Source organism: Marmota monax, unplaced genomic scaffold (genome assembly GCF_021218885.2).
Source record: "Marmota monax isolate L192 unplaced genomic scaffold, Marmota_monax_Labrador192_F-V1.1 WCK01_AAM20220418_F8-fsc00028, whole genome shotgun sequence".
Classification (NCBI taxonomy): Eukaryota; Metazoa; Chordata; class Mammalia; order Rodentia; family Sciuridae; genus Marmota; species Marmota monax.
The window spans coordinates 13,422,536-13,710,893 of record NW_026694779.1 but is presented as its reverse complement, the minus strand read 5'-3'; the positions used below and the strand labels follow the sequence as shown (position 1 = coordinate 13,710,893).

General features: G+C 49.7%; 1 protein-coding gene across 4 annotated transcripts; it reads right to left on the bottom strand.

Moving 5' to 3' along the window:
- Positions 1–65,512: 65,512 nt before the first annotated feature.
- Pdzrn3 (PDZ domain containing ring finger 3) lies at positions 65,513–277,354 on the bottom strand. Of its 4 annotated transcripts, none has more exons than XM_046425616.2 (10): positions 276,497–277,354; positions 261,151–261,237; positions 254,844–254,951; positions 80,164–80,411; positions 78,300–78,387; positions 72,177–72,275; positions 71,117–71,179; positions 69,656–69,757; positions 68,443–68,559; positions 65,513–67,853 (listed from the first exon to the last, which is right to left on the bottom strand). In XM_046425616.2, exons 1-10 carry the CDS (start codon positions 277,217–277,219, stop codon positions 66,372–66,374), a joined length of 3,117 nt encoding a protein of 1,038 aa, XP_046281572.1. In that variant the 5' UTR covers positions 277,220–277,354; the 3' UTR covers positions 65,513–66,371. The 4 variants fall into 4 exon arrangements, with proteins under 4 accessions (XP_046281572.1, XP_046281573.1, XP_058429001.1 ...); XM_046425617.2 differs by lacking the exon at positions 276,497–277,354 and adding an exon at positions 275,322–275,584; XM_058573018.1 differs by lacking the exons at positions 254,844–254,951; positions 261,151–261,237; positions 276,497–277,354 and adding an exon at positions 240,440–251,819.
- Between the last annotated feature and the right edge of the window lie 11,004 nt (positions 277,355–288,358).

Genomic DNA, 288,358 nt, shown 5'->3' with positions numbered 1-288,358 from the left:
TGGAGAGGCTTAACGTACAATGATCAAAAAGGAAAAATCACCAATGCATTCTTCTTCCTCTTCTTCTTTTTGTTTTGGTACTGGGGATTGAACTCGGGGGCACTCAACCACTGAGCCACATCCCCAGTCCTTTTTTTATTGTATTTATTTAGAGACAGGGTCTCACTGAGTAGCTTGGGGCCTTGCTCCAAAGCTAGCTGAGGCTGTCTTTGAACTCATGATCCTCCTGCCTCAGCCTCCCAAGCCTCTGGGATTAAGGTGTGTGCCACCATGTATAGCAAATACGTCCCTTCTTGAGGTGGTCCGACACCAGTGGTCCTCCCCTGGGGCAGGGAAATGGTCTCTAAGCCACCCTTATTCTCTATGGCAGACAGTATATTTGAAAGCATATTAAGAGGGGATTTAGAGGTGGAAGTGTGTATGGGAATTTCTCCGGAGTCTGGAGGAACTGTGACAGCTGCTGGTGTTGCAGACTCTGGCTTCTCTGTTTCCACAAGCCTCCACCTTCCGAAGCAGAGTCACAGCTGTCCTTTGACTGATGCAAAGGCAACATCAATTGAGTGCTAAGAAAACAAGTATCTCCACTCAATTTGAGAAAATACAATGCGGCCCGCTTAGTGGAAATCGATAATGCAGGGAAATTTATTGGCTGCTACTCAAACCTTAGTTCCCCTAATTGTAGGGTCTGGCAAAGTTGCTGGCTTCGGTGGTTGGACAGTAAGTACCATTCACTGGACCTGAAGAGAGTCTTAATTGAGCTGTTTTCTGTGATAGTGAAATGGGAAAGAAGCAGAGAAAAGAGGCAGGAGGCAGGGTGTCTCCGAGGAGGAGCCCTCTGCCGGTTCCCTTCTGCCCCATACGTTGCCCAACCTGGCACTATCTGCGATTTGAGCTCATGACCCTGCTTTGGGGAAACGGACTTTGCTTAAAACTAGAACATCTTGAAGCCAGGGGTCAGGAGAGCCTGTGAGGGCCCTGGGAATGGAGGAGTCTTGTGTCGTGGTCAGAATCGGAGGGGGTGCTTGCTCCCCCTGGGCCATCCCTGCATGGACATTAGGAAAAAGAAAAAGGATTTAAAGATGGAAAGAGAGAATTGGCAAATGCAGGGCAGGACAGCCAGCTGAAGGGCGTGGCCACAGGAGGACAGAGGAGCAGGCTCCCAGGACCGGACTCTGGGCAGGGATATGAGGAATCACAGTCCTCGCCCTTGAATGACGGACAGCTGGAAGTCCTCAAGTCTCTGGGTTTTCCTGAGCCGTCACTCACATGTTATATTAGCTGAAACAGTAACTGCTTGGACAGAAAGCAGCCAGCACGCTCCGTGTCCACCTCCCTGGTATTGATTTCCTGTGGGCGGCCAGTGATTAATGGGACATGCCTCCCTGCTTTCCCCAGCTTGACTCTTGAGGTTCCTGTGAGTTGCGCCAGTTGAGTGACACCCCAGCATGAACTCTCACCCTGTGTGCAGATGATGGCCCAGGATTTGGGGGACAGGGAGAAGGAGTGACACACGTATTTGGTGAAATAATCCTGGCAAGGCATGAGGTGACGTCCATCAATCCCTCAGGACTTAAAGGAAACTGTCCTGACCTTTGCTCTCGCCTTCGAACTTGGTGGCATCCCTGGGGAAGGCGAGAGGGCCACGTGAGATTTGCAGCGTTGCTATTCCTATAAACTGTTCTCTAAGTCACCCCACCCCAGCCTTTTATTTATTTTTCTGAGTACCTTGCCCTGGACCCCCACAGAGGACAGGGAGAAGCAGATGTCTATAAAAAGCACCGAGTGGGGCTGGGGGGCCAGCAGAGCTAACTTGGCTCATCCCTGGGGACTTGGGGGTTGCTGCTGGTGACCTTCTGCCTGTGTCCTGCTGGAATCTGGGTTCAGAGCCTGACTTCTGATGACCCTGGGCTTTGGTCAGATGCTTCCTCCTCCCAGACGTGGCTGGTGACTGACGGTGATTTTTCTGAGAACCTTGACCTCTGGAGGTGTTTCTCCCAAGGGATGCTTTGACCTTGATCTTTGACCTAGAAATTTGGAGCCTTATTCTTGATAGATGTCCACTGTAATTCTCTTCTTTTAGTCTGTTCTCACCTCCGTGATTTTAGGCTACGTGTTTAGCAGGGATCTTGTGTAAAACACACGATATAATAACTACTAATATGTTACACATTAATTATATTCATATATTCTTTTCATGACATGATCATTTTAGGGCTATTGATATAGTAATATTTTTATTTAAGCCACTGATACAGGTTAAGCAGACCTTATCCAAAATGTTGGGACCAGCTGTGTTTCAGACTTTGGGCATTCTTGGACTTGGGGATGTTTGCGTGGACTTGACCTGTTCCACATCACTACTCTGAAAATCTGAAATTCGGAAACTGGAGCACAACACAATGTTCATGATGTTTCCGCCGTTAGCCAACGCAAAGTTAAAGTTCTGGATTGGGGGGTGCTCCACCTCCTGCAGCATTTATCGAGCCTTACTATGTATGAGCTGGACACTGAGTTAAGCAATGGGCACATATCCTCTCCTTTAATTCTGAGGCTGAGCGTCATCATTTCCCCCGCTGAGATAAGATAAGCTGGTCAAGGCTCACAGAGTTTGGGGGACCTGCCCGGGGACACAGCACCATCATTTGTCCCTGTCACCTCCTCTCCAGCCATCAGTGCTGCTCAGTGGTCTGTGGAGGCATGACGGGTGTGTCCAGGCCCAGGTGGCTGTTCCTCCTTTGTGCCTTTGGCTCTCAGGATGATGGAGAAGCCAATTTCAGCCTCGAGGAAGATGTCATTTCCCAGCCAATGGCTGGCTGGTTCTGTGGATTCCAGGGCAGCTATTGAATGGGTCATGGAGCCAGCTCACTGCTGGGTCACCCCTTCCCGCTGACCCCTGGCTATGCAGTTAGCCAGGGATGGGCTGGCTGGGCAGTGGTGTGTGCTCTGCAGGGCAGCATGGTGGATCAGCAGAGCCAGCCCCGCACCTCAGCAGTGCCCCCTCCTGGGCACTATGCACAATGCCTGTGATGGTGATGCAGGGAGACATGGCCCAAAATTGCCTTTGTCCCAGTTCTAAGAGGGACTCTCCTGCCTCCATCCCATGGAATTGAAGGGTCCGAATTCCAATTACTTCCCTGCTCCAGGCTCCCCAGATTGGCTCACAGCGCTTGCCTGGGCGGTCAGGTGCGGATATGTCCAGGGAACACCAAGGAGCCAGTGTCTGGAATCGCCCGTGTGGCGGACACCCAGAGACTCGGAGCAGTATTGTCTTTGTAGCTCACCCCCTCCCCGTTGGCTGTAGAGTCCCCGCAGGCATGCATGTTACAGAGACTAGAAGTCAGTCTAGGACAGATGCAGTTTGTACCCATCATCCTGGATAATGGTGAAGCGCTCACCCTGGAATGTCCACTTGTAGAGAATGTATGTGCTCATTTTATCACCCAGAGAATGCAGGCGTTGGGGTCCACAGCCAAAGTGTGCCCCTTGGGTTTCCCATGTCCAGTGGGGTGACCTTGGACCACTAGCTTTCTGAGCTGCCTTGTGTCTCAAATAGGAAGAATCATGGCCACTGTTTCCCAGGGTCATCCTGAGAATCCAGTGTGATAAAACAGGTGGAGGGTCTCACAGGCACCGAGGGTCCTTCTGGTCACTCACTGGCTTTTGTAGACATTTTCTTCTCTGAACCAGCAATGTCCTGTGGAGATTTCTGCAATGTGTCCCTTATGGTAGCCTCTAGTGACACGAGGCCATTGAGCTCTTGTGGCTGGTGCACACGGCTAGTGGCTGCTGTATGGGACAGTGGGGCTGTGACCTCCAGTGTTACCCAGCAGGACGGCAGGTGTGACAGTGTCCCCCTGAAGCTCCCTTCTGTTCTGTGGGCAGGGTGACCAGGTGGGACAATGGCCAAGGTGACCTTAGGAAACAACCTCTTTTCTCTCCTTGTGTCACTTGGTGCTCACGAAGGCCACCAGTTCTTTCTCTGTGGTCTGTGTTTCCCTATTATTGTTGGACTGGCCTCCTTCCTGGACGACGAGAAGAACCACAAAAGCTGTCCGTCTGGGTACACTGCCCCCGACTCAAGTATTGGCTGGGCAGGAGACAAGCTTGGCTCTCTGTTTCCTTCTGCCCCTTGGACGGTGGGTGACAGTCCTGCTCAGGGTACCGGTGTCTGTTTCTCTCCTCCTCATATGCCTAGCTTATCTTGAGTTCCCCTAGTATTCTTCCTGAGTGAGGAACGTGGCTATCTGCAGGTCTGAGCTCACAACCTGTGTGATGGGGAGCCAGCCGGGCCCCTCTGCAAAGCGTGACTCCATCTGCTCATCCCTGACCAGAGGGGCCCTAATTAAAGCAGGCCAAAGCATCCAAGGGCACAACTGCCAAATGGCTGTTGACATCCCGGAGGCTGCTCTGTGGCCCGCTCCTGACTGCAGGAGAGGAGAGACCAGTGCCTCACTGCATCGTCTAGTTACTTAATTCTTGGTGAGTCCAAGCTACAGGTCATCTCATTTGTAAATAGATTGCATCATTGCAACCCCCTAAAAGAAATGGGCAGCAAGAAATGGTGAAGGGGTTGAAGTTGGCTTTTAAATAGAAGCGGGCGTTGCTCCTTGCCCCCCTCCCCCATGAGAGTTAAACCTGCCCCTGGTGGTTTCGTTATAATTGCCTTTTCTACTTTAATCTGAACTTGTTCCACCAACTGAAGAAGAGACCTGGGATTTGCACGTGGACACTATTACATGGGACTTTCCTCTGATGCAAATTCTCCCACATAGCTGGGTGGTAAGAGGCGGCCTTTTTAGATTTCTACCTGATCCAAGTGTCGGGCACGGTGCTCGGTGCTGTGTGTGGATCACTTCCTTGAATCCTTCCACTGTCTTCTTGCAGGCAGTGGCCTCTGTGGTCATTCACAGATGAGGCTTTGGGGCTAATGAGAGCGGTGGCTTCCCTGATGCCACCCGTCTAATGAGTGATACAGCTCTGATTGTCACCCCAAAAAAGTTGACTCACATGCAAATGGAGGGGTAAAGACTTGAAGGAGGTTGACCAAGATCAAACAGGCAGAGTGGCCCCAGGTTGGCCCTTCCTAGAGCTCGGCTTCTTAGCCACGTGCTCATGTCCTCTCATTGCCAGCTTCAGGTTAGTCCCAGGAGCCACCCAGAGCACCATTTCTAGGAGATTCCCAACTGAAAAAATCACACAGGAATATTTGGTTACCACCGCAGCCGATGGTGAGGTGACAGGTTAATGCTTCTCGTGGTAGCCAGAGCGAAGAACTTGGTTTTATTTTCAACCATTCTGGGTCATTGGTCCCACTGGGAATGGCGGCTGCTGCCCTGGCCACATACAACTCACAGGGGAGTTCCCGGTCCCCCAGATAGCCCTGACCTGGTGCAGCGAGACAGCCACAGACCCCATGTGGGTGTGCCGACAGCGCTGACGTGCTCTCAAGGCTTCTCAACACTCTTACTCTCTTTCTGTGCGCACTTTACCCAAGCTAACAGCAAACGCCCCAGAGCCCGCCACAGACCGCACTAGGGCCTTCTGGCTGCAGGTGCCAGCACCAGCAGCCTTAGGTCAACGTGCATTTAGGACATGTCACCCTGGTCTGCTTGGAGACAAAGCCCGGCACATCCCAGTCCAGAGCTCTGCCCGATGAAGGGCTCTTGTGATTTATAGCCCGTATCCTTCAGTTTGGGGGGAGGGGATGAGTTCCAAGGGCACCAGAACAGGCTGAATGTGCTGAGAACCAGTGAGCCCCGGGAGCTGCTGCGGTGGATCTTTGAGTTTAATTACCGACATGGTTAAAATAATAGGAAATATAATGAGGTTTTTAAAGTACAACTCCCTTGTTGGTTATTAGTGGCTTCCTTCAACATCTGCCGGGAAGCCAGGCCTGGGTCTTGGTTCCTATAGGAATCGTGTTTCAGGGAGACGTCAGAGGCGGGCACTCTTGCTGGACCTTCAGATTCTTTTATTTGATGCTTTCTCAATTCTTGCCAGCTGAGCTTCAGCTCCCAGAACAGCAGCAGCCGCCTCTCCTGAGAATCGTTTAGAAATGCATCTTAAATGGATGGCGTTGGAGAAGATAAGGCTGAAAGTTAGCCAATCCTCCCCAAACAAGTGGCTGAATGTTTTCTCTGACCTAAGGAGGCTGACTCATAGTGGGGTAGGGAGGGGGAGCATGGTAGAAATAGAAGAACTCTAGATCGGGCAGAGGGGTGGGAGGGGAAGGGATGGGGCAGGGGGTTAGCAAGGATGGTGGAATGGGATGGACATCATTATCTAAAGTACAAGTATAGAGACACAGATTGGTGTCAACATACTTTATATATAACCAGAGATATGAAAAATTGTGCTCTATTTGTGTAATAAGAATTGTGATGCATTCCCCTGTCATTTTTTTTTTTTTAAATCAATTTAAAAAAATGCGCCTTGGGCCCATCCCAGGCTGAAGGAGTCACACTTTGTATGGTAACAAGATCCCTAAGTGAAGTGTCTCTAATAAAGCCAGAGTCGAGAAGCTCTAAGCTGCTGGAATTTAGGCCAGTGGAGGGGCTTGGTCATCTAGGAAGTCATGCTGTCACTACAGCTGCGGACCCCAAGAGGGAAGGCTGGCTCCTTCTCACAGGAATGAGGACATAGGCTTTTTGCTCACACTGGACTTGGTGCTGTGATGGAGCATATGATTGGCACCGTTGGCATACAGAGGGGTGCCAGCCCCCTGGGGGAAATGGCAGTTCTCCTGGGAATGTCACTTTGTTGTTCCCCTTGGAAGGGGTTAAATCAGCGTCATGATTTTGGCCCCAACTTCCCTTGGTCCAAGGGCTGGCAAACTAGAGGCCACAGACAAACTCTGGCCTCCCGAGTGCCTTTATAAATAAAACTTTATTTGAACACAGCTGTGACCCTATGATTACACGGGGTCTGGCTGCTTCTGCAATGCAAAGCTGAATAGCTGTGACAGAGACCTTTGCTCTGAGAAGAGGAAAGTGCTTTTGGCCCTTGGCAGATCAGGCTTGGAGCCTCCCTTCCCAGACGGGTGGGTCGCACTCAGCAGCAGCACCTGGGGTCTCACGTGATACTGGCACTCTCTGGCCAACCCCTGCGTGTGTCGTAGAAGCTACTCTCTGGGGAGAAGCCCGTCCTCCCCCCATTTCTCTGGGTCTTCATGCAGCGGCAGCCATCTGTGCTGGCTTGTCTAGGGTCATCCTGTGTCTGGTCCTCCAGGAAGACCTCCTTGATCACCCGGGCAAGGGTCCCTCCCTGCCTGGTCTAATCAAAACCTTACAAAACCTTACTCTTAGTTTTCATGGCACATACCTGTTCCCCCACCTGCTGCCTTTTGGTAACAGTGATGGATGATAATTGTCTGTATCTACGGGCTCTGATGTGACGTTCTGATACACACGTACGTCGTGGAATGATCGAAGTAACACATTGAAACCACCGGCGTGAGCTTTCTGGTGTTCAAAGTCTTGTAGCAATTTTGAAACATGCTATTATTGGCTCTATTCACCCTGCTGTGCAATTATCACTAAATTCCTTTTTTTTTTTGAAATATTCTTTTTTTTTTAAGAGAGAGTGAGAGAGAGAGAGAGAATCTTAATATTTATTTTTTAGTTTTCGGCGGACACAACATCTTTGTATGTGGTGCTGAGGATCGAACCTGGGCCGCACACATGCCAGGCGAGCGCGTTACCCCTTGAGCCACATCCACAGCCCACTAAATTCCTTTTTTTAAGCCAAGATTTTTTTTCACTTTTGATTGACACAGAAGGGTTGCACATATTCATGGGCTCCAGTGTAATGTTTGTCCACTCATTGTGTAATGATCGAATCAGGGTGCCGAACCTGTTCATTGCCTTAAACATTTATCATTTCCTTGAGGTGAGAGCATTCAAAATCCTTTTTTTTCCCCCAAGTATATACTGCATTCTTTTTGAACTTTTCATATCCACCATCTCTCTACCTTTTATTGACCTTTTCATCTTTTTAAAGTTCTAATTGGTTACACCTGACAGGAGAAGGCACTCTGATGCATCATACATACATACACAGAGTACAACTCCTTCCCTGTCTCTAGCTGAAACCTTGCAGGTACCCTCTGACCCGCCTCTCCCTACCCACCTGTCCCAGCCTCGGGAAGCCACCAGCCAGCTCTGCTCCTGTGGTCTTGACATCTTTAGTTCCCCTCTAAGGACTGCCATGCAGAACTTCCTCTGCCTGGATCACTGCACTTAGCAGAAGGTCCTTCCACATTCCTCCATGTTGTGGCAAATGAGAAAACATCCTCTCTTTAAAGGCTGTGTATTATTCCACAGGAACATCTGAAAAGTCCCTTATTGTCTTTGCGTCAGTATCCTGGTCTGTAGGTGGCGGTGGTCCTGCGAACGTCACCAGGCGGTGGGGGGCGTACAGAGTTGGGGAAGGCTGGCTGCCGGACTCTGGAACTCCTACACGTTGGTCTCAGATGGTGCCGGGCTCCAGACGTTTCCCAGGCCACCTTATAGGGAGTGTCACTGGGACCCGGGCTTGGCTCGGAACCCAGCTTCCTGAACTCGGTGTTACTGGGCCTCCGAGGCCTCTTGCTGTAGTGACTGGGTTGACACATGAGGGTGCTGCTGGGTCCCGAGAGCCCGGGTGGGCGGCCCTTGCTTTACAGGTGCGGGAGTGGAGGCCCCAACGGTCACTCCCGACGGCTCTGTGGCTGGCAAAGCCACCTGGGTGCTTTGTTCACCTTACTGAGCTTTGGTTCCCTGGCCGCCACTCCTCAGCCATAGGCTTAGCAGGAGGACCTTTGACTCAGAGTGTCACTCAGCTGACCAAGGTGACACTCGGGGCACAGGCACAGTTCACACCCACAGGTCTGCATTATCAGCAGACCCTGAGTGTAGCCCATGGCGCCATGGAGGGTATGGCATCTTCCTGTAGGGCTCCTTCTGAGGTCATGGTCATCTGGAGGAGTAGGATCCAGCTCCTAGTGATGACGGGAAGCCCACGGCATCCTCCCTCTCCTGGAGAGGCCTTGGAGCCTCCCCTCCGGGGACGCATAGTTCAGGGAGGGCTTGGTACAGGAGGACAGGCCGGGCTCCTTTCTCTCCAGCCCTTTGCTGCTTGTGTCACATTTGACATTACTGACCTTGGACTTGGCCCTGCTGGTATAGACCTCAGCAACCAACTAGCTTGAGGTCAGATTGGAAGCAGTGGGAGAGAAAGACAGTGTTTGGGAATCACATTGTCAGGGTTAATTACAAAGGTAAGGGCCATCCGGTGTTTGCTTACCTGTAGGAAAGTTCCTGTGAGTGGGCTCTGGAAAAATTCAAACATGGAATAAAGAATGGCTAGCAAAAAGAAATGCATCATTTCTTACGGTCCCTGCTTGGAGAGTCCTCATCCGAATAAGGCAGGTCTGAGGGTGATGGTTACCTGGGGCCAGGCCCTCCTGCTTAGAAGCCTTAAACAGCCAGCGCTGCTTTCCCAGGTACTGCGGCTCTGGACTGTGTAATTACTTTCATCTTGATAACATCCTGGGCTGGGTTGTATTTTTATTGCTTGCAAAGAAGTGCCCTGAAGTTATCTGAGAAAAGTCAGTCGAAGACACATTTATAAAGGCATTGACCTTAAGATACTAATAAAGCATCTGGCTGGGGGAGTGTGGGGGTGGATCGGGTCCTCCTTGGGGAGCAGGAGGATGGAGAGAGAGGAAGACGGAAGCTAGCAGCTGGAAATGCATTCGGTGCTTTCCTTTGACTCTGACTTCAAGGGGCCAGAGGAGGTTGTAGATCGCAGAGAGCCACTGAGCACCGAGTTCACGTGGCTTTCCTTCAGGCTGCCTCCATGTGTAAAGTGCAAGAAGAAAAGAGATGGATCTAAACTAAAAATACTGGCATTTCTGTGCTGAAAATGGGAGGTACCTGCAGAGAAGATTAGTCCTTGGATGCTTCTCAATGAAGCAGTGGTTCTTGGGCGTGGACCACAGATGGACTTTGGGGAAGTGCCCTGGGAGGCCACTTCCTCCCTTTTCTGAAATAAACATTCTGAAAATCTGGCCAGATCTTGTCCTCTACCATGGACATGAGCCTATGTGGTCGCCTTCAAGGGGGGGTGGTGGAGGAGGCTTATCACGCTGAACGCTGCTCTCGAGGTCCCAGCCCCAGATCCTGACCCAGGTGGAAGGATTTCTTTCTTTGGATTATCCTGATTTATTGGCCCTAGATGGCTGAAATTCTGTGTTGAGAAGGATTCAGAGGTTGCTTCTGTCCTCAAAAAGTGCCGCGATTAACTGGTTGTGTCTGCTGGGGAGTGAGAGGAGGGTGACTATAGTGTAGATATGTGGAGTCCCCAAAGCTCACGGGTGAGACAGTGTAGGAGTGGTCAGGAGTGACATGATCAGGTTATGAGAGCCTTAACCTGATCAGTGCATTAATCCACTCAAATGGATCAATGGGCAGGCAGGGTGCGGCTGGAGGAGCTAAGTCACTGGGGGGCAGGGGTGGCGTGCTTTGGGGCTTTATATTTTGTCCCTGGTGAGCAGAGCTCTCTGCTTCCTGAGCCATGTCCTGAGCTGCTCTCCTCCTCCAAGCCCTTCTGACATGACGTTCTGCCTCATCTTGGGCTGAGAGCCATGGAATCAGCCATCTACAGACTGAGGCCTCTCAAACTGTGAGCCCCAAATAAACCTTCCTTCCCCAACATTGTTCTTATCAGGTCTTTTGGTCTCAGTGACGACACACCTGACTAAGGTGTATATCGGGCAATGGACGTCACTGTCACCGTGCTCCTCTTGTGCTCAAATGCTGTCCCTGGAAGGTGCTATGCACTGCAAATCTGTGACCCAGGCTCGGCCACAGCCTTGCTCTTCACGATCGCTTTGCATCATAGTAGAAAATAGGTTATCAGGTTCCGCAAATGGCTCTGTCCACTTGTCCCAGGGCGGAAGTGATACTGTAGACAAGAGTTGGCAAGGTAGGGAACCATAAAGGGCCAGGTATCCAGTATTTTAGGCTTTGCAGCTTTGGTGTGTCTCCATGGCTCACCTCTGCCACTGTAGTGCAGAAGCAGCGTAGACTGTATGTAAACGAGTGGGCATGGCTGGTTGCCAATAAAACTTTATTTATAAAAGCGGGCAGTGGAGCAGATTGGCCCACCAGGGGGTTTGACCCCTGCTGTGTTGTATGTAGGACACCATCTGTTGGTAGAGGGTAAAGTGGAGGGACTGGGACTAGCATGAGATTTTTTTTTTCTTTTTTTGGGAAGGGGTTGAATGAACCCAGGGGTGATTTACCACTGAGCCACATCCTCTGTGTTATTCACTTTATTTTGAGATAGGGTCTCACTAAGTTGCTCAGGGCCTCACTGAGTTGCTGAGGCTGGCCTTGACCTTGCAATCCTCCTGCCTCAGCCTCCTGAGCCACTGGGATTACAGGTGTGCGTCACCAGCCTTCATCATGAGGTTGCTTTGAGCACTCTCCTTCATAGGGGGAGAACTGCCAAGTGGTGGAGTGGCCACAGCAGCAGCCGTCTCTCCAATCTGTGAGCCAGCGGCCCTGGTAAGGAAGCGGAGGGTATGTGGCTTTGGTTTGGGGGCAACAGACTATGCCCGAGTGTCGACCCCTGCTCCTGTGTGGTTATACGGTTGCTTCTGGAATTTGTTCCGTCTTTAGGACTATCCACCAGATTCAGAGGCTTCCTAGAGGCTCATTCCTTGTTCTCGATAATAAAACTGTTCAGAACGCAGGAGCATTCCATTTAAAGAAGCAGATGAAATGGGGTCCGTGTGTCACAGCTGCCTCAGCCTTCAACTCCACTGTTGAGCTCTGCCCGCACCCACCTTCAGTCCATGTCCCTTGAAGTTGTGCCCTGACCTGGGGTCCTGCAGCCCCGGAGCTTCTGCTATGGCTTCGAGGCTACTTTTGGCACCTCCTGAAATGAGCTGATGATCTCTGTGTCCTAAGTAGAAGTTCAAGTTCAAGAGCAGCTTGTCTTTCTTAGTGGTCTCCGTGTCCCCGACCCCCAGTGTGGCTTGTGGTATGTGTAGGTGTGTTCAGTGAAGTCAACACAGTGTGTCGAGAAGGAAGGGGTCCATTTAGTGACCATAAGCAGTCGTGACACTTGCTAATATTTGTTGGGTGCTTTCTTGGGTTTTACAGGGAGTTGGGCACTGGGAATGTTAGTTATCTCATGACATCATTGCATGTGTTTTATGAACTCCTATCAGTGACCTCAGAGTTAGATAGTAAATCCATCTAGCAACTCCACACCCATTCCCATGGACAGGTAAAAATTTTGTAATTCACAGCAAAATGATATATGTAGAACCTGCAGTTATGGTTGAAATAATTGTATTTCTGTTTTTTCCTGCTTTTGCTTTTTACCTGAGGTCACAGGAAAAGTTTGCAAGTATCTGACCTCTGGCCTTGCATCCCTGTTGCACCGAGTTGAGAAGGAAACTGTGAATGTTGACTTGGTGGGGAGTTGATGTGGGTGGAGTGTCCCTCACCCCAGATATGTGGGACCAGATGTGTATCAGACTTCTGTTTTTAGAATCTGGGATATTTGCACAGACTTTACTGGTTGAGTGCTTTGAATCCAAAATACTCCCAAATCTGGAGCTTCTCGAGTGCTGACCTGATGCTCAAAAAGTTTGACTTTGGAGCATTGTGAATTTCTGAGTTTTGAGTTAGGGACGCTCAACCTAACAGTTTAGGTTTCTAGATCTTGAGAAATCAGAGTCACCGCAGGTCTGGGTCCACCCATGGCAATGTGGGCTGCCACGTGTAGCTGTTGGCAAGTGTTTTTTTTTGCAAAGTGTCAACAGTAAATATTTTAGGTTTTGTGGGTCAAGGAGCAAAATTGAGGATATTAGACATTTATATAACAGCTTTAAAGCCATTCTTGGTTCCTGAGTTGTGGGCAGCCTGCCAGAGATGGCCTGTGGCTGCCGTATGCTGACCTCTGATGTGTGGACATAGAGACTTCCACCCAGGAGGGCCGCCCTCTGTGTCCCAGACCGTGCTGTCCTGGGTACTGGCTGCTTCGTCCATTAACATTGCCTGTCTGGCCTTGGCCTGTTGTTAAGTTTGCAATTTCTAGACTGCAGGAATAGGCTCTAAAGCCTAGAATCATTTCTCCCCTATTACAAATGTCCTGTCTTCAAAGTGCTGGTGTCACCATTGGACATGAGGGAAGGATGGAGACGCTGAGCGTGGGTTAGCACAGGGGGTCCTTGTACTGGGCTAGAATTCCTTTCACTCTCCTATTCATCTGTATTTGATTGGTTCCTTACACAATCCTATCCTTCACACTCCTCTATTTTACTGTGGCTTCTACACATGAGAGAAAACCTTCCTCCTCTGACTCTCATGAGTCTGGCTTCTTTCCCTTAGAATGTTGGTCTCCATTTCCATCCATTTACCAGCAATTGCCACAATGTCATTCTTTCATGTCCGAGTAGGACTCCATTGTGCCCGTATACCACGTTTTTCAATCCACTCACCTGCGGTGGGCATCTGGGTTGATTCCGTGATTTAGCTTTTGTGAATGGTGCTGCTATAAACATTGACGTGGCTGTTACCACCAGAGTAGGCTGATGTCAGGTCTTTTGGGACAACACCAGGAAGTGGGACAGCTGGGCCATATGGTGGTCATCTCTAGTTTCTGTGGAGGCATCTCCACACTGCTTTCCAAAGTGGTCGCACTAGTCTGCAGTCTCACCAACAATGGACAAGCGTACGTTCTGCCCCCCGCCCCCCGCCACATGCTTGTAAGCATTTATTGTTGTTCATATTCTTGATAATTGCCATTCCGAAAGGAATAAGAGGAAATCTTGGTGTAGTTTTGATCTGCATTTCCCTGATTTCCAGAGAAGTTGAACAATTTTTTTCCATATATTTGTTGGAAATTTGTGCTTCTCTATTTTGTGTCTTTTAGAAGTTTCTGTTTAGTTCTTCTGCCCATTTATTGACTTGGGGCATTTGATTTTTTTTTCTTTTTTGGTGTTAAGCTTTTTGAGTTCTTTATACATTCTGGATATTAATCTTCTATCAGAGGGGCAGCTGGGCAAGATTCCCCCCCCCCCATTTTATATGCTCTCTTCATGTTCTTATGGTTTCTTGAGCTGCACAGAAGCTTTATGACTTGATGGCGTACCACTTATTGATTCTTGGTTTTATTTCTTATGCTTTGGGGCTCTTGTTCAATGCCAGCACCTCTAAGATGGAGTGTTGACCCTTTGGTTTCTTTTAGCAGTTGTAAAATCTTTGGTCTAATTCCAAAGTCTTTGATCTATTTCTGAGTTCTTTGACACTGGAAAATTCACTCTATTGCCTGAATTTTTTTTTTCCAAATTATTTTTAACAAAAGAAGAAATATAGCCAGAAAAATGCAGAGAATCACAAAAAGAAAATAGAGAGCCTCTGAAATCCCACCATGGGGTTGAAACAGTTCAGCTAATATCTCGTGCGTAGTGTGGTTTCTGCGTTTGCACCCACACGGTTCATGGAATGGCATTCTACAGGACAAAGTGGTAATGTGACATTTTTCCACATCACAGCCCGGGGACATTTTTCCATTGCATGCTACACTCTTCTGTGGCTCCTTCTGAATGACACCATGTTTGGACCAACCATTCTCTCAGTGCTGGATGTCGACACTGTCACTCCTAGACTTGGATGCACTTGTGTAAAGCCATCCCAGGCACAATAGAGATAGAAAGAGTAGCCCAGGGTGGTGACGTCCACACAAGACGTTTGCGGTTCAGAGAGGGCCGGCAGGTCTGGTTTCCATGTCCGAGATGTCTCTGTGTGTGGACCTGAGGGTGACCATGTCCTCCCCTCTCTGGCGAGTGCTTCCCAGCTGTGCCCCTGACCTGAAGAGGCCTCTGCTTCCCGTCTAGAATGACCCCTCCTCCTCTCCATGCTACACACCACCTTCGCTTCCTTCAGAGAATCTTCCACTGGCTATGAATCCCTTACTCCTGATTTCCATTTCTCCCCACTGGAATGCAAACTCTGAATACAGAACCCATTGCATCTCACACACACAGCCCGTGACAGGTTCCTTGGGAGTGCCCCAGTGGATATCTGATAAATGGAAACTATCAGAGCAACTATTTTTTTAAAATATTTAATTTTTAGGTGGATAGGATACCTTTGGTTTTATGTGGTGCTGAGGCTCAAACCCAGGGCCTTGCACGGGCTAGATGAGCGCTCTACTGCTGAGCCACAACCCCAGCCCCTCAGAGCAACTTTTATAGGAAACAAAATTGGAGTTGCTGGACTCTGATTCCCTGGCCTGGGGGCGGGGGAAGATCTATGATTTGTAATCTACCTAGAGATGACAGTAAGTAGGGACTCTGTTTTGGTGGCATTTTTGCCTCGGTGAGCCTGAGTCGTCCTCTGCTAGAGGACGCAGATGCGTGTTTCAGGGTGAGCTGGTGTATAGGTTGGGGCGTGTCCTCTCGAGTGGCCTCTTGCTGTCCTGCAGCTTGGCCTCGCCATCTCCTAAGTCCTCCCCAGCCCCACGGGAGGTGAGCACTGAAGAGTGGGAGGCGGTATTCCCAGGGCCCGAGAGTCTCTTCCACATCTGTGGTGGGCTTTGCTCTGCCCCTCTGCCCCTTGTGTGTGAGAGGGTGGGAGGCAGAGGACCAGGAGGAGGGCAGAAGCATGGGCATCGTCCCCAGAGACCTGCTGAGCCTTTCAACTTTGACCTCCATGCACCCTTGGGATCCCAGTAAGCAGGAGCCCTCTTTCCTATCGGGGCCCAAGGTGCAGGCTTTGGAACACCTGGGTGGGTCGCATAAGGGTGGATGTGGTATCTGCCAAAAGTGTGGTTGTACTTGCTAGTGAGCACCATTAACGATCTCTTTGGACTGCTGAGTGGAGGGCTACCTTTCTCGTGGACTAGGGACTTACACAGAACAAAGATTAAGCAAACTTCCTCGGGAAGAGGCCCAGAGTGGACATTTTCAATTCAACAGAACAGGGAGGTCCTGTCCCTGGTACCCAAATGTGCTGTGCTAGCTTAGAAGCAGCCCTGGGCCATATAGACACAATGGAGTGACTGTGTGCCAATAAAACTTTATTCATAGAAATGAGAGACAAGCCAGGCTTGGCCCCTGGGCTGTGGTCGGCACCCCCTACAGCCCTGCAATCACAAATGTCAATTCTGGAACCAAAGGCTTGGTCTCAGATGCCAGCTCCCAGACTTCCTGGCCAGGTGGCCTTGGGGCCTGTGCTGAGCTGTATCTCCCCTCTAGTTAGGAGGGGTCAGATGTCCTGCGGGGCCGTCACACCTGCACCCTATCTCACAGAAGTGTTCCATCAGGAACCTTGTACCTTGTACCCAGAAAATGAAATCTCTTCAGCAGAAAAGAACAAAAACAATCCCATTTTTAAGGGACCAAATTATATCTTCCTTTTAACTTTGCAAAAAAGCAATTCTGGGGCTACCCGAGGCATGGGGCACATCATATCTCGGAAAGCAAACCTGTCTACCCCTAAACCTTTGCTTTTTAAAATCACCGAATAAATCAGATCACCAGCAGCAGCATTTAAATATGCCAGCTTCTTTCTCCCGGTGTCAACGAAGACAGGTTTCTAAATATCAAATTTCTGTTCGTCTCCCGTGTGAGAGGTATTCAGGGACCGAACCGTCCCACCAGGCCGCAAAATCCCTCCACGCAGCGTCGCCCGAGCGGACGGCTGAGCCCCACAGTTGCTGCTCAGCAGAATCCAGGGGGGTTGTTTAATGAGGGGTGAAGACAATATGGACCCAGAGATGCGGCCAGCCGCCCTCCCGCCGTTGGTAGGCAGAGCCGCAGGTGCGTCCTCTTAATGAGGGTTAATTTGTCTCATATTTTAATCTGACAGTATCTGGCCACGTTGTTGCGTGTTCCTCGGAGGGGACGTGATTGCTCTTGGTTGGCACAGAGAGAGAAATGGGGCACAATTTGGGGGTGATTCCAATGACAAGGCAGTGAGCTGGATTTTGTAAGAAATCTGACTTTCCAACGCCCAAGGTGACGTTTCCACGGAGGGAGAGCAGTTTAGCAGAAAAGGCAAAGATGAAGGAGGGCTAAATTATGCTTCTGGAAGATTCTGGCTTCCAGCGGCTTGCTGTACAATGAATCAAATCAAGCACGCCTCCTGGAAGTGTCGTTTTGTGCTACACAGGCAATTTTTCTGGTCTCCAGTGTTGCCGCCCACGGGGCTGCAGCGAGCGTCCCCTGCCTTGGGGTGAACCCAGGCTCCGTTTAGGAAAAATTGTTTTCTCTGAAAAATCATTAAAGTAATTGGTGCTTGTTGTGAAAAGTTAAAAGAAGTGAACACAATTGATAGTTGCTTTTCCTGACCCAAATCTTGGTCACAGATTTTCAGATGTAAATACTGCTGAACCCCTCGAGTCTGTAGGGAAGGCCTACCATGGTCTCTGTGGGTATATTGAAGACTTTAAAAAAATTTTTTTATTTTGTTAGTTCTAATCAGTTATGCATGATAGTAGAAATCTCTTTCATTCATTGTACACAAATGGAGCAGAATTGTTCACTTCTGGTTGTCCATGAAGTAGAGTCACACCATTTGTGTGATCACACCTGACCTAGGGTAATGGTGCCTGTCTCATTCCACCATCTTTCCTACTCCCTCCCCACTCCCCTTTGCCCAATCACAGTTCTTCCATTTCCCCCATGCCTCCCCCTCCCTGTTATGGATCAGTGTCCACTTATCAGAATGTTCGGCCTTTGGTTTTTTGGGATTGGCTAACTTCATTTAGCACGATATTCTCCAACTCCATCCATTTACCTGCAAATGCCATGATTTTATTCTCTTTTATTGCTGAGTAATATTCCATTGTGTATATATACCACATTTTTTTTATTCCATTCATCCACTGAAGGGCATCTAGGTTGGCTCCACAGTTTAGCTACTGTGAATTGTGCTGCTATAAACATTGATGTGGCTGTGTCCCTGTAGTGTGCTGTTTTTAAGTCCTTTGGGTATAGACCGAGAGGAGTGGGATAGCTGGGTCAAATGTGGTTCCATTCCCAGTTTTCCAAGGAATCTCCATACTGCTTTCCAGATTGGCTGCACCAATTTGCAGTCCCACCAGCAATGTGTAAGTGTGCCTTTTCCCCTATGTCCTCACCACACTTATTGCTGCTTGTATTCTTAATAGCTGCCCTTCTGACTGGAGTGAGATGAAATCCTAGAGTAGTTTTGATTTGCCCAGAGACTTCTTTAACATGCACAAAACAGAAATCCATCTCCAACTAGCCCCTCCTAGACTCGGCACCCTCCGCCGTAAAGAGGGTGGTCACAGTGTCCACCAGGAAGTGTCACCGTGGGCATGAGATGAAGCAGCGCTGGTTCAGGGCACAGTGTCTGGAGACTGATAAGGTTGGAGGACAGGAGGCCATTCAGTGGCCATTTGGGAGCCATCCAAGGCGAACCGAGAGAAGGGAGCCCTGGTGACTCTGGAGCACCGAAGGAGATGGGTGTCCAGGCTGGGCTGATGTGCCTGCGAGGTGGGACCACGGCCCTGTTGAGCTGGTCCTGAGATGGTGCCACGGGCGTCTGAGACTACGTGTGGGTCTACCCTGGAGCTGGCTTCTCTGCTCCCCTGTCCCTCTGCGTACGTCCGTGGGACGCTGTAGATGCCGTGAGTATTTCTCTCACCGCGATGGTTTTTCTAAGTGAACACCTTGGCAAGGCATGCCTCCCCTTCCCCGAGGCTCTGGTTTCCAGCCATGAGGACTGTCTGGGGGTGCCCTACCCTGGAGCGCCTCACCCCACGCGGGGGGATTTTGAATCAGCACTAAGGGAGCCACTGTCTGCACCTGCTCACTGTGGAAACGTGGACCCGGGGGTGTGACCCATACAGTCTTCATGGTAGATTGCTGGAAGTTTCCTTCTGGCCAGAGTGCTAAACCCTTCTCTACCCTCGGCGGGTGTCCCTGATTAGCATGGTCACGCAGAGCGTGAGTCTACGTGAATTCTGTTGATGTGGCTCCGGGCAGACTGTGTCCTCGGCCCTCTGCCTGGAGATGGGGCTTGATGCTCTTTTGGTGTCTACTGTGTGTGTTGGGGCGTGTTGAAGAGGCGGTGGGGGGACAGACGCTCCTCGGCCTGCAGTGGGGTTACCTTCTGATGTTGAGCACACCACAGTGTGAAATGCAGTGAACAGATGAACCTGCCACACCCCAGCACAGGGCACAGTCCCTATGGCTCTGTCCTGTGACCGCCTGAGAGCGGTGGCCCTGGCCCTGCCCCTGCCCAGCGTCCAGGCACCTCCGCAGATGGCCTGCCTGGGGAAGCCATCCAACCCGAGCTCCCTGGAGACTGCTTCGCATCAGCGTGAAGCTGAATGACCCTAATAGGATGTGGAAGGTCGTCTGTATTTGCCAGAAACAGGGTTGGGGGTGGCATGAGAGATTGTGTATCCAGGTGACACACAAAGCTGCCTACTTGGCAAGGGGACACCTCCCAAATCTCAGGTGTGAGCATTAAAGTCACCTCTATGCTGTTTCATCTAAATCACATGATCCGTGCCTCTGTGGTCATCCTCGGTCTCCACGGGACCAGGAACCGGGAAGGTGGGCCCTTTGGCTGGGTTCAGGGAGCCGCAGCTTTGCTGTCTGAGGATCCACTGGGCTTTCCGCCTCCTCGGCCTCCACTCTTGCTTGAGCCTCCCCCCTTGTTCCATTTGGAATTTGTTTACTGTGGGGCAGACGCAGTGTGAAATTCCCAGTCCGTGTTTACGTCTGACTTGAGCCTTGTTTATGAGACTCGGCACTCCTTGATTATCAAACACAGAGCCGGACCTTTGAAACGGAAGCCAAATCTTGTTAGACTTAATCACGGGCCTTCAAGTCAAACCAGAGCCTGTGATCTCCCCCTGGGTCTCCTTCCCAGCCCCCCTTCTTCTGCCCCGCTGTGCAAGGCAGGGTTGACAGCTGGATTTTTGTAAGGCCCCTCAGCTGGTGGAGTCTGGATCTTCTGTGAACCTGTTGGTCTTAAAAGGAAGTGTGTGTGCAGGTGTGCAAAAGGGATCGATGTCACACCTTCTGCCAGTTTTGAATGCCTGTCTTCAATACTGGGTTCAAAGACAGGTTGCGTTTTCTAGGAAAAACCCCACAAGAGTGAGCTTTGCAAGCCAGGTGCTCTCTGCAGGGCAATCAGCCTGGTTTTGCCTTTGCCTGAAGTCACCTAATAAGGGCTGAGAGTGTGACCAGAGGGTTTCCTCTTTCACTGGGATCCAGAGCTTTAAGTGTCCATGAGACCTGAGAACAATTTCCTGAAATAGGCTGCTGAGGCCGGCCTCAGGGAGGGAGTGTGAGGGGCTGGGGAGGGGACGCGCCTATTGGAGAGATCTGTCCATCTTGGGTTCATCTGACCAAGGCTGCAATAAAACAGGGAGACGCAAATCCAGAGGTCTCATTGGTTTTTATGTGATTTCCGTTTCTGCGGCCATCGGTCGTATTTTCCTTTACCCATTTGCCGGGTGATATGCAAGTTACCCCCTGTTATCCTTGTCTGTATTTTATGGCTCTTGAAAAATCAAACCGTCTTACATTCTGACTGGTTTTCATCAAACACAAATGCTTACAAATACACTGAGGCATAAGGTCAGAAATCAATTCCATTTTCCTAAAATTACTCGCGCGTGGTGGTGGCTGCTCCAGGGAGCCGAGTTCAATATCTCATATTTTCCTCCCAGAGATTACTTGTTTATCTTCCTAATATCTGGAGCATGCCATGGGAAATATTCTCTTATTCTCTCTTAAAGCGAAGAGTTAAAAAGCCCTTGGCAAAGGGAGATTGTCTTGGAACCAAGGTGGGAGGCCTGCACTTCAGCTGTATTCAAATAGTGCTGGGTGGGCAGTGCCAGGTGAGCAGGTGGACCCTGGGAGAGGGCGGGTCACTCATGGGGACCCTGGCACGGCTGTGGTCGTATCAAAGGATCTCGTCCTCAGTCCCCAAACTGCATGAGTGGAACATTTTGTAAAGAAGGGATTTACTTGTTTATTTATGTTGTGGTTCTAGGGATGGAACCCAGAGTCTTGTGCGTACCCAGATAGGCACTCTACCACTGAGCTCCATCTTTAACACCCTCTTCTACTTTTAATAAGATGGGAGAAAAAAATAAACAATAAATAACTTAAATAGACAAGCCAACAATTTCAGCCATGAAGTTTTAACTGCTATGAAAGAGTTGGCGAAGGGATGGAGATGGAGCAATCGCTGTGGATGAGACGGTCAGAGAAGGTTTTCCTGGGGGAGTTGATCTCATTGCTGTGTGAGTTTGGATAGTTGGTTAACCTCTCTGTGCTTTGTTTTCCCCGTCTATAAAGTGGGGGCAGTGATGATCTTATTGTGTCTGTGTGATAACTAAGTGAGCTAATGGTCGAGGAAAACCTTGGAACAGTGTGTGGATCAGGACAGTTACCATGTAAGTATTCAGTATCATCCTTTTCAAAATATTGGTGCAAGGAGAATTATGAGATGAGCTTTGTGCCTATTGATGATGCTGAATACACACACACACACACGTTACAATTTCAAGGTGTCCCAAAGGAAGGACAGGAGGTTGAAATGCTGCCCCAGCTCAATACTTGCATCTTAGAGAAGAAACCGATACCCGATTGCAGGCTTCATTTAAATTATTTATGAAGCACAGGATCCGGGGCCAGTTCTTGTTAGGGGACACGTGTAACAGCGTGGCCAGAGCTGACTTCTGCACCGATCTGCCTTCTACCCTGGTCCCTCCTCAGAGGTCACCGTCTGGCCCTTGCTGACATGTCCCTGCTCATCTGTGTGCTTACGTCACACCTGTGAACACACACAGCTTTCCTTCTCTATGTGATATCAAGACCCTTTGTTCTTTCATCTTGTGGTAGAGTACGTGTGACGTGCAGTTCGCCATCTGACATCCTTAGGTGCATGCACAGCTCCATGGTATGAAGATGCACGTTGTTACGCTAGAACGTCTTGTTCTTAAACTCGCTTTTTTTTTTCCATCTTTAATTTCAAATAAGGATTTTTTTTAAATGACGGGCCTTAGAGATTTTATCTTCCACATTCAGTGGTTTTTCCTTGTCCCTCTTGACCTCAGCCGGGCGGGTTTGGCATTGTGAATTGCTCCTTGGATCTTTTCCTTATTAGCAGAGTTAATTGTTTCCCAGTTTTTGCTGTTTCAGGGGAAACCATGTCTTTTCAAATATTTTCTCTTTATTGCTAAATAATAAAACGTGATCCAGAGCCCTACCGAGCCCCAGAGCACAACTTTTCTGCGTTTCTCTGTGGCTTTTAAAAGGGGGACGCTTCCTTCTGCTTCTGCGAGAGCCTGTCTTGGGGTCGGGGAAAGCACGTGATCCGCCATGGCTCTGCGACACCCTCCCGGGCTCCAGGCTGCTCCAAATGGAGCTTGAGCTAATGAATCGGGGACGCAGGCCTCCTCCTAAATACGGCTCGGCCCATGAGAGCCCCAGCCTGCTTGTCTCTTGTTTGCCTTCCTTCATAATTTAAGGGGTGCTCAGATGTGGCTGGGTAAATAATGGCCATGTGATTTTTAATCAGACACCTGTCCACCCCGGCACAACTGTCGGGGTCCACCAGGGCCCCGCCACATATGGGGCAGCGCTGGCAGCCGCATGCAAGGCTGAGCCACCCTTTAGTGGCTGAGGGCTTGTGAGAGCTCTGAGCGGTGCTACGTGGGCCATCCCCGGCACTGGACGTCCTCGGCCCCCTGCATGGAGGACAGTTCTGCGGCGTGTCTGTCGGGGCTGTGGCTGGCACAGTGTCCAGCCTTGTTTGCAGTGGTTGGTGGCAGGCTGCCTTTCACAGCAGGCTGTTTCCAGGAAGCTTCTCTATCATATGTCCTGTAGCATCCAGTGACGTCACCTGTCCACGTGACGCCTTCTTCCCTTTGCTCTTGTTGACACTCCGACTTCTACCCTCGCCTCTGGGGGTGGCTTTGGGGAGGCAGAAATTATCAGATGGGCCTCAAGTCTTTCCTGACACGGCCCCTCTGTCACCTTGGGCTTCCTGGGGGCAGGTGACCGCTCTCTGCCACCTTTATCTAACGGGGAGGATTCACGGTCTGGGTTTTCACAAATAGACCCTCCTTCCCTTTCCTGACAGACCTCCTGCCATCTCCCGGGTGAATCTGAAATGTCCCATGTGATGTCGAGGGGCTTGCCAAGAGAAGAGGCGGGGAGTCGCATCTGACAGAAAGCTTGGCTAGGTTGCCAAGACCGGGGTTACCTGGGCAGCCAGGGACGCAGGGGAGATGGACATAGTGGGCGACCGGGTCCTGGTCACCTGCTCAACCCGCCCACAGGGTGCGCTTTGGTGTACTTTTCAAGGGGAAACGGGAGAGAGAAAAACAAAAGCCAAAATAATAACAGTAAACACAAAGGACCTGCTGGCCACATGTTCCTACCCAAAGGGACAACTCAAAGGGGGGACCTGAGGGAGGAGGGGAGGCCTGGCCCGGCCATCGGGCTGTCGGTGAGGAGGAGGAGCAGGGGAGCTGTGCTCAAGTGACTTGTCCCCTGCAGACAGTTTCCTCCCCAGTGACGAGTGTCCTGTCTGCCACATGCTTGGCAGCGGGCTGACCAGGCTGTCCACAGGTGGCGTTAAAGTTCACGGACACCCAGGTTCCCTTCTGTTCAGGGATGTCAAACCTTCAGTGGCCACAGTGACCTCGCGAGTGTCACCAGTGTCGGCGAGGCCTGCAACCTGGCCCAGGTCTTGTGAGGACATGGGTGTCTCAGGTTGCCACTGAGAGAGTCCCTCCCAGCTCAGGTGATGCCTGGCTCGCGGTTTTGCTCACAGGCTGACATCGATCAGCTCTTCCCACACGCCCGCCCTCAGACACACTGTGCTCCAGCCTGGGGTCACTGCTTTTCACTGTGACCTTAGGTGGTGACATCACACCCTTCCACAGCCAGAGAGAGGGAGGCTCAGAGTGTCCTCCCAGGTCCCAGGACAGACACCCCTCCAAGACCGCTGCCCCTAATCGGGAGTCGCCACAGCCAGAGCCCCAATCCAGTCCCCACCTGTATTGACACGAAGAAGTTTTTACATTAACATGTTTTCCATTATTTCTTATTCTGATTAGTTATGTGATCGTGGAATGCACGTCGACACATGGCACACAAATGGAGCACAACTTCTCCTGGTCGCACACGATGCGGAACCACACGGGTCACCTAGGCATATATGCCCAGAGGGTCATAATGTCCGATTCATTCTTCTTCCTTCTCCTAAACCCCCACCTCACTCCCCTCTGTCTAGTCCCCAGTGCCTCCATTCCTCCCCAGCCCCCCACCCCTTTTTGGGAATTGGCACCCACCCATCAGAACATCTGGCCTTTGAATGATATTTTGTGGTGGCAGTTATGCAAAAATTCAAATTTTGGTGTTCATGAACGACCTTTTATTGTGACCCAGTGTCTATGACTTTGTTACATGCTGTCTGGGACGTCTGCCCCACACCACGGTGCCAGGGAACGTTGGGGACAGACACTGTAGAGGGTTAGAGTCCAGCACTCCAAGGTGAGATCTGGGAGATCGTCACTTTCTGGCCTTTTACGGAAAAGATGTACCCCTCCCCACCCTTGGTCATCCATTAGCGGTTGCTAGTCCCCCTGGTGAACACCTCTGCCCCTTTGACTGTCCCAGTGCCTTACCAGTGGACTCTGGTGGCCCCTTTACAAGGGAGCAGTCCAAGGCTGAGGGGGAATGTTCTCCTGTTACTGGTATTTGACAGGACAGTGCGGACAGAGGGATCGGGTGGCCGCTCAGGGGCCGGGTGCAGACCTCGTTCACCCGTGTTCCTAAGCACCACGCTGTACCTGAAGGGGTTTGCAGGAGCAGCATCACCATGTGCCTGACAGGTGACCTGGTCACCCTTGGTGACTCTGGCCTGTTTTAGACCATCCTTAGAAAGCTGGCTCCTCTTCTAGCTTCTCAGATGCCCCCACACCCGGCACCAGTGCCCCTGTTTATCTACCCTGGGAGGAGCCTTGATAACGCCCTCATCACCACCTGGAAGGGCGGGGAAGACTACTTCACAGGGGAGGGGGCCTCGGTGCCTGCCCGTCCCCCGCCTGGCGCACTGGCCTGGAAGCAGGTCTTGCTAACACCTACTCTCCCTGGAACCAGAGGATCGAAATCCCAGCAGGCCCGACGCCTTTGAAGTTGGATAAACGGAGGCTCAGGCGGCATCAGCAGGAAGCGCATCCATGGTCTCTCGAGGTGGACGCCTGTCCTTTTCCTTTGAAGGCGTTGCTTTTTGGAGCTGTGACTGAGTCCCTGCTGGAATTGATTCTTGGTATTTCTCGAGAGCCCGGAGCTTTCCGCTGTGCATGCAGAAGCAGGGTGTGTGATTTGGAGGCTGGAGAGCAGGAAACTCCCCTCTGCCTCCTCCTGGGGTCTTCCCATCTGTTGCTCAAATATTCCTCCGACCCACCCCAGCACGGTCCAGCCCAAGAAAATGTGCATGAAGGACTCCTTGCAAAAATCAACCTGATCAGTTTTTTTTTTTTTTCAAGATTCATTTTTATTTCTAGCATTTTGAGCTTTCTAAAAATATCGAGCAAACCAGAGGATGGCACAGACGTGGGGGATCTTCTCTGAGAACCCTGCGTCGGGCTGGGGCTGCAGGGATGAGAGATGCCTGCATTTTAAATAGAAGACAAAATATTTTAAAGTGAATTCTCCAGGAAGGCCAAGCGGAAAGAGCGAGTTTGTTGATTGGCATCAACTCGGGCGTGTGAGAGGAAAGACTAATTTAGAGTCGGTGGCTGGGGGCAGCTCTGGGAGGCTGGGGATGCCGGTGGGATTTGGAATTGGCTTTGAAATAAGAATAGACTTTAAAAAAAAAAAGAGCATCGGGGACGGATTAGCCACAGGAAATGAGGACCGTTGTTCCAGAAGTTAAAAGAAAATTTGAAAACGGGCTTGAATTCTTTAACACAGCCAAATGAAGTGGAGATCCAGGCCTGGCCAGCCACAGCCCCTGGGCCACTGCTGGCCCGTGGCCAGTTCCCCCAGATAAAGGTTTATTGGAGCATGAATACCCTCGTTTGTCTGCATGTTTTGACGGTCGCCTTGGCCAGACTGTAGCAGGGTCCTTGGGCACGACAGACCAGGGGGAGCTGCAGAGCCTGGCTCCCCTGTGGCGGGGATAAAGGGGTGTGAGAGGAATCGGACGAGAAGGAAAGGTGAGGCATCTCCTCGCCACTGCTCCCTCGTTCCCAGTTCTGTTCGCACAGAACTCAAAAGCTCTTCTTGCTACAGGACAAGGGAGCCAGTTTAATCGGAGCCAGCTGAAGGAGGGCTGTGGTAACCGCCTGCCCTGAAGACTTCAAGGGGATGTAGAATTCAAAAATAAAAAATCAAAACTCCGCAGAGCCATCGAATGCACGAATAAGTGCCCCGTGTGGCCCGGAGGCCAGCGCATTACCATCCTGGACAGGCTGAGCGGCTCATCAGGGCCAACATAGTCTCTCCCTAAATTCTGGGGGCGCTCTGGTATTACATATCAAGTGTAAAATTAAATGTGTGTATTAGCTGCGGGACTTCTCAGAGCCTTTGATATGGCTGCCGGAGCTTGGGGGCAGGAGATAAGGTGCTGTGCTCCTCAGATGTGTTCAACCTGAGCTCCCTCCTCCCACCACCTTTTTAAACAAATCCTGTGGCTGGTGAAGCCCATTTTGAGAGGCAGGTGTGGTCCAGGCTTTATTTTGTGATCAATATACGCATTTAGAGCCACACAGAATTTTAAAGGCCACGAGGCCCCCTGTCCTCATAATAATATTATGAATCGTCTCGGGAGCTTTAAAAAAATCACATGGAGGCCCGAGGGTCTGTGCGATGGATAATGTTGTTCTTAGAAATTGGTCAGTCTGGAGATTTTGTGACTGCAATTCCTAATCCCATGCCAGCCTCAAAATCCCTCCTCCTCTTGACCCCCAGAATTTTCTCTTCCTCAAGGGCATGATGGCAAAAAGCAGGTAAAAAAGTGATACAACTTTGTAACTGAACGCTTCAAGGTCAGCCACTGGAAACAGCCAATGAGCAGGTTTCCTAGAAGGTCGTGGGTGATGAGTTTTGGTTATTTAAAAAAAAAAAAAAAAAAAAAAACAAAAAAATTCGAAGGGAAAAAACAAACAACCAAACCGTGTTTGAAACGCAGCTCGTCAGCTCTAATTGCCTCAACTCCAGGCTTCCAAATGAGTGTTTGGAAATTGGCAATCAGCACAAGTCCACATCTGCTGTGATCAACTCCTGACACCACAGTGTCCTCGATCACGTGAAGAGGGCTTCTTGGTCTCCAGTAACGCTGTCAATTTGGTACAGCTTGTGTGTGTGACAAACTTTTCAAACGGGGGAGGGCTCCCCTGGGGATCTGGGGCCGTGTGCCAAGGTTTACCCAGAGCTCCAGGATAAACCCAGCATATCTTCCTCGAGAGACGTTTTTAAACAGCTTTTGATTGACGCATAATACAATTCACATTTACATGGAAAAGTACACGCATCGCCCTGGTGGAACTTATTCTCGGCCTCCGAGGGGACCGTGTTGGCTGCACTCTGGAGCATCCGTCTTAATTGCGTGTCTTATGTTAAGGCAAGCACAGAGCCGCTACCAGCGGCCCAGCGATGTTTAGGATTTAAGTCGCACCCTCTCACTCCTGCCGGCTCTGGATGGATCACGGCAGGCTCTGTCCCCCAGAGAGGAGGCCCCCTTTCCCCAGGAGAACAGGTGGCCTTCCTGGCCTGTTGGGGAAAGCGTGGCGGAGAATGAGCCGGGCAGGGATAGAAACCCGCAGTCCACGGAGCACACTGTGTCATTGTAAGTGTGCCCCGTGACCCGAGGGTCCACACCTGGCACATCTGCGACTTCTAAGATGAAAGGGTCCTGACCTGGCCTCCCACCTGCTGGTTGGCGATCCTCAGACCCCAACAGTCCTTCTCTTAATCACTCCAGTCACCTCCCTCTGATGCTTATCCCCTTCCTTATTTTTTTGGGGGGGGGGTGGGGTATGGGGGGAGACAACAGATCTTGGGAATGTTTCTCTGTTTTTAAATGAAATGAATATCGGGACCTCCTCGCGTTCTGGAACCATAAAATCCATTTCTGGGCTGCAGACACACACGGGTGATCTTGTGGCGCAGCCCCCCCGTCCGTGGTGGAGGAAAAGCAATCGGAGCTCAATGTGCAATGAATTGCCTTCCGATGGCCACGCTCTGCCAAGTACCCCTGCAATCGGGGATATTGCAAACGGCTTAATGTGCCGGGGGACGACACGTATGACCATTATGTGGCTCTCCCTCATTGAATGCGTCGGGCACAGCCCCAACCGTAAATCTGCCAGCAGACAAAACATAAAATTTACATGCGGAATCAAATCTCCCCTGTCCTGATTTTTACACAAGGGTCAGCAGTGGGTAGTAAATTAAGATTCAAAATAAAAGTTACCTGCAGGTGCTAAATCACCAGCCCGTGTCAGGATCATGGAATCTCCTGCTGTTAGAACACAATGTTGGTTATCAGCTTCTGGGCTTACATAGACCAAGGGTCCGGGTTTGGAGGAGGAAAGGTGTCCTTTGTCCCTCGGAGATGTTTGGATTTCTTTTGTCAAAGGTTGTCACATTGTTTACCCGCCTGGCAGGTGATCTGGTACCAAGGTTTGGGTTTGAAAGCTAAACGCAAGAGAGCAGACACGCTTGGGTGATCTGTAGTTCCAATAAATCTCTGGTTGCCAAGAAATCACACATATATTTTAATTTCATTAGCTTTGAAGGAATATTTATTGAGCACCTGCCTCCGGATACGGGGCTGGGCTGGGCTGTGTGAATATGAGCAGGACGATTCCGTTGAGAAATGAAATCGTATCGGGAAATGATCCGTCAGGGTTTGGTGCAAGAAACAGAAACCACCCTGGGTATTTAAGCAGGTACAGATTTAATGTTGGAAACCAGGTCATTGCGGAATCCCAGGGGATAACAAAGGGAGCTGCCAGGCTTGGTCTACACAAGTGACGCACGGAAAGTAGGTGCCAAGAATCTGTTGTCCCCAGGGTCACCACCTCCACGGCCCCTTGACGCTCAAAAAGTGGGAAATGCATTCTTCTTGATTTCTAGTTGGCCGGAGTCTATGAGTTCATCCGTAGGTGTGAAAGATGTAACTATTCCCAGGGAGACACAGAAATCACCCAAGTTGCATAAGAATGTTGCACCCAGAGTCAGACGTGATAGGGCCCCGGAGAGAGCTTGGAGTTTTACAGCTGGCTTGTAATGTGCATAACGGATTTGTACAACCAAGCAGTGTTTATTGAGGAACCACTTCGGACAGAGGTAAATGCTGTGAGGAATTCAGAAGACATGTCGGGTGTAATTCCGTTCTGCAGGGTTTTGCAAGGATGTACCCTTTAAAGGCACAGTACTCTGAAATCACAAAGTGCTCTTGCATACAGTTTCTTCAGGTGGGCCTAGCAGCCATGCACCTGTTAGTGCGGGGACCTGGGATCCATGGGAGTCGGGCGGTGGCAAGGTGGGCCGTGTGTCCATTCCCTTCATCCACAAACCACCTCTTTGACAGCAGCGTTCACGCCTCATGGCGTGAGGATCTAGGGGTGGCAGGTAGGTGAGAGGCAGCCCTGCCTGCCCTCCCCATTGCGACTGGCCAGGGCTCCGCCTGGGGAATCTGCCTATGCCTGGGAGCGCTGGGGCAGATGGGTGGCGGTGGTCACAGTGAGGAGGTGACTCAGCTTTGCATTTCCTTGTGCTCGTCCACATCTCCCTACATCTACCCTGCGTAGATGCCAGGCTCCTTCTGGCGGGGGCTGGGGTGGAGGGGGGACAGCGGGAGGACCTGTCTTCTCGAGTGGTCTTGAGTCAGGGAGCGGGTTCTGGAATAATCAAGAGCACTCAGCCAGGTCCCTCGGTGCCAGGCTGGTGTCCGGCAAGGGTTCCTTGACCACCCCTGGTTACTGCGAGCTGTGTGCACCGCCGCCTCACTTTATTTTATTTATTCCAAACGTACAGATAAGAGTCACAATTCAGAAGCGGCATCCCTGGGAGCCCCTTTCCTGTGGGAGACTCTTGTAACTCCCCGTGGAAACCACCACAGCCTTAGGCATGTGAGGGCAAGGACCTTGCTTCCTCTTTAGGACGGCTCTTGTTATTTAAAACACAAATGGAAGCGTCCCCTAGCCTGCCCCGTGCCCAGTGTCTTCCCTGGACAGTGTGTCGGAGCTCCTGGTTTTCTCCAGGTGGGGACGTGGAAGAGCTCATTTACTCCTATTGATTTTGGGGGGACGACAGCATTATATTCCTGTGTGTGGATTAACGTAATTTGTTTAGTTTTTAAAATTCATACCATTGAATTTCTTCCCATGTGGTCACCAATACAGATGATACTGCATTTCCCCTCCAAGTACAGCTTGCCCCCGGGATCCCTAAGAAACTGGCTGGAGGACCCCGTGAATACCCAAATCGGTGGGTGCTCGCGTGCCTTGTTAAAAATGGCACAGTGTGTGCATTCACGCTGTGCACATGTTTCAGTCTATTCTAAATCATCCCTAGATGGCTGATGATACCTGGTAAGAAGTAGACCCCACGTCAATCGTTGTTGCACCACCCTGCACCCTGGCTCTCTGCACCCTGCGCCTAGCTCTATGCCCTCGTGTTGCTGTGGCTCAGCTCTCATTAACCCTGTTGTGACTATTGCAGCTGCAATGCACTGATGTCCTCCTCTGCAGTTTTTGGGCTTAAATGATTTACAGGGGAGACTGATGGGCCGGCCTGTGGCCATGTACTGTTGGATTCAAGCCAGGGCACCTCCAAGGCCTAGAGCTCAGGCAGCTCTGGTGGAGGTGGAGGGTCACCTGAGTGGTGCTGGCCACCTGCAAGAGATTGACATCCTCACGGAGGCAGGGCTGTCTGGGACGGAGGGCAGTGCTCACCTTTCATGGCTTGAATGGAGCCTGTTAGACTCTCTAGGTTGAGACAGAGACCCGACTTGAACTCGCTGAAGTCACAGGGGAATGTTCTCTTCATCAGTCACAGAAAGGGCACAGTCTAGCCTGGGGTGCCAGGATTCAGGACCTGTGCACATGGGCCTCTGTCTGTCCTCTCTCCCCTCCTTCCACCCTCTCTTTCCGCCACTTGGTCAATCCTGAAGAGGCAACAGGAGTTCACAGCCTTCCGGTTCAAGAGATCCATGGAGAGAGTCTAATGGCCAGGCGTGGGCTCTAGGTCTTCCCCACGACAACTGCTGTGGCTGGGAAAGAGCATGGGACTTGAGAGTGGCCCTGTGACCACCACGGGGTGAGGGTGGTGGGAACTGTCCTTGGAAGTTCCACCAAGTCATGTGATTGGGATTGGACAGGAGAGGGCAGAAAGGGACCAGCGTGTAGCAAAGCAGGGAAGAGCTACCAGGTGGAACTCAGAGCAGAGGGCCCACCATGTCCCTCCCTTCATGCACGACAATCAGAGGACCTCCTCTGGGTGCTTCTCCGCATGTTGGCACCAAGGTGGCCACCTGTCCTCTCCCTTCATTCTGCCTAGAAGTTTTTGTCATTTTGGGGGGGGGGTGGTGGTTTCTGGAACCATCCCAGGCAGGTCTTTTCCCAGAAGCAGCAGGGGAGACTTGGTGGGGGGCACTCTGAGGGTCTCTCCTGCAGGTCGGATGCACACCTGCTTGGCCATGGCCTTTGGGGGGACGTGGGGCCAGATGGGCCAGAGGAGGCTAATCTGGGGTTCAGCAAAGAAGTGCCTGGTCCTCCGACCCTTGCCCACTTGGTCTTCCCTCCCCTTCCTGGGTCCTCTGAGTCAGACGCAGGGCTGGGTCAGGGCCTCACATCCTGGACACTCGGGACATTTGGGGATGACATTTGGTGCTGTGCTGTGATGGCACCCTAAGCATTGCACGGTGTTGAGCAGTGTCCTTGGCCTCTATCCACTAACGCCCCCTGCCCAGCTGTGACAACTGGGAAGTGTCTCAGGACTTTGCTGACAGTCCCCTGGTGTGAAAACTGCCCTGGTTGAGAGCCGCTGTGCTGAGTGACTTCCATGAGTCACAGCATCTGGGCCCCCAGCTGGCTGGCTAGTGGTCCCCTTTCTGCGGAGTCGGAGCCTCAGGCACAGGGAAGCTGGAAGTCATCCTGGTGTCTCCTGCCAGGGCTGCGGTGCGTCCCCAGAGCCCAAGCTTTACGTTTCAGTGCCTCCTGTCACCCCAGTAAGGAACGTGAGGTCTCCTAGAAACCACGTGGCATTCACCTGAGCTGGGGAGTCTCCGTGGAAGACAGAGGGGCTTCCGGTGGGTACCTTGATTTGTTTCTTTATGCGGCAACTGTTTTCGGAGGATTTGTGTCTGTCCTAGATGCTGGAGGTGGCACTGTCATGAATTCAACCCCACTTTGGCATTTTCGGATGGGTGACATCCATGACCCGAGCCCTTGGAGAGCTGGGAAGGGGCCGCGAGGTCACAGGCTGGAGCAGGCGTTGGGGTCCCATGGGGTCCTCTCTTCTGCCTGTTATAAATACTATGTTGTCACTGTGACTGAACCAACGAGACCTCAGCTGAGGGGATCTGCTCCAGCCAGACCTTGAATTCCCGGGCACTGCCATTCAGCTATTTAAAAAAAATAAAAACCATTCATTGCTATTTTGGTTGAGATTGAACCAAGGCTCAGGGTCAGAAAGCGTCTGTATTTTTAACACAATGTAGCAAAACAGGTGCTCAGCACTTTTTCAAATCTAATCAGTTGGATATTTCCTTGCTCTCTCTCCTTTGCTGGGTAAAAAATGAGGTTCTGATGTTTTTGCGAGTCATTTAATAATAAAGCCTTGTATCTAGCCCATTTAAACTCCCTCCTGATGGGCGAGATTTGATGTTGTGATTTTAACCCCCCCCAAAAGGAGACTTTTGCTTCATTTTAGGCTCAATGTGATTTCTCGCCATAAGCGCACACGCAAGTTTCCAACACTTAGGGAAGTCTTTTGATAAATGGCACCATAAAGGAAGGCAATTTTCTACATCTTGTTTGTTGGCTTTTGAAATTTACAAGGTTTCCCTCTAATACAATTGTCTATGCTGCTAACAGGCAGTTTTACAGTCCATTCGTATTTATCATGAGGATAAAAAAAAAAGCAGCTCTCACCTTTAGATCCTTTATTTTCCCAGGAACATAAATAACCTCAAATAACCAGCAATATCTTAGCCGCTATTTGATTTGGTAGCTCTGGGGGAAAGAGTTCCCCGTTTTGCTAATGTGTAAACCACCTTCTATCATGCCTAATGTCTGAATTTTGAAAGGTTTGGGCAAATTCTAAAATGTGTGCTGTTATGAGTCTGAATGTGGACAAAAATGTCAACATGCATTTTGAAAACAATCATTGTATGATTGAGATTGCTTGGCACCCTTTTATTCCTATATTCCCCCCCCCCCCACAGTACCAGGGACTGAACTCGGGGGTGCTCAAACACTGAGCCCCATCCCCAGCTGATTTTTGGCTTTTATTTAGAGACTGAGTTGCTGAGGCTGGCTTTGAACTCATGATCCTCCTGGCTCACCCTCTTGAGCTGCTGGGATTACAGGCATTCACCACTGCACCAGGCTCACACCTGTACCTTAAGACCCAGAAAGTAATTTGGGAAGCAGGTCAGAGAAATGTCTTCAGATTGGTAAGAGAGTTTTCAGGTCCCACCTGAGAGTGTCACAGCTCAGTTTTATAGAGCTGCCAAATGTTACGTTTCTATTACACATGTACAAAGAGCAGAACAGTTCCATCCTACTAAGACCATAAGATCAAGCCAGTTTACCCCAAAAGTGCCTAAATTTTTTTAAAATCTAAAAAATAGATTTGGATTGGGCCCTTTGGATTTGGACCCTTATGCACCAACAACTGTCAATGTGTTTTAAAATATAAAAAGTTTATATATATATAATCAGGAGAGATGTACTGCATTGTATTTTGTGTAAAAATGGGATCCTTGCTATTATCGACTCATATCACAAATCATTTTATCAGGAGTGTTTCACCTGTATTCTACAGCAACAGGAAAAGAGTCTTAAAGTTAACTTCTCTTTCCTGTTTAACAAAAATGTGGTGATAGGTTCAGGGTTGGTAGGGTTCCTGAGGACTATAGGGTACTGACTGCTTCTAGTCGATTCCTTGCCTCCTTTAGAACTCCACAATGGTTGCTGTAGCACCACACATCAAAGCCAGGTTCCAGGCGGTAGGATAGAGGCAGAGAGAAAGGTCTGTGCTCATGCTCTTTAAAAGAAAACTTTAGAGAAGTCTCATCTGACATTTCTGTTTGCATCCTCTTTGAAAAGGCTTAGCTAAGCTCACCTCCTTGGCTCTCTGGCAGTCCCTGCTCCTTCTCTCTGTCTTCCTGTGGGGTGGCCTCTGTGTCCTGGGATAACTGCCTTGTCCCCTTACCCTGAGCCTCCTGGCTTAACCTTGCTGGGGAAAGGGCTGAAGAGGAAATGTAAAGAACAATAGCCATACAGAAAAGTCACTGGCAACGGACACTTTCATGCATGCAAAACCCGCTTCCTAACTCGGAAACAACACTGCCGTACCATTCCCATGTTTTATTGGCGATGTCAGAAAAATCGGCTTTATTACTGCCTTGATCCATTTATGGGAGCTCCTGGGCAGGTGTTGTTTTGGTTTCACTATTATGTGGAAAGTGCACGATTTTAAGTAAAACTAAACTATTTGGATTTTTTAAAAAATTCTCTTTACTGTCATTAGTGTTTCTAGTCCTGGGCACGTTATGTGTTGAGGGAATGAAGGACACTGTGTCTGAGATCAAGAGTGTGGAGGGAGCACACGCCACAGTCTCCGTCGGGGTTCCTTCTGAACTCCGGGTTTTCTTTCCCGGTTGGTGTCTGAATGTGTTAATTCAAGCTCGGGTGCCCCAGCTCGTTCGTCCCCCATGCAGAGGCCATATGAGATTTACGCTCTCACTGGCAGTAATGGTTCGAGGGAGGGTGGACGGTGCCCTCCTCCCCGTGGCCCCTGCCCGGCCCACCCCACTGCAGACCAGCTTCTCCCTGCTGAAACGTGGTGGCCACGTTAGGACCATGCTGTATTCTACCTGGGGACCTCGGAGAGGAGGATCGTCACCGGGTGTGGGGGCAGAGGTGGGCGATGAGTTTCTAAAGCCATAAACATCTTCTTTATCTTCCCTCCTTTCATGTTGCGAACTTCTGTGATCCTGGGAGAAGAGAAGGAGCAGTAAAATTGTCCCTGTGAATTGTGGGGCTCTGGGTCTGTGGCATTTATGTGTTTAGATATTTATTTATTTCAAATGTAATTTTTTTTCCTTCCTTAAAGATCTAATAAGTTGGCTTGAGAGGCTCGGGGCAGCCACATTTTTTAATAAGGTGGCCAAATATTAATCTAGAGATTAATAAAGTTGAGCTGGTGCCCTGGGGCTGTACAAGGCTGCCTGGCCTGGGCCGTGCTTCCTCGGATTTCTCCTGGTGGCTCTGCCAGGGCTTTACTGGGTGCGGGCTGGGAGTGCAGGGCTGCATTTCCTCCGCCAGCGAGTGCGGTGTCTCTGTGCTGACCGTCTCCTGGGCGCTTGCCGCTTTATTTGTGGCAGACCTTTGCTCTGGAAGGAAAAGGTGGCTTTTCACCTGCCTTGCTGGGTTCTTACACAGCTCCTTGGATCCTTGGAGGAATTTAAATCTGTCCTTTCTTAACCAGGTTTAAAGCGTAACCTGAAGGTGCAGAAGCCCGTGTCCCAGCAGCCGGTGGCTCACGGGGGTGTCAGCTCCGCGCACGGGGACAGCAAAGTCGCTCTCTGTCTTTGCTGTAAATCCCTGCAAGTTCAGCCAGATGTCCAGGGTGTGTCCGTTTTCTCTTATGGCCAAAGTCGTGCAGAAATATCTATTAAACAACCAAAGAAGACAGAATAGGGAAAAGGCGGGCAGTGCGATCCTCTGTATAAATTACCTTTAGCCAGAACCGCGGTTTCTTGGTACATGCCAGGCTGGGTGGATTCTCAACTTCACCAACTCAGTGTTCAGGACCACGTGGTTTAGGAAATGGGACACACCGGAGGAGGTACAGTCCCTATGCAGACGAGCGACTCCCAGCTCTGAGCCCACTCCGCTGGCCATTCGAGAGGGAAATACCACCAAGGACCTGAAGATGAGAAAATAGGAATGATGGGAGTTCTGTCCTTCCTACCTGTCCAGGCCCTCTTGGTGCTGTAGACTGGCCTACCGCGTCCGGAGTCATGGCTGCCTCTTTCACAGAACTGTAAATCCTGTCCCATGCTGTCCTGCAAGACGCCAGGTATGGTGAGGACTTGCATTGGTTATTGCATTGGCCAAAAATGCACGTAGTTCCCTAGCAAAATCCCTGGGGTATATGCTTCTCTGTTTTCATTCTTTCTGTGAGGTGTTGCCTATTCCATCTGCCTGGGTCTCAGTGAAAATATCAGGTGGCTAGAGGGGCTCCCAGTTTGTATGGGGGCGTGTCACACGAGGGGGAAATAAGATTTTGTGGTTGCAAGACACTAACGTTTGGGGTTGCTTGTTACTGCAGCACAACTTTGCATAAGCAGACTGATATACTTGCTCAAATTAAATACAGGAAACCCTCAAGGGCCTCCGTGTGTATTTAAAATTTTATAAGTCTATGACATTAAAGTATCTGGGACTCATTAGTGTACAGGACAAAAAAAAATGGCAGTTAACCGTTCTGATTATTTCTTTAGGGTTGTGCTGCCTGATCCACTAGCCACTAGAAAAGTGGCTACTCAGAATAAAAATGTGGTTTCAGTGTGAAATGTGCCTGGACTTTTAAAGCCTTTTTACCAAGGAATGGGAAACTGTCAGGACTGCTCTGTTTGGCTACATGTTGAAATGGTGATGTTTTGGATCTGTCGGGCAGAATCAAATAGTCATGCCATTAAGTTTCTTGTAGTGGCCCCATTTGAAAAGTAAAAATTTTACATTCTGACCAAAGATCACGTTAGGCTCTGATGGGACAGCCAATGTGTCCCTGTGACCTAGGGTCAGAGGAGCGCGTCTGTCCTCACACCCTCTCCTCGTCCACAGACTTGGCAATGCTGGTCCTGGGAACACCGGGAAGGCCAGCTGAGATGGCCAACTTGAATGGGGCTTTCCATCAATGTCCTTCTTCTTCAAGGCCACACAAGGATGTATTTTTTCAGAGGCTTTCTTTCAGTTACGGTTTGTCCATAATTTCTGCCAGGAAGGGACAGTTGAAGTCAGCGCGGAGCCTTGCAGTCCAGAGGTGAACAGGGGCCAGAGCTCTGCCCCAGTCTGGACTCCTGGACTGGGCGTGGCCTGGGCATGTCCAGAGGGGAGGGGTAGGCGTGGCTTCGCATCTACCCTCATATCATTCGTCAGCAGCGTGGAGCATGCAAATGAGGAGGCAGTGCCGTGGATTGCATTGGGACGTTCGTCTCTATCGATCCTTTTTGACACAACACATTTGGGGTGCGCAAGGAGCGACGTCCCCCTGGACTGCAAATTAATTTCCTTTATGAATCTGCCCAGAGACGCAGGGTGAGTTTATTTTTCCTGATGACTGATCCATAGCAGATGGAGCCATTTGAAAGATGCCTGTCTCCTTGGTTTGGGGCCAGGCTGCACACCTGTTTAGCACCTCTGCTTTGCACCTGCTGGAATCCTCCGAAGCCCTTTCCATATGCGGACGGCGGTGGCAGAGTGTGACATTGGCACCGTCATCGAGCTGATCGGAGGCTGTATCTTGCACAGTGATATCTGATACTGTGAGCAGGAAACTGCGCTCTGCAGCCCAGGTGTCAGGTGTCACCCTACTGTGTGGCGTTCATAGCACCGTCACTAAAACAGTTGCTCCTTATTTCCATGAGCAAGAGCTGTGTGTAAACGGTGCACCTTGGATCCAGCCTTCAGATCTGGGGCGGCGGTGCTGGGAGCCTGGATGAACTCGGCTGGGTGCTACAGTGAGATGTCCCTGTGCCTCTGATCTCCCACAGATCCTCTAGGCTCAGTCCACGGCAAGGGACGCATGCCTCTCTGGCCCGCATGACAGTGAGGTTGAAGGACCTACAAAACTCACAGCTCACCTGTGGCAAAGCTGCTGTCTCACTAACGACACGTTAAGGACACTCTGGGGGCCATCTGGGGTTTAGGATGCACATGAACGCCTGAGGCAGGAGTGGCGTGGTGTGACCCGGGGTCTCGGGGCTCTGATGTGCGTGCACCATGGAGGATCTGGGTCAGACGCAGCTGTGGGTGGAGTAGGTTAGGCAGAGGCCTGAGACTGCATTATAGTGATCGCTCAGGCTGTGCCGCTGCACCTGACCCGAGGTGACACTGGGTGGCTTTGGTGCCCGAGACTTGAGATGTGATCTAAAACCACCCAGGGGATCCTCTGGCCCCATCTCCTGCGAGACAGCTGTGGAGATGGGGTTTCCTTGAGCACTAAGTGCTGAAAAAGCTGTGACGGGCCGGGCACTCGGGGGGAGGCTCACTGTGGAAGCAGTTAGCCAGCTAATCTGGCTTCATCGTCTCGGGAAGATGCCCACAGAAAGGCACACGGCCCTCCACCACCACCGTGGACTTCAGGATGCCAGACCTCTGGACTCGGGGCTCTCGCTGATCCTCCAGGAAGGATTTATATGTGGAATAAATATTCTTTAATCTTTATAAGGTGCCTAAAATATTTATGGTTGTTTTAGTTTGGTTTGCATGCCATATTGCGTCCCTACATTAAGCCGTTTTTACACCATCGAGCTTCGCCATGAATCACTCCGGGCCCATTCGAAGCCATCCTAACAGAGGGGAGATCTATTACCCCGGCGGCCGGAGCCAAATGATCTCATTTCTCCTTCGGCGGTTTCATGGAATGGCTCATAAACCGGTGGCTGTTATTGTATTAGGAAGACACATTGTGGTGTTCCAGTGTCCTGTTGACACGTTCACATTCCTTTTTCTTAAGAGAAATCATGATTAAAATGGAATATTCTTTCACGGAGGGCATTTTATAACAATTTTGGCCTGATGAAATTAAAAAGGGGAACATCCAGCCTCCAGCAAATGCTGAATGGGTTGAATCCGTGTCACCAGAAGATTAAAACCATCCCATACCTCTCTGTTCTGTGCGAGCAATCATTTCATGGAACTGTTTAAAAAAAAATTTTTTTTTTTTTTACTTTAGTGAAGACCATTCTTTTTTTTTTTTTTCTTAACCAGAAATTGAACCCAGGGGTAGTGAACAACTGAGCCACATTCCCAGCCCTTTCATTTTATATTTTATTTAGAGACAGGGTCTCGCCGAGTTGCTTAGGGTCTTGCTAAGTTGCTGAGGCTGGCTTTGAACTTGCTATCCTCCTGTCTCAGCCTCCTGAGCCGCTAGGATTACAGGTGTGTGCCATCACGCCCAGCTTAGGGGGCATCATTCTTATGAAAAGAGAAAAACTTGCCTGGGTTTTAGATGGAGATTTGGGGTTGCATTAGGTGACATTCCTTCCCTGTTGGCTGAGTGTGAACATATTCTTAAAATAGAATTTCCAGTTGAACTCATGCCGCTTTGATCTTACAGTAGGAATCGCCTTCAGGGGCCAGGTATCCTTTTGAATGAATGTTAAAGGATCCAGAAAGAACAAAATCGCCCCAAGAAATATTGTTTTCTATTTCTTTGAGGTTTTTTCATATGGTTTCTTTTGAGCAGGAAGAGAGATGGACAGGATCACCCGACCCATATTTACCGTTCCTGGTAACACACTGAAGAGTGAATACCCCGTGAGCAAACTGTCCATCTAACCTCTTGGTTTTATTTTATTTTTTCATAATTTTTAGTTGTAGATGGACACAATATCTTTATTTATTTTTATGTGGTACTGAGGATGGAACTCAGGGCCTCATGCACGCAAGGCAAGCACTCCACCGCGGAGCCACAACCCCAGCCCTTATTTTTTTTTAATTTTTATTTTTCCTGGTACTGCTGATGGAACCCAGGGCCTTGTGCCCACAAGGTGAGCACCCCACCCCTGAGCTGCACCCCCAGGCCCCATTCGACCTTTTTAACCGTGGGGTAGTATGGCTGTATGAAAAAAGCAAAACTTAGGTCTATTTAAAAATCAAGGCACTTTTGAAAACATACCTTTGATTCCAAAAGAATGCTACATGATGATGTTTCTGGAAGGGAACGTGGAGTCCCTTACTGCATTCGCCAGACCTCCTGCGAGGGGGCTGACGTGAGTCCGGGAGTCCTTTTGGCTAAAATTTGCTCTCCTTCAGTGAGCAGAGCCCACGTTATGCATGCCTGTGGCCTGCTCCCGTCCCCACGGTGGCTCTCACAGGAGTCTCTGCTCTGGGCTGTCATTTTGCATTATTATGGACTAACAGGAACCACCCGTGTGGCTCTCCACCAGGTAAACCCAATTAACTTGCCACGCTATCCAAGAATCACACATGAGCAGTCGGTGGGGATTTGCATGTGATCAAGTCCCAGGGGCTGAGTCACAAGCCCCGGGGACGTTCCCATCCACCGCTGGCCAGGGCCACTTCAGTGAATGCGAGGTGTGAGATGCCATGTTCTGTTTCTGGTTTTAATTGCCACTTGTCTGTAATTCTTGCTAGAGAAGTAAACCTGTGGAGCGGGACCGACCCTTTCTGTGGACCAAAATCCTAACCCCAGCCTGGGTTTGGTTTGCGGGTTGACAGCCCCCAAACGGCCCATTAAATATGTATGACTGCAGATGGTGGAGTGTCAGACGGTCCCACCTGCCCAGCCCAGTGCTGTCCCCGGGCACATGCTCTAGGTCGAGGGATCTGCAGCTTTAAGCAAAGGGCACTTTGTTGGGGGGGGTGTTGTTATTTTGGGAGAATAGGCCCTTAATTCTGCCCTTCCCGGCCTCCCTCCCCACCGACGGCATCACCAGGTTGGGACAGGGCCAGGCTCATCCCACGGGCTGTCATCATTCCGTGGTGATGGCCCTCCCTGGTGGGGGGGAGGGGTCTTGTTGGTATTATAAAGTGTTTATTGTGGAGAAAGCCTGAATTTTTGGTGGGGACGGCAAAGCCCGTGGAGAGGCGAGCCCAGCTGGGGTTATGAGTCACATTAATGAGGCTCCCGTTTCTGACACCTCAGCAGCTGAGTAAGGTGTCCCTCAGAGGGGACGGACCCGGAGCATGTTCCACCCAAGGCCTTCCCGGCCACCAGTGGCAGGGCAGCAAAACGGCCCCTGAGCTCTGCTGGCCTCCACGGCAGGAGAAAGGACCCATTGTTGACGCTCCCGTCGGCAGTCCAGCCTGGGCATCCAGGCGCCCTTAGGGTGCTCTAAGACTAGGGTGTCTGGGCTGCGGTTGTCCCCGGAGAAGACTGGGAGCTGAGTATCAGGGCAGCCCCAGGTCAAGTGGAGCCTGCCGGGAGAGTGAGGGCTTCTGCACAGGGCAGCTGTGGGGACAGTGGGACTCCCCTGCTGTCCACAGGGCACTGGCCAGGGCCATTTGTCAACGTCACCCACAGCTCCTGGGTGGAGTTGCTGGCCTAGGTCATGGAAAGGGGTCCAATTATCCATCTCTAGCAAAGATGGCACAGCCCAAAGTGGGTCTTGTTGGCGAGAGAGCAGATACCACCTGACTGGGCACTGAGGGCAGAGAGCCACAAGACTGGGCGAGCAAGGGGAGAAGAGTGGTGGGTTTTTTCCCTCAAGTACAGAAATGGCTGAGAAACCCCAGGTAGACCGTCTGCTGTCACACACGGCCCCTGATACTGGTTTCCTTGGCACCAACCTCATTGTGCCTTGTCTGGGGAGGTCTCATGGGCATTTGGCCAGGCTCTGTTTCCTGAGCATCTGTTACGTGCTGGGTGCGAGGGGTTCTGAGGAGAGGGACACCTGGACGTTGCTCTAGAGTTGAGGAACTTGCCCTTTGGGTTACGGGGGGCCAGGACTGTTTCTTGGACCCCATTAGCCATCGGATGAGAATTCAGGGTCCTCCTTAGAACACTGTTCAAAGCGCATTAATAATGAGGTGACCATGAGGTGCAGCAGGGCTCCAGATCTGTGTAGTCTTCTCACTGAGTGCTTGTACCTTGCGGTCAGCAGCACCCACTGCCCCCACCCCAGCTCGGTGTCGCCCCTCTTACTGTTCCTACGAGTCCAACTTTTTAAAGATGGCACAAGTAAGTGAAATCTACAGTTGATGATAACGGAGGGCAAACTAAGATACTTTCTCACCCAAAAGAAAAGAAATGCTGTGGGGTGACGGGTATGGTAATGGCTTGCTCATTCTGATCACTCTGCAACGTAAACCAAAGTGTCACATCGTACGCCGTGGGTTCACTCACGCACACTGAAGAGTTCCCTCCCGTGTGAGCGTCGTACGGTGTCCTGGCACAAAGCTGGGTGGGCCGGCCTCGCACACCCAGGCTGGGTGGGCCGGCTTGTTCCTCTCAGGCTACCAACCTGTAAACCGGCGGTGGTTTTGCATACAGCAGGCAACTGGAGCACAGCCTCCCGTGTTGGTGAACCTAGATGCACCTCGGTGAAAGTAGGACATAAAGGATGAAATGGTCCCCCTGTCCAAGGCCCTCACTGGGAGCAGAGCCTGCAGGGTGGCCTTGGCTCAGGGGGGTCTGAGAGGTGAGGGGACTTGAGGGCCCAGGACGTCCGCCACTGTGGGCTTCAAAATGCTGCGCACCACAGCTGAGCGACGTTCATTAAAAATTCCTTCAGTGACAGATCAACCCTGGCTTGCTGCAGACTTTTTCTTGTCTACGCTTTTTGTCACGTGACTTTTTGACCCTTTGATCGTAGCACTTAGCCACGTACACAGGTATTTTCCTTTTATCTTCATAAGCTGCCTTCACCCAAGCCATCTCCCCTCCCGGCCCGAGGCTGTGACACAGCCAACTATAGGTAGGAGTGTGTTCTGAAGTGCAGCAGGCACAGAGCACTCAAGTACTGGGTACCTCCAGGCAAGTGCTCCACCACTGAGCCACATCCCCAGCCCACCTAAGTACTAGGTACTGTGCACAGGACGCATACTGAGCCTTATTCCACCACGTAGCTCCCCTCGAGGCTCTGCCTGGATTCCACAGCTGTTTTTCAGAAAGCTGTCCCCACCCAAATCAACCAAGTGGTCACTCAGAAAATGCCCGCTGCCCTCCTCAGACTCGCGTGCCCCAGAGAACCGTTTGTCTCTGAGGCTCAGCCTGCTGAGGCCACCTTTACTTTTTTTATGGGATTGTCCTTAAATGGCTGACTAGTTTGGGGTGATTTATAAATGCTTCCGGCTTGGAAAGTCCCCCCTTCACGAAGGGACAGATTTGTGCCTTTAAGCATTCGGCTTCTCACGGCGGCCGTGGTGCATCTGCCGACCTCCCCGTCTCCAGACTGCGCCAGCTGAGCCTCCTACCAAGTTCTCCCAATGCTGTACATGCCTTTGCCCATTTGTTCTTCAGAAAAGAAGAAAAAAAAAGGCACAGGTACAAATAGCTTCTATTTCTCATTTCCCTCTTCAAGGACAAGAGAGAACTGTGCTTCCCTTGGATCAGTTATTTATCTTTTCTGAGCCTCGGTTCACCCATTTAAAAACGGGCAAAATGATATAGAATCTTGTTCTCCCTCCTGCCTGCAAAGAGTGGGCTCCTGTGAGGAAGCGGCTTGCCCGTCGTCGTCCACCCTGAGCCGTCTATCAGTGTCAGCCGCTACACTGACGTTCTGACGCTTTGGGGAGGGGCACCTGTGAGGAGCAAGGGTGCTGAGCGCCATGCCCTGAACCTGTGTGTCGCACTCATGGTTGTTCATGCTCAGCCTCTTCACAGGGAAGCGAATCTCCAGCTTCCTACCCGTCCAGGATGACACAGATTCACGTTAGGCAACTCCTTTATGTTTCATTAGGTTCTATTTTTACTTTATTTATTACTGGAGTCAGATTAAAAATTAATGTATGCAAAAGTCACTTTCCTCTTCCCGGGTCTTCCTCTTCAAAGGAGAACCGCTTTCATTGGATTTTTTTCAATTTCTCGTGGGATGTTGAATTCTGTATTTTAAAGAAGTGCACAGTTAGCCCTTTGTATCTGGGGGTTCTGCATCCAGTTTCAACCGACTGCTGATCAAAAACATTCAGGGGGAAGAAAGTGACATCTGTACTGAACACATACAAACCTTTTCATGTCATTGTTCTGCAAATGATACGAGAAGCACTATGAAACAGTTGTTATTTATATCAGATATTGTAAGTAATGTAGAGTTGATTGAAACTTCATGGATAGGTTATCTGGAAATTCTACAGCATTTTCTCTGGGGGCTTGAGCATTCATGAATCTTGGTGTCTGCAAAGGCCCTGAAACCCATCTCCTGTGGCTACCCAGAGACACTGGACTTACATTGCTATTTATTTACTTATTTTAGACTCTTACTGGTTACTGAAAACAAAAGATGATAGATTGCTTTCTTATATACCCTTTTAATTGGACACAAACCTTACTATAAAGCTTCTACATTCCACAGTCTTACATTATTACTATAATTTTTGGTCAAAATACTATTCTACATTTATGTTGCTTTTATCATGTAAATATTGATTACCGCTGACAGCCAGGGAACATACTATGTCCAATATAGCTTTGTGTTTTTCCTGGAGTTAGTAATTGCTTCAATTATTTATTTTAATTTGCTTAATTTCCTGCTTCTTAGTCATTAATCTTTCTTAAACACTCCTAAAACTATTGGACTGCTTTTGACATTGGCCAACAGAGCAGGTAAGATGTCTTTTAAATGGTATTTTAGCCTTGGAGCGGTGTTCCCTCTATATCAGACTGAACTGGTGAACTATAGGCCTGCACAATTATTTTTCAACAAGTTTCCTTAATCATTATAAGAGAAGTTTTCTTTTCCTCTGTCGTGGTGGTTCTTTCTTCCAAATCTCTTGGTAATTACTCTTGGCTTACTTGTTTTAGCAGCAGACCTCATCCAGGAACTTGGTGAAAAATGATTTCATGGAATGCAAAAATGTTAAGACTTTATGTATCTGAGAATGTAGAGACAATTTATTATTGTGTTTGATCAATAATTTATTGGGGTGTGTAATTCTGGGCTGGAATGACTTGCCAGAATATTGAAGGCTCTACTCTTCCTGCCTCCTGATTTTTGGTTTTCTCTGGAGAAGTCATGATCTTCGTGGGCGAGGTGTCATGCATAGCTGCTGCTCAGGAAGCTCTTGGCTGACACTCTCTCTGTTGCTGGGGTTCTTCAGCCACACGCCTGGGAGCTGACTCAGTGTTAGTCCCTCTCGCTGCTCATCCAGAGGCCACTTCACTCTGGGGATTCCTATTCTGCTCATGGCTTCCTGTCCTTTATTGTCTCTGCTTGCTCCTGAGCCTCCCCTTTTGGACTCTCAGGATTGAGCCTCTAATTCTCTTTATTCCATTATAGTTCCTACATATTTTGTCTTTCTGTGATACTTGGAGAGAGAGGTTTCTCAACCATTTTTAACATGCCTTATACTGACTCTTCCCTATGCCTTTAAGCTCCCCAACACTCTCTGTTCTCACAGTTTTCCCCTTTATCAATCCTATTCTTGTCTCAGGGGTGCGATGCCTTTTTTATCTTTCATTATGGAAAGGGCCTTTGGAGATTTTATTCTGTGTCCTGCGCGTTGTTCCTTCTGAGCCCACCCCTCCAAACTAACTGACCACCGTCTGGGTGGCTTTGGTCTTTCATTTTGGATGCACTCCTGCGCGGGACTGATGGCCCCTTTATATTTTAAGGAGCAGGGGAAGCATCCTGGCAGCTGAGCCAGTGTATTTGGGGCAGTTTGGAGTGCACGTTTGTGGGAGGCGTGTATGGTGCTTGGTTTGGGACGTGGTTTTGGGGGACATGTATGGCACATGCATGTAGTCTTTGGGGTGTATGTGCACATTTGGCCTCTGTGAACTTGGGGTGCGTGTGAGTCAGAGGGGTGCAGGAGAGATGGTGGCTTCCGTGTAAGGCGAGTGGGTACATTTCAGCCTCGTTGTTGAAATCCTCCCCCAATCTCAGCATCTGGGGAGGTTCTCCCTTGGATCTGTGCCTTCCAGAAGTCTCGATTACTCTTTTAGACACATCCTCTGGTCCCCATGTCTGTAACAGGAGGGTGATAGAAAATGGGGGTGATGTTTTGTGCTTTGGCGAGGTTCCATGCACCGGGTAGGGCTGCCTGCACTCCCTCCTGTCTGCGGAGCTCCTACCCTGGGTGGGCGGTGTTTCCAGGGCTGGGGACGGAGGACAACAGGCAGCCTCTCTGCTCTGGGGGGAATTTGAGGTGGTGGGAGCAGAGAAGCTGTGACCCACACACAGAGCCAAGGGTGGTGGGCGGTTTCCAGGGCTGTATGGAGACCTACGAGGGTGTCAGGGCAGGCCTCCCTGGAAAGGGGACGTTTGCACGTGTAGGTGGATGTGAAGTCAGTGGAAGAGGCCAGCTCTGGCAAGTCCTAGGGACAGGACACATTAGGGGCAGCGGGTGTGAAAGCTCCCGGTGTGCAGGGGTCTCTTGCCCACTGTAGTATCCTCAGGGGCTTTCTCCTCCCCTGGTGTCTCTTCCTCCTCTTGCAAAGGCACCAGTCCTACTGGGTCACGACTCTACCCCTATGACCTCCGGTGGCTTTCATTACCTCTTTAAAACCCTGACTCGGCTGACAGCGTCACCCTGTGAATTTTGGGGAGACGATTCAGTGCGTAACGGACTGGGATGGAATCCACGTGGCCTGTCGGAAACCATTTCAGGAACTGGGAGCTGCTGATGGCAGGAGGGGGACAGGGTGGGATTTGACAGGTACCTGAGAAGGCACTTGTCTTAGATGTGAGAGAAGGATCCAGGGTACTGCTGGGGCTTGGGGTTTCTTTGGGGAATCAGACTTTACCAAAAAACAACCGGCAGCACTACTCCGCCATGCGAATTTTAGAAACTAAACCTTTTTATTAAAGTATAAACTAGGGACAGAAAGGCACCAGCCCCTGTGGAGGTGAAGCTTAACCAGGTCAGCGCATGGCCACAGGCATGGCAGGGGGGGCGGGGTCTGCCCAGCAGGGGCGTGGCTTGGGCAGGTCTCTTGGACGCCCAGGTGGGGATAGTAGTCCCTGTTGGAGGTCAGGGTGCAGGCAGACGTTTGGGGACCATTTGGAAAATCAAGTCATGAGATTTAAAGCCCCGGGATAGATGGAGTTCACTAGGAAGAGATGAAGCCGGAGCCTGGAAGGCTCTGCCCGCTGCACCACGGGCGGGTGGCGTGGACCCCGGCCGGGATCTGCACCAGGGGCAGTTAGATTAGAAGAGGAAGCAGACCCTGCGGCAGGAGGGACGAGGAAGGCTTGTGCTTGGAGGAGGGAGATGCTCAGGGGCCCTTCAAGCTGCTGAGAGATTAAAAATGAGGCCAGAGAGGTGTCCTCCTGCCTGGGCAGCAAAGGGGACCCTGGCGACACCGAGTAGGGGTTTCACTGTGGGAGGGAGAGATGTGCATCTGGCATCGAGGACAAGGAAGTGGGAGGTGAGGGAGTGGCAGGGGCAAGATGACCCCGATGGACCCAGAAGGGAGCATGGAGGTGCTGGGTGTCTGGAGGGTCGTGGGGTCCTCATTAGGATGGGGTGTGATTTAAAGGAGTGAGATTCCCATACAAGTTGGTGTGCTCCTGGGAATGACGCAGAAAGGTCACGGGGGTGGGGGGAGTGAGCCTAAGGAAGGGGAGGGGCCCAGAGGACCCTTTTAAGGAAGGAGAACTTGCCTTTGATCCTCTGAGGGTGGGTCTCCTGCAGGCTGCCCACGGGCATGGTGGCTAGGGTTCACATGTGGCATTTTCTTCCTGAAATACTGGGATGGGCTTTGGCTGGCAGGACAGAGGAGGGGGACTGGAGGAACTGGGGAGTGGTCAGGCCAAGGAGACGCCTTGGCCTTGGATGTTCCTGGAGACCCCTCGAGATTTGCACGTGAATTTCAAATGGGACCCGTCGGCACAGATGTGGTCACTTCCCGCCACCTTCAAATGCTTGGGTGCCAGCACAGGACAGGGTGAAGGATCACATGTAAAGGGCATCTCTCGGTCCAGCAGAACCCTGCCAGGAGGGAGGCGCTCCCCAGAGCTTGCCATTGGTGGAGTGGGCCCACCCCATCTCCAAGCAGCGCCCTCTGCCCTGCGGAGCTGCTGCCCCCAGCGTGGGCAGGCAGAGGGCATGCGCAGGGGAGGGCAGGTGTCCTCCTGGGGTCTGGTGTTCCCAGTTTTTAATCTGAGAAGTGCCGCTCTTGATTCCCAGCACAGAAAACGGGTGCGGGGAGCAGAAGCCACGCTCTAGGTCCAGCTGCCCCCGGTGGTCATCTTTGCTGTCCTTGCTGTCCCGATGGCTGGGTTTGCCAGACTCATCCGACTCCCGGATGCGTTACTTTAGTAACCCTAACTCGCTGTCATCGTCTTGACTGACGGGCACAGTAAGGGGCTTCACTCTGCAGGGTTGCAGGTGACTCTGGTACCCAGGTCCTCTCTCCTGACCCTCCCAGGGCTGCACACAGCTCTGATGCACCTGGAGCCTGCTGCGTCCCTCCTTGCCTCCACCTGTCTCTGAATTCTGCCCTAGGGGCATTGCACTCGCTGGCACAAGCAGGGCCCTGTGTGTGTGTGTGTGTGTGTGTGTGTGTACGCCCCCAAGTCTAATCTTCAACCCCAGGTGTCCAGCAGCTGGAATGCCCCAGCCCTCCCACCTCCCTGCCCAGCTCTGGGAGAGTCCTCTCCTGATGAGGTACTGGGGACGGAGTCCCTGGTGCTCTGGGAGGTGGGCTCTTTCTCTCCTCTTCTTCCTCCTCTCTCTCCTGGGTTTGCCTCCCTAACCAACCACCTGTCCCCCAAGTGCTTGTCTGCTCTTTTAGGGACAGAAGACGGCCAGTCACCTGACAAGAATTTATTTAGGGCAGCTCCCACAGAACTGGAAAAATAGTTGGAGACAGGGGAGCTGAACTTGCCAGGAGTCTGACGAAGCAGAAATGAAACCCTAATCTGGGTGGAGTGAGAGCTTTATGAGCTTGGCCTTCAGAGTCAAGCAGGTCTACACGAGGCACAAGACGTGACCTTGCACAAGTCACCTTGCCTCTGTGACGCCGATTTCCACTTTTAAATATCCAGGCAGCCAAGTTGGTGTCATCCAGCCGACATGCACACAAGGACCCTGTGCCTGTGAAGGCTGCGGCGTCCCAGGTGGACCTGGGCTGACTCTCTGCCCGCGTCCCTGGGTGCCTGCGGCTGCGCTTGAGCAGTGCCTCTTGGGAGACGGTGAAGTTGGGTGGTGCATGCAGAGCCCTGGGGGGTGGACAGAGGGAGAACCTGCTTAGCTACCTCCCACGCCCTCGGTGAGCCCAGTGCCAAGGGTGACATTGCTGTTTCAGGACTTGTCCCCGAGGCTCCCCTAGCAAGTTCTGGGCCAAGCTAATCGCCTCTGACCTTCCTCATCCAGTGCTGTGGCCACCGCTCCAGGAGATGGTGGACACCTGGGGTGCCTTGAGCAGCAGGTTCAATGTGGCCAGGAGGATAGCAGGGGTGGACACCACGGAGGAGCCCCTACCTCAGGCCACATCTCCAGAGTGGCAGGGAAAGGGGAGCTGAGCCTCCCGTGAATGGCCACGGTGGGGGCCACGGCTCCTTCTCAAGGTGCACTGGGCACTGCTGTTCCCTCAATATTTATCTCGCCACGTCAACCAATCTAGCTGTTTAGAAAAGCCAGTTTTATTGCCTTCTCAGGAGGTGCACTTAGCGGGCTGGTCTCCTCTAAAGCCGTCTGTGTCTGACGGTAGAAATAACTTATCAGCATAAAAGCTGGGTAAATTGGATTAAGAAATCACCGTGTGCTGAGAAAGTGGACAGAATGAGTTTAAAACGGGAAGAGGGGAGAAAAAGCGTCGGGGAACACAGAGGCGACTGAGCCCACCTGCACCGCCAGCCTGGGGGCCGGTCCCCAGCCCTTTTCCCTACTGCATGCCTTGGGCAGGTTGCTTGACTTCTGTGTTCCTCAGTTCACACACAAGATGGGGAATTGAATGAGTAAATATGAATGTTGACAAAAATGTAAGTTAAGTGAGTAAATATGAATTTTAACAGAATATTAATAGATTCTTGGGCTGGGGCTGCCGCTCAGCGGTAGATCGCTCGCCTCGCATGTGTGAGACCCTGGGTTCGATCCTCAGCACCATATAAAAATAAATAAACAAAGATATTGTGTCCATGTATAACTAAAAAAATATATTAAAAAAAAAATCTCTGCATTCAGGACGGGGGCTATAGCTCAGTTTAGAGTCCTTGCCTTGCATGCACGACGCCCTGGGATCCGACCCCAGCTCCACACAAAAAACATGATTGCATAAAACAACGTTTCTCCTTATTATTCAGCCACCCCTGTTTTTTCTCTCCCTCCCTCCCGCCGAATTTGACAGCCCAGGTTAATGCCCGTCTGACCGCTGCGCTGTTCCCAGTCCTATACTTGCTTTCTCTAAGAATGTCAGAGAAGTTCAGAGCCAAACACTGACCTCGGGCTCCTCGGGGCTCCTCGGGGCCAGGGAAGTTGCAGAATATGAATTGGGGATGTTTGTGTGCCACCAGAGGTTTGAGGAGCAGCTCCAAGGTCACCTTCAGGCTAAGCTCCCGTCCCAGAAGAAAAATCTAGCTCCACGCACTCTCCTTCCAGCCTCTGAGTGCATTTTTAAGATGGAGCTAAACACAGGGGAAAGGCGGGCGGGGAGGGCCGGGCGGTCTTTGTTGTTCTAACGTCCCCTCTGCTCGTCAAGAGCGGGCATTTGTCAGCACGGCTATCAGCTTTAGTGCCCTCTGCGGTTATGGCTTTGGATTTAATGGCAGAGACATAAACATATACTTTTCATCCATTTTCGCTGTTGCTGGCTGGGCTCAGACGGCGGCAGGGTGATCACAACCCTTGGTGGAGCGATTACCACAGGTCCCCCTGCCCTAGGAGGCCCTGCGCCTGTCATCCTCCAGGGTTCCGGTGGATGGCACCACCCTCTCTGCTCGAGGCTCAGAGCGGACCTGCTTTCCTGTCCCCCTGACAACTCTCACACGCTGCAGCAGACGAGGACCCTCAGACATCTCTCTAAGGCAGGTGTGACAGGGCTCACCTTGAACTTGTCACTGCTCTGGCCCTGGGGCTTCATCTGGGCCACGCAAGTCACTGGCTCCTTGTGCTTTTTCTTGGATTTACCGACAGTGGTCACTGTGATCCGAACCTGGCCACCCAACAGGCCTGGGCCGTGAACCCAGGGAGGGAGAACAGGGGGTGCCGTGTCACGGACATCAGTTGGGGGCCTCCTGCCTGGATGGCCGGGAGCCGGGGAGGTGGTGGGCGCTGTCCCAGCCCACACCAGTAGCCCTGACTTGGGCTCGAAGACGTTGTCACTCTGCAGAGGATTCTGGTGATGGCGTCCTTCACGGTGCAGACTGGTGTAAGGTTTACAGACGACTCAGAGAAATGGGGAAGATGTCGCCCACACTGGCCCCCACACTCCCTGCAGCCACCGTAGTGTCCTCACAAGGAGATTCTGACCAAGCATTGTTTGATCCTTTCCATCTACACACTGTTTGGTGTGAGGGGTTAATGTGAGTGTGTGACCTCCTGGGGGGTGTAGGAACCCCTCCGTGGGTGTTTTTTAAGCTATTAAACTTATTAAAGTTACACTCTTTTTTTTCCCTTCAACTTTTAATTCCAATTTATAAATCTCATTATCCTATTTGCAAATCTCACGTTTTAACCAAACCTCATTAAAAGAGGCTTTGTTTACTCCGTGAGCTTATTTATTAAACTTAGTTAATTAAGCCATTTTAAATATTTGATACTGCATTTATTAGTTGCCCATATTCAATTTTCTTCTCAGGAACTTCGGTTTTCTTATATGAGTTTCCAAAACTTGCCACGTACTTTGGTAATTCTTATAACTCTAATAAATTAAACTGTGTCAATCCGGTGAGAATTAAGGTCTCTTAAAGGCTGTGATATTGTTTTTAAATAGATTGCAGCTTAAGCATTGCAGACCTAAATTAGTTACTCAAGTGAACATTTAGAACGGGAATTGATGAAGGTGATGGATTAACTCCATCAGCTAGATTCTCTCTGAACAATTGACTCTAAGAAATGTGCAAAAATATCACCTGGTTTTGTTGTACATAAGCATCACTTTATTTAATTTTAAATTCTTATTATTTCATTGAAACTGAGAATTGAACTCAAGCGTGCTTTACCTCTGAGCTTCATCCCACCTCTTTTTAATTTTTTGTTTTAGACAGGGTCCTGCTAAGTTGCTGAGGCTGGCCTTGAACCCATGATCCTCCTGCCTCAGCCTCCTGAGTTGCTGGGATGGCAGGTGGGCTCCACTGCTCAAGGCTAAATCCTCATTGAAAAGATGCTGATCTAGGGAAGAGATGTCAAGACACAGACTTGAAGGCTACCTTTTCCAGTGTTTGAGCTTCTTTTCTCGGGCTCTCAGCATCTCCTGTTGACCAGAGGTGTCCCCTGGAGTGCAGATTAGGTTCCACCTGAGACCTGGGCAGAACAGCTCTGCGTGATGGTCCGTGGGCACCAAGGTCGCCAAGACTCGGCCACGGGTCCTGCAGAGCCACCCAGTCTGTCCTGGACTGTTTCTCTGACCCTGAAGATATTTGAACTTGCAGACTTCTGCACGTAAAATCACACTGGCTTTTCTGTGTGGTAGGTTCCTATCCTTAACGATGCCAAAGCTGTACCTGACTGTCCCCATACATCGCAGGGCTGTCTTTGTCTCGGGCAGTGCAGTGTCCTGGTTTTACTGTGTCTCCCGGGTTCATGTGCTGAAGTTCTAACCTTGTGCACAGTATTTGACTGTGTTTGGGGACGAGGCCTTTAGGGCAGTGTTCAAGGTAGGATGAGCTCAAGGTTGAGCTGTACATGACTGGGGACCGTATAGCTGGGGACACTGGGACACAGGCACAGGAGCAAGGCCGTGTGGAGCTTGCTGGGTGGCTGGGATGGGACCAAACCAGCCAAGGAGCATCACAGGCTTTCAGAAGCCAGGAGGGAGGCTGGGGGCCCTGGAGAGGAGCACGGCCCTGCTCACACCTTGGATCTACATTTCTGCCTGTAGAACAGCTCCGGTTTGCTGGTGGGGCTGCCCTGGGGCCCCGACCCGACTGTGAAGGAGGTGACCTCTACGATGGCATCTCGGCCTGTTGGGAGGTTTCTGTGGGCTCTAGGGCACACTGACCCTCTTTTATTACCTTTCTGGTGCATTGCGACCGCACGCTACAGTGTCTGGGTGCCATCTCGCACATGCGCAGAGCGGGATGTGATCCACCTGATTCCCAGGACCTTCTCTTCCCTCCCCGCCTGCTTGCAGGGCTCTGCTGATCTCCCTCCTATCATCCTCACTATTTAGTTGGTGCCTTATGTTGACATGAGTAGATTCACTGTGGCTTATTCACGTGTGGCCCTGGTGCCCTTTGGTGGGTCTCGTTCCCAGCGTGCCCCACACCCCCCTCCTCCCGTCCCCTCCTCTGTCCTGTCCACCTGGGGCTCCTGCCTCACGTGCTTGCTGTCTGCTCTGCGGGGCCCCTGTCTGGAGTGCCAGGTCCGGGGTGGCTCTTCAGGAACGTCCTTGCTCTGTGGACTTCCTGGCACTGCCTGTCCATCTAGCCGTCCTTCTGAGTCGGCCCCTCTCCCTCCCTCTCCTCCTCCTGCTCTTCCCCCGCCCTCCTCGCCCTCCACTGGGTGCCGTGCTGGGTGTTAGCTCTGCGGAGCCAGCAGGCGAGCCCCGTGCCAGGTCCTCGTGGAGTTCCGAGTCTATCACCGGGACGGGCACGAAGCAAATCGGTTCCACTCAATAAACACCAGGGAAGAATCCTGAGGTGCTGTGCAAACAGGGGATCTTGGCATTGAGGCTGTGCCCACTTTCCCGCGTCTCTAAGGGGTCTCCCTTCACCTGGGACAGCAGGAGAAGTCACCGGGGAGCAGGACAGATGGGGAGTCCAGAAGAGGGGACAGAGTCTGCAAAGACCCCCGAGGGGCAAAGAAGGGTCTGGAGGGAAGGGAATAGGTTCCGCCTGTGGTGTCCTACCAGGGTCAGGGAGGTCATCTCCCGACACCTCGTGCGCAGCTGGCCACGGTGCTGGTTGGCGCAGCTTTCCTGGGGTGGGGGTCTCTCGGGGTGTGAAATGCACCCTCCCCTGCTGAGCTGAGGTGGGGGTGGTGGGACTGCAGCGCAGTGCTGGGGGTGATGGGCAGACGCTGGCGGTGACTCGATGGCTTCCCCGTGGCACGGTGATGCACAGTGCCTCCGTGTGCAGGGCACCCTGCATTTGTGGAAAATGACGTGGCCACTTGTGCGTTCGTATGGGAAACTGCCTGTGGCACATTCTTTAGGGGAAAAAGACCATCACAGACGGGATGACCCCGTTTCTGTGAATCGACAACAGGGTGTGCCCCGGCTTCCAGGGAAACCCGGAAATGCTTTGGGGAGGATTTTCTTGGTAAGAGACGTCTGTCGGTCGCTCTTGCTGAAGCGGAGGGGACCAGGTGAAAAAGAGCATATTTTGCTGGCCGCCTGCAGGGACACAGGACAGAGGCCTAGTGACCTCAGGAGGTTACTCCCTCGTACCATTAGTCCCAGGACTGTTTGCTGAGGGAATCCTGAAAACGTTCGCTGGTTCATGGAAAGCAGTGGCCTCCATTAGCGAGTCCTCAGCTGGCCACAGGGAGGGTGGCTCAGGGTGCCGACTGGTCCTGATAAGCGTCCAGCCCTGCGGCTTGCTGAGCGAGGGACTTTGAACTTGTCATTCAGCCTCACAGACGTGTGACATCCTCACTCCTGCAAACGCTCGCAGCCTCGGGGGCTTCCTAAGCACCTGCTGGATTCACTAGCTTTGCTCAGGGACAGGTACACAGTAGGTGCTCATTCAAGGCAGAGAAATGGTTGCTGCTGCCTCTCAACGCTGCCCCATCCCAGGGCCCTGAGAGGTCCCCTGGCTGTGCTGGGCTGTTACAGGCTTTGGGGGCCACCCTGGAAGGAGGATGGGGTAGAGAAGACAGCTCTGCCCCCGGGTTTCTCCTCATGGGAACTGGGGCACCACCAGCCTCCCGAGCCGAGTCTCTTGGGCTTAAAAGGGAGAAGATTTGGCCGAGATGGCTCCCTGCCCCTGAGTCGATGGCTATATGGTGCAAGGACCAGATAACACCCCTGTGACTCCGGGGTGCTGGCTTCCAGATGCAAGCTCCTTATCTGGGTGCCCTGGGTGGAAGGGATCTTTCTTCTCTCTTGACTTCCTGATCCCGTTGCGCCAGCTGGCCGTCCTGCAGAAGGCCGTTATCAACAATTTATGGTCACCTAATGCCATGCTTTTATCAGCAAAGCTAATCACATTTTAAGCTCTCCGAGTCTTCCTGCTGGCAGTCATCGCTGGCTTTTACTGCCTAACACATCTCTAAGTGGTGGTGGGATTCTCTGGTGTGGGTGAACCGGAAGATGGTCCCGGAATAGTCCAAACAGCTCAGCCCCGGGGAGGGACCTACTAGATGAAGGGTAGCAGGGCCAGGTGTCCCTTCTGTGCAGGGTGCTGCGGGCCTGGCTCTGGCGGCTGGGTGACCACGCCTTCTCTTCTCTGTCTCTCTGAACCGTTTCCATCGGCTGTTCTCAGCTGTTCCTTAGTTAATTGCTCTTCGAGTCGCACGGGGATGTGCTGGGTGTGGACAAAGGAAGCCCAAAGCCAGTGGACGGTGAGACGGAAGGGGCCGGGATCCTCGGCACCTACGTCGAGACCCCCTGGAACGCCAGGGGGGGCAGCGTCCTCCGTAGCTGACCCAGGGCCTCTTATTCTCAGGACATGGTCCTCTCGTGAGTCGGGCTTCACGGCACCTGGTGGACACACGTTTTCAACATGCTCTAGTTGGGCTGTCGTCCCTCCAGCCTCCAGGTGGCTTCTGTTGAGGAGACCCGTGCACGGGGTGGGGGGTGCTTGGGGCAGCCTGGGACCCCCAGCCAAGCTCTCCGACACTCCCACCTTCCCCGCCAGCTGTGTGCCTTCCCAGGTGGCCGGGCCAGGCCAACGGAACCTCCTCGTGCCCATCCAGCCGTTGCCAGCCAGGCCGATGGCCAAGCAGCCACTGGGAACCCTGCAGACGCTGACCTTGGGAACGTGGTCCCTGCTGCCCTCGGGGACTTGCCCTGGCCTGCTGCATCAGGTCCGGCCTCCTGACCCGCACGCTGGCCCCCAGGTGCTGCCCAGACCTGGTTCTGTGAAGTAACCTCTGATTTGATTTTATTTTAAAAACTAGGAGCCCCCTTGAATTGGGCAGCAATTCTGTACAGGAGAAGCCAAGGACAGTGGCAGGCAGGGCCCAGGTGACGCCTTGTTCTATGCTGGACCTAAGCAGCAACAAACGTGGCTTCCACAGGCATCTACTGTCCCACAGTTCTGCAGGCTGGACGCCTGAGGGCTCCTGGGCTCCCGAGGGGCGGGGGCGACCTCGGCGTTCCTGGCGTAGTGAAGTGGCCCCTCTGTGTGGCCCTCACTTCCCAGGCCGCCCTCCGCCAGGTGCCTGTGTCTCTGATGTCCCCCTTCTGTGAGATGTCAGTCACCTGGGCTGGAGCTGTCCAGTGACCCCATATCATCCTGATCACACGGTTTCCATGTAAGGCCCCATTCTGAGCCACAGGGGGTTAGGACGCCAACATGTGAAGTTGGGGGGTGCACAATTCAACCGTGATGTACAGTTTTAGGGGGCACCAGGATGGCCACAGTACCACAGCAGGCCAGGAAAGCCAGGGGGAGGGGGATGGGGTGTCACCTTGACATGGGGCACGGTGGTGTCTGCACAGCAGCAGAAGCAAGGCATGTGTCACCCTGGCAGCTGTTGTGGGGGACTCTCCCACCCAGCAGCAAGGCCATCAAACCCAACCGAAGGCCCATCTGCAAGGAGACAGCGGCCCCTCGCTGCATGACACTTTTCATGCCCCAGGATCTTTGCACAGCAGCTGTCTTCTCTTTGGGTTCAAATGAAACAGCTCCTTGGGGACCTTGAATGTGTCAGTTTTGGGACTGCAACTATGCTGCCAGCTCTGAGTCCTAGGCTTGCAGACTGAACCCGCAGATGAGGGCCCTCCCCCTCCACAGTCTTGGGAGCCCGTTCCTCATGGTAGATGCATCTCCCTCCGCCCGTCCACTTGCAGCTGGATCTTTATGTGTGTTTGTGTGTACACAGGCCCACCCACATGCACACCCACATGCACACACACACACACACATGCTGTAATACATGTTCTAACCCAGGAGTCAGTGGACTGTGTACCCCCAGCCCAAGCCAGCCAGCACCCTGTTTTCTTTGGCCCAGGTGCTAAAAGGGGTCTTACCAGGGTATATTTGCAACCAACTTAATGACGGGGTGTGGGGGGCACTGACTGAACACTCAGTAAAACGGCCCCCTCCCTGACAGATTCTGTTCTTATCACTGAACCTGCATGACTCAAAACCCTGCTCGGGTGCTTTGTAATCCACCGATAAAAACATGGAGATGTGTTTTCTCTTTGACCCCAAGAACCCGGCGCTGGTCCTCGCGTTTGTCTCTGGCCCTGGCATCCGCCGATGTCACCCACGGTCCTTTACAGAACAAGGTCACTGACCCCTCGGCTAAATTCTAGTCTTCTGCTGTGAATGAAAATGTCACAGCTGTTACAAGGACATCAACAGCCCTGAGTGTGTGTGTGTAATAGATACTTTGCCCTTTATAACTTACAAACCCTTCTCTATTGATACTCTGCAGGTATTCTGTTACGTTAAAAAAACGAGATGGGGGAAAGTTCCGGGGGGCGGGGGTAATTCAGCACAAAGCTGGCCCCTGGCTCAGGGAGAACGGTGACCCCCCGGGGCTCTTCTTCGTTTCCCTGGCTGGCCTGCAGCCGCGTGCCCGCCCGGTGTTGAGTGTTGAGTGTGGCCCTAACCTGTAGGTGGTCCATGGGCCCGGGTCCAGGGGGCTGGAACCACTCTGCTGCCTCCCTCGCCCTCTCTCCTCCATGGCCCTGCTCTGCTTTTATGAGGCCGTCCTGAGCTCATCTCAGAGGGGCCGTGTTTATTGCCGTGGACCGTGGCCTGGGCTAGCGTCAGACCCCTGCTGAAGCCTTGGTTCTCCCCCCTTGCTCAGAGGGAGACAGGGGGCCCTGGGTGCAAGGTCATGGAGAGGTGGTTCTGACCAGAGCCCACAGCCCTGAAGGAGGGCTTGGTCTCCCCCACACCCCACCATGGGCTTATCTGCAGAGCCAACCAGGAAGGGGAGCTGTGCCCAGGAAGGAGGGAGGCTTTAACCGGAGGCCGTGGAGCCCAGCGCTGGCCTGCCCTTGTGTTCCTCCACAGTGTAGACTCCAGATGGGACTTGCAGAGGGTAGCTCCTCATGCTTCTCTAACCCAGGGCCTTGGCACCCGCTGTTTCAATCGACCTGGACTTGACAAAGGCTCTTGCCCAAACTTTTGGTCTCGGCTTAAATATTGAGTGAGGCCACCTTTAATAACCCAACTTGGAGTACCTGGCTTCACGTCAATCAATCGCTCCTTTGCTCAGCTTAAATTGTAAGATGCCTGCTGTGTCGAGGAATGGTTCCAAGACCAGAGGATACAGGGACCAGAAGTAGGGGAGGGAGGCAGGAATCCCTGCTTGTCTGCAGGCTCATTCAGACTTTGACTAGTGTCCCGCCATCTGGGGGCCTGGCGCACACACTGCGTGGCCCTGATGACAACATCTGAAGGGGAGGTTGGGTTGGGCTTGAGACCCGTGTTCCAGCAGTGTTCCGAGGGCTGGTGCTGCCGCCCAGGTCCCCATGGGGAGCATTCGGCTGTGGATCTTGGCTGCTCGCGTCTGAGTTTTGAAGGGAGACTCGCTCCGCCTGGTGCACCTGGGAGCCCTCTCTGGAGCTTCAAAGGGGTCTCTGTGACAAAATGACACCCGAGAAGCATTTGGGTATAGGGAGAAGCCCAGGAGGATGACTGAGGGGCTCTGCTCTGCATCTGTTATTGCATTAGTTATTGCTAAACAACAACTCTGTCCCTCAGAACTGAAAATCGCTTTTAATTTATTGCTTTATGAATTTTTCTAACTATTTCATAAATCTAGAATTATGCCTTTATCTCTGGCTTAATTCACTTAGCAATTAATTCAAGGTTCATCTGGGTTGTGACATCTATCAGAATCCATTCCCTTTCATGGCCAAATAATATTCCATTGCACACACACACACATACACACACACACCCCACTCTGTTTATCCATTATGGGTGCATGTAGGTTTCCACCTGGTGGCTGGCATGAGTCACGTGGCAGTGACCACTCATACACAGATGTCTGTTTAGCCTCTGCCTTCTGGTCATTTGCTTCTGTACTCAGAAGTCACAGGGCGGAAGCCTGTGGCAATTCTAGGACGTTTCTGAGAAACCACTTCTGTATTTCCAGAGGCGCCTCCTGGGGGTGTGGCCAGCCGTCTCTGGTGGCCACCTGAGAGTCGGTGATGACTAGAGCATGTGTTGAAGGGCTTGCTGGCCATTGGATTTCCATCTTTGGAGACAGGTCTGCTGACCTCCGTCGCCCGTCTTTGAGTGGGTCTATTTGGTTGGGGAAAGTGGGCCCTCTTCCCTGGGGCTGGGGCTCTCGGCGCCTCCTCGATCCCGGAGCCTTCCCGACGGGTGGCTTGCTTGTTCCCCCAGATGCAGATGACCTGGTCACTTCATAGCCTTCCACCAACAATTAAGTCCAGTTGATCCATTCTGTCTCTTTTCGCTCATGCCTCTTGGTGACCTCTCAGAGCATCTACTGCCAAGGTCAAGGAGGTCGTCTTCAAGGTCACAAAGATGGCATGAGGCTGCTGGCCTGGGAGGTCCAGGTGTCCTCTGTCACGCCTACAGCATGGGGGTCTATGAATCCCTGCGTTCCTATGAGGCTGTGCCCTCTCTGGAGCTTCAAAGGGGTCTCTGTGACAAAATGACACCCGAGAAGCATTTGGGTATAGGGAGAAGCCCAGGAGGGTGGCTGAGGGGCTCTGCCTGCCGACCTTGGGGGCCTTCCCAGGGGCGCCTGGACTGGCTCCTTACGCAGGGGGCATGAGCCACTGGGGAAAGTTTGGCGGCCGAGTCCTCGGCCCCCGAGGTCCATGTCTCCCCGAGGGCTGAGCCTGGCTGGGCTCTGAGGGCTCAGCTGTGAGTCCTGAATGCGAAATGCAGTCGCGTCCTGCAGGATCAGGCTGATGTGAGGTGACGGGTCAGCCAGGCCTCGTTCAGGAGGGCGATGGGGCACGGGACGTCAGGTCGGCCTTAAGGAGGGAGCAGGTGCAGTGGGTGGACCTCTGTGGAAAGGCTAGGTCCCAAAGGAGCCTGAAGACTTAGCAGTTGATCCAAACAGTTGGCCCAACTGAAGTCCTCTCCTAACAGGATGGTGGCGGATATCTGCGGCTTAGACTCCACAGTGAGCCTCCCGTGCTTTTAAGGTCACCAAGTCCCAGTTGAAACTGGCAACTTCCAAAGCCACAGCCACAGGGAAGGGGCTCCCATCAGAACCCAGTGCCCTTGGTCCCAGGGCTCTGCTCCTGTGTCTGGGGAGCCGGGAGGTATCTGCAAAGCCCACCTCCGTGTCTTCAACCCCCACTTCTCAGAAAATGGAGAAGCTTGAATTGTAACTGATTAGGCGTCGGCCTTGCCCCGTGATGCTCCTGGTTTACTGTGTGAGAGACCAGTGCTGGGGGTGGCCCTTGAGTGCCTGCGGGGTGGCCCTTCAGTGCCTGCGCAGCCTGTGGCCTCTGCTCAGGGGGCTTTGGAGATGGCTCAGGGCAGGAAGGTCTGATGGGTGGCAGCCGGGGTCGCACAGTGGCCTCTCCAGCGTGGAGTCACCCGCAGCCCTGGAACAGCAAAGTGCCATCTACAAGAAGCGTCCTGGGGGCAGGTCATCAGAGTGGCTGCGTGGCCCTGAACCACGTCCTCCGCCCTCTTCATTGTGTATGCGACAGGGCAGCCCAGGCACCCCCCTGGGGCGGTGGACGCTGGCAGCTGGCGAGGAGGGAAGAGCCCCTGAGCTCCTGGCCTGCCTTTGAGGGTGGGTGATGTGTGGCGGACATGGCGGGGAAGCGTGCTCCTTCCCAGGCCCCCTGGCTGGCCTTCATAGAGTCCACTCTGCCCGCCAAGTTTCTCACCCACTGCGGCTGAGACACGGGAAGTTGCGGAGTCGGAAGAGGATTTAGCCCCAAGCTGGGATATGGCAGAGCATGAGTGTCCCCCTGGGTACCCTGATAATAGAGAAATACAGCTTTCCCCAGGTGGCAGTCCGTGAGCCTCCTGTCTCAGGGGTGCTTCCTGGGACAGTGGCAGGGAAGCAGTCAGGAGATGGTGTCACTTTCCCGCAGCCTGTGCCAGCTTCCTTATCTGCAGGGTAAGGATCCCAATCCCACTTGTCTTGGATTCTTTGTGGTCAGGAAATTCAGCACTGGTTAGGCATTAAGCATAGCTTCCTGAACACATCAGGTGCTCAGTAAATGTTGGCTATGTTGAATAGGTATTTGTGGTCAAGTAGGAAACGTGGCTCCTTCCACACTCTTGCCCTCACATTTTTCATACCCCATTGTATTCTTTCTGCTGCTGCCTTCTGAGCTCAAACCACACTGTATTCTTTTAAATTTGTTTCAAAGAAGCCACGCCTTTCCCACCTCAGGGCCTTTACATGTCCTGCTTCTCCGCCTGCACTGTCTTTCCCTAGCTAGTTGACATTCATCTCGGTGGCACTTTGGATTTGTCAGGAGACTTTCTCTGAAATCTGTGGCATTTGCTTCTCTCCCCCACTGGAACATTTTAGAAGTATTCGGGTGATGGTCAGAGCACTATTTTCCTTCCCAGTGGACTGTAAGCTCTGGGAGAACTTGTCATTGCCCCCAAACCAAGTGTGCACACAGACACCACCACCTGGGCTGGCCTCTGCCACGCTCCTGGTAGCCATGGGGGGCGGTCACCATTCCTCAGAGCTGAGGCTGCTAATCAAGGCCATCCCACCTGGGGTGGCATCTAGAGAGGAGAACTAAACGCACAATTCAGTTTAAACATTGCATATTTGGGGGGACTGTGATGAGGACCAGGCACTTTTATTTGGCTTTGGAGGATCTCAGCAAGACTCACTAACGTGGTGAGCAAGTGGAAACTCGCAGTCGCCCCTGGGAAGGAAGGGCCGTTAGTCCTCCAGGTTTTCACTGGAGAACACATCCTGCTGTGATGGGGTCAGGCTCCTGCCACTGATAAAGGAAAACCCATTGTGTGCCCCTGCTGCCCCCGACCTTCCAGGATTAGGTGCAACTGGAAGCTAAAGAAAAAAATGATTAAAAAAACAAACAAACAAACAAACAAAAAAAAACCCATCTGAACAAAACCCGAAGAGCTACGCTGGCTTCCGTAACCGCTGGCTTCATCCAAATCAAAGACCACAGCATTTGCCAAGAGAATTCTTGCAACTTCTCTGGTTTTGGTGATTTCTTTTAAATTAGCAGGTGCACATGGAAATCCAAGAGATGCTAAGACAATGGGGACACAGAAATGAAGGTGGGAGTGGTTGCCACTTGCTATGGCGAATTCTCTCCCCTCAGTTTGGGGCAGAGTTGTGACTAGTCACCTGCAACCTACCGCCCAGGGCTGCGTGTGGTTAGTTATTGGGTTCCTCTTCGCGGAGCTGTGGAGTCTCCTAATTCGTCCTCCACGAGGATTCCCAAGGCGATGGGCAATCCCGCACTTGGTGTTTGTGAGTCTTGATTTTTCGGGATCTCCTGTTGCCACACGAGAGATGACAAGCTTAATTTGTGCCTCATGCTTCTACATTTTTTAATGCATTGTCCTGTATTCTTGGCAAGAGAGGAGAGTCTGTAATTTAGTACTTAAAAGGAACTGAGGGAAATGTCTGTCACTTGGATGCAATTTATTTTATTATAATTGTAAATGTGTCACAGATATTAACACAACCCGAGCCTACTTTGGATTGCTTCTTGAGAGGCAGATGGGGTGACAGTGGTGACGGGGAAAGGGTCTTGCGTCCGGTGATGCACATTCAAATAACATCTCTCTACTCACCAGGCAGAGGTCTTCCCTGGAGTCTAATTGTTGATAAAGTCACCTGCCTCAAAGAACAGGGATTGGACCCAGGAGTGCTGGCATTGGGTCCACCACATTTTAAAATGTGGCTTGTGGCTTCTGAATAGGACATTGTAGCTCTACAGGGTTGATAAGTCCTCGTTTCCTTCTCTTTGTCTTCTAGAAAAAGTTTGAGTCTTGAGGCAGATGGGGGTAGCTGCTATGGAGAATCGGGAATCTGCTCTCACAGTTCCTAAATGTATTTAGCTGTGAGAAAAACCTTAGCACAACTGACGATGTCCTAGTGGTCAATCATGTTTTCATAGCCTTAAGCAATATGGTTCTGATAAGGAAAAAAAAAATGTATTCCTTGATACTAAAAGCAGGCATTCACATCAACTAATTCTGCAAAATACAAGCAAATGAAGCTTGAAAAATAAATCCATAGTGCTATTAAATTTAGTTGGCCAAAACTTGGGGTCCTCATACCCATCAGAGTCCATGAGTAGGTTCCAGGGTTATGTCAAGTGTCTGATATTAAATGCCATCAATGATGTATTATTTGCTTTAAGTACAATTTTTTTTCTCCTGCAGAGGGAATCCATAGCTTCTATCCAATTCTTAATGAGCCCAGGAACTATGGTACAGGCAGCAGGGCTGGTAGAAAGACCTGTTGCTCACAGTGGTCGCTGTTTACACAGGATGGAGGGTTGCACATCAGTGACCATGGAAGGGTGAATTGTCTCCTCGCTATTACCCAGGAAAATCCCTTGACTCGCCACCAGCTCAGTGAGGCTTGCACAGGGAGGCATTGGGGAGCTCAGGTTGATTGAAGAAGTGGCAGGTTCATGTTTGCGGGCTCGTGCTCACCCTGGGGCAGCCATTTGTGATTGAGGGTATGGGATGGAATGTATTGAAATTGCACAGAGGATGCTCCTGGGTGTGGGGCTATCAGAGACATGGGGCTGGGGGCTGAATTCCAGTCCCAGTTTGGTTATTAATGAGCCTCACTGAGTTTCCTTGCCTCCTCCAGTTCTCGTTGGCAGAGTGATGATTTCTAAGGGGTGTCTCAACTTTTTAAGGACTGGATCTGAATTAAATTGAGACCTCAGTTTGCATTTCAAGTTGTGAGCTGGTGTATCTAGCTGATTGAGTGATTTGAGACAGAAGTTGGAACCCAAGTATCTAGATTGGGATTTGAATGCCTCTGGCTTCATTATTTCCCTGTACTTTTCCCTAAGCGCATGGGCTGGTCCCTAATTCCAGAGGTACGTGGGAAGCCCTGATCAGAAACCCTTCTGCTTGATTCTCATACCCCATGACTCTTGGATATTTTGCTCTGGTGGGCTTTAGTGACAACACCCAGGAGAGGGAAGCTATTCGCCCCTCCCGCCAAACAGATGCTCATTAGAATTGTGTAGCGGGATTAGTATGTAAATTATGTAATTACCACCGGGTATGGTAGTGTACACCTGACATCCCAGCAGCTTGGGAGGCTGAGGCAGGAGGATCACTAGTTCAAAGCCAGCCTCAGAAACTTATCAAGGCCCTGTGTTAAAATATAAAGGGCTGGGGATGTGGCTCAGTGATTAAGCACCTCTAGGTTAAAAGAAATCATGTCATTACCTTAGTAATTTTAGTGGTGATAAATATTTCAGTATCTCATTTTCATGAAGTTATTTTATTACAAGTGTAACTACCAATGGGTTTTAAGATTCCAGCCCCAAAGGAAGGATGGGGGTTTTAATGGGTCTTTGGAAAGAAATTGATGTCTGAGATATCTAAAATGCCTTGCTGTTTCAATCCAAATTTTAATGTGAGTAAAGCAGATATCTGGTATCATGCATACTCTTGCTAATCTTTATTTTTCAGTAGGTATTATAGTGGCAATTAGTGTAAAGGGAACAATTGGTAGCAGATTTATTACATAGGCTCTTGGCGGTGATTGTGGTCTGAAAGAGGTCACTTTTGAAGCCCACCCACTTTGGTGACCCTTTTTAATGTATGAAAATACTGCCCAATTTGCAGATTTACCATAGAAATGGAAAGTTGGACAAACTCACAGGCAGTAATGATTGGTGTAAACCAAAGAAATATCAGTTAACATGGCCCCAACTGCTAAACTTGTTCACAACCATTCATATTGATAGGACATTGGGCCAGGGTGAAGCTTGCTGTCAGTCAAGCTGTCACAATGCAGGACTCTATGGATGGTGTATTTGTGGCCTTATTCAGTGCTGTTATTTCCTGATTTACTTATGTCATTGGCTTCTAGGCTGAAAGAGTTGAATTCTTCCAAGGTAGCAGGTTGTACAACCAAGGGAAAAAAATAGACACTGCAAAAGGCTTTTATTTTGTAGGCACCACTGCAAAATGAGGAATCACATCAAAACATATCAAATAGAAAATAATAATTTATTTTAACTTCATTTTACTTAGTGTTTGTAACTAATGGTGATTTCATGAACTTGCTTGTATAAGTCTGTACCTTCTGATCTACAAAGCAAAGGCTGACTACAATGAACACTTAAAATTTCACAAACCATCTCAATCGACAACTTTCCTGTACATGCATATCTTCCAATAGGCTGCAATATTTGCAAACATGCTTTAAACTTCCATAAAGCTGCAGGATATTTTGCTTTCTGCTAATACCTTTACACTCTCTTAGGAACCTTCACCAGAAAACTGTGTCAATGTATCATTCCAAGTCTAAGTAGTGCTGGTTTGATTATTGTTATTAAATCCTTAACCACAGAAGTTGGTGGTTTTGAGTTGAAACCTTGACCTACATATATATTAATGGTCATCCGTATGAAACACATTCAGCAAAGTAAGGTTATAAAATAGGATTCCATTAAAAATACATACCGGCAGTTGTATTTGTATTTTAGGCAGGAAAAAAAAGCGTGTTTAACTTTTTTTTTTAATATGAATATAGTTTCAACAAATTATTCTGTGAAAGTATGCGTAATAAAAGATCTTTTTGAAATTTAAACACTTTATGTAAAAGGTAACAAGTAAAAAAGTACAATTGCTATTTGAAAAAAGCTGTTAGTATTGCCTTCAACGATGGTAAAGGGTGTAATTTTACCTGCACTGAAAACAGCGGTGACAGCCCAGTCGCAGGTGTGGCAGACTGAGACCGTAAACAGGATGACTGTCTTATGTACAACAATGTGCCGCATTGAACGAGGCAGGAATCTCCACCCCGCGGTGGTGGTCACTCCTATGAACAGCGCGCGGAGGCGGGTATTATACAGTAGTCACCGAGAGGAAGGAATTGTACACTCTGGTGCCATCGGGGGACTTGGTGCCGTGCGTCAGGAGTTCCTGGATGGTCATCCAGTTGTCGAAGATCTTCTTGTTCCTCCTCTTCATCATCTTCTTGTGGCTCAGTTCCAGGATGCTCACCTCCTTCCTGTCCTCGGCCCCCTGCTGCTCCCTCAGACAGTCCAACCTGCTCTGCATCATGAACTCGCGCCTGCGCCGCTGCTCCTTGGCCTTCACCAGGTGCTGCTTGCGCTCCTCCTTGCTCCAGTAGCGGCCCATCTTCATCTCGCTCAGGTTGTCGTCGTCCGTGGTCATGCCGCTGCGCTCCTCGCGGATCTTGAGCGCACGCTCCCGCAGCAGGCGGTCGCGGACGGGCCGCTTGGTGATGTAGCGCGTGCCGTCGCTGCGGATCTTCACCTTCCACTCCATGCGCGGCTCGGAGGAGGTGGCGGAGGTGAGGTCCTTGCACATGCTCACCAGGCTCATCTGGCTCTGCGCATACTCCACGGCCGACTTCTGCTGGATGAGCTGCATGTAGCTCTGGTAGTGCTGCGCGTGCGCGGGGATGTGCGCGTGCTTGTAGGGCGAGTGCGGGGCTGCGGACCGGCAGGCGGCGCGCAGCGGCGGGCTCCTGCTGCCCTCGGCCCTGCGCTCCGAGCCCTCTAGGGCCGGCCCGAGCTCAGGCTCTTTGGCCGAAGGGCTATAGAGTGGGGCGCCGACCTCGGGGTCTTCGGTGATGGCCAGGAGGTGGGCCTCGGTGCCGCCCTGGGCCGCCCTCCGCAGGGAGTTGTCGGGGGACAGCTCCAGGGCAAGCGGGGTGCTGCGGCAGCTCTCGCCCGTGTTGTAGGCGCTCGAGCTGTCCTTGTCGGACTTCTCGGGCAGCTCGGTGATGTCGGCCAGCTCGCGCCGGCGCCCGTCCACGCTGGCCGCGTAGCTGCGGAAGGCGCCGGGCGCCAGCAGCCAGGGCTCCCGCGCCTGCTCCCGCAGCTGCTGCAGCCGGTGCGCGCGCACGATGCTCAGGCACTCGAGCTCGATGCTGCGCAGCTCCTCGTTGAGCAGCTCCAGCTCCTTGTCCACGCTCTCGGGCTCGCTCTTGGCCGCATCGCACAGGCCGTAGGGGCCACCGCTCTGCACCTGGCACTTGAGCTCCAGCAGCTCGCGGAAGCGCTCGCACTCGTCCACCGGGATGCCCAGGTAGTCCACGTCCGTGCAGTCGGCCGACACGAAGGACTCGTTGCTGAAGGGCAGGTCGCCGCTGCCCAGCGTGTCCTGGCTGCACGTGAGCTTCCTCTGGCCCGCCAGCGGGTTGGAGGACGCCATGGCGTCGTCACCGTTGTTCTCCTGCTCTGAGCTCTCGTCGTTGCGCGTGCTCTCGTCTGTCCGCCCCACGCCGCTGTCCTTCTCGTGCTGGTTGGACAGGATGGTGGCCGTGTCCGTGGTCCCACCGTCTTCCTCGTGCTTCTTCTGCACGGAGAAAACAAGAACACCCTTGTAGGACAAGTGTTTCCGGAGGAGGCTGACAGTAGGGTGGGGTCAAGGGTGGGGCACTGGCCAGCCCTGTCTATCTGGGCAACTTATCATTGTTTCCAGTGGGAATAATAATAGTTATTTCAATGAGTGAGTTTCACCAGTAGAGCAGTGCAGGGGTCCCAGGTTGCAGGAAGTGCTCATAGGGACCAGTAAGTGGGACTGTGACCCTGACTAGGGGAGGGGCACAGGAGGTAGCTACTAGGCTCCCCCCCCAGCTCAGGTTCAACATAGGGAATTGCTCAGTTTCAAATACACGGCTTGCTTGCTTTCCCGGAGTCTACGGGAATGCTGGCACCAACAGATATCAGAAGGGAGCTAAGCCCAGGGTGACTGCTCAGCCGTGACAGCTCGGCCAGGGAGCGTTGGACTTGCATTTCTCTCGCTCAGACAGACACGGGAAATGGCCTAAGTGCTTTCTGTCTTCCAGGCGGGTGCATTTTGGATGCTCCTGAGCAGCAGGGAGGGAGGGAGGGGAGGACATGTGCCTGCAGCGCTGCGGGGTGTGGGCCGGCCCCCAGGTTACCTGCTGGAGGACACTGGCTGTGAACTGCATGGCCTGGTGGTGCTGCTCCTCCAGCATGTCCATGTGCAGGTCATCCAGGAAGTCGTTCCTGTCGTCGTCCATCCAGCCCTCGTCCAGCTGGGGAAGCAGCAGTGATTACAAGTTTCCTTGTGCTTTCCCTTTTTTACTAACAGTGGACATTACCTTGGGGACAATACTTCTAGGGCTCCCTCCAGGAGTCGTCATAATGCAGTGTTCCCAGTGTGCTATAGGTCAGAGACTTGCCCCTCCTCATGGTGAAGGGTGTGACCCTATGTCCATGAGGGGAGTCTCTATTGGGGAACAGGCCACAGGCAGATCTAGCTCCATGTCCTTGCTGACCCTGGTATGTGTTTCAGGCCCCAAAGAGAATCATCGTTAATGCAGAAAGTTCTTTCTGCTAAAAGTAGGTCCATGATGTACCTGTGGGCCAGGACGTGACTGTCACCAGGCCTTTGCCTTTCAAAGGCTGTACCGCATGGGCTTGCCTTCGGAGTTTATCAGAACACAGCTACGGTCATTTAGAACAGCTGGGCTGACCCCAGGTGAGGTGGCTACCCAGCCTTCCTCCAGCATCCTGACTCGGCTGCTCTTTATTTTGCTGCCCCTGGAGTATTTTCCATTGAGGTTTCTGACCAAAATAGATCTGCTGCCCTGACTCAGAGCTAGAGGCATCTGCACAAGTTCATGGTCCCTGCCCCCGGAGGATGAGTGCAGCACAGCGGTTTCTGATCCAATTGCTTAGGGCAGAGTCCCTCTGCGCTCCACCACCCTGTGTCCTGGGCTCTGGGAACTCCCAGGAAGGCCGAAGGGGATGTAAGGTGCTCTGCACAGGGGTCCCTTGTTTCTTAGATGGTCACTGAGGGTTGGTTAGTATTTATCGACGTTTGTGTCCCTGTGCTCTGCTGTAGTAAACAGAGGCTGTGCCTAGCATTCTAGGCAGGACAGCTGTCCCCTCAGGAAGTCGAGCATCTGCTTGCTCCTGTCCTCATTTTCCATTTTGCTATGTTTGCCTTGTTAACATCCCTTCCCACCTGCAGTGTAGGGGCTGGGGCTGCTGGCGTCATCCTAAGTGGTTCCTCGATACAGTGGACTCCAAGTCACAGCAAGTTTAGTTATGCTTTCACATACTTGTCATTGCGGGGCTGGGAATGTAGTATCGCAAAGCCAGTTTCTTGTGGGGAAGCCGACTTACCTGGAGTTCCGGTCTTGCAATGAGCAAAGAAAAGTTCTTATTTTCTTCACTGGTCAGAAGAGCCACAGCCTCTTCGCGGTTCTGTACCTCTATCCCATTGATCTGAAAAAGCAAAAACAGTGGATAGTTGCATGATGAGCTGGTGCAAATCTACTTTATCCTGCTCAGGCCTGCACTGTCCCCCCCTCAAGCTGGAACATGGAACTTTCTTGTATCTCAAGTTGCTGCTTATAGGAAAGGAAGGCCTGGTCCAGGAAGGATCCCTGTGGGTGGACATTGGGACTCCTGTGGAGGGCTGGGAAAGTCCTCCTGTTGCAGAGGGCACCAGGTCCAGGCAGAAATGGAAGATGATATTTTTGGATAATAGGGAGAAAAGGTGGCAATGAGTTTGATGAGACGTTTAGGGAGGTGGAAAGTAGAGAGGGGGATGGAGTGACATGGGGTGTTTGTGCCCCAGCTTAACACTAACTTCTTTGGAGTTGGAGTGACTGTCACCTTCACACCTGATAACCTTCTTGCACAGGGCTGGTTCACCTGTCCCAGAGACTCTGCAGGTCTTAGTTGCAGGGGTGTGGCTCCTCTAGGACATGTCCCTGAGTTGGAAGTTTCACTTCTAGGCTGACTTTGCCACCTTACAACAGGAGACCAACAGGCAGCAAAAGGAGAGACCACTGGTTGCTGTGACCAGTCCTAATGGCCCAGGGACAGAAGGGCTGCTGAGACATGGTGCAGGCAGAGAAGACCAGGTCTGGAATTCCAGGAGGCCCTTGGGGCATGCTGGGGGCCTCTTTGCTTAATCATAAAGCTCAATGGAAAACTGCAGTGACCAGAAAGGGTGCTCTGCTGAGTGTTCTAGCCTTAGGCAGTGAAGGTGAAGGTCAGTTTTCCAGGGGAGGAGCCTCCAGCGGCTGGGGTTCTGGCTGGAAGATGGAGGCTCAGCCAGGGAAGAAGGAAACCAGAATTATATAATGAGAGAAATAGACACCGTGGAGTAGAAGGGAAGAGGTAGCAAGCTAAGCCTGTGGGACAAAATGAAGTCAAGAGTCTCAACCTGAGATTAAAAAGGTTACGGCCAGAAGAGACCCGAATGGCCTCAGTGGCCTGGAGGAACAGCAGCACTCAAGGCCACGGTTCCACAGGATGGCTAAACGTGGAGCCAGGAAATCTAAGACTTGCCAGGGAGGCCCCCATTTTAATGACAAGATGGAATTTTAGGTGCTTCATCCAAAACTAGAGCGATTTCCCCTGGCGCGCGCACAGACTGTGTCCCTCATGTCAGTGGTGCCAGGTCCTTGGCCCTGGCAGATGCATGCAATGAGGTGTGCTGGCTTGTCCCCCAGGGCCCTCGCCAGGCCAGGTTTCTGGACCCAGTTCTTCTCCTCTCATGCATTTCAGCCTTGAAGTGAGTTTGTTCTTTGGTGACAGGCACACACTGAGGCCACCTGTTAGAAGCACACCTACCTGAATGATGCGGTCCCCTTCGCGGATGCGACCGTCTTTGGCCGCGATGCTGTTGGGATCGATCTGAAAGAGAGCAGACTTCTCAGCACCAACCCAGGGGTCACCTCTAACCCCGGGATGGTTACTCCTGTCTTGCACAGATAGGAGCAAGACTTTGGGCAACACTAACACACAGGAGCATGGGCCCATCTGCCTGAGCCCTTTCCAGAGTTGGTCTTAGATCCCTGCCTGGCCGCCTTTGAACCGAGCATCGTCCACAAGCTCTTGAGACCTGAGGGGCACAAGGCAGCACAGCTCACTGGGGGAGCTCACACAGTAATTAAAATCAAATCACGGAGAACAGGTTCACGGTACCCGTGTCACTATGTTGATCAGCAACCATACCTTGATCATTTTCACTGAATGCTTATATTAAACTTGGGGGAAGTAACTTTAAAAATGGAAGGTAACTGACAGAAACAGGACTCGGGGTGGGAGGGATGCCCTAAAACACTGATGCAGATTGCAGAATTGGGGAGGGGTGGATATTCAACTGGATAATCAAAAAACCCAGAAAATGGTTCTCTTGGATCATCGCAGAGAGGCAGGGCTTCTGGGCCGGCTAGGGTGGGGGCGCACGGTTGGATCCGTGTTGAGATGGGCTCACTTGCACGGCTGCCATCTATGAACTTAGATAGCTTCATCTACATTACGTCCCAACAGATGAACTCGGCGATAGAGACCCATGAAGAGGGAGAGGGGGAGGCCGGTTTTTAAAAAGCGTGAACTTGAGTAGGAAATGGCAATCTGCCATTCCCTCGGGGTTGAACACACGAATCCATGTAAACGACTCCATTTTACCGCTGGTTTGTGGCTTGGGAAGGGCGATTCTGCCTTGGATGCTGACGGGAGAGCCTACTCCCCTCCCCTGCAAAGACGCAGGCCCTCGACTCCGAGGGAGACTGAGTAGGTGGTCTGTGTCTTTGCAGAGGCCCCAGGAGGAACCAGACTAGGGCTGGCGAACATGAGAGGGTCTCGTTCAAGGGCCTGGAAACCAGAGTTTGGACTGAGGAGCACGTACCTCACTGATGTAGATGCCGATGTCGTCCTCGTCATCCGTGCGGTAGCACACGGTGAGGCCCAGCTTGTCCTGGCTGTTGATTCTGTACAGGTCCACCTCCTAGACAAAGAGAGGCACCCCCGTCAGGCGCCTGCAGGCAGCCCGAGCGCGTCAGACGCTTGGAAAATATTTTGTTTAAATGATGAACGGGATTTCTTTGCATCCAACTGTGTAGAGCTGGTTTAACTTACTAAACAAAAAGTGATTATGGACACAGGATCAATGCCCTGGGCATTTCTGACCCTTCAGTCAATATAAAGTCATTTTGAAAATAGTTATTTTATTGATCCTCCCAAAGAAAAATTACCCATATTTCACTCAGTGTCAAGACCTCAGGGGTGGGGCTTTTAAAAAACATTCCCTCAATGTCAGCCACAAACAAGAGTGTTTCCAGACCCCGGGCCAGCCAGTGTGGTACCAAGGCTTCCAGTGGATTTGGTTAGGTGCTGCTTTCCCTTCACATCCTGTCCCAGAAAAGAGGGGGACAGGATCCCACGCATCCAATGCTCTAGTGTTTCTGGTTGCAAAATAGTTTCATCTGCAAATTAAATGAAATGAAAGCAGAGGGAGCCAATGAGGAGCACACGACAGGAATGTCACTGGATGTGCCCGTTCCGTGTGCCCTTCAGGGTGAATTCAGAACTCTGAAGATTGAGACGGCTCTGGGAGGCTGCTCTGGGGTTTCCGAGAACGTAAACAGGCCAGGTCACTCGCCGCCCACTCTGCCAAGGACATGGGAAGTGTTTATAGCCACAGGACCATGGGAAGGGCCAATTGAGTTCCAGTGAGTGGATCCTTTGATCTGAATTTTAGTGTCACCTGCTTGCCAGCTAGGAGACGGGACGGGTTCTCAGCATTTTTATGCCTGTGTCCCTAAGGATTGTTTCCAAGTGGCTTCTCTCGTGGCCCTTCTTAGAGGGTGAGGAGGGTGGAGAAGCTCAAAAGGGCCACTGGGCAGCCACCCCTGCAGCCGTCCCTTGTGAAAGACAGGGACACCTTCCTGGCATAAGATAGCAAGTGCAAAGGCCCCGGGCCGGTGTGGCCAGGGGACGGGTCACAACAGAGGAGGCTCTGCAGGCTAGAATGAGGAATGCAGATCTTATTCCAGCGTCCTGGGGACCCGGCCCAAGGTGGCAAGTGAGGACTGCCGTGATCCAATTGGCTGTTAGCGGTCTCTGGATGATTTATAGAGTTCAACATGGTGAGGGATCAGGACGGTGAGGACGGGCAGACTGGTCTGCAAAGCCCAATCACCTCTTTCTAGAAGCTTCCTCACCAGCTTGTTATCCCCCATGAGCCTCTGCTTCCTTGCTACAAAGTGAAGAGTCAGAGGTGAGGCCCTCAGCAGGTGGCTGTTTAATAACGGGCGCAGGTGTGCTCGCCTGGGGTTAGCATCGTGGGAGCAGGGAGGGCGGAGTTCAGTGCCCCTCCACAGGACACCTTGAGTTTATCTCCTGATCATTGATATGTTGACCCAACGACTTCCTAATTAAGCTCTCGCAACAGGGCAAACTCTCATTAAATGAAACCCTATTAACTTCTCATAATTTAGCTGCATTAGATAGTACGGTTACCAATGGGAGGAAGAAGATTTTTAAGTGTGGGTTGAAGGGCCGCAGCTGACCAAGAGGGCCAGCTCCTTCCCAATCCTCTGGAGTAACCCATTTTCCTATCACTAGTGGCCTAGCAAACCTCCCTGAGTAGCAGAGGCTGCGCTTCATCTAGATGGGGGCCACAGAGGGGGCTTTCTGGGTTGGAGTGTTCCTCGAGCTTGTTCTGGAGCAGTGAGAGTTCACTGGGCAAGCCGCCTAACGACCTCCGCCATTCCACGGTTTCAAAATGAGAAACTGCATTTGGGGACTCATGTTAAACTTCCCCAACTGCTTGGGTGGCTTGTAATTTCTCCACCTTTGTTTCTGCCTCGGAGTGGCTCGGTGAAAGCTGAGGTTATCAATACTTATATGTCCGTGATAAGATTTCAGAGATGCCCATTAATCAAAGTGGTATGCATTATGTATCAAGTGTGATCTGGATCACCACCCCCTCCCATGTCCTGTTCCTCCCTGGGCTAGATGGACTGTTGGATAAAGAGCTGAGCCTGTTTCAGATAAAACCGACACCATATTCCAATTAGGGGATGGAGGTGGCGTCGCCCCAGGGTGATTCAACTGCTCTGTTTTAGCTCTGGTCACTGTAATCCTAGGGGACACCAAATGCTGATGTTAATATTGCATGCAGCCCTTGACCTTATGGGTCCAGGAATGGTGTGCGCGTTCCCAGCGTGTCTGTCTGTGGACGGCGCCCTGTGGGATGTAGGAACGGGTCTAGCGACATGGCTGTTTCCCTGGGAGATGGGTGACAGCATTGACGTCTTCCTTCAGATATTTAACTGTCCATGCCAGACACTGGGCAGGAGGAATGGAAAGGCCAAGCTCTGGGGGCGCATGTACTCCAGTGAGGGCATCCGATTCTGTGTGGGGGAGCCGTGCATGAAGGGCCTGTTTTGCAGGGGGCAGAGCAGGAAGGGGAAGATCCTGATTCTGCAGGCAGAGACAGAGGTGGTAGATGGACGTGCTCAGGGTAGACCAGGTGGTTTCCCTCAGGGGAAATTTCCAGATTGGCTGAAGTGCTTCCAGGACCACCCGATTCCCATCTGATCTACTCCTGTCACTCTAGGACACTGGAATTGGAGACCTCCTTAGCCCCCTGTGGAAACTGTAGCTTCCCTTTCTAGACAGGTCTCACAATGACATCATCAGAAATGAAGGCGCTACCACAGGTGACAGCAGCTCCCAGCCCGTACAGGACGCTGCTGCAGGGTCACTGGGGAAATTAAAACAGTAGATTCAGGAAAGCCTTCCTCAGACATCTATTTTCCTTCTTAATTGCCGACAAGAAGACCTGGACCAGGTGTTCAGTACCTGGAAATTTATGGGTAATTATTTGGCGGCTGAGCCCTGGGGTGTACTTGGGAAAAATCCTGTCAACTCTGAGCAGTGTCACCATGACAGGGATCTCACACGTACCTAAACAGGATCACTTTGTGGGCTTTAGAGGCAAGAACATCTGTTTTTCTCCGCACACTGGCTTTGATAACACCCCACCCCACGCACGTATTCTCCTCATCTGGCCCCTGTGGACCCGCTGGCTTTTTCAAAAGTCTGAGATATTTTGCTGAGCTGCCCCCTCCCCCCGAAAATAGGCCTGATTCTTCTGAAATCCAGCAGCTGGGACGGAAGGCAGCTAAGAAATCCTGTGAGAAGTAGGGATGGCAGGTTGGTAATAGTGACCCTGAAAACGGGGTCCACTGGAAGAACCTGGGGTCTTGGCAGAGGGGTGAGGTATCACTTTTCTTAAACAGGCCAGATGACATCTGTGGAGGGCCTTGCAGGTGCCCTGGGGATTCTGATGGAGATGCCCTGGGGGTGGGTGGCGGCAGGGAGACTCTGTGTTACTGTAACAAAATACTGGAAGCTAGATATTTTCTACAGAAAGGAGGTGGATTTAGCTCATGCTTTTGGAGATGTAAGTGGCTGGCGTCTGCTTGGCCCTGGTGGACTATGTTCTAGCTACCCCATGACCTGGTAGGTGACCTCACAGCTGGGCGTATGGCAAGACGGGAGGAAAGAGGCCAAGACTCGGAGGCGTCATTTATAATAATCCACCGCAGGTTGCCACGGATGACAGACAGAGGTGGGGGTAGGTGCTGCTCAGTGGTAAGCATCGTGCCCAGGAGCCAGTGATGTCCAGATGCTAGGAGGTTAAAAGCTAATGTGAGTGGTCCTCATGGCTGATGAGCCCCTCAAGGGCACTCGGGTGGTGACTTCCTGCTGCTTCGTTTCTAAAGGCCAAACAGTGGACTTGCTGTCAAGAACAGATATAAAGTCTCGGGGTATCAAAGGTCTAAAACTTAAAATGCCTCATGAGTTTTCTGAACCCTTGGATTCTGAGTCCTGCTTCTATTCATGAGAAGAGCCTTCTCAGGTCCACGAGGGGCTCGGTCCCTTCTAGGCCATGGTGAACTGGCTCTGCCACGGGGCAGTTTGGATGACATTGGTCCTGCAGGGGGAAAATGCATCCCTAAGGCCCCCTGAGTAACGCTGGAGACGAGGAGGGCATGGAGGGTCAGCCAGGGGTCCTCTGACCTCAGTGTGCCCAGGGTGGCCAGGTCCTAGGGGACAGATTCCCATCGAACTCCAGAGGCTCTCGGGGTTCACATCGGAGAGACTACTTCCTTAGGCTGACTCTGTGAACTCTTCTTTCACACCAGCTAGCCCCCGCAGAGAAACGGAAGAGCGGCACGTGGTGGCCTGGGTTGCAGGCCCCTGGTAGGCACCAGCGCTTAGTACCAGGCTTGAACACTGTATAAACTTTTTATTTATGGTGGTTGATGCTGACTTGTGCTTGAGACAGTGGTATAGGAACTACCTTGGTTTAGATAACAGTTCTGGGTGACACCAACTTAAAAACCTGTAAGGCAGATACCGTGGGGACTCGAGGAACAGTGAAACCATGTGCAATCGCTTCTGGATGGGACTTGTCCTGGGACAGCTGGCTTCCATGACAGCCTCACAGGTATGAGAAAGTGAAAATAAAGGCAAGCTTAGGCACTCGATGTTGAAAGTCTGTAAATCTAGCTCCTGAGGTATTTGAGAGCTTTGAGAAGCTCGGTTTTGTCAGTTAGGATGATCATCAAAAAGCAGAGTCAGCTGGGTGTGGTGGTGCACACCTGTAATCCCAGCAGCTGAGGATCATGAGTTCAAAGACGGTCTCGGCAATGGCTGGAGAGGTGGCCCAATGGTTAAGGACATCTGGATTCAATCCCTGACACTCATTATGTACGTAAATAAAGGCAAGATCATCAGCCCTTCCAAGAGTGTTCCAGAGACAGAATGAGGAAATGTAAACAGGCATGTTAACTGGGTGAGAGGGGTTTGGGAAATCTGCCTACTGTGTCCACCTCTCTTCCCCAGGGAGGTTCCCATATAATTTTAAGAGTCAGGAGTTCTGGACTCCGCTTAAAAATCTGTCTTGGGGCTGGGGATGTGGCTCAAGCGGTAGCGTGCTTGTGGCCCTAGGTTCGATCCTTGGCACCACATAAAAAAAAAAAAAAATCTTGTTTTGTCCAACCTGGCATTTCCCAAATTGATTTGATGGTGGGAACTCTCTTTGGGAAGAAGGTTTGTCAACAACTTAAAGGACACGTGTTGAGGAGTCCTCAGCTGCTTCTGGTCCGATAGGACACTGCAAGCCAGGGGCAGAATCCTTATTATCTTTAGAAAAACAGCACAGCTACCTTTCCTGGGTAGACCAGACGCATGGTGTGAAATTCTCAAATAGAGTGTCACCTGGCTTGTTGACAGCAGCTGGCTCGAGTTGCGACTGCCCATCGTTACTGATCTTATCCTCTAATTTGAAAGGAGAAGTCTGGGTGCCGTGAAAGGGATGCTTGAGGAATACAGGCTTTTTAAAAACTCTTCAGTGATGCCTGTCACTGGCTGGGAACCTGCTGCGGCTAAACACCTCCTTGAGCTCAGTGGGCGGCCCAGGTCCCACAGGGGTTGGGCCTCAGACTGGATCAGTGTCAGCGGGATTTCCCTGGTCGACCTTCTCTTGGGGCCAACGGCTCCCCTGTCAACATCAGGGATCTCTTTAAAAGGTGCCTATGACCTTCCCAGAAACACTTGTGGACTGGGAAAACACACTGAAATATGACACAGCTGACCACGCCCTGGAATTGGGTGTCCTTTTTTTCCTTAGCAAACACCAGAAAACCCCACCCAGAGTCCTCTCTGGCCTTTGCTTAATTTCTTCAAGATTCTCGTTAGCAAGCTTGGAGCACAAGAAGAGTGGAACAGCATCTTTTCCCCTGCTGTTGAGCCCTCACTTGGAGAGACAGGTGGCCATGACATAGAGGTGAGGGCTTACTAGTGGGGAGGAGTGTGCAGATGCCAGGGAGCCCAGGTTGAGGACTTGCTGAGCTCTGTCCTGATATGAAGGGGCAGAGAAGTGCCCTTCATGACGGAAGGGACTTCTGACAGTTTCCCTTGGCAGCATTCTGTGCTTGACACAAGGGCTCCGTACCTCCAGCTCCAGCTCCTCCCTGTCCATGTCCTGGTGCATGTCCCCCATGTAGTCATTGGGATCGTAGTACTCGTGGGCCGAGGGGTGCCTGCAAGGAGACGAGAGATGGGTAAGGCCAGGTTCCAGGGTGAGGCCCTTCCACCACTCTCCTCACTGTCCACTTTCTGGAAGAAGTTGAGATACAAAGCTCAAGTAGGGTGGGCTTGGCTTCTGGACTCATGCCCCAGCCCACATCATGGGGTTCAAGGTAACTGAGCTCTACCCTGGCCTCTGGGCAGGGGCTGGGTTTGTTATCTCTGGGGAGAAATAGGCTGGACTTGGGCAGCATTTCAAGATGCGTGCCAGGACCCGACTGAAGCTGTTCCACTGTCACCTAGGACACTGTCTTTTCAAATCTTACCCAGAAATGCACTTGACCACACAGCTCTGGGCCGTGTGTGCACCTGCAGACCCACACTCGTATTTCTCTAGGACAACACCTGTGACACAGAGCCCACCCCCTTCTGGAAACATCTTTAATGGAACCTCTAGGGTGAAGGCAGTGGGAATTATAACGTGCTCGGTCAGTGGCTCCGGAAAGCCTTGGCTGGTGACCCCAGCCCTCACCTCCTCAGAGGTCAGAGCCTTCAGTGGGCTGTGGCACTTAACTTGGAAATAACAGCTCAGGCTTGAGTGGTCATTGCAATAAGGGCTGCCTTTCAGAGTCCTGGACCCATCAGACAAATACATGGCCTGCACTTAAGAGGCTTTTAGGTCCCAGGGACGCTGCTGGAGGGGCTGGGCTTTCTGACCAACTTAACCGCTCCCTGCTTGTTCCCCATGCATGCTCCTGCCTCCCAGCCAGAACCGAGGAGGCCTGACCTCTGGACTCTTCCGACATTTCTCAAGTCGCCCCGGGGGATAATTCCTGTCTTGTTAACTAGGCTTCAGAGGAAATTAGGGGTTTGGCTTCTAAAAGGCTCGCCCGCCCGTCCCTGTGGCAGGAGTCGGGAGTGGCACCATTGTGCTCTGTAATGTCCACAATGGGCTGGGGCTCACTGGCCCTGCCTGTGTAGCAGGGACTGTGGTGGGAAAGGAAGGAGGTGACCGTTCTCTGCACGTGAAGTGGCAGGTGAGGCCCTGTCTCGTGCTATCAGCTGCAGGGGAAGGTACTTTGGTGGTGCTGCAGATGCCCACCAGGACGTACCCAGGTTTTCCCGCAGAGGAGAACAGACCTCTCAAAAAAACACACCAAGCTGTTGTTGAGTCAGGGAGGACTGAGCTGGGGCTGCTCCCTTCACAGTCACGGGTGGGACTGAGGGAATTTCTTGCTCCTCACCTTTTCCTGAATGTTTGACGTCCTTCCTGCGGGCACGATTACTGCCACCCTTTCCTGAGCGGCCCCTACGCCAGGGCCTCCCCTGGTTAGTTAGGGATTGACACTGTTTTCCTCCCCCCTGTCAGTACAGGCAAGATGAGGTCCAGGGTCAGGCACTAGTCTGAGCATCGGGTTTATCTGATGCTAAGGTTCTGAACTCTGCTCACTGAGGGGAGAGTCCCGGCTGCCTGAGGGGGTCCACGGGTGCAGACGGCATCACCCCAGGACTCGTCTACTGAACGTTCCCCGCAGTAGCGACTACAAAATCTTCAAATTACCATGTGCGGTGATTGTTTTACTCCCAAAACAACTTTTACAACCTTGGTAAGTAATGTCATTCTTGGAATGTAATTTGAACAACTCCACTCCGGGCTTATAATAAAATCGGTTTTGAGCAGGATTCGATTTACGGCCTCTATAGACGATAGTTACATGTGAGCACCCAGGAGGAGCATTCTCACCTTCCCTTTCTTTATGGGACAAGTTGGTCACAGTAGGGTTACTTACTCCTCGGGCAGAAGGTAGGGGTCCAGGCCGGGTGGGCTGGGCGAGGACATCTTCGTCAAGGCCATGATGTGCTCGAAGGTGATGTCGGTCTGCGTGCCAGCGTCCACCAGCTGGGCCTCTGCTGGAGGAGTGAACATCTTGGTCCGGGGCGTCCTTCTCAATACCTGGACCACGATGGGCTCTTTGGCTGTCTTAAAGGCCTCCACCGCCTGGTCATGAGTTGCTCTGGATAAATCTTTGCCGTTGACCTGTTGAGAAAGGTTTAGGGTGGAGCAGGGTTAGAATCAAGCAGAAACCGGAAAGACGAGTCCCTGGCCCGAGTGCTTTTGGGTGTGAGTAGCCCAACAGGAGGGCCACGTGGTAGGGGTCAGAGCACTCCCAAAGAATGGTGGGAAGGGGTGACAGCAGAGGTCTACAGATCTGGCACTAAATAATAAATCTCACAGCAGGGGAGTCCTGGCTTCCCCCTGGAATGGCTCTTAATGCAATTTCATCGCTTGCTAATCTTGCCTGGCAAAGAAAAGACCAGCCCGAGGCTCCCAGACTTTATCAGGCAATAATAGCTAACTAGAAATTAATTACGACGCAAGGCTCCGGCGCCGGGCATGTGTCTAGTTGTGTTGGGGGATGAGAGCTTCCTCTGAAGAACGTGACTGCTCTGTACCTTTCAGTCCTTCGCTTTCCTTCAAAAGCCCCCTGAAAATATTGAATGAAGGACAGCACCGGCCATCAGTGGGCACAGCAACTGACCACGCAGGGGAGCCACACATGCACCACGGCAGGAGGTGTAGCTTTGTCTCCCACCTTCACCAATGCTGAGGCCCAGTGCCTGTACTTACTGAGCGCCTACTGTCTACTGATGAGCCTCAACACTTCTCACTGTCCCACGAGACTGGTAGTACCTAGCATTCACCTCCTTCTCCCCAGTAAGTGACTAGGGCAAGGTGGGCCAGATGCGCTCAGGATGTTCCCCAAGCTACAATCAATACGGAGTCGACGCAGTGGTACCCGTAGAGCAGCTCATGCAAGATGAAAGCAGAATTTTATTTCTAGAAATGAAGTCATTCCAAGCACCACAAAGTCCCCCTCTTTAATTCCTCCTCTCTCTTCCCCATAAAACCAAGGACTCGTGTTCTGGTTGTAACATTTTGTGCAGGTAATCTGGTGACCCCTTATGATTGGATTATGGGAAACATGAGGCCCAAAATATTTTTCTTCAGTCAGCTGATTGGCTTTGTGTAAAATTAAGGATGAGGTGTGTACAAATGGCAGCTCACAGGTACCTGAGACCCTCTGGAGAAGGATGCTGACTTGTTCTACTGCTTTTCATGGGCTTTCCTGAGTTGGACTCTTAGGTTAACAGCTCATTCTTTACGAATGGCCAAAGGACGATGGCCCCCTGGGCTTGTCGCTGTCAGCTCTGGGGCGGGCACGGGTTGGGGGCTGCTGCGTCTTCTAAACCCTTTTGCTCTGACACTATGGAACAACTCCTGGGGCGCTTTGTAAAAACTACTGAGTGGAGGAAGAGATGTCTGATTTGTTGCCCGGAATGAATTACGCCCATGGAGGTTGGGAATGGCTGGGACCCAGTCTATTTATGCAGAAGGACAAATCTAGGAGTCAACAGTCCCGGTAAATAAAGCAGGGGCTGCACCATCCCACTTAAAAACTGGGCAGGACTGGAGCGGCCAGCTTGATTCTGCCACTGATGTGTGATGGTAAGAGTCAAGTACAACCTGAGTATCCTTTATCAAGATGCCAGGACCAGAAATGCATAAGGGTTTGGAGTATTTTTCTGGATTTTGCAGTAGTTGCTTAACCCTTCCCTGGCGGAGCGTCCCCCATGAAAGTGACCCAACCTCCAAACTGCTCTCAGATCCCAGGCTTTTCGAGCACTATGACTCGAATGTTTTGGATTTCAGAATTAGAATACAATATTCTAAAAGCAGTTGCAAGTTAATGGCACAAGTAGGAGATGTGTCCAATGCACCACCCTCCTACCCAAGGTGTTTACTTGTGGTCACGTTGGACATTAAGATTTCTGAGTGTAGAACCTGTCCATTCCCTATTTACACAGGACCACCCGGCCTTTTGCCCAGATCTGAGATTATCTTCCTCAACTTCCCGTTCTCAAGAAAGCCAGAGCTAAGATACAGGAGGGCAGTTGGACCTGGGAGTCGCCCTCTGACCCGCCTGATTCTGACAGGTGCCGGTCAGCTGCATGGTCTGCACACAACCTTCCCTCCGTGCTTTTTGCCAAGAGAGTCACCTTCTGCCTAATGATGGACTTAGATATGAGCTTGTAAAGTAATGGGCTGAGAGGAGAAGGGCAGCTGCTAGGGAGCTTGAGGTTTTTTCCAGTGGTTACATTGGAATGGGGTGGCCTCTCTCTGGACTATAGGTCTGCATGTGTTCCTTAGACTTGTGCAGCACCTTGGGAACAGCGTCAGAGGCCATGCTGATACTCTGAGATTCGGGGCTCTGGCAATACCGCTGTGTGCGCTTGAAGCTTCTGTCTTACACACTCATCACACTGGACCCGGCTGTGCACACGTTTCAAGCCACGTGACTGGGATTCGAACGACCCACAGTCCAAAACACCATCACAGAGGGACAGTGTAAGATGAGGCATGAGTATGTCTTTAGGGCCAATTGAAAAATACTCTACTCTAGGGAGACGGCTTTTCTCATTATGAGCCAATTGAACCAGTGCCTCTAACTTTGGCAACTAGAGTTTATTAAGTGAACTTCATAACCCTGTGCTACCACACTGAGGGGCTATTTAAATGGCATCAGGAGGAGACCGGGTGTCTGTTTACCCAGTCACTGAAGGCTCCTCCTGTCTGCCCTTGGGTGGTGTTTAAAGACATGGGGGCAAGGACCCGGGGGCATGTCTGCACCTGGATGTGGAAGAATACCCGTTGCAGCCCCAGAGGGTGACCTGGAACTTTGGGGAGACCTAAAAATGTGCTTTCGTGGACCTTTTGGCATCATTATTGGGGCAGAATGTCACCATTGCTTATGGCTGGGTCCACTGGAAGGGCAAGACTGTCAGAACCCCTAGGGAATAATTCTAGCAGTCTAGTGTTAGTTTTCCATCATTCAGAGGTGCTCCTTTCTTAAAGAGCTCAGCGCAATTTTACTGCTTCCTCAGATGCAAAATAGATGATTGACTCAGATTGCCTAATGTGGCAATAATAAAAATGCATTCTCAGTGCTAAGGGAGTGCCTGTACCTTCCAAAAAGAAAGCCGCACACTTGAGCCTGTTCAGGGGGGGTGAAGAGTCTCGCAAGTGCTGTGAGGCTTCGTCCTCCTATGTTCCTGGGCTTCCCATAGATGTGAATATTTCTGACCTAGACTTGGGATTCTCGGGGATGAGGAGTGGGGCTCGCAACAGATAAATTTTACAGGACTTGACCCCTGCCAGGCAGGATTCTTGACAAGGTATTTTAGGGATCATTACATTCTCTTAAGACGACGTGACGAGGCGGGTGTTTACTACCCTAGACGATCCATTTTTGCAGCCAAATTTGTTTTGAATTACCTTGTGCACATAACACTTATTACACTGTCATCCTGGAAATCCCATCACCGCGAGACTCGGCAAGGTGATGGCTCCAGTGCGTGCCACAGTCAACCGAGAATGACAGCCTTTATTCTCCGGATTAGCATCACATCTACATTACACGGAACGGCGGCGGCGCTGATGATGGCTGCGGTTAGAGATGGGGGTGCGAACGGTGACGTTTGGCCCCGGTCAAATTAAATATCATTAACTCGCCCAATTGAGCAGATTGCCTTTAAAACCGTTTATGCCGCTCTAAAACCAAGTAAATGGAATGTTTGGGAACAAGAAATGCTGATTGCAAACTTTGTATTATAAATTAAATGTCTAAGTTATTCACCTATGGCTCATCCCCCCAGGACGGAGGTGCAATTATGGTGTGAATCTAATCAGTGAGTCTCAAAGCTACACTTTTGCAAATGGAACCTGACACTAAGGAGTCTTCAGGAGGGGCCTGGTGTGAGCACTCCTGGGACAAGACAGTAGCAGAGGGTCTGGTTCCTTCCTGGGGCCACTGCTCTTTGCAGGAAACGCTTGGCAGGTGTTCCCGGGGGGGTGCCACTTAAGAAATGGTCAGAAGAATGCAGGAGGAGGAATTTGACTTAGCTGAGGTGGCCAGGCTGCTCTGAGACGGCACCTGCAGGGAGAGTTGCTGGTCCAATGGCCCAGAAAGAGGTTCACGGTCCCCCTGAAATATCACTGGTTGCTACTCTAAGGCAGTGACACCTTTCAACACCCCGGGGCCCAATATTCTGTATGACTTCATTGTAAGCAGTTCGGGGTATTTTAAACCATCCTGTCTTCAGCTTAGAAAACACACAGCTCTTTATAGATGTTAGCTCTTCAGTGGATCAGCACATCACCATCCCCTCTAGTGCTACAACATGTTCAAATGACCCAGTGTAAAATGCTAATGCAGTTCTCAATTCGGCCCACTGTAAATCGTGCCCTGGGCTAGAAACCCTACTTTTATAGGGATCATTTAATTAAATACAGGGGCAGTGGTTTCATCCTATAAAACATCACACCTATATTTTCAAACTAATTAAAACTTACACAATGGTCTATTGTTTCCAGTATAGAATCTATTATCATAAACTACAGTTTCGAGCTGTGATTTAGGTGGGATAAAAGAGTGCTTTTTTGATCCCGGAAACTTCTGTTTAATTTATTTCAATTTTATGGGCTGCTTTATAGAGCCCGATGGAGGGAAGGCAGCTTATCGCTAATCTAGGCATCATGGCAGTTGGAGAATATGTCTTGACAAATGTGATTCCAATACTGTGTGCCTGTGGACAGTACTTCCCTTTGTGAATAGCCCACAGTGTCACAGATCTCAAGTCCTCTGTAGTGAAAACTTGGATCTGTATGGGTAGCTTTGGGCCCTAGTAGGGATCTCTGTGGAGTCTATGGGAACTTCTAAATGCACCTGGTGCGTTTCCATGAGTACACAATCCCTCCTGAATCCGTTCCCAGAATCCTGTACAGATGAAGTTGTAGCCTTAGTAATTTTCATCTTAGATGGGTCTTCCTTGTGTCTCACATTTTAAAAACCTTTACTAAGAGGTTCATAGGATGTACAGCCTGTATTTAGAAGGTGGTAAAGAAATAAATGATGAGCCTTAAAGAAACAGACTAAAACACCCCCCGCATATATATGCTTAATTTTTCAAGACAAGTATGAGTCTCCCACCTCAGTCAGCACCTCTCTCATATCCACACCCCAAGTCTCATCTTAAGTGACAGACTAGTGGACACGTGAGTGCCGTTTGCACTGGGACGCTTAAAATAAAGACACAAGGCTTTACACTGTCCGGATACTTTAAAGCAGCAACTTGACCCATTCTAGGAAACCCAGCACTGCGACCGTGGCAACAAGGTACCGTCAGATCCCCCTCCCTGTTCTTCTCTGGGACTTGACTATCTGCGCCGATAAGAAATATACTTAATGAGAGGCAGCGTTGATCTTAGCTTTAGACAGATCCGTTTCTCACTAAGGTTTGCTTTGTAGAAAGAAGGAAAAATGAGATCCAGAAAGGTTTTGGAACATGTGCAAAGAGCAAGGTGCTCTGCCCGGTCCCTGGGTTCTGTCCCACAGGTGACAAGGTGGTCTGCTTCAGGTGAAGAAACCTCCCCTGCTGCCCCAGGAGAGAGACAGGCCCCCAACTGCTTAGGGAGGTGCAGACTGGGCATCAAGCAAAGTGCCCAGGGCCCCACTGTTGGCGTCACCTGTGAAAGGGGAGCCCAGAATGATAGGTAGCGGAGCCCCTCCACATGGCCAGGCCCTGTGGCCACTGCTCACCTGGTGTAGCCAGAGGGCAGCAGTACTGCGGCTGGCTCCCCCCCGAGCCTGACTCTCTTCCACGCACTGTGCCCATGTTGACTCAGTCCCCACGGGGCAGGTGCAAGGTCTGTCCCATTGTAGAGACAGAAAGAGAAACACGGGCAGTGTCGCCTGCAGCCACACGTGGAGGGAGAGGTGTGTGTGTCACAGCTGATGCAGGAACTGTTTACCTGTCATTTCCTATGGGTCACAGATCTGGGATAAATCTAAAATGAAATCCACCCCCTCGGCCTCTGATCATTAGAGGGAAAGACGTGGAGGAAGACGCTCCAGCCACAGCAGTGTGGTCATGCAGTGTGAAGAACGTCAAGGGTGGTTCATGACTTACATTTTGTGTCACCACACTGATTTCAGTTTCAAAATCAGGGGAGGGTCCTCAGGGATGAGAATGCCCAGGAGCACGTGCTGCCCACCGACAAGGCTCACTCTCAAGGTGGACAGCTGTGGCTCTGGGGTCTGCTGGCCTGGGCTTATGTGGCTGCTTAATCACTCAGGAACTGTATATTTCATGTCCTGAGCAGAGGGCTCACCCCTGGGACCTCAGCTTACTGATCTGTCGAGTGGGTAATGGCACGAACCAACTCCCCAGGTTGAGATGGAATTAACGGGGCTCTGCCCATGTCCCGGAGCAGTGCCTGTGACAGATTGCTAGGGTCAATGCTAGTACTTGTCATGCCCTCAGTACCTGGCCGTGGTAACAGAAGCTAGTGACTTGGGGCTTAGGCAGGGGGTTGAGTTTTTGCTGTGCCATTTGCATAATTTGCTCTGTGTGCCTCAATGACCGCTACCGAACATGGTCACTCAAGTCTGTACCTCTAGGTAACAACTCAGTGATATAATCAAAGTGCCCACCGCCAGCTGTGGGACTTAACACTTGGATGAGGTACTCAGCCTCTGATGTACCTCATCTGAAGACAGGGTGAGCAATAGTCCCTGTAAAGAAACCAGGACAGCTGGGCATGGTGGTGCACACCTGTAATCCCAGCAGCTTGGGAGGATCATGAGTTCAAAGCCAGCCTCAGTAAGTTAAATGAGGCTGTGGCTCAGTGACCCCGAGTTCATTCCCTGTACAATGTCACTTATAGGAATTATTACCCTCTATTGAGCTCCTAAAAATCACATTCCAGATAAACCACATCAGAGCCCCCATAGAAACAGATGATCACATCTGTGTAAGGGAGAAGGCCTCTCCTGGGGCCCACCTTGGGAGGTGACGTTCTCAACTCCACTTGCTGGGTGTCGGTGCTCGGCGGTTTTGCCTCTAAGACAAGGAAACAAGACCCCAAAAGTCATACAGTCTGAAAGTTGAGATGGTTTGGGCCCAGGGCTATTCCACTGCAGAGTACAGGTTCCAACCACTGAGCTACCTGCCCTGATCCCCAAACAGCGGGAGGTGTCCCCAGGGTACCACGACGAGCAATAGGGAGAGGTGGGGCCAGGGGAAGCACAGATGCTCTGGGGACAGGAATCTCTAGCAGTAGCAGGCACTGCTTGCACATGCCCGGGTGTGGACGCGGGGGCTTTGCCAGACACCTGGTTGGCCCAGCCTGGAACCCTTTCTAGTCCTCGCTGTGACAGCGGCATCCCCTTCAAAAGGAAGAGCAGAGAACCCGCCCTTCCTGCCCCAGCACCTTGAAGGGGAATAGACAGCAAGAAACTGACCAAGACCTCAGCTAGCGAAGTATCTGCTCCTCCAACTGCTGCGTCTTGCAAACATCCTGCTGATGCTGGGGGACACCCCTGACAAGAGTACCATTGGGACAAAAGCAACTTGTGAAAAATGCTTACTGGATGCGCTCTCTTAGGAACTGTCATTATCTTGTTAAGACAAAGAGCAACTTACACCCCAGGTCCAAGCTATTTCACAGCAAGTGAAACTTGCTGACTTTTAGGGATCTGCACCTCAAAATTTTTGTGTATTCTCCATGGAGGTTTTACATCTTTTTAATTTTTTATCCAAAGAAACAAAACGATGATATGGATCACCCAGGTCGGAACTCATGTCAGGCAGGCCAAGCAGTACCACTCACATTAGAGCCACGGGCATCCTTGAACTAAAGAGTGGAAGTCTTCTACCAGGGTCTCAGCATTCACTTGCAAACCAGCTCAGTCTAAAAGAACAAGCTTTTTTTCCCTTTAACAGTCATCGTTGGTTGGCTTGTCTGTAATCAACATTCTAAATGAATTATGATAGATCTTCTCTAACATCTCCAATTTCTTTTTTGGGGGCTTACTTAGAGACGGGGCCTCACTTTTGAGGAGGCTGGCTTTGAACTTGGGATCCTCCTGCCTCAGCCTCCTGAGCTGCTGGGATGACGAGCGTTTGCCACCATGGGCCAGGCCCATCTCCAGTTTCTTAAACAGCATTTGAAAAAGTTCTATGACAACCGTAAACTAAAAAAGCAGGGCTAGAATTTGAAACTTTCCTAGCCACCAGAAGGGACTGGATTATCAAGAATCCTACATTTTGCTGTTTTGAATGAATCATGTTGGCAAATACTTCCAAGCATTTTCTAAGCATTAAGCACCCCACTTACATACACACAGTTACTCATTCATTTAATTACTGAATAATTGTTGAGGACGACTGTGTGCTGAGCAGCGCGATTAGTACAGTCAAGAAAATTAGCATAATCAGCATCTCAGAGGGTTACCTTCCCTTTTTTCCCCCCCAAACTTCATCTGCAGTGAATAGAATTATATTCCATGTTAGAAATTGGCCAAGAGAGTAGCTTTTAGGTTTTCAGCACACACACACCCCTCACAATGACTCTGGGATGATTTATGAGGCTAGGGGATGACTGGCAGGACCCAGCACACATCTGCAGGTCTGTACTGTTTTAGCCACATGACGCTGGCCTCTGTGTGAGGAATAGACCGGAGGACAGGGGGATCCCCTGTTGTGGACCCACAGGGGTGCGAGAGGTGGAGGAATTGGAGCCTCAGATCCGAGATACTCGGTTTTCAATGGGGAGGCTGAGACTTGGAGGGCAAGGTCCTTGCTTCAGGATTATTAACAATTTAACAGTCGTCTATAGAGCTTGAACTTAGTTTCTTCATCCAAATTCAGCTTTTTAGGCTGAAATACCAGGGGAGGTATTGAATCCCGAATGCTAGGTTTCAAAGACTGGGACGAGGAGGACCGACATCGGTCCCAGGCTGCCCAGGAATGTCCCCTGCTCCCACCATGCTCTGCAATTGCAGGCTCTCTGCTGTGGTCCCAGCTTCTCAGGCACGTCCCCCACTCACTATTATTCTGGGATCCTGGGCTTCCTAATAAGTCTCTGAATCACACACCTCTGCCCCTGAGGAGGATAAAAACACTGGTAGATTCTGCTGCCTGGTTAGAAAAATCACAGAATCTTGTATCTCAACACCTTTTGCAAAAACAGGACACATACTCCCCATACCTACTGGGGAAACGCCACCCACTCATCCTAAAGCGCTCAGTTCTTCACATGACTGTGTTAGAATCAGAGTCATACTGCGGAAAAAAGTCCAAACCATGCCTGTTGCAAACTCCCTCTGTTCCTAGGTTTGACCTTTAATGGATGTGGACAGTGCGCGGTGAGGTAGTAATGGTCAACATTTGCAACATGTTCTCCCAAGCCCTGTTACCTGTCTCCAAGAAGAACAAGGTTACAGGATGACCCCTCATGACTCAGACTTTCTTGTGGCGACTGATGCACATATTATGCTACTGAGTTGGAGTCATACCATCATTTTGGAGAGTGATGCTGGTGGAGATACCATTTCTTTCCTTATCTTGTTGACACACAAAATTAAAGCACACACACTCACTTTTGTGGTTGTCCTGAACCTTGACAAAATGCAGTATTGGAAACAGTTGCTCAACTTGGGAAGTTAAGGCTACAGGAGAAAATATTCATCTCTCCGCTGCATTGAAATCTATTTCTAACTAGGAATAACACTTCAGGCCAAGCTTCACCTGCAGTACAGCTGAGTGTCCCTTGAGGACGGCTTACATTTAGTAGCAGTCCCAGATGTCTCTAGACAATTCAGAATTGCTGGAACATTCTGTTTGCCAAGACCCTTCCTTGCAAACCAGAGGCAACTTTTACCAGTGCAATATGTAAATTCCAAGCTGTCTACACTGAACTGGACAGTCACCTAATGGCCACTCTGAGAAATGGCTGCACAATTCTGGAAACCACCGGCTTTCTTAAGGATCCAGGAAAAGAATAGGAACAGCTGACACTGGAGAGAGAGCACTATGGTGGGAGATTTAGAACCTTATGAATCAAAAGTTAAGTTTGTACTTCTTCCTCCAAGATTTATAAATGTAGTTTACAAATGGCACAGAAAGAATAATGGTGACATTCTAGGATATTTATCACCTATAAAATAGGAAACGAAATGACTCGCCCTCTTGATTTCCCAGGCACTGAAGGGTTCTTAAAGTATGACTGCATTACAATAATTGATCCTTGCCTTTTTATGATTAAATTCTGGAAAATAAGTATGGTGGAATGATTCCATATTTTAGCTGCAGAGAACAGTTGGCACGTACGCACAAGTCCCACAACACAGATGTTACTAAGCAGAAGTAAATGAAAGACGCGTTTGGAAGGCCTGGGTCAAAACCAGACTCCTGCCCGTGTGCATCAGGTGAGACGCGCTGGATGCCTCCCGCCAGTAACAGGGGGCAAACACCCTGCCAAGGAACCCGCGGCCCACTGCTGGGCTTTTGTCTCCTCACCTGTCAATCAGGGCATTCCTCTCGATGACCACAGAGAGGGTGGCTGGCACCCCTACCACCCTCCTGGACTCCTCAGGTTACCCCTCACCTGAGTGCCGTCCTGCCTTTTAAAGTACATTTCCACTGTCACGCTCTGGACATGGGACCCTGAAGCCTCAGGGAGACTCCATCTTCTGAGTCCCACTTTTATTACAAGGTAGCAAGGCCAGGGGTCCTTCAGGCCACCTCCCTGGATCTCAGGGGCCAAAGAAGAGACAGACACCTTCCCAGAGGTTATTTGGAGTAGCTCTGGGGGGGGGGGTGTGGCCCAGGGGAAGCCCCATCCTGAACGCTCTCCTCTGTGGTCTAAGAGTTTTAATAACGAACCTACAAGGGTGGCTTTTGGGAAAGGAGAATGCAACTGGGCCCAGGAATTAGCGGGTGGGCTCAATCCCTGTGACGGCAAGACCTGCAGCATTTTCTAAGATGATTTATGAGACACGGGCAGAATTTGCTAGAAACCTACCAGGAGGAAATCATCTGGGAAGGAATTACTGAACCAAATAGAACACTTAATAATGCAATTAGAGGGTGGGAGACTGGGGAGGGGGAGTTACGCGCCCATGATTTTGAAGATGCCAAACCTGATGCTCACAAAAAAGAATATAGCTCTTTTTTTAAAAGAGCAGAGTTATCATAGGACAGAGCCATATGATGGGTGGCAGTTATAGTTCTGACGCTTCAGTGTGGTTAGCATGGGTGGAGATGCACGTGGCTCTCCACCAAGTGTCATGTGGGTTGGAGAAGCAGCATCGGGATCGCTGGTGGCCAAAGCAAGGATCCTGTGGCACAGGCCTCTGCTGTTGCTTTAGGCAATAGTCACATTTCTCCTGCTGGAGTGTGGCTCTGGGGCTTTTCCTAGTTGAATTTGAAAGCATCATCTGAAGCTAGCGCTCTCTCGGCTTTTCTTGGGTACCACTGGTCTCACTTTGCAGTGAGGTCAATGGGCACAAGGGCCATTTCTGGCCCTGTAGTCGTCCTGACTGAGTACAAATGGGTCAGGGTGTGACATGGCTCTCTTGTTTACAGAAATATGTACGTCTAAATACACGTGCATTTTAAATTCATCATTGGAAAACACGTGTTTCCTCCATTGGGGTTTTTCCGTCGGGACTATATGGGCTTCGTATTTTGATTGCGTTCCTACGCACTTCTTTCTTTAAGTATACTTATAGAGTGACACTCTGCCACCTACACAGCACTGTTAGAGGTGCTGTCGGGTCCTCTAGCTGCACCTGACAAGCTTGGGCTCACCCAGAAACTAAGTGCTCTCCGCTTACAAGATGTCATAGGAGAGGGTGTGACATGTCTCTCCTTGTGTTGTCACGTGGCTCTGATGGGTTGGGAAGCCCAGCATGGCTGCCACAACTGGGTTCCAGCTCCTGCTTGGCAGCCTAAGCACCTTAGGAACCATCCCCTTGTTCAGTGATCACGGCAGTAAGGTCAAGGGGTTCCTGCTGGGCACATTGGAGGTATTCAATCACCTGGTGAACAGATACCTGAATAGGGGTATCTTCTCCATATTGTAAACCTGCCTTGACCTTATTACTTCTGGAAGCCCTGTTCTCCAGTGCTACCCAAGGATGTCCATACATGGTGGCCTTTCTGGGCCCACCCTTATCTACTCTAGAACTGCTGGCTTTCCCCCTCCAGTTCTCCGCAGCCTTGCTCAGCAGGTTCAACACCACCGGTCAGTGTTCGGAGCTGCTCCCAAGCAGAGAGCTCACTCAGACCCTCCTCAGGTACGAGGAATGCCCTGGCACCTCGTGTCCTAGAATTACAAGCAGGCCTCGTGTACCTGTGCTTCAGAGGCATTGTCAAAGATGCTCAGAGACCTCACTATGAGAACAACCCACTTCTACCCCTTTCAGAAAGAGGGGGCGGTGGGAAAGGGGGTCTCCTTTGCTCGTCCATGAATGCTGTGCCTGGGACAACTGGGCTGACCTGCAAACAGAATCCCTCTCCTACTCAGCACTGACACCTCACTTGGCTTCTCCTCCAGAAGGGAGGTGGTGTTAAGCAGTCTCTCTCTCATTCAGGTCTTTCTGTTATGCGTTGGCTGTTCAGCCACCTATCGCTGGAGCCTCTACTCTAGGATCGTATCTAATTTGTGACCCCTTCTCTCCAGAATGCAGGAGGACAGGAGCTCACCTTGCTGGGAACCCTGGAGGGAGACGCTGGCTGCTGAAGAATCCCTGGGAGGCCAGACCCTGACTCACGCAGCTGTGTGACCCCAGACAAGTTACTCAACTCCTCTAGCCCTTGGTTGCCATGGAAACAACAACAGGACCTATACTTCTGAGGTTCTGTGCACGAGGCCCCGCGTGTTCACTGCACTCTACAGCCATTCCTGGTGTGAGGGTGGTGTAGTTCCAACACCAAGAACGGACCACTGGAACTTTCCCTTCTCCTCTGGGGGCGTGGGGACGGTGGCTGGTTGAGCCCCAGGACTACCAATCTTAGATTTAGAAAGTTGCCAAGGAAAGAAAAAACTGCAAGCCGAAAGAAGGAATGATCCTAGGAACACTGGAGCGGCCTTCAGACGCAGCCGGGAGCCCAAGGCGAAGTGTGCAGCGGTGGCTTGTAAGTTGTTGGTGACACCAGGTAAAAGGGAGCCTCATGCAGATATAAGGTACTGCTGTGACTCTGGCACCAAGAAAAGAGCAGAAGCAGGTGTACCCAAGTATTGCCATGGAGGTCAGTGATTCTCTCTACTAGAAAACAGCTGCTTGACAAAGTAAGATTGCTTGCTATTCTTTAGAGCTTTGTTTGATTAAAATGCACGTCACTCTGAACGTCATGTGCCACACCACTATGGACACTGGGGGTGGAAGATGGGAACAACTAACTGTCATGTCTCGCCCCATGGACCCTGTCTCTGTTGTGGTAAACCGCCTGCGCACAGGGAGAAAACTGTCATTCCCCGGGACGGCTGACAAATTAACTCTGTGTCCAGTGGCTGAATGCTGTGAACCGTGCGGCTTTGTTACTTGGGTTGCCTGTTTGCCTCCGACTTCCTTAGCTTGGAACATGCAACTGCTAATGTAAAAATACTACCTTCAACTGGAACCACACAGATGTCTCTTCTTGTACAATACAGAACGCTTTGTACTAAGAAAAATAGAGCCACATTTTGTCCTTTTTAAAGGCCCCTACAACCCACCAATTCCTTCTCCCCCGATTGCCGTTGGTGATTTCCTTAAGAATTCCAGGTAGAAGGACACTTTCAATATTTTGAAATCAATATTGACAAGTTGAGGGAAAAGATGCATAACAGAGAATGCTACAGCTAGCCCACCACACCTTTGAGAAGAGGGGCACGGCCTTATGGCAATGCCACCCAGTGTTCTTTGCATCACAACGGAACACCAGATGAACAGGGCGCCAAGGACAGCCAGGCACGGAAGCAACCACAACCCCATCCACAAGGTCAAACTGGCACGTTCCCTTACGGGGAAGAGGTGATGGGCTTTTCTACAAGTGCCACTAGAAAAGCCCTTTATGTAAATCAGAAGGTTGGACTCCAACAGCACCCCCCACAGAGAGCCACTGGAGAAACCGTCATCTAGGATCTTGTATAAAATACTCTGGGAAGAAAGTACAGGAGAGGAGGTAGAGAAAACACACCTTCCCACAAAAAGACACATGGTTTTCCGTCTCTCTTGAAGTTGTTCCTTTTGACTACGTTAAGTGAAGGGATGAGGTTCACGCAAAGACCAGCTGCTACCTGAGGGAAGGCGTCGGCATCCAGACCCCAGCTTTAAATCCTACAAACCAACAGTGAAGGATGAAAAAGTCCAGTAGAGAAATGGGCGAGAGTGGGAACAGGCACGGCGCACGTAAAGAGGGCCCATATACAGAGAAAAATAAATAAGCTCCTTATTAATGATTAGAATAAAGCCAATTTCAACCACCATGACAGAATTAAGAAATTAACAGATTCCAAATGCAGGCAGGGATGTGAAGCACCGACAGCTTCTCTACCCTGAAAGTTGAGAAGTGAACAGTAGCCCCATTTTATGCAGGAAGTGTGTTCCAAGAACCCCCAATAAATGCCTGAGACCACTGAATTCAATGTGTACTCTACATTTATAAATTAGGCACGACTAATAAAACAATCATAACAGTACATAGAACTAAAATTTAGGCAAATGGGCTCAGAATATATGAGATGCTGGGTTTAGGAACAAGGGTGCTTGTAATCTCAGGGGCTCAGGAGGCTGAGTCGGGGGGATTGCAAGCTTCAGCAAGTTAGTGAGATTCTGGTGAAGTAAAAAGGGCCGTGGATGTTGCTCATAGTAAAGTACTTCTGGGTTTAATCTCAAGTACCATAGTCTAGTCTCCCCCTCATTAGGTCCCTTCATACCTAATGCGTCTTTTCCCTCAACTTGTCAATATTGATTTCATACCTAATGATGTTCTCACACACATTGATATTCACGTACATAGGCACATTCACTGTCACATTTTTGAACTTCTACATGTTCTTACACATATTTTCAGAATCTCATACTTATGTAAATGAATATAAACAGGATGCACATGAGTTTTGCACAGAATGAGACCAACGTGGACGAGTAGGTCCTACAGAGTAACTCCAATGTCCTATCTCTGGAGGTCCCCAGCCCAGCAGTACCCACACTGTGGGAGTGGAAAGCAGCCCTCAGGGTGAGTGTGAGAATTCTTGCAGGAGGAGGTTCTGTACGGGAGACCCATCTAGGAAAGAAGGAGCTTCCTATTCTCTGCATTCTCTCACCGTGACAAGCTGAATGTCAAATAGGGAAAAAGTGAGAGAGAGCTGGGGTGGATACTAAGGGGGCAAAGACACTGGGGGTCACTCAGCTATACCTTCTAAACATGCCTGATAGGAATTCTGCAGGAGGTGTCCCCCAACGCTCATGTGACAGGGCGAGATGGTTCAGAGTGAGATGATTGGGCTGGGAGAGTCTCAACCTAACCAGTGCATCAGTCCCTGACAGGGAATAACTGGGTGGTGACTCCAGGCAGGTGGGGTGTGGCTGCAAGAGGTGGGTCCCTGGGGTTTGTATTTTGTGAGCTGATGGTAGTCAGTCTCTCCCTGCTTCCTGGTGCCCTATCCTGAGCGCTTTCCTCCGCCACACTGTCCCGCCATGATGTTCTGCCTCCCCTCAGGCCCCAGAGGATGCGGTTGGCCAACTGTGGACTGAGACCTCTGAAACCGTGAGCCCCAAAGGAAGCTGCTTGTTTACTTTGTTCTTGTCAGCTCCGCTGGTCACAGCAGCAAAGAAGGTGACCACACGACAGATTTCCAAACACATCCACCAAGAATCACTGAAGATGGACCACTGATGATGTTTCATGGACAGACCCGGGCAGGTCCTGAGAGCCCCCCAGATGTAGGCTCCATAAATCACAATGTCCCACATGGTGGCCGCTATCCATCTCCTGATCAGAAAGACATTCGCACAGCGATCTGTCTCCCCCAGAATTCTGCAAATTAGGATTTGCTCATATCACAAGGACCCTCCTACACGTCCATTCCCCCCTGGAGGGAGACTTGTGCCCAGCCTCGCGCACACCACTGGAATTCTCTTCCCTGAGATGGTTTCCTGTGTACTCCATGGAGAGGAGTTTGGTCAGGAGGCGGCGGCTGGGAGAGTCAGGAGGGCACCGGGTGTTTTGGAAACAGTGAGCAACATGTCCATATATGTCCCCAGCGAACTTTTACAGACAGCCGTGACTTTCCGTTTCCCTTTGGTCAACTAGCTATTACAGAACAACGGACTTGAACAACGTCCTCACCCACAGTAACTTTTTTGGTCTTAATCAACCATTAGTTGCACTTCTGATCTACATCTAGGAGTTGGGGTGTGACTTCTCTGCTACTGACTCGCCCAACAAAGAAATTCTGCCAGGAAACTTCAGGAGCCCTTTCAAGTCCAGGGACTTTTGGTTCAACTGAGAACAGAAGTTCCCTGGAGGATGCACGGAACTTAGATGGGTCGGCCCACCCGACGTGATGACCCAGTAGTGACAGAAAACTTAGGAGAGGACCCATGGGCCGAGGACGTGGAGAGCCAGTGAGTCAGCTAACATGCTGGAGACTCTTCCGACACCCAGCCAGGCCTTCCTTGTGTGTCCTGACAAAACGTCAAATAAAAGACCAGTGTGCAAGCCCAGTTCTGCACTGATTCTAGCCATTTTTCTCTCAATTCCACACTATCTCAGCTTATTCCTGATCATATGCTGAGGAGCAGATGTATTTGAATAAAATCGATCCTGCTAGGCAGGCGACCAGTCGGGGGGAAAAGGGACCTTTCTCCCAAAGTTCCCCAATGGAGGTACCATTCAATGTGCCCTTGTGAATGAAGCTGGGCAGGTCCCTCCAAGTGGGAAGGGCTCGCACCTGACATTTCTCAGGGCAGACTTGAGGTTCAGCGGCACAGCCTGACTGCATTTACCCAATATATGACAACGGGCATCTGGGCGCAGGGGATGTGCTAGAGAGGGGCTCCCGCCCCTACGGCTCAGTCCTACAGCAGCCAGGGAGCTCGGCTCTGTCGTGCCATTACACGGAGCTGCTGACGGTATTCTTCTGCGCACCCCTCTCTGCCATTTAACCGTGACCTCTCCTGCATTATTAATGAGCAAAGAGAAGTCATTTATTAAAGCTGCATTTTTCCATATGTTTCTTTGTGCTTGCCGTGGCAGGCGGGTGACAGGGACACGGAGAGGGGCTGTCCTCTCCCCTGTGACCCTGCACCACCTGCCTCATGGCATGTGGAGCTGTGTGTAGGGAAGACATTGGCGACCTGGCTGGGGACTCATTCGTCATTGCTAAGACCCCTCTAGACCAGTCTGGGACCACCTGGTACAGTCCGCATCCAAAAGTTAGTGTATAACCTGTCACCAGGTCCTCAGGAATCACTGGTCAGGTGCCAGGACTGGGGTACCAAAGAGAACCGGGCAAAGTCCCCTCCTTCCTGGGGGACAGGGGTTGGATATAGGTGATAAGGAGGCTAAGGAGGAAGGGTGTGGGGCACACAGGGAGGGGCGGGGGATTTCCAAGTCCTCAAGGACGGATCCGTGAAGCCTACGGTGGGTGGACGGGAAGAGCCAGGTCCAGGTGCTGAGAGCGAGGGGGAGCTGGGTGTGCACCAGGGCAGGAGCCTGCAGGAACAGGCCAGGAGTGGCCCGAGAGGGCAATGGGGAGAGTCTTGTGGGCCAGGTAAGCGGGCCAGTGAGCAGCAGGGAGGGCTGGGGTCCCCAGACAGGGCTGTGTGTGCTGCACAAGGAGTAAGAGAAACGTCTAGGATCCCCTCGGCACCCCACCCTGGTCCAAACCACACTCCTCAGGCCAGCAGCGGCGACTCCTAGGTCCTGACCATGTCCTGCAGGTTTCTTGTCCCTTCCCCACAGCTTACAGAAGCCAGTACGGAGGCTCCACACAGAGGGACAGAGACGCACCTAAGTTGGGGTGGTGGCAAGTAGGCCTCAGCCCTCAGTAAAAGCAGGGAGCTCCTCTCTGACCCGTCAGAGTTTCCACCTGGAGACAGGTGCACAGACAGGAGCCCTGGCAAGGCCATCCCTTTGCATTTCTTGGTCTCCATAAAAGTGCTTTATGATCCACTGTTGACTGGCAAGAAAACACCAGTAGGTGACCAATAAATGCCACGTTTAAGAAGTGACCTGACTCGGCCACCGACCCGTCCTGTCCTCAGTCAAGGGCCCCTGTGTGGTGTGTCAAGGTGGGAAGAGGTGGACCTTCTTTTTTCAACCCTGCTTTGCTTACGTGGATTCAGAATGTAGAACAGCTTCAGAAATAAGGCTTTTGGAATTGGCAGGTTGCTGAGGCGCACACACAGACCTTCCTGCAGGAGCACTTTGCCAGGTTCAGCCGGCTGTGTGGGGTCAAGTTTAGGTTCATCCAATTAGCTGCCATTGACTCTGGCCGTGCTCAATCATATCACAACCCGGCCGATTCTCAGCAGACTCGCGGGGCTCCACTCTCCGGCAGCAAACCCATCTAATTGAGCAGTACATGTTGCTAATTAAATATGAACGCAGGATTGGGTACAGTCGAGTTTCCAGGCTGCTCCACAAACTTGCTGATCCTGATTACTATTTACTATCGACATCTGGGTTTTTCTGGCCAACCAGTTCATAGGTTGACTTAGAACAGAAGCATCAATGTGTATGTCTTCTGTTTTCCACCATGACACAGTTTCATAAAGCAAAAACTTTGAGACCTAACAACTTTCAAGTAGCTCAGAAGCCACAAATCCACCTATTATATATTTCCTGTTATTGCAAAGGGCCAGAGATTTCTGAATCATCTGTCCTAAAAGCCACGAGGAAGTTAATGGGAACTTGGTGTTACCCTTTGCCCACCATGCTCTCCTCATGATGTGGTGGACCAGAAGCTGCACAGAAACTCTCTTCAAGAGGTGACAGGCCCCGTGGGGGAGAATACTGGCTCTATAGCCCCCAAAAGGAAAGAGCACTTTCAACAAGACCTACCAAGCGTTCCCTATGAGGTTGCTCCTCTATTCTTGAACAATGCTGCAAAAGGTTTGTCCAAGAAAAGATTCACAGACCCAGGAGTCACAGAGAAGATGCCATCCCAGCCCACCCACAATTCCTGGGTTTGTTAAGTTTCTTCATCTCTGAACTAGAGATAATAGCGTCACCTATCTCTTCACGTGGTTGTGTGGCTGTGACAGAAAAACTTCTACAGTACTGGTGCATCCTAAGTGCAAGGCACACCATGTGGAAGATGTCACAATTAATACTGCATCAGGGGATGTATTGGCTACAATGTCCAGTTTGATGCCCAAGTTCCAACCTGAATTATTTCCCTATTGCCTATGCAAAGGCCACCATGGTATCAGGAGTCCCTGATGGGTGTTACGAGAGGTGGGTGGGTAGGTGCAGGGTATCATTTGGTGTAGAGTCACTGACATCAAGCCAACAGCCAGATCTTCCAATCCTGTAGTCCCCCTAAGCTGATCACCACCCTTAGTATTTCCACACCCAGCTGCAGAGCTGTGAGGCTCGCCATCCCATTTCCTCCAGAGCATGAGCTCTCCCGTGCCACTTATCTATGCAAGTAGCAGACTGCACCCCCTGCAACCTTCATGCCCCCTCCTTTCCTTCTTCCCCTTCACCAAGCACTCACAGTCACCTGACAATGGCTAAAGTTTTCTGAAGCAAGAAGCAACTGCTAACTTAAAATTCAAGTTTCCAGCAGGCAGGGCTGCCTCGATACCTCCACTCAGGACAAGGCCGTTATTATAAAAGCATAAAGACTGGCTCTCAACCCTCCTGTAGGCAGAAGGCTTGTCCAGTCTTCTCCTCAGAAGTACTCAGTGGCTCCAAAGATCCTGGCGCACCTGTTAATGCATGGCGCCGACCACGAAGGTGTCCGCCCTCTTTGCAACGCCCTTTAATGACCAGGCAAGTTCCTGGGCTGTTGTTGTTTTCTAATGTGATTAAAGCTACAGTGAGGTCTGTGTGCAACAAGAGGCAACACCATTGTTCTGCATCATTAGGCTCACAGCAGACCCCAAAAGAAACTGTAGGCAGCTTGCCAACGGCACTAATGAAGAGCAACTCTTTGAATTATCTCTGGACAAGGAAAGGATGAAGCCTGAGCCCTGGAATATTTGATCCTCTTTGTGCTGCTGTTACAAGGGCTTACTGAAGCCAGACGTACCGGACCTTCTGGAACCATAATTTATGGAAACCTTAATTCCTCTGCTCTAATAAGGCTTTGCATAATAAGCGAGAGAATGCAATTATTAATTCCTGCAAGTGTTTTGCAAATTCCTTTATGCCATGGTTCAGGACTCCCAAAGAATAGGAGGAAGGCAGATTTTACTTAGTTGGCACAAGGGTAATGGGTTCGAAAAGGAGCCCGAGTTCCCTGAAAATAAATCTGCATGGCTTCCTAAATTGCTGACAAAGTGTATTCCACATGAAAGTCATTTATCAGCTATTTACTATAAAATGCTTCAGCCAGAAAGATTTCCACGTAAATTCACCTAGTAAGAAAACAAACAGAATCCAGGCTCCCTCCTTGGGGGGCCATCATCGGGAAGCGAGGAGCACCCAAAGTACAGGTGAAGAAAGGACGCGTGCACACAGACCTCTGGAGTCAAGGCAGTTACCCTCTTTAGAGTGCCCCTGGTGCACATCTGTAGCTCTCGCGGCTAAGCTGGGCTTTTTTATGCACTGGTGGATAAAGAGCAAAGAAGGGAGCTTTCAAAACTCCAATTTATCTCTCCGTGTTTAGCTATTTCATTTGCAGCAGCTAAGGGCTAGTGCAACGCATGGCTCTACGGAAGTGTCTGTTACTCTGCAGGGTTTGTGTCTAGTGCCGGACTCCTGGAGAAGCCCCGGAGATTGCACAGGATCCCCGGGAACGGGGAGGATTACACCCCCACACAGGATCACGCAGGGATAGGAGCCAGATCGCCAGTGGTGGTGTCACTTTGGCCCAAGCCCGCCTACACACCCCTGGACTGTTCCCAAAAGGAAGTGTGTCCAGCAAAGTCCTGAATGTGAAGTTTCCAGCATATTCCTAAGACTTGTCTAAGATGCTTGATTTTTTTTGCACACGGGGGGATCAAACCTCAAAATGGTTGCTTTGATCTTTCCTATGCCTCACTACAGAAGGCAGACAGACACACGGACAAACACCTTGTATGCAGCCAGGGTCACTGCATCATTCTGTCTAGAGAGGCAGCCAAGGATTAGCTGCATCTGTCTCTTTGATGGTCAGCGCCCTCTGGTGGTCAATGCAAAAATGACACCCGATTGACAGCTCATCGAATTCTTTTTTTAAGTCTGGCTGGTTTAAAAAAATGTATTCGTATGACCTTTATTGTTATAAATCCAGGAACCTGCACCCTTTGTTTCTTGCTTGCCATAGCAACCTTCTTATAATGTTCTGGTTTTAAAAACACTTGTGTAGGATTCTGGTTTTCTGAATACTGAGGAAACACTTCGAGGGTGATTTAAAGAGGAAAGTCCTCAGCAGTCAAGCTAGAGTACCCAAAATATCTCTGAGTGCAGGACACGACTTGAATATTTAGGAAGGGAATACTCCACATAGATGTGAGCTATCTGGACTGTTCTGTCAATATCCAACTTCATCTCTAAGAGTCCTTTGCCATGGCTGCAGGGACCTAGGATCAAGTCACCGGATCCTGAAGTTAAAATTTTCTGAGAGAGAGGTACAGAAATGGCAAAGGTGAAGCACAGATCTGCCCCCCATGTCCTGTGCAGAGAAGTTGCTGAGAGAAGGGAGCAGGACTCTCTGCCTCGGGACCACTTGTAAACAGAGACAAGACCCTGCAGGCGTGCCTCATCGTCCTGTCTCCCCCAACTTGTTCAAAGGGTGCGTGACCACTCTTTGACCCTTCCAGCTGGACGCTCTGCAGAGAGATCAGCCGCTAAACGCGTTCTGTGACAGGATGGCTGGAAACCTGTTTCACGACCATCAACATCTATTCAGATTCTCAAATCTGGGCACTGAAGTGCCTCTGGCAGGGAAATTTCCTCGGAGATTTAATAGAAAAAGATGCAGAGCAGGTCAGAAAGGCTGGCTCCTTTGGAACACAAAACATACACCCAGATCCCCAATTCCTTCCCTGGCAGTGACTGACGCCCAGCCAGATGTGTGCCTGCGCCCGTCTCTGGAACAAAACGCCACGCGTTACCTGACAAACTTCATAGAGTAATTTGTACTGCTCCTCTTGCTTTTGCAGGCTGCACAAACTGCATCCCATGTTTAGAGAAACGGCAGAGCAAGGTTAGTCCCGCCAGCACCGGGAAAGGCAGCTCCCTCAGCGCGCAGGCATTGATGCTGTCTGCAAGAGCCTCAGGTGAGCCGGCGGCTGCAGCCTTCACGCTGGTGTCCCTCTCCCTCGCGGGAAAACCACTCAGCCCCCTGCACGCCTGCCTGTCTTCCCTGGCTGCAAGCACGCACACACACAGGCAGACACACACATACACACACACTCCTGATCCCTCCTCTGAGCGACTCTGGCAGCTGGATTCTGGCCCAATGTGCACGCTATATATACTGCTGCTCATGCATATTAATCAGCTCTCATTGACTATTCATAACAGACAATGATACAGAAGCTATAATTGCCAACTATGACAGTTGAAATTTCTCTAATTAACAAGCAAGTGCTCCAGTGGTAGGGAATAATAAAAGACACTAACAATTCTGCAAGCCATTTTCTGGCAGTTACAAACAAACATGTCTGCATTTCGAGCAAGGTCTCTTAGGATAATCCCTAATGCGTTTCTGCTACGTATGAATTCATTTTTAAATATATCATAAAATGTCTGATGATATAAAATGTATTTAATGCGGCAGATAATGATAGCATATAAACAGGTTTTATGGAAAGGACATGTTTGGAATAATGTTCCTATAATATTTAGCACCATGCAAAGTTGTGGGGAAAATACTCTGTGTAGGAATGAAATATAAAAATTTAAATCACAAGATAGATCCATGAATATGCAAAGCAGCTGGGGTGGGGGTGGGGGTGTAAGAGGCTGCCTTACAGGTGAGCAAGCAGATCATCATTACCAAAAGGTGTCCTCAATTCCAAGGGGCACAAAGTTATTTGTGGAAGGCACAGAAGGAGCTAGTTGTGTGCATCACACGGGCATACAGATGCTGAAGACAATTCAGCGCTCACACTGCTGAGCTGAGGGGCACTGGTCACTGCAGACATGGGGCTGATTTCCACACCTGCCTAAACTTCCACACCTCCACCCTGAGACATGTGTCAAGGAAATGGAGACAGAGAAGGTGAACAAAGACATCAGTGAAGTCTGAACCTGGCTGAACTGCATCATGGTGTAAGACTGACAGCTTTCTTTTTTTTTGGGGGGGGGTTGGGGGGTACCAGGGATTGATCAGGGGCGCTTGACCACGGAGCCACATCCCCATCCCTATTTTGTATTTTATTTAGAGACAGGGTCTCCCTGAGTTGCTTAGCACCTTACTTGTTGCTGAGGCTGGTTTTGAACTCGCGATCCTCCTTCCTCAGCCTCCTGAGCTACTGGGATTACAGATGGGCGCTACTATGCCCTTCAAGACTGACAACTTTATTTATTTATTTATTGTGGTGCTGGGCATTGAACCCAGGGCCTTGTGCATGCGAGGCAAGCACTCAACCAACTGAGCTAGATCCCTAACCCTGAGGCTGACAGCCCTTAACAGAGCTTTGGTTTTATTAATGATTGCTCTACTGCTGGAATGACACACACAGGTACCTTTTCTCAACCAAACTGGCTGCTGGTTGAAATTCTCACCAGCTGCTTCTCGAGCCTTCACCACCCCCTTCATCTGATAAAGGCTGAACTGTCTGAGGAGGACTCCCACGTCCCGTCGAGGGGCATCACAGGGCCTGAAGAATAATGCTCCTTTTTCTGGGAGCTGAGACACACCTGAGACGTGAGCAAACCCGGCCCAATAAAATCCTGCTTGGGCTGATGGCCAGCAGATGCATCTGGTCCCATTTCTCAGACACAGATGATGAGGCGCCCTGACTTGCTGGGACCAGCTCACAGCCCCGACATGCGAGAGAGGGAGTGTGCAGTGCAGACCATCACCTGGTGTCACCGCCAGGAAAGGGAGCCACAGGCGGGTCGGCAGCTGGCTTGCTCTGATATGTGAGCAGGTTGTTGGCACCAGGGTCCTAGTGGCCCAACCACAGGGATGCAACCAACTCTCCTGCAGAGGTCTGCAGCCAGGACTCAAGGAAACAAAAGCTGCCTGTCCCCTCCCCTGTCCCCATACCCAGACCCTCAGCAGGTCTGGCTTGTTCCATCCCAAGCTAGATCTCAAGACCCTCCGCTTCTGCCTGTGGCCCCACATGGCATCACCACCTGCTGTCATGTGGATGATGACAAGAGACCCCTCCTGGCTGGGCGTGGTGGCCATATCTGTAATTCCAGTGGCTTGGGAGTCTGAGGCAGGAGGTTTGTGAGTTCAAAGCCAGCCTCAGCAACTTATCGAGGCACTTAGCAACTCAGCAAGACCTTATCTCTAAATAAGACATAAAAAAAGGCTGGGGAGGTGGCTCAGTGGTTAAGTGCTCCTGGGTTCAATTCTCAGTACCAAAAAAAAAAAAAACACCCCAAAACAGAGAGACTCCTTCTCCTACCTCACCTCCACCGTCTCCTCCGTCCACTCATTCTCCACAGCCACCAGGCTGCCCTTTATAGAGCAACAGGATCATTTTGCCACTTGCTTAAAAACCCTCCAGAGGCTCCCCTTACACCTGGATTAAAGCCCCAGACCCAGGCCCTGCGAGCTCGAGCTTTATCTACCAGCGTCTCCAGCAGGTTTGGAGTTCAAAGCCAGCCTCAGGGCCCCTCTGAAGGGATGGCCTTCCATCCTCTTCCTCACCAACCCCAAATCCCCAGGCTCAGCTCAAAGCAAGCTTCCTGAGCAAAGCCCTTGCTGGGTTTCGTGCCCGACTCCCTCCGGTCTCCGTGGCCGGCCCTCTCATGCCGCACATTCCCTGGGCAGCCCTTTCCGAGTCAGCAACGACCCTGTCCACTTGTGTCTCTGTGGTCCCTGGCTCTCCTTGTGCCAGCATCGCAGCCTCCTGTGGGCAGGGACTGTGTCTGAATTCCCACCACCGGGCTCTGCAGACATGTTCAGGGACACGCTGACTGGCCGAGTCACTGAGGGTGGCCTGGCTATCTCACGGACCCATAAGTGACAGCCAAACAGGCCAACGGAACCCAGAAGAGGAGGAAAGCCAAGTTGCAGGTGTCCCCGGGAGGGGGAGACTTCCAGTCATTGCTGGCTCCCTTATCTTTACGTGGCAGGCCTTTGAATACCTTTGCACAAGGGGCGTGGCTTCGCGCAGTTTTTTAATTTCTGCACACCCCCCAAGAAGTGTCAAACTGAGCCCAAGCTAAGTGGTGGGAGAACCTAAAGACCTCCTTCTACTCAGACTTTTTGAACTCAGGAATCTTTCTAGACTGACAGTTGAGCACCTCAAAAAACGACTATTTTTTATGGATTATATCTACCAATATTTCTCACAGTAGAGACAATCAAGCTTAAAAGCATTTGTTCACTCACGTTAAATAGCAATACAAACCCATCCCATAGTAATGTATATAGTATCGCTGCATTTTCCAAAATGGAATTTAATTTGAGGGAAAGGGCAGTGCTTTCTATCTCCCACTAGCTCTTTGAGGCCTAACAGATCTGAAGACATCTGGATTTTCCCCCTTGCTTCTGCATTCGGATGCCTGTGACCTTGCCACAGTCTCAGGAAGACTCTCCTGCACTGCACACTCTTAAAGAGTGAGGGGGAAAGGACGTCTTGGTACCTTGGTCGAAATGGCTTTGATCTTTTAGATCCCCGGAAACAAGGGTCCAGAACCTCCAAGGACTCCTGGCCACACTTTAAAAATATCTTAGAAGGATGCTAAAGGCCTCCTGCTGGAATGGGTGGGGGAGGGGACGGAGAGGACGGAGACAGAGGCCACCTGTCAGTTCATATGACACTTGGCACCAACGATGCACACCACGTGCACACCCACTGTGCCTGAATCAAGATGGTCGAAGTGGTTGTCTGCACGCAGAGCACCCTTTACTGGGCCTCACCATCTAGCACATTCTGAACACTGCTGCATTTTCAAAATGTTGCTTGGACAGGGTAAGAAAAAAATGCAAGAAGGAAGGCTGACCCGCGGGTATTTAGTAACACTGGTGCGAGGGGCAGCGTGGGGCCCGGAGGGTCTGCTGGCCACAGGAAGTTGTTTGTAATGGAACTGGGCCGGAGGGAACAGCTGTCCCAGGAAAAATGAGAAACTACCGGCAGCACAAAGGCACGCATTGTTGGACGAAGATGCGGAACGGCTTTTCCTGTTATAATCGCCCTGAAAAGCTCTCCAGGGCACAGGGTATGGTCCCTGGGCTCTGTGGGAGCAGACGCCTACCTCGTCCTGCCTTCGTGTAAGTTAAGAATAAAGTGCAAAACACGGTCACCAAAAAACAAAACAAAACAAAAACCCCCATGAAACCCACAGTGCGACATGTAGAGAGAAGAGGCCGAGGGTGCCGGGAACAGCCTTCATCTCCATTCTTCCCTGATGAAGTCACCAGGACGCTGCTGAGCCAGCGGTGGCCACGGGAGCTCACCTAGGCGTCCTGGCTGAGTAAGCTACCCAGTTCAAGCGCAGGGTGTGCAGCAGGTGACGGGGCTACCTACTGACATCTGAAAGGTGACCCCTGGTTCCCCAGTGGAGGAGGAGCATGGTCTTGTCAAACTGCAAACCTCAGCAGAGCCTCGTGGGATTCTGGGAGGAGCTGTGTGAAAAGCCAAGGAGGCAAATGAGTCCCCCCCGGAGCAATGGCAAGTGCAATGCCACCCTTGGGGCCACCAGCTCATCATGGGATGGATTCCTCCTGCCCCTTATCTGCCAAGTACCTGGTAAGAGAGTGCTGGCTCGCCCGCCTCTCCTCGGGCTCTTCCCGGCTTCCTTCTGGGTCACCCTGATTTGCTAACTAGTCCTTCTACTTCCAACTCCTTCTTGCTTCAGTTTGGACTGTGCACTATGGCTAGAGGAATCCTGTGTGCACGCATACACACACACACACACACACACACACACATACACGTGTGTACACACGCAGAGCTGACCTGTCCACCTCCTCAGGACACAACTGCAGCTCCCATATGTGTGGCCCCTCCTACTCTGCAGGGCCTCGTCTGTGTCCCCCTCAGGACCTGCACACTGGTGTCCTAGCGCTTAACCTCACACCTCCACTTCTGCACACGTGTGGCCTGGTGTGCCCCTGCACAGCCTGTGCACCTCCCACAGGTGACTGACATGCAGGGGTCATCTTGGGTTTGCCTCACTCTCTTCCTCCCTGGACACGGCTCTTTCAGTACAAGGCCAGGGTCCCAGCTCCTTCCTGGGAGGGTGCTTGGTAAATAGCTTCTGACTAAATTCAGCGTCAGATGCTCATTAACGTCCTGTGTGGCACCGGGGGCTGTTTTGGGCTCTGAGGATACAACACAGTGTCCAACACGGAGAGAGAAGTCTGCTCCCACGAGAAGGTCCAGGCCATATACCCGCACAAAGCATTTTTCCCTTTGCTGGTAGGACAATCAGTCCTCCGTGTTTTAAAACTAGTCATGGGCAGAGATTCAGAATCAGTCAAGGGATGGTTCAGTGACTTCTAGTTAACCCTCCCAAGTCAAGGTGACTCTTCAACAGCTTGTCTGAACCCCAGTTAGCGAGTGGCCATGGTTGTGGAACAAGGAGCAAGAGACTGTTAGAAATCCAAGTGTGAATGAGAACCTGCCATCAAAGCAAGCAGAAAACCAGCTTCGAGTATGTCAGAAGGCATAGAGAAGCCAAATGACTTAAAAAATAAAACAACACCTGGCAGCTGCAGTGGATTTGGCTTTGGCTCTGGCCAGCCTGAGCTCAGGAGGTGGCTGGAACCTCACCGTTCACTTTCTCAAAGGCTGTTTCCCTGGGTTGAAGGCACCTGATGGATACCCAGAGACCCGGGCCTCGCTGTTTCTACCTGAAGCTCCTTGGGGAGGTGGCACATGTGTTAAGGAAGCAGGTGAGGGCAGGGTGCCCACCCCAGCTGCCCATGAACGTCATGCAGGTGGGCAAGCGTGTCTCCAAGATCTGACCAGCTGCTGGTCAGGAATGCAGCCTGAGCCACAGGGACCTGTAATGGGACTCCAGGGCCCAGGTGCCTGTCCTTGGCAGTGGCAGGAAGCAGCTCCAACCACCCAGTCTCTGAAGAAAGCCCTAGTTTTCTGATGGGCCTGTGGCCTCAGGGACACCCCTCTGAGGTCCCGTGACACATGGATGGTGCCCGTGCTTCTCCCAGGCATGGGGGACATAGAGGTGTGTCCATTTCCCCAACAGATGCGGACTCCCAGGGAAAGGGCGTCTGATACACCATCCGCAGAACAAGCCCCAGCCCAGGAGGCCTCAAGGCTGCCATCAGCAAGGGTGAGCGCCTGGGAGGCCAGGGGCAGTGGCTGTAGCGCAGGCCCCTCGGGGGTGGAAAGGGCAGAGAGTGGGGGCAACTCGAGGCCTCCAGGGAAGTGGCTCCACCTCACAGTGGGGAGACACTGCCCAGACCTGTAGGGCAAGAGCTTGTTGGATGAGCTAGAGCCCATGAGATGCTCAGAACAGTCTCCAGGGGTCCACAAAGACAAACCTTCCGGCAAGTTCCAGTGCCAGGGTCAGCAGCCTGGCTCACAAGGGGCCAGAGAGTAAGCACTGCATGTTTTATAAAGAAGCCAAGAAGGAAAATCAAGTCTATGAAGTAGGTACGTGTATGACAATCATTTAAAAATATAGCCAAGGAGCCGCCCCCTCCCCCTGCACCGGCAAGGTAGAGGGAACTGTGACCACGCACAGAGCAGGGCCAGCGGCCTGCTGAGGGGCAGAGCCACCCCCTACCCCCCGCGCCTGCCAGGTGACCACCGACAGAAAAGGCCCAGTGGCCCGCGGTGGGACAGAGCTTCCAATCACTCCTGCAAGGTAGGCGGGCCTGCGACCCACCAGCAGAAGAGGAGCAGCGGCCTGCTGAGAGGCTGAGCCGCCCCATCCCCCTGTGCCGGCAAAGTAGAGGGAACTGTGACCATGCACGGAGCAGGCCCAGCAGCCTGCTGAGGGGCAGAGCCGCCCCACACCCCCCGCGCCTGCCAGGTAGGTGGAACGGTGACCACGGACAGAAAAGGCCCAGGGGCCCGCAGCGGGACAGAGCTTCCAATCACTCCTGCAAGGTAGGCAGGCCTGCGACCCACCGGCAGAAGAGGAGCAGCGGCCTGCTGAGAGGCTGAGCCGCCCCCTCCCCCTGTGCCGGCAAAGTAGAGGGAACTGTGACCACGCACAGAGCAGGCCCAGCGGCCTGCTGAGGGGCAGAGCCGCCCCACACCCCCCGCGCCTGCCAGGTAGGGGAACTGTGACCACCGACAGAAAAGGCCCAGTGGCCCGCGGCGGGACAGAGCTTCCAATCACTCCTGCAAGGTAGGCGGGCCTGCAACCCACCAGCAGAAGAGGAGCAGCGACCTGCTGAGAGGCAGAGCCGCCCCCTCCCCCCAGCGCCTGCAAGGTAGACGGAACTGTGACCACCATCAGAACAGGCCAGACCTGCAACCAAGAGACAGAACAGGCCCAGTGGCCTGAGGAAGGGTAGAGCCGCCCCCCCCCCCCGCGCCTGCAAGGTAGGCGCACCTGCGACCCATTGGCAGTACAGCCCCAGAGGCCTGCAGAGGGGCAGTGCCGCTGCCTGCGCCTGCAAAGTAGACAGAACTGTGACCACCGACAGAACAAGCCTAGCGGCCCGCAGAGGGACAGAGCCGCCGCCCGCGCCTGCGAGGGAGACTTTGCAACTATACAAGACCAATATAAATATATAGGGGGAAAATTCAATAGCACAACAGTTTCACCAAGTAGAAAGGAACGCGAACAGTATGAAGAGACAAGGAAAGAAAGGACCACAAGCATTGCAGGTCAACTCAACGTTAGAAGAGGTAATAGCTGCAGCAGATGGAATGTCAGATAAAGAATTCAGGATATACATGCTTCAGATGATCTGGAGTCTCAAGGAAGACATCAGACAGCAAAATCAGACAATGAAAGATCACTTCAACAATGAATTACATAAACAAATCCAAGAAGCAAAAGATCAACTATACAGGGAAATAGAGGTTATAAAAAACAAACAAACAGAAATCCTAGAAATGCAGGAAGCAATAAGCCAACTTAAAAACTCAATTGAGAATACTACCAGCAGAGTAGAACACTTAGAAGACAGAACATCAGACAATGAAGATAAAGTATTTCAACTTGAAAAGAACATAGACAGCTCAGCAAGACTGTTAAGAAACCATGAGCAGAACATCCAAGAAATATGGGATAACATCAAGAGACCAAATTTAAGAGTCATTGGGATACAGGAAGGGACAGAGTTTCAAACCAAAGGAATGAGCAATCTATTCAATGAAATAATACGAGAAAACTTCCCAGACTTGAAGAATGAGACAGAACCCCAAATCCTAGAAGCCTACAGGACGCCGAATGTGCAAAATCATAAGAGACCCACACCTAGACACATTATAATGAAGATGCCCAACATACAGAATAAGGAGAGAATTTTAAAAGCTACAAGAGAAAGGAAGCAGATCACATTTAGGGGTAAGCCAATCAGGATAACAGCTGATCTTTCAACACAGACTCTGAAAGCTAGAAGATCCTGGAATAACATATTTCAAACACTGAAAGAAAATGGGTTCCAACCAAGAATTGTGTTTCCAGCGAAATTAAGCTTCAGGATGGAAGATGAAATTAAAACCTTCCACGATAAACAAAAGTTAAAAGAATTTGCAGCTAGAAAACCATCTCTTCAAAACATCCTTGGCAAAACATTACAGGAAGAGGAAATGGAAAATAACAATGAAAACCAACAGTGGGAGGTAGGACACTAAAGGGGGGAAAATAATCAAAGAGGAAAACAAACCATGTTTAGTAACATAAATAAACAAATATGGCTGGAAGAACAACCCATATCTCAATAATAACCCTAAATGTTAATGGCTTAAACTCACCAATCAAGAGACACAGGCTAGTAGAATGGATCACAAAACAAGACCCAACAATATGCTGCCTACAGGAGACGCATTTGATAGGAAAAGACATACATAGGCTGAAGGTGAAAGGTTGGGAAAAATCATATCACTCATATGGACTTCGGAAACAAGCAGGAGTATCCATACTCATATCAAATAAAATAGATTTCAAGCCAAAGTTAATCAAAAGGGATAAAGAGGGACACTACATACTGCTCAAGGGAACCATACACCAACAAGACATAACAATCATAAATATATATGCCCCAAACAATGGTGCAGCTATGTTCATCAAACAAACTCTTCTCAAGTTCAAGAGTCTAATAGACCACCATACAATAATCATGGGAGACTTCAACACACCTCTATCACCACTGGACAGATCTTCCAAACAAAAGTTGAATAAGGAAACTATAGAACTCAATAACACAATTAATAACCTAGACTTAATTGACATATATAGAATATACCACCCAACATCAAGCAGTTACACTTTTTTCTCAGCAGCACATGGATCCTTCTCAAAAATAGATCATATATTATGTCACAGGGAAACTCTTAGACAATATAAAGGAGTAGAGATAATATCATGCATCCTATCTGATCATAATGGAATGGAACTGAAAATCAATGATAAAAGAAGGAAGGGAAAAGAATACATCACTTGGAGAATGAACAATAGGTTACTGAACGATCAATGGGTTATAGAAGACATCAAGGAAGAAATTAAAAAATTCTTAGAGATTAATGAAAACACAGACACAACATATCGGAATCTATGGGACACATTGAAAGCAGTTCTAAGAGGAAAATTCATTGCTTGGAGTTCATTCCTTAAAAAAAGAAAAAACCAACAAATAAATGATCTCATACTTCATCTCAAAATCCTAGAAAAAGAAGAGCAAAACAACAGCAAAAGAAGTAGAAGGCAAGAAATAATTAAAATCAGAGCTGAAATTAATGAAATCGAAACAAAAGAAACAATTGAAAAAATTGACAAAACTAAAAGTTGGTTCTTTGAAAAAATAAACAAAATCGACAGACCCTTAGCCATGCTAGCGAAGAGGAGAGAGAACTCAAATTACTAACATACGGGATGAAAGAGGCAATATCACAACAGACACTTCAGAAATACAGAAGATAATCAAAAATTATTTTGAATCCTTATACTCCAATAAATTAGAAGATAGTGAAGGCATAGGTAAATTTCTTAAGTCATATGATCTGCCCAGATTGAGTCAGGAGGATATAGACAACCTAAACAGACCAATATCAATTGAGGAAATAGAAGAAACCATAAAAAGACTACCAACTAAGAAAAGCCCAGGACCGGATGGGTATACAGCAGAGTTTTACAAAACCTTTAAAGAGGAACTAATACCAATACTTTTCAAGCTACTTCGGGAAATAGAAAAAGAGGGAGAACTTCCAAATTCATTCTACGAGGCCAACATCACCCTGATACCTAAACCAGACAAAGACACTTCAAAGAAAGAAAACTACAGACCAATATCTCTAATGAACCTAGATGCAAAAATCCTCAATAAAATTCTGGGCACTCGGATACAAAAACTTATCAAAAAAATTGTGCACCATGATCAAGTAGGATTCATCCCTGGGATGCAAGGCTGGTTCAATATACGGAAATCAATAAATGTTATTCACCACATCAATAGACTTAAAAATAAGAATCATATGATCATCTCGATAGATGCGGAAAAAGCATTCGACAAAGTACAGCATCCCTTTATGTTCAAAACTCTAGAAAAACTAGGGATAACAGGAACATACCTCAATATTGTAAAAGCAATCTATGCTAAGCCTCAGGCTAGCATCATTCTGAATGGAGAAAAATTGAAGGCATTCCCTCTAAAATCTGGAACAAGACAGGGATGCCCTCTCTCACCACTTCTGTTCAACATAGTTCTCGAAACACTGGCCAGAGCAATTAGACAGACGAAAGAAATTAAAGGCATCAAAATAGGAAAAGAAGAACTTAAATTATCACTATTTGCAGATGACATAATTCTATACCTAGCAGACCCAAAAGGGTCTACAAAGAAACTATTAGAGCTAATAAATGAATTCAGCAAAGTGGCAGGATATAAAATCAACACGCATAAATCAAAGGCATTCCTGTATATCAGCGACAAAGCCTCTGAAATGGAAATGAGGACAACCACTCCATTCACAATATCTTCAAAAAAAATAAAATACTTGGGAATCAACCTAACAAAAGAGGTGAAAGACTTATACAATGAAAACTACAGAACCCTAAAGAGAGAAATAGAAGAAGATCTTAGAAGATGGAAAAATATACCCTGTTCATGGATAGGCAGAACTAACATCATCAAAATGGCGATATTACCAAAAGTTCTCTATAGGTTTAATGCAATGCCAATCAAAATCCCAACAGCATTTCTTGTAGAAATAGAGAAAGCAATCATGAAATTCATATGGAAAAACAAAAGACCCAGAATAGCAAAAACAATGCTAAGCAGGAAGTGTGAATCAGGTGGTATAGCGATACCAGACTTCAAACTATACTACAGAGCAATAGTAACAAAAACAGCATGGTACTGGTACCAAAACAGGCAGGTGGACCAATGGTACAGAATAGAGGACACAGAAACCAATCCACAAAACTACAACTATCTTATATTTGATAAAGGGGCTAAAAGCATGCAATGGAGGAAGGATAGCATCTTCAACAAATGGTGCTGGGAAAACTGGAAATCCATATGCAACAAAATGAAACTGAATCCCTTTCTCTCGCCATGCACAAAAGTGAATTCAAAATGGATCAAGGAGCTTGATATCAAATCAGAGACACGCCGTCTGATAGAAGAAAAAGTTGGCTACGATCTACATACTGTGGGGTCGGGCTCCAAATTCCTCAATAGGACACCCATAGCACAAAAGTTAATAACTAGAATCAACAAATGGGACTTACTCAAACTAAAAAGTTTTTTCTCAGCAAAAGATACAATAAGAGAGGTAAATAGGGAGCCTACATCCTGGGAACAAATCTTTACTCCTCACACTTCAGATAGAGCCCTAATATCCAGAGTATACAAAGAACTCAAAAAATTAGACAATAAGAGAACAAACAACCCAATCAACAAATGGGCCAAGGACCTGAACAGACACTTCTCAGAGGAGGACATACAATCAATCAACAAGTACATGAAAAAATGCTCACCATCTCTAGCAGTCAGAGAAATGCAAATCAAAACCACCCTAAGATACCACCTCACTCCAGTTAGATTGGCAGCCATTATGAAGTCAAACAACAACAAGTGCTGGTGAGGATGTGGGGAAAAGGGTACACTTGTACATTGCTGGTGGGACTGCAAATTGGTGCAGCCAATTTGGAAAGCAGTATGGAGATTTCTTGGAAAGCTGGGAATGGAGCCACCATTTGACCCAGCTATTCCCCTTCTTGGTCTATTCCCTAAAGACCTAAAAAGAGCATGCTACAGGGACACTGCTACATCGATGTTCATAGCAGCACAATTCACAATAGCTAGACTGTGGAACCAACCTAGATGCCCTTCAATGGATGAATGGATAAAAAAAATGTGGCATTTATACACAATGGAGTATTACTCTGCATTAAAAAATGACAAAATCATAGAATTTACAGGGAAATGGATGGCATTAGAGCAGATTATGCTAAGTGAAGCTAGCCAATCCCTAAAAAACAAATGCCAAATGTCTTCTTTGATATAAGGAGAGTAACTAAGAACAGAGTAGGGTCGAAGAGCATGAGAAGAAGATTAACATTAAACAGGGATGAGAGGTGGGAGGGAAAGGGAGAGAGAAGGGAAAATGCATGGAAATGGAAGGAGACCCTCAGAGTTATACAAAAGTACATACAAGAGGAAGTGAGGGGAAAGGGAAAAATAATACAAGGGGGACAAACGAATGTCAGTAGAGGGAGCAGAGAGAGAAGAGGGGAGGGGAGGGGAGGGGAGGGGGATAGTAGAGGATAGGAAAGGCAGCAGAACACAACAGACACTAGTATGGCAATATGTAAATCAATGGATGTGTAACTGATGTGATTCTGCAATCTGTATATGGGGTAAAAATGGGAGCTCATAACCCACTTGAATCAAATTGTGAAATATGATATATCAAGAACTATGTAATGTTTTGAACAGCCAACAATAAAAAATTAAAAAAAATAAAAATAAAAATAAAAATATAGCCAAGCACAGTAGTGCACGCCTGTAACCCCAGTGTCTGCAGAGGCTCAGGCAGGAGGATAAAGTTCAAAGCCAGTCTCAGCAACTTAGCAAGGCCCTAAGCAATTTAAATCTTGTCTCAAAAAATTCTAATATATATATTACACACACACACACACACAAATGGAGTGAGGATGTGGCTCAGGGGTTAAGTAAGCACCCCTAGGGTCTATGCATGGTACCAAAAAAGAAATTCATATATATAAATACACACATATAATAGGTATATTGCATGCATTGTTTACAAGCCCAGCGAAGATGGACTTGTACTAACTAGATTCACCTTCTGGACCATCATTTGCCCACAAGACTATTATAGACTGAGCAAAAATTCTCTGACACTCACAGTATGATGGGGTAGTGACCCCTTTTCTCCTCATTTTACCCAGGAGGGAACTGAAGCTCAGGGAGGCCAAGTGATTTGCCCAAGAGCACACAGTGCACAACTGCCAGAGATGAGCTCAGGATTTGGCTGGCATAACCCCAAAGCGGGTGTGACCTCATGTCCTCATTAGTGATGTGGATGCCTAGGAGCACACTTTGAAATGGCAGGAGCCAGCCAAGAAAGCAATTTAGCAAACAGCAAACTACGATGGTCCTCGCCAACACGCACAATCTGTAAACACCACACGGGACCTGCCCGACAGGACGGGGCAAGGCTGGCTGGAACCACGGAGTCCCTCTCTCATTCGGGACAGGATCCTCCCTTCTGACCTTCCCAGCCACCAAGCAGCCTGACCACTATGCAGCGTCTCACATCTTCCTGAAGTTTCTGTGCCCATGTGAATTTGACAGACGCTTCAAAGGTTTCTGAACTGTGTGCGCGGCAGACAGTGGCTCCGTGACCCTGGACAGTCTCCCAGCTGTGCGGATGGCTATTACAGGTCTGTGGGAACCTTGGGGTCCTCTCCAACCCTTGGATGTGGGGGTCCAGTGGGCGGAGAGAAAGGAGATTTGAGCGTGGACACTGGCAGGAGAGCCGGCAGAGAAGGAGAGGAGGGAAGAGTGGAGAAAGAGGAGAAGAGAGGCAGGGCAGTGCCAGACACCCTCGTGACTGGGGACAAACCAGGCTGAGCTGCAGGGACAGAGGACCCAGGCAGGAGGGAAGGGGCGAATCTGGATCAGAAGCTCGGGGACACCCTCTGTTAGCGTAAGATTCAGAGAACAGGAAGCCTGAAAAAGTGTCACGGGACACCCAAAGTCACAACCATTGACAGGGAGCAGAGGAGATGTGACCTCAAGTCATTCAGTTAAAAAGAAAAAGAAGAAGCTGGTTACAGGTTTTAAACTGGAGGCTGGACCAGTTATGGGATTGTCAAGATTTTACATTAGATGGTAATTCAAAAAATCAGGAACGTTTCAGAATGTGCACCTGCCCCCTAAAGTCTGTTTTTGAAAAAAAATTTTTGACATCATCTGATAGATTTCTAAGATCTGCCACCCAGGACTTTGCATTCCCACATGACAAAAGTGAGCCAGAGAGGGTAAACCTGTCCCCTGGAGAAGGGCTGCGTGGTCCCCACTGCTCAGCATCTCTCAGGCTGCCCAGCTGCCGGGCCTGCGGTGCTGGTGACAGATCAGAATCTAAAAGGGAGGGCCTCAGGAAAGGACCACAGGTGCAGACGGCTGCTCGTGGCCACCTCCTCCTTCCCCTGAAGGGAGACTGTCTCGGGTGAGCTCACTCCATGAGGGGGTGTGGGAACCTGGCTGTTCCCAGCCTCTCCCCACACTGGCCGGGTGGTGGGAGGTCAGTGTGGCGGCTGTCTGTGGCGTGGGCAGAAACCACCACTTTGCCTTGGACCTTCTGCCAGTTGCTTCCATCTCCACCCTGGTCACCTACTGTGAGCCACACACAGGTCTAGAGAGCATGGGATGGTGATCCTGCCCTCATGGAGTAGCCACCTTGCTTGAGGCCACTGGGGACACCAGCTCAGCTCCAAGTTCCCCTGTGGCCTCCAGCTGCCAAACTCCAACAGTCTCTTAGCCCTGACCGGGGCAGGTTCTGCAGCAACTGTCCACGTGGGGTCTTCCAAACTTCTAGCCCTAGGCCACAGCCACCATCTCACCAATGGCTCTGCTGCTGTGTTCAGAATATTTTCCTTTAAAACTCCTCACTTGTTCTTACTTAAATGCATCCTTGAAATCAAATTGAATCCCTGCTACAAATGGAAAGTTGCTATCACTATTGTGTATGAAAAATTATGGAAATCATGAATTTCAAAATAAAAAAAAGACTCCACCATGCCACTAAGTCAGAGATGCCACTCGTTGACCAGGCTGGAAGGAGCGTCCACCTGCACCGAGTTTCAGCCTCACGGTGGCCTTCCCCACACCTGTACTGACAGCCTTCCCTGTCTGGATCCCTTGCCTGGCTCTGCTTTCTGATGGATGTCTCCAGTCCTTTTACTCCATTATGCTCTATGGACCCCGTGAGCCCTGACTGGAATCCCTACACGTCACCCATTGCCTGCTGAGATGTCGACTGCACCCAAGCACCTGAAAGCCAACCCCCTGCTCCCATCAAATCCATCTCCAGCTCCCAGGTGCTCTGCTGCCTGCCCTGCACTAGGCCCTCGGGAACATGTCCACCTGTCCTCCTGATCATTTCATTCAAGCAGGCCAATGTTATACTAAGGATCTGAGATTGAATGGTGACCTGGACCAGCTGTCAGAGTTTATGACCAATAAATACTTCCGTTACAGCGATTCACCAACCAGCCAGTACTTACTGAGCATCTGTGTTAAAATACCACCGAGAAATGCAGGCAACATGCTATGGTGCATCTCTGCGCTCAAGGAGCTTACGACCTGGGGGCTGGGGATGTGGCTCAAGAGGTAGCGCGCTCGCCTGGTATGCGTGCGGCCCAGGTTCGATCCTCAGCACCACATACAAACAAAGATGTTGTGTCCGCCGAGAACTAAAAAAATAAATACTAAAAAATTCTCTCACTCTAAAAAAAAAAAAAGGAGCTTATGACCTTCCCCAGGCAAGAAGGGGTAGACTGAGGGGGACAGAGGAGTGAGGGACACCTCTCCTGGCTGCCCCTCCCAGAAAACCAGAGCGGAGCTCCCGGGGCCGTTTGTTCTGCTGTGGTTACCGCTGCGTCTTGGTGCAGGCGCAGAGTGAGCTGGCAGTGCAAGATGGAGAGAATTTGACAGAGAGAAACAGTCCAGGCCTGAGCCACCTGGAAGGCTGCGAGCCTGGGCCATGTGACCAGGAAAGGCAGGTCCACAAGAGTGGGGGCCTTGGAGGCATTAGGGATGGTGGAGAGGCTGTGATTGACATGCGCATCGGGGGTGTGAAGTGGTGAGGGGTCCGCCCAGGAGAAGAGGCAGGGAGGGTCCAGCTCTGAATTCAGAGCTCAGGGTCCCAAGTGGCCAATTGCTTCGTAGTTACTGTGGAGGATCTCAAGTTCAAACCAGGACCCCAAGTGCATCTTCTGTCTGCTTTTCCTTTTCATCCTGGGTCAGACCCCAGGGTTCAGGACACAGCCCCGTTGTAGATCATCCTCCTGAACAGCTGTGATCAAGCCATAGGTGACCTAGCCATGCACATCCAAAGGAATTAGGGGGACAGGAGAGGCTTGCACTGGATGGACCACTTGGGCAGCAAAGAGAAGCTAGTCCAATATTTTAAAATCACTCAGAAGATAAACAAGTCGCAAGGAAAAGACTTCCTTGAAGGAAAAAAAAAAAAAAAACAACCCTCACAAACGGAGGCTTCCTGATTCACCTGGACCTATAGGTTCATGGGCCTCGGAGTCTGCAATTACTTGCCAAGCTTCACCCTGGATTTACTTGGTACATAAAACAGCACTTCAGAGACCAGGTAAGTAAACACATGACAACCAATGGTTGGCTTTAAGAGAAAAATGCCCCCACAAACGTCAGTACTGATTTTTTAACATTCTCTGGGAAAACATAACAAGTTAGTGAACTTGAGAGCTGGGTAAGAACTATTGGCAGTGTACTTAATCTTGAAAACGGATATATGTGTGTCCAGAAGCTAATAAAGTCCCCTCTACTATAAATGGGGGGGGGGAGCACTATATCACAGGAGCGGCCAGCTTGGGATTCTGGTCTTTTGCCAGAGCCCAGGGGAAACGGCAGTCATTTAAAATAGTCCCTGACAGGCTATATCTGATGGTTAGTGGGGCTTGCCAGAGGGGAAGAGATATCACACACACCCCAAGATATAAAGCCATTCATGTGCATCCCTATGTGTGGGGGCCTGACCCCTCCATTTTCAGGTGGGCCCACAGGGCAGATGCCTGGGAGCTCGGGAACCACCATATTTAAACAACAAGGTGAGCAACGTTAACGGCTGACTTCATGCACTTCAAGGCAGGGTGCCCCAACAGCCACCTGCTTTCTGTGTCCACCTGCCATGACCCACCATGCGGGAGAAGCATTTTATTAAAGGAACACACACATACTCAGGGGGACAGTTGCTGTTCCTTCAAAGCCTTGCCCCAACACACCAGCACAGTGGCCCTTGCCCATTGTTACCAGGACCTTGTGCTCTACGGACTGAGGGCGCTCCATTGTTTGGATTCCCTGGGTTGGTGAGATGACAAACTTCTGAGGCCATCAGAATGGACAAATGCACATTTTAGCTGATAAGACCTAAAAAATTCACCGGTTACTACCTTCATTGGGGGGAAAAAAACTGAGAAAAACTACTCAGCATAATCTAAGGATTGTTGAAACAGAACAAATTGTATTTGCTAAATGCTTATTAAGTGAGCACCTGCTGTCCACCTAAGTGTTCGTGGGTTCACCCTTACAGGTGAATGCCCCTGCCGGTAGGTCATGGCAGGGGGACACAGAAAGGAGGTTGTCAGGGTACCCTGTACCAGCCTGGCCCTCTGATAGGCATGTGGCCCTGGGAGGCTGGAGGGGAAGGTACGAAACCGTCTGCTTGTCCTACCTGAGGAGGGAGGGGCGGCCAGGCTCATGGAAGGAGGGAGGACAAGTGCCTCTGGCTCAGTTCCTTGAACATAGTGCGCCTCGGCTCTCTCTGTCCTTGGCCTCCTGAGCTTCCCATCGGGCAGCCAGGAGCTGACCCCAGCTCCTGCCTTCTCCAGGCCACTCCACCCACTTCTCTGGTGACAGGACGCAGCATGGACAGATTCCTGGCTGATTCACAGACCTGGGCTGAATCTCTCTGCCTCTTGCCCACCTCTAAAAAACATGATTTTTTGGGTACTAGACGCATCCACGTCCTTTCCATGTGCCAATTTCCTGGGGTCAGAGACCAAGTCCATGGCCCTTCCTACTCACGCAGGTGAGGCTGTCTCCCCTCCCCTGTTCTCCCTGGTCACACAGGAAAGGGGCCTCTCTGGCCGCTGAACCGGGGTCCTTTGGCCTTGCAGGTGAATGCTCCTAGGCGGTCCTCCATCCTGTATCCCCCTCGGCAGGCCCGAGGAGGTTTCCAAAACTGTCCCAAACACTCTCGAATCCTCCCTGGCCCATCCTCCTCTGTCCCTTCCGTCCACCGCCACCTTTCTCCAGGCTCTGCACCACCTCCCCTGTCTGTCCCCTCCACCCAAGTGGTTGGTTTGCCCTCAGACCCTTCCTCCTACTGTACCCCGTCTAGGGGCGTGACGAGCTCTCGGGCGTGACCAGGAGCAAGTTTCAACGAGGAGGACAGAGAGGGCCACAGGCAACGCCAGCTCCACCCATTTAGACCCAATTAACTCCTAGTCCAAGAAGATGAGGGACTTGTGTCCTCGGCGGGTGGCCCGGTGGCATGGCTGAGGTATGGCCCAGCTTCTTGGCTACCATGCTAATGGCCTTTCTCTTTGGCATCACCCCTGCCTCGACTCCCCATGACACCCAACCTCGTGCCCCAGCTCCTCTGTGTCGTCCTGACACGGTCCGCTCCCCTTCTCCACGGAGCCCATGCCAGCTCCTTTCCTCTCTGTTGAACACATGTGGATGCACCAAATGCCACTGTTTTTAAGGCAGTCAGCACAGTCACTAGCACAGCCATCAGCTGTCCCCTTGCCACCTCTCTTACACACTGACGACGGGGCAGGTGTGGTGGAAATGCCCCTGACACCCGACGACACCCCACTGTGCCACCACCCCATGTAAGTATTGCCACTGAGGTTCAGCCAGGGGGGACCTCACTGTGATGCCAGCTCAGCCTCTTCAGCACAGGACACAGTAACGTTGCCGAGTTTCTCCCTCAGGCTCCGTTTCCGCATCTAACCACACAGGAGTGTCATGAAGACAGATGAGACACTCCGGACCGAGCTCCCCGGGACAGGGGCTGGCTCACAACACTGAGGCCTGCTCTGTGGAGTTCAGTTTCTTCCCTTTTTAAAAGTTTTCATTATCCGTGTGTGCGAGGGAGGGTGCTAAGCCCTTCCCTGGAGCCGCGGGGTCTTGGAGGCTCACGGACACGTGAACTATATGGCGACATGGGCTTCAAACGTGCCTCGGCAGATGTACGCAGTGGACAGGGAGAGAGGAGGGAGACTTCAGTCCAACGAGGGCTTCAGGAAGAGCTTCGTTAAAGAGCCAAATGTGAGGATGTGGGGGAAAGGTTCACTCTTACACTGCTGCCGGGACTGCAAACTGGTGCAACCACTCTGGAGAGCACAACGGATATTCCTCAGAAAACTGGGAATGGAACACTATGGGACCCAGCTATCCCACTCCTAGGTCTGTACCGAAAGGACTTAAAAACAGCTCACTACAGGGACACAGCTTCATCGATGTTTATAGCAGCTCAATCCACAATGGCTAAACTGTGGAACCAACCTAGGTGCCCTTCAACAGATGAATGATAAAGAAGTGGGCTGGGAGTATAGCTCAGATGGCAGAGTGCCTGCCTTGCATGCACAAAGCCCTGGCAAAAAATGAAGAGCCAAATACCAATGAGAACCTTACTTCCCCTGGGATTGCAACTCCTCTTTGGACCACAGGTCTACTTCATGTCAAAAAGAAATTCTAAAAGCACAATATCATAATAAGAAAAAAACATTTAGAGCAGAATGATCCAGACTTTGGGGTGCATTTGGCTGCCAGCAGTGGGCAGGAGACACAGGGCAACATAATTGGTGGCCACCCATAAAGATGTCATTCACGGTATCTGTCACCTCAAGCCCGAGAAGCCTTGGGAACCCTGACATGACACCCACACCTGAGGACAAGCCACCATGGGCACCGTCCTGTTGACCAGCAGCTGCCAGGACTAGCGCAGCCCAATTCCCGAGGCTACAAAGAGCCCTGGCTCTGGCCAGCTGCATGGCGTGCGGGACTCCTAGGGCTGGTGTGCGCGGGCCTTTGAGCCGCCGCTTCCTGTGTGTTTCTTTGAGTTTCATTTTAAGGCTGGTCTTTGCAGAGATGCAGGAAGAAACCGCAGATAATTAAAGCTCAACATACTCTCATTTCATGGCGGGACTAACAAGTGAAACTCCAAGTAATGATGTAATCCAGCTTGTCAAAGAGGAAAATGAAAAGAGGAGACAGAAGGCAGGACGGAGCCTGGGGACCCGGTGTGCCATGTCATCTTCTAATTAACTAACTGATCCTTTAAACTGTCAAACCCGGGGAGGGACTCCTGGCCTGGCATCTGATTAATATTCATCTTTGGGCACTGGATGCTGATTTAGGTCCCAGTGGCTGTAGTTAAACATCATTCTTTAAAAAAAGAGAAAGAGAGAGAAACCTGTCTGGCAAACCGAGTGTCCAGGTTTCGCATTCATAGGCAAATGAGAGGAGGCCACCAGGAAGTCCCTGATCCACAGCCAGGGCAAACCCTCCCCAGACGCACATTGATTTGTGAATCATGATGAGGACTTGTATATTGAAAAAATAATTATTTCGCCTCTTTCTTCCGGCAGTCTCATTGTGAATCACACTCTGTGTCTCATTGTTAAATAAGGGAATGGCGTGTAAAATCACACAGCATTCGGTAATATAATCAAGCTTTTGATCTCACACACAAGTAACTGAATAGGTAAATTTAATCAAAACAGTGTCGGATTGACCATTTAGTTAATGTGCAGCAAGAGGCAACCTGGACTTTTATTCCTATGACACAGGCCACCGAACAAAATGGCCCCTCTTAATACTAACTACACAATGCTTTAGCCCAGGGTGTAGGAAGGACCAGGAGCAGCGAGCTTTTTGTAGGAAAGGCAATTGGCTGATAAAGGACCAACAAAACCCAAACCAACTCCCTAGACAGAGTCAGAATCGCCTTCCTACGCCACCTGCCTGCCCTGGGCAGCCGTGACTCTCAAGGCGTAAGTTAACGTCCCAGGACTCTGCCCTATGATGACCTTCTCAGTAGAACTAGAGCACATCACCATCTCCAGCTTTGTTAAACTCACTCTCACACGACCTCCACTTACATTTAAAACAGGGCGACACAGTCAAGGAACACACAGGCTGGGATCACGTTCACACAAGCCCCACATACAAATGGTGGGGATCTGAGATGATCAAGGCAAGCGACAGACACATCACTGAGCCACAGTTCATTTTCTGTGAGGAGGTGTGCACACAGGCAATCCTTTGTCTTTTTAAAAGTAAAGAAATAGTGTGATTCTAATACACACCCACACCATTCTCCACAGTGGGTAGGGACTTCTAGATTGAGCAGAATCTCATGGTCAGGCTGGTTCAGACACAAGTTCAAATCCCCAAAAGACTTTCATGCATTTCTGTTAACCAGAGGAAGAGGAGGAAGAGCAGCCTGAGGCACCCGGATTCTTCTGTGGGTCACGCCCACCTGATCAGAATGGATATCAGTAGAGGACAGACGGGCAGGTGCTACCCTCTCAGAGCCCTCGCCCCTTCCATCCTTCCTCCCCCAGGATGAGAACACCAAAATCGATAGTCAAAGAGGTTCCTCTGCCTGGTAATAACTTCTAGGATGATTTGCAGCATTTCTTATGCTTTTGTGGGGGTAAAAAAAAGATTCAAGAAAATTTAAAAGTTGACCCATTCTAAATGTCACAGACACGGGTCTCTGTGTAGAGGGGAGGCCTGAGGGTACCTACCGTGGCTGCCAATCAAGACTCGAGGCCTCTGATCCAGAAGGAATCCAACACAGAGGCAGAGGACCCTGACATCTCACTTCAGAGGACCAGGTCAGCACCCTGCTTGCCAGATGATATCCTGGGCTTTGGTTCCTCGAAGCTGCAAATACTTCTTGGGGTGGGGATCAGGCTCCCGGGACACCGAAACTGGCTCAAATCCACAGGCAATAAAGTAATTAATGGTGTCTTTCAGGGCAAGCGCAGTAAAAAAATAATTGCTCTCAAATTTTTACTGCTAATGAACGATTGGGACAGTCAATATTTGTGTTGTTGGGAGTGGATGTGTGGACGGACGGGCGAGAGGGATGCAGATTCCCAAACCAGTCCATCAGCCCAGTTAACAACTCTGAGCCGCAGACCACAACACCAAATGTGTCGACGCTCAAGGTCCAGGGGGAACACGCTATGGATCAAAGAGCACACTGATTAATCCAACAGAGACTCCAGCCTGTCACTTTGGTCATGGTGCAGAGATGCTCCAAACAGGGTTACTGAAGGCAGGAAATACGGGGAAGAAAAGCAGCAAAGAGAAATTGGTTTCAGAGAGGGGGCTGAGCCTCCCCATCTGTCTAAGTGCTGCGTGCTCAGGGAGAAGTCTCCCCTTCCCTAGCATCTCTGCCCGCTGGTGCCCAAACACGGACCCCCTCCTCTTGAACTACCTGCGTGCTGATGCCAGGCCCCTCCCTCACCCCATAATCACGGTATGTATTCGCTCCTCCGCCTCCTCCAAGCTGAATCCCAGAGATGCTCAGGCTTCTCATTACACACAGCCCTGAAAATGTAGATTTAAAGATAAAAGTGCTCCTGTTGTTTCCTGGGAAGCCCATTCTCTTAAGTAGCAGGAATCCAGCACTGGTATGAACAGTACACACAGAAAACTGTGAAAGGCAGAGAGATGCAGACCCTCACCAGCTATTCACCAAATGACCCGCCACGCTTCTTACCAGGCCGCCTGGCCTCAGAAATGAGCCAACCACAGGGACGGGTCTCACTCCCATTTGAAGAGGATGGAAGATTTCATGGCTCTAGAATAAATCCTTTACCTCCAGCCATTATCCCACAAATATGATCTTCCCTTGATACCTGAGGGGTCTTGGTTCTAAGGCCCCCAATGTATGCCAGAATATACGGATGCTCAAGGCTGTTTAGTAAACTGGTATAATTTCCATAATTTCGTAGCTGCATCTGATCTACACACACTGTCCAGTGAACTTTATCTCGAGATGACTTATGATACCTCCCATGGTGTAAATGCTGTGTAGAGAGTTCTTATATGGTATTATTTAGGGAATAATGATGAAAAAAATCTGTAGATGTTCAGTACGGGTGCACAGAGTGTGTGTGTGTGTGTGTGTGTGTGTGTGTGTGTAGCTGGGGTGGAATCCAGGGCACTGCACACGCTAGGCAAATGCTCCACCACTGAGCCCTACCCCCAGCCCTAGATGCATTAAAACAAACATTTTATTCACTGGTGGGTTGAATCCACAGATGCAGATGGTCATTGTGTGTGAACTTCGACTGGAGCCCCAAACATATTTCTTTTCTCTACCACCAGCATGACGATAGTCATTTGCTATTTGCTCCAAGAAACTACAGAACAGCCACTTCATAGAGCTGTGTAAAATGAATGGATATGGGAATATGTACTTTAACTTTGCAAAGATAGTTCTATTTTAAATCTGCCTCTCTGTAATTTCACCAGAAGCAGAGGCACGGGCTGGGAACTCTGTGGTCACAAAGAACAACACGTATGGCCACGTCAGATCCAGCTGGGCCTAGCTCCTGGGATCACACCCACCCCCATCAACAGGTGCTGTTATTCATGCACTGACTCAATACTTGGGATTCCAAAGCACTCCACTTCCTTTCTGCTCTGTTTGAGGAGCACCAAGTTTTACTTGGTTCCAAGTTTTGAGTTACTCTGATGCTATCTATCCCCCCAAACCACACTCCTACTTTATACTAAATGGAGATGGTTAAAGAGCTGTGTTTTACAAGGATTTTCACGGGGTAACGACTGTGTTAAGCTTTGAGGAAGTTCTTGAACCAACCAAAACAGATCTGTGTTTCCCAGGGTCCACTGCAGTTGTCCTGAACTTGTCCTTCTGCATGATTTACTGGTCAGCTGTCAGACACGTGCGTCCTCCCATCTCATATCTGACATGCGGCTGCTGATACATGACACAGAAATGGGCTATGAACAAACCGGCACTGTGCTGTCGAATAAATGAAAGACAAAGAGCCCGAGGGGGGAGGGGGCCTCGAGAGCACAGGCCACTGCCCTCTCCCAGCGGGCAGGCCCAGGAGTGAACTCACTGGTCATTCTGGAAAAGTCCTTAGACGTGAACGTACTTCACAGAAACAGGCTATGGCGCTTTCCTTTATTAAAAAACCAAAACACAATTGCTCCTTCCTGCTTCAAGTATGTATAAATCCACATACAGTTTTATATAATCCACAGTGACCTTAGAGCATCAGAATGTTGATGTATTGTAATGCAAAACAGAGATGGAAATCTCTTCGGTTTCCCTGAAGAGAAGGCCCGAGTCCTGTAAGTGGGCCAAAGAACGCAACTGTGAAAACCTCCTGTGCACACGGCTGATCTCCGTGGAAAGCCAGGAAGCGCGGTCACTAAGCTAACATGCTCATTCTTTTTGATCTCCTTCCATTTCCTGCATTGTGTTCAGGGCCTCTTATCCTCGTCCAACATCAACAGGTCATTCGCAGAGGGGTCAGCGTTGGCCAATATAAATAACCATTATAAAACCTCTAGCATGTTTTAAAATCAACAACCCAAGTGGCCTACACTGTTTCAAGTATAAATTCCAAATATTTTGATGGCAGAGGGCAGGCAAGGCCTGTGTGAGGTACAGGTAAAAAATATAGTAAAAAAAATCAGCTGACGGAAAGTGATTCCAGCAGAGGCTCCCATTTAAAACCAGCCAGAAAACAGATGGAAGAAGCGGCCCGTGGGCAGGAGGGGAAGCCTGGTCCTGGCACCACGGTGTGCCTGCTTCACAAGAGTTTCTTACACATGACTGAAATGACCACCACGTATGTAAACCCAAGGAGTCTCACGAAGGCGGCAAGAGCCAGGGAACTAGGGAGAAACTCTGAGCAGGGGGAGAAGTGACAGCCCTCTCCCCAAAGCCCATCAGCAGGGGGACCATGTAAGGGAGGGAATGGGAAGGCAGCTGAGGGCGGCTGTGCCACAGTTACTGATAACTGGCTTTTGGAAGAATGGTGTGTGGACTCTGCCGATTTCCAGCTCACCTCTTCTCTTGGCTTTGCTAAGCTGTTACTGAAATTAAAGTGCAGAGTCTAGGAACAGAGTGTTCCAGCCGGGTGGAGTAGAATCTGCTCATGCTCAGAGAAATGTTCCACGCAGGCCAAGCACAATATCACCGTAATCCTGACCATCCACATTGACTACTGTGGAAAGATGGCCAGAGCGGCTGCTGACCATCAGAAAGAAGGTTCCAGAACCAGCTTGAGAAGCCCGGCATTATTTTACAAACAACTAAAGACAACTTTCAAAAGGCATGAATCAGACCATGCATGATACCTCGATGTGGTCACTGAAATCTCATCTCTAGCTTCTCGGGATGTTGACCCACTTGAAGTCTCTCCGCTACAGTGGTTAAGATGTGAGTTTTGCTTTGATGTTTGCCTTTTCATCTCTTGGAGATGCGTCTTGGGTTTCTGTGCTCTCGTAGCCGACTTCTCCTGGATTCTCCTGGCCTGCATCTCTCCTGGCAGGTCGTCACATGCTTTCCTGGGGCTTCTGAACCCTCTGCTTTGGGATCTGCTCTCCTGCTTTTCACAGGGAGTTGAGGTCTGTATTATTTCAAAAAGGAGTGGTTTTCACATTGGAAAAAGAATGACTGGAAACTACTTTCACACCACGAGCCTGGAGCTGCTCTAAGTGAGCTACTTCACTTTGTCCTTACAGTGACACCACAAGCTAAGGAGGCCGTGGGATGGACCTTCCCAACTCCAACAATGACAGATTGTTCATCTCTTGCATCCAGAAAATAAAAATCTAAAACTGTTTTAACTTTTTACAACACAGATTCGGGGGGCTGGGGATGTGGCTCAAGCAGTAGCGTGCTCGCCTGGCATGTGTGCGGCCTGGGTTCGATCCTCAGCACCACATACAAACAAAGATGTTGTGTCTGCCGAAAAATAAAAAATAAATATTAAAAAAATTCTGTCTTTCTCTTAAAAAAAACAAAACAAAACACAGATTTGGACAAGTCAGAAGGTGTATTTTCTCCACTTTCTCTGGGGCTAAGTGTCCTTCTCTGAGCCCCTGCTAATTGTCCTGATGATGTTTGAACAGAACAGGCTGATTTGGGTAAATCCATGACTATGCACCCCAAAATAGTCTATGGCATCAGCGTAGTTAGGGGAATTAGACCTATTAGTTAATCACAAAGCCAGCAGAGGGAGCACAAAGCCTGAATAAATAATCACCACCTCTTCTGAGAGTCTTGAACACAGTGGGAATGATGGTAAGGCAATGATGGGCCCCAGGTAAAAGTCCTTGCTTTCTCAGGACGGTGTCATGGTAGAAATCCACGTTTACCCCTGCAGCCCCAGTCTGAATGTTGACTTCTTGGACATTCTTGAGGAAGAAAGCTGCGGGGTGTGCACGTGATTCCTCGTTGTCACCGTGATCCTCTCCCCGTTGGTGGAGTAATTAAGGTCAGATGCTGAGACTGTCCTCAAGTTGGCAAACCCCCATGACCCTGAAATCAGAGTCGCTGTCACCTGAGCCTTGCTCGTGCTAAGCAAAGTCTCAAGCAAGCTGACCTTATTCTTCCAAGATGCTGTCCAGATTTACATCATGGTCAAAAAGTATTTGACAGAAGTATCATGGTTTAGATATGAGGTCCAGCAAAAGCTCCCGTGCTAAGACAGGAAGTGAACTGACTACACCATGAGAGCTGTGATCTAATCCGTGGGTTAATCCATCCGACAGGTTCACCCTCTGGATGGATTACTGGGTGGTACCGGTTGGCAGGTGGGGTATGGTTGGAGGAAGGAGGTCACTGAGGTCACTCTCTCTGCTTCCCAGTCACCACGAGCTGAGCAGCTTTCCTCCACCCTCCTGCCATGATGTTCCGCCTCACCTTGGGCCCAGAGCAGGGAAGTCAGCTGACCATGGACTAAAACCTCTGAAACCTGGAGGCAAGGTAAACTTTCCCTTCTTTAAGGTTCTTGTAAGGTCTCTTAGCTACAATGATGAAAAGCTGACTGAAAAATAAAGTAAAATAATATCTGTTGGCACAAAAAAGAAAACAAGCTATCTGCCTTAAGTCTGCTAACATTTTAAATAAATGGTTGCCATTTTTGAATCTGAAGCCAGATGATATTCACGTTTCTATGACAGAATGCTACAGAGATCCATGTCTCCCACCAAAATAAACTGTCAAGTATAAATGGAAGTTAAGGTGAGGGCCATCATGTCTCTGTCCACTGGAAGGTTAGGCAATACCCTGGGGTCACAGTCAAGGTGAGGCCAACTGCCTAAAGGCAGCTATAATCATAGAAATGGTGTCAGTAGTGCCCCACGTGATAGAAGTTTAGCCAGAGCAATAAATAACGTCATGAAGGACTTGATTTCTAGACTATGCATTTCTCCTGGGGACCCTCAGAGGCCGTCTCCTCACGTGTGCATGTTACAACAAAATGTTTGCTTTGAAAAATCAATGAGCGTGGGCCCAAGACAGTGGGGAAACTGCTTTAGCTCACCTTAACAAGAACCATCAAGGCTCAGGAGTGGAGAAATGGTAGGTGTGGAGTGAGGAACTTATCTGGCTGATACTAGAGGGAACCAACTCAAGGGAGGCAGAACTTATTGGGGACGCCATCTTGCTGGAGGGAGTGATGTTCCCATGTGCTCTGTGGGCTCCGGCTGACCCCTTCCACACTGAAGCTCTGTCCTAGGGAGATGTCTCTATCCTCATTCTTCTACCAGAGCCTGCCAACTGAGGGATGTCACTATTGTCTCAATGTCTATGTCCCCACAACATTCATACTTTGCGACCTAGTCACCAATGTGACGGTGTTAGGAGGTAGGTCCTTTGGGATGGAATGATTAAAAAAAAAAAGGCCCCAGAAAGCTCCCTCACACCTTCCATTCTGTAAGGATGCAGGAACCAGGAGATGGGCCCATGCCAGATGCCAAAATCTGCGAGGACCTTCATCTTGAGCTTCCTGGCCTGCCTGACAGTGAGAAATCAATTTTTGCTCGTCACCAGCTACCAGGCTCAGGTATTTTGTTGTAGCAGCCCGAGTGGATGAAGGCAGCTGTTCAAGTGCAGAACTACACCTGGAAACTGGAAAAGCGCCTTTGGTCCAGGACCCAGGCTCTGGTTACCAGTGGTAGAAAATGTGGTCTGTTCTTGGTTTCTATCCTTCTTTTTCCCAGGAAGGATTCTGAATGCAGTGGACCCTCTTACTATGGCCCTCTTCCATCACTGACAGTTTGCCTTGGGCGGCTTTGCAAACAGGAGACACCTGCAGCATCCTCTTGGGGTGGATTCTGCTCTGGCACCCAGCAGGTGCCCACGACAGTTGTGACCTGATGGTTCCCAAATCTGATGCCAGCACTTCTCTTCCCAATGGGCCATCTCTAAGAACTGGTTTCTTTTCTTTGACTGCTTTGAGAAATGCCAAATCAGTTTATCATGTAGCTCCCTGCGATGGGTCCTATGCCTAAGGGCAAATATGTTTTTTTTTTTTTTCATTTAAAGAAAAATTTCTCCAACTTCTGTGGTTTATTTGAACTTTCAAAGGAAAATCAGTGTATACTGAAGACCTCTTGTAACCTGGACACAATGCTAGCCTTGCCTACACGACCTCCTAGATCTCAAAGCCACCTTGTGAGTCCAGTGCTCTTTTTAAGTTTCCACTTAATAGAAGCTAAACCCAAGACTCAGAGCAGCAAGGCCAAGGTCACCTTGAGGGCCTGGGAGGAGCCCCAGTCAGCAGCCTGTCTATGGAGGCCCACTTAGGTCCTTCAGTTACAGCTCACTGCACATCCCCTTTCAAGTGAAAAGACCGATGGTATTTCTGGAAGGTGCTAGAACACACTGGTGTTAGAACTGTGCTGTATACGTGGTGCGGGCATTTTTCTTGTTTTATGTAATTACAAGTTTATTGGATGTGAGAACTAACACCCAAGGAGAAATTCTGAGCAAAAGAATTCTGACTCTGAAAAAAATCATCCACAGGGAGAGAACAGCGGCCGGACAGGTAACAATTCACCCTGCCCTTTTGCATAAGGCCCCTGAGCACTGGCACAGGGGTGGCGTCGCACACTGATCCACCGTGATGGCCAGAGGTCACGATGGGGCCAAGCAGTAAGCCAACCAGCCCCCGACTACCAGAGTTCATTAAGACCTAAATAAATGGGACCAACCACCCGAGCGAGGCCCTGAACCCTGACTCATTTCAATCATCCTCTGGAAACTACAGAGTTCTATGGCTTAAGAATTTTTTAAAAAAATTCTCCACAGGGAGCATATTGGATATCTGGCAAATGTAGCCCAACCATTTTATTTAATAAGAAATTGATCAAGAATGAGGAAACAAATTAACAGCCCTCATTTTCATCTGGTAAATGAATTTAACACGGCCTTGTTTAGGGAACACAAAGATTCGTTTTATTTTTGCTGTTCCTCATTACGGCATGTGTCAGTGGTCTCGGAATGAAAGAATCAACAGAGACGGGCACCAGGCCTCCTCAGCCTACCACGCTTGGAACTGGCTGAAAACCTAAAACCTATCCTTTATTTCAGTGAAAACAGCCAGGCTTGAAAGGGCACCTGTAGTTGGGCTCATGTACATGTTTTGATCTTTAGCATGTCACGGATATTCTTAGTCAATTTTGCAGAGAATTCAGGGAGCTATTTAAACCCAGGAGAGGTATCATCGATTTGGAGGCCTCAGAAATCTTCAAAGGAATCATCTGGAGACTTCTCCCACTTAGATAAATACCAGAAAGATGGCGCTGGTGGAACCGCCTCACAAATACACCAGGCATCCGACTCCACAAATGCCCTCCTGGTGGAAATGGTGGCTCTGCTTCATTCCTTTGGTTACTTAGAGATGCCTCCTCCCCACCTACCCCTCCCACAGAACAGCATCTAGACATGAAGTGTAAAAACCGTTCATGTAGATTATTGATTTCATCTTTTAAAACAAGAGCTAGAGACAACGAAAACCATTTGGGTGGTTCTGGGGATGGCAGATGTAGCATATCACCGATGTGACACGTCCATGAAAAAGCACGTCACAGCAAATGCCAACTCATCCACGGCCCGAGGCTCCCCAAGGACAGGGGTTCAGCCATGGGGCGGCCTGAGAAAGGGCCATGATTCACTCTGGCAGGGCCAGGGCCTGGCTGCCTTTAATGGTCCGGTTGTCATCTCACACACTCCTGGGTGACATTATGGATAGACTAATGAAGAAAATAAATACATGGGGTCTCATACGTCCCTCCATCTCGAAATGCTACATTTGCTCAATATTCATTAACAGAGGAAAAATATTCGAGATCAGCGTTCATGTTCCTCGTCGATACCGTGTATCATGTTTGCCTGAGTGTAACATTGGCATCTTGAACTCTTTCAATTACATAAAGAGCAAGATGTCAAATAGCCTGTGTCTGCAACCAAGCTCCTTTCTAGGCTCAGACTTGTCATGGTGGAGGATCGCCATAGGAGGCAGGGGCCATCAGCTCAGAACCAGGGATCCTCATTGGGAAACTAAGGGGGTTACACTGTCAGTGAACCTTTGGAGAAGCTCTTGATTGCACTGAAGGTCAGCAAGTTTTCTTCATGCAGTCTGAAATACGTAAGTCAAGAGAAAGCCCAGCCTTCTGTTTGGCTCAGCATGGTTATGAGTGGGCTGGGAGGTGGTGGTCCCCATCTCTCAGTCATGGCTGCCAAGACCGTCTGCAGACATATGGGCACCTGCTATCCCATTTGACGTTTTGCACAACCATTGGCCATGACCTTGGCCACATCTTTACAAAGGAGTAAAGAGACTTAGTGGGACCGTCATGCCTAAGGTCAGGATGCATAGCAGGCCAGCTTCACCTCCAAGCTTATGTTTGTGACAAAAAAGGTACTTACTCTGCAATGCATTTCTCTGCTTGTTCTGTGCCTACTTGCCATTGGGACCACTGCTATGAGAACTCAGAGAAGAGACATGTGCACACAAGGCTGGCCAGCGTGTGAGAGCCCTCGAAGGCACGGGGTCTTCTCTGGGGGAGGAACAGTGGAACTAGGCCTGTCTGCGGGCGTGCTGCATCGTGAGTTCAAGCGGGTCACCCTACACAGCACACGTGGGGAGGGAAGAGCTAGGACAGCGTGGAACATGGGAGTGCACTCGCAGAGGGTGGAGGCTGTTGTACCCACTTGCCTTTAGGAGCTGTCTAGTTCCTGGGTATCAAGAGGTCTTTGTCCCCAGGGACTAATAGCACCTAAAGTCATACCATATACATGCCACCATTTATCACAGATGATCCTCATCATTCCCCCTGTTCCATGGGGAACCCGGATTCTGCTCTGCTAAATTTCTGGATATCCTGGATCATCCGAATCTCCAGTTCCTCTGGGAGGACCCACACAACCAGTCCGAGTCACCCTGAATACAGCATGTGTCCGGTTTCCCCACATGTGGTGTTGGTGTAACATCTACCCCCTGACCCCCCAGACCCATCCAGGAGCCAGGCGCATGATAGGTCCCCACCCAAGTCAGTGAGTGAGGGATGGATGGCACCTCCTTTTGTAGTTTCTGCTTTTTTGCATTCTGAACCTGACTCTCTTCTTTTTCCGTATCTTTCCCTCACATCAACCTTCTTCTCTGTAAAACTAAGTATGTTCCTTAGACAGGGCAGTGGGAGAGGCTGTGGTCTGAGTACCCACCCCATCACCTGTCCAACCGTCCGCAGGCTGCAGGGTTCAAGGAGGGGATCTGGAAAATTAAATCCCCAGGTAGAAAAAACAAAACACAACAACAATACAACCCCCACCCCAACACACACACCGTTTCTCCTTTGCTAAGGGAAACTGAGAAGGGACAGGAGTTGAGGAGCAAGACTCCCGCCATGGTATAATCACAACACGAACCCTGTCTGAGCATCCGGAAACGGCTACTGGGGATCAGGATTATTGTCCTACGTTATTTGTGTTCAGTGCTGAGGAAACAATTTTCTTTTTGCAATATCTCTGCCTCCATAAAATTAAGAACTTAGTGCAGGATCCAAACTCTCCCCAGAGGACCCAGCTTAAAAGAATGTATAAGCTCTACTGTCACGACGATTTATGGTTTTCTTTTTAATAGTTACTGACTGATAGACCGTAAGTTTCTTTGGCCACTCGGTAGATTCATTTTTCTTTCTTTTGAAACACACAATGACAGTTTTAAGCAAAATTTGATCAAATGTCTTCAATGGATCGAATTCTCCACGGTGAGGTTGAAATGCCGGCTGGGTTTGGAATATGTCTCCCCAACAGGAAGACCTTCAAATAAAGAGAGATAACCGAAGACCTTATTTTCCTGATTGTCAGTCAAGCTAATTATGCTTCACTAGAAAGCTTTGCCCATCTGACAAGGGAGCAAAAGGCGGTTGAGGCTCACGCACCCGGGGCCTGGGAGGATCCCACCAGCCCTCCACAGCAGGGGCCTTCTGTAATTGGCAGCTCCATTTCCCCTAGTACAGGACAACTCTCCAGAGTGGAAAACACAGTGTTAACAAGATTTTACAAATGTGACATATGGTATCCTACATCCTGTCTGCAGTGTCCAACAAAAGTTCTTCCTCTCCCTCAAGAAAACACAGTTGTCACTGAGCAAGGCTAAAGAGAGCCCGAAGAGGAGCCAGAGGCCCCGGGAGTTCTCTTAGGCAATCTTAAGTCTGTGGTCCTCACGAAAAGGCAATTAATAGCAACAAAATGAAGCCCCGGGGACGGATGTGTCTCTGAGAGTTGGTGGCAACGGGATAACACAGACCTGCAGACCTCACCTAGAACTCTGTGAATGTCAGTGGATCATGCCTAGGGCTTCCGGAAAGTGGGACTCAGCACAGAATTAGGGTGGGGCTGGTGCACAGACGGAGCTCAAGATGGGATCATGAGGGACTGCAGGATGGAGAAATAGGCCTGGGTTTGTCTTTACCACCTTCCAATACACACAGAAACTCTAGAAGGATCATTTAAGGGGTATCAAATTGCCTTGCTGTGAGTCTAAGAGGGGCTACTTCACCATAATTCTTGCTTACAACAACCAACGAGGTCCCTGGATTCTGTTTTAACTAGCAAAGAAATGGAGGAGAGGATGTTTTGGCACATAAAATACCAGGCAGGAAGGATTGTAAATTTTCCAGGACAAAAAGAACAATAACTGTTGTCCCTTCTCCTCTTGAGGGCAGTAAGTGACTCGCGATTTCATTCTTCCTTGGAAGGCCATTTAGGTAGATTCTAAAGGAGGACAAAAATGGGTCCCCAGGAGTTTTTTCCTGGATCCGCTGCTAAGATACCCACCATTTATGGCCTCAAGTCACCACCCAGGGATTTCTGCTGGGCCCCATCTGATGGTCCGTCTGACCCCAGCTGCCAAGACGGGGCCGGAAATGGAGATGCACGTTAAGGCTGGTGATCTCAAGAGCATTGTATGGAGAGATTAATGAGCAGCTTCTAAGCACCAGGTATTGGCAATAAAAGCACAGAGTCAGGTTAAGTCCTGATTTTCATGGGGAATTAAACTGCCTTTAGGTACCACCTGGTGACAGATAATTGACAATCAACTGGAATCTGCCCAGGTACAGGAAGGATGGCAGAGCCGCTTTTATTTGTTTGTTCCAACGGCTCCATGAAAAACATGGACACACAGAGGACAATACTGAGGTCTTTCTGGGCCTGCCTTCTGTCCCACCTACATGCTCAGCAGGGCAAGTTCCACCCACTCCTGGGCTCCTTGGGAGTACCCCGGGGACAGACAGGTCAGAATGAACCTGGAAGTGTGCTGCTAGAGAGTTCTGCTTTCTCCAGTGTCCTGCTGTCCCCAGATCACGGAGGAGACTCAGGCAGAGAGACCTACTCCGTGCCTTGCTAAATCCTGCCAATCCCACAGGAAGACAGGATGCCAGGACAGCAGCATCTGATGGCGACCACTAGTACCTAGTGCTGGGCCGTTGTCATCGACCGCATTTTTATAGTGATTTCCTCTCTGGAGAACACGCATTCCTGACTTCCCACTTCCAGAAGTGAGCGAGTGTTATTGTTGAAAATACAGTCACCCAAGTTAAGGGACGGAAGCCAGTCACACAAACACAAGTTCCCTACAACGCCACTTTGGCGAGATCCCTGGAGTCGTCAAGTTCACGGAGACAGAAAGCAGAGTGCAGGCTGCCATGCGCTGGGGGAGGAGAGGGATTGGGAATTGGTGGTTATTGGGTGTGACATTTTATTTTCTTTCTCATGATGAGAGAGTCCTGGAGTTTGGCTGCCCAACAACGTGCATTCATCACGATTAAACTGCACACTTCAAAAGGGATAAGATGGGAATATTTTTTCTCCCCCAGGACCCAGGACTGAACTCAGGGCCTTGAGCATGCTAGGTAAATGCTCTGCCACGGAGCTCAATGCCCAACCCCAGGATGGGAATTTTTAATCACATTTTACCAAAGTGAAGGGAGGAGGGCAGAAATGAGAAATGGCAGCCAAGCAGCAGCAGGGGCAGAGGGAGCCAAACTGCTGGCTCCAGAGACTCGGGTGGGGACGAGCCATGGAACGAGGACAGAATCTAACAGCTGGAAAAGACGAGGAGAGAGACTTTCCCCTAAAAGCTCCAACAAAGAACACAGCTCCTGACATTGCCATTAGCCAGGGAACACAACCTGACTTGGCTTCTGGAACGAATAGAAAACAGTTTGTGTGAAGTACCTTTGACCCCTGTCCCCTCCCCATCAAATATTGTCACTCCATCTTTCCTTCAGTCAGTGAAAGCATCTTTGGAAGAGCTGGCCTGGAGGCAGGAACATGTCTGTGGGGAAGCTACAGAGGTGTGGACGTTCGGCAAACACTCGGGCAGTCTGCCAGGCCCCTAGAGGCAAAGCGAGTGTCCCATGTGTTCACAAGAGGCACCGTGACGCGCAGACGGGCTGAGAGCAGGCGTTCAACACGCGTCACCCAAACTCGCCATTCCTCAGCTTTATAGAAACGGCCCACCGGCCCTCTTGGTGCCCAGGCTAGTGCAGGTGCACGGGAGAAGTTCACTTAGGACCTGAAGGCAGCCACCTGGGCTTAACCCTGGCTCTGCCACTTAGCCCATGAATGCACCAGGCTTGTCGTCTAATCTCAGAGCCTCAGCTTCTGCATCAGTGAAATGGAGAGGTCAACAGCTTCCTCAAGAGCCACTCTGAGAATTAAATAAGATGTGTGTCAGCTTGTGCCGCAGGCCTGGCACCTGTGCGGTGTTCTAGTGCTGCTAGATACCACAAATCTGTTTTCCCAACAATGGGTCCATCTTGTTCATATAAATGAGATCTGAGGGACTCTGGTCACCAGCGTTTTGAAGGCAGCATCTTGTGAGTCTTGGTGACCTGAGTCTTCCACAGAGCTGGGGTAGGTGCCCTCTGGGGATGGTTCTACCCCTTGGTGGGCACCAGGGGCCCTCACAATGCTCTGGGCTCCCTCTGCATGATGTGCATGTAGGACCAACCCAAGAGCTTTAGCCTTTCCATATTTAAAGCCCATCAGGAGAGCCAGGTCTGTCCTCAGCTGTCACTGACCAGCAGAACAATACCCCAGGGGTGTGTATCTTCAAATGCTTATTGACTTAAGCTGAGAGTGTTTTTTTTCTTTTACAACATTAGAAAACATTACTTCTGATTTAAATAGTTTTCTCAGGAGAAAGGAAATACAAAGCATAGGCCTTTTATAAGGCGTTCTTTTTCTGATCGGTTGCATGGAGGGAGGGTGGGCACTTGGTCTTGAAGTCAGGCTTTCTTGATTTCAGCTCTGCTGACATCCTGGACCAGGTTGTTCTAGTTGGAAGTGGTATCTGTGCCCTGCTTGGTGGGACAATTAGCAGCCTCCCTGGCCTGGCTCAGGAGCACCCCCACTCCAGCTGTGACCACCCAAAATATCTTCAGCTCTTGCCAAATATCCCCTGCAGTAAAATCCCCTCCAGATGATCATTACAGCACAGGGTTCTGATGTCAGCTCTGAGATTACTCACTGTGACTGTTGGCTAAAAAAAATAATTAAAAGATTGAACACAGGAAGATTCATAGTTATGGCCACCAGTTGTGAATAATTTAAAAGGAGCATTTTTATATTTTTAATAGTGTCCCTCAATCAATAAATATAAATTAAATGTACTAATAAGTGAAACTGCTTTGTAAACTATAAAGTCTGGTGGTAATGAGTGCTGAAACGAGCCTGGCGTGCTCTGGGACCGGGTAAAGGGCGGGTTGCTGGAGGAATCCACTTTTTATTAAGCCTGTGCTATGTGCTAAGTACTTGGCTCCCACCACCTCCTTGGGGCTTCCTTTTCCACTTTATGGAGGACAAGCAGAGGCTCAGGGAAGGCAAGCACTGTGATCCCGCTACTCAGCAGCAACACGACCAAGTCACTCAGCGGCTGAGGGGATGGCAGGATCTGAAGGCAGGGCTATGACTCTCCAAAGCCTGCACTCTCCCATCCCATCCACGACCACCGTATGCCACGGAAATAATGTGCATAGATGGAGAGAGCCCAGCCAGGGTGCTGTGACTGCTACAACCTGAGCTGAAGCTACCTGAAATGGGTAACTCAAGCCAACATGCAGGACCCAAAGGTCCACCGAACCAATCAGCCAAACCGACAGGTCACAAAGTATTATACTTTGGATGTGACGTGTCCCCTAAAAGCTCACCTCTCTGACACACACAAAGGTGCAGAGAAGAAATGATTGGGTTAGGAGAGCCTTAACCCCATCCGTAAATTAATCACCTGATGGGTGGGTGGGGAGTGGCTGGAGGAGGTGGGCATTGGGGGCGTGGTTCTGGGTGTATATTTTGTAGTCTCTCTCTGCTTCCTGATCTTCATGTGAGCTGCTTTCTTCCACCACTCTCTTCCACCACGATGCTCTGCCTCACTTTGAGCCCTAAGAAATGAAGCCTGCCTCTTATGGACCAATACCTCTAGCCCCTAAATGAACCTTTCCTCCTATACAGTTGTTCTAGCCGGGTCTTTCAGTCACAGCAGTTAAAAGAAAAAAAAAGAAAAGCTGTCTAAGACATAAACTGATGACCTGGGATCCAGCATTAGTATTTGCTATTCTTTTTTCCTCCTATAAATATCTAGAAAACTAAGTTCTCAGGGAAACATCTTGGAGAACCATATTCCAAACTGACCTAGATAGCAAAACAGAATCCGAATTTTTTTTTCTTGCTATTTTTAAACTTTAGTACCTGCAATGTGTTTCTCTTGCACCAAAAAATTTGTGAATGTCTAAACTGCTATAGTGAGACCTTAATTGGAAAGAGGGTCTTCACGAAGGGATCAAGTGAAAATGAGGTCAAGCAGGGTGGTCCTAATCCAGTATGGTGTCCTTATAAAAGGGGACTTTTGGACACACAGACACACAGGGAGGATGATGGGCAGAGACCTGTGGAGAAGGCTGGCGTGATGCACCTTTGAGCTCTGGAAGGCCAAAGGTGGCCAGCAGACTTCCAGTGACCAGGAAGAAGCAAGGAGGTTCCCTGTGGGTTTCAGAGGGAGCACGGTCCCCACAGCACCTCGATTTTGGATTTCTAGCCTTCAGAACCTTGAGACAATAAGTGCCACCTTTTCCACTCAGATTGTGCCATTAGGCTACTGCAGCCTTGACAATCTCATCTGTGAAACATTTGTCCCAGGTGTTTCTAGAGTAGGGTTCCCCCGTCAACCCCCGATTTTGCTTCCCAGTTTGTTATCTATGCTCAAACATCACCCAAAAAATGCTGAATATTTTAAGTTGTGCCCCATTCTGAGGAGCAGGATGGACTCCTAGCATCTACCCCACTCTGTCCCCGCAGGGTGTTAACTGTCCCTCCTACACAGCTGTCCTCGCTACATTTTTGTAGCCTTCTAGGTTATCAGACCTACTGCTACACAGCCACGGGGCTGGGGATTGAGGACCCCACTTTACTTAACAGTGGCCCCAAAGTACAAGAGGATTGGTGCTGGTGATTCAGAGAGCCCCAAGAGAATCTGTCAAATGCTCCCTTTGGGTAAAAGGGTGGAAGCTCCCGACTTATGGGGGGAAAATTTCAATGTAGAGGTTGCTAAGATCTATGGAAAAAGATCTGTGAAACTGTGAAGGAGGAAGAAGACATTCCTGTGACTGTTGCTGTCACACCTCAAACTGCAAAAGCGGTGGCTTGGAAGTGCTTAGCTCAGATGGAAAAGGCTTGGATCTGCGTGTGCACATACAGGAAAAAACCATGGCGGGCATCCTGGGGTTGGCACGATCCGTGGCTTCAGATCCACCAGAGGTCTTAAGGGTAAGGGAGGCTACTGTGTGTGTGTGTGTGAGTGTGAAACACACTGAGCTTTCTGAGACGCTTCTCAAGAAGCTGTGCCCGCCATACGCATGCTTCGGCACACAGCCGTGCAGCCCCTGGACCTTGCCCATGCCAACTGGCAGCTGGGCACCATCGGCCTTCCTCCAGGAGGGCTGGGACTCCCTTGCTGTCTGTCACTGTCCTCTCCCTGCTGCTTGGCTGCTTCTGTCCACATCCTCCAAGAGAATCCTTTCTAGGTCAGAGGCCTAAGGGCCTCCTGGCTTTAGTTCCTTAGGTTTAGAATGTTCACTCGTCTTATTCTGATGGATTTGTTGCAATCACATATTAAAACTTTATCACTCATATAAATAGAATTTGGAAAACAAAGGAAGATGAATCACAAAGCATTGTCATCCTGTGGCATCACTGTCTGCCCTGCCCTGCAGCCTGGGACACTGTGGGGGAAAGGCAGGGACTGCAAATAAACAAACAAAAAATAATAAACATTTATCTCGACATTTTCCCAATTGGAGAGCCATGCTTTAAGGTCCTGCTCTGGAGGACAATCTAAGTGAGAAGTGGAAAATATCACACGTGGCATCGTTAATGCAAGGAGCGAGACCCTGCCCTGATTTAATTATTTCAATCCTGGCTTGGTTCGAGCTGCCAGGCTGGGTTTGTTTATAGGTGTCCTTTCCTTCCAATCTGCCTACAGGGGCTCCCGCCTGTCATTTGTCAGGGGCTAAATAGCCTGAGGCCAACGGTAGACATTTACTTACAGAATCTTCAGACTCCTTTAAATAGGCCTTTGGGATTTTGCCACAGGCCATTCTGCAGTGAGAGGATCCCTGTACTTTGTTGGGTGTTTCTTTTAATTGACTAACCTCGATGTCACTGTTTAAAACCCGTGTAACCCACACATGCCCTCGGTCTGAAGCTTCTAATGACCTTTCTCTGGCCCTCAACACATATGGCCAAGGCAATGCAAACATCATTTGGAAGATGAGTAAATTCAATAACTCAATTACAGCTCCACCAAAGCACCATTTATCAAACTCGGACACAGTACTTTGTCTCTCTTAGCCCTCTGTTTTTCCATGGCCAGGCATTTGGGGAAAGTCGCTAATCAATTTAGGAATGATTAAATTGAAATTTGTAACACTTTCCATTATTAAACCTTCAATCTTCATTACAGCAACCTAATGATTACATCATGGCTGAGAAAAACAAATTATGGGTACCTGGTAGTGTTCAGAAAGCTGGAATAGCGAGGACATTGTCATAAGCACCAGAAGTTTAAGACGTGTGGGTGTGTAACTGATTGTCTGAGATGTGCAAAGGAAAACCAAATGGTTTATTCACTCCCAAATAAAAATGTGCACCGAAACTTGACCTACTATGTTGGCCTTTACTGAATTCTAGCTCCGTTCCCATTGATGGTGTTGAATAACTTGGAGGGGATGCATGGGACATGAGGAGTTCTCCAAACCCTGAGCACATCTGAATGTGTGCCCATGAACCCGTTCTGCAAGACGGGAGCCAGAAGACCCCACAGACCCCAAGCAATAGCTGGGGCTCTCTAATAGATAAGACTGGCATCCTGTTCCCCTGCCCCTTTTGCCCATGAGCCTTGTCTCTTTCTCAAACTCCAATATTAGTTCTTTGACCAAAAATTCACTTGGTAGGGATAAATATTCTTTCTCATTACTTTAATGACTTAGCCCATATTCTGTGCAGCTTGTCTGCAAGTTCTATAGTTCACCATATCCTTGACAGAGACCTGAGGGTTTCCTCCCCACCTGCCTTTGGGTACGGGCAGTCTGATGGTGCTACTTATAAGCCATCACAAGAGTGTGGAACTCAAGGGAATGGGAGAATGGCTGGTGGCAAAGAGAAGGAGAAAAAAACACACAGAAATTGGAGATGTGTGAGCTCCTTGAAGCCCTGGAGGAGTCACGAGGGGGATGATAAGGTTGGTGATAAAGACGGTGAGTGACAGTGCTTATTGTGGGTCAGAGGAGGTGCTAAGCACTCCCATTGAAGCGCAGTCTTCCCTGGAACCCTTTGAAGACTTATTATTTCCATACTTTGCAGGTGGAGAAATGGAGGCCCATGGAAGCCGGGTGTTACAGTGGAGTACAAGGTGCCCCCAGAAGCTCCCGAGTAAACACAGGAACATCCAGAGGGGAAAGCTGTAACCTGATCAGTCCCTCACAGTTTGAGTGTTCACAGAGGCAGCTGGGGTGAGGCTGGAGGAGGGGGGTTGCTGGTGCATCTGTTCTGCGGCCCCTTCCCCCTCCCTCTCCGCTTCCTAGAAGCCCTGAGTAGAAAAGTGCTCCCCAGCCCCTGAGCCAGGATGTCCTGCCTCGTCTGAACCAGTAGCCCCAAGTAAACTTCCTTTCCTCCACTAGGTTGTACCTGTCAGGTATCTCAGTCCCAGTGACAAAAGCTGACAGACGTACTAGGCAACTGCTCTGTTGTGTCAAGAGCCCGCCCATGTGGTGAGGGACTGAGACCTCCTCCTGCCAGCAGCCCTGGGACTGAACCTAAAGATGGATCCTTGGGCCCCTGCCAAGACACAGATGACCACTGTCCCAGCCAGCACCGGCCAGGAAGGCAGCCTCGTCAGAGATGCTAACAGAAGCAAGCAGATCCCCACCTGAGGCCCAATGTCCAGCAACTGTGTGACAGAAGAAATAGTTGTCCTTTGAGGCCACAGGGCAGTAACAGATCACTAATGTCCTGGTTTTATATCCCCTGACCAGTAGAACCTGGACTCAAGTCCACCTGACTGGCTTTAGAAGCCACGATGGTACCCCCCATACTGCTCGGCCTCCTGGGTGTTTCCAAATCCTCCCATATGTACTGAGCACCCCCATTTTAAGGGCAAGCAAAGTTTAATCCTGCTCCTACTCCCACCTGAGAGGCCCTTCCAGAAGTAGCTCTGTTCCTCGCCAGCCTGTCAATCACCAGAGAAAAATGTCAGCGGTAGCACGGCTCGCGGGCCAGACAGATGGGAGAAGTCCCAGCGCTTGGCAGGTGCGCCCTTCCGGGCTATCAGCGGAGGAAGTTTGTTTCCTACACGCCGTGTTTCCAAAGCAAACTGCTCTCCACGGTGTTCAATGAGCAAATATAAAATATAATCACATCTCGTAATGACCTTATGTATTAAAAAAGGTGGAGCAGATTCAATTCGCCAAATATCATCTTCCACCGTGGGGTTCATGTATTAGAGTAAATTTGCTCAATAATAAGATTGTCTCCTGGGTTCACCTTCATTAAAAAGCAACTTGGTAAGGAAGAGGCCTGTCTGAAGACACCGCAGGCCCGTCACTGCCTTGCAATCCAAACTCCTTTATGGCAAGGGCTCCCGTCATGGCGACGGTATACACTTTCTGTCCTGGAGAACAGGGAGGGACGACAGGAAGCCCATTGGTCCCAGGTCCCTTTTACCAACTGGAGGCAGCAAATGAGCAGTAAGGTATTAAGAAAGGCGCACGCTGTGAAATGAACCAGGGGGTAGAGGGTAGGTTCGTGACCCTGCAGCCTCTTAATGCTGTCCTTCAGCCCAGGGCCGCTAATGACGGGCCATGCCTGGAAATTAATGGACTGGTGTAGTGTGTCAGGGTGGAAGGGGGGGCACAGGGGCTCCGCCACAGACCTTTCTGCTCCAAGAGTCAGGCAGCATGGTTATTAAAGCTCCCGACACGTTGATAAGTTAATATCCCACCATTATACGATCAGCACGAGCAAGCCAAGGCATCCAGTGTGCAAGTGACTTCCTTTGGCAACAATGAAAGGGATCACCAGGTGTCAAAAGAGGAAGGGAAGGAAGACGTGCCCATCTGCCCATCACATTCCAGCTCTGAGGTTCAGATGAGGCGCGGCCTTCATTTTCTTTTAGTTTGAAAGGCCTCATTCACCGATTGCACCCTGTAAAATCCTCCAGCAAGATCAGACCCCATCACCTCCTTCCAGAAGCCTCACAAATAGATATTGACGGCAAATACGGAACACCGAGCCCGCTGACTGGAGAGAGGCGATGTGCGCCATCCGTGCATTGAGACCTGAAACCTTTCTACTTTCATGCTGCCTGTCATTTTTTTTCTCCCGCAAATGAAATGAGTAAATTCCTCCTCATAGCAGTCAATTTCAAATTCACAGGGCTCCCCCTGACCCCCCAAACGCTGAACCTATTATATTTTGTTGCATAAAAAACCCATCTCATAAAACAAACCTCTCCAAGTTGTAAATTAAAAAATAAACATTCTTGAGAAAATGTCAAATGCAGGCCCGAGAGAAAGGCCAAAGAAGCCATTTAAGGGAGTATTGCAGTGAGTCCATCCCCAGAAAATTGGGGGGGAGCAGGTAGGAGAACACTCAGACTGATGATTGAATATAAATCCACTGCCTTCAGCCAATTTGTAATGAAATGAACCTTCAGCCAGGGGTTACTATATGCTTTTAAAACCAACTGTAAGAAGACTTGTGTCCATAGTGGAGGAAACAAAACAAAAAAATCGAAAAATATGTATCAGAATATTCAAATAAAAGTTGGGCCAACAGCAGAGGCCTGGCACCTTCTCTGAATATGCAAGCAAAGCCACAGAGGACACCCTTCTGGCCAGCTCGGTGGTTGTACTTGACCTGCAAAACATACCAATGCCGACTGCTGATGCCCCGCGGCTTCTGATAGAGATTCCTTCATTTCGGGGAACTAAGGTCTTTGGTCAGCTTCTCACTTTCACGTTTTCACATGTGATTTTCAGAATATAATACACAAAGACCTCGGAGGCAGTCAGTCACCAAGGTGGCCTCTGATGACCAAGCCTCTGGGCTTTTGTGGCTTGTGGAGTGTCATCTCCTGTCTGGTCGCAAGGTTACTCTGTGCAACCAAGAGAATGGGGCAGATATGCCATTTCCAAGTTAGGTGTGAGAAGACTGCGGCCTGTCTTCCCCTGTGAGCCTCCTCTGTGACCCGGTGCTGTGAGGGAGGCCGGGGGCTGAGCCCCAGCAGCACTTTGGACAGATGCATGTGGTGAGGAGCTGAGGTCTCCTGCTGAGACCCGCAGAGACCCGAGGCTCTGACTACGCTCCTGTACACGAGCCGGCATGGGCTGCACTTTCTGATGACCAGTCCTGATGACAACTTGAATGCAGCCTCATGAGAGTCCCTATCCACCTGTAAGCTGCCCCCAGATTTCTGAACCTCAGGAGGTGTGTGAGATTATCAGCATTTGCTTTTTAGAGCACAAATTTTGGGGTAAAAGTTACATAGCTGGAAGATTCTCCCGACCAACAGTTAACACCACATATGTGGCTCTAGATAATGCACCAGGTAGCACGTGAACTGTCATCACCCTGTCACATGCCAACGTGATTGTTATTGTAACACACCTCAGGGGGATGTAACCAGGATTAAGTGACATGCACAGCATTTAGAGCAGTGCCTGGCACCGAGTGAGACCTTGCCACTGTTAGCTATCAAGACCACCGTTGCCCCCACGGGCAGAAGAAGGATCCAAGGCTCAGCAACAGAATCGCCCACCTCTAGGCTATGCAGTCAGAGAGCCAGAAATATAGATTCCAGGCCTCTCGATTTTGGGGTCTGTGTTCCTAAACCAGGATGCATTCTCTGACAGTGAAGTCTTCAATAAGCAAACAAAATTGCACACTCAAAGCACAGGCAAATATTCCTGCACTGTAACATAGTCTTAGATGAAACATTAAAATCTTCTTGGTGTGGGCTATACGCTGAGCTAGTGGTACTTCCTAATGTCAAAACGCAATCCCCAACATTCAAAAATAATGCAGGCAATGGCTCACTAGCAAAACAAAACAACAAAAACCCACCCAACCAACCACCAGAACAGGTCAAGAGTTGTATCTGGTGTAAAAATGCATTGAACATCAATGACAGAGCATGCAACTGGCTACATCCGCCATGAGGTCCTAAATCAGGACTGTCTTTGAGAGGGAACAATGGCCCTGAAGGGTGAACGTGCAGAATTCTGGCCAAATCCTGAACTTGCACAGAAACAGACTTGAGAGTTTGTATTAGTGAATTCAGAAGCAGTTGTGGGATTTTAATCAACCAAAAAAAAGGGCCCAGTTCTTTGACCTTTTCCTTTAGTCCAACCTAGGTGGGTTACAAACCCCTAAAGTCTGCAGAAGCTGCACATTGATGTTTAAAAAAACAGCAACAACAAAACACATTTTAGCCAAGTCGTAGAGAACGATTAATCCACCCCCAGCTGCGAGCCTCAAAGCAGAAGCTGAGTTCCAGGTAACTTACCCCTGTTAGAGCTTCTGCTCACCGTGGAGACTCACGTGAGCATCTGTGGGCCGAGACAGAACGTGGCCTCAATCCGACTCTACTCTTAAGAGTTCTCTCCTCCTTTAAGTTTAGGCAGCTTTAAGAAGACCCTGGCTTTTTAAAAGACCTATTTTTTTTATTATACTTTTGTAATATCAGAATATAACCCAGCAACTCCAAACAAAACGGACACTCCGAGGATACACACTTCTGACTACCAAGGAGGAAAAGGGAAACTCCGTCTGTTATCAGCTGTTTCGGGGTGTGGAGGCAGCATTTGGCGAGAGCTGAGCGCCTGGCTCTCTCCCTCCAGCCAGCCCATGCATCTCCCCACTTGGCCACGTGTGGGCCGTTCCCATTGCTGTTCCGCCACTCACCACCTTCAGGCAACTCTCCAAAAGCACCTGGGAGGAGGCATCCTCCTGCCCACCGTGGCCCAGACCACTTCCCCTGGAAATGACAAAACCCGAGATCTCCCGTCGGCTCCCCCTGACGAGTGGATGGCACTCTGTGGTCCATTAGCAAGGGCTTCCATGTTCTCAGTTATGAGCACTTTGACCAACTGGTCCTAGCCTTCCCCGTCTCCCTTAGCATCAGCTTCCTCAAGGGTCACAACCAGACGGATGGAGCAACAATAAGAGAGGTCGCGAGGCACGGTGGCATGCGCCTGTCATCCCAGGAGGCTGAGACAGGAGGACCACGAGTTCAAAGCCAACCTCAGCAACTTAGTGAGGTGCTAAGCAACTCAGTGAGGTCCTGTCACTAGTAAAATACAAAACAGGGCTGGGGAGGTGGCTCAGGAGTCGAGTGCCCCCGAGTTCAATCCCCAGTACTCGCCACCCCTGGCCCATGCTCCCCATGGGAATGTGGGGGAGGCTCAGGTCAGTCTCCACAAAGGCATGTTGGGGGTGTCTCACGTATCAATCGACTGTTCATGGTTATTATCTGGCAAAACTGGAGGCACAGCTGAGCAGGAGGGGAGCCAATGGGAGGAAGGGAAGGAAACCGAGTTGGGTGCGAGGGATGGGGGATGCACTAGAATAGATGCCCATATGGAGGCGGGCACCAGGTGTTCCAATAAACCCTCTCGTTTGTAATGCGATCTTACTGGGGCAACCCAATTATGGAGAGGTTCAAGCCACCGTCCTCAGGGTAGGGCCTGAGGCCAGGGTCTGTTAATAACTGTACTAATAATCCTCACTCACCAGACTCTGTGCCTGTCAGAGGGCACCCCCATCCTCGAGCCAGTGGGGCGTGAGGGCTGCCCTGGCTGAAGCCACTGTCATCAAAACTGTCCTACAGGCTCTCAGGGCCAGGAAGGGTCAACCCTGCAGAGGTCAGAATCCACCCTGGTGGTCTGGGAGTGACCACCCACCTGACCCTCCTCCACATGTTGCCTCTGTTGAAAGGGCATCTGTCCACATCCAGGCACGAAGCCTCAAAGCCTTGGGCCTTCGGTCCTCAGCATGTGGCCGTCTCTGCATGGAAAGCCTCCCCAGGGACAGTCTAGCTCTCTTCCAAACCACACCACACGCAAATGCCCTGCTCTCCCCTGGCTGCCCTCCCCGGGGCGTTTCATGTGGAAAGTTCCCTCCTCCCTCCCTGTTGTCCTGCATCCTCGCTGAGTCTGTGGCCACGGGTGATCACCAAAGCTGGCCGAGTGGACCTTCCTCCTCTCTCCCCCACCACGGAGAGGAGGAGTTTCCCCTAGCTGACCCTGTCCCCTGTGGATAGAACCTCGGTAACCAGAGGATGCCTGGGACTCGGTAACTGCCTCCAGCCCCTCGCCCTTCTGTCCTGCCCTTCCTTGGGTCACAATGACCCATCCACATGCTCTCTCTGCCCAGGAATGAGATGCTCAAGGGTTTCCTAATTTCCTTTCAGGAAACCAGTGCTGGCGTGGAGTGACTTGCCCAAGGTCGTGGCAGTCTCCTAAGCGGCAGAACTGGAACCTGCCCCTCACCACCCTGCACCTGGATGCCTGGCTCCGACCCCCAGCCCCTGAGGATGCAGGGACTGGAGCCGAGGGTACAGCCTCAGAGCCCACGCGGGATGCCCTTCCACAGGGCCATCCTCCCTTCTCACTTCAGAATGACACAGAACAGGAGAACACAATTAGAATCTTAATAAAAAGCTCTGGGGACACAGGACAAAGAGCCAGACATAGGGACATCCAGGCTGGTCACAGGAGCCCGCTCCTGTCTTACCCTGAACACCCTGAACCCAACATTCAACTGTGTGAACCAGGTGTCCATAAAACTCAGAGTATACTCTCAGAAGTACAGGGGACACCAGCGATGACGCCATCATGTTACAGAGGAGAATGGAAAGGACCAGAAGAGTGACAAAGACCAAACACCCACAAAGCCTCACCCCGAAACACACCCAGAGGCGACAGCGGGTGGGCGTGTCGGGACTAAGTAAAAGTGCCCAGATTGGCAGCCAGTGTTCTCTCCTCGATGCGATGATGCCCAGGGGTTTTCAGTATTGAGGACACCTCTGAGTGTCTCCCAGTGGCTGCCCGGAGTGACCCATGGAGAAGACTGTGCAGCCATGAGTGAGCTCTGAGGATGAGCTGGGTGATGGAGCAGGTACGGGAATGGGGGCAGAGAGCACGTGTCTCCACTGCGGGGCTAAGTCTGTTTACCTGAATCCTTCATTTTTCTCAATGGCACATATATTAGCACCACCTCAAGTCTGGCTCGTTAGAAACAGGGCTGTAACAACCTAAGAAAACACACTTTGATGTGTAACACAGGATTCCAGAACCCTCTCTTCATCCTAGAGGATAAACAGAGGGAAAAAAGAGATACACAGCTGGAGCTCAACGAAAACAAACCCACTAGAGAGTCTTAACTCTTCCTTTAGAAAAAATTAATGAGAACTCCCATTCCTCCACAGTCACTGTCATTCACTGGGGCCACCAGATGTAAAAGGAACAGATCACCCACCGACTGTCTGGTTTATGATATTTGAATTTTTTTTTTAAATAAACCTTGGACAGTCTTCAATTCCATGTTTTAAAGCATCATGTACCCCAGGTGGGAATTCAGCATCCAGGGGATGTACTCAGAGAAAGCTCTCCTATCTTAGAATTCCCCTGGGCAAGCTCAATCATAGAGCGGGGTGCAGGGTTGCTGCGGGGGGGCTCTTCAAAAGCAAGAGTTAGGGCCTCCTTGGGTTGCTGTGGATGCCGGTCCTAGGAACAGCTCTATGGAAACCTGAACTTCTGTGCTTCAGAGCAGGGGCCACACCTTGACCTTCCCCAGGCCGGGTCCAGAAAGCTGGAGGTCAATTCAAAGTAAGTGCTGCTTTGCAATTTTTGTCCTTAGACACGTGTGATTTTCCTTTGGACACCACAGGAACTCACTTTACAGTCAATCGCACTTGGTACACTAGCGAGCCGGCCGGGCCTCGGCTTCCACACCAGAGAAGAGGAAACTTCCTCTGTACTTCAGAGGAGGTCAATTAGAGAAGGGAAGATAACTGGGACTGTCGCACAGATGCCAGGATCCCAGTGCTGATCAAAGCTCTGAGAGGGGAGAGTGTCACCAAGAGGAATCGACCAGGACCCAGCAAGAGCTACGTGTTGGAGCGTCCATAAGGACCCACACAGACGTCCCTCTCCTCCAACTTGCTTTTCTCGCGTTTGTAAAGCCTGAGGAATGTGGATGTGAGCGGGACCTGTTAACGTAGCACACCTCAGACTGGCCAAGTGCCAGCAGAAGCCTCTGCCAGCCGCATCTTCACGGCACTGCTGGCTGTCCTAGGGAAAAGATGAGCCTGGGCTCACAAAGGCTCTAGTGTCTACACAGGAGGAGGAAGAAAGCTGTGCCTTCTACAGGGGCATCATCCCTGCCATCACAATGCCATCTCAAGTGTCCTGCCGGCCCTCTTGTTGGAGGGAAGTGGCTGTCATGTCATTAGGCAAATGCCAAGGAGAGGTTGCGTCAAACAGTCGCGTGTGATGTAAGTCAGATAAACAACCTGGCTGGTCACCTGACTCGCTGCACAGGGACCCGCAGAGGAACCACATGCAAGGATTCAGGATCCTGCCCAACATGCCTGTGCCCACCATCCGTGTGGAACCATGGAAAGGGTGGCCGCTAACGGTATCTGTGACTCATGCACAACCCACCTACGCTGCAGAGTTGGCGGCTGACACTCTGCTTCTGATTTCTTTTGGGGGGACAGACAGAAAGTCAATTCTCTTAATCCCTTTTCTAGAAAGGAGACTTGCAAACTAATCAGTGCAAGCATGGGTTGGGCTTGATTGACAGGACAGGATGGGCAGCTGCATGAGGACAGAGTGGAAGCCAAGGCTCAGAGGCAGCCCATTCTGTGCACCCGAGGGACCGAGGGGCTGGTTTCTAAGGCCTGAGTCCAGCGTAGACTAGAGCCGCAAGTGAGGGGTGGGGGACGTGGATGGAGGTCGCAGGAAGTCACTGGAATCGTGTTCTCTAACAGGGAGCCGTCAGAACTTCTCCTCCCAAGGAAAAGACCCAAAATCAGATCTGGAAAACTTTTAAGGCTTTGCAGGGTTGCAAAGCAAGAGTTGGAGGGAGGAGAGAGAAGGAGGGGAGGTAGGTACAGGAAGGAGGGGCAGCGGTCCTGGAGAGGACAGGGTGCCGGCTGGATTGGCAGAGCAGAGGATGACAGGAGAGCGTGAAGTCGGAATGGACAGGAGTTGTCAGGTGGGCGAGGAGAAGAATCTAGAACATCTCCAACGCGTCTTACTTTAGAGGAGACCAGGAATGTAGCGACGGGGAGGGGGAGAGCAGCAGGAGGCTGGGCTTGTATACCTGAGCTTCAAGGTAGGTTCACGCTAGAGCAGAGACATCCCAGATGCAGGCGGAAATACACGTGTGGGTTCTGGAGCAGGGGCATGGCTGAGCTGGGAGTTGATGACACTGGAAGATTACCCAGAGCACTCAGGAGCATGAGGCCAGAAGACTTATTGTCCCCTGAAGGGGGACAGTTGGTCAAATGCCCCCAAGGCTGAGGGTACATGCTGCACATGGCAGCAGAAAGGTCCTACCTGTCACTTATGGTCCCCCAGCTTCACAGGAAAAGCAAGACAGGAGGGGCAGACTGCTCTCCACAGCTGGCCAGTGGTGAGGGACAGAGAGAGATGCCACAGTACCTCTAAGGGGAGGAAGGGGTCCTGGGAAGGAGAGAACTCAAAGCCCCGCTAAGGACCCCAGACTGTCACCTCTTAAGACAGGTGGCACTTATTATTTATTTAATGCAGACAAAGAATTGTAGGCGGCATGTAAAACCTTACAATCATGAAGTCAAGGTAGGGGAAATCGGCTTATCCAACTCCAGAGGGAACACTCAGAGAGAAATGTGGACAAACTGCTAGACAAGGCAAGGATAATGAAAACCTCCAATTACCACCAAAGCCAGGCAGTCCACGCTCAACTCTATCAAGTAACTAACTGACAACGCGTCTGACAACCATCACTGTGACTTGCTGTTCCAGTTTCTCTAAGTGAATTTTAGAGCCTTTACGGCTGCCCTGGCCGGTGCACAGCGTGGGGTGCGGCCGAACAGCTCCTACGCACAAATACCGCATCCTCACCAGGGTTCCCTACGTGGACACAGCACACAGGAAGCTGGGAGCCGGCCCACGAAATGGAGGGACCCTGTGGCAAGGGAAACCGAGAAATAATAAGCCCACCAGCAGGCAGGCCAGGAGGTGCCTGCATCTAGGAACTGCTTGCTTTTCGATCACTGCTGGACTCCGACTGCAGTGTAAGAGCCCACCGTGGGAGAGTGGGGTTCCGATCCTGGCACACGCGTACAGCTGGGAAATTACTAGGCACTGGAGCTGGAGGCACTCAGGACTGCAGAGAATCGAGAGGAGCGCGCCATGCCACCTACAATATGACTTTTAGAAAAAAGCCAGCCCCATTGAGCCACCAAGGGCAACCCAAGTACTTGCCCAGTGCTTATGGAGCTGCCTCTGGGGTTACAGAGAAGCGGAGGAGACAATGGAGACCGTGGCACACCGCTGTGACTGTAAGGTATGCCGAGGAATGATAGGCTTCGCAAGGGCGGGGGTGGCAAGTGGGAGCTACATTTTATCACTGTTGGGCGGGGAGACAAAAAGCCATGCATTTAACTTATCATATCCATGAGTGTCTCAATGTAGCCCTGGTTTAGTTGGGAGGCAGAGCTGGGGGTGCTTTTTGATGGCTTCTGAAGCCACCACCAGACAACATCCACACGTCACCATCAGGCATGCCACAGGTCAGGTGTCTTATCCAAGGGCAGGAAGACTCATCATGTTGAAGGGATTGGAAAGACATGAAGAAATCAATCTAAGAAATAGCCTTAAAGAAAGGGCTGAAGAGGGGCTAAATCTCCTTCATCCAGTTAAAATGTCTTCTGCCCCAAAGCCGGAGCCTAACGTACATAGCAAGTCTTTCTAAGAAATTGGCAAGAGCTAACAAATGTTCAAATTTCCCCCATCAACAGGGAACTCATTTGCGTTTTCATAATGAATATGATTAAAGGTAAAATCCCACAATATTTACTGAATTCTGATAGGGGGACCTAAACATCAGCTTCTCTATTTTTTAAAAAATAGTATTTCTAGAATTAGAGAGATATTTCCTAAAGAACAGCGGCAATTTCCAAAATTCAAGGGGATTTCACTAATTTTTTTTTTAGCTGAATTTAAATAGCATCTAATTCTGTCTTATTTGAGGGTCATGCCCTTCTGAAACAGGAAGACAAAGGACTCCTCTCAGCTGAAGAAGAGCCGTCTGTCTGTACAAGCGGCACTTAAACAGTAAACTGGTGCAGAGGGATCTCCATGGCCAATTGGTACGTTCCCTCTTTACATGTCCCAGGAGAAGGTGGCCTTTCTTTCCGTTTTCTGAGAAGTGCGCTAGTCAGCTCGTTTCAGCGGTAAGATGAAGATGTCACAATTACTTGATCTGGGCTAATTACTGCAGTGACTGCGGGGACTTTTCTGAGCTCTGTGGTTCTGTGATACCAAGTGTTTTTTTTTTTTTTCCTGGCTGAATATTCTCCCCACCTCGCCCCCCCTCCCTTCAAATCCAGGACAAATAAACTCCATTTAAGAACCAAAACCAGCCCAAAGTTTATTTTCTCCAACCACCTAAAAAGCAGCTCTTGCACACAGGCTGAGTCACTTTGGGGCCCCCAAGGTCATCAAGGGCAGGCAAACTCTGGCTCACAATGTCCCCAGTGATCTCTCTGAAAGCCAGAGGTGGGACCTTTCTTTACTGGGCCTAACAAGTCACCTACTGAGGTGCCGAGGAAGGGCCTTCTTATCTCCCGGCAGGGTGGTGGGGAGAGGAAAATGCCAGCCCAGTATCAGGTGGCTACCGCGGGCTGATCTCAGTAGGCTTTTATTTTTCAAGGAGGCCAAGGGAAGGCACGGAGCATGTTTGGGCTTTAGATTAACTGCCAAGAGACATGCTTGGGTGGGTCCCCCCATTGCCAGAGGAAGCCCTCCGAGAAGGAAACAAATGAATAAAATCTAAAAATTTCCATTAAAGGTTTCTTTGTGATGGAAAGTTGTGCCTTTCAGGAAGGAGCTAACCCTAACAGGAAAGGGCTAGCTAGAAAGATACAGGTAACATTGTGGAAAACCAAGAGCTGTGGTGAATGAGACTTACCAGTCTCCAAGCATCTGTCTGCCTTATACCAAGTTCCCCCCTTCTTCATGCCATTCACCTCCTCAAGTCCCCAAGCCACAACCTCATATTTCCTTTCAGTTCCTCCAGTGAACCAAGCTCTTGCTACCTCAGGGCCTTTGCACAGCCTGTTCTCTTTGCCTCCAACACCCTTCTTCCAACTCCTTTAAAACTCTCATAGCTGGGGCCCTAAAGGACTTTCGTCATTCAAAAGCTGGCTGTCTCTCACTTCCTTGTTCTGTCCCTTCCCTCCTTGTTTATTTCATATCTAGAACTCGGTATCAGAACATCTTCTGTTCACAGAATGGGGGTGTCTCCCCTCTTTTGTGCCAGCAGAACTGGCTTATGCACTCAGAAGGACCCTGGGCTTAGGGTTTAATGCTCTGTGGTCACTGCCTTGAAATTCTTAGAGCTGTCATCCTTGGATCTGTGTTCTGTGACTGAAACGTCGTGGCACCACAGAGCATCCTCCTGGGTTTGGTCACCCGGGGCCCTGCTTGGCCTCCTCGCTCCCAGCTGACCTCCATGTGTGGTGGGGGTGGGGCAGGGGTGAGGCTGGAATCAGGAGTGTGTGGCAGAGGCACCTGGTGTGGGTCATGGCAGTGTCACAGTGTTCCTTGTGCCTTCTACAACCTGGCACACGGTTCAACAACCTCGGAGATCACCCGCCAGCTCAGCATCAGGTCTGAGACCCTCGGGATGGGAGACCCCTGGCTCGCCATCCTCCCCCCCCCCCCCCCCCAAGGCACCGCATGCCCAGCAGGAGCAGCAGGGGGCTGTGCAGGCCCTGAGCCTCAGGGTGGAGCCCCTGCCATCCTGTGAGCACCTCCAGCCCTGGAAGTGCAACACAGAATGGCAGAAGCCTCATGAGGGAGGCAGCGCAGCTGCGCAAGGAAAGAAAGAAGTTTGTATTTTAGCACCTTTAGGAATTCTTTTTCCTGGTTTTTTTTTGCGCAACGGGGCCTGATGTTTTCTTTCTGCACTTGTTCCGCACTGCATCTTGGCACCCCGTCTGGTTCAGATACTCAAACTCTGATGACGGAAACCCTCTTGTCCCAGTTGCCCGTCAGAAATACTGCAAGGCAATGAGGGAGGAGGAGTTAGAGGGAGAACTTTCTAGAAGCCTCAATACGCTAAGGAGGCTGTCGTAGCTGGACTGAGGGTAAGCCTCCGGTATCCCTGCAGGCACCCAAGGCAGTGATAGTTCAGAAAACTCCTCAGGCCCCTAAACATGACCCTAAGACAAAGGTTAAATTTCATGAGTAGCTCATGGAATCAGCCACATGCAGTCGCATCTCTTTACATGTGGAAATGGACTAGAAATCCTGATAAACTGATTTTAACTGGCACCCTCCGCCTCCTGAACCTTGAAGACATTTTTTTCCAAATGTAATTTCAGCCTCAGACCCTGGTGCACTGGCAGCCCTGGTGGTGGCCCTCGCGGCAGATCCTGCTCTCCTGGGGCTTTAAGGGACAGCCGCATACTGGACACTCTGCAGGGCTGGAGCCATGCTGACCATCCTATCATGACCGACTGCCACTGTGAATGTGGGGCCGCCACAGGATTCCTGATGCAATCTTGCCATTTCCACACAACCGGCCCCCTGACGGCTTTGGAGCCAAGCTCTGCTGGCGGACAGGGGCTCCTGGCCCTCTCTACACCGGGCAGCTCGGGCTTTCTTCTGCACGGACACCTGGTCAGTGTCCACTGTGGGCAAAATCCTCCCTGCTGTGTTGGTACAAAGACTTCATGGAGGCTCTCTCCTCACCAATTCTCCAGCCATCAACGTAAACCTGACCCAGTCAACAAAAACGGAGCATGTGGAACTCCCGGGCCTTCCTGCCGAGTCAGCATGACACACCACTTAGGGGAAAGGTGGCCCGTAAATGACCCGAGGCCTGGATCTTGGCAGCCAAAGGACCCGACGCCCATGCCTGCCTCTGCAGTGAGGAATGTGGGTAGGGGCTACTGCGCCCCAGACCCCTGAACCTCAGAGGAATTGAGCAACTCAGCCCGCTTGGCTGCCAGGCACACGGCCTCCCAGGCCTCCCTGGGCAGAGGTAAGTGCGGGCACAGTGTCCTTCAGTCCTGGGGCCTCTCCTTCCTGCCTCTCTGGCTGAAGCCACAGCAGCAGCAACCAGCCAAAACCTACCAGCAAACTCTCCAAGTTCAGGGTCGGTTCAGCTCGCTCCAGGAAAGCTGGGGAGGCGGCTGGGATTGCCAGCAGCCTCGTTGGCCCTGCTCCGGAGCGTGACCCCCCTGGCCTCCCTACAGGCTGCTGGAGCGCCCGCACCACACGGGCTCCTGCTCGGGTTACAGAAACTCATATTTTAAATGGTGGCAATTCTCTCTGGGGTGCTTAGGAGGAATTCTCGCAGCCCACGCTATGCCTTCCTTCGGGGACTGCACCGAGATTAGCCTATAAATGACTCAATGGTTCACCAGGGGCCCCCTTTACAGCCTCCCCGGTGGAGCACGTGCCCAGGAGGGGAATCTAGGTGTCTGGATGCTTTCTGCGGCTCTTTTGGACCCTGGCCACACACTGGCTTCTTGGAGCCATTTGAGAGAGCGCAGATGCAGGCTGCTGGCTGGTCTGCACCTCTTGTGCGGTTGCAGATTTTAAGTTGTGAGCATGAGGTCATGGAGGAGAGAACTTGTTAATTCAGGTCAAGAGGCTTTCCAGTTGCTAAAAGGAGCCGGCTGGAAGGGGCCTGGTTGGGCTGCAGACCCAGTGTGCATACACTGTCACTCAAGATGCTCTGCAGTCTCGCAGCAAATAAATCTGGGGACATGTGCGCTTAAAAGCAAACCGTTCAAAAAAGCAATCGAAAAAGACCTGATAGCTGGGAGCGAGTAACTTGCTCTCTGGGTTTCTTATGTATTCTCTGCTCTGGAATCAAGCCCCTACTTGGGCTGAATCAGGCCCCATGTGGATTTCAAGAGACCTCTGAAACTTCTAAACTGGGTTCTGACATAAGTGTCCAGAGTATTTCACAGCAAAGCCCAGATTTCTGTCTTGCCTTTTGCAGCCACTTCACAGGCTATGACCCTTGCTCCAGCTACGATCTGGAAAACCTCAGATCTGCCTGCTACTCAAAGCACAAGCAAGGCTAGTCCTTGAAGCCCTGGGGGATTTTGCTGTGCTCAGGGGCCTGGGCTACAGAGGTGTCTGAGCTGAACACCCCTCTGCTCAGGGGCTCAGAGCAAGATGCAGGTGAGGTGCACTAGGAGAGGAACTCGGCGGCAGCATGATGCCCAGGCATCCATAAGTCAGTGCTGAACAGCCACTGGCCTTCCATTTAAAAATGGGCACTCACTTGCAGGGCCCTTCTTTCTTTCTTTCCTTGAACCTTACAGAGTCATTTCTCATGGAAAATGTTAGACTGAATGAAATCTGATGGGGTGGGAGAGGGATGTGTCTTCTAGGCCTCAGAGGGCCCCAGTGGGAGCTCCAGGCTCTCTAGAGTTCCCAGAGGAGGCTCCACAGCCTGGGGTGCCTGAGGCCTATTTTCCATGTCTTTCAGAAAGCCCGATGGAGGCGCAGGCCGAGTATCTAACTGGGGAAAGAACTGGGAGGAGAGACACTGACGGTCCCACCTCACCTACTGCAGCACGTGACCCTGACACTAATGTGGAAGGTTATAAGCATCATTCCAGAAGGGGCTTCACACCTGGGTGATCTTGCACCCTAGAAGGTGGGGAGGAAGAGGAGGAAGTGGGTGAGTATTCAAAGGTCTACAGACGCCCACCAAGAAGACGAGCACCCAGGAAACCCAGGTGGACCACAGCAGACCCGAACACCTGGCCAGGGTCATGCACTCTGTTGGGCCCATAGCCAATCTTGGTAACGGCCCCTCATTTCCCCTGGACAACCATCCCTCCTCCTTCTCATAGGTGAGATGAACTTGAGCCCACAGGACCAGGTTGTGGGATGAACTTGTGCCTCAGGCTGGCCACTCAGATTGCTGCCCACCTCTGGGGGTAGTGATTGGTGAAGGAGATGGGTGTGACCTCGACTGGGCCAATGGATGACTTCCATGAAAATTCTGCTGGAATTAGCAAGAGTAAAACTTGCTTTTACCACTGGGGTTGCTGGGTGGATGGGACCCATCTTGGAGGTGTTGGGGGCCACCCTTAGCACCTTGTGGAAGGAACACACCCCCAGAACCAAGCCCTCGGAGTTAAGCAGAGTTGAGAAATGGAAGGAGACCATAGTCAAATGATGAGATTGGAAGGCCTGGATCTGGCTGAGCCCAGTGCTAAATGGGCTTGAGGTTTCCATCGCTTGAACTGATAAATGACCATTTGTGCTGCATTTCTGTCTTCAGCCGAGGCCAATTTGGGCTGGGGTTTTGACACATGCGTTCCAAGCCAATATTCATCAAAGGTCCCCAGTGTTCACGCTACAGCTTTTCTCTACAAAACCAGGAAGATCGTACCTGAGCCCATTAAAAAATAAAAGGCTATTTTCATTACTGCTGTCTTAGCCATTACACATCTTCAGTCCTACTTGGTAGCAAATGAACTGTGACCTGAAGTCCCCATCTAACCATTCCCTAAAACAACCCTTTCCCTGGCTAATCGTGAAGCTCAAACCAGGGCAGTCCTGACAGGTTTACTACAGCGACTCCTGAGAAGGTGTGCAGATGAGATCACATCTATTTGAGGTCATGAGCTGTTACTCAAAGCAGCAAGGAACCCAAACACCTCCCACGACATTCACCAAACCGTTTCTGCTTACGGAATAGTATTTACAACAACAGCTTCATGGCAACTCTGAATTGCTTTTGTTGAATTACAGCTAATATTTATTACATATTTATAATAATAAATATTGTATTTGTATGTTTTCATTTTCTTATACTTAAGAGTTGTTGGTTTGGGATAGGATTCCTCGGCTTCTTGAAGAAGCTTAATTTGCAAACTAGTTTCTGCTGTCTATAGTCTATTTCTCTTCCTCCTCATTTGACAGACACTTTCGCAGACTCGTTTATTTAGCTCCACGCACCCTTCAGGGTCCAGAGATGACATCTAAAGAGCACACCCCATTTTTTAAGAGTGCAAAATAAGATTTCTGGCTCCCTAATTTCTCACAACACAGACCATCTAGTTTACTTTTCAAAATGAAATAGATATAGGTCTAGTATTTTATTTTTAAAAAAAGTAAATTAAAAAACAATGACCTTATACGTCTAGTATTTAAAAAAAAAAACAGTAAATTATAAAACAATGACCTTGGGGCTGGGGATGTGGCTCAAGCGGTAGCACGCCCGCCTGGCATGCGTGCGGCCCAGGTTCGATCCTCAGCACCACATACAAACAAAGATGTTGTGTCTGCCGAAAAAAACTAAAATAAATAAATAAATATTAAAAAAAAAAAATAAAACAATGACCTTAAGAAATGACTGACTGAATAACTCCTTCCCACACAAGAACCACTTAGCACATGGCTGGTCTTTTAAGATACTTTTTAATTATAGAAATGATACAGGAACCTATTTTGCATACTAAAAAAAAAAAAAAAGGTAAAAACATGCTCACATTCCTCCCATCATCTGCCCTCCCTAAAGGGAACCTGTCCCTGTCTGGGGCGTGTCCACATAGACCTTCTAACTCCTTCACCTGAACCATTGCGTATGTATGGATGTTTCCATAAATGCTACCCAACATGATGTATTATTGTCACTTTCTTCTTTTTTCCTCTAAACAAGTGGGTCACAGCTCTTTCCTTGTTAGCACACATATATTTGTCTTGGTATTTTTAGGTTCATACATTATTCAGACAATCTATGGACACTTAGAACACTCAGATTCTCTTTTTCCTTGTTATGCTCTACTTTGGAGGGGGAGGTACTGGGGACTGAACCTAGAGGAGCTTGCCCACTGAGCCACACTCCCTAGCCCTTTTTGTTTTTGTTTTTGGAGACAGGGTCTCATTATGCTGCTTAGGGCCTTGCTAAGTTGCCAAGGCTGACCTCAAACTTGCAATCCTCCTGCCTCAGCTCCCTGAGCTGCTAGGATTACAAGTGTGTGCCCCACTACACCCTGCAATGCTGGCTTTTTGAGGCACACAGCCGCAAAACAAGGCAGAGCCCCAAAGAAAGTGAGATGAGGTAGAATTGCTTCCTTCTCCACTTTTAAGGCCTGGTCACTTTTCCCTCTTGGCAAGAATGGCTGCATCTTCAAGGAAGCTGCTTAATTAATGTCACAACCATAGCTGGCACTCAGAGATCTTTCACTTGACCTAATGCCCCACCTTTGCCCATCCCTCCAAACCCCCTGCCAAGAATTTCAGCACCTGTAAATTTGCATTTAACTGATGTATTAACTGAAGGAGCATTTATATCAAAGTACAGTCTTGCAGACTTTTACCACATTCAAAGTCAAGATACGTATTTGAAAAAACAAGAGTACTCCAATACGGATCAGCTTCATTTTAAAAAAGAATCACAGACTACATACAAAATAATGCACGCACGCGGCGGCATATGTGTACAAAGGAGAGTCAACAGCCTGTCCCTGCCAGTTGCTGGTGCCTTGGGGGCCAGTTGCCCAACCTCCTCCTTCATAGGAATAAATACTATTCTGATCTTTATGGTCATTTTTCCTTTGATTTTTTCAAAGTTAACATCTTATTATGGAAATTTTCATACACAAAAGGAAAGAGAATACCTTAACGACTGTCAGGTACCTGCCCGACACAGCTCCAACTATGGAGTATCACTGTGTCAATCTTTTCCATCCACCCTGCATTCATTCATTCATTCCCTAAGTATTTTAAGGCCAGTCTCACAGATGGCATCACCGTCTCTAAGTACAGAGGACATAACTACCATGCCAGTATACCATACGGCTCCTAGTAACCCCTGAATTTTACCTAACATCCACCCACATTCAAATTTCCTGCATGCACACAAAAGTCCTTTTACAGTTATTTAAAAAGCAAAAGACTTATACTAGAATAGGAGGAAAAAAATCTTTCACACTATATTTTAAATATTTTACTTTTAAGTAAAGTACCTAGCAGCCAAGCTTTCCCTCGATGAGCATGCCAGTGCAGCCTCCCTGGGCACCCACGGCTCCCTGGATATTCCCGGCTGCACAGGAGGAAGCCAGGGGAGGACCCCTGCCCCCATTCATCACAGTGACCACAGACTCATTAGCAGCCAGGCACAGCCCCTGGCAGGGTTTTAAGAGTCACCAACATATTGATGCAGGGAACAAATGAACTAAATTATATGACTGCCATGTCACAGCGTGACTAATAGACACTTTGGACATTATTTTCCAAGCTTAAAAATGATTGGGTAAACACAACAGAGTACCTGGAGCTGGTTGCTTGGGCTCCCTTTGAGGAAGCATATGATTATTTTAAATACAGCCATTTAGAACCGTTTACTTTCCTGCTCTGTTTGCACCGGATACTCAGGGATAAAAAATAAAAAGCATGTTTATAAGAGCAGCGGTCCCCATGTGTACTTGACAGGGAGACAGCCAGGTAAATATTAGGCTTCTGTAGGTTCGGTTCTGCTTTGTTAGGGTATTGATTAATTGCAAGGAAATACAAAAATTCATTTTTATGCCGAATGATCAGGTTTTTCTGAACTTAGCTGCCTTTTTTTAAGGCACATCCCTCATTATCAGTGCTGAGATCATAAGTGCATCCGGATTTTAGGAAATCCCCGAGAGTTTTCTCAAGAGTTAAAGGGTATGTGTTAATTATGGGATATCTAAAACAGACATGGAAGTAAAGGAGATAGTGTAAGTAGACCCCCCTGCCACCACCTGGTCAGTCAACAGGCTCCAGCTTGTTGCTAATCTGGCTTCAACAAGACCTTTCCAGGACACCTTGGGAAGGCCCCTCCTGGCTGCCCAAGCTGAGTGCAGGCCTGGCTCACAGTCTGTCCACTGCACCATGAACCACGGTCACAACAGCCCCCTCCCTTCCCCAGCTCCCAGATGTGGGGGAATGAGACCCCAAGGGAAGGGGTCTGCAGAGAGGCTGAGTGACACTAGCAGAGCCTGCAAGGTCCCCTTTCCCCTTATCCACGCTGGGGTCTCCCCCTTCCCCTTACCCACGCTGGGGTCTCCCCCTTCCCCTTACCCACTCTGGGGTCTCCCCCTTCCCCTTACCCACTCTGGGGTCTCCCCCTTCCCCTTACCCACTCTGGGGTCTCCCCCTTCCCCTTACCCACTCTGGGGTCTCCCCCTTCCCCTTACCCAGGCTGGGGTCTCCCCCTTCCCCTTACCCAGGCTGGGGTCTCCCCTTCCCCTTATCCAGGCTGGGGTCTCCCCCTTCCCCTTATCCAGGCTGGGGTCAGCTGTTCCTGAAGTTAGAAGGCAAGGCCACAGGGAAGGGAGGTCACTTCTGTCACCTGCAGCCTCCCTGTTCCAGGTGTGGTGAATCACCAAGCCCAATCGCTTCACTGCAGGGTACCCCTAGCCTCGTCCCCACCCTCCCCAGCCTCCAGACACCACTCTCTGTTTAGGTTCCATCCATGGACACTTTGCATCCCGAGTAAGTGGACAAGGCCCTCGTCTCCAGAGCTGGGAGAGCAGGAACTCTCAGCAGGAGCCCAGCCTTGTGGGGGCAGCCGGTGGCACCCAGAGTCCTGCTGCAATCCACGTGTTAAGAGAACATAGGACCGAAGCCACCCTGACGAGTTAGAACACCCGGCTCCTCCCAAACAATGAACGGGTCACTATTAAACATATCTAACTCCTGGGCGCCGAGCTCCCAGGCTCTGAGCCCTGACCCAGCCACTCACCTCCCTGGGAGTCCCAACACCAGCTTGTCACCTGACATACTACAGGAACACCAGTGACTGCCAGGGCAGGCTCCAGGGCAGACTCTAGACATAAATAAGCACAAGTTCTGAATTTTCTGCAAATATCCTCATTCGGAAACTACCCAGTCACTCCCTAGAGGTTAAGAAACTGCAGACGAGTCGCCATGATGGCGCTCAGATGGTGTCCTCTAGAACGCCCAGCACAGTTACAGGAGCCCTCCACAGGGCAAGCTGCTTGCCTGTGAGACGGTGGCAGTGACAGTGGCCACCTCTGTGAGGAGCTGTGACGACCAGTGAGTTCATTCACACTATGCCCAGACCAGAGCAGGTGCACAGGAAGCCCAGAGGACACTGGCCAGTGCTGCTGTGGTGGTTATTAAGGGTAATGTTCTTCACCGTCTAGAAAGCACAGTCATCAGAGGAACAGAGGAACGGGGGTCATAAAGAAGCTGGGGAAGGCACCTTTCTCCCCAGGTGCCTACTGTGAAGACAGAACGTGAGCTTTTAACCGTCTTTCTCACATCCCACCCGTCCCCTTTCCATGAGAGCCGGGCCCTGGGCCTCCACACAGAGCTACTGAGACTGCAGAAGTTGATCGCTGTGGCCCCCGTGTGTGTATCCCTGTCATCACCCAGTGATCCCCCCAAACACAGCCTTCACCTGCTCCTCCCCACCCAACCACGGCTCCGCTGTAGACCGGGTGACGGGCAAGCTCCTCTCCCCTCAAAGCTGGCAACCTTCCCATCTGGCCCAGCACCTGCCCCGTCACCTCCACCCAGCTGGGGGACCCCCTTGACACCACCTCTGGACATGTCCCAGGCCACTTCTTGACCTCCCACGGCCATGCCCCCTAAAGATACCCCTTTCTCTACATTCTCAACACTGATTCCTTCTGGAAGCCTGACCTCCCCACTGTAGCCCTGTGAATATACCCACCAGCTTGGTTGCTTCGGAGCTAAACCATTTTCTTTTTCTTTTTCAGTTTGAGTTTTGCCTTTTATAAGTGCAAGTCTGTTCTCCCAAGGCAGACCCTAAATTTCTCAAGAGCAAGGTCAGGGTCACATGTTCTTTTTATAATCCCCTTTTCCACTTTCCTACTGAAGTCCAGGTGGGCAGTTCAGAAAGACTCGTGATCTTTGGAACTCTTTGGGCGGCTTAGCGTCACATACTGCTGTTGAAATATGGTGATGGCTTCATAAAGTCGCAAAATCTCAGTAGAAAAACCCAGCTGTCTGGGTTCACCGTGGGGCTCTTGACAACGTCCCAGCTTCCCGCTGGCCTCTGGACTCGTGTCTCATTGGGTTGGTTCCAATGCCCTTCCCTGGCTGAAGGTGTCTAACACCTCTCCACTGCCAAGTGGGGCAGAGGCTTCCTCAGGGTCCCATCAGGTTCCACCCTTTGTTCAAGTTCCGTGGACTCTGCACCCCAACAGGGCACACCCGTCCTGCCTCCGACTTCCCACTATTCCTCTACACAGAGCACAACTATCACTTGCTCCGGATATCCCAGAAAACTCCCAACTCCAGATGTGCCTCGGTGTCCTCGGGGACTGCTTCCAGACCCCCAAATCCAGGGATGCTCACGTCCTTCATGTGAGACGACATAGCATCAGCCCAGAGCCACCCCTCCACACCCCTCCTACGAACATGACGGAACAGTACGGCAAGGGCTCCACACTGTGTGTGGACCACCGAGTCCCAGCCCCCACCCCCCACGGCACACAAACCCTGACAATCAGCCGCAAGTATCCTTCTCGTGATTTGTGAGAATAAACATTCTATATAAATTCTATATAATTCTATATAAATATGTCGATATATTGTAAATATAAGTACTATACATATGAACCAATATGTGTATAAATATGTATACAGGTAGGAGATATAAACTGTAGATTATTATTTCCAACTTATCTGGCCCCTGTCAAGTTCCTTAAAATGTTCACAGAATTAAAAACTTGGGATTTAATGATTAAGGAATAATGGCAGGACAAGAGGTCTGTACCTGCTCAGCCACAGACAACTCCTCTGGTGAATATTTCTCCACCACAGTTGGTTGAATCGGAGATCAGAGAGACCAGGGACAGCAAGGGCCCCGCAGCCCCTCTGTCTCCAGGCTCTCCCGCTGTTAACCTAGCAAGGTTCATGGGACGCATGCCCACCGTGTGCCACTGGTGTAAAGAGCAGAAACAATGTTGGAAGAAGTGAATGGAAGGCTGGGTGCTCGGGGCGTCTGAGGGTAGCCCCATTGGGGTTGGCCCTCAGGCTCCTGGGTGTCAAGAACAAGGTGGGTGGCAATGTTACCCATCATAAAACCAAGCCCCTGAACTGTCTCCAGCTTGCAGATGGCATACAACCTCTCCCTTGAAGCAGTAAGACACACGGTGGGCAGCACAAGAACATGAGGTGCTACTCACGCCATCTTGGTTTTTTTTTTTTTTGGTCTGGTGGAGAATCGGGTGCAGAGTCCTGATGCAGAGCCATGGCAAAGAATCAAGTGCAAAGCCCTTTGTCTGAGATAGTTATGATGCTTCCTGTCAAAATAATAACTTGGTTGTATCTAAAATGATGGGTTAAAACAAACAAAAAAAGATAAAGATTGCTTGGTGTCTTAAGTAAATGGCTTCCCATAAGAAGGGACTTAGCAAGTAGATCTGAGAAAAGACATTTATTCTGCAAAAGTTAAGGCCACTGACAACTAAAATTATTTTCTTCCATCTTCATTAATTGTATTTAATAGCATCTTTCTGAGTTTTCATTGACCGTAGCACTCCCTATAAGGAAGGCTGCATTAAGGGCGTTTCTGTTGGGTGGGAGATTGGGTTCTAGAACCGGTGTCCCAGAGTCAGGCAACTGCAAGAAGTGACAAATTTCCACTGAGCTGCTGTACAGCTGGGAAATGCTCAGAGGGAAGCAAAGCCCTCTGGAGGCTGGGCGCTTCTGAAGATCAGCTCTGTGACATCCTACCTTGTGACAGAGTGAGGTTGCTGCCCCAAGAACGTCAGTTGCAAGGAATGGGAACACATGCGGTATTGGAGCGCCACCTTCTGGCAAAGCTGTGCCAACGTTCGGCATACAACACGTTCTTCAGCATGATAATTCTGAGGCCGTTTAAAGAACTAAGAAAAATCAGCAATCTTTTTATGTGCAAAGAGGCAGGTGCACCAGCCCAGTTGTGCTTTGTGTAATGGGGGCTGGGTACAGGATCGCAGCTGGCCGGGGAATTCTATACTAACACAGCAGGTAGTGTTGCTGTTTGAAATAAGCCATTTCACCTGAGTGGTTTCTTGATTTCAACTTAAAAACTTTAACATGTTATTATAAACATAAAATGTCATCGTGGAGAACTCTGGTTGGGCACAGCAGTGCACACCTGTGATCCCAGCTACTCAGGAGACTGAGGCAGGAGGATCGTTAAGTTCAAGGCCAGCCTGGGCAATTCAGTGAGTCCCTGTCTCAAAATTAAAAAAAAAAAAAAAAGTTTTAAAATAGGCTAGGGATGTAGCTCAGAGGAATTACACTCCTGGGTTCAATCCCAAGGACCACAGATACATACACAAACAACAAGAAGTCACGCTAACCTAATCTTTTACAAAGAAACTAACTAGTTTTAGCAGTTGTTGTTGTCACCTGTGTTTCCTATAAGCTAAATCTGAGCTTATTTTAATGGTTCCTTCAAGTTTCCTTCTACTAGGTACTATCTTTACAAGCCAACGTGCGAGTGTCCCTTTATTTACCTGAAGACCCACAGAGGTCATAAATCTGTTGTGAGCGCCGTTTACAAGTGACAAGTGGCTTAGCCAGCAGGAACGTACAACCAGAGTCTAACATCACACACAAACAATTCTTTATTTTTAAACCTCAAGGAAGTGTGATTTCATTCTTTAAGCAACAGGCTTCAAAAAAAAAAAAAAAGCCATTTCTTCATTTTTAACCAATCCTTTATCCATAATGCTTTATTCAAAAAAATTTAATTCCCACTGCTCTGTCCTCGGCCTGATCCAATGACCTCGAGAAAGCTTTCTTTGGCTTAGTGTGGTAGCTTTTGATTATGGAGGACATCATCTCAGGCTCTCCCCTGCGCACTGTGCAAAGTTTTGAATGACAGAATATAAACACGTTTCCAAAAATAAGACACAGTGTGTATTGTGTGTGAATTCAAGTCTCTCTGCAACCGTGAGCATGGCTCAAGAAACTTGGTAAAAGCTTTGAACTTCTTGAGAGCAGAAAGGCATCACAGGCTGAAATAAAAACCCTACCGTTAAAGCTTTTATACCAAATTTATACACGGATCAAGTTCGGAGCTGCCATAGAGGCAAGAAGGCAGGAGGGGCGGGGGAGAGTGTGGACAGATGTGTTTTTGTATTACGTAGGTGACCTTTGCATCTGAAACCAGACTCCGTGAAACAGAAATCCCAGCATGTGACGGCTTTTCTGTGGAGAATACAGATGTGCACAGGGTACCCTGAAGTCACAGAACGAGCCGGACATTCAGCGGGTCATACTTCTGCCTTCTTTTACGAAATGGAAATTCATGTCACACTGCTGGCTGTCTGTGTGTGTCTGTCCCACGGGTACCTCATTATTCTCCCCAGATGACCACCCAACGTACCTCGTTCTCACAATTGAAACCATTACATGGCAAACATGCGGGACACGGGGTCAGGTAACAAGTGTGCTCTACCCCATGAACTCACATAAAACTTACATGTGATTTAATTAGCCGATAATTAGCCTCAGTCATGGAGGAGTCCAAGAAAGGAAACGTATTCTCTGGGACACATAAAGGCGCCATTCAGGAAGAATAGGTTTGTTTTCCCGGAGCCCTTCCCGGGAAGGAGAGCCACCTGTGCAAACAGGAGGCCGAGGTCCATGACAAGCGGGGTTTTCATGGCACTGGGAAGACTTCCCGTCGCCATGGCAACCTGCCCGGTTCCCAACAGAGGATGTTATGTTTGTGGAGTCAACATCTCGGCCACAGCACTGGACTCACGAGCACGTGACTAGCCAAGTCTTGGACAGACGTTAGGAACCAGGGCTGCTTCTGCCAAGTCACTACTGGCTGGTGACCACGGACCTGGAGTAGTAGGCGATGACGCCATCTTCTGGGTGCTGCATTCTTAAGAAATGAAGTAAGGCTCTGGCTCCATGACTCCCTGCAACTATAGACCACTTTCCCATCCACTAGTTCTTTTTTTTTTTTTTCTTTGCAGTGCTGGGGATTGAACCCAGGGCCTCCTGTCTGCCAGGCAAGCACCCTACCAGCTAAGCCACATCCCAGGCCTCCGCCACCTTTTATTGAGCAGGTCTTACACCCACTTACATCACTAGATTTCACAGAAAAAGCTGATAACTATTTCAGAATCACTTAAAATAAAAATTAAATCACAGGCATGCTTTTAATTACTAATAATGGCTGACTGATATGGGGGAAAGACCAGAACAACCCTGTCCCCATGCGAACGTGCATGTAATGTGAAAAAGATAGTTTTTCCAGCAAGGAGAGCAAGTGCTCTTGGCTCTTTGGAAATGATATTCTATCAAGGGTTTTTTTTTTTTTTTGATTTATAGCCAAATCCCACTCCTGTTCTAAGATAGCATGGCACCCCAGGGAGGCGGTTGGGAATTTGAGAGTATAAGATTACGGCGCTAAAGGCAAAGATTTTTGTTCTTTTAATTAAGAAATAAGCTATATTTCTACACATGCATACCATTTTATGAGACTGGTTTCCCACGAATAGTCATCTGGGGCACTTTTGATATGAAGTGCCCCTCTGACAGAATCCTTCAAACAAACCCAAGTCCTTTAAAGTGACAGACTTTGATTCATCATTCAAGGCACAGATTTTGGCTCAGAATGAAAAGTCACAGAATTTAATTTAGGAAACTTTCTGTACTGGGTCATTTTGTTGCTATTTTAACAGAACCAACTTAAAAGACGTGGAGTAAGGAAAGCAATTAAAAAAAAAAAAAGATACTCTCCCCCAAATTGCAGAACGCTCGTGAATCCAGTTTAGGAAAAAAACACTCTACTGGACAAACCAATAGACCCCTCACCCCCCAAATCATGATTTTCAAATTACCCATCTTGTGAAAGACATTCAATTGAACTTATTCTTTGAAGTTTGAAACCTTACATTATTTATGCAGTATGAATACTAAGCAATTTGCTTATTAAAAAGATTATTTTCATTTTCAGAAGTTTGTTGGGTATCAGAAAGGGCATAGTTTTTTGTAGTGCATAAGCTTATGTGTGGTTTTATATTATATGTCTTTTTTTTCCCCCTAAACAGACAGTAAAGTCAGGGTACAGAAAAATGAATTCTATTTAAGAATTTGAGGCATAGTTTCAGCTGGGTGTGGTGGCACATGCCTGTAATCCATCCAAGCGGCTTGGGAGTCTGAGGAAGGAGATCATGAGTTCAAGGCCAGCCTCACCAAAGGCAAGGCACTAAGCAACTCAGTAAGACCTATCAAAATACAAAACAGGGCTGGGATGTGGCTCAGTGGGTGTCCCTGAATTCAATCCCTGGTGACCTGACCCACCCCAAGAAAAATAGTTTCATTGGCTTACAAGACCTGCCCATCCCCAGGAGACTTTCTGACCCAGGCTCCCTGAGAGAAGCTCTCGTCTGTCTGTCCAGCTTGAGCAACCAACTTCCGCATGGCCCACGAATTCGTTCATGAGCGACAGGTGGCCATCTGCACCATGAACTGACACAGCCGTGAACCCCGGAAGCCAGGCGCAAGCAGGCAGAGCAAAGGAAGGAGAAGAAACAGCAATGGCGTCCATGTGGTGCCTGTCCACAGCCTATCCACTGTCCCTCCGCTGAGGTCAAACCACAAGAGGACATCAGGACGGTTATAAAGCCAAACAGGAACACGGTCGGGACTGGGCGGTTTATAAAGAAGAGGAAGCTACTTCTCACGGGACTGAAAACTGGCAGGGCCAGGAAGGTGCCAGCATTGGTTTTGGCAAAGGCTTCCTCCAGTGCCCGCAAGAGGGAGCCAGCCTCATGCTCCCCGGAGCCTCCTTCATAGACCCCTGCCCCTTCCCAAGAGAGGAGCAGCTGAGCCCTCTGAAAGGCCCTGCCTCTTGATACCACCCGGGTGGCAACCCTTGAAGCCACAGCAATGACCGAGTGCTGCAGACGGTACCTAGAGGCCACTGGGTCCAGGGCTGCTCAGGCCACACCTGCGCCATCTGTCTCTGAGGTGCAGGCCCAGGGGGCAGGGAAGCCTGGCCACTGTCGGATGGTATAATGTATGACCCTCACTCCTCCCCTCCCAGGGAAAGCCACTGCACACTGGGCCTGAGTGTTCTCACCAAACACCAAAGGGAGCTATCTCCATCGGCTTCACCACCTAAGGAAAAGTAACGAAGATACCTACCCGACCACAGGGAAGGTACCCCGGGCTGTGACAGAGAAAAGTAACCGGCTGGTGGAAAAGGACACCAGGTGCCCTAGAATGATAAGGCGTCATTTAACGCAACAACCTGGCAAAGGCTTAAAATAAGAAAACCACCCTTCCTCAGCGAAGGTACAGGGAGATGACCCATCAGATGTCGGGGGGGGGGGGGGGGGGGGGGGGGGATGAGACACAGCTTTCCAGGGGTGATATCTCACCAGAGCACAAACTCTCCACTTCTAGAAAGGTTTCTTAAGGAAAATGCTCACGGGGGCAGGGGGGTTTACATATGAACAGCGCTGTGCCGAAGACTCTCATAACAGTAAGGTTCCAACAGCCATGGGTAAGGCGCAGGAGGGGCCTACGGTGACTACTGTACAGCATTCAAACCACAGACCCAAAAGAACTCCCGGGAAGCCACTAAGTATCCCAGGCTACAACACCAGGAAGATGATCCTCTTTCCCAATGTGTGTGTGAGCATGCACCTTCACACAAACACACACATACACACACACGTACCCCACAATACACACATAAGGCCCACGCCAACGAGTAATGAGTTCACTTCCTGCATCAGAAGAGGACAGGTGACTTCTCTTTGCTCTGGGCTTATCAGAGGATTCTGATGCTTCAGTAACTTGGAGAAGTTACGGAGTCTGATCATCTCAGGCTTAATTAGAATCAGCCATCTGAGAAATCACTATGCGTGGCTGGACACTTGGCAAAGGAAAGCGGACTTGAGTGGACCCTTGGCCAACCTCTGAGCACGTGGAAGGGATGCCTCAGTCATCAGGGACGTGAGCCATGCTCTCTAACAAAAAATCTGCAACCAAGATGCACTGCGGCCAGCCCTGTGCCTCATTCTTCATGAGAGCCTTGGCTAGCGACTAGATTTAGTGACTAGATGCTTTAGACCGGGTGCAGTGGTACAAGCCTGTAATCCCAGCATCTCGGGAGGCGGAGGCAGGAGGATCATGAGTTCAAAGCCAGCCTCAGCAAATTAGTGAGTTGCTAAGCAACTCAGAAAGACCCTGTCTCTAGTCTCTAAATAAAATACAATATAGGGCTGGGGAGGTGGCTCAGTGGCCGAGTGCCCCTGAGTTTAATCCCTGGTACAAAAAAAAATGCTTTAAAAAAGTATCCCTCCTCCCCCCATATGCTGGACACTGCTACTCTGCTGCAGCCACCACCAAAAAACCCCTCCATCATGCTTCCTTGAACAATGACCAGGGCTGGACAGAGAAATGTCCCTCCCCGTTTCCCCTGTGCCCTGTCAGTCCCAATCGCTTCCCAGAAATCTGGGGACAGCCACACAGAAGTAATGGAACCAAGCGAATGAAAAAAAAAAAAAAAGCCACTGAGAGCTTCCCGGTGCAGAATCCCATCAGTGTCACCTGGAGCAGTGCCACAGGCTGAGGTGTCCTTCCCAGAGGGACCAATTCTGCAGTTCCCCTTGCAGGAGCCGATCGTGACCACTAGGGGGCGCCCGAGGAGCAGGCGGATTTCCATGCTCCAGGCCTGCCCAAGGGTAGGTCCCTTGCTCCAGAGGCTCTCCATCCTAATGATCAACCTGAACAGGGTCTTCCTGTGTTTTCTCTGGACACAGCAGCATAGGGAGATTTGTGAAAATGGAGACGGGGACGGCACATAATTGATAAGTTGGAAAACAAATACTTTTTCTCTCCCTTGGCCACTTCCCCCTCCAGAACCAAGGTCTCCTCCTCCAAAATAAGGAATAAATAGATAAACCTCTGCAACTGAGTCCCTAGTGTCCCTCTGAGGTCCCAGTTCCAGGTTATGACTGTGGTTACACCGGCAAACCTAGGGACTTTCGACATCAGCAAAAGCAATCTTGCCCCCTGGGCCTCTCAGCACGGGCTATATAAAAACCTTGGGTGGCATTCGGTCCTCACTGACTGGCCGTAGCACTGGGGGTGGCGTGTGGCTAAAATCCTTGCAGAAGGAGCGAGGCATAAATGATACTTTTGGAAACGCACGCTTACTCCACTCATGTTTCTTGTTCTCAGACTTCCTTATTTTTGGAGCCCCGTGGAGGAAGTGACCTGGCCTTGGCTGGACACCAGCTGTCCTATGCTGGTGTGGCCTCAGGACAGCACCTCCAAGGAGCGCTTTGCTCTTGACAGGCCCTGGTATGGATCTGGGCCTCAATCCGGCAGCTCACAGGCCCACGTGTGTCCACCCCTGCTGGATGGGTGACCTGGCCCTCTGCCGTCATTTCCCCCTAATTTCTCTGACCGGTGTGACCCAAGTCCATCACTGCATGCCACCTGCCTCAGTTTCCCCGTCTGTGGAAACCAAGGCCCTGAACTTGGCAGCCAGTGGGCCCCTGGGTCCCAGGGTGCTACAGCTTACGAGGGCAGGGTCAGCATTTCCCGACTTACTGCAAATGCTGAGCCCGGGTGGGCAGAAGGGTCCCATCCGAGACACCTCAGCCCTCAGATGGAAAAGGCCTCTTCCCTTATCACCAAAGCAACTCCAAGCAGCGTCTTTTGGCTTTGCTTGAACTAATTCTTGCCAAACACATCTAAGTAAAGACCAGACAGACAACTTTGGCTTGGAATCCAGGCGCGGGGCAGCTCTGCGATGTCTCTGTAAAGGTTTCCACCTGGGGAATCGGGCCAGGGCCTCCTGCCACCCTTTCCTTGAAAGCAATAGTAGCAAATGTTTGGAAAACAACAGATTATCTTGAAAGAAGGAGCAACAACAGAAAGCCATTTGTTTCTTCTACCATGACTGATTTCATTTGTTGGACACTGGGGGCTGGGCTGGGGAAGGCCCAGGAGCAAATGTTTCCTATCAAAAGCTTATAGTTTGATAATCAGGAAAGTACTCTGATCTGCCACCAGCTTGGTAGGCAGGGACCCCCCACTAGACTCCTCCTGTCCCCTGCTATGAACTCTGTCCTTTCTCCTGGTGACCACAAGGGTGGTATAAAGATAGCTCGTGGGTGATTACAGCTAGTGTCCCTTGCACATGAAGATTAAAGGGTGACCTTCCCCAGAGTCCAGCAACTCCAGTCCAAGCTCTCTGTCTGGAACAGGTTCAGTGCACACGCCCTCTCAGATGACACTGTCCTGTCTGGGAGTGGTGGCACATGCCTTCCATCCCAACCACTTGGGAGGCTAAGGCAGGAGGATCTCATCTTCCATGCCATCCTCAGAAACTTAGTGAGACCCTATTTCAAATAAAAAGGGCTGGGAATGTGGCTCAGTGATAGAGCACCCCTGGGTTCAATCCCCAGGAGCAAATAAATACGTACATACAGACATATATAAAATTGTGCTCTTATCATCCAAATGCTCATATTACCAAACGCAATCTACAGATTCAATGCGACTCCCATCAAATTACCAATGACATTCTTCACAGAACTAGGAAAAAAAATTTAAAAAATGATGTAATTGCTTAAATTTCTATGGAAGAGTAAGAGACACAGAATAGCCAAAGCAATCCTGAGCAAGAAGAATTTGGCTGGAGGCACCACAATCCCTGATCTCAAATTACACTCCAGAGCTCTGGTGACAGCGGCAGCATGGTACTGGCATAAAAACAGACAGGACAACCATTGGAATAGACTAGAAGACACGGAGACAAAAACCCACATAAGCACCGTCATCTGATCCTTGACCAAAGTCAAAGTGCCCAACATACAAACTGAAGAAAAGATGTTCTTTGTAACAAGTGGTGCTAGAAAAAAACAGAATTTCTATATGTGGAAGAACAAAACTGGATCCATAATCTCGCCCTGCACAAAAATCAACTCCAAGAGGATCGATGTCCTAGGAATCACCCCAGAGACTTTGCAATTGCTAGAAGGTAACACAGGCTCCACACTCCAACCCACGGGTGTGGCCACCAACTTCCTTAACAAGGCTCCTAAAAGCTCCAGAAATAAAAGCAGGAATTAATGAGTGGAATACTATTAAACTAGACATCTTCTGAACAGAAAAGGGAATAATTAAGAGTGTGAAGAAAGAACCTGAGAATTGGAAGAAAATCTTTGCCAGCTATTCTGACAGGGGATTAATAACCCAGAATTTGTGAAGAACTTAAAAAACTTAACACCAAACCCCCCCCAAAAAAAAAACCCAGAAAGACCCCACTCAATAAATGAGTGAAACATCGAGAGAGACATTTTTCAAAAGCAGAAATACAAGTAGCCCACAAATATATAAAAAAGTTCAACATCCTTAGCAATCTGGGAGATGCAGATGAAAACTACATTGAGAGCTAGGCACAGTGGCCCATACCTACAATCCCAGCAACTCAGGAGGCTGAGGCAGGAGGATAGAGGTTGGAGGCCAGCCTCAGCAACTTAGGGAGATCTGTCTCAAAATAAAAAATGTAAAGGTTTAGGGATGGAACATGGTGGTAGAGTGCCCTGGGTTCAGTCCCCAGGACTGCAAAAAAAGAAAATAAACAGATTGTTCTCTGTGGTAGTAAAGATACCTAAACCAGAAGGAAATTAAGATCATGTTAAGTATAAAAGTACTGATAGAAATAACATATCAAATTCAGTAGGGATTCAGCTTTGCATCGGAGTAGAGTGTAGTTCACTGGATAGATTCACGGAGGTTTTTTTTTTGTGTGTGTGTGTGTGTGTGTGTGTGTGTCGGGGGCTATTGGGGATTTAGCCCAGGGGCACTCTACCACTGAGTCACATCCCCAGACTTCTTTTCTGTATTTTATTTAGAGACAGGGTATTGCTGAGCTGCTTAGAGCCTTGCTAAATTGCTGAGGCTAGTCTTGAAATCTCAAATCTTCTGCCTCAGCCTCCTGAGTTGCTGGGATTACAGGTGAGCACTACCATGCCCAGCCCTGTGGAAGGTTTTAATTACATGTGTATCAACTGAAGTTTTAACACGGAAATACAAAAATGCATTCCCACCTCACTTTTCAAGGTAAAGAGTAGGGAGAGGGGAAGCCAAGTCCAGAAGGTAGGGGTAGCCAAATGTCACCGGTGTTGATAGCAGCAGGGGTCACTGGGTTTCTCCCATGTACTTTCTTCTATTTTAAGCCCCTGCCCTATGCCCAATAAAAAGTCAACAAGGACGCCTTCCTCTGTGTGGTATGGACCCCACCATTCGGGAGAATGAGGTCTACTGAGTAAAACCTCTAACGAACCCAGAAAAAGAAGGAATCGAGCAGCAAACAGGGACTCCTCCCCCAGGCCAGGCCCGACCACGCTAGACAGATGGACCGCCCGTCCAACCGCCCCACCCCAGCTCTGGAGACCTGCAGGTCCACTTTCCACAGGCAGGGGACCCAGAGACTCAGTCCCAGGGCAGAACCCTGGGTGGGGGACCCTGGTGGCTGCAGCACGTGGCCTTGCTCCTACACTGGGCCCTCTCTGTGGGCCCCCTGCCCCCTTCTAATTTCCACTTGTTCCAGGGATTACTGATTCTGCTGCGCATCCCCTCCAGAGGTCCCTCCTCGGGACAGGGGGCCCCGGGAAGATGAAGGGATGGAAGGAGGAAAGAGCCACATGTCTCCCTGCCCTGAAGGGCCCTCCAGGCGCAGCAGCGAGCAGAGCGGGAGTCCTGGAAATCAGTTGTGCTGGAAAACGAGCCCGAGCACGTGGACCTCGGCTTGTGGCTGCACAGAAACAGACACCTCACTGTGCTCCACTCCAAGGGAGTCCTGTGGGAGCAGACCGTTACAGCACAGTGGCCCCTATTTACCAGAAGAGCCCAACCGCTTGGGTGCACGCAGAAGAGTTCTCTCCCAGGAATCAGGGATGGTGACAAGACAGAAGCTGGGACGCGAGAAAGCAAACCTCTGATCAGCAGGAACGTGCTCAGGAATCCACAGCATGTGTGCTAGGTGCAGTTCACACACACCCCCGGCCCTGTGAACGAGCTGTGTGTGTGTGTATCAAGTGACAAATGCAATACATCAGAATACACACATACAGGTCAGGTCTCCTCCTTGAATCTAGGTGCTCCCGGGGGCCACCCTTGGGCATGAGCAGGCAAAATGCCTCTTTCTTAGGACAGCCAAACCCTGCAGGCCCCGAGCAGCAGAGAACCATTCCAAATGCAGACAGGAAACACCTGGAGCTCAGAGCTCCACTCAGAACACACTTTACATTTCAAAACAGATGATTCTGAATTGTTCATAAATATTTGCCTTGTTTCAATAAAACACTTTTTGACCAGTTCCATAAACCCTCGGTTCAGAAGGCTAAATCATCCATGCTACAGTCGTCCACATTCTTTTAACGTTGCATGTATTTATGTGCATGATATCCTGGAAACACAAAACCCCAAGGTAGGCATTTAGTAGTGTCAAAAGGGAAATACAGGGTTGTTTTTTTGGGAGCGGTGGTGACTTTCTCCTTCCATAAATAAAGTCCAAATCATACTTATTATCTTAAAAAATTTAAATATAAATGAAATTCAAGTTTCCCTAACTTGCCTATTACAGTCCAAAAGATCCAGTGAAATCTCCTGGAGGCCTTGAAAAATTTTATTGTAATGGATTATTAACCCTACGGCTACAGGAGGGGGTCACACTGAGGGTCTTGCGGCCGTGTAGCCCCCGCAGCTCTGAACAGACTGAGCCCATTAAGCTGTTCCTGAAAGCTATTTTTAGATGCTACAATGAAAATTAGCTCAGTTTATATGTTGAACGTGAAAATCTTAAAAGCTACTCTCTCCCTAGTTTCCCATCATCTGGATTTTCTACTATGTTCAGGGGTGTGTGTTCCTTTCATTTATGTGGATGTAAACTTTGATAAGCAGAAAAACAACGCGTTGTCTACACATACAAACAAGGGAAAGAGAGCAGAGGGGAAAAAAGATGGGGTTTGTAATTGTTTGAACAGTTACCCAGAGGTGGGGGAGGAACTGGGGTCCCTGAAGGCATTTCCAAAAATTGCCATGTCGGCTCCGGGGCATGGAGAGGGCACGAGGCGGCACTGGCCGGAGCCTCCCACACAGCCAGCCTGCCAGGGACCCTGACTCTACCCAGGGACCTCTAACACCACACAGGAAACGTGTGACTTGGGGTGGCCAAGAGCTCCACGGCAAGGTGGGCAGGAGAAGGAAAACTCCAAGCACCGTCCAGGAGCACTGAGTGGCCTGCTGTTTTCTTCTTTCTTTTTTAAAACTGGTGCAATTAAACATTCTTCCATTGCCTAGAAAGGACTTGTTCTGGTCCAACTAAGAACTACCAGCGCACTGCCCCCAGTTCATGGGGATGAAGCGTGGAGGCAATAAGAGATTTCGTACAAGCTTTCCGGGACCATAAAAGGCAAGAGTTGGAGGTAATGATAAACTAATTCTGAAAGCAGGCAGCAGATGCTCAGCCCTAGGTTAACGATTAACACGCTGGACTCTGGCCAGCTGAGAAGCTGTTTAACCAGGCCTCCCGAGAAGAGAACCTGTTGCCCTCCACGACATCCCCAAATGTCGCCGTCTCTCCTGCATCCTCAGGAGCTGAACTACACACCAGTTCTTACCCTGCTATGCTTGGGGCCAAGGCACTCAACAGGCAGATCCTGAACTCAGCTCTCAGTCTGAGCTTGGGCCATTTGCTAGGATTCTCAATCTTGAGAGAAACAAAGTAGTATCGCTCCCCACCCGACAAAACAGGTTGACCCACACTTGAAGGATCCTTGGTAAAAGCTGTTCTTGAAAGAATTTGTGCTGCTCTTGAAAAGAGACACGAATTTAGGCATATTGATGAGATTACATTTAAAAGATAGGACCCAAGAGATGAAGTCTTTGTGTTTCTATAGACAAACCTTCTACGACCTTCCAGTTTATACACAGGCAGGCAGGCCAAACCAGATAGCTTAGGGTCAGGCTACCCCTGCCAAACATGAAAGAGCCATTTAGGGACATTTAATCTACTTTTAGGAAGCATGCATTAGAAGAGGGTGATTAGTGATGCAGATGAAAAGTCACCTTTGGCTGGGATAAGCTGGACAAACAAAGCCTTCTTAGAAGTACTTGTGTTGCCTTCAGGATTAGGGAAGGTTGCTTTGATCACCTTGAAAGGCAGATTGAAAGAAAGATTGAAAAGCTGGGTCGCCATGGTAGGAGGCCTGGGCTGTTTGCTCTGCTTAGCTGCAGCTGGAATTAATGCCTGTAAATGTTTGGGATGACCCCCGATTACTCTTTTGTTGGGGGTAGGCTTGAGGCTAATGGTCAAAGTAGGAAAATGAACTATAACGTGTAATTCAGGCAAATGTGAGACAATGAACATGGTTCTGTAAGAATTGGGGTTAAAAAAAAGGGAAAATCAACAGGGCCAAGTTGGGGACAGTGGCCAAGTGGGGGTGGTACTTAGGGTTTGCTAGGGCCCTGTCTAAATGGAATCTCTGGTCTAGATTTGGGCCATCATGACCACAAATACACAAATACACTTAAGGTCCTATATCTTCAGGAAACAGCTGACCTAAAACTTTTCAACCCGCAGGTGTGACTCTTCTGTATTTTGCACTTGACCTCAGGGACCTAGCCAACAGGTGTTGGACCTGCTTTCCTGGGCCCGTAACCTTGGCAACTTACTATCAGGCTCTCAAGTACAGGGAAACTGAGCTTGTTGGGTTCAAGCTGGCAGAAATGAACATGCTCTGAAGCTAAGATGGTACAGCTGCAGTTCTCTAAGGACAAGTACCGACAAGGCTTGTATGCTTCAGGCACAAAGGGGAGCATGTCACCTGCATGATCTCGTCCAACCCTTAACTCTGCAAAGGAAACCTTATTCATAAACCCATTTCACAGATGCAGAATCCAGCCTGGCTAGATTGAAAGTGAGAAAACAATGGAAAATATATAAATACAGTACATCTGATTGCAAAGCAGAAGGTCCCTATCCCCACTCTCCTCCATCATTAGTAACCAAGCCCTTAGGGAAGAGTTTACTCCACGATACATTCAGGGTTCCAAGGCTACAAAAGCCTGGATGTCCTGTTCTGACCAGGTATTTGAGAGAAACTCCTTTTTTTCACCAAAATTCAGCCCAGCATGCAAGATGCGATGGCAGAAGCCTGTGATCTGAGCAATGGAGGCAGTGGAGGCAGGAAGATCTCAAATTCCTGAGCAATCGAGTGAGATCCTGTTTCAAAATAATAAATAAAAGGGCTGGGGATGTAAGTTCAATGCCCAGTACTGCAAAAGGAAAAAAGAATAATACGTAAACCTGCGTGCACACCTAGAAATAAATGTGCCTGTCTCCGTGGCCAAAGTGTGCTTATATGGAAATGACCTCACCTATATTACCGAATTTCTGTTTGAAATGTCATTCCACCCCAGACCTCTAAGAGATGAGTTTCCACAGAAACTCGGAGCCTAGGACTTATCCAGATCAGCCTAGGACTTATCCATGGGTCAAGAGCATAGCTTTGAGCAATTGTATGCCTTAGGTCAAGCCAAGTTAAATTTAGTTATGTGTAAAGGTTAGAATAATTGTCATACGGATTTCAATCAAGTTTTCTTAAATAGAAGGCAGAGGGAAAACATTTTTCTAATGAAGTATAAAATGAAATACACCCCCAGCCTATGTATACCCCTTTAATCACAATGAAGGGCTCATGCATCCATCTAGATAAATGCATATCCAGGACTGAGGATGTGGCACAGAGGTAGAGCATTTGCGTGGCATGCATGAGGCTTATGGTTTAATCCCCAGCACTTAAAAAAAAAAAAAACTAAACCAAAAATTAAAAGCATATACTTGTATGTAGATTTCATGTTAGGAAATGACTGATACAAATACTTGCAGCAAAGCCAGAAGCTCTCTCCAACTGAGCCCTTGCAAATCTGCTTTGCTCTTTTTAATGAGTCTTCTCGCTGTGTAAATTGCTGTCACTGATTTATCATTTAGCTTGTTCTACTTTGGGAGGAAGGACACGGCAGGGTGGTGTTTTTCCATTGCGTAAGGGTATAAGCAGCATGCTTGCCTGTGTGCATGTGCGTGAGTGTGTATGTACGCATCTTGGCACACTCTCGTGTGATTATATCCACAATGCAGATTATGGAATTTATGAGCCGGGCCAAATGCACATTTTAGTTTCAACAGATATTGCCAAAACCTGCACCAGTTGAAACCCCCGCCAACGGTTTATGAGATGCTTCTATCAACACACTCATTCACGCTGTGGACGATGACATCTTCGCAAACATCATTTCATTCTGCACTTTCTTAATTATTAACGAAGCTAAGCACCTTTCCATAAGCTTATTGATCATACTCTTGGCTCATTGGGAAGTTGATCTTTCTCCCTGACATGTGGAAGCACGTTAGGAAAACAGAGAACCAGCCCTTCCTTGGTTCTGCTGGTTTGTTTTTTCTGTACTTTTTATTAGTTTTTTTTTTTTTTTTTTTTTTTTTTTGGCCACATGGAGGTTTTAAATTTGGGGGAGTCAAATGATCAATCTTTATCTCTAAGTGGGCTGAAGGTTGGCTGGATTAAAAAAAAAAAAGGATTCAGATTCAAATCTATAAATAGGTACCCATGAAAAATGTGAAACCAACTCTGGCCAAAATTACCCTCTAGTTCTGACATTTAAACAAGGCCTTCAGGAAAGGTCCACACTTACTACAGGACAAAGCGTTCTGGACACCTGCCCAAACTCCCAGAGCCGAATTTTACAAATCCATGTATGGTCTTGATCTGGTGCCTGGTACGGGCTGTGCTCATTCCCCTACAGATCCCGGCTGTGAGGTTTCTTTCAAGTCAAAGCAAAAGCTACAAACAATAGAAGGCCAAGTTCAAGGTGCTGTGCTCAACTGTCCCCAACACCCTGCTGAAGCTGCCGTGGCTCCGCCACCCATCCTGGTTGGTTCCTCTCCCCAGGCGAACAGTCAGTACTTCCTTTATTTCATATCTGAGGGGACCATTTATTGGCTAGCACCAAGGACATGTTGAAGCAGTCCAAACATCAGGAGGGAGGGGAGTGTGTGTGTGTGTGTGTGGGGGGGGGGGGGTTATCCTATCATGGCGGCCACATAGGAAGACGCCATTTCCCAGCCCTGTGACTTTGGTGAACTTAGTTAACCTCTCTGAAATCTCAATTTCCTTACCTGGTAACTGAAGACTGTCATTCTATCCTCTTTTAGGGCTACGAAGGTAACTGTAAAATCAGGCAGGTAGATCTAAGAGCTAAGCACTTGGGCTATACCAAGTACTTAATAAATGGCAGTTCTCATGGCTGTGAAAATCATTAAAAAATGTGTAAATTTGGAAAAAGTTCTATTACAATTCCAAATCAATTATAGTTTTTTACAAATTTGTAGTCCTGGTTTTACCAAGGATTCCCCAAACAGTTCTTACATGGAAAGGACTCTCAGCTTGGCCTCTGCATATGTAACATGCTCAATTATCAATTCTCTTGTAGAAGAATGGGTGTTAGATAAGCAAGCCCAAAACCACCAGACCCAATGTCACACCATGGTTTAGACACAATACGAGCCTGAGAAACGAGACAATCGAGGAATACCAAGAGGTTACCCCTAAAATATCAGTGAGGAAACCAAAGGCTATTTGCAGAACCGGTCGCTATGGCAATCATAATATTCAGTGTGCCATTTAATTGGATCCACATCTGTACTTGACACATCTGCTTTGAAAGTGGCTTCAGCTTTCACAAGCTAGATGATGTCGAGCTTCTGCAATGCACTTGGCTCATGCTGTTTGTGGACTGACGTGTTTGCCAAGGTTAAAATTATAAATGAGTTCAGACAAAACCAGCTGACCTCACACGTATGACTAAAATACATTTCTCAGATGCAGGAATCCATGTAGATAGAGGAACCACAAGCATGAGTCTTTTTGTTCAAGACAAACAACACACAAATATCAGGGGGTGAAAAGATTATATCATATCCTGGAAAGATTAAATATAGTATTTCCATATGATCGTTCCAATCTCCTGCAGTTCTGGACATACACCCCTCAAATTAAAAGTAGGGTCCAAGAGAGATTTGTGTGTGCCTATTCAGAGAAGCTCAGATCACCACTGTTAACAGGTAGAAACAACCCAAATGCCCACTGGGGACAAATGCACCAACAGAATGTGACCCATCATACATTTGGATACAATTCAGTCTTAAGAAGGGGACTGTAACCCAGAGCACCACCTAGGTGAGCCTAGAGGACATCATGCTCAGAGAATAAGCCAGTCACCAAAGGGCAGTCACTGTGAGGCCACTTTAGAGGGAGCTGGAGGGTCACATTCAGAGAGAGAGAAATGGATAGGCTTGCCAGAAGCGGAGGAAGGTCAGAATAGGGAACTGTCATTTAACAAGCACAGTGTGTCAGTGTGAGGTGATGGAATGTTCCAGAAATGGGCACTGATGATAGCTGCACAAGGACTTAATGTCACTGAGTTGTATGCTTAAAAGATGGTCAAGAGGGTCTTTTGATGTCATGGATATGTTCCACAATTTTAACCCCCCCCCCAAAAAAAAAAGAGTGAAGCATACCTATTCTCTCAGTCCACTATGGGTACTATAACAAATTGCCAGAGTGTGGGCAGCTTATAAACAACAGACATTTGTTTCTCAGGTCTGGAAAGCAGAAAGGTTTGAGATCAAGGTGCCGGCAGGCTGGGTGCCTTGGGAGGGCAGCTTCCTGGTTGAAGAAGGAGCCTCATCTCTGGCCTCCCGTGGTAGAAAGCACAGAGGGAACCTCTTTCATAACGACAATAATGTCACTCCTGAGGGCTCCATCCTCATGACCCGCACTCCTCCAGAAGGCCCCACATCCTCCTCAGCATGGGCACAGGGTTTAGGTCTCAACACACCAACGTTGTGGGGACACACATATTTTAACCCAGCCATCTATGTAGCAGGATTCCCATCAGGGAATAGACATCCCCAAGAGCAATCGGGTTGACTTGCAAGGTGGCAACCGGGGGAGCGTGAGGGACAGCAGACACAGCCGGGGGCAGAGAGCCCAGCACACAGGGATTCACGGTCAGAGAAGGCGGGTACCTGCCAAAAGCACACTTCCTACCAGTGAAGTAGCATGCTAACAGGGGCTCTGTACCCACGGTAAGAGCATCAGCATGAAGGAGCTCGACTGCACCATAGCGTCTCAACGTTTCCCAAGACGAATGGGCTCCGTGTACACTTCAGTGTGGGAAATGAGGAAAACAGCAAATGTGTTTGCTTTGATAAAATGGAGATACCTGTGCATTTTGCAAAATAGGATTAGGTAGCCAGTGCCCAGGCACGTCCTTCCACAGAAGCCCTAAGTCAAGAGCTGCCCTAGTGAGAGCGAAGGTATGTGAACCTCTCTGGACCTGTGGTTCTCAAAGTGTGTTCTGAAGAGTCGTGCAGTGCACACCCTACATCCAGCACCTGGCTGTCCTCAAGTGGGAAATGTACAGAAGGGCCTCGAGGCTGAGCAATGACATGGGAGGGCACCAGTGGCACCCGGCTCAGCCGGGAGAGAGGCAATGGGGAACCACATGCCGTCACTCTGCCTCCTGTCCCCCCTCAGGACTCTAAAGAACTGCGTCGATAGGGAGCCCTAGTAAAAGCAGCCTTGAATGGGATCCAGGCTGTCTTTATGGCCAAATCCTGGATCCAGACACGTGGATCTGAGTTGGGGGTGGGTGAGGAAGGAAAAGGAAGACACAAAGGACTCCCCGGCTCTAACTCAGCACCCACACACGTGCGCACACACCTGCGTACACACCCAGGGAGAGCATGGAACGAGGAGGTCTTGGTAGAGAGGAAATGAGCTCCCAGTGGGGCAGTGGGAGGAAGAAGCCTGGAGCCACAGGGCAGGTCTGGCTGGGGACGTTGATTCCAAGGCCACCAGCACCCAGATGGTAATGGAACTATAAGTAAAGAGAATCACTGGGCTGTGCTCGAAAACAGTGGAAAACCCAGTGGGCTGGGGACAGAGCCCTGGAGGAGTTCTGAAGAACAGGCCAGGAAAGGCGTGTGTTGCACCTGGCTCAGAGGCCAGGGAGCTAGAAAGAGGCTCAGAACACAACCAGAGAGCCCTTGGCAGGGCCAAGCTGACAGCTAGATGTGTGCGCGAGAAGAAACAGCGTCTGCTCCCTTGGGAGGATCTGGCTGCACCAGCTCCAGGGGCTTCTGACTGCTCAGCCCCCAGGGCCCTTCCTGCTTCTGGGATCAGTGTGCGGGCCCCTCAGTTCCTGGTAATTCTCATTTTTGAGGGACTGAGATCAGCTGAGGAGAGCTTAGCCAAGCTCCAGAGGATCAAAATGTGCACGGGGAGGGGTGGACGGGCAGATGGCGCCGGATTAAAAAGATGCTGGGCTTCCTGCTCCTCTGTGGTCTCTGAACGGCCTCCAGCACAGCAGTGTGGAACCAGGAACTCTGTCATCTGACCTAGAGGCTTAGGAGTCGCTCAGAAAACCCTCAGGGCCTCTGCAAGACCTGGGGAAAAGAGCCAGGCAGGCCCTGAGGATGTGAGACTCAGCTGGCTGAAGACTGGTGCACACCCTGGGTGACACTGAAGATTTCTGCCACTTCCTCCCTGGTACTCCTCTCCAGCTAGACTGGGAACTCTGGAAACTAGGCTGTCTTGCGCACCTCTGGATCCTTCCTGTCCAAGGCGGGGAGGCTGGGCAAGAGCCGGTTCTTGGAAAGTTTCATCATGGCAAGCACAGCTTGCAGAGCTGCAGGTCCAATGCACCCCTCCATGAGTTCTCCGACCCCGTGCTTGACAAACCATGGCCAGGGAGCCCAATCTGGACCGCAGGCTATCTCTGTCAGCCTCATGAGCTTCTAAATCACTGAAATCATAGTAATGCTTTGGGACGCATGAAAATCCTATGAAATTCACATTTCGGTGTCCATAAATAAGGCTTTTACTGGCACAAAGCCACACCCACTCACTTTCCTATTGGCAATGCCGGGTTTTGTGTGGCAATAGAACTGAGAAATTGTGACAAAAGTAGCATATCCCACCAAGCCTCGAATATTCTCTGGCCAGATTAAGCGAGGAGCTACACGGGGCCATGCAACAGAGAATTACCTTTCTCACGAGCAGAGACACCTTCACAATCCAGCTGCTGACATGAAAACAAGAGAGCTTTTGACTTAGCACGGGACACAGACGTGGAAACTTTGTGGAGATATAAGAGAACAAGTTCCATGGTCCAGGGTACAAAGCCTGCACTCATGGCCAGCCAATGAGAACGTCTGATAGGTTGCTCATATGCTAAGACTCCGCCTCCCCAGCAGTAAAATGGACACAATGATATGACTTACTCTCGGAGAACAGTTGTGGAAATCATAGAATATAGAGAATTTTTACCTCTTTGCCTGGTTTCTGATATCTAGTGACATTTGATAAATGAAACTATAACAACTGACCTGTTTTCGGAGGAATGAGGCATCACTTTGTGGAATTTTTTGTGCTCTTTGGAATTTGCATCTAAAATGAATTATTCATATCAGGTTGCAGTTTATATGTGTAATAATTACTACTATAGGACATAATTATTAACTGAGTTCATCCAGACCTCAATTATCTGCGCCTAAATGAACAGTTAGATGCTTATGATAGAGCTAGCTGTTCCAGCCCATGAAATATGACAAGAAAAAAAATAGTAAAGGGCAGAGATATTGGAAAGAGACAATTTTCATAATGAGATGACATGATGGGTTACCTCAAGAAAAGCTTAGCATAAACAATAAAACTACATACTTACATAGTTATCAATTACAATAACTAGATGTCTGTGCACATATACATGTGAAAATATACATTTATACACACATACTAGCAATTTAAATATGTAGTGATTCTCTGAAGGAAAAAGAAAAAAGAATGTTCTTCTGAGGAACACAGGAATGTTATGAAAGAATATGGATCATAACTCTTCAAAATATCACCATAAAAAAGAAAGAGTGGGTTAAAAATCCAATTATAATAGGGACTTAGAGAGGTTAACTCTTCACTTGGGCTTACAGATACTCAACGGCTAATTAAAACCAGGACAAACTTGGTTTCCCCACTGCATTTTACTTCTGTCTCCCTTTGCTCCTTTAAACTTTGGGTCCAATTCCTCTCAGCTTTGCACGCAGGCCTGATGATAACGTAAGGCATGTCTGTCGACCGGGCCACAGTCTGCACTGTGCATGGCCTGGTTCCCCCGCTACTTATACCTGAAGCCCACATCAGCCCCCTGAAGACAGGGCTGAGGATGCTTGGTGCCCACACGCCTCCCCAGTGTGGCCATGCTCAATATTAAATTCATTTCTTAACTATTATTTTTCTGTGTGTTATCTTTGGGGCAAGTGGTGAGGCCTGGTTTTTCAGGACTCCCTCAAGTCACGTCCCTCTTTTTCTAGGACTCCAGCAACACAAAGCTCAACGTGGTGGATTTGTGTTGACGGAAGGGCTTGGAGCAGACCTCCATCTGCACATAGCACGGCAGGATGAACCCTACCCTCCCGTTGCTCAGATGTTGCTGGCCAGTGCTTTCTGGAAGCTGCTTTCATTTAGGAGCAAACAGATGCAACTGGAAGTAAAAAACAGAGGCTTTTGGAAAAACAGCAGGAAATGAACAAGGAGGGAACGCATTCCCCAAGACCTGGCAGGGGACCTCAGGTGTTCTGTAAGAGGAGTCCAAAGCCTGGGAGTTCATTTACAGAATCTATGAATTGCTAGTGGAGAGTTCCAATACTGTGAACTATTTCCTACCAGCAGATAGCACAGGGCTTGCTTCTCCTTCCTGGGATGGCTCCTTTCACCAGGTGCTTGTATTCTGGGTGTGGGGGAAATATCTGGAACGGAAGGGCTTTTACTTTGATAAATAACATTGCAAAAAAGACAGGGGCAAGACATCACCATCTTTTTTTATTTTTAATAGTCCATGTTATTAAGTGTCAATGAATTTTAGAGCCTAGAATTCTGCTGGTTTAGTTTAAGCAGGAAATACAAAACTCCTCTCTCCTGACAGTATTAGAAAGCAGTCTTTTAAAAAGCTTAAGAAGTAGTGATGCAAATTCCTACCAGCCATCGGAGGAAAACAGAGAGATTTTGCATTCCCTGTGATTAACAATTTAGCCCCTCTAAACAGATCGAGTTCAGAAAACGCAGTGACCTTGAAAGCAGGCTTTGACCCCTGCGGCCACCCCTCACGGGCTGCATGTGCGGCCCGGCAAGCAACACAGTCAGGTGTGCAGCCCCTGAGATCAGAAAGCCGCGTTATGAAAAATGAAAGAGAACTTGGCCTTCTCCTTCGGCTTTGATGTGAGATCAGCAATGTCTAATAAAAGGGTTTTTTTCTTTTTTCCTAGACAGGGCTACAGAACAGAAATCTATATTTATGTTTTCGCTGGCAAGCTCCACTTTAATTAATTTCCACTTACACAGAAACAGCAAAAGGTAAGTGACATTGCTAACCAGGCAGAATCCTGATTCACATTTTGGGAAAACAGCCAGTCTCTCTCTGGAGGTGAAATGAACCAACGAGGGGCAGGAGGTAGTATTTCAATAATCTAAGAGCAATTATTTTTATAGTTTTTTTTTTTTTTAATAACATCTCATATGGTAGAATTAAAAATCATGGAACCCTTGTGGAGGGCTGCAAGATCTCGCTCTGATAGAAACAGAGCAAAATAAATTAGCATTCATCAATTTGATGCCTCGCGTATTTGGCGTGTGTCACGGTTAGGTTCTTTGAAGGCATCTTTGCTCAGAGTTTGAATAAAGTCTCTCTCTTTTTTTTTTTTAATAGAGAAAGGCAGAGGACCCTGTTTTTTGAGCATACCTGAGGTTCTAAGGAATCAAGCCCTATAAAAGATCACCAAGGAACTACGGAGGCAGGACTTCAAAAATTCCCCTTCCTGTGTTTTCCCCGATTTGGAAGCAGGGAAGGTCTTGTGAAGTGTGTCTGTTGAAGCACCTGTGACAGGTCGAGTCTCTGTCATGCTTGCCAACGTGAACCTCTCCAATGAAACACAGAAGACACTAACTCCGCAGGGGCAACTGCAGATTCATTGTTTGATGGGCTTTTGGAAAAACAGCAGGAAATGAACAAGGAGGGAATGCATTCCCCAAGACCTGGCAGGGGACCTCAGGTGTTCTTTAAGCTTGAAGCACTCTTCACCACTGAGCACGTTCACTTGCGAGAGCCGCAGGCTTATAGGCCTACCCACGGGGTCCCCTGTGTTGGAGCAGGCTGCTACCCACTTGTCCTGTGGCTGTGTTTTCTGGATCTCCTGCCCTTGCAGGGGTTTTCCTTCCTAGACTCCACAGGCAAAGCTCATGTGTCTCTTTCCTTCGCAGTGCTCAGTATGGGCACTGGGTTGGCTTGACTTCTGTCCTGTCCCCACTGGAATGAGAGATTTGGAGAGCAGGTGAGGCAGGAGGGCAATAGATCTCATGATATCATGGTGAAAATGGAGGGTTAGAGAAGGACCGCTGGGCCTCCATGCTGGCTCCTCCATGTGTTGGCCGTGTGACCTCAGTAAGTGACTAAACCTCTCTGGGCAACGTTTTATCTTCTGTGGAGGCAGGTTGACAGTACCTAGCTCATGTTCTCCTAGGTTGAAAAATCAAATACGATGAAGGAAGCCAAGCACAGCACTTGACATGAACCCCGCAGACAACCTGAACTTTAGAACTGAGCACTGTTGTTCACCAGTGCCTCTCATGTCAGGCACAGCCAAAAAGCTGATGAACGACTTCCTGTGAAATCAATGTCCTCGAACCAGGGTTTCACAGGAACTCAGAAAGCATCCCTAGGCCCATTTCACAGATAAGAAAGTGGGACAGTTATCAACACTCTTCTCTAAGTTTTAAGGCAAAGGGGAAACCTCAGCTTCCTGAGCCCTGTTCCCACCAGTGTCACCGAGCGCGCTATTGCCCTCGCCATCTCCTGTCCCATTTCCACATCGCCTTGCTGGAGCCACAAGCTGTCAGGGCACCAGGGTACCTACGGAAACCAACCCTGGCCACAAGACACTGTGCCTCGGATGATGAGCTGAGGACGATGTGCACACACGGCCTCCAGTCCTGCCTCAGTTTTCACCTTCTGTGCAATGGGGATAATAGAACCCACCTGGAGCCCTGAGAAGAGGGAAGAAAAGCCCCCCAGGGTGGGCATGAAGACCAGGTATCTGGCCTCCCCAGATCACTTTCTCGTACACCCCAGAAGACAGGAACAGTTAGTTAATGGGTTTGATGGCCCCCAGGGACACCTCCCTCCTGGACCTCATCAATCCATAGGGAAAACCCACTGGAACAGCTATTTTGGTTTCAGAGCTCCGGGCGGCTGGAGCGTGGAGGTCCGTGAAGCCGCAGTGGATGCCACATCAGCAATTCTTCCAAAGAGTTTCCAAACTCTCTTCTGACACAACACCAGGAACCAGACGTTCTGTCTGCATTAGAATCGGCATCAGCCTGGCCACTTCCGATTCCTGCATCTAGGACACAGGGAAAATACAGATCTATCTGCCCAAACTCCAGTTAAAGGGCCTCAGAAGGACTTGAGGAATTCTGCAGTACCACTTCCCTGTGTCAGGTCCCAGGCCACCCAGAGAGACCGTTTGACCTAAAAACTCTATGACAGAAACAAAGTCCCATTTACTCAGATCAGCCAAAACATACTATCAACAAAGAACTCTTCTCCCACAGAGAGCAGACGTGCAGAGTTCCATTCATGGGGTCTTTTTGCAGGCTCAGCAAAAGCCCCCCCCCCCCTTAGGTCCACACACAATCAACCCAGACAAATCGCCCTTGTAGAGGTCAAGGTCAAAGGGCAGCAGGCTGGAGGCCAAGGGTTGACCAGCAGAGAGTAAGGAGGCTAAAGGCAAGATTACTGCAGATTACTGATGGGGCCACCGGGGCTTCCTCCTGGCTTAGACCTGCAGACAGAGCACCTGAGTTAAGGCCCCTGCTGCCTAATCCTTCCAACACCCCCGTCCGGCTTTCAGCCACTGCTCTGGTTTCCCTTCTCAAGGGGAGGGGAGCCTCCTGTGGAGTCTAGAGATTACACAGTAGAGAAAACCTTTCCACGGGAACAATGGCCACAGGGGTGGTGGGGTAGGAAGCTATCGCCCCAGGATTAGACAAAGCATGAAGTGTACAGCAGTGCTCTATGAAAAGTAGATCAGGGCTAGAAAAGATAACGTGACCCAGTTTCTGCCCAAGGAAGAACACAGTCTCCTGGGGAAAGCAATCGAGACCCAGTAAATGACTCAGGATTACTCAGCTTTTGGACTCTACTTACTTCCCATGTGATTATAAAGTATTAGGGATGATTTCAAATTCTGCTGACTTCAGCCCGGCGCAGTGGCCCAGGCCTGTAGTCCCAGCGGCTTGGGAGGCTGAGACAGGAGGATCATGAGTTCAAAGCCAGACTTAGCAACTTAGTGAGGCCCTAAGCAACTCAGCGAGACCCTGTCTCTAAAATAATATACAAAAAAAGGCCTGGGGATGTGGCTCAGGGGTTAGGTGCTCCTGGGTTTAATCTCTAATAGCATTAAAAAAAAAGAAAAGAAAAAAATTCTGGTAACTTCAACATTCCATACCATCTGGGTTCTATCTCTGGCTACATTCTTAATACTGTTTGTAGGTTTGGAAAGGAAAGAAGCAGACATTAAAATGAACCATTTTCAGAGACTGTGAAACAAGCCAGCTAGAATCTGGTGTTCTTGGTAAAGAACTGCATCTCTTGCACAGAATCTGGCACCAAGGTCTAGTATTGATGCCTTTTGCAGTAGGGAGAAAAACAGAAACCAGGAGAAAAAAAGAGAGGCCTGAGAATCTTTTTGGAAGAAGAAGAAAGGACAGCATTTACTGTGAATTTGCTTTAAACACTGCAAGAAATGCCTCACACAGGGAGATAGAACTTGCTGCCCAGCGGATGTTCCACTGAAGGCTCTGATAAGATTCCTAGGTCTTTGTGACTATTTAATTCAATATGAATATTTAATATTTCCCTTTGTGTTCTGTCTCCATGGCGTGGGGTGTGGAGGAAGGATGCCGAATTGAGTCCATGGGAGCAAGCAAAGGTTAAGCACCTTGCTACCTAAGCTGGTTTCCTCCATTAAGCTTCTAAACACAAAGACACCTCCTGAGCTGGGAGGCTGGGCTTCCTTTCAGTACCTGGAGGGCAGAGACTCTGGAAGGGGTTCACTTATGGCTCTGCCACCAGCACCAGCATGCCCATGTGCTCAGGGAAGACATGAGACAACATGGAACCCAGATCAGGGCCAAGACCTGTCTGTCCCCAGGGCTGCCAGCAGGGGGCCCCAGGGCTGCTTTGCCCCCTCCCTGTCCCCCCAACACACACACTAGAATACGTGCACCACCATCTCTGGGGCTCCTCTGCCGCGCTGCACCCCAAGACTGCACAGAGAACCCACTGGATCCAACCCACCCAGGTGATTCTCTGTCATCTGGAAAGTGGTCCATGAAGGAAAGGGCCTCAGGGTGGGGAAAGGGGACAGAAAGGTGCAGAAACAGAAGACAGAGCTTGTCCTCAAGGGGGTGGCCCTGAAGGACAGGAAACAAGGTGTTTTTCAAAAAAGCCTGAGGCCAACGGCATCACCTTGACAGATTTGTCATTCATTCCCTCAAAAAGAAAAACCAAAGCAGAAGCTGGTGGGTGGGGGGAGTAGAAGGCACAGCACGGGCGATGACATGCACGAGACCTGGCTTCATCTTTCCTTTTGGGAACCCAGGCTCTTGGTTTTCTGTCTCCCTTCGTTCCTCCAGCAAGCCAGGTCATCTGCATCCCTGTGTCACAACGGGTCAAAAATCAGAAGTCAGAAATCCCTCAGTGTCCCCAGAGGACTGGTTCCAGAATCCTGGCCAAATCCCCAAACTCAAGGATGTCCAAGACCCTCATTTACATATGACCTACACACACCATGTCCGGGTCACTAATGACGCCCAAACACCTTGTGCGATGTCAGTTCCCTGTAAACCACTGTTATGTGGAGCAGTTCAGGAAGTAATGAGAAGACCGAGCAGGATCAGTACAGGTGGCCAGCAGCCACGCAGGTCTGATATATTAGCAGCATTACATCTCTGTTCTGAATAAATTCCACCATCGGTTGGTGGAATCCACTGATGTGAAACCATGGGTACCAAGGTCCAAGCATCAGAGGAAAGACAAGGGAAGGGGAGCCGCCCCAAGAATCAACAGTGGCTAATGGTCCATCAGCAGGTAGGAGACTAGAAAAACTTCCAAAACACAAACTCTAGATCTGTGAACCCCAATGATAGTTCCAGGCTCTATACAGAGGGTGAAAGAGATCTGATCCAGTAACTCCTTTGGAAGACTAGGACAGTTGCTGTCCTTCCTGGAGGCTGCAACACAGCCTGAAGATGCTAAAATCATTGCTGGGCACGGTGGCACATGCCTATTGTCTCAGCGACTTGGAAAGCTGAGGCAGGAGTATCTCGAGTTCAAGGCCAGCCTCAGCCACTTAGTGAGATCCTGTCTCAAAATAAAATGAAAAGGTCTCCATGGAAGAGTGCCCCTGAGTTCATTCTTCCAAGAGAATGAATGAATCACTAACTAAATAATACATTCCTTCAGAACAAGAGGAAAGCATAAGACATTTAGCAAGTTCTCTCATAAAACCAGGACTATTCAATTACAAGATGACGTTTCAATCCATTTTCCCCAAATTGCTGCCCGCCTCTCCGAGTCCTGCGGGCCACTGGCTGGGGGAACCAATGGGTGGAAATAAAGGACTGTGTCTGTACTGTTGCTTTTTCTATGTGTTCTTAAAAGCGAATACAGAGCACTGGGGATATGGCTCAGTGGTAGAGCACTTGCCGGGCATGCATAAGTCCCTGGGTTCTGTCTCCAGCTCCACCAAAAAAACCCCAAACAAATAGCAAACATACAAACAAAAAAGCCCTGGAGATACCGGGTGCAGACTATCCACCAGGATGGGGTGAGTCATCTGAATGCACGAAATTGAGGCTGCCATTAATCTCCCCGGGCCTCAAACACCTCCTCTGTAAACCAGGGGGGCACAGCACCTCCCTCTCTGGGTTGCTAGGCACAGCCTACACCCTGGGACGACGCCTGGCCCAGGAAACACCATAAACGTTGGCTGTCATACCACCATCAGCAGCTCTCACCTCTGACCCACTGTACATCCTTAATCTGGTGACAGCCACCGCAAAAATCTCATGCAAAGGCCATGAAAGCACAGTCCCTTCCTACTCTGCTGGTCCAGTTTTATCCTGGCCACGTGGCTCCCTGCAACTGAGTCTCCTCTCAGCCTGAAGTCACCTCTGGCCTGCTGCAGCGATGGCCACAGAAACGTCTAGAGAGAGCTGGTTCTTTTACAGAGCATGGTAAAAAGTAGACACTTTTTATGACTTAACACTCCTGCAGTAAAAATTAAGTGGCTGCATAAGACTGCTACCCCGCGACAAGGCCACGATTATGTACGGTTCGCAACCAGACCCAGCGCGGGACAGAGGTTGGCTGAGAACTGGTTTTCAATGTGCAGCCTCCACATCACCATCGACCGACGCGCTCACGGTTTTTATGAAAACCAAGACAAAACTTGATGCCTTGAGGGAAAAAAAAAAAAAATCAAAGTAACCACTAGCGTGATCCTGTAAAAAGTCCTGATGTACCTGGTTAAGCTAAATCTGGGTCAAATAAAAGAACCAAATGGCCTATAAAATTGTAAAATGTCATTCGTAGCTGAATAGAGACTCTTAAATTGTGGTGAGAACAATACAGATCAAATGTTATTCTTTTTTTTTTGCTTTCTTGAGTGAATTTAAACCAGAAGTCTTGAACGTATTTCTTAGAATGAAAATCTGGGAAATCAGTTACATCCATTTCCTTAAGTATCTCAAAATATAATCAACAAGACCCTTGCATTTTAAGGAAGAGATATCACTCATTCACTGGATAGTCCAGCGTATCCATTGGTAATTCTCCTGTCGCTGTGGAGACAAGTTTAACAGGTACGATGAAGACCTGGGAACAGAGAAAGCTCTGAAGACGAGAAAGCCAGGGAAATGGCTATTGCTGGACTTCATCTTTATGTCCCTTAACTTGACCAAGGGTGCTAATTCTTTCCCCAAAGATGTCTGGTAATGAACCATCTTGCTGGCCTTGGATGCAGCAAACCCTGTCCTTTCTCGGGCTTCCTCATGGTCAACCAACTTTCTTGATGCTTCTGCTCTAACTTGCCTCCATTGACACCCTCAGCCATTAATGTGCTTGCCTATGTCGCACTTGAGGGTGACTTAAATGTGCGTCCATTACCCTATGAGGTGGCGGGGGGCTGATCTTCCTGCCTGACCTAGTGTCCCGACTCCCAGCCCAGATGGCACTTTGAGGAGTTGCTGCCAAAGCTGCATTCTTAATCAGAGAGATAGCCTTCCTTCAAGCAGACACCTGTTGGTCGCTCAAAGGTACAAAGGGACTGCCCTCCGGGGTCAGAGCTGAACGCGTCTCCAGGCCTGTAGGCAGCCTTGACATTCCCAGCACCATATGTTTACTCAGGCGTCCACTCTAAGGACTTTAGGTGCCCTGAGGGTCCAGGCAGGAACAGAGAGGTGGGAAGGGAGCCTAGGGACCCATCTGCACCTAAGGGAAGCAGCCACTTCTCAGCCTCTGCTGCCTGCTGGCCCCGTGGGGACAGAGGGGGAGGTGTGGTACTGGCAGACAGTCTCGATTTTCAAATCAAGCCAGAAATCCAGACTCTCCTATAAAAATCTGATTTTTGAGTGCTTGCAACGAATTCCAAACATTTTTAAGCCCAGAGTTCATTCAACCAAATGCTTCTCTTGGCCACAGCCAGCCCTCAGGCTGCCAGCTGTGGAGATGGCTCCCCAGAAAGGTCAAGGAAGCCTGAGTAACGATTCCTAGCACAAAAGATTTGCAAAGGGACGAGAGATAATGGTATCCACCACACGCCAGGCGCTGTGCTAACTGCCTCGTGTGAATCATCTTCTTACTAGGAGACTATTACCCTGGTGAACAGATGGAGGAAGCACTTACAAAGAACTTGAGGAAGTTTTCACAGCTGGGCCTTAGCAGGACTTGAACTTGGGTCTGTGCGACTCTCAATTCTACCCACTTTACACTGAATCGCAGGACTAGTGTCCAGCAGTAAGGGGGACTAGAGCAGACCTCTAAGGAGGGCCTGTTAGGCCTATGGGAAGAAACGAGATTCTGTGCTGGCGTCTACACCGCCATACCAGTTGTTCTGAAGGTTGACGGTTCCAGGTAGAAATTTAAGAAGTACGGAAAAATACTATGTTTGACCACAGCTCAAATGCCAAGAAGAATCTAGAAATCTGGCCACTCACTGCCTTTGTAAGCAAAACTGCTCTTAAAAAGCTTACTAATTTTACAAAGCCAAAGCGGAAGCTCTTAGAGGCTTTTAACTGAGTGGATCTTTCTTCTGTCCATAGGTCTCACACAGAACAAATTGAATTAGTCGGATTGTTCCAACTTCAAAGAGGGGAAAAAAAAAAAAAGGTTCAACATCAAATGGATCAGAAATGAAGTATTTGACAAAAAAAGTTTTATGACCCCATCATAATCTCTCGCAATTAAGTTAACTTAATCTAGTTTCCATATTCCTTACTGTCTTTTTTTTCTGGGAGGAATAAAAAAAAAAAAAAAAAAAAGCAAAAGGAACTGAATCCAAAATCAGCACAGAGGCCAACTGAAAATTTCACTTGCCTTCATTTCACTAGACAATGGCGCCACTGTGCAGCACTCGGCTTCTTCATGCAACTTCCGCCTCCACCCTCTTGTTCCAATCTTTTCAAAGACAAACCATTTATTTATAGAGCTGAAGAACCACAGAAGTTTTAAATTGTGTCTCAACTTATTCCTTATTGTCAGCTCCAAGTGCAGTAACTAAATTCAGAAAACATCTGCCCCTCGTATATTACAAATTTAAATTATATTTTAAAAAACCCCAAAACCAACAGCAAGGAATTCCATGGGGGTGGATCCCCATCCACTGCCTTCTGAGCTCCAGAGGCCTTCCAGAGCGTCCAGGTGAATGTCCCACACAGCAGACGGAACATCCTCCCAGTGCCCACAGTCACTAGCACCTTTAAGCTAAGCCGTTAGCTGCCTCTTCTGAGGAGGGTAAACAACAAGTCAGCTGTGGATTTCTAGTTCCTTCCTCCTTCAAAAACCTCTGCCCAGTATCACCCTCCCTCCTTCTGTGTCAATGGTGCTAACCTCGCCACCCACCCAAGCTCTACCCCACCTTTACTTTTTCTCACGGTGCCCAGCACCACCCGACAGATTAGGGATGGATTTTCTCTGCGTATGTTCTATTTCCATCCCCCAAAATAGCACGTCCGTGAAGCCCGAGTCCACAGCCTCTGCTTACTACTGGGTCTCCAGCATGTAATAATTCATCAAGAAATGTCTTAAATGTAATAATTCATCAAGAAATGTCTTAAAATGGGCCTAACAGACAAGGGAAAAGATGACCGAGTGTCAACTCTGTCCCCATTTGAATATAAATGCATCAAAAGCAGAGCGACTGCTGGTCCTGGTCTCCCCAGAAGACCCTGGGACTGTAATGACACCTGACATACAGCAACGGGTGACTGAGCCACTGGGTGCATGAGTGACACCCTCTGGCTTAAAGCCATGTTAGTGAAGTGGAGATCTATCCACAACGGAAAACTATCCAGCCCGAAAAGGCGGGATATTGGTGACAACCTGGATCAAACTGGAGGACATTATGCCAAGTGAAATAAGCCAGGCACAAAAGAAAAATATTGCTTTATCTCACTTACACGTGGGATCTAACAGTGGGAAGCATGGGAGAAGGGGGCCACAGCTGTGACCAGGGGACAGGAAATGGGCGGGGAGGGAGGGATCAAAGAGCATGAAGTTTCAGGTAGACAGGGGGAAAAAGTTTTAAGAAGGGTGAAGGCAGTCACTAATAATGTGGTATCTATTTCACAACAACTTAGAGAGTGTCAAAACGTCTCCCAGGGAAGGAAGTCGACGGCTCTGTTAATTAGTTGACTTAATCATGTCACATTGTAAACAAACATCAAAACATGGCACTCTAGCCCACAAATGTGTGCAATTATAATCTGTTAATAGAACGTTTTTAACAAGGTTCCAGTAGAAGTTAGATTCTGTCTCTCTATGTTTGGGGTGGGGGACACCCCCATGTCTTTGAAGCTAGTTAATCAACTGGTAAGAGATGAGGTTCTCATCTTGACTCTTGGAGTTCTGGTGAAAGGAGCAGCCGATTTGCTGGGAGGAAACACAGAAGCAGGAGCCCCAGGTCCTGTAGCTTCATTCTTTGCTGCGCTTCCCACTAGCTTCCTTTTCCCTTTGTATCTCGGAGGAACCTCCGTGATTCTTGTCCTCCTGGATGGCAGATGGGACCAGAAAGCAGGGAACCTGCCATTTCTGTCTAATGGCACTCCACTCGGCTGCCAACGGCCAGAGCCAACCACTGCCGGTTCCCAGGGGACGGCGGCAGAGTCAGAGCTGAGCATAGTATAATTCAGGATCTTTGCTTCCCCTTTGGGTAGGAAGACAGTGTCTCCCAGAATGAGCCTGAACTTGCCAAAGAAGTGTGCCTGGGGGAGGTGAGCCCCTCTGAGCACAAGGTCAAGAAGCAGCACCTCCAGGTGTCTCTTCCTCTGCTTAGAGACCGCCAGGTCCCAGGGGACAGGCAGCTCCTTCGGCCTGGGTTCTGGGAGGCTGATGCAGAATAGAGGCGCTGCCAATCCAAAAGGGAAATAGAGGAGCAAGAAATAAGAGAAGGTAGCAAGTGCTGAGGCTTGCACAGTGGTGGGTGGCAGCAGGAGGGGGGCTGGGAGACAGGCACACTGATGTTTGTTTTGCTCCTCATTTATTTCCTAACTCAAGGTCCATGCTGTATCAAGGTTCCTATGTTGGACACACATCCAAACCTGGGTCAGGACATGAAAACAAGGACTTGGGCTGCAATGACCAAGGTTCCCTCTCTCTTGAAGGAATGGAGACCCAATGGAGCATCAGTGATCCAAACGCCCAGTCCCATCCAAGGCCAATCGATCTCAATCAAGTCCTGAACTCTGGGTACCCCTGGACCCGCTCCCAAAGCTTCACTTGAGTCCAAAGTGAAAGCAAAGGCCCTGGGAATGACAAAACCCTATCTGCACAGCTGGTTTCGGAGGGCGAGAACACCTCGCGACAGTTTCACCTGAGGATTCACGTGGGCAGAGAGTCAACAGCCCATTCCACAGAGGTCCATAATTAACTAGAAAGAATGTGTGGCACACACTATGCATTTCCCCAGAGGCCACTCACCAGCCTCTGTGGTCACGCATGCTGTTGCACAGGTTGCACACCTTGCAAGTGATCCTAGTATTTAGGGTGCACCTACAAACAGCATGTGTACCAACAGGCAAAGCAGACAGCATCTGTGCCCCGAGGAGCACAGGTTAAGTTCACTGCAGAGATAGGGCGAGTTTACAAGGGTAATTCTCTATAATTCCATATTATGTAACTCCAGGTCCCTGAAAACACACACACACACACACACACACACACACACTTTCTCTCTCTCTATCACATTTATTAAGAGAGAAACAACAATAGTCCTGCAAATATAACTAATTTCTTTTCGGGGGGCTCACAACTTGCTGCTATGGTAATGAACACAAATGTCTATGCCACTCCACTCCACATTGCCAACTCTGCATCCTAGAGAGGTTCAAAGTTTCACTTAATTGAAGCAAAAAAAAAATCAAGAACAAGACTTTGGATTCCGTTGCTCTATTTCCCATTCTCCTGGGTTCTCGTGGCTTCCCTGCAAGCAGAAGAGCCAGGGTGGAAATGCAGGAGGGTCCCCATCAGGGACTCCTTGACAGTACACCTTGTGGCGGTCAGGGCCCGCCCGGTGACGGGCAGACAGCCCGAGGATGTGGCTTTGCTGGCATGACAGGTATGCGTGTCATTCCAGAGCATCTGTTGTGCCTACTGAAAAAACACGCAGACACACATCTGAGGGCTCTGCCCGCTGCAGGGATCCCAGCTGCTTCTAATCCTGAGCATTGAGAACTTATTTTAAGAGACAAAGACTTCTCCAAACCAATATCCATAATTTACAGACTGGAAGGAGGGCCCCTGTCTAGGATGCCACACATGTTCTTCAGCTGTCCCTGTCCTTCAGTGTCCCACAGCGGCAGGTCCCAACACAAGGGGAACAGGTTTTCCATATGCAAGAACCAGCGCACCAGAGATAAGAAGGGAGACAGGGACAGCCAGCGAGGATGGCCCAGCACTCTTCCTCTGCAAGGTGGCACAGGTGGCAGAGGAGGGCTCTGGTTACTCCAGAGGATGTTCTGTTTGCTGAGAACCTCTCCTGTGTGGCAAGAGGCTACTTAGGGCCACTATAGAGGACTCCTTAGTAGTGCTCAGCTTGATGACCACCTCCCTGTCCAGCCAAGATCACCTTTCCCTGTCCTCAGCAGAATAGGACAGGCAGAGATGGCCACCGCTCACTAAGGTGGCTCTGAGCTTGCCTGCTCCTCAGCCTCTTCCTGTTAGTGGTTTGATGTAAGAGTTCTGGCCAACAGAAGGTGCTCACAAGTAAAGTGGACCCTCTACTGAACCTGGGTCAGCCCCGATCCACCACCTGCACCGATCCTCATTTTCCATCCAAGTGGAGAGATGAAAAGGTCCCAGCAATATTTGGGAGAAGCCCAGGTCCCTGAACAGGTGCACAGAACATGGCCCACAGCCCGGCTGAAACACACTTGGTCCTTGACTTCAAAAAGTCATAAACATGTATTATATTAAGCCTCTGAAGTTTTAGGGTTGTTTGCAAAAACATTTAGCTCACTCTAATACATGGATGTATTTGCTTTGCTCAACCAGATGGCTCACACCTGTGAGATGGGACTGTCTAATATTTGGAAATGTGTTGATCCTCGGCATCAAGAAACCCGGGCAGTGGCCTCCACTTACCAGCTTCTAGGAGGGCTCTGCATCTGTGGGAGGTGCCGGTTCACAAATGCCAGTGAGGCCTTCCCATTCCTGCCCCTCCCCCAGGGATGAGCCAGTCACCGTTAGCACCCTTTCTACTGTTCTAAGGGAGATTTCTGGACCAAAAAGACTCTTCAGAGTTCGATCAGATCTCAAGTGGGCCTGGCTGCAGAATTCCCAGAGCACACTCAGAGCTGGAAAGGCACATGTGTCCACTGTCCCAGGCCTGGGCGCTAGCTACCTGAAGACTCAAGACACTTAGAGATGCGTTTTCCTCTCGTCTCCACCTTTGTTTTACACTTTGGACTTCTACGAGTCCTGCATCTGTTTTCTAGCCACCATGAAAGACATGCTCTAATTGCTTCTGAATGGAAAGCAGAGACTTTTAATTTTCTCGCACAGAATGCGCACACTCTCCACACACTCGGGGATAATGTGGTCTTTTCATTTTCTGTAAATACTGAACTTGCCCTCCCCGCCCCCCCACCGCTCTCGTTGGCAAACAGAGCCTTTTTAAATCAAAATAATACTCCTTAAAAAGGCAATGTCATTTCCTGAAGGCTGGAGCACCGAGCTTGATCAGAGCACCAGGGACTTCCATTACACCTATTTACCTGCCGCCGTCTGGTAGGGTACCTAATTCGCAAATTGCGTGCAGCCTTTTATGCTGTATACAATGTATTTTAAAAAAATGTATTTATTATGCTGAGTTCTTTCTTTTGTGGTTTCTTGGAGCGACTCCTCATTCAGAGTCGTTTCCGGGCCTTTCCTTATGAGAGGCAACGCAGTGAACCCTGGGCAATCTGGAGCACTTAAGAATTCTGCAGGCCTTGTTCGGCATCCATTTTTCTCCTGCATGGAACATTTGATTTTTCATCTGGTTTCAATTTTACACAACCATGTAGGTACCGGCGAACTCCAAGGCCTGGTAATTAGGCCCTCATGGCAGCGCGACAGACGCACGAGATGTTTGTTAATTAGAGAGATGTGAGGCGGCTCCTTCTCAGAAGGGTGGCTGTCCTTAAGGTGTCTCTTTTGTGCCTTCCTCTAGCTGAATAAAAAGAGTCACATCGACAGAACGACTGCCGGTAAACAAGTATGCATCCCAACAGCAACCTTAACGTCACAAAACAGCCCAGTGGGTTTTGACAGTAACAGTATATGGCGCTGTTGCCCCTCAACTGGGGACACCGTAAAATTTGTCCTCGTCCAGCAAGACAGACAACAGATCTACTTCTCCATGGGTCAGCTCTCCCAGACTCACCGCACTTACTAAAATATCAGGCCAGGTTGGAGTCCTTAACTGGGTCCTCATGGTGTAAGCAGCACCCTATTAGGGGTGTGTGTGTGTGTGTGTGTGTGTGTGTATGTGTGTGTGTGTGTGTGTGTGTGAGAGAGAGAGAGAGAGAGAGATGCACGGGGATTGAACCCAGGGCCTTGTACCCGACTTAGTTTTGAATCACAAAGTAGCATTGAGGGAAGACATCTCAACTTAAAGCATTATCAATCCAGGGACGTGTTAGAGGCTTAGAGTCCCTAGAGAATCCGCTGAAAATGAGTTTGCTGGGGACTAGAAATAGACACAGGCTCCCTGCTGTTCTCATCATGGAGACATGGAATGTGTTTCCTGGCTGTAAATCTGGGCCAGTCCCCTAACTAACAGTGGCCTGCAGAATGGTAGAGATATGACAGGGTGGCCTCAGAGTAAGGCCTCAAGAACCTTCTGCTCCTACGGGTGCCCTTTTGAGGCTCTGAAACCGTTTTATCAAGAAGGCAGTGGAACCTCTTTGGGCATACCGGATGCCACGCAGAGGCCCTCTGCAGCCTCGACACCAGAACCCTGCTGGACATGTAATTGGAGCCACTGTGGATGACCCAGCCCCAGAAGTCCCAGGGTGAGTCCAAGCTAGACCAGCAGAGAAACAGCCTAGTTAACCTATAGGTTCATGAGAAAAAGAAAAAAAAAATCACAGAGGTTGCATTTGTTTGTTTCTGCAGTACTGGGTGCTCTACCACTGAGCTGCATCCCCAGCCATTTTCATTTTTGAGACAGGGTCTCCCTAAGTTGCTGAGGCTGGCCTTAAACTTGTGATCCTCCCACCTCCGCCTCCTGAATCACTGGATATTACAGGTATGTGCCATCATACCCTGCACATCGCCAATGTTTCAAGTGACAAAGTTGGCGCACAGCAAAACAGACAAACAGGGGTTGGGGGTGAAAATGGACACAGAATTATTCCTGATAAGAATATCTATGCAATCCCATGAGTCAGAGATCACTGCAAATGAGTCTTCTAAAGATGGATTTCAAAAGCAAGTCAGTGAGGGGCTAGTGGAGCGGGGGCCCAGAGAGAGTCCCAGGATGAATGGAAACACTGTTGAAATCTCTGTGCCTGGCAGAGGGTTCATGGATCAGGGTACACTTCCCGTGACATGTATGATTCACGAATCACCACGCTTTAAGTAACGCAGCTGAAAGTGAGCTCAAGGTTCTCCCAAGAGCCATTGAGATGAGAAAAGCAGCCCTCGTGGGCTGGCGAGGGCACTCTGTTCAACACATAGAAGTTCTAATAAACCTACTTTATGAAATATGCCTAAGGGGCCATATTTCTAATTTGGCATATTATTTTATATGTGGTTTCTCTGCAGTCCTAAATATATACACATATATATCTGAATAATAAATATATGGGTTGGTGTGTGTGTGTGTGTGTGTGTGTGTGTGTGTGTGTGTATCTGAAAACTTTTATGAATTGACATTTGATCATCTCATCTGCAATGGCAATAGTTCATATATTCAGATTTCCCCCCTTCAAAAAGAGCCAACCAACCCCAGAACTTGTTTTTGAATCTTCTTTCAGAGAAGTAAGAGAATAGCCCCTGTATCTAGGCACAGGTGGTATTTTACAGATGATAAAACCTGAAATGATACTAGAGGATTAGGAATTGCCATTTGGCGTAAAGCTACCGAGGATGTATAAACACTTTTATTTTCCAAAAATAAATTCAGCTAATTAAGTTACCTATGGAGATGGCTATTTATCCAATTCCCAAAATATATCTGACTGCACCAGAGATGGAGGGAATGCAATCGTCCAACGCACGCGAAAACCTTTGGAGCTCAGGGATCTTGCGGGGACCTCTTAGCTCCATTTATGAAGGTTGACAAGGAAGGGGAGCCCAACGTGAACAGAGAACGTTGCCTAACTTGATGAAAATATGCGCTACATGGCTTTTCAGTCATCTAAGCATGACTCATGTAGGGTGTATGTATTTTGAAAACCTGACTTGGAAAATTTTTTCCCCTTCTATCGAAATCAACATGTTCATTGCAGAAATTACAGAAAACTTAAGCCTGTGAAGAAAATATAATCCCCCCTAATCTCACCATTTAAATACGTTCCATGAAGCAAACGGTCACAGAAGAGGTCAAACAACCATCTAAATTCTTTACACAGATTTGTTCATTTCTCCCCTAGGCCCAAGATTTACGCACCACAGCCATCCCCTGCTCACATATGAGGAAGCTGAGGCAGAGAGGGGTTAGGTAACTCTTAGTTCTGTGGTCCAACATCTAAAAGGGAAGAACCAGCTTTCCTAGCTTCACACGGCAAGCGCCGAGTCACTGTGTGTCCTATGGCCACGTGGCTGGCCCTCCGCTGCTCCCTTCCATCCTCTGGTTTCTCCACATTATCAATGATGTGCACATGTTGGACTCCCACTGCGGTATTTCAAAGAGATCTAATAACCAGATCCCCAAATCTCACCTTTGCCCCAAAGTCTTTCTGGGTGTCTCCAAATCCACAGATTTCTAAGGGCCTCATGTAGCAATTCCCACACGTACACTGTGGGATAAGCTTGATGTGTGTCACAGGTTGCTGAGTGCACGGGACACATCTGAATTTGTTTTCATCTCCCAGCTTCCTGACCTGTAAGGACAGCCTTAACTCAAGAAGGGCCTTAGCATAAGTAACTCCATTTTGAAATAAACTGCAGTCCCCATCAGGTACACCTGCAGAGCCCGCCAATATGGTCATCAGGCATAGCCTGATTTTAAATAAGTCACTTTCCACAACCCTGATAAAACCCAGAGTGAAGTCTCTGTTGTTTGCCCACGCCTCAATAGGGACAAAAGGGCGAGAGATCAGGGCAAAACCACCAGACCAGATGTCCTGACCTCAGAAGGAAAGACGTCACTAAGAAACCCAATGACAACTGACAGGGATTGAAAGGGCAGGCAGAAGCCCCCAAATTTAGCACAAATGATGGAGCAAACGAGCAGACATTGAGCCAGCCGACAGTGACGCCCACATGCCAGAGAGCCTGAGGAGGAACTGGAGTGACACCCCAACTCTTCTCAGCATCTGCTTGCTCCTCTGCATTGTCCTCCCTGCTCTCAAACTCCACAGCCACATCTGGACCCTGGTGAGGGAGGGGAGAAGCCTCCTTCAGTTCCTGACTTGACCACCGCGGTCTCCCGGAGTGTGCATCCACTGGACTTAAGGCCTAAGGCTGGAGACTTTAGATGGGCACTTGAGCTGAGCATGCAGAGGGAATGCCTGTCATGATTAAGAGTGTTTGCAGCTTAGGATTAACCTAGAATCGTTTGCTGAGAATTGATTCTGTCTATGGCAGTGCCCAGCATTAAGGATTGTCATTTTCTTGATTAAGAACCTGTAGAGTGAAACTGTATTGAGTGATTTGAGTGAATAAAGCATTAGAAAGGGCAGAAGCAAGGGGACATTCTTTATTTCTCCCCCGACTGCACTGACTGCATACGTCACACCTTTGTCCACTGCGACATGATCCCATTGTCATTTTTGTAGATGACAGAAGCATTTGAGTGCTTAACAGACTTTTGAGAGAAGTGGTAAGCTCAAAGGTAGGGCTTAAGTAACTAATTTTCAAACAGTCTTTGGAAATATTTTACACACTAAGCTACCAATTGGAGAGATGTCACCAGAAACCACAGTTACAGAGGAAAACACAAGATGAGAATATCTGGAGGTGGGATCAAGGTTAGGACAGGTCTTCACAGTTTTATAAATGATCTGAGAAAAAAACTGACTATTCTCACATTGACAATATGAGGCAATTACTGCAGAGTAATATAAAATGAAGAATGACAGATAGTTAACAGGTGTCTCCAGATGACCAGAGAGCAGCAGGTCCCAGGAGGTGGGCAAGAGCACACAGAGCATGTGTGTTTATATGGTTGCTATAAGCAACAGACTTGCCATCACTTCCAGGGTATCAATGCAGGCCCAACCCCTCATCTCAGTGGATCTCCTGTAAAGGACCGTTTGAGGAGATTCATAGTTAGATGTAAATGAATCTCTCATATGAAACAAGTCATGTAAAAAGGCATCCTAAGACTCTTGGCAGAAGATCAGTGTATGAAACACACACTTTTATGTACTTATGTGAAATGTCAAAATTGGTGCTTGGTGACCTCAAGCATTTGGGCACTTCCAGAAGCAGTGTACCAAAGCAACGACACGTTCTTGTGTGCACTGCAAATGACTGGCACTTTTGCAGACTCCAGCCTCAATCTCGGGATTCAAATTTTACCTGGACCAATGCAAATATATGGAACACATATTCATGACCCAAGAAGGTCCAGAGGAAACTCCCAAGGTCTCACATTTCTTTTGATTTCCCAGCATCTCTTGGATGTTAAGATAAACAGCATCCAGAGCAGAGATGGGACAAAGGATCCAATTCCATCAGGGTAGCAAATCCAGAGCCTAGGTGTGGGTACACAGGTAGCAGCCTGTCCCCAGAGGTGGCATTGTCTAGGAGAAATCAGCTCTGCATGTGTATATGTTTCAGTCCTAACTGGCATTTCTAACAGACACAGGATTCAGTATTTCCCTCCAGCCTGTCACGGTTCCCACAGGCCACTGCCAGGGACATTTCTAAACTCACTCTGGCATCCATGGGTGGCACCTGATGTTTTACAAAACTGGGCCAACTGTTCAACTTAGAAACTGAGCACGCTGCAGGAATGGGCTCCACAAAGCAACCCTGGGGACTGCGAGACACTTGGGTAGTTTTATTGATGGTCTACGTACTACCTACACCCTGTGTGTTTTGATTACTTTACACAGACAAGGCCATAATTCGTGTCGTATTTTAAAATTTGCTCTTTCACTTCATGTATTTTTGAACTGCTATGTATTTTTTGGTGTGCATGGGGAGGGGGTTCCTAGTAACCTTTAAAGACTGCATTTTTTCCTCGATTTAAGAAGGTATGGTAGTAGGACCCCTCTCCAAATACAAAGGCAGGCTAGCGCACCAGACCAGGGTCTGTGTGTGCATGATGCTGTCAGACAACACGGTGCCCTCAGTAAACACATACCCATGTGTTCCCCAGACCAAGGTGCATACTCAGGGTGTATGAGCAACCTAGCTGACCCCACAGCGCACTTGTGCAGCTGTCCTAACTTCCTTATGATTTTACAGTCTAGAATACCCAGGCAAATGCATTCTTCCACATAGGAGAGACAGGGGGCTAATATGTAACGAGGTGCGGGAAGAGAGAGGACTAACAAGGGCTGGATAGGATAGGGTGGAACCCCACCGCAATGCAGGTTCAGCCTTGGGATGATAATCTGCTGAGCCTGTGCTAACACAAATGAACACTGCTTCCTGCTGGAGCAGGTGCCCTGTGTCTCTGTGCATGGATCCTGCAACCCTATAAATGACAAACGGGAACTGTATATACTTAACATCTGCAACCTGATGTAGTGTGGATATAAAATGTGAAATCACCACACAGCAAATGAACATACCCATTGCCTCACCAGGCTACTATTCTCAGTCTTCTTTCCTTTCTTTTGAGACTCTGGGGATGGACCCAGGCCTTAGCTCATGCCAGACAATGCTTTTCTGCTCAGCGGCTCCCCTAAGCCCTAATCTCTTTTTGGTGGCGGTGTTCTGTACAACTGAATCCTATCAGTGCCGGGACACCCTGGCTCCTCAGCTCAGTGCCAACGTACTCAGTGTTTTGGAAGTTTTCCAGACTACCTTGATTGTCCACTACCGTATCTCGTTATTGTTTAATTTTATGGCTCTAACTGAAAACACTGTGTTCACGAGAGGCCTCAGCATTTTAAAGAGTGTAAAAAAAAAAAAAAAGGGCTGTGAACTCAGGTACTTCTTTTGAGAGGGAAGGGCTATCTGTTGGAGTTATAACAGCACTTTCTCAGCTCGAGAAGGGCCAGGCTTCACCTGAGGGACACTTCACGGATTTCCAGACTGTGTGCGAGTCTGATGAGAACACTAAACCCAATACTGTACCCCCCGTCCCACCCCCTCAGAGTCTTCCCGGCTCATCCCCCCCCCATCGCACAGGGACATACAAATGACATATAGATAACCACAGCCACAGAAACAATTTGCAAGGGAAGAAATAAAAGCAAAACAATAATTAAAATAAAAAGCCCACTAACTGCCCAGCCTGCCTACCTACACTGGCTTCAGCAGCACCGACTGACATAATTGCTAGCCTCTGCTGAGGGGGCTCCCTGGGGCAGGCCCGGGGAGGGGGCCCTGAGCCCCCAGCAAGACAGGGGGCCCAACTGTGCTGTCCTGCTCCTTCAGCCTCCAGAGATGACAAGTCAACTTCTTTCTCAAGGTCACAACTGGAGCAGCAGTGGGCTGAAGCATCCCCTCCAGGAAGAGATCACGCTGCGAGCAATCTCGTAATAGCTCCTGGCAGAGAAGTTGTGGGAACCGAGTTTTACTCCCAGGGTTCCGCAACCTCGGCTGTCAAAGGAAAAATGCAGAGGGACAGAAGATGACTTGGACTGCTTGGAAACCACCAAGTACCTGGGACACACTCAGAAATTCTGCATCCATTTATTAAGCACTTACTGCATATCAGATACAAAGAGCAAGAAAGAGGATCAGTCTTCACCACCAGGAACGGGCAACACTATTATTCTGACCCATGGAGAGAAGGCCAGTTGGTAACGTGCACTCAAGGTCTAGTGCTCGAGATGCCACCAGCTGGGAAACATAGGGAAAACCCCATGTCCTCTGACCTCTGGGCCACCACAGCATTCTGAAGAGAGCACAGCTCTCAAGGTGAGCTTTTCCTGTGAGGGTTCTACATGGAGTCTCTTCCACCTGTGGTAGGAGGTCTGTTGTTAAACGAGAAGGAAAAGCAAGACCTTCTGAACAAGCCTTGCTCTGCTCTAAGTACCCTCCAAGGCTGGGTGCGAAGGCTTGGCTCCCAGCCTGCAGGGCCGCTGGGAGGTGGTGGAACCCTCAGGAGGTGGGGCCTAGTGGGGGGAAGTTAGGTCGTGGGGGTGCATCCCTGCCCCTTTCTCTCTCTGCTTCTTGGCCATTGTGAATCAAGCATCTTGCTCCACCACACACTCTCACAGGGATGCGCTGCCTTGCCACAGGCCCAAAACAACCATTGAAACATGTGAAGCCATGAGCCAAAATAAACTTCTTTTCTTTTCAGGTCAATTATTTCAGGTATTTTGTTACAGTAATGAAAAGCTAACACAAGAGTAGAGGCCCAGGTTCACTTGGCTGAACTACTCCCTCGCCCACTAGAATATCATACATAGTACCTCCAAGCACCTCAAATAAGACCCAGCACAGGGAAGGCCCTCCAGACCCACTGAATACATGAGCATGCTGATGAATGAACACCACTGGGCAATATGCATGGGATAAACCTTTGCTTTTTATCTGTCCACTGGGCAGGGCAAGAAGACCCAGAACTCAGTGGACTAGGCGCGTAGAGCTGTATCATCCATAAACCTAAATGACTGGAGAGTTGGGGGCAACTGAACACAGCACAAAATCAAGAAAAGTCCACCAAGCATCATCGTCTCTAGTGACGCTCGAGGACAGCGAAGCAGATACCAAGCTCTCACAAGGTACTCTGTTGATGGGCCAACAGCTCTGAGTCCTCAGATTGTCAAGGGCTAGCTTACTTTGAGAAATAACTGGAACCAAGTCAATGCAGTGCCTGTGTGACACACTGAGTCACCAGGGAGAAGAAATCGGCCTCAACACAAGCTCTTTGGTGACGTTTCTTTCTGCGGTGAGATTGCAGGTGGAGTTCAGAGGTCGAGGTTTCACAAGATGTGAATTTGGACAGCTTCCAAACCTTTCCAGGATACTTTTCTAGCTGATACTTTTTTTAACCTGCTGAGGAGGCTTTCTGCATTCCCCCACCTACCTCTACACCTACCACAATCTGTGCTCAGCTGACACATTCACGTAGCATTGCCACGTCAAAGCTAAGCACCCAGCGTATCTGCTTGTGCATCCTAGGAGATGACGCGTGCATACTGGGGTTGATATAAATTAAGAATGAATGGGCAGCTGTTTTAATCCGTGGCGTGCATCCACACGAAGAAATATACCTATCTGAAAGAGCTCGGTTCAGCAGCTGGAGGATGGGGTGGGTGCTCCCTGGTCTGGCTTTGCTCCCCACAACAGGCCCAGGTATTTCACACACCCAGGTCTGGGCCTCTGGGAGGCTCAGCACCATCCCCAATCCAGGAAGCAAGCCAGTGCGTGTGAAAAGGAGGGCAGAATTCCTTCTGCTCGCTCCAGACAATGGCACAAGTGAGGAATCCTAAGACCCGGATGGCTTTCCATAACTCATCATGCCAGGAGAGAGGAGAAAAACACCCCGCAGCCGCTCCTTCACCCAACTCGGGAAGCCGGCTGACTCACTGGATGTCTGTGGTTTTGCAGAGTGAGATCTCCCGAGTCTTAATGGAAGTAGGTAGTTTTTTTTCCTTAAAGCTCTTAAGCCTTTCCTGACGAAGAAACTGCACACAGGAAAACGTCATTAAGTGACAGCAGTGCCAACAATACCACCCTGAAGTTGGGTTATAGTTGGGGGTGTCCCTGTCACTGTCCCAATTAAAAAAAAAATCAGAAGTCACTGGGACAAAGGAAAGCCCCTGGTAGGAATCTATGACCTAAAGTCTTGAGGTGCCCACAGGGCCCAAAGGGTGGGGACAGGGCACTTCAAGGATGCCTCCTGTGAGTGGCTGTTCCAGGCCCTGGCTGCTCTCTGCTCTCAGGCCAGAGGGAAGAGGCTCAGCTGAGGACACCAAGTTGGGGGCACTGCCTCCTCCATGAGGCTGAGACCGGAGCAATTGAAGCCAGATTTAAAGTTAGGTAGTCAGTGTAGTTAGGTAAATCGGGTCTAATATCGAGTGAAATCTAAAATGGAGGCCATGCTGAGAATGAATTCCCTGGAAAAGTTGAGTAACTCTTGAAATGTTAATGAAGTCCAGGAAACAGCCCCCAGCAGATCTGAAGATAGCCCATCCCAAAGAAATGTTAATGAACAGCCCCAGCAGATCTGAAGATAGCCCATCCCACAGAAGTGTTAATGAACTGCAAACTTGAAGATGCTGCCTCAGAAGTCCTTCCTGCCCAGACTACTTCTTTGGCCCACCTGTGCCCCACCCCTCGGGCCTTCCCACCTACATTCCATCACTGAAAGAACTATAAAAAGGGGAAACAACCGCACTTCCACGGATTCCACCTCTTGGGTCCCCTTCTTCCTCGGGAGAAGTCTTTTCTGCTGTCCTTTAATAAACTTCTACTTTCCACTCTGACCTTGCCTCGGCGTGCTTCTCTGGTGTTATTCTTCAACATGGGGGAAGCAAGGACTCGTCAATAGCAGTAACACAATCTCTCCACCATGAGGACTCTAAGGGGCCCAGCGCCAGCTCCCAGGCACCAGGGAAAAAGGAGAGGGACTTTTCCTGTTGTCACTGCATGCAGACCAGAGGTGGCCAGACGGAGCCAGAGGCGGCCCAAAGCTTGCTTTTATTTACTTTTGGCAGGTCCCAGCTTCCTGCTTCTAAGGGGAGCTTGGGGGGAGGGGAAGGTTAAAAGTCTCATAAAAGGGGCTCCGAAGGCTTTTTGGACACTGAAGAACTCTTACAAAACTACATTTTGATGAGCTACATGTAAATGAATCAGAAACATATGGACTTCATTTCCTCCATAACGCACAGGGGTTTCAGCACACGGAGGTGGGGGGGCCTGCGGAGATGAACCCGGGCTCTGGGGAGGGGCTGGGCAGCTTCAGACATTTGCTAACCCGAAAGGAAGACTAAGTAACTAGGCCGCTAGCCTGGCGGGGATTCTCTAGAGGCATTTCCCACTGCCCAGCCAACCTGCAGGGCCAGGCAGAACGAGAAGCCCTGGTACATACCCACCCTGGCCACCCCTTGACCTTGACCATGGTAGCTTCCTCTAACGAAGCCAGAGGACTTGGAAGTTATCTGGAACCTACTCCAAAATAATGGGTACTGTGCTGGATGGTGGGAATCATGAAGCAGAATGTACAAACATTTTAAGTCCCCAAGATGCCACTGAAAGAAACGTAGGTGGTGTCTCCCCCAAAAGGTTTGCCAACACCAAAGATAAGCCGAAGCAAAGCAGCAGTCCTGCTTTTGAACATGTGCTTATCTGAGGACCCAGAGCTTCTTATCCTGGAGCCCCAGGGAGCTCAGTGTCACTCAAATCCCTGAGATGCGGCCTGGGGAAGGAGTAGGCAGACAGCCACAGGTACGCAGGGGACCTTGGCCTCTGTCCTTTCACACAAGAGTTTTATTAAGCTGATAATTATAAGGGGGCAGTAAAGAAGCCAGAAGCAAATGAGGTTCCTAGAAGGAGTTTCTTGATGGGGTCAATCATTCAACACCTGTTTTGGCTGAAAATTAAATGGACTGTTTGAATTTCACAGGTCAAAGAGCCAGTGTGTCCAAGTCAAGAAAAGAGATTCCTCCCAAAGAAGAAGAAAAAAGAAAGAAAGAAATCAAAACTCAAAAAGCAGGAAAGCTTGTTGGTGAGGCAGACACAAGGAGAAACAGAGAACAAGGAGACCCTTCAAAACAGGAGTCACGTGTACAGAGGAGGAGGAACTTTGGAAGAGCCAGAAAGGCAGAAAATGTTCTGGTAAGCGACACCTGCTGCCTGCTGTTGGGGCGTCAGACACCACAGGCCATTTCTTTTGACAAGCCCAATGGCTGGTGGCATCTCTTCTCACGCTGCATACAACTACAGTCACTTTCTGCTGATAACGATGTTAAGCCTAATTACATGGAGGTCGCGCTTGAATGCTTCCTTCCTCAAACGGAAAGTCATGCCCTTATTTTTCATCTAATTGCACAAGAAGCGGTGCCCTGTCTGGGACGCCCGGGGCGGCTCCTGTGACAAGGGTGCTCGCAGAGGCAGCCCACATCAGTTTCCACTCGCTGTTAATTAGGGGCCTGTCATAGGCACAGAATGGGCTCTTCCCTGTGAGAGAAGCTGAGCGCAGCCCGGTGGCAGGAAGGCGACATCAGGAGGTCACCTTGCTGCCTGGGGCTCAAAGTCCTATTGGCAAGATGGAAGCCCAGGCCTCTGGACGCCAAATGGCCCCTTCTACAGGTTCACCATGGCCAGGTGAGGACAGGTGAGCCACGAAGCAAGTCCTCGCCTGGCACTCGGCAGAGAGGGTAACTACAGCTCCAGATGCTGCCTAGTGGGCTGTCCCTTTAAAGACTGAGGGAGGGACATGCACCTAGAAACTCCCAGCACTGCACACAGAGACATTCAAATGTCCTTTTAAATACAAAGTAGGTATGTCTAGCCACAGGCTGTATGTTCTGCCCCTGGGATGCCGTCTCCAGGGGGCAAGGACCGTGTTTGAGTCACCTATCACCTTAGCAATTCGGCACCATACCAAAGCTGCCTGAAGCACAACATGCTGCCATCCACCAAGCCCCAAGCTGCGCGTCTCGGTAAAGCTGCCCAACACACAGGTCATTTTCTGGCCTGAGTGACAGGTCTGTGGACCCCTCTTGCTTTTCCTATTAGCAACAGTGACTCTGGGCCTTTTGGGTAAGATCCAGCTTAAACAACCACAAAGCCCCACTCACCTCTAATCCACTGGCTGCCATCCTGGTCCCCTCTGCCTGCTAGTTAGTGAAGGTGTCACCTTACAGAAAAAGGCCAAGTAACATGGGAGATGGGCAGCATCGTGTTTGAACTTCAGGGCCTACAGCTCTTGTTTACTAACAGCAACATCGGGTGTTTTACTGACGACGTCATTTCTTTTTCTTTTTTTAAATTTCTTGTTATAAAAATCACACACCTACTGCAAAGGTCCCTCTAAGCCAGTGGTTCTCCAAGAGGGTTCTGGAACTGGCAGCTGTGTTCTCATTAGAAATGAGGCGTCCCAGCCCCCTGCTCCAGGGGCCCACCTGGCGCCCCATATCTTCATAGGTGACTCTTGGACAGGACCAGCCTCAAGGAAACTGCTCTGGGGGACTGGTTCTCAGTCTGACCTGCATAAAACAAACACTGTGGAGCTGAAAAAGAACCAAGACTTGGTCCCTCCTCAAACCAACAAAACTCCCTGTCTCTAAATGTGGGGCCTGGGCTTCATCCTTCCTTTAAAAGTCCCCCAGCCGATTTTCCTGGGATGCCATTGTTGGTAAACACACCCCTCCTATGAGGCTTCAAACCCAACTTCACAGTAGACGTTTGCAATGTCTGCAAGCAAACTGTGACCCCAAAGCAACTTCATTATTGTAAATTAAATGCCACTTTCCAAAAAGGAGGACTTCCCAGGTACGATGGCTTCTACCCAAAGGTGACCTGGTCTTATATTAGGTTGGGAATTATCAAGAAATAGCAAAACCAATGATTAGGGCTAGAAAAGAATAAATGCACGAATGTTTAGGCAGGGGTGGGGGAGGGGAAAAGGAGGAAGAGGGGGAGGAGGGGAAGGAAGGGGAAGAGAAGGAGGAGGAGGAGGAGGGGGAGAAGAGGAGGAGAAGGAGGAAGAGGAAGAGGAGGAGGAGGAGGAGGAGGAGGAGAAGGAGGGCCAGATTTGGGGTCTGCCTCAGAAATCCGCACACTTGCTGGGACAAGGGTCATGCGGATGACAGAGCCCTTCTGGCTCTCTGTCATGCAGATGCTGAATGTCTATTTTTATGTTTATAACAAGATGGTCAGAAAGAAAATGACTGATTGTAAACTGATGGGTGCAGCCAGGGCCCTGGCTACTCTGGAGGAACCAACACAGTGCCAAGAACCATGGCCTTCATCTAAATGGAAGTGAAACGGTCGTGTGGCAGCCGTGGGCAGGGTTCCACCTGGCTGCTGCCCTGTGGGAGCGTGGCCCTGGCCGGCAGAGCCCCGGGCACCTGAGAGTGGACAGACCCCCCACTTCCTGCATGCTAGCCACACAGACAGCACCATTCCCAGCTGAGCAAAGCAACACCCACGGGACTGCCTGTCACCATGGGGCACCGGCACACCCTGGGTTGGCTCTGCCTCTGCACCTGTGACCTGGCACATCCACCCCATTTCAAATTCAGCTTAAAAGAGTTGGTGCTCAGGAGCCTCATGGCCAAGTTGTTCTCTTGGGTTTTCACTAAAGAGGCCAAAGGGGCCCCTCTGCACTCCTTGCCTGTGGAGTAGCTCTTCACCAAGGCCCTCAGCGCTGGCTTGGAAGTGCCACTCCACAGATGGCAGAGTGCCCACGAGCCACAGGAGGTTCTCAGGGAGGTTCTGCCTTGCTTGCCACAGACCCAATCCTGTGCCACTTGAAAGCCCTTCAGAGCAAAGGCCTGTGTTTGTTTTAAAATAAGAAGTTTCAGAGCTTGCTCTCTGCTCTCTAGGCCCTAGAGCGCTCACCAGTGGACAATCTGCTCTTTGGTTCTCGAGCCTGGGCTCTGAATCCCTGCTCTCTATTAAAGTTCTCTGCTGTGGGTCAAGCTGTGACCAGATCAGCTCCTTTTAATACAAAGAATGGCTTGTTTTCATCTTAACCTCATAGTTCACAAGGCAGAGAAAGAAAACAGGACTGGACAGGGAGCAGGGGCCTCGAGGTCAGACCAGCAGGGCCGCACAGCTGGCTGCTCCACCTACCAGTGATATGACCTCAGGAAGGCCACGTGGACTTTTGAACACTGTAGTTCTTGCTTCTAGAAAACGGAGACAGTGGCAACCCAGTTGGGGGTTATTGTAAGAAACAAAAGAATACTGGATTTCATATTTGACTCAACACAAAATCCATCTTAACTCCAGGAACAGTCTTCAAGAATGCACAGAAGACCAGGCATAATGGCAGATGCTTGTCACCCCACTAACTTGGGAGGCTGAGGCAACTTGGTGAGATCCTGTCTCAAAAGAAAATAAAAAGGGATGGGGATGTACCTCAGCGGTAGAGCAACCTTGAGTTCAGTCATTAGTACTGCAAAATAAATAGATTAAATAATGCACAAGGAGGAAGTCCATGCAACAACTTTAGAGGAGTCCTTAGACCTCTGGGGAGGGAAGCTGAGGGAAGAGGATGGACCACAGCTGGAAATGCAAGGCCTCTTTCCTCTCCAGTTTTCTCTTTTTTGGGACTGGGAATTGAACTCTGGGGCACTCGACCACTGAGCCACATCCCCAGCCCTATTGTGTATTTTATTTAGAGACAGGGTCTCACTGAGTTGCTTAGTGCTTTGCTTTTTTGCTGAGGCTGGCTTTGAATTTGCAATCCTCCTGCATCAGCCTCCGGAGCCACTGGAATGATAGGCATGCACCTCTGCGCCTGGCTCTTAAAAACACCTACGTCATCATGGTGAAATGTCCACACCAGGTAGAACACGCCCACCTTTCCTTTTCAATCACTATTCCTGAACTTGATGATATTTTAAACATCTGATGAAAAATGAAATGAACCCAAGGAAAAGCACAATGACACAAACAGCAGACACACGGCCTTTGGGTTATTTTATCTACCACTTTTGCAAAAAAAAAAAAATCAACACAAAATCATAAATTCTACAGAGACTGAGGAATCATTTTCCCAAAGGAGGTCCCCACTGATTTCCAGTTTAGGTTTAATTTTGCCACCTCTGCTGTAGCTAATGAAGAAAGCGCTGGCATTTCTTAGAGATGGACACTGAACTATGTTGGGGTACCACTACAGACTGCCTTGGATGGACCTGGAAATACTTCAGTATGGAAAGAGGAGAGGGAGGGGCAGAGGCCATGGCCAACACCGTGGCCTTAGCCGGCTGTGCCTGCACCTGCTCCTGCAACGTGTGCCCTGGGCTGCGCCTAGAACTTCAGTCATTACGTAGGGGCTGTTATGTGGAGCCCTCCTTGAGCAGCAGGGCTCCACAGCACACAGGGCCATCTTCCTTCTGATGAACCCGGAGGAACCTGAGGCCCAGAGATGGGTAACTCTTAAGGTCACACAGCCAGGAAGCCAATGAGCGACACCCACCCAGGAGCCAGTGACCTCCCAGAGCTCGGCCTGCCTCTCGGGCCTGCGTGGGGTCCTCCCCGCTCTGCTCTGCGTGGGCAGCACTCGCCACCTTCACCCTCTCACCTCCCGATAGCTTCCTCTATCTCACAGCTCCTCATCTCCTGAGGCCCTACCGCATTTCCCAAGAAGCTCGCCTCTTGGTTTCAGGGGAACTAAAGAGGTGAGCTGTGGCTGGACCCACACACCTGCACAGCTCAGGGCCAGCTGCGCAGCGAGAGGTACATAAATAATCACTACGGCTTCTCCACCCTCCTCATTTCCTCACCACTTAAAACTCCCCTCCTCATGATGCGTCCTAATGACCAACTCTAACTGGATGATAATTGATTCTAGGCAGCAGAGGCACTAAGACGTCTGCACAACTGTCTCATCCGCCACCCCCCATGATCTTATAAAATCAGAGTATTTTCTTTCCTGGGAAAAATAGAAAATGCAAACAGAAAATAGGGGAGTGTCTCCATCTGTGTCCACAATGGCTTCCAAAGCTCCACTCCCTCTCATCAACTAGATTCCGAAGAAAACAAGAAGACGACGTCAGACGGCTGCGGTGACATTGCTGTTTCTGTGAGTTGGAACTGGCTCCACCTAATGACCCTGTGCAGATTATTTGCCCAGGAAGATAGAGGGCGCTACTGTCTGGAAGTCGCACAGGAGTCAACTGTTCAGAAATCTGCACAGTCAACTGAGGACGCCAAGGACAGATCTTCATGTCCAGGGTCATGTTCTTCTAAGAGTTTAGGTTAACAGCGGCCTCGGAGTTGGGGATGATTCATGCATCCTACTGGAACCACAGAGAAATAAGCAAGACCCACTGTGTGCCAGCCACATCGGCTTGGTTCCCTTCTGGGTAGGCAAGTATCTGGCAATCCCGGCCTAGTGACTTAAAGAGATGAAACTAACCTGTCAAATAGCATCACAGAGGGCAGAAGCAGAGAGAGAACCAGGGCGGGGAAGAAGGAGAACACAGTAGCCAAAGGAGAGTTACCACCATCTACGGCCAACCTAGATGCCCTTCAGTAGATGAATGGATAAAAAAAATGTGGCATATCTACACAATGGAATATTACTCAGCAATAAAAGAGAATGAAGTCATGGCATTTGCAGGTAAATGGATGGCGTTAGAGAAGATAATGCTAAGTGAAATTAGCCAATCCCAAAAAACAAATGCTAAATGTTTTGTCTGATATAAGGAGGCTGATTCATAGTGAGGTAGGGAGAGGGAGCATGGGAGGAATAGAAGAACTCTAGATAGGGCAGAGGGGTGGGAGGGGAAGGGAGGGGCAAGGGGTTAGAAATGATGGTGGAATGTGATGGTCAGTATTATCCAAAGTACATTTATGAAGTACATGAATGAATTGCTGTGAATATACTGTGTACACAACCAGAGATATGAAAAACTATGCTCTATATGTGTAATAAGAATTATAGTGCATTCCACTGTCATATATAAATTAAAGAAAGACAGACAGACAAGCCTAGACCTCCCTGCAGTTTGGAGTCCTGTCCTCCTTGTGATCCCTTCCTCCTGTGGGCATGCCCACCAGGGTGTCTCTGCCATGAGGCAGCCCAAGGGCCCTTGCCAGACCAGCACCCTTGGAGATTTTCTTTCTCCAATGTGGCAAGCAAAACAAACCCCTTTTCTTTATAAAATACCCAACCTCAAGCACTTCATTGTAGCAACAGAAAACTTGCTACATAGCTCAACCTGGAAAACGCCTTCTAGCAGTCTAGAAGTCTAGAACTCTCATCCATACCCCAAAACCATAACAAGGCAGCAGCCAGAATGTGTTTCACATAAACATTTTCAAAGTCTTAGAAACTTAATAGTATTAGTCTCTGCAGGCTCCTACCTGGTAGGGAAAGCAGTGTACTAAGCCCAAGTGTCCAGCATGGCCGAGCAAGGTCTGAGCCAAAGCCCCCAGCAGTAGGAAAAGACCAGATTCCAACAGCCTTGACTGGCTGTCGCCTATCTGAATCACCAGACCAAGAGGACAGGTTGCAGAGGGGAGAGAAAAATCAAACGTGTCTGCTTCTGCGTTTCAGAGGCAATTATGAATTTACAGCTCAAGTGTTACTATTTTTGGAGTCAGAGTCAGTAATTACGATTTTCTTCCAGAGAAGATGATTACACCATAACTGCTGACAGCTTTCAGGAACATTCTGGAGCCACCACTTTCCTCCCCTACACCACCCCTCCTGAGGAGGCAGCCCTGGGGAAGCTCTCCGAGGAACACCTTTGTCCTCGGAGCAGACTACACAACAGAACAGCTGCTGTGGTCACCAAGACGAGAGCCAGACTCGGAATCCACTCACCCTCAGGGAGACCCCGAGTTCGCAGAGACTCCTGCAGTCCAGGATGTTTAGAAAGAGTTCGACTGCCTAGTGCAATCCCAACATCCCCACTGACGTTTTCTTAAAAGTGTGGGGCTCCCCGGCACAGCCCTTCCTATGACAATCACAGGCTTCCGACTTGCTCCAGTACCACCACCTCAACTGCACAGTCTGAGTCTGAGGCACAGGCTCCTCCAAAGTCTCACACCAGCAGGAAGGTATGCCGTGAATCACCTGGCAGGAGAAGGGCAAACTACAAAGAGACATCAGGCCAACACGAGGGGATGAAGGGAGAACAAAGGCAAGGAACTGTGATGCAGAACTGACCAACTAGGTAAGGGCTACTTGAACACACGCACTGCAATACTGGACAGTCAATCTGATTGCCAAGATGGCCAGTAAGTGACTAATGAGAGGGTAGCACACGCAGTGTGGACACACTGCACAAAGCAATGATTCATATCTAAGGCAGGGTGGAGTAGAAAGGCACCCATTTACAAACTTACAAATTATTTCTGAAAACTTCCACGTAATATTTTTAGACTCCAATTGACCATAGGTAACTGAAAGAGCAAAAAGTGAAACCTCAGATAAGAACACGCAACCAGACACTGTGATCAGGACAATTACCCAGTGGTTGGTGATGACTTCATACCAAGCATCAAAGGCAGCCCCAGGGATGAAATCTGAGCAGCTCTCCCAGGGGCACCAAGACCCCAAAGTGAGTTGGCATCTGCAGGCAGGGTCTTCCCCATGTGCACCTTTCCAGAACGCAGAGACGGCACCCTCGCCTGGACTTCTCTGGGCTAGGAGTATCAGTCTTTCCTGCCCTGGTGCCTCCTCCCTCTGCTCCAAGAGCCTCTGGGTCTGTCCTCTGCCCCTTGCCTCCTGTGCCCAAGGGTTCAGGACAGCGGGACTCCCTGCAGCAGGGCTGGTGCAGATGGAGGGAGGGTCTGACCCACACCTGCAGCTGGGCCCTGCAGAGAAGCTGGCCTCAGTCATGCTGCCCCCTCCTTCCTCTGGGGAAGTGTCCATCTGGACCCTCAGCCTCTCCTTCACAGGGAAGCCCTGGAGCACCCACTCCTGTGTCCAGGAACAGCCCCGCGCTGGGAAGCCAGCTGCCTGAAAACCACATAAGTATCTTCTAAGACCTTCTCCATGTCCGGGGACACAGTGTCCTAGACACAACAGCTGCTTCAAGTTAATAAAATTTGAACGATCCCTACTTGGACCCCGGTCACCATTTTTAAGTGGGGGAGCTGGGTCTCGGTGACTTTCCCATCATGGGATTATTATCTGTCCTTCTGTGGCAGTAATAAAATTGACGGTGCGGCTATTCTTTACTCCCAATTAGGTTAATGGTGATACATTTTAAATCAAAGGCCTTGTGTTAGAAAGGGTGAATTCACACACTGTGGCTGCACAGTTTGTGTGTTGTGATAATGACAGGAACTGCAAATCTGGAAGGTACCAACTAAGCTCAATGACCAACTAATGACCATTTTCTTGAGTTCACACTTAAAATCATAGCTCATGTCTAATGGCCAGCATTTCATTTATGGGATGTTTAAAGATACGGGAGACAAGGTCACAGTGACTCCAAAAGTCATGCAATTTGGCAAGATTTTAAAACATCATTTCGAAGCATTCAATTCCATAAGTCCGAGTCTTAAAACATTAAAGGCCACAGAGCTGGATCCTTCCACTGGTCCAAAGACCCTCTGCTATCAGCACCCATGAAAGGACATTCTCACTAGCGCCCCTCACACTTGTTAACCACTTATTTACAGAAGAGATTGTTTTAAAAATATATTTGCATATAGCCAGGTGCAGTGGTGCATGCTTGTAATCCCAGCAGCTCTGGAGGCTGAGGCAGGAGGATCACAAACTGGAGACCACCCTGAGCAACTGAGCAAGACCCTGCCTCAAAATCAATAGTAAAAAGGACTGGGGATGTCGCTCAGTGGTAGAGCATGCTGGGTTCAATCCCCAATAATGCCAAATAGGATGTAATAAAAAAATTAAAATGCACTTGCATTTAAAGAATATTTAAGTAAAAATATCAGATTATAATATGGACAGAAGAAGCGGTGGCGGTATCCACTGAGCAGAGTCTGGCCGGGGCTGGATGCATTTTCAACAAGCCTGCAACTGCAGCAAAACCAGACAAACCCAACCAACAAGTGACGACCTCACCACCACGTCGTCACAGCTCTCCCTTGCCATCAGCAGTTACCACGACGAAGCACGTGCTTTCGCCCTCACCCACTGTCCTTAGTGTCATTTAATGAACAGGGTAACGTTAAAACAAATTTCTCTGCAGGGACATGTCCCCCGAGTCTGTGCCCACACCTCGAGGTAACAACAACCTGTCGGAATGAGTGGGACTGGAATCCCATGAGGGTCAGAACCTTCCCCAAACGCGTCCCTTTAAACCTCAAAAGAAAACACCCTGCAGGCCGCTTCACCGGCTGGCCAAGATGCACTCTTCCTCCCCATGCGATCAGCATAAGAAGCTCATCACCCGGTACAGACAGTGTCACCAGGTCACGGATGGAGAGACAGAGGCTGAGAGGGAGCCTGATCAAGCTGGGGGCGGGGTGGGTCTGGGTCAAGCTCTCTGGAGTCGATTTTGACAGACAGATGGGAGAAACGGGACACTACAGAGGGAATCCTGCCCCACGGCCCACGTGGCAAGAACTGGGAACCAGGACTGGGATTGTGGCTCAGCGACAGCGCTCGCTTAGTGAGGCCCTGGGTTCAATCATCAGCACCACATAAAAGCAAATAAAATAAAGATATCATGTCCAACTAAAAAGTATTAAAAAAAAAAAAAAAGAACTGGGAAGCACGTAGACACACCTGCACCATCGCGAGCCCACAAGATTTATTTGCTCTACAACCAGAAATACCTGACCTACTCATCCCATGGAGTTGAAGGGCACCTTGTGGATTCTGTCCCCCGTGTCTGCGCCTTTCCCCCAATTTGGAGTGACATGGCCTTGGGCAGCTAGATCTCTGTGCATCAGCAACAGATTAACTTTGCAGAGATGGAGGCTTTGGAAGAGAGATGCTTCTGTGTGGGTCCTGCTGAGTCTCAGTCATGCTCTGAAGGTCATGGGCTCCATTATTAAGATTCCTTAATACAGACCCACCTCAGGACCCTTGCACATGAAGTGGGGTTAGCAGTTTCAAATCTCTTTGCTTAATCTAGGTTATTTGTGAGACCATCTCAAGAAGACAAGAACATGAAAGAGACTACACAATAACTGTGAAAACTGAAAATTAAGTGAGTGTGTCCATTAGCAACCATGTAAGAGGATCCAGATGCTAAACTCTACAGAAGGACTTTCTCCCCTCCAGTTGGGACCCTTCCCTTCTCACGGGTCTACCATATGGTAGAAAGAAATACATATTTTCTATGAGATTTGAATGAGTTAAAATCCTGCATCCTGCAAGCGCGTCATCGTCTTTGTGTTCACCAAGTTGGTTTGGTGCAGCTTCTTTTAAGAGCGGTGCAAACCTTCTGGAGGCTTCATGCCGCTCAACCAGTGAGACTCGCCCCTGCACCTGGCACCCAGTCCATCCTGCGCACTGATGAGGACGGGGACAGGGACATCTTGTCCAGTGGCAATGGCGGAAGGAGTTTTGCAGCAACCAGTGCTCAGCATCCCGAGAAGGGAAAGGGCTGCTGCCCTCTCTAGGCCCAGCCAGGGACGCCAAGCTCCAGAGCTGCCCTGGCGAGGGACGGGGTTTCTCTGCGCTCACGGAAACAGCTCCAGTGCATCTTTATGCACAGGCGCCTGAGTGTGGAAGCTCTCCTTAGTTCCCAACATTGGAGCCTCTAGTCCATTCTTTTGCAAAGAAGTTGACATTTTCTGAGAAACACTGAATCAAGGTTGAAACACAATGCCCATCACAGGCTGAAGGCAGGAGAAGAAGCCGCACTCGATCTTCACAGGGAGGTGCTCTGCAACTGAGGCAGGTGTGTGGGCACGTGGGCCGGAGCTCCTGCCCACCTGTGTCTACTCAGGGAAGAAAACTGACGAACATCAGAGGGTGGGGTGCACTGGTGCACGCCTGTCATCCCAGAGGCTCAGGAGGCTGAGGCAGGAGGATTGCAAGTTTGAGGTCAGTCTCAGGAACTTAGCAAGACCCTCAAAATGAAAAATAAAAAAAGGGCTGGGGATGTGGTTCCGTGGTGAAGCACCCCTCCAGTACCAAAACAAAACAAAACAAACCAACCTCTTTCTCCTCATTGCTTACTGTGATGTTAAATAATTACAACTTGGTACAAGTGTCATCACAGAGAAACCAAATTGACCTCTCAGAGAAACTGTGGGACACCCTCCTCCCGCCTGCAGACCGTATTTGCCAAGGTCAGCCAGGTGCAGTCCATGGCCCCTTCCTCCTGGCCTTCCTTCAATGGGACTGCACCTCGGGGTCACAGCCTGCTCTCGGTCACGGCTCACCCTAGGGAGAATCCTACCTTCTTCAAAGCACAACATCAATACACACTTGCAGTTCACCTTCACCCTTTTCCTACAAAGGAAAGTGATGCTTTCAGACTTTCTGGTGGTACTTATTTAACCACAGGATACAACTTGCTACACTGTATTTTCTATTTTAAAAAAACGTGGATGAGCTGGGTGCTGTGGTGCACAACATAATCTCAGCAACTAGGGAGGTCCAGGTGGGAGTATCACAAGTTGGAGGCCAGCCTGCAGCAATTTAGCAATGCCTTGTCTCAAAATAAAAAGGGAAAAGGGATGGGGATGTAGCTCAGTGGTAGAGCACTTGCCTAGCTTGTATAAGGTCCTGGAGTCCCCAGGGCTGCACGTGCTCACAGACACACGTGTACACACACACACACACACACACACATACTTTAAAAAGCCAAAAAAAAAAAAAGGTGGATGAACTGGATAAATCAAAAGCAGCATCTGGGGAAATGTAAGCAGTCTTCAGAAATGACACACCTCCATGTCATATTCACAGACCAAAAACCTCATGTTGATATTAAAGAAGTACCTGTTTTCTGCGTCTGATGGTCGCTGGCCATTTAGAGTCTGAAGTCTAACTCTACCTAACTCTGTGGCTGCCGTTTTACACAATTTCACTTATAAACCAAGCCACATTTGCCTACAATGGGTTTCTTCACACTTCCCAGCACAGATAAGAGATTTTTCAAAGTCCCAACTACTCCATCAATGTCCAGCGGATGTTGGGCAGTCAGGACAGAGGGGGCATGACCACACACGTAATAGTCTTTATCATCACTCAGGCCCTCAAGAGACATGGCTTCTGAGCCCTGCTCTAAAGGCTTACTGAGCTCTAATAACATAAGGTGTAATCACTATCCCAATTTTACAAGGAGGTAACTGAGACCCAGAGAAGGAAGGCAATCTGCTTGAAGTCACGCAGCAAGGAGAGGCGGAGCGAGGACGCAGGCAGGCTGGCTCCAGAGCCCAGGCTCACAACCACAGGAGTCACTGCAATTCTGTCCATCGATGCGCTGCGACCTGGACACGCCCCTTCTCCCCTAGCCTTTTGTCAACCTCAAGTGTGTCTAGTGGTCTGGAGTCTGTGTCTCCCCGGCCTCGCTGCTCTGCCCTGGTCCTGGCTCTCCAGCTCCCCGCCACCCTCTCTCTGGTGGACGGAGGAGGAATTCTTTTTACCTGCTCTGGACAAGGCCCTCAGCCCACCGGAGGGTCCAGACCCCTGTGGCTTCTCTCTTCTGGGTCACGTCCCCTCTCTATGTGCCACAGCCTGGGAAGGCGCTGTGGAGGGAACCCAGGTGTGAAAGCCAGCAAGCGGGCAGGACGCCTCCCCTGCCGCCCGCCCATCAGCACGTGAGCAGGGGAGTCCACCTTTAGGCACCCCATCTGCAAAATGGGACAATGCAAAAATTACTATTGCCAGTACAACTGTCAGCTGGCTGCCGTGCATACAGTAAGTGCTCAATAAACATCTTGGCAAGTTGATCATCACCCTCTTTGTCACAATCGTTACTGCCACAGCCGATGGCTTGACAATATCAAAGTTACCCATGTAGGTGCAGTATCAGACAGCACTATGCACCACTGTATACAGCGCCTGCCCCTAGGGCTGTTGGGAAATGCCACATCCACCAGACAGAAGCAGAAGTCAACCAGGCCCTTCCCCTGCAGACCTTTGCTTCCCATGTAAAAGGGTAAGGGGATGAGCCCCCAGCTAATGCCTCTGCAGGCTGTCCCCAAGAGCAGGTGGGAAAACCGGAGGCTGTTTTAAACTTGAGCCAGCTCCTGGGCAGATGGGCTGGGCCGCAGGCTTCCAAACCGACTCCGTGCTGAAACCATGTTTGCTTTAAAAAAAAAAAAAAAACTTGTTCCAATAAAAGCCAGGTTTGTCTTTATTCCTCAGACCCTGCTCTGAGGCTTAACCTGGGAGATAAGGATTTCTACGTCAAAGAAATGAGTGACATCTAAAGGGAAGTACAAATAAACTCCGTCCTCTTCTCAACTCCAGAAAAATCAAACATCTGAAGTCCCAAGAATCCAGGATGACGCCATTAGGAGAAAAGGCCAGGAGTGTGCGGCTGAGGTCTCCATGCAGGACAGGAAGAGCTGTCAGAGATCCCAGCAAGGTCCAGTGTTTGTACTGAGGGAGGGAGGGAAGAGGGGAGGTGGGGGAGGGGGAGGGGGGAGGGGGAGGGGGAAGGCGAGGTGAATTATGCAGCTTCACAATTAGGCTCGGCAAACCAAGTCCCTTCCCTGGTTTCCACAAAACGACGCCTCTTCTAGAACAAGGAATACAGAGAACCTCAGCCAACCACCAGTCAGGCTCACAAATCTCTGGATTAAAATGCAATTTGAAAATTCTATCCAGCAGGGTACAGTGCCACACCCCTGTAATCCCAGTGGCTCTGGAGGCTGAGGCAGGAGGACCACGAGTTCAGAGCCAGCCTCAGCAAAAGTGAGGCCCTAAGCAACTCAGTGAGAGCCTGTCTCTAAATAAAACACAAAATAGGGCTGGGGAGGTGGCTCCATGGGTGCCCCCGAGTTCAATCCCTGATTACCCACCCCCCAAATCCTATGAGCACTCACAAAGCCTGTGAGTGGGACATTTACCACGAATACTTACAGAGCAGCTGTACCCATAAAATTCTCGGGGGGGAGGGTGGGTGTGGGGGGACCACTCAGAAGGAGAACATAAGATCCCCCAAAGTCCAGATGTGGTTTCACCCCCTCAAAATTCTTCTGCTTGACAATTGGTCTAAAAACCAACATATTTGAAACAGAATCAGAATCTAGAGTGTCATTCAATCTTGGATATCAAACACAGAAAAAATTAAAAATAACACTTGCTCAATTTAAAAGAAATATACTATGAACATTTGTATTATAATTTTTAAATTAAAAATTATAGTTAGCACTTTAGTTTGAACCCTTCCAGTATGTGAGTATAAATACGTATGCATATGCATATATATGTATACAGAAATATTTGCACATGTGCAACCTGTGTTATTCAATTGATAGCGTGTAATAAACAACTGTATGTCCAAAAAAAAAAAAGAACCATCACTTTGTTCTGATTTTGGATGAAGCTCATTATCTGAAAATAAAAACAAGTAAAATCAAAACTAGTCACACCTGTGAAGGGGACTCCAACAGGGTGAACTTGACAAGGCAATGACTACTTATTCCATACTCTTCTCTTTTGTTCCTTTACTTTGATGGCAGAAAAGTAAATAAATCCCAACTGGAGGATTCCTTTGCAGATGTAGAGACAAGGATATGCTATCTTGCTGGTGGTGTCTCTGGAGACGGTGGTGTCTAGATGCAATGCCTTGACCTATGGCAGCCATGCTTTGACGGTGAGAAAACCACATTGCCGTGCTAAGGATGGCCACAAAGACCTTGATCCACTCTACCAATCCTTGTACCTAAGGTAACACACAGGCAATGTGTTTAAGCTGCTGAGGTTTAAAATTTCTATTACTTCTAAGTCGAAATACCTAAAGAGCTGGACTGGTGGAGAAACAGAAGAGAGAACTGTAGTTGTCGGTTAGGCATGCCTGACACAAAGGTCATGTGGAACCACAATGCTCAGGCCCACCCACGGGGCAAGGCAAGGAGGGAACACGTTTTAAGAATCTGGTAGTTTGAACAATTCGGACATCTGTCACTGAAGGGGGATCTTTGCAGAATGCACCTGGGTACATCCACTCGAGGCAGACAATGTCTACATCACCCCCAGGCACCAGGCTCCGCAGTGCACAAGATGGGATTGAGCCACACGTCTTTCAAACTGCAGATGGATACAGCGTAAGGATTTTAAAAATGAGTAACTACAAAATCTGCACACAAATGCCGGGTATGATCATTAGAAATACAAGTTCAACTTCATGGGCTGCGTTTGTAAAGTCTAAAAATTTCTCTGGGGTTTAAAGTAAAACTGATGATTAATAGATTTTTATCAATTCAGCTCAAGCAGAACAAGCAGGGAAATTCCTTCTCATTCAGAGTCACTGGGGGAGGGAATGCCCCAGAGTCCTATGGAGGGGCCAACAGCACTCAGAATTCTATACGCAGCCAGCAAGCGCCAGACTCATGTGAGAGTGTGCTGTACAACCCTCACTTCTCCAAGTTCTCCTGCACTCTGTTCCCTGCCTTTCAACCCAAGCAGCGTCGTCTGTAACACTCAGCTCCTATCTTCCTTCCTAAGATATGAGCATAGGGCTGTGCTGCACCGGGCTCTGCACCAGAAAGGCAAAGACTGGGCCCTGCCCGGGGCGGGGGGGTGCTCATGGTCCACACAGTTTGTATGGGCTGGAGCAGAACCCCCCCATACCACGTGTTCACATGTTGAAATGTCACCCCCACCGTGATCAAGATGCCACAAGTTTACCCGACTGTGATGCTTAGAGGCGAGGTCTTGGGCAAGTGCTTAGTGTCCAACAAGCCACCAGGGTGCAGCCCCCATGACTGAATTACTAGTGGCTTTATAAGAGGGAGAGACACCAGAATAACACAAACACACCCCGTCTCTTGCCATGCGTCCTGGGTCACCACAGGACTGTGCCAGCAAGAAGGCCACCATCAGACATGGCCCCTGGACCCTGAATTTCTAAAGCAATACAAACCTCACAACTTTATAAACTGACCCAGGCTGTGGTGCTGTGTTACTGTCAACAGAGAAACCAACTAACACATGCCTGAATGGTGGGGACCCAGCAATCGATCCAATTCAATATCCACGACCAACCCAGAAACCTGATACTCAAAAAGAAATAAAGTGAGGAGTAACCTAAGGAAGGAAGGGAGAGGCACTGGGAAAACCGCAGGTGAGCAAGGCCGTTCAACAGGGGAGGCAGCGGGCCCGTCTGCCAGCTCATGTACAAGCTGTGAGATCTTCAGGATAAGAAGGAGCCAGCCCAGCAAAGAGCCACGGGAGGCCGGGGGCAAGAAGAAATGGCTGCAGAAACCACAGCCACACACCACCACGGTGATCTCACCTGTAACAGGTGCAGTTCCCCCACATACCTGCCCACCTCCAGGAAGCACAGTATGATCACCCACAAGAGAGGTGCCGTCTTTTTTAAATTCAAGGTCAAAGCCCTATAGAGCCCTTAGTGCCTTTATCGTTAGTCTTCTCTGGGAAAATCAAGAGGCCATAGTTGTTCCACAAATGGACACTCATTGCTGGCCTGCCCTTCCTTCTTCATCTTGGAAGCAGGAAACACCGGCCAGTTTTGACTAGAGGAGTTTCAGAGTCTCCGAGCTACCTGGAGGTCAGACGGGTGGGTTATCTCTGCAAATCCCAGGCAGAGAATCACTCCCCAGCAGAATTCTGGTAAACACGTGCCACTATTAAAAGGATCCCAAACGACCTTCTGAACAGTCCCCAAGTGAGATGGGACAAGTGGCAAGCTTCGGAGTCCAGGGCCACTGTACGGGGCAGGAAGGGCAGGTCAGAAACTGCTGGCTGCCAACCAAGCCCCATCCGTGGCACACTCTCTCAATAACAGGAGCTCCTAAGCTCATTGCTGCGCCATGACAGCAAATGAAACGCTCAACCACGGCACCGAGCAACAGCTAGAGTCCCGTGATGGCGAAAACCAATGACAAGCATATTTTGGAGCAAGCCCCAAATTAGCAGCCTCTGCAGTTTTTAAGAGACTGGCACTCCAACAGGGGAAGGGTAACTGAAGTGCCAGTCCCTGATCTCCCTGTCTGTAGATACCATTAGCCTCACTTCCAGGTGAAGAAAACAAAAATTAACTTAAGTCCTTGAAAGGAAAACAAGTGCCCAAATGACATGCTACTGCTAAAAGCTTGATCCAAGTCCCCTGGTTCCCCATCACAGGCATCTCTTTGTCACACTGCGGCCCCCTAGTTAGTCGTGTTCAATTCTATTTTTTTTTTTTAAATTTATCAGGGGGAATCAGGTTTTGGAAAGTCCTGTGTAAAAATTTCAGTCCCTAGACATCATGACCCTCGGCATACGTGTGACTGCACATAGGGTGTGACGCTATAACGTGCACAATCAGAAATGAAAAAAGTTGTGCTGCCATCTGGTACATGAATCAAAATTCATTCTGCTATCCTACTGCCCTCATTAAAATAAATAAATGATTTTAAAAAACAATTTCAGTCCCTAGAAGGGAACAAGCAGCAGCTCAAGATTGACACGTGCCATGGAGAACCAGCTTCTCAAACCCCCAGGTGACGGGAGAGTGAGCAAGTTAATGACCTTTAGGAAGGGGGTGGAGCAGGGCCCTCTACCCACTGTGTCCCTGTAGGACAGTATGGATTTCCTGCCTCTGGTCATCGCCTTCTTTGAGGAGTCCAGGCCTCTGCAGGAACAAGCTGCCCTGCCCAAAGCCTTCTCTATCTTCCCACAACCCAGCCCAGCTGCTCCTGGGTGAGGGCTCTGGGAGCCCCTTGCCTGGGCAGGAATTCACACTCAGCCTGTGGATAGATGCCAAGGCCACCCAGGAGTTCCAGGGCGCCATGCCCTCAGCACTGCGACCTAGTGCTCCCAGCCGCCTGTCCCCAGGTCTGGGGCTTCTCCTGCAGCCCCTGAGGCTGAGCTCCCCGCCCCCTGGTGCTTATCAGCTGGGTGCTTCCAGTCCTAAGGGACTGCTGACACTCTGAGCCTCCTCCGGCCAAGGAGCTGGCCTAGACAGGGGGACGCTAGGCTGGGGAGGCCACTGTGAAGGGAAGGGATCTGTGCTCAGGGCAGGAGCTCTGACCCACCATCTGCCTATTGAGTCCCTACAACACCAGGCCTTGATTCCTCCTCTGTCAGAAGGAGGTGGCAGTCCTGGGCACCCGCTCAGAGCTATTCTGAAGATAAAGGACAGGAACTGGAGAAGGGCTAGGACAAGAATACTTCAGAGTGGCTGAGAAAATGCTGTCACCTGGACCTCCCACCGTCCGTCCCCTTCCTCAACACCATTCTTCTTCACACTTGGTTGGCCTGCTGCCGAGCTCTACCCCTGAGACGTGGGCCAGCGTCCTCTGTGCTGCACCCGCGGATCGAGGGCAGCGGCTGGCACAGAAGGTCTCGAGTGCTCTCCACGTGGACGAATGAGCAAAGGAACAGCTCAACAACGACTAAGGCAATGAACCCCACTCATGGAGCACCAGGGCTGGACGGACCCCGGAGAGCAGGGCTTCCTGTTCTCTTCCTGGTCACGGGAATAGGTCATTCTGTGCTGGTCATGAGGAAGATTCTTGAAAATAAACGGATGGGACCTCACGCTGGGGGGCCTCCCAGGCACCTGGTGTGGCTGCAGACTCTCATGATGTGACAGCCAGTCCGAGGAGGTTCACTGATATAGCCATGTGCCAAGAGTCCCCCAGAGAAGAAAGAAAACCCATCTCTCTCAGTGACCAGCTTTCCTGGAAAGATAGCCTTTGACTGATGTGGGCTGGAGCCTTCCCACCTCCAAGGAGTACAGAGGCAGCCCTGGGAGTGTCCAGCCACGTGGCCACTGCATCCAATTTCCACCAGGAAGAGGAAGGCACCTGGGAGGGGGGCCTGGGCTCCCTGTGCCTCCCTGGAGGCCCCCGAGAAGCCTCCTACAGTGCAAGCTTTGTTCTCACCCTGTGGCTGAACTCCAGTTGCTTGTGTTTGCTCATCTTCCTGGCTGTGGGCAGAACTGGGGATTGAACCTAGGGCCTTGTGCATGTGAGGCAAGCGCTCTACCAACTGGGCTATATCCCCAGCCCCTGAGACGCTGACGTTCACTGTCATCATAGCTACACATTTAACATGCACGGCAAGTCTACCTTGGAAGGCATTATGATGGGCTGTGTAACACCTGGACTAAGTTTTCCACTATTCGTTTTGATGAAAGTCAAGTCTTAACCATGATTTGCCCCAAAATGAGATGAAAATGTCACATTCAACAGCACACAGGGTCTCAGGCCTTCGGCAATGTCCTGTACTATATTTCCCACAAACTAAATGCTCCAGAGTGACCCTACTTTCCTGTTTGTAAAAGGACTTGGTATCTTTTTTTTTTTTTCCTTCCTCAATCTCTACTGTTGACAAAAGTGATTTATCACCTGCCGGGTCCGCTACTCAGTATTACTACCATAAATCGTACCTTTGCGACAACGCCCTTATCTGAGAGAACAGATAGCATCGTCCACCGCTGCTGCTCATGTCAATGACCTTTTATTTTAGAACGGCTCTGTTTTCGTTATAAATCCTTAAACAGAAGACACTTTCATAGCAAATGCCTTGGGTGAGGGGCAATTCTGCTGTGGTCACCATCCTGCTTCTAAGCAAGGGCACAATCCTTAAGTCAACATGTTCCCCAGGGGCCGTGCTGAAGGACATTTTTCAAAGACCAGTGCCATTTGGTGGGAGTCAACTCTGGAGAGCCACATACCTTTTCAATCAAAGCCACAGCTGCAGACCAGAGCCCCTGCCTGGAGAGAAGCGCCCCAGGGATCCCTCCACCTGATCTGTCCTGAGCAGGTGGCCTCGCCCTGAGAGTTGACCTCTGAGCAGCTGCTCAGAACATAGCAGCTCAGGGCAGGAAGTGGTGTCACCAGTGTGTCCCGGGTCCTGCCTACACACAGCTAGGTCAGCTCCTTTCAGAGTCTCAGGCTGGGACAGGACAGGCAGGGTAAGGAATGGAAGAAGCCTGCGAGGTTTGGCAGAACCATCGTGGGCCATTTTGTGCTGTGTCACAGGCAAGTGACAACATGGCTTTCAGAATATTAAGTTTGGGGCCAGAGGATCTTAAAAGCTACTCCATTTGGCACCTGGCTTCTGCAACAGATAAGCAGGCTGCAGTGAACAGCTAGGATTTGGGGGTTCATGATCACCCTCTCTTCAAACTCGATAACAAACTCGATAACACAATCTGTTCACAGCTATCACGTTTACCAGGATTGATCTCGTAATGTGTGGCCACACTGATTGATCTCTCTTATCCCTGTTTCAAAGATTTTAAAAGCACTTTCAAATGATCAAAGTTCTTGTGGTTAAATTGCTAGCTGATAACCCAGCTGGGCGGAAATCCAATCCCAAGCTCTTCTCCAGTAGATTCAAGTTGACTTACAGAAGAGACAAAAGGCAACTCATTTCTTGGAATACATTCATCTCCCAAGGCCTCAAAACCTGTGAACTGAGCTGCCATAAACAATGGATGTCCTTCAACAGATAATTGGATAAAGAAAATGTCTGTATATACCATGAAACATTACTCAGTCATAAAGAAGAATGAAATTATGGCATTTGCCAGTGAAAGGCTAGAATTGGAGACTATCACGCTAAGTGAAATAAGCCAGTCCCTAAAAGCCAAAGGCCAAAAGTTCTAATATATGGATGCTGACACACAATAAGAAGGGTAGCGGAAGACTAGAAGTTCACTGGACTAGACACAGGTGATGAAGGGAAGGGAGAGGGACGGGAACAGGAAAGACAGTGGAATGAATTGGACATCCCTTTCCTATGTTCATGTATGAATATACGACCAGTGAAACTCCACATCATGTACCACCACAAGCATGGGAAGTTGCACTCCATGTATGTACAGTGTCAAAAAACACTGTTATGTATGACTAAAAACAAACAAACAAAACCACCTGTGGACACCAGGGAACCAAGCTACCTGGTGATCTCCACCAACGACTCACATAAATCACACTGCGCACTCTGCCTGTCAAAGTATAGATAAATCAACCTCTGTTGGTGGCATCCTGGATCTTAGAACAGTTGAGTCACTGCCAACAGCAAGACAGCAGTTCCCCCCAAGGAGTGCTGTCCCCAAACAGCAACTAACGGGTACAAATGGCAATAATTACATTAACAGCAAAGCAGCTTCGTGTTCCATCCCCACCCCAACTCTAACAAAAACCAGTCGGGCCCACGTTTGAAAACACTGCCTGCTTATCATCTGGATCTCAACAGCTTCATGGGACACCTGGACAAACTCCTGCAGTTTTGAAAAGGTGGTCCCCAGAGCTTAAGGGCTAGAGATGGGAGAAGAAGTAGGAAAGGACCACAGGGCTCATCAGCACAGGCAGGGTCCAGCTCGCCAGGATCCCACAGTGTGTCCCCGCCCCGGGCCCCTCTGAGCCCACAGCAAGACGGGAGGTTGGCTGTGGCTAGTCGGCGGGAAACCAGTGGGGCTCACAAAGGCACGGGTCATTCTTCCCTGTCCCAAAGGCAGGCCTCTTTGAGGTCCTAAGGTGACTCTGGCAGGACAGAACCGCCCCCGCAGATCAACAGCCAGGCAGGAGCTGCAGGCCCTCTGTTGCCAGGGAAGACGAGCGAGTATACAGCAAACCCCAGGATCTCTAGGAGTGGTGGCGCTCGCCTGCGTTCCCAGGGGCTCGGGAGGCTGAGGCAGGAGGATCACGAGTTCAAAGCCAGCCTCAGCAACTTAGTGCGGCGCTAAGCAACTCGGTGAGACCCTGTCTCTAAATAAAATATAAAAAGGGCTGGGAAGGTGGCTCTGAGGTTAAGCGCTCCGGAGTGCAATCCCTGGCTCCAGAAAAAAAAAAAAAAAGGGAAAACTCCAGGATGTGCTTTTTTGGGAGGAGCAGCATGTGACAAGGTAAAACGCAGGTATGTTAAGAGGACCAGAAGCAAAACCTAGGGAGAACTGTCCTCTTAGAGGAGATGCAGCCGCAGCCGCAGAGCCAAGGCTGCATTTCAGAAGCAAAACTTTCCAGCAGAAGTCAGCAAACTTCCACCTACAGACCACTTTGGCCCACCACCATTTCTTTAAATAAAGTTTTATTAGAACACATCTGAGCTCATGGGTTTACAAACTGTCTGGGTTTGTTTCTATACCACGGTAGCAGAGGCAGGACACAGCAACAGGGACCTCGTGGCCCCAGAGCCAGCACTGACCACGGGCCTTTTACAGGAAAAGCTTGACAGCCCCTTTCTCTGGGTACACATCAATGGCTGAAGTCCTTGTCACAGAGGACTTTTCATCTTCTAAACTGATACCAGCCCTCCAGAAACACTTTCTAAGGCTTTAACATATAAGCACATACGTGTGTGCACATGAATATGTAACTGGCCTCCCTGCAGGGTGACCACCCTCAGCTCTAAGCAGGAACCACGTTGGAACACTTTAAAAATTTCACTACAAATCAGAAGGGTGTTTCCACCGTCCTCAAGACAGGCCTCCGCTCTGCCTACCCAGCTGCCAGCGCTGGACCTGGGGGAGGGCAGGTCCTGTGCCCGGCACACCCTCTGCCAAGCATGCTCTGCAGGAGACAGGAAGGCCGGTGATGAAGGGGCAAGTCCCCTCCACCTGGCACCCCAGAGATCCTGCAGTTGTCGGGATCAAGGGCCTGCTCCAGCCCTGCCCGGTACTTGACATGCAGCCTGTGAAGGGGACACTGTGGGACGTTAATTACCTTCTGGGCGACAGGCTGCCCTGCCAGCGCACTCTGACCCCTCTCTCGGAGACTCTTGACTGCTAATCTCCTGCCACCAGGAGAGCCTGCTCCAGGACAGACGTGCCTCTGGCTAAGCCCGTACAAAGCTTCGCATGGCACGTGGAGCACATGACCACACTCGGGGGTTGAGTGAATGCAGAGGGTGGCCCAGAAGTGCCTCCCAGCCTTCCGGGTCCCTTGAAAACCAGAAGTGACCCTGAGGAGTCCAGCCGAATCAACACATCGCTGCAAACAGCCGAAAGGCACCAACTGACATTGACTTGGCCCAAGAGACAGCAGTTACAAAAGACAGGGTTCCACACGCTGTTGACACTCACTGCTGTTATGAAAAAGATGAAACCCTCTGAGCGTAGAGATTATCTGCCATATGAACCTATTACCTATTTCTTAAACAAAATGAAACGTCTCGAGGTTCTGTTGAGCCACACCTCAGAACAGAGCCATCCGAGCCCCGCCCTTTGGTGAGCTGAGCTGGGGTCTGTGACCCCACGGCTGGTCCTCGAGACAGCTCACAGATGACTCCCCGTTTGCAGAGCTCAAAGGGACGTGGAGCCTGAAAAAGCCACCTCTGGTGGCCCATTGTCCTGTAACACTGCCCACATCCATGAGGGACGGCAAGTCTCAATTTAAAGGCCAGTGCTGGGGCGCAGAAAATGATACCCCAGAGCATGGTGCCGTGACAGGCCACATGTGCCAAACTGCAGCCTCAGGGCCACCCCGGCCTCCCAAGCCCCCTGCCCCATCCTGGATCCAGAGAAGGGTTTTCCTCAAGTTCCTTATCTACCTGAGGCTCCACCCACCAAAACGGAACCCCGTTGCCTTTCATCTTTGTAGAGAAATGTCATTAACCAGGGAAGATTAGACTTGCATCCGGGAAGGAGAGACTACAAACTGAACAAACATCTCACCTAGAACGCAGAGGGACTTTGCCCCTGGCCATTGTCCGAGCTTTTGGACCTGTTATCTCCCCTGAACCCCACTGACTCCTCCACGCCGTTCTTTCTCACCCCGACCCACAGTGTTGGGTCGGGAGACTATAAAACTTTGAGTCAAAATAATTCTTTCCTTCTCTCAGCTGTTTTTCTCAGGTATTTTCATGGTGATCCAAAACTGGCAAATAAAGTGTTCCCTTCAAATGCAGACGCTGGACCGAAACATCTAATGCCACGGTGCTAAGAAGTGAGGTCAAGGTTCCACTCTCACAAATGGGACTAGTGCCCTGAGGAAAGGGGCTCCCTTGCCCCTGCACCATGTGGGGACACAGCAACATGAACCACCTTTCAAGCAGAGTGTCAGTCTCACTAGACACTGACTCTTCCCGCTCCCAGACTGTGAGCAGGAAATCCCTGTTGTTTATTAATCACCTAGTAGGAGGGATTTTGTTATAGCAGCACAAATGAACTAAGTCTTATCCTGCGAGTTATAAAATATAAAAAATAGCTAATGAATAGGAATTAATTCAAGGTATCAGTTGTTTAGACCATTAGGTGTGCCAAGGCCAGTACGAACAAAAATTTGTTTTAAGTTTTTTTTTAACTTGCAGATTCCAACAAACTCACTGTAAGTACTAGTAATGATTTCCATTTTTTTTGGATGAAAACTTGGAAGTGAGTAAGTGTTTACAATTAGCCCCAGTGTGTAACTGACAAGAGCTGACCCTTCAACAAGCTTTTCCTAATGTGGGCACTGAAAACTCCCCTGGGCAGGAGCGGCCCTCACTGCTAGACAAGGAGCAGGCCCGCCACCGAGGACCTATAATAACGTGCGACTCAGGGTCATTTCAGCAACACTGAGCCACTGTTCTCGGACCTCCCAGCAGTTTAGAGCCATGAATGCAGGCCCAGCCCTAAATGGACAGGCTGTCTACTCATGGACCGCTCCCAGTAGCCACAGAGCACGTGCGTGTGGCCACAGGGACGTCTAATAGTTACGCTACGCGCTTCTGATACAGGAAAAGTTATGTTCCAATCTGGCAAAGCAGCAGTGACCCCCATGACAGGAAAGCCCTTTCCATGTCCCTAGGTCCCCACCCACCATGTCCTTGGGCACCTCATAACCTTGACTCTTCTATTCTGTGAAGGGCCCCTATGGGGGCTTGTTAACCCAGCCCAGGTGAGGACATAGTTGGTCTGGACTGAGGGAGGGGACGGATGTTCAAAGCCTGGTCTAGGTCCCTACAAACAGCTGAAGAACTAACGGGAGGCCTCGGTGAGTCCGTGGAAGCCACGGGCGGGACGAGAGGGCAGAGGAGACACTGTGGCCAGAGAGATCTTTGGCAAGAAGATCCAGAGCTCTCATCCAGTCCTTACAGGTGCCTGTGTTACCAAGAACCTCTAACTTGACAGATGACGCAGCCCTGATGCAGGGCCCCTGGCGCCACAGTGTGCCAGCCCAGGCAGGAGGTGGCTCAGCCCCTGGCGTCCTGCTCTTCCTCCCGTGACGAGGCTGCAGGGCTGCCCAACCCTCTGTGCCTGTGCCTCACTCCAAGGACCTTGCGATGTCCCCCCAGAGGACAACTGGACATACAGAGGAGAGGACTGGGTTGGACTCCATCCAAAGATCTGCTTCCTCCAGGGACAGCAGGGCCTCCCCCATGGCCAGTTCACCAGAGAGGCCACTCCTGGGATATCCGTGGTAGGTCAGTAACTCTTCCAGTTATCTAACTCACTGTATCTTATTTTTCTGATTATAAAGACATCTACTTATTGTGGATGCTTCTTTTAAACTCATATGAATGTCCATTATATGTTTAACCCCTTGGAGCCAAGTCTCAGGGGTACAGAAAATACTTATAAGGATGCTGAAACAGTACGACTTCCAGGTCCCCCAAATGCAGAATAACGGGGGGATGTCAGCGGGTGACCACTGGATAAGTCCGTATCACATCCGCGTGATGTAATCACGTGTACTTATCAAAGCCAACGAGCCACGCCTGTGTGACACGCTAAGAGGAAAGCCCAGCAAAAACGAGGACAGTAGGATCACACGCGTGTAGAGGTGACCAAGGAGGGGCCACTGTCCCCTGTGAACACGCACGTCTTGTCTTTGTGGGTCAAGGAGAAGCGCCTGGAGGGCTGGGCGGCACCGTCCTCAGAGAGCGGCAAAGAGGACAGGAGAGCCCAGAGATGCGTCTGACTCACTTTAAAACTTCTACGGGTTCTGGGATCGCAGACAGTCCACGCCACTTCATAGTTCTGGGGGGCAGGGGAGCACTCAGAAGAACTGAGACTATAATAAAGAGACCTCAGAATCCACTCCTTCCACTGCCATGACTTGCTGTATACAAATTCTCATTATCTCCTAACCCTACGCCAACTTTCTAAAACTAAACTCTTATTTCATAAATAGCTGGTTGTTTGCTGTGATAATTGGTGGTCTCTGTCTTTCTAATGACCACTGTGTATGTACAGTCTGTACTAAGCCTGGGACATAAAAGAAAGGACACAGCCAGATGTGTATCTGTAGCAACAACAACCAGGCGGGTGACACGAAAAGGCACTTAACCAGAGTCTCTGTGGTGTCCCTTGTGAAATGAGGACAGACTGCCTGGGGGAGGGGGACACAAGGCACCAAGAGGACTGCCAAGCTCCCTTTGGAGGCTCACCAACGGAGATGGGACAATCACAATGTCGAGCGCTTGCTGGGTCTCAGAACTCCTCCACGAGCCACTGAAATCTTGCCCCATAGTAACTTATTTCATCAGCACCCCTCCCTGGTGACCCTGGGGCTGCCCTTCTCATCTTCTCGACATTAGGACGGAAATCTAGAGGAGCACCTGCTGGCGGCTGCACATGTGAAGCACAGGTGAGCTGGAGCTGAACCCAGCGGCTGGCTGGCCTTGGACACCACACTGTCCACAGGGAAGGAACCCAAGGAAGAAGTTCTTCCACCTCAGCATCTCTGGGGAACCTGTCACCGAGTAACCACACTGGCCACAAGAGCCTCCCATAGGAGTCCCTATTCTCAGCACCGGTCTCCAGACTTTCCAAGGGGAACATATGCATGGGCCCCAACCCAGTCCACAGGTGACGTTCCAGACTCTCTACCTCCCCCTGTAGGCCCATCAAATCACACTCGGTCAAGGGGAATCGGCAGCAGGAGCGCGTCTCCTCCCAGCCCCGTGAGTCCCTCCAGTACCCAAACCAAGCCTATACACAGTACCCAAACCAAGCCTATACACAGGAAGGGACGGCCCTCCACCAGACCAACAGGACGGGGAAACGTCCCAGCCTGCACCCGTCTAGGACCTCCTCCCTACTAGGTCATGGCAGGAGTATGAGCCCCAAGGAACCGTGCATGACAGACAGCCTCTTGTTTACCAAGGACAGAGTGAAGGAACCCACATTGGGCTCCAGTCGTGGGAACCCATGACCAGCTTACTGAGCACACAGGCTACCTGTGGTCACAGAACAGTCACTCACCAATCTCCAGAAACCAGAGACGGTTAGCAACACGGGCACCACCCCTCCAGTCCTCTAGGCCACGATGCCAGTCCAGTTCCCTTAAAACTCCCAGAGATCTCAAGCTGGGGCTCTGCTGCGCAGGTGGTCGCCAACGGGAAACCACCAACAATCAGCCTGCGCTTTCGCGTCCAGCCCACTGCCCTTTTATTCCTTTGATAAGGCCAGGGCATTCCGGCTGTCTGGTGAGGTGCATGGTGGGGGGAGGTGGGGGAAGTGTCCACTTGTAATGCTCTGGTTTTGCTTCTGAACTCTTCACGAGTGGAGCCTGGCAGCCTTGTGCCAGCAGCGTCTTCCATGATCACTGCCAAACTTCAGGGATGGAGGGAGGGAGGAAGAACTGTGTTCTGTCATGGATATGCTCATCCCTGTTAGGACCTAAGCAAAAATGCTATATCAAATGCCCTCAAAATCCCCGCAAGTGTTAACAAGAGCCGCTGACGCTGTAGAGCGCTTACCTCTCCCTGCAACCTTAGTGACTAAAGGGTCACTCACGGCCCATACCCCAAGAGATAGAGAAACCAGCACTGTATTTATTTATCGTTTGCCTTCTGAAAAATCCTTTTTATCACCCTTCAAAATAAGCCATTTTCATGCAAGTCCAGGGAGCCCTCTAGCTGTGAGCTGCCCACACAGAATCCCACAGGAGGGGCCCCTCCAGGACTCCACGGAGAGTTTGGGAAGAAAATGAAGCTCCGTGAGGCCAACCATCCTGAGCTTAGGGATTCTGGTTTTAAAGTTTCCATCAGCCAAGGCTATTAGAAAACATGTCGGGAAATTTCTACTGAAGTCCTTCTCTTGGGTCTTTCGGTTATATGAAGATTTACATTGTGCTCAGCTCACCGTCCTCTCCATGGGGACCTCCATCCACTCTCAGCGGAGGACACGTATCTCCAACCCCTTGGCAGACACACAGCAGGCCTTGGCCATGATCTCCATCATCCAGTCTCTCCGGGTGCCGTCTAGGAACAGAAGGCCCCAAAGACCCTTCCTGAGGCCTTTGATTAACTCTATTCTTTGTATTTCCCCCTACAGGAGCCCTCTGAATGTTCCGTGTGGTTTATGGCTTCCCTGAGAACTCGGTTTAATGAAGCGACGGTGGCAAAGGAATCATTTCCTGGAACATGTACGAAAATCCCATCGCGACAAGACTGGCTGAATGTCCATGGAAGAAATCCGGGTGCTGCCACAGAGATGGGCACTGGCGCCCTCCAGGACTGAGTCTATGTCCTTACAACTGTCCTTACACAGGCAAGACAAAGGTCAGTGAGGAAGAAGGAGACCAAGGTGGCCAACGTTAAATATTTTCCAAATATGGTGGCAAAGCTCCCAGCTCTGTGGGCACCAAGCCCAAGTGCCAAAGGAAACCCACACTCTCGTCTCTCAACGAGCAAGTGAACCAGAAATAACACAATTTCCCAAAACCTATGGCTGGACAGGACTAAGAAAAATGTTTGCTTAAAAGATAAAGACTGGAATTCATAAATGCGGCAGGCTTTCTTGTAAAAATTTAGTTTATAAGTCCCCGAAAATGAACTTCTGATTTTCTTGCGATGCCATTTATCTTTTTTATTTTTAAAGCAAAATCAGGGCTTTCTCTGGCAAGGCCGTTCTCTCCCGTGTTTCCAAATAAAGGCACTCTCTGTTCCTGAATTCCTCCTGGCGCTGGCAAGAAAGCTATTTTAACCTGCTGCTATTCCTGTACGGACAGTTGGCAGATTCCACCTGTCTGCGGGAGGTGTTGTCAATGTATCGGATGTCCCCCAGACCTCATGACACAGTGTCACTTGCCTTGAAAGCTTCTAATGTTAGCCTGCCTGCTGTTTTACCCTCAGAAGTTGATCATGTGACTTAGAAATCTATTCTGGGGTCAGGCAGCGACTCTACCAATGGGACTCTGCACCAGGCACGTTGCTAGGCTGGGGGGACTGGGGATGCACCGAGCTCAGCTGCTGCGTCCTGCTGCCTGCAATACACACCCAGGCAGGCTCTGCTTTGGTCCTTCCCTACCAAACTGCATACTTGTGAGTGACCTCACTGGAGAGTCCAACTGATGGTGGACTCAGAGGTCTGTGTGTAACTCGCAAACTTCTGGACAGCACCTGGAACACGCTCACAGCATGTGCCACGGAAAGCACCCACATCAAACCTCAGGCTGGTCCAGATCTCCTCAAGGAGGGTGGATGCTACGTTGCACGCCAAAGATCCACATGCACCAGGCGCAGGGGCACACTCCTGTAATCCCAGAGGCTCAGGAATCTGAGGCAGGAGGATCACGAGTTCAAAGGCAGCCTCAGCAAAAGTGAGGTGCTAACTAACTCAGTGAGACACTGTCTCTAAATAAAATACAAAACAGGGCTGCGGATGTGGCTTAGTGGTCGAGTGTCCTGGAGTTCAATCCCTGGTTCTCCTCTCCCCCCCCCCAAAAAAAAAACACCCCAAAACCTCCACACTCAAACCACCTGGGCTTCCCAAGGCTGGGCATGGGTCCCTCTGTGGTAAGGACGCTATGATGCCACTGCCCAATGTCCGACACCATCATCCATTGGAGGCACGGAGTACCCACGAACTTGGCCTTAGGCAGGAAGTGCGCGAGTCCAAGGCTGACAGGTAGGGGAGCTTGTTTTTGGCAAACACAGTCATAGATCCTAATATCCAATCTAACGGCATTCTCTTGGCAACGGGCTGAGACTCCAAGTTGCTATAAGCAGATGGGACAGACTCCAGGGTACAGCATCAGAAAAAGGCATGGGCTGGCGCCCTGGACTGTAGCTCTGGGTTCCAAAGCAGAACGTTTTCAAACCGTGGGCCACTGCAGTCAACTTAGTAGGTGGCCAAGAACGTTAAAAGAAACAGGATAAAAGAGCACTATCAGATTGCACTGAAAGGAGTAAGGATAAATCTCTCATGAAACTTTTTCCCATTTTTATACACGTACAAAAGACCCATCTGTGAGTGCCACACTGGGTCACGTAAAAAACATATTTCCTGCTGTCGGTCAACACCCCAAAGTCTGCAAAACGCTCTGTTGGGGAGCAGTCTAGCCTGAGAAGCCTGTCCTGGCTTTGGGCTGTGTCCACTAGAGAATGTACGTGGTCCATACCTACAATAGGAACGCAGACAGATGGTCTAGTTTTCCCAAAAGCCATTAAAAACAAAACAAAACAAAAAACAAAACTTTGTTGATGAAAGAGGAATTTCCCCATTTCTGGCCTTGACACTGACATTTAGCTTCTGGCCTCTGAAATCCTTGGACAGTGATGGGATTCTTTCTCTCTGCAGTGGATTCCTATTTCCAAATGTTCCTGGTTCCTACACCAAGCAAACCATTTAGCTCAGACCAGAGCATGGAGTGACAACCAGGCTGGAGTTGGGGAGCATCTTTTTGGGAGCACTTGCATTACTCTAGGTGTCTCCCAGGGACGTCACTTCAGGTGGCTCTGGGCTGGGCTGGGCTGGGCTGTGAGGACCCTTGGGAGCCATGATGAGCAGGTCATTTCACTGTCCGTCAAACCAGCTGGCTATATCTGCTGAACGGATTCCATGTGAGGCTAAGTGCTCACAGCACCATTTTTAAGAATTGAAGTTTAAGTGTAACACACCTGCAGAAAACGCAACCCCAATGGACATTGCCATGGCTTTCCACAGTGGAACACACTCAAACCTTTTCTCAGATGGAAAACAGAATTGGACCCTCATCCCAAACGCTGCCCTGGGCTACTCCCAGTCACCATCCCAACTTCTAAACACCTCGGAATAATTTCTGCTCTTAATAGAAAGCAGAGCTCAAGGATCACAGTTCTCGGCAAGCAAAGCATCGAATTGAAATCTACTGTTTTGGGCTGGGGATGTGACTCAAGCGGTAGCACGCTCACCTGTCATGCGTGCGGCCCGGGTTCGATCCTCAGCACCACATACAAACAAAGATGTTGTGTCCACCGAAAAGCTAAAAAAATAAATATTAAAAAAAAATTCTCTCTCTCTCTCTTAAAAAAAAAAAGAAATCTACTGTTTTCCTTGTAACTATTTTTACTATTATCCTCTATTAACAGCAGGTGCAAATGGCTTCCCACCTACACTGACAAATTCCATTTCCACTAACCCTTTAAAATAAATTTAAGTTAACACTGCTTAAAGGAAAACGTTAAGTGTTTAGCTAAACAGGTGGTGCATGTATGGCAAAAAATGACCAGGTGATGAAGGATTACTGTTCCATAGGAAATGCTAGCTAGCTTGACTGGCTACCTCTCAATCTGGGAATACTCCCTGGATGAAAGGGTTGTTTTTTGTCCCCTTGCCCCATGACACAGAAGGACTAATTTTCTCTCTTGCATAATTTTCCCCCCCTGTGCTTGGGATCAAGCCCAGGGCCTCCCACCAGCTAGGCAAGTACTCTCTATGGCTGAGCTGCATGAGCGACCCTCCTGTGCAATCTTTGGCAGTATAATGGTCGGTTCTCTCAGGAGACCGTGTGACGGTATTTTCATATACTTCTGGCTTGTATTTCTTACATGCATTACGCTCATCAAGCCTGGAAAGAGACAATTCAGAATGAAAGGAGGCACACCTGATGTCTCTCTCCTGTTGAATCTCTGCCAAGTTCTAAAAGCTCTCTGAGATCTGGGATCCTTTTATAATAAAGGTCACAAACAGCTCAAATAATTGAATGCCTTAAAATTGTAATTGTGTAACCAAAGACAACCTCCTTCCATCCTCTTCTCTCTCCATCAGGGTAATTCCCTGTATATTGTGCTAAGCTCATAATCCAATGGAGGAGACCTTCTGCATCTCACTTGAGTGGCTTCATGTACCAGGCAAATGAACCTGAGCTTACCTAGGATGTGCATCCCAGGTAACTAAACCTCGATGTCAAAAAAAGAAGACTCCCTTGCGGCCTCCTTAGGTTGTACTACCTGCCCCAAAGACTCTTCCATTTCTTATAAATAGTAGACCATGTTCAAAGCAGCTTAAAACTTAATACAATTTGTCTGGGGCTCCAGTAATTTGTCTGAGTCTCATACATAACAAAGGTAAAATGGCACAAGCTGACCTTCTGTCAAAATAGTGCTTACATGCCCAGGCACACAAGTCCCTCCAGATTCTATGCAGATCCCTTCATACATGTGCATCGGGACAAGCCCTTTAACTCAAAGTAATTGGAGAAATCATTTTTGTCAAAACACAGTCCGTTAAGACTGGCCAATGAATACTAAGGAGCAGCAGGACTGATGTGGATATGAAGGTCAAGATGAGGTTTCTCTGAATGTAGCTTCGTCAAGCTCAGAATCCAGCATCCTTGCTCTCTGCGATCAGATCTCTCTACAATTTAACACAAAGGGGACAGGTCCTCCAGGCACCAAGACTCGGGGTAGGGCATTTGAGTGGAGACACTGTAACCTATACAACGTTGTTACCATTATCATTAGTCCTTGAAAAGGAAGGGGAAGCCAGACACAGTAGCGCAAGCCTGTCATCTTAGCAGCTCAGGAGGCTGAGGCAGGAGGATCGCAAGTTCAAAGTCAGCAACTTAGCAAGATTCTGTCTCAAGAACATCAAAAAGGCTGGGGGTGTGGCTCAGTGATTAAATGCCCCTGGGTTCAATCCCCAGTACCACCCCCCCAAAAAAAAAGAAAGGAAAAAGCAAGACTTTTTATTCTAGTTCTCCAACTTATCTTTATACAACAACCAAAAGTTAAGATGTTGCGCCACTGAGAATATTAAGAAATTTCAAGATTTCAATAAAAATAAGGAAAAAAATTCTTTGCTCCATTTCTTCCCTTCTGCATTTCTTTGAACCTCAGATTCTAGTCCCAGTGCCTATGTTATGTTTATATCATCTTATAAGCATATAGGACTCAGATATTTCGAAGAATGACACAAAGCATCAGAAATCTAATAATAATCCTGCAACAAAATCTTGCTTAATCCTGAGGTACTCCCAAGTCATTTAAGCTAAAGTTTCAAAGAAGTAATGGGAATATTATGTGTTCCACATGCAGTTTCCATGCCCCACCGTACTCCAACATGGAGGCCGCTGTGTCCATTGCTAAATGATCTAACTGATAATTTTTTGTCAAGATAATGCTCAGTAGAAATGCTTCTATTTGCCTCTTTATCGTAGTTTTCAATTTTTCTACGTTGCTGTAATTACATCATTGCAAACGTATGAAAGTGTTACCCTAAAAGGAAATTCAATGAAACTCGCAACCTTAAGGAATGACTTTCTTCAAGGAACACCAGTTCTTCACAATGTGAAGAACATCTCAATATTCTTTGGAGTCCATGTGACAAGGGGAACCCTAATCTGTTCTGGCACTTTAAAAATAGCTGATATTGAACACACACTTGTTGGGCTTTATTTTTAGAAGGCTTAAGTCAGCACACATGCGATCAATTACCATGCTGTTCACACCAGGACGTAAATTCAGAATTACTCCTGATTGATCAATTATCATGATTTATATGGCCTCAGGAAGCGGCAGCCCTCACCCGGTCCAGATTCAAAGGGTCACTAATTTCAAAAAGAAGCCTCAAAACAAATTAAAATGGTCTGTTCGCAACTGTAATTGCAGTTTTATGGAACCACGCCACCACGTGAGAATCTAAGTGAGGGCTCCCTGGAAGACCTCCAGGACCCCGCCCCCAGAGACCTGCAGGAACAAGGGACACAGCTCCTCCCCTGTGGGCAATTTTTCTGGGCCCAAATTTACAGTATCCAGAGGCTTGCAACATTTCATGATGGCAACTCTGTGGGACAGACAATACGGCCCAGGTTTGCAGAAGAAAGCAACGCTCAGAGGAGAAGCTTTCCCAAGGTCACGGAGCCAGCAACGTCAGACGCAGGTTTTTAAAGCCGTCTATTCCAGAGTCCAGGCGGCTTAACCACTGGAGACGCCAAGTGCCCAGCGAATTAACCTGGTGTCAGTCATCTCCTTTGGCTGGAGGGAGAAGTCAATGCACATCCCAAACGTGGTGTGCACTTGCTCTTGGTTGTTTTTTCCACTATTATCCTAAGAACTCGGGAATCGTGAAGATTTTGCAACAAGTTATGACAAGGGATAGCTCTAAATAATTCATTTCTTTGTATTTTTAAATCAATGCCTAATCATTTTGGGGACACACAGGTTCCATGTACCTGGCTAATGAGTTCTCACATCAACATGTCTGAAAACACATTTCGTAGCAAAGATTGTTCTATGAGACAGGAGGATTACAAGTTCAAAGCCAGCCTCAGCAAAAGTGAGGCCCAAAGCAACTCAGTGAGACCCTGTCTCTAAATAAAAGACAAAATAGGGCTAGGGATGTGGCTCACGGGTAGAGTGCCCCAGAGTTCAATCCCTGGTACCCCCCCCCAAAAAAATTATAAAATTAAAAATAAAAGAGCAAAAACACTATCTTCTGATTAACAATCAATACCATCAATTTTTCCCATACCAGCATTCTGCCAAATATTAAAATTAAAAAAATGAAAATATTTAGCTTATTTAAAAAATTGACTGGAATTTTTCCTTTGGAGGGCAGAGGTGCGGTCACAAAAGGAAACTCCCTGAGGGGTTTGGTCCTCCTGATTCCTTCGAGCTGTCAAATACCCATCAGCACCAGCAGAGGCAGTGAAAGAAATGAAGAGAATCCAGAGTGGCAGCAGGCAGCGGGGTGCAGGTGGGACCCAGACTCCACGCTGTTCCACGTACTGCCAGGAAGACACAAGCCAGAAGAAGTTGGAGGTCTCCACGGAGAGGGCTGCCCTCGGCCTGGCACTAAACCACACCAGCCGCCTGCTCTGTGGCTGAGAGAGGACGTTTAACCCTCATTAGAGGCCATCCTAGGGCTGCAGCTACCCAGCCTGGGGCACATGCTCTGAGCGCCCAGGGAAAGTGGCATCACTGCCAATCAGAGCTTTTGGCGGCTCCTCTGCCCTTGAGCCTTCCCCTCTGCAATTCCCAGCCCCAATTCTGACTGCCAGCACTCCCTGCCCTCTCCCCTCACAGCATCCTCATCTAGAATGCACCGTGCGCAAGGCCCCCCAGCCCTCTCCCACGAAAACTGACTTGACCCGCACTTCACAGCATCAGTGACATCAGGCCACCCCAAACACACCTTCCAAATGTGATAAAAGGCACCTGGCTCTGTCTTAAAGCACCACTCAAGAAACTCAACGAGACACAAATCACTTCTGAGGTATTCTCGATTTTAAAATGCTTTCTTAATGAACTCGTGTGAAGGAACGGTCACAAGGGTACATGTGAGACTTCTCTGCGGTCAGCGCTCCTGCTGAAGCACCCTGTGTGGACGCCATGGAAACTCCAGCGGGCAGGGATGGGAGGTGCTCTGCTGGAGAGAGGCTCTGGACGCAGCATCTCATAAAAGACAGACGCCCAGACACTTCTGCACCAGTGCCTGGGCCGTGAGCTGCAGCTCCCTGGAACATAGGCTTACTGCAGAACAGGGGCAGGAAAAAAACCTCTGACAAACTCAATCACAGGGACATTCTCCAAAAGATCTGGCTGCAGTCTAAAAACACCAGAGGCACCGTGACACAGGCCTGTGAACCCAGCTGCTTAGGGAGGCTGGGGCAGGAGGACCCCAAGTTCAAGGCCAACCTGGGCAACTTGGTGAGACCCTGACTCAACATAAAGGACAGCATGGGCTGAGGCGGAGCTCAGGGGTAAAGCACCCTGGGTTCAATCCCCAGCACTGCTGAGTAAATAAAATAATCAGAGGTACAGAAGATGAAACTGAGAATCGTTCTAAGGAAAAGACCAAAGAAACATGAAAGATGAATAAAAGTCACGACAGTGGATTTTCTTTTGCCCTAAAGGACATTATGGGGACTACTGGTGAATTATGAATATATTCTGTAGATTAGGTAACAGTGCTAATTAAGCACTGTTAATTTCCTGGCTTAGATAACTATCCTGTGCTTATGCAGGATAACGCTCTGTTTCTTAAAAAAAAAAAAAAAAAAATGGAGGGGGAGTAGATAGAGAAGGATAAACAGAGTAGATGCTAATATCTGGGTCAAGAGTGGACCAGCATCCATGCCTGTGGGAAGTTATGTCAAAATAAAATTAAAGGAAAAAGCATGGCCCTTCCATCTTTAAATAAAAGGCCCGCCGGGTTCCCTCACATGCCACTCTGCAGCAGACCTGGGCTCAGGACATTACCCTCCCACCTAACAATAACAAGCGGAGGGCTGCAGGGGGCTCAGTCTGCTAAAGGGAGCCTGGCTCTGGGAGGGAGGAGACAGTAATCCTTTCTCCTGGGCAGGGGACCTTGTTAGCAATGACAGAGGAGCTCAAGACCAGCTCAACAAAGAGCATGCAGAAGAGAATGACTGTTGATAGCCCAGCCTCGGAGGTGCCAGGGCTTTGGTGACCAGATCCTTGGGTTTGTGAATCACAGTGCTTTGGAGATGAATGTGCATTTACAGAAGCTGGTAGGGGAACAGTTACTGGGAACTGGGGAAGCGGGGGCCTGGGGGCTTACATCTCACTTTCATTGCACCCAGAGAATCCAGTTCTCGGCCTCGAAGCAGAACAATACATCTGCTAACGGGCGTCATTTAACACCAAGGGCAAGGAGCCCAAAACAGGGACAGCTCCCTTCTCCCCCTCACAACAGCCTGAAGAACAGCAGAAAATGCAGTTGTGGATGGCAGCTCTGCATCCTTAAGAATCCCAACAGAGAGGGAGCGCAAGGGCGTGGACTTCCGGGCAGGCCACACCAGCGAAGACTGTGTGGAGAGAGAGCCGAGAGCCACACAGCGAGCATCATGTGCCTCCAGGTGAGGTTTCTGGTCTCTTGGAAAGTCTTGGCTTTCCTAGGGTGTTGCCAAGTGAGGTGGTCACGACACTCACAGCTCCCCGTGGAAGTCAACTGCGGAGGCAGCCACTGAGCAAGTGCTGGACCAGCCGGCTGGACTGGCTGTGAGATGCCATGTTCCCCACGTGCCACCTCCCCAAGGGATTTCCCAGGGTAGTACTAACAGTGGAACATGACTGGCTAGAGTGGACAGCCGTGCCCCAGGGAAAGGCGTCACGCTGGTGAGGAAATCTGCTTGGATGGAATAGCCATGCGTTGGGCACTGGGACGATTCCTCCAAAGCAAAGGTCTCAAACTTCTTGAAAGAATAGAAGCCCACTCCTTTAAGTACTCTGCAGGGCACTGAGATCTTTAACAGATAGTTCAGAAAGCAGGCTCAGAAGCCGAAAAACCACTGGGGCAGTTACCATTTCCCATGGGGTCTAAAGGACATTGTGGAGCCAGATACCGGGGCGAACACCTGTCATCCCAGGGACGCCAGAGGCAGAAGCAGGAGGATGGCCAAGCTCAAGGCCAGCCTCCGACCACCCCTGGGTTCAATCTTCAGTATTGCAAAAAAGTAAAATAAACAAATAAAAGATACTGTAGAGAAACTAAGTTTCCAAATAGCCACTGAGTACCTGCAATCTGAAGCAGGGTCAGAAGCTGTGAAAAAGACCAGGGGCAGCTAAGAGGTATGGGGGGACAGAGAAGACCCAGAACAGAGCCCCAAAGCAGACAGTAGGTGGGAACTTGCCGTTTGTCAAGAGCCAGCTCTGAGGCAGGACGAGAGTCTGCCCACAGGACCAGGGCAGATGGGACACGAAGTGCCAGTGGCCAGCTCAGGCTCCCTGCGCCATGTGGCCTAGAGGGCACTTGATCCAAAGGGGCCTGACACGCCCTTCCCCAGATCTAGCACAGGCCAGCTCAGGGCTCCCTCCCAGGCAGGGGCCCAGTAGTCGGCCATCATGCAGTCTCAGAAGACAGGAAGGGGACAGCTCTGTCCCAGCTGCTGCCTTGAGGTTTGGAGCTAGACAAATGTGTACCCCTGGTTCTCCTCGCAGCCCTGTCAGTGGAAGCTTTGAAAATCTGGGGGAGAGGGGCTTTCCAGCATCACAGTGATGGGTGGTGCCATGTACCAGAGGTGACAGAAGTCCTCACATGCACACAGACCCCTGCTATAAGGAATGGCTCCGTGTTCAGCACAGATTTCAAATCCCGGGAGACAGACCCGGCTCAGGGTCTGTCTCACACAACAGCATAAAGGGCTTTTCCCCAGTTTAAATACACAGAGATCGTACGCTCATGTTCAAAGCCAATTTTCCCACAACAGTCAAAAGTGGAATCAACCCAAGTGCCCATCCATGAACGAACTGATAAGCAATATATATCCAGACACGGGAACATTACTCAGCCTTAAAGAAAAGGAAAGCCTGAGACACACACACACCACAGAGGAACTTGGAGGACACCGCACAGTGAAATGAGCCAGACCCAAAACTGCCAATGTTGCCCGGTTCCAGGTACCCATCAAATTGATGGGGACAGGTCGCCAGGAGCTGGCAGGGGGGGGGGTGTGGGGGGGGCCAAGTTAATACTTCCTGGGTGCATTGTTTCAACTGGGGAAGATGGAAGTGCTCTGGACGTGGATGGTAACGTTGGTTACACCACATCTGAAAGAACTTAATGCCAAGGAACTGTCAGTTAAAAATGGTTAGAATATTGGGGCTGGGGATGTGGCTCAAGTGGTAGCGCGCTCGCCTGGCATGCGTGCGGCCCGGGTTCGATCCTCAGCACCACATACAAACAAAGATGTTGTGTCCACCAAAAACTGAAAAATAAATATTGAAATTCTCTCTCTCTCTCTTTAAAAAAAAAATGGTTAGAACAGCCAACTGCATATTATGTATATTTTATCATAGATACAGAGAGAGAGAGAGAGAGAGAGAGAGTTAGTTCTAGAAATGTGGTTTCCCTATAAATCAAAGGAAGACTGTACTTGGTTGGGCCAGAACTCCACCGTGACCAGTTCACCACTGCGGAAACCTGTGACCTGGGTGGCCACTCGGGGCGCCCAAGCTGCTAGCACCGCCCTCCCGCACCCTGCAGCTGGCACCCCTCCTTGTCCCCACACAGAGACACAGCGGCTGTCAGGGTCCCGTCTTCCCAAGCCATGGTGCCCAGTGTTGGCTTCTGATAGTGGGTCAGTGTGGCATCTCCTTTTATTTTTCTACTACTTGGCAGTCGACATTTTTACAATTCTGTGTGTGTGTGTGTGTGTGTGTGTGTGTGTGTGTTATTTGTGAATGTTTTTTCATAATGGCTTTAGTGGCATTTTAAAATATTTGTTCTACAAAAACTGGGGTGGGGGGTGGGTGGTGGGACTGGCTTTGATGTGGCTGAGGCCCCGTGTTCTGTTCAGGAGACAGAGCCCCGTCAGAGCACAGGACGACACCCATCTGCCTCTCTGGAGTTAATATAAGCAGGATCTTGCAAGAATTCACATTCTCACGGTGGAGATCTGGCGGCTCCCCTGAAGTATGTGGTAGAAAAGAAGAGCACCTCCGACTCTTGCCAGTGCTGAGCCCCCCCACCCACTCACCCACACTTCCCACACCCACTACACACACATACCAACACACACGTAAAATAATCGAATTCATGGCCCCTGGCAATACACTCAGACACAGATGAGGTGAACCAAAGAACATATTTTCAGTCATGGGAATCACTGTATCATGTCAAAAGAGATTAGAACTTGCCTGGGAAGGGCACGGTGTGTCAATTGCAATTACGCAGAGATCGTCTCTCTATTGTGAGCACCCCCCTTCCCATCTCAACACTGGAACATGATTAATATTTTACATACCGTCCAAGAGGAGAGTGTGACTTACCAGAAACCGTACTGAACATTTCAAATACAGATCATCCCTTTGCCAAGAGAAAATCCTGCCCAGCTGTAGTTTTCTCATTTGCAAAACACAAGAGCAATGACATTCCATTACTCAGAGAGACCGGCTGTTCCAGCAGACCCTTGGCAACGGAGGTTGCACTTATCTTTCTGAACCAGAGTCTCAGAAAATGCGTTCGCTCTCCGAAAGAGTCATTTGATGCATCTGAGCTCTTTAGAAATGGGCTCTTGCCCAAGCAAATTCCTGTTAGGGAAAATCCATTCCCCTGACCTGGGAAGGACAAAGAGTAACCCTCAAACTCGAGGCAAGAACAGTTCTAAGTTTAAGGACTTCAGTGACAGTCAAAGGGCATGCAACAATATTCACACTGTCCTCAACACAAAATCAAGTACCCTTTGAATTCCTAAGGGACAGCCTGCAGCCTCCCGCTGGCAGAAGAGACCCTTGAGCCTCCATCATCCAGGTCCTTTCCCTGTGTTGTGCTGAAGGTATGAATCACCTCCACTCCCTGCACTGCACTTGGCAGAACGGGTCCAGAGTGTTCCGTCTTCTGGAAGTTCCTTTCCCCAGAGAAGCTCATGGCCACACGCCAGGGTGACGCAATCCCACTTATGGCTTAGCTCATGGTCAAGCTCCCACTCGGTCCAACCCCACATTTTGGAAGGAGCCACAAAAGCACTGAGGAAATGCAGACACTCCACAAATGTGTCTGGAACAACAGACGCCCACCGTCTCGGGGCTGTTCTCCTGGTTTCCTGTTTGATGCACTGTATCATGACCACGGCCCGTGGGCGAGTTTCTTGTGGGATCCAGGGTATCATCTTGGACACTCTTATTTGCTTTCTCCCTAATAGAAGGCCCAACATATTTAGCCGTGGGTGTACCCATTAAAAGAGAAATCAAAATGAAGCCAAACAACAACAACAAACAGCAAAAAAAAATGTAGCCACGTACATCAAGTTTTGCAAATGGAGCCCAAACAATAAAACGAGGGATGTTCTTCCTTCAGCAACCCAGAGCACCCTGGGACACTGCCCACGTCTATTCCGAAGGATGGCATGGGAGGGCCCAGAGAGCCACCTTCCCCAGCGCAGACCCAAGCCTGTGTGCCAAAGTCTGAAGTGCAAATGAAGGGAAATCTGGCGAGGATGTGAGGGGACCCTACCCTTACCGCTCACCCCTGGGTGACCAGTGACAACAGGCAAACAGCAAAGAGGACAGCAACGAGGGTACAAAAGCCACAGTACCCTGTGGGCTCCAGCTCCAGAGCCGACATCATCACATCCCAGTGACCAATCTGCGCACGGCCACAAGGGTGGGTGCAGCGGGGACCGCCTATCCGGTCCCAACATCCAGTTCTCCGACAGTTCTGCACAGAGCCCAAACTGAGCATCCGAATCAGATGCAGGTGCGCAGGGAAGGAGCGGGCCGTGAACACACACTCACCATCTGCTTCTCTATATGCAACAACTTCACACCACAGCACTCAACGTGGCCCCTGCTCCGGCACGACCCTCAGGAGAAGCACACCTCCTGCCCAGCCGTCCGTCCGGCCTGAGGCCTCCCCTCCCCGACCAAGCATCGCGCTGCGAGCCAGATGCAGAAGGCAAGGACGTACAGCCTGTTCAAAGACGCTGGCCAGCATCACTTACCTCGATAATCCTGTCATGAATCTGCAGGCCTCCTTCCTTGGCCGCCGGTCCGCTCTCCACTATTCTGGACACAAAGATTCCCTCGCTGGATGAGCCATCTTGATTGTCCTTTGGGTTAAGAAAACAAAGATATGAATGTGAGGATGGGGGGTAAAAAATACCGCACACCCCTCGCTCATCAAAGTGGCAATCGGGTAAAAGCTGCTGGTTTCCCCTAATTGGTCTTAGACTAAAATATGCCCACACCCACGGTGAGCCATCTCAAGTCACAGCAAAAATCCTGCCACTTCCAAACCAAAGTCCTACTTCCCCATGGAGTGTCTCCTTCATTTTATGCATGTTTTCCAAAATATTTTAATGCACCACCTTCTTAAATACTTGTTTGTCATGCATGCAACTGGGATTATGCAATTTCAATTCTTATGCCCTTCTCTCACTTAATTCTAGAATCTTGGAGCTCTTCCACCATCAATCACCCGTCCTTGTCTGCCCCATTTTTCTTTTTTTTTTTGGTGGCACCGGAATTGAGTTGAGCTACACACACAGCCCCATCCCCACTCTGCTCGTTGAAGCAGCTGCAAGGTGCCCCAGAATCCTGAGCGATCCAGTTGTTAGGAGCGACAGTGAGAGTGCCAACCTAGATTCTAAAATCTAGTGCCAAACATCGTTGCTAACACAAACCTGGCAATGAAAATTGTTGGTTGAATGTGTGCAGTTGAGTGACATGGCTGAGCTGCCCTCCAGAGAGTGGTAATTTAAAAGGAGGCATAAGTTATTACTATTTTTCTACATCCTCACCAGTACCGAGTACCCCTGAGCTTGTCGAGAGCTAATAACCTAATTGAGAAGACAGGTATCTGGGCTTCATGCTGATGTGCATCAGAGAACTCCACCACCATGCTGCCAAATCCTGGGCGGTTCTCAGCTGCAGCTTCCTCGAATCCCTTTAGACCTTTGAGTGAAACCTCAGGACTGGGGCCTTCTGGGAAAGACGACACCTCACCGCTCAGAATCCCCCTTCTGCTTACAGTCAAGTGGCTCCAACATGCTTTTAAAACCCTCCCAACTCGTTCTCCAACCCCCTTCCAAACAGCACGGCAATGAATTCCCTCCAAGTGTGTGGATTACATTTCTAGTGATTAACAGATGGATTTATCAATTAAATGGTAGAAGCATGTATCGTTTCCAAACGAGATCATTTGAAAAGCAAGCTCAGGATGCTCTGCAGAAACTCCAGCGTCTCTCATCACCGCACGTTCCTTCTCACAACAGCCTAAGAAGATCGATTTTATAATAGTAACTCTGCATATAAATACATAAAAATGCCATGGTCCAAAAAATAACGATGAAAATACAACATTTTCCTTTTTAAACAGGGAAAAAAAACTATATTCTAAAGAGGGGAAGAGATGATTATGTGGTTAAATCTACCCTTCAAATCCAACAGCAATAATCAAGGCTGGGAAAATACCTTCCTCAGTGCCCCCAAACCCCCAGCAACTCATGCACACAAGTATATGTGTTTTCTCTCTCTCTCTCTCAAATGTTATGATTCATCAGAAAAAACCCAAATCGCAACCTAAAATGAGCATTAAGTGCTCTTCCCAACATTCATCCCACATGACAAAGATACATTTCTAACTGCCATCTGGATTCCATCAACATTCTTTCAAGAGAAGGGCCACAGGATTACTGTGGGTGCTGTGTTGGATCAGCTATCCTGGAAGGCATTCTTCAAGCTGCACAGCGCTCTGCACGGCCCCGAGTGCTAACCCTCTACCATCTGAATATCTACCGCCTCTCCCTCCCATGGCAGCCTAACTACTACACTGGTCCCAATGCATCTGGGTTGCCTTATATGCACATCTTAAATGTGAGACAGAGCTGCACAGCAACTTCTATTTACTGAGAAACACTAGGCACCAGATATGCAGTGAGCCCTCTATGGGTGTCATTAAGTCTTCCCAATAACCACAGGCGGTAAATACCAGTACATCCACTCCACAGTTGAAAAACTCGAGACTCAGAGAGGCCAAGTTACGTATCCAAGGACACACAACTATAGAACAGCATAGCTTGGTTTTATACTGAGGCTAGAATAATTCTCTTGAACATGCCAGACTGAGAAAACTCAAAATACACAAGGCTTCAGAATTCCAACACTGCAGCGTGTGCAATATCCCGATACAGGAACCTGAACAGCCCATGGGACCACCAAGGATTTACGAAGATGGCTGTGTTCCCTAAAAGCTGATATGGATACATCATATGAAAAGGAGTCTTTTGTTTCCTTTGATGGAACCACTTTACATTTCTTGGCTGGAGAAGAACAGCAGACAGGGGAATGAAAATTTGGCTTTGGTTTGTCTTACAAAATGCCAAGCTGCACACAATTATTCTAAGAGAGACTAGAAAGATCCAACCAAAATCAGAGAGGAGCAAGCAAAACCAAGCACCAGAACCGAGGCTCCGCGAAGCCCGCGGGGGAGGAGGGGAGCTGGTGAGGACTAGATATAAAAGGCACAGAATCGAAGAAAACCTGATCAGGTCCATTTTTGATAGATTTTTCTCTTCAAAGGCCATCCCTTTATTTTTAGTTTGTTTGGCTCCTTGCCTAACACATTTAAGTCAGAGCTATTTATCAAGTTGAACTAACAGGACTGGGGATCTGTTTTGCTGGCCTGGGTAAAAGAAAGATGAACGGGACTGCTCACACCCCAGGTACTGGACATAGAACACCTGCCCAAGGCTTGTGCGAGGGGTCGGATTCCCCCAGGCTGCTGCCACGGTGTGGGGCTGTGAGAGTCTAGGACTAGCACCCCTAGCAGGAGTGCTTGGGACACCTGTGTGTCTGAACTGCCCTCTGCTTCCGTTCCCAGCCACACGTGGGCATCATGGCTCATCTCGGCTCCTTACTAGGCACCCAATGGCCTGCCGGATTCTCCAGGCACCAGCATGGAATACATTTAGAGTTCAGTATGCCGTTTCTGCGAATCAGGACAAGCTCTTAAAACCACCACGGCAAACTCTCCCCTGGAGGATAGACACAGAGTTCTTGCGTAAGTGGAGTACATAAGTGGAGAACATTCAGGCAATCTATGAAATCAGGACTGGCTTATCCTTATGTCACCTTTTTATAGGAAAAAGAAAAGAATGTGAAATATGCCCTTTGTTAGGCACAGGAAGAAAAGTATTCTTGGTGAGAAGGGGCTTGTCACTGGACCAGGCTCAGAAACCAGCCACCCTGCTGGGTGGCATCAGTAAGCCCATCAGGTTTCCCAACAGCAGCTAACCCTGGACACTCTGACCTCTGCGACCTGCAGACACCGCTCTGATGTGGCTAGAGCCGAGGCAGAAAATGGTCCTCCTCACTGGGCTCTTTTAGCTGCAAAAGACTTACACATCTAACAAGTGAAGTGACTCAGTTTATTGACATTGTCTCTTAAAACTGGTAACGATGGACGCACAAAGGAAGGAGGACAAAGGGTGGCAAAGGTGATTTTGGAAGAGTTGACTGCAGTCCCTGCTCGGTGGCCTGCAAGCTTTCTGAAACCTGAAGAATGTGGATCCAAGACCCATGTCTGGTTTCCTGGGGCCACCTGCTTGGACACACGGACCCAGTATGCTTCCTGGCCTCCCAAAGCTCTGGAGGGCTGATCCCTGGCTGCAAGGACTAGACCAGATTGCACAAGGACACACAGCCTGGAGTTTAGCCAATTGTAAAGAGTCAAAAGAAGAATATGCCAAGCTGCATGATTCTACGGTTTCTTTTTTTCTTCTTCTTTTTTTGGGGGGAGGGGGATTGAGCTCAGGGGCACTTGACCACTGAGTCACATCCCCAGACCTATTTCCTGTTTTATTTAGAGACAGGGTCTCACTGAGTTGCTTAGGGCCTCGCTTTTGCTGAGGCTGGCTTTGAACTCATGATCCTCCTGCCTCAGCCTCCCGAGCTGTTGGGATGACACCATACCTGGTACTCTGCAGTTTCTTAAGAGTACCACAGAGATAAGAGGGGAACACAGAACCTGTCTGCACGTCCCTGGGGCTTGGCAAGGGGAAGGCCCTCTGCTCCTGCTCACCTTCCTACCTCTAACGCACCCTCAGTACTAACGCTGTGTCTACGACAGCTAATGTTCATCATTTTAATGAGCACATCACTTCCAACTAAACTGCCATTTTTTAATAATAAAACCTTTTTTGTCTTTTGAAACTATGGCTTTGGCCAAAAGCTAAGTCTATTTAAGCATAAATCTCTTCATGTCACTCCCTGGATTGCGACTGTGGTTTGGACGGTTTGGACACCCGCTGCCTTAGCCAATTCAAGCCCCAGACCACGGGACTTACCAGGCCTTTGGGGATCAGGCCAGTTTCCTTCTCCAGGCCTCTTTCTGACGCTTCCCTGCCCAGCCTCACCCACTCCCCCCAACTCCCTAACTCGCAGTACTGTCCCTGCTCTGGACCTCACGTGAGGTGCCAAGCACCCACAGCAAGGCCGTTGGCCATTTTCAAGTCAGTGGTCTTCAAAAATGGGTAGGTGAGGCACTCGTGGAGGCACACCCCTGCAAGCCCAGGGGCTCAGGAGGCTGGGAAGGAGAATCACGAGTTCAAAGCCGGCCTCAGCAATTTAGTGAGGCCCTAAGCAACTCAGTGAGACCCTGTCCCTAAATAAAAAAATGAAAAGGGCTGGGGATGTGACTTCGGAGTCACATTTGATCTTGTTGTTTAGAATCCTCCCTTGTGCCTGCAATCCGTAGAGGAACCTAACACACTGGTTCAATAGTATAGATACATTTTCTAACTAACTCAATGTAATTGATTTATTTTATAGTTCACAGGGCTCAATTGTACCAAAGAATATGGTCTTCTGACCCAGTGAACTCCTACTCATCCTTCAAAACTCAGCTGCAATGGATCCTCCCCAGGACACCTCCTCCTCTGGGGATAAGTGGCCCCAGGTTTGCCTAGTTAGTTCCAGCACAGATCCTACAGCAAGGACAGGGAAGTCTCCTTCTGCCCCACCAAGGATGTGAGTCCCCATGTAGATGAGAGTTCTGTGAAAGCAGGGGACCGCTCCCCATGGCCACATGGCTGGCATCTTCTCATCCTTTATGTTTCTGCTCACGATCTTTCCTAACCTAGCTGATGGTGCCCACTGCTTCCAGAAACCTACCGCACGCCACCCTCCCAGCCCTCCTTACCCTTCTCTGGAAAGACTGTCTGCACTGACTGGCTTCTTGCATGCCCACAGGGACCCCTGCTCCCTGGTGTTGCTGGACCTCCAGTCCTAGCACACAACCTGTGCTCAATATTTGTTTCCTGTTATTTGCTTGTTATTGAACAAGCAAACAATCTTTTTTTTTTTTTTTTTTTTTTTAATGGGCAGTGGTACCAGGGATTGAACTCAGGGGCACTCGACCCCTGAGCCCCATCCCCAGTCCCATTTTGTATTTTACTTAGAGACAGGGTCTCATTGAAGTGCTTAGCGCCTCACAGTTGCTGAGGCTGGCTTTGAACTCATGGTCCTCCTGCCTCAGCTTCCCGAGCTGCTGGAATTACAGGTGTGCACCACCACGCCCGGCCAACAAACTTCATTTTTCTTTTCCTTTCTTTCAATTAATTCGAGTTGACAAATGAGCAAACGGGCACTGAAGAGCAAGAGATGGTTCACTGTCAAGACAATCCCCCTCGTCAGGCGATACCCTGAAACACGTCCCTTGCTGCTCCCTAGGGGCCCTCTCTGCAGCCGTTTTCCTGCAGGTTAAAGTGACAGAGGTGACTTTGGCCTTTTTTTTGTGGGGAGGGGGGTGCCAGGGTTTGAACCCAAGGTCTTGTGCATGCGAGGCAAGCACTCTACCAACTGAGCTATAGCCCCAGCCCCTGGCCTCTTCTTTCTAGGGCAGAGGCTGAGGATGAATGGGCAGAACAGGTCAAGGGAGGCGAAGACCCATGGATGGGGACCATCCCTGACCTAGGAGGAACAGACAGAGTGGCAGCCCCCGTCCAGCTTGGTGACAGGGGGTGGCTGGGTTATTCAGTTCCATCTGCACCCCCTTGCACACCTTCATCCAGCTCAACCAAAATGCACCCCAAATGAGAAACGAAGAATGAGTTGCCATCTTGCAGAAGTCTAGAGCAAAAGAAAAAACCCTGTGTGAAGACGGTGACATACAGTGAACTCTAATCACAGAGAGCAGAGAGAAGTGACCAGGGCTTCCAATCCTTACCCCACCACACACACATCCCTCAAACCCTGGCCTCTCCTCCAGCTACCCGGGGGAAGGGAAAACACATTTAGTAATTAACATACCACACAGGGCCGGCCACCGATGATATTGAATCCCAGGGAGCCTGAGTCCCGGTGCAAGACAAGACTGAGACTTCTGGTTTCTTCACCCTACAGGGGACAAATGAGTCCATGTGGTTATTTACAAACAGGAAACTGAAGATAGGTATTTTCTTTAGAAGTGGACTTGGGACAGCCAGAGCTAATCATTTAAGAAATCCTTTATCTCTTAGGAAGTTTAACCAATGAAATTCCTGAAACCCAACCTCAAACTCTTGCCTGTATTTTGAAGATTCCAACCATGTCCAGATACCTCCTGGCCCTGGAATGACCACATAAAAATGCCCAGCGAACATCTGCTAACAAGACTGCCCTGCTGTCTGCAATGCCCCCTTCTATTGACCTGCCCACTGGACACTGGCCATCTAGATGGTGACTCTGTTCCTCGGCCCTTCTCAATGGTGGCATTCATGTTGAGACCTGAAAGGTTCAAGAGGCAGCCCCCTGCAGAAGTTGGAGCGCATGCGTGGCCCATCAATGGTCATCTCTGTTGGAAGACCTGGGGGGGGGGGGGGGGGGGGGCAGGGATGGCACAGAAAATCCTGAATCTTATGGAAAAGGGGGAGGAGACATTTTCACAAAGTCATTCCTGTCCACTAGGTCTGCAATAAAGAGCTTTTTAACACAAAACAGTGTGCTGAAGACTGGGCAGCGCGATACCCTTTAAATCAAACTAGCAGAGGTTGACTTGGCACAAGCTCCAACAGTCAAAAAAGCAACAGAGAAATAAAAGCAGAGTGGGGCTGGGGCTCAGTGGCAGAGAGCTTGCCTAGCACTTGTGAGGCACTAGGTTCGATCCTCAGCACCACATGAAAAATAAATCAATAAAACAAAATTTCTTTTTTTAAAGCAGAGTGAACCTTTTGTACCACCTGTTGCTCTACAGCCTTTGAGAGCAGCAGGGAACTAATACACCTGTGAAATATCTCCAGCTACATGGAGGGGACGTGAAACCTCGCGAGAACTGAATACCAGCTGCCTTTGCTTCACTAATGTTTTCTGATTAAGCAAGGTATTAAACACTTATCAAAATGAAACCAGATTTAAAGTTAGGTGGTCAGTGTAGTTAGGTAAATCGGGTCTAATAGAGTGAGATCTAAAATGGAGGCCATGAGAATAAATTCCCGAAAAAGTTGACCAACTCTTGAAATGTTAATGAGGTCCCGAGAAAAGCCCAAGGCCCAAAGTCCATCCCAAATAAATGTTAATGAACAGCCCCAGCAGATTTAAAGACAGCCCATCCCAAAGAAGTGTTAATGAAGTCCTTCCTGCCAGATTACTTCTTTGGCCCACCTATCTCCCAACCCTTCAGGCATTCCCACCTACATTCCCTCACCAAAAACTAAAATGGAGAGACAACCGCACTTCCACGGATTTCCACCTCTTGGGTCCCCTTCTTCCTCCGGGAGAAGTCTTTTCTGCTGTTCTTTAATAAACTTTTATTTTCCACTCTAAACTTGCCTCGGCGTGCTTCTCTGGTGTTATACTTCAACATGGGGGAAGCAAGGACTCGTCACCGGTCAACAGCAGTAATAAAAATACGAAGTATTTTGTCATAAGCTGGTTAAAAATAACTGAAGCTTACAACAAAAGATTTTATTTGGCTATTTACTGCTTCCTAATGAAGCTTTTCTCTTCCACCTTTTTTGGGACAACATGGGTAACTTTTGAATGACATGGGACAACTATGGGAGTCCCCCACAATAGCAGGCAAAGGAACCTGGTGTCTCCCCCTGCAGTGCCCCAGGGGTTTTCTGAAGAAGGGGTCACGTATTGCCTTAGGCCTCAACATGCAACTAAGTTTCCACGTGTTGCAAAAGAACCCTCCTCCTCTCTACAAGATTATTAAAGCAGGGGAGGGTGTCACAGCCTGTAATCCCAGTGACTCCGGAGGCAGAGGCAGGAGGATCGCAAATTCAAAGCCAGTCTCAGCAACTTAGTGAGGGGAGGAAGGGAGGGAGGGAGGGAGAGAAGGAAGGAAGGAAGGAAGGAAGGAAGGAAGGAAAGGGGGGAGAGCACGCTGGGGATATGGTTCAGTAGTAAGGTACCTTTAGGATCAATCCCTATAACCCCCTCTGAAATTATAAAACATTATTACTATTACTGACTATAGTTCTTAGTAATCACAGGTCATCATGTCCTTATGACTAGTTCATACACAGAAGAATAAAACCTGTTTAAAAATTTCATGTGAAGCCGGGTACATGATGCACGCCTGTAATCCCAGTAACTCAGGAGGTTGAGGCAGGAGGATCAGGATTTCGAAGCCAGCCTCAGCAAAAGTGAGGTGCTAAGCAACTCAGCAAGACTCTGACTCTAAATAAAATATAAAATAGGGCTGAGGATGTGCCTCAGAGGTTGAGTGCCTCCGAGTTCAATCGCCAGTACCCTTCCCAAAAAAATTTCACGAGAGCCTAACCATTAATTACAAAAATCCTCTAAAATAAAAAATGACCATTTATCCATTTATCATTAGAAAAACAACGACAACAGCAAAAATCCCTTTCTGGTCTAAGAACTGGGTGTTCCATAAGAACAACATAACATTCATTTTGGAAGGATGGCTTCCTTGACATAGTTAAGAGAATTTTGATATAAAAGAGAAGTTAGTCTCCATCAAGCCATGGTCACTAATGAAAACCAGCTGAATCTTCTTAGTAAGAGCATATTTCATTGCATTTGAAAGAAACCCAACCAACAGCAGTAGCATCCACAGTCCCTCGCCATGCCAGCCACGCCAGCCGTCTCTGGAACTCATCTGAGCAGATACAAAGGCAACATCTTTCACTGCTCTAACAGAGCAGGACTTCAGCGTCCACCTAACGCTTCTGAGATGTGAACACGACCCCCAGGTCCAAGCTGTTTTTCTGCCTTGGACACAAAAAACTCTTCCCGAGTCCATTTCTTGCTTGTCCTCTTAGAGGAGAGGAGTAGTCAGAAACAACCGGAACTCAAGCAAGTTATCTCATATCTGACATGCCTGGGTTTCAAAACTAATCAATGATAGATACTGCAGCTCCCCACTAATCCGAGGCAGATGGCTTTAGTCTGGCAACCTCAAAGGAGGTACAAAGAACAACTCACAATCAGATGACGATGCAGATTAGTTTAAAATCTACTGTGTGATAACCACTTGAAAGCAAGCACACTGGGGGCCAGGGAAGGATTATTGTATTAAACCGTGTTGCCCTTGGTAACAGCTGACATTGATTGGCTACCGGCATGTGCCAGAAACTCTATTGAACACCTAAATGCTTTACTACATTTCCTCATGGGCTCCGTCTGGAGAGTGACAGTGTTACCATCCTCATGTCACAAAGTGGAAGACAAAGCCTGGGGGGGGACGTTGTCCCATATTATGGAACCAGTTAGGTGTCAAGCTGGCACTTAACAATCGAGACCTTCCTCACTCCTCTGCACGACCCAGTTTTAGGGTGGAAGGCAGACAACGACTCCATGTAGGTCAACATCACCTTATGTCCTCCCCCAGATGGTTCAGCTGTGGAGGCTGCAAAATAGGAACTCATGTATAGGAGGGCTACCACAAGAGACCTGTGGTGGGACAAAACTACAAGCCATTTTTGTGAAATGCTTTATATGCAATAGATGCAATCCGAGGTGCCCAAGACACCTGAACGTGGCCCTTGCCTCAGGGACCTCTAGAACACATGGACAAAGGCCAAAATGCGTTCTTCAAACAGCTGCATGCAAACCATCCAGTTGACGGACAGTGGCTTGCGAGGTGCAATTTCTGGGAAGAAAGAAGGGTCCTCTTATTTTCTACAAGCACCTTGAACTCCTCTGCTGTCCAGGAGGTTTAGAGAAGCTGGCTTTAGGTTGCAGCTTCTATTTCAGGAGTAACAGTAGCAAATCAACATGCAGGAGATTCACATGGAAGATCCACTGAAAGCTCAGTTGGGCTGATTCTCTTCATCTCTCCATCTGATTACCAGATCTATTCTATTCTCACCTCACAACCTTGATTCTGGTTTCTCCTTTCTAGTCCCCCTCCCAATAACAATACTAACGATGTTTAATTGTCAGAAGAATTATTAATAGATGTTATAAGCACTGAATCTCACACAACACATTCACATGCTAACATAAATCTTTGATTAACCATGTAACCTGTTTCTGGGCTCCAAGTGCTTCAGGATAGAGTATATTAATATTAAAAATGACCCCTGGGTCAATCGTATTCTACCAACTGAAGAGATGCATAAATGGGGTGAGGGCCAAGGGGGTCCAGGTGCTGCCCTTCCTGCTGTCCCTACTGTATTGATTACTGGTGTCCTTTATTTAAAGGAAAGCTGACCCAATGTTGGTATGTTTGGGTACTTGATCATAACCCATCTTTGCAATTTTCTCCGTGACCCAACACAATAAAACAAAGAGGAGTAAGAGCCCTCCTTCAGGGGGGCAACAGATGAAGCAACCCAGCTGCCTTTTGAGACAGGCATCATATCAACTTGCCACGCCTGGAGAAACCAAGACTCAGGAGGCTCACAGACTCAGTCTCACATAGTGGCAAAGTGGGAGGTCCAGGATTGGAATTCAGGTCCCTGCTGTCTGCACAATGATGGTAAATGTCTACATCCTGTCTTATCAGCCTCCAAAGAATGATCCTGGCAGGAAGGATTAGCCAGTAGAACAGCTGTGTAATTAGGAGTTCACACATGCATATTGGATCATACAACAATAGGTGCAAAGATGAAGAGTCTCTGATAGTCCCAAGAGCACCCTGATGGTACGATGGTCTGCATAATGGTTAAGATTGCAGACTGTGGAGTCAGGACCACAGTTTTTTCATCTGTAGAATGCATATGGATAGAGAATCAGACAGCTTAAAATTCCTAAGTACATAAATGCTCCATATGCGGAATGACAGCAAGTCCTCAGAACACAATCAATGCACAGGGTTGGGCTCATCTCAGCCCCCAAGCCACATGCTCTTCACCCTTCTACAAAATCTAAGCAATGGACATTGGCTGATCCTAAATGAGCTCAATCTGTCCAACACAAGCCTGGGAGACCTGAGGTCTGAAGAGAAGAGAAGACACGCTCTTCTGTGTTCTTCTTATGTCTCTCTTTGGCCTTCCACCCCAGGATCCAGCTGGAGTCGAGCCTGGAGGACAGTTTTTATTCTGGAGGTGGAGAAGACACAATGAAAAGACCAACCAGGGAGCAGCTCAGCCTGGACCTGCAGGTGTTGCTCACCAAGTGGGCTGCTGGCCAGCACAGGGTCAGCTGGACAGACCACATGCCAAGGCCGGCACGCATGTGGGCCTGGGAGCCCAGGATGGCTGACAGATGATGGCACACAACAGGTCAGAGAAACAAAGTTCACGAAACTGTGGTCTGGGCGCATGGGGCATGCCTGTATTCCCAGCAGCTCCAGAGGCTGAGGCAGGAGGATTACAAATTCAAAACCAGCCTCAGCAACTTAATGAGGCCCTAGGCAATTCAGTGAGGCCCTGTCTCTAAATAAAATATAAAAAAGGACTGGAGATATGGCTCAGTGGTTAGGTGTCCCTGGGTTCAATCTCCAGTACAAAAAAATGAAAAACTGTGGACGTGTATCTGACCAGCGGAGGCAGAGGACAGTAAGTTTGGGAGCACAGGGTCCTGGGCACTGCCCGACACTCTGGTCAGCTCCAAATTCTACCAGATCAGCATGTCTGGATGGGCTGGGAAGAAAACAGGCAAAGAACAGAGAAGAAACGGCAGCACCAAGGAGAAGTGAGGGGCCACCTCCTCGGTAGCTTTGCCCAGAGCTGCCCCTGCTCCCTGGGGCAGGCCCCACTTCCCTAACAGCTAGGACCCAGAAGATGGGGAGCTCCCACCCAGGAGCCAGGGGTGAGGGTGCCAGGAGGAAGGGAAGTCCTATCCTGGTGTCCAGGGACATCACTATCTCCTTGCACCTGGGAGGAAGTTCAAAAGCCCCTTGGCACCCCAGATTCCACCCTGAACCCAATTTGAGGGGGCAGCTGGGCCCTAGGGGAATGCAGGTCTCCTCAGGTGTGTCTTAGGGATCTAGGATTGACACAGGGCACCACAGTTTAGGTAGAGGCGACCCCCTGAGCTCATGTGTGAGACCATGCAAGAGGGATTAGAGGGTTGAGAGCCTTAAGTAATCAGGGCCTTAATCCCTCAGAGGGGTTGACTGGGAGGTAGCCTTAGGCAGGGAGTGTGTGGCTGGGGGAGGTGGGTCCCCGGGGGTGTGCCTGTGGGGTTCATGTTCTGTCCTTGTTGCATGAAGCTCTCCCTCATCCTCCTGGTACTATGCCCTGCTGCCTTCCTCCACCACATCCTTCCTCCCCGATGTTCTGCCTCATCCCAGGCCCCCAGGAATGAAGCCGGCCATCTATGTACTGAGACTCCTGAGACCATGAGTCCCCAGATCAACTTCTCCTCTAAATTTGTTCTTGTCAAGTCTGTCATAGTAGTGAAAAAGCTGACCAAAACAAAGAGCAAGACTTTGGAAAAGGAGCTATATCAAGACCTGAACTGTGGCATAAAGTCCCAAATCACCTAGGCCATCAAGTCACAAGCAGAGATAAAAGCTCACATCTTAGGACCTGCAGCCAACGATGCTTAAAATAAGCTTTGCGATCCTATTCCAACACGCGACACCTGGATGGATGTTAAAGTTACCTAAAACAAACTGGCCAGCTTTCGACTTAGGGTCTGACGGTTTCAGAATCTGGGGGGTCGGGGAGAGACATCTCCACGAAAAGTCAAAGAACGACTGTTCAGTCATACACTGCAATCAACACACACCAGGGCCATTCCCCTCAAGACTGCACGGCCCCGCGTCATCGGTGGCACCTAAATCTGTATAAACACACTTTCCAGTGTTTGCCCTGTGACAAAGTCACCGGAGGAGGCAGCTCTCCGAATGCACATAAGTTGTTAAGTGACAGACTGTTCTCAAATGGTCACAAAGACGCCTCATGATGGTCACGAAGACGCCTTTTCTTTTGAAGCATCTGAGAACGTGAACTGTCTTCCACCAGCAAAGCCCCTTTTCATTTCAGTGTCACTCTGTCACCTCCTCCAGACAACCCGGCCTCAGCAACCTGGGTGCGTGCCATCTCCTAATCAGCGTGGTGGCTCATGGAGTCCATCCAGGCCACTGTCACTGTGGACTTTTCCTGAAATCCCTTCTTGCACAGTGACGGGTGTTTCCCGGCCATTGCTGCAGACTCACGGTGCAGAGTGGGCTCGGCTGGAAAGCTGCCCAGCGGGTTCAGAGGAAAACCTCCCAGTGACCGCTGGCCTGTGTCTGGGGTGACAGGGTTCCTCTCAGTCCCAGATTATGCAAAGCTCCCTGAGAGGCACACAGCTCAGCTCTGCCTCCTGACTGGTGACAAGAAAGGGCTGCATATTTAGCAGCAGCCTCCAGTCAAAAAGGTGCAGAGGCGGGGCTGGGGGGCCAGGAGGGAGAGCGGGCTGCCCCGGGGTCTGCACTGAGGAGCTGGGTGTCTCCCTTGCCACACATGCTTCTGTTCCCTTCATAATGCAAACTGTGTAATTTTGAATGAAGCAGAGCAAAGTCCTCCCTGTAATTCAATCTCCAGGCCTAAAGCATGCCTTTTGGAAGAAGAATCAAGAGGAAGCAGCTCACGCCTGAGGCTGAACAAGGGGAGGCTTAGCAGGCTGTATCCCTCACCCAAACTGGCTGCCACGAGACAAAGGGCACGGGGAAGCGGGTACAGGAGCAAGCAAACAAAAATAGCTTAGCCAGAGTCACAATATCTGCAAGATGGTGTATGAATATGAACAAGCCAAACATGAGAGTTTTGGAAAATAATGTAAGAGAAATAAATAAAAATTGCCCAATGCTTTCCGAGAGAAAAACAGATAAACCCCTAAAGGTGTGATTTTCTATTTCTAGTACCTTGCATATTTTTGTCATCGATGCATCTGCTTTCTGGGTGGATATTCACCAAAACTACTCAAAACATGGACTCCACCAGCAACATTACCTCCACAGGCCTTGTTTAAAGTGCTGCAGGACCTTAACATGCCCACTGGATGGACTAAGGGGGGTGCTATGGTATGAATATCTGCATCCCCCGAAATTCACATGTTGAGATCCTACCCCCAAGGCAGCGGTATTCACAGATAGGGCCCTTGAGCTGTGATCAGAAATTAGTGTCCTTTATAAAAAGGGGCCCTGGAGAGACCCCTGACCCTTCCCCTTTGAGGAAAGATACCACCTGTGAACAAGAAGCTCCTCACCCAACACTGAATCTGCCTGCACCTTGACCTTGGGCTTCCCAGCCTCCAGAACTCTGAGACATAAATTTCTGTTGCTTATAAGTGGGCCAGTTTGGGGGTATTTTAGTTACAGCAGTCCCAACAGACAGGGTGATGGGAGATGTTGAAATTTAAACATTCAATTACCCAACCCGATTTTCTTCCCCAAATTACAAAGAAAGCGAAGGCTATGAAATGATCAGTTCTCACTTATGAGGAGGAGGGAGTTGTCCGGGCTTTAATTTGCATGGGACAGATATGAATACATGCCCCAGCCCTGCAGGTCTGTCATTCCTGCACTGTCGGCTCCCCGGGACCTGGTAGGCCTAAGCTGCCACCCTGAGGCAGTGGAACTGGGCTGGAGGCCCCTCTTCCACCTGCTTCCTGCCATGAGAAAACAGAGAAGAGAAATCCAAATTCTGGGCTGCTCAGGCCAATGGGAGGCTCATGGTCAAACTGAATGCTCCTCCATTCCTCTCTAGAACAATCCAGTTTTCTAACATTTCTTCAGCGATTTTTTTTTTTAATACCCACCTACGGTGTCAAACACATGGCACATGTTCCCTAAGGGCTTGGTACCCCCAATTCCAGGGTCTGGATGACAACCCCACACACTAGCTCAGCTCAGGACACCTGGAGCCTGCTGCTGCACCCACAGCCTACACCCAACCTTGACAGCAGGCTGATGGGACTTTGTCCCTCTTTGATCCCCCCATAGCAGAATGCACAGGACACCTAAAAGCGGATGTGAATGAAATTCCAGGGTAACCTCTCTGCCCAGGACTCCTGGCTGCACACACGTACCCTCCCGGGGTCCGGGTGCTACAGGACTGCTCTCCTGAAGGGTGTGTGTGCCCTGTAATTATGCACATGGAGAGGGTGAGAAAGATGGCTGCCCGGCTCCATCTGGTAGTCATTTTCTTTACAAGAGTAATGATTATGTTACACCACTTCCCCTTCTTATTGGAACCGGCTTATTAGGACACCATTACTCACGGGGAGGCAGTGACTATCTCACAGCTCAAAAAGCTTGGGTGAGCAAAGAACAGCAAGACTTGGGTTGTATTTTCAGAGGCACAAGTAGTGTCTGGTCCCATGAATTAAAGTTCCTCAATTTCACTTTTGTATCCCAAGGAGCCACCACAGGACATAGGAAGCCAGGGACTCGGGACATAAAGTGACCAACCATAACAACAGTATGTCTAGAAGGATTTCACTTGATTCCTACCATTAACCACCTTTAAAACAACCAAGATAAAATGTAAAGATATGAGGTACTATCCATCCAGGATACCATCTCTGTGTTCCTTCTTATTTAGTTAGTTGAAATCTCTTTTATAGCTAGGATCTGTCTTCCATGCCACACATTCTCTACTAGACCTTTGAAAGCAGGACATGTGGCAAGGGACGAGCACATTTTGTCACCATAGACTGGAAGCCGACAAAAGAGCCTGGGGAACATGCTGTGCATGCTACCTAAACTTCTGGACTTCTCTGTTCCCATCGGCCATGTGCAAGGTAACAGTCAGGGTAAGAGACAAGTCTACAGGATCTGAGCATTAAATAGAGGAACATATGCACAGCTCAACCCATGAGGAGCCTGGCACGGAGCCACAGTCCTCAGGAAGCCTGTGCGAGTGCTGAGGGGGTTTTGCTACAGGAATGAACACTTTGCTGATTTGGGTGCTTGATCTCTGACTTGAACTTTGGGTTCACACTTAGACTTTAACCAATCTGCTTCACAATATTCTACTGTCTCTCTCTCCTAAAAAGAGTGAATAGCAAAAAGCAAAGAGAAGATGAAGATCGTGTGTGCATATGCTCTCATCTCTGAAAGTATGGCACCCAATGAGACCCAACAAACACGTTCATTTCATTTTAAGCTTCTTGGTCAACAGTCCAGTGCACAGATGCTTTAGAAAGATACTTACTCAAGTACTCTTTACGGAGAGGCAGGCATCGTTTCTGAACAAAGAACCACTAGTACATGAATCTTGACATTTGCATCACTCAGGTAAAGCTCATTCAACCCAGTGTGGTTGGGGATACATTTATAAACTGAATCCTAACTTTTTTTGTAAACCACTGGAATGGGATAGAGGCAAAAGCCTTCGATTCTTATCTAGCTCAAGTGGATTGATTGGTTAGATGTGCTACAGGAAGGTGCCGGAGACAAGATAGTGGGTGGCACACGCTCCTAGATAGGTTTCAAAGTGTCCCGACATCTGGAACATCTTGACACAATTGTTTATTAGAGTCACTTATCTCCAGTTCTGAAATGGAAAAAAAAAAAGTTTCTGAGATTTGGGGCTTGATACAACTTGATCTGGGTGTATCCAATGGTAGACAAAGTATGCCGCCCAAAGACCTGGAAACAATTTTTCCCCAGCAGGGAGCAGGTCACAGAACAATACCATTCTTGTTTAGTGCCAACCCATGTGGGGTTAGCAATCTGCCAAGTTCTGATGGCTGGCAGGACAGCCCTTTTGGTCTTGAAGGTGTCCACCAAAGGAATACACCAAGAGCTTACCGTGTACATGGTAAAGGATCCCGTGCAGAGGACATGGCCCTGAATAACACAGATCCTGTCAGTTATTCAGTTACAGCTATGATAAAGGTCATGAAGGAGGAGTGCCACAGGGAGAGGTGTGGGCACCAGACGCTGCGGGTCAGAGAAGTCTGTCCTTCCACAGGCAGGGGTGCTGGAGCTGATACGCAGGGTCACCTACATAGGAGCAAATCCTCAGTGGTGGCCGAAGGGCTGGGGGGAGGGGAGAGGTTGGAAAACTGGCAGATGATGCAGTGAACTTGGGAAGATGGTCCCAGGTGCAGACAAGAGCAGGCACATGGGCTCAGAGGCATGGGGAGCTTGGGGGCACATCCTGGACCCTCAGAGACCAATGAAGCTGGAAAAGGAACATGGAGGGCAGGTGGCCAGCAGGCTCTAGAACAGGCTGGACCTTAGGGCCACGCACAGGAAACAGGAAGGCAGAAAACTTAGGAAGGAAGAGTGAGGCCACATTTACATCTCCAAGAGAAGATTCCTGGCACCAGGCAACGAATGAAACAGAGGCAGAAGTCAGTGATGGTGGAGGCCAAGGCCAATCTGCTCCCCCATTTGGCCAGGTCTGGAGATACCTTCAACTCCCCAGGATAGGCAGATGCCATGGATGGGGCTGGACATTCTCTGATGTACAAACCACTTCTCTGAATCACCACCGTGAATGCACACCCCACCAGGAATCACCCAATCCAAGGTGTTAAGGGGCAGGTGGGGAGAAACCTTGACTTAGACAGAGGGATCACTTGAATGAGCTGGAGAATAGCGAAGAGGCTCACGGTATATTAGGAGGTAAGATTCACAGCATGTAATGAAAGACGGGATAAGGATTTCCACGAGCAGGAGGTGTAAGGATCAGCCTCAAACGTCTCATAATCCCAAAGAAACTTTACTCAGGATATTCCCTTTTGCAGAAAGCCGAAGAAACTTGTGTTCTAAAGTGGATTTGCTCTTACGGTCAGGTGTGTTAGGATGGGAAACAGGCGGGAAGCAAAACCGTGCCGTCACCAGGTCTGCGGCAGCCTAGACTCTGACATGTTAGCATGTCTTTCTAGACCATGGCGACCTAGCAATTAACTGCTGGTGATGTGGGTTTTAACACATCATCCTGGTTCTAAAATGATCAGGGAGGGGACTTCAGGCAATGATCAGAGGGCTGGGACGAAGTTCATGCCAAGGGCCTTGTAATGCACATGCAAGGGCCCGAGTTAGACCCCCAGCACTGCCAAGTAACTAACCCACTACATCAGTAAAACCATGGAGATACAAAGAAGAACAGCCCATGTTGCTCTACTCACTCAACAGCCCTTCCAAGGACCAGCATCCCCAGGGAGCTCATTAGAAAGGCAGAGCCTCAGGCCCCAGGCCCGCCCTACCAGGGATCAGAATCTCTAGGGATGGGACTCAGGTAGGTTTAGTGATTCCTTCCAGGCTAAGTTTGAGAAGCACTAACCTAACTCACATCAGGAACAGGAAACAGCGTCTGTGTGGGTTACAGCACTGCAGAACTCCAAGCACTCAGCAAGCATCCAAAAATTGAAATCTAAGATGGCTTCAATCTAATCTAAGATCACCCAGAGCTAGCCAGATCACTTATGGAATGGGTTTTAGGCTCTGAGTGTTTCTTATCTATTTCAGCTTGTAACAGAGAAGCAAACATTAGGATCTGTTAATAACAAAGAGAGAAAAAGAGGGAGGGAGGGAGAAAAAAGAAATTTAAGTGCTTACATGAGAGGTTCCAGGCAGTGTCAAAACTTTTGCCTTTGGGAGGTGAAGAAACAGTGCTCAGCAAGACACAGAGTGGGCCCGAGGAAATAAACCAGTCCTTAGCCACTTTCAAGAGGGAAGACTTCTATGGCTGATGCAGGAGGAGGGGAAGCTCTGGTCAAGGGCCACTCAGGGTTAACTCCGGGACTAGAGGAACAAGCTTCCCCAAGACCTCAGCTGAGGTGGGCCATGGTGTCCCATCAGGGTCTGGGGCCAGGAAAACCGTCTAGGGCAGCTCTCCAAGCAGACCACTGATGGTCCCCATGGCTGGCACTGAGATCCACGACATGCCAAGCAGGCTTTCACTCCAGAACAAGGCCCTGCTGTGTGCTCAAAACCATCATCTTGTCCCCCAACTTAGTACCCTCCATTTCCTCTCCCAACCCAGCGGAGCCTCAAAAGCATCTACAGTTTTGATTCAAGTATCATATTTTTAATTCTGAGAGCATTTGTCCAAACACTCCAGAAAGAAAACAGAAAGGCAAAAAGAAATAATAAACTATCTCAACAATGAACGAAGTGTACGCTGTGTGGGAGTTAATGGCTTATTTATAAATAAGTGTCACTTTAAAATGACGCAGGAAGTCTACATGACAACACAGACAGGAGAAACTCAGAGACTCCTTTGCCCTGGACCTGGCTCCTGAATGGAAACCAAGCTGTGCCCTCGGTCTGAGTGACTCACAGGCTCACACCAGTTCTTGATAGCCTGTGGGGTCCTGGGTGAGCCACGGAGCTGTAAATATTTGCCCTTCTCCTGAGCTAGCCAGCTGCTGAGGCTGCAGCTGACAGACAGGCGGGGGACAGGAAGGGGGAGGGGACTGGAAAATTTGCAGGCCTGGCCTGGATGTGTAGAAGAGGCAGGAGGCAGGCTGGGGGAGGTCAAAGGGAGGCAAAGCAGACACGGGCCCTGGGGCCTCCTTGGACAAATCTGACCCCCTCTCTACTGGGCCATCTGGAGGAGGCAGCCAGAGTGGCAGCCCATGCCCCTCCCCAGGAAAGCAAAAGCACCCAGCTGGTGAAAACATGGCTCAGAGGACATCTGACAATATTTAGAGGCATTTTTGACAGTTGCAACTGGGGAGAAAGGTCTACCGACTGGCATCGACTACCAGCCAGGAAAGCGGCTAAACGTCCAGTCCGGTCCCCAGTGCCTGGGACAGCCCCCCATGACAAAGTGCTCCAGCCCCCAGACTCTGAGACTGAGAACTCGGGCGAAGAAACTGAATCCAGCTCCTTCCCCTGAGTCACTGTTTGAGTTTGGACAAGTTACATAACCTCTCTGAGTCAGTTTCCTCATCCCGAAGGATTAAATGGCTAATGCACGTAAAGTGCTTCCCACAGTTGCTGGCACTTGACAAGGAGTGGTACTTGTGGCTCTATTGAGAGACAACACAACACTGGTTAAGAGCTTCAGCTAAGAGAGTCAGACACACGGGGGTCTCAACACAGCCCTGGCTCCTAACAGCTGCCGCCCAGGACAAGACCCACCCACCGCCCTGAACCTCAGTGTCTTCTTTTACAAAATGGGAAGCACAACACCCACCTCATCCAGGAGGAACGACTTAACCGCAAGCACCCAGTCTGGAGCACAGCGGGCCCTCGCTCTGGCTGCTCTTACAAGCCCATCAGCCGGGGAGGTGGGCAGGGGAGAGGCTGAAAATAACTGCAGGTGGCAGGTGTTGCGCATTTACTCTGCCAGGCACGGGCCAGCCACGGGCCAGGCCTTCCCACGTGATCTCGCCCCACGGAGAACGCCCACCTTCCTCATTCACAGAAACTGAAACACCTGTGAAGGCCACTCAGCTGGCAAGCAAAAAGCCCAGAGTTTAAAAGGAGTCCCAGGTCCACAAGACCCACCCTTCTCGCTGGCTGGGGAGGGGCCCTGTGATTCTTCCTGAAATGCCCGGATGCATCCCTCAAAAGTACCTCTCCAGGAGCCGGCTTCCAACTCTGGAGAGGTCACCACTTCTCTCGAGACCAACGCGGAGGTGGTCGCAGAGCCCACAGGTGCCCAGAGGCCTCTCCCTGGCAACCATCTCAACCTACTCTGGGTTCCCTTTGTTTTTCTGTTTTGGTACCAGGGACTGAACCCAGGGACGATAAACCACTAAGTCACATCACCAGCCCATTTTTTAAATATTTTGGGCAGGGTCTGAGTTGCTTGGGGCCTCACTAAACTGCTGAGGCTGGCTTTGAACTTGGGATCCTCCTGCCTCACCTTCCTAGGCCCTGGAAACACAGGCGTGCGCCACAGTGCCTGGCTCCCTTTGTTTTTTTCTAGAATCCCGGTGGGATCAGGGCACATCATGGGTCACCGATGTAAGACCCATGACTCCCGACCTTAAGGGAGGCTAGGCGACCTCCCTGCCCAGCTGTGGTGAGCGGCAAAACTCTGGCTAGAGTCCATTCCCCACTCACGCCCTACACTTGGATGGGGGTTCCTTTAAACCTTTCCAGATCCTCTGCAACTGTGGCTATACTTGGCCCTGTGCGACCGGCCAGCTTGCAGGGACCGTGGCCCTGGGCCTCTGAGCTTAGACAGGTAAGGGACTTGAACCCGCTGATAGACAGCTGTGGAGCACTAGAAGAAGAGTGAGGCAGGGATGCTTCTAGGCAGCTCCTGCATCCCGGTACTCCTGAGGAGGAGAGGGGCGGAGCCCCGCTAACCCCGGGTCCGGCGAAGGGGAGGAAGGAGAGCGGTGGGCCGCGGACTCCTACCTTGCCGCCTGGCGGCGCGGCCACGCAGCGGCTGAGCGAGTCGAGGCGCGCGCTATACTCGGTGAACTTCTTCTGGTAGCGCAGCGCGGTCATCTGCAGCTCGAGCTGCGCGGCGGCCAGCTGCGCCACCAGCGACTTCTCCCGCTTGCCTGCGCGCAGCGCCTCCTTCTTGAGCGCCTTGTGCAGCGCGCCCAGACGGGCCTGCAGCGCGCTGTTGTGCGCCCGCAGCGCCCGGGCGCAGCAGTGGCCTCCCGCGCTCTGCTCGCCGTGGGTCAGGGGCAGCCCGCAGCCCTCCTGGCAGCGGCCCACCGGCCGCGCGTCGCACGCGTCGCGCATATGAGCCTCCACGTCCCGCCGCAGCAGCAGCTGGCCGCAGCCCGCGTGGCGACAGCGCGCGGGCGCAAAGTCGCAGCGCTCCAGATGCTCGGGCAGTGCCTGTAGCTTCACCACTCGGCCGCAGCCGCGCGCCGCGTGGGCGCACTTAATGTCCAGCTTGAGGATGAGGCGCTTGAGCGGCAGGACGTGGTTGAGCTCCTTGGCCGACAGGCGGCCGCGGCAGCGCGCCGGACAGCTGCCCTCCTGCACCACCCAGGGCAGCACGCAGCCGGCGCAGAAGACGTGGCCGCACGGCGTGGTCAGAGGGTCCTCCAGGACTTTGTGACACAGCGCGCACTTCAGGTCCGGGTCCACGTCGCCATCGAAGCGGTCCAGCTCGAAACCCATGGTGGCGGCCGGGCCCGGGGTCGCCGCCGGGCGGCCGGCCGCCCCTCCCTCCCAGCGAGGCGGCCCAGACACGCCGGCCGCGCCGCTCGCTAGCTCTCCCCGGACTGAGCCTAATTGCTCCAGACTTCCTCGGAAAATGCCCGAGGAACAGGACTCCTCCGGCCGTATTTGCCAGAGCGAGAGCGCACGCACATCCCGCCTCCGCGTCCTACCGTGCGCCCTCTGCGACTGGAGTAGGCGGCGGTGGAGAGGACGCTGGGGACACCCTGAGGCTCTCGGGGCAGGGCTGATCCGCCCCGGGCGCCAGCCAGAACCCTCTCGGGGCGCGTCGCCGCCCTCTCTGAGGTTTCGCTCTAGGGGCCCAAACTCCAGCAGAGAACCTCTCGCTGAGTTTGGAGCAGAGGCGGCAACTTTCGCCCCAGCCACACTGCTCCTAGAGCCCCTTCCGGAGCCGACCCCGGGCGTTCACACCCCTTCCCCTCTCCGCTGATTGCAGAGGGCGAAAACTACGGCGGGGCCGCTGTCTCAGCACTTACGGTCTCCTTTATTTATTTATTTCATTCCAGGGAAAGTTGCAGCTCAAACTTCAGATCAACCGGAGGTTCTGTGAACCCCAGGGTTTTTAGCAAGCGGAGGCTTCCAGGACCCGGGGCGAATTTACAGGGCAACCTCGTGGGGACCAGTGCTGCTCTCCAGTTCCCTCGGGTGTGTGTGGGGGGGGGGGGCGTGCTTCCTGAGCCCACTCCCCACACCCCCGCGGAGCCCGCACTAGAGTGGCCAACGTTTTTTGGTCCCTCAAAAACCGTCATTGTGCTTGCTGTTCCAAGAGCATCAGCTCCCCTTGAAACGCCCCCCCCCCCAGTCCCCGTCCCCGTGACAAAACAAGTGACTCTAGCCTTACAAAGAGAACTGCGAAGTGCAGACGGGAAGGCCTTATCCCAACCCCAGACCCATGATGGTCTGCATTTCTTCTGTTCTGTTTGGATTTTCGTTTTTTCCATTGTGTGCACTTTGTTGAGCTCCATCTTCCCATTGGGGAAACTCAGATTATGAGAAGGAAAAAGAAAAGAAAAAGAACAAGGGGCTGGGGATGTGGCTCAAGCAGTAGCGTGCTCGCCTGGCATGCGTGCGGCCCGGGTTCGATTCTCAGCACCACATACAAACAAAGATGTTGTGTCCGCCCAGAACTAAAAAATAAATATTAAAAAATTCTCTTTAAAAAAAGAAAAAAAAGAACAAGATGTTGTCCCTTCGTGGATGTTTCTCTGATTTTAATGTGGTTGCAGATTCTGACCCAGTGGGTCTGGGGCGGAGCCTGAGGACCCTGGAAGGAGCCCCCTTGGGATGCTGATGGTGCTTGCCCGTGCCGGTTTGTGGATTCTCACTAGATTGGGAAACCCTGATCATCTGGGCTTTTTCCTTCTACTACGAGTTGGCTATTCAAGCAGTACTGACTGTGCTGGCTTCTGTGTCACTCTGGACTGTTGAAACAATGCTTTCAGGATTCCAACCCCAGTGGAAAGTTTGTAACATCTTCTGTGCTTTGGGTGAATTTTTTTTTTTTTTTAACCTCCTAAGGCTGTAGACATTCCTAAGAAACAGGCAGTCAGCGTGGGTGAGGGCGAAATCGGGTTACGGAATCCTTGTTTGGAATCTGTTGCCAGATTCTCAGCAGCAAAGCTGCAAGTTAGGATCTCTCTGTTTAGCCGGGCTCTGGAGCCCTGGAATCCCAGCTTCCATTTTGCCTAATTGCTTTTACTTGTCTCTGTGCTTGCTAAAGACCCATGACCTTCACTATTGAACCGCTTCACTAGAGTGAAAGAATTGCGTTGATGTGCATGAGGATTACTTGTTTTGAACTAACCTTTGAAAAGTTGTCACTAGGTTTTCCAGTGCATGGTTAGATCTCAGGAGAGTGCTCTTTAATCCGAGTTGGTGGCATTTGTGGTCTGCTCCCGCTAGAGACTTTCTTTTAATTGCTTTAATCAACTAATGCATTTCTTTGAGAGGATTCCATGTGGGGGGGGGAATATTACTGGCCTTGGCTAAGATAAGCCTGTGCCAGAGAATCTTCCCTCCATCTGTCTATTTATCAAACTCCTCGCAGGTTCTCAGGTAATGGGTGAGGAGCAGACTCTCAACAAAGGTGTGTGGGCTCGTCAGTTTCACAGAGTGGGCTAGTGTCAACAGGGTGATAATCTTCAAACCAAACTGGTTTTGAGCAACAGAGAGAGCTCTGTAACACACCATGAATAGGAACCAGTGCTTACATGTGGGGTGCATACTCCAGAGCTGCCCCGATGCCCCTCTCAGGACCCCCAGATGAGAGGCTGAGAGGTTGTTGATGACATCTACCACGGAGGCCACCTAGCAGCCACAGCCTGTTGTCAATTGGCCTCTTTAGGCAAGAGGAGTCTTCTCAGCCACTCCTCATTAGTTATAGTATGAAATTCACAGAGGTCAGCAAAAACAAGACAAAAAAAGAGAAAGAGTAAACTTCTAGAATGTCAAAGCTGGGATAGGGGTTGACTGTGCACATATCTATCACCAAACTTAATGCACAGGCAGGGGAACTGGGAGCCCAAACTGGACATTTCTCAATTTTGGCACTTAAGTCCAGTAATCCTTTGCTGTGCACATTTGTTCTGTACGCTGTAGGAGGTTTAGAAGCCTCTCTGGTCACGACCCACTGGGTGTAGTAGCAACTCCCATACATACTCCAACCCCCAGTGTGACATCCAGACACTGCAGTGTCTACTGGGGGCAAAAATTGTTCCCAACGGAGAACCACGGTTTCTAGGGCAACGTTTTGTTGTCTGGTAAAGGAAGTTTGCTTGCTGCAGAATCACCAGGTGAGCACCGACAGAAGGATGTAGCGTGGAAAGATGGAGGCCTTGGGCGGGGATTGGCCTGGCCGGCCTCCTGCAGGAAGAGCTACCTTTTCTAGAGGCTTCCTCAGCCATCTCGGAAGCTCTGAAGTGTTTGAAGGAGGCTGAGTTCCTTGCAGACCGCTGCACTGGTCCCTCGCTGAATGAGCACCTCTGATCTCAGCCCTTCCTTTTATGATCTGATCTGCACTTTCTAATCAAAATTTTAGAGAGCCTGACCCTAATAGAAGCTCTGTATCTGTCTTCACCCCTAAGCCCTCTGATGATAAACCCTGTTCTCACTGCCCTTTCCGTGAGCATGCTCAACCAGGGGGTGATTATACTACCTACGAACTGTTGAGCTCACCCTCGGGGCTGAGCACTGTTCAGCTCTTGGCTTTTCATTCTCTCCCTAATCCCATCCTTTATCCCTCACATCCAGAGGTAGCTATGTTCTTAGCCCATTCTACAGAGAAAGAAACCGAGTTCACATGGGTGAGATAGGTTGCCTCAGTGGCAAGCAGAGATCCAGAGAATCCCAGAGTCCTCACCCAACCACGTGGAACAGTATGCTTCCTGCTCCAAAGGCCTATGTGGGAAGCCCTGCCTTACAGCCAAGCAGGTGGTCACCACACACTGCCATCTTTCCTTTTTGGCACTGGAGATAGAACCCAGGGACACTTAACCACTGAGCCACATCCCCAGCCCCCTCCCCTTTTTTGTATTTTATTTAGAGACAGGGTCTCACTGATTGCTAAGCACTTCGCCATTGCTAAGTCTGACTTTGAACTTGTGATCCCCCTGCCTCAGCCTCCCGAGCTGCTGGGATTACAGGAGTGTGCGTCCGCACCCAGACACACCGCCATCTTTGTCTACCTGTATTCCCTGTGTCAGTCTCACTTGTCAAGTTCTCAACAATCTCTGTGTCAACTTCAGTTGCTGCTAAGTCTACCTAACTTGAGGAAGTCTACCTGATTAGATGAAACAAAAAAAGCCAGGGATGTTTGGATTCTTTGGTGGCCTTTACCAGGCCTAACATTGATGCTCCATTAACTAAAATAGTGCTATACAATTAGAAGTCTTTTTACCAAATGGAAGAACCACCAGAGAGGAGTAAATTACAGCAGTCATCCACCGACTGGTGTGGGCCACTTCCATCAGGGGGTTTGGCCCTGAATCTAGCCCATGGTGGCCAAGCTGGGTGTTGGGGATATTCATTTGGCCTTGGATTGGAGGATGGGGAGAGGGGAAGGCAATGTCGATCCTGGAGACTTCTCAACATGGGTGAATCAGCCAAGACCACAACAGGGGTGATGCACAGGAGAACATAAAGAACTGGAAAATGCTTCTTCCACATTGTGCTTCTGCACCTTGGCAAGGCCTCCTTTCCTCCCCTTCCAGAGGAGACCAGCTCCCAGGGTCCCAAGCACACACCCAGTGTAACAATGATCACACCCAAAGGTCTTCATGTATCTAATCACTATTTAGTAGCTTCCTGGGCTGGGAAGACAGCTAGGGGCTATCTTTTGTGCTGGGTGAACAAGATGTCCCAGCAAGCCCTCAATCCAGAGTAAATGGGCAAATGTCAATAAACACTATGAGATGATTATGAAATGCGAGTAGTTCCCTAATGCAATGCTACACAAAAGGTCACGGGTCTAGGAGCATGGGCATAACCTGTGTACACACACATGCACATTTTAACTTACACCACCAACACACACACACACACATTCATACAGGGGAAAAAATTAAGTTTACTCAACAGAACAGCACATCCAAATAATCATGGAATAACTAAGGTAGGAATGTCTCTGTCAAATAAGAAAACTAGAATCTGCATGCCGTAATGGCGTCCAAGTCCCAAGAGACTCAGACTTTCTTCCTGCTCTTCTAGTCTTTGAAAGGGCCTGGTCTCTATTCTCACTTCATGGACTGCCACAGAGCCAACCATTCCAGGTGGAGAAAAAAGGAAAAAGAAAGAAAGAAAGGCCCCTAATGAATTCCCCTAACTTAGCTTTCTTTAACAAGCTTTCCTGGAAGCTCTCTTATATCTCAACAGCAAACCCTAAATACTCGGAAGAGAATCTATGAAATCTTCTATAAGGGCACATATTAATGGCATTCTACCAAAGCACACCATTTCATACCTCCAAGGATGGCTAAAATCAAAAAGACAGTAACAAGTATTGACAAGTTTGTGGTGAAATTGGACCTGTCCAATGTCACTCATGGGACTATAAAATGAGACAGGCACTTTGGAAAACTATTTGGCAACTCCTCAGAAAATTATTGACCCTATGACGCAGGAATTCTACTCCTAGGCATGCACATAAGGGCCCCCAAAACATGCCTACTCAATATGTCGTACATGAGGGTTCATGACATTATTGTTCTTAATAGCCCCAAAGTAAAACCAATCCAAATATGTATCAACTGATGAAACTGTCAAAGAAATGCAGTGTACTCAGGTAATGATATTGTTTGCCATAATAAGAAATTAAACGCGTGGATATACACTGCAAATGGTATTGCAAGTAAAGGAGCCAAACACCAGAGAGTGTATGATTCCATTTGTAGGGAATAAACAGAGACGTTGATGAAGGTGACAGAAGGGTCAAATGGGGACTGCTAACGGGTAGGGGTTTCTTTTTGTAGGTGATAAAAATGTTTTGAAAGGAATTGTGCTTTCAATATACAAAACCCCACTGAGTTGTTCTCTGAAAAAGGGTGAATTTTATCATGTGTGAATTACATCTCAATATAGCTACTACAAAACAGTATTCCTGGGTATGGTGGCACATGCCTATAATCCCAGCAGCTCAGGAGGCTGAGGCAGGAGGATCAAAAGTTCAAAGCCAGCCTCAGAAACTTAGTGAGACCCTATCTCAAAATGAAAAATAAAAAGGGCTTGGGATGTGGCTCAGTGGTTAAGTGCCCCTGGCTTCAATCCCTGGTAGCAAACAAAAACAAACAACAACCCCAGTATTATTAGGGTTTTGTTACTAGGAAGAAGGGAATGGTAGATACAAGTATCACTCTGCAGAAGTCTTCATCATGCATAAGCTACATCTTAAAGTGTGTCTAATTAAACTTGTTTTATTTTCCTGTTCACGCTAAAGGCTATATTTTGAAAGATGACTGAATTGAAGTGCATATGGGAATCTCTTTGCCTGCAAGATTCTGAAACTCAATTCAGTGTGAGTCATACTTTTTTTTTTTTTTAAAGAAAAGTATATTTGACAACATTGAAGAGTCCAGGAGGTAAAAAGACTTCAGGCATGGCTGAATCCAGGTGCTCACATGAATACACAGAGATCTGCTCTGCTTTCCCCTCTGTTAGTTTCAGGCCTCAGGGTTACACAGACAGCCCCTCCAGTCCCTGCTTCCATCTTTCACACATATTGACCCCAGCTTGAAGGGCATCATATTCCTAAGAGCACCAACAAATGTTCCAGGCATGAGTCCTGGCCAGTCTCAGGTCATCAGCCCATTCCTGGACCACATGCTGAGGACTGTCACACTCAGATTTCAAGGAATGGAGGGGAGCAGAGAGAGGTTCCCCCCGAGATGCCAGAGAGGTGAAAGACCCACACCCACTACAGTAGTATTGCAGAATTCATCATGAATCCTAACGAGGGACAGGGCCTCACCTGTCACACACAGGTGTACCCACCATCTTGGAATGAATCTGAAAAGCACACTCAGGCCCCTGAACCATCACCAGCTACACTCGACTCGAAGCAGGAATAGGTGCGAGGGAAACATTGCACCAAGTGAGACCCTGCAATATCCCTCTAGTACAGACCTCAAGTGCGACTCTCACACTGTGACAGACCTCCTCCTGGTAGAAGCTACAATTCTGACCAGGTCAAGGTGTCAGCATCCTTCCTCAGTGCTGCCCCCAGGGCCTGGATGGTGTCTAGCGCACACTGGGTGCTCAGTAGACACACCCAGACGTACTGTGCAGTTACCTAAATACTGATCCAAACCCAGCTTTCAGGCTTTTAACACTCACAGACACTAGAACATTCCGTAAGTGGGAAAAAAAAAACAAGGAATGAGATTTAAAGAGTGAGGTCTATGCTTACAAGGGTTCCCGTTCAACAAATTCAATGACTCAGTCATTGCAGATGCAGGGGATGGTATAAAGTCATTTAAAAAAGAAAATGCACCAAAAGGACAGAATCCCAGCACCGATTTAATAAGAGAAATTTAATTTTGCAAAAATTGACTTTTCCAATATTCAAGGATCACTGCTCCGGCGTGCACTTTAACATAAACAAGCCCTTAAACTTCCCTGCCTCTCAAGCCTGTGATCTAGGAACTTATTAATTTTAATTTTTTCTCCTGGCAGCTTCTCCTCCACTCTCATTTACCCGGTCTGTAAAATTATGATAATAATAATCCATGGTTACTTAGTGTGTGGTAATAATTGCTAATTAACTAATTTTTATATGTAGAAACCTGCGAAGTTATTACAGCAGGGCTCAGTAGTGTAATGGCAGTATTATGCGATGGTGGTGGAGAGCCCGACTTTCTGTTTTCAGGGTGACGGGCGTCTATGGGAACAGGCAATCCTGAACCAGTTCTGTCTGTCAGCCGGGGGCTGATGGATTTGACAAGCCAGCACTTGCAGGATGGTGGCACTTTCTCTTGATACCCAGAGCCTAGAATAACCAGGGGCGGGGGGCGGGGTCAGTGTTTCATCCATGGGGGTCTCTTTATAGCAAAATACACACTGCTTTAGTGTTAGCATCAAAGATTTAGAGTCACAATTCTCCAAATCAGTGACTTCTTCAGAAAGCATCCCACCCTGAGTCTAATAACACACAACTGCTTTCATCCAAATGGCATTTGGTTGTACCAAGAAAGAGACTTGCTTTTTGTTTTATTTCTTGCCATTTCTATCTTTTGTTTTTTTTTTTTAATTATTACAATAAAAGAATAGCTTCTCTTCTCCCGGGAGGGCTGCAGGCAGAAGATTTTTTGAAATGTCAGCCAACCAGGAGAAATGTGACATGGTTTATTCTTTGAAATCTTGTCCCGAAACTGTGGTTTTGGTCTCCAGATCAGCAAGGCACTTGGCAATGCAAAAGCTAAAACAAAACATTCACCAAACCCTTCCTACAATGAATGGCCTGGTGTCTCTGGGATAATCGTTTGTTATATTTTAATGAACAAGAGCTGCTTCAACCTCTTAGTCTATTTTCTTTGCTGCACAAGAACAGACACGAAGGGCTTCGCAGGGCTGGCCCTGAACTCCCTTGCATGGGGGCAAAGAAGCAATCGTGGAAAAACCTGGAGCGGTGGTCATATTTTTCTCCACAGGTGAGATGGAAACCGTGTCCAGACGCTGGCACACTGGCTCTGGATGTTGGCAAGTCGCATGCTCCTGTCTCCACAGAAGAGAAAGAGCCTTAGAAGTGGAGTCCAGAAAGATGAAAGGGCTCGGAGGACAGTGAGTCAGTTTGTCATTGGTGGGAATCTTTGGAGTAACTTATAATTTATTTGCGGGTTGTGTAAGTTTCAAGATGAAGATAAACCAAAGAGCTCACCCTGGCTCTCTCTAGCCCATAACTTTTACAAAGTTTCTGATTGTTCTTTAAACTAGGGGAGAGAGTGAAAGTATATTTCTGATTTGTAAAATGTGTGTCTGTTTGTTTTTTTCCTGGAAGGGAAGTCACTGGCAGGCCATGTCAGGTCCGTCAACGGAATGGGGGACGAGGCGGGTGTGGGGGTCGTGGCCTGGGAGTCACACCCCACTGGCAGAAACCTGTGAACAGGATGAGTTGAAAGAAGTTTCACGTTTCGTGCATCTCTGTGCAAAAGTCAACCCGTGGATGGACTCCTGACATGGCTTTTTTGGCATTTGAAAAAAATGTGTTGAAGTCATAATATGTACATATTCGTTTTAGAGTTAAACGGACCTGCGTCACTGAATGGCACCAGTGTACTCTTTAGAAAGAACTTCACAGAAGAAACAATGCACAGGATTGTGCTCCAAAGCAGGGGCCAGCACACTTGGTCTGTACAGAGCCAGAGAGTAAATATTTCCATCCCCGAGGGCCACGCGGTCTCTGGTCACGGAGCTCAGCTCTGACTGCTGCACAGAAGCAGCCAGAGACGGAATATAAATGAATGTCCGACTGCGTCCCAATAAAACTTTATTTTCAGAAGAGCTGTATCTGGCCACCGGCCCCAGGTTGCCAAAAGCTGCTAGCTGAGAACGCACAGCCTTTTTTGGCAAGATGAAGGGAGCCAAACTGGAGATCATGGAGGCCTTCACAGTGACATAGAGCAATAACAGGCTTTCTATTAAATAGATGCTCAAGAAGTGACGGTTCCAGGGAAGAGTATTATGGTCATGGGGGTTGGAAGAACCTCTGACCAAATCATCACATATTGGGTGCACAGCCCATTCCAAGTTTGCCTTTGTGCTAAAGTTTTACTTTCTTTGAAAGGTAGACATTGTTAGTACCCGCCTTGTGGACTAGACGCAGATTAACTGCAGTAACATTTAAATTAGGAGGCCGGGGAGGTGCTTGTTGTAGCACTGCCACTGAGCCAGACACGCTGGGACTGAGCAAATGGCCACAAAGAGCTGAAGTTGCACAGTGACCAGCATGATCTACGCGGCCCACAGGCCTACGCTGCTCCTTGGCCCTGGGATCGGGGAATCCAAGCGTGGTGTGTGTGCTCACAGTGTGAGCTACTACGTGTGAGTCACGTGCATCATTTATTATTCTGTGAATTCATCAGTCACTGTAACAATTTGGACAACACATGAAACAGGAAGACATAAAGAATGTGAGGTTGACTCTTCAGGAAACAGCCATGCCCACGGTCTTTCATACTCCTCCCTGCAAGCGGATCGGCAGATTTCCAGGTCAAAAAACATCCACCATAGCCCAGTGAATGAAGTGGTGCACACCTGTAATCCCAGCGGCCTGGAGCCTAAGGCAGGAGGATCGCAAGTTCAGAGCCAGCCTCAGCAAAAGCAAGGCCCTAAGCAACTTAGTGAGACCCTGTCTCTAAATAAAATAGAAAATAGGGCTGGGGATGTGGCTGGGGCGAAGTGCCCCTGAGTGCAATCCCTGGTACCAAAACAAACAAACGAAAAAATCCACCCTGGCAAATATTAAAGCCAAAGAAGCCTGCAGAAGCCTGCTGGTGGAGATGCCCCCATTACTGGACATTCATTTCTAACCAACCAGGGAGACCGTTTTGAAGCTATATTTCACAGGGACCTGGGGAGGCAGCTGGAAAGGATGGTCTGAGAAAGTCCAAGTTCACGTCTTATTCACCTCTGCAGCCCCACCCTCGAGTGTGGTCCCAGGCACCCAGCAGATGCTCAGAACAGCCAGTGACAGTGTTGTGCCTCAGTTTTCTCAGGCTCCTGGTGGCACCGACAGAGCTCGGCAGCGTTTTATTATTGAAGCCCTCCCACGGCACCACGGGGCATCCTGGAGACGGTAGCGATTGCATCATGATGTAAGCCTGGCCTAATTACACCGCAGGCTGCTGTCTCCGCGGTGCCAGGCAGTCTGCACACGCATGCCCCTTCCTCGCTTGGCTTGCGGAGCAGCGGGGTTGCCCGCCCCCTGCATGCGGGACTTGTGAACTCTGGCCCCACGTCCTCGGTCACGCAGGCCCTCGGCACCACACTCAGGAGGACCTGCATTGATATTCCTCCCAGATGAGGCCGAGCTATGGGCACTCCATGCGCGAGGGAGAGCACAAGGACATAGCTGGGCCATCATCCAAGCCCCAGCATGGGCAATGGAGAGGGCAAGGGAGGCCCAGTTTCTCTATTTAAAGAATTATTATTAATTAAAGCTGCTTTTTCTAAATTCTTGGAAAGGGCGTTGGACCCACAGGGAGCTGTACCCTCTGCCTTCTGTGTCTCTCTCCTGCCCACTGCACATCTTTGCCACCAGGCTCACCCAAGCCACCGTCACCCCCTACGGTGCTCTGAGGATGCCAGTCTTTTCCAAGTTCGTCCCCACCCACATCCCAGCATGGCTTTCCCTCGGGTTCTACACACTGCTGCCAGACAGGCTTCCTGGAATGGAAAAGGGTCCCCAACCACCCCTGCTCCAAACGGTCTAACAGCTTCCCATGGCCCTTCAGAGAAGACCCCTAACCCTACCTGTCACCTCCCAGGTGGGCCTGCTTCCCTCTGCCCCCCTCACCCATCCTTCCTCCTCCTCTGCCCTCCAGTGACTGACCACACGGCCGATTGCCACATGTGCTCTTCTTGTTTGGATTA

What these genes read in the sequence shown, in the direction of transcription:
- Pdzrn3 (XM_046425616.2), bottom strand. Translation starts at nt 277,219, where the DNA reads ATGGGTTTCGAGCTGGACCGCTTCGATGGCGACGTGGACCCGGACCTG. An exon ending in GGGAGGAGCTGGAGCTGGAG is followed by an intron (nt 72,276 to 78,299) that starts GTACGGAGCCCT and finishes CTCTTTGTCTAG; the next exon opens with GAGGTGGACCTGTACAGAAT. An exon ending in TCGGCATCTACATCAGTGAG is followed by an intron (nt 71,180 to 72,176) that starts GTACGTGCTCCT and finishes GCTCTCTTTCAG; the next exon opens with ATCGATCCCAACAGCATCGC.